This window comes from Diospyros lotus, chromosome 5 (genome assembly GCF_014633365.1).
Source record: "Diospyros lotus cultivar Yz01 chromosome 5, ASM1463336v1, whole genome shotgun sequence".
Taxonomy (NCBI): domain Eukaryota; kingdom Viridiplantae; phylum Streptophyta; class Magnoliopsida; order Ericales; family Ebenaceae; genus Diospyros; species Diospyros lotus.
Window position 1 is genome coordinate 39381344 of NC_068342.1, and position 234705 is coordinate 39616048.

The window sequence follows — 234705 nt, forward strand, 5'->3', positions numbered from 1 at the left end:
ATCACACGTTATATAGCCACTATAATCATTCTTTTTTTAATTTTTTCTCCATCATCTTCTTTCAGAATTTTTTATTTTTGGAACCTAGATATTGAGCATTTCTCCAGAAACAAAACGAACTATGCCCTTTATGTATGCCTAATTTTTGATTACTTAAGACCAACAATGTCATTTATAGTGTTTTTGGTGTTCTCAAATGCATGAGTTTTCCTTGATCTTCTTGCTGAAGGAAATAGATGGAATTTTTATCAGTTCTCATTTTTCATGTGGCATATACTCAATGTTAGGGATCTATCTTATATTAATTGTTGCTACTAAAGCCATAACCATCCAAGAAAATAAATATGAGTTATATAATGTATGTTAATACTTTGATGTTGATGGTGAGAGTGTTTGTTTCATTCATCTAGGTCAAGCCTTGTTAATTCATGTGTACTTTGAGAACTATCTAAATCACCTTGAGGACTACATTTTCCAGTGAATTTGGAGGCATGGATACAGTTTGTTGCTTGGTTAAAGTGTGAATTTGCTCACGTGAATTATTTCCCACGCTTCAGTTATAACTTCTATTTTATTGTCTGTGTTGTTGTCTTCCACTTAGATCCTTGGACTAAGTTTGTCTTGCTCAAATTTGGAAGTTGCCTTTGGTCATGACTTGAGATTGTCAGCTAGGTTTTTGTGATTTCAGCCTAATTGAGAAACTGTGGGAAACCACTTGGTTCTTTGCAATTTAAGGAATTATGAAATATATCTTTCTTTTCCCTACCAGATGTCATTTCCCTTCTCTCAGTTGCCAACAACAAAGATGGCTTAGAGTTCTTTATACAGCTCCAAAGGATTGACTCTTGGATGCCATAATATTCTGGTTGCACTGAGTGGCCAAAGTTATTTTCTTGTTCTGAATGTTTATTTATAAATTCATATGGCATCTTTGTATTCTTCCTTGTACAAATTTATGTTTTGGTGAGCTCTTGAGTTATGGAAATTGTCCTTTGTAACAAAACATCCTTTGGTTGAGTTGTTGAGTTGCTGTGAGCAGTGTTCTACAACACGGCCTTAGCGGCTGCCTAGGCGTTAGGCAGCCCCTGGCCGCCGCAATTAAATACAAATTGGCACCCCTAGGCGCCGGACCTGATTAATCGGGCCCAATCGATGCCCAGGCGGCGCCTAGCCGCCTGGGTCGCTGCCTGGATCAATAGTATTTCCCTTTTCCCTTTCTCTCTCTCTCGTCGCTTTCCCATTCTCTCTCTTGTTGCCGCCACAGATCTTGTTGTTTCTCTCTCTCTTGCTGCCGCCAATCGTCTCTTTGCCGTTCTCTCCTTGTTGGTTCTCGCTCTTCTTCCTCTGGTACAAAAAAATTGCTAGAAAAAAACATTTTTCCTAGGCCCTGGGCGCTAAGCCTAGCGTGTTTTAGAGCACTGGCTGTGAGATCTGACAATGCTGGGAGGGGGGGAATGTCCTGTATGAAGTTTTGTTCATCATTGAGTCAATTGGTCTAGCTTGGTGCAGGCTTTGAGCCCCTCTCTCAGTAAGTAATATCTGTCTTCTCTTATTCCCCTTGATGCCTGCTTTTTGAATATTGTCATTCATCCACTTTGTGAGATTCATCATTTTTTTTTTTTTGTTGACAAGCACCATATAAATTATCGCAGGGATAAAACTATATGAGAAATCACCTTACCTGTTTCTAAATATGCTTGTAAAATTGTTTACAAATAGCCTGTCTTCTATTGCACCATACTCGCCTTCTACAATGTGGAACTTATATACGTTTGGGTAATATCTGATGATTTAACTGATGATGCGTGAGTTGCTATGTAGCTTATTACCCCTTCGCAATTTTATCATTAGCTGAGAAACGCTAATGCTACATTTGGAACTAGGATTTATGGAAGAGGAAAAGAATGGAAAATTGATTTTCGATATTTATTTATACATGTAAAGATGTACGTGGAGAGCGAGCTTGGTAGCGACCATAAGATTGCTCTTTTATAACTTGAAGGTCACAGGTTTATATTTTGGAATCAACCACTTTACAAAGAAAGGGTAATACTGTGTCAAAAGAATCCCCTCCTGACCCTTGTAAAGCGAGGAGCTTTATGCTCAGGGATATGTTAAAATGTATCTACATAAATTATGTTTTTCTTTTTATTTTTCTCTTGGTTGAAAAATCCTTATCAAAAGAATTGATAATGGTGTCTGCATATGAATCTAAAGTGAATTGATTTCTAACTTTATATACAGATTTATCATCAGAAAGGCGATGTGGTCCATTTGACATTTTTCAGTTTTTCCCCCTTTCAACCCATTTTACTGCCATATTAACCCTGGGCTAATACGATTTGCATGAATATTTGTACCATTTCAGGTACTTGAGGGGTGACCATTGGATCAACTAAGTGGATGCTACAAATGTTTTAGGGAATTATAATGAGGGGAATGAGTCTAATGGGAACTTCGCGTTCAGGTGGGAAATTAATAAGATATGTTTTCTTCTCTGCTTTATCTAGAAATGACTCATTTTAAATTTTGTAGTTTTATTTATGATAATATTAGAGACAAAGGTCAGGCTGTGCCAGTGTCTTCACTTTAATGGTAACTCATACTTGATTAAGTTCAAAAATTGTGATTTCTGATGCTTGCTCTCCTTTTAATTGTTGTACCTATTTGAGGGGACATTATTATTCTTCTTGCACTGTAATGGTAACTCGTACTTGATTAAGTTAAAAAATTGTGATTTCTGATGCTTGCTCTCCTTTTAATTGTTGTACCTATTTGAGGGGACATTATTATTCTTCTTGGATTCTTGTGAAAATGTCAATTGTTAATTGGTTCGTGCTTTAATTCTTTGGCAAAAGAATCCATGCGATTGCTTAACCATCCCCAGAACTAAATATTCATGAGCAGTAGTACTAAGAAATTTTAAGAGTTAATATTTTAAAGGGATAATTGTGTAAATAATATTCACTTTTCATTGATCTTTCTGTCAATCTTACAAAAACATATTGAAATTATTTTTAACGTAATAGGAATACACTTAAAATTCAGCAAAAATAATTAAATATACCCCCAATGAGATAAAATTGTTGGCAAAGTTGCCAGTCAAAAAGAAATTTTTTTTTTTGTAGGTTTTAGATATCGCATGATGGATGGTTTTATATATATTTTTAAAATTTCTTAGATAATTTTTTTAACTGATAGCTTTATCAATACTTTTTATTTATCTTTGAAAGGGTTAATTATACCAATAATCACTCGATTTTGTATTTTGTTACTATTTGGTTTGAACTTTTAAATGTTATTTGTTAATCATTAATATTTAAAAATTATTATTGTTTAGTTATTGAATTTAAAAATGTTACTTTAGTCACTAATATTTTAAAATTATTTTTCATCTGTCACTCGTTCACTTCAAGTTGACTGACTAATGAGTTATAGGTGAGAAACGATTTTGAAATATTAATGATTAGTAGGTAATATTTTAAAGTTCAGTAACTAAGCAATAACAGTTTTAGAATATTAATGACTAACAGTTAATATTTTAAAATTCAATAATTAAACAATAACAAAATATAAAGTTGAGTATCTAATGGTATAATTAAACCATCTTTAAAATGTTTATTGGTTATTTTTGTAAGAACTTTTTTTATGAAAAATTATACGGCAGGTAAATTTTAATTAGATTAAAATAATTCAAATATACTTCTATATAAGTTTAATATAATGAATAATAAAGAGTAAATGATTCCAAAGTGGTTCTCTCTTTCAAACAATCAGGCTACAGTCAGAGCATAGAGAGATCTTAGGAATTAAATGATCAGCCTTCACCATGTTCTATTTGTTAAATGAGAGGCTATCAATTAGGAGGAATGACTCAACGAGATTGGCCTTTGGTGGCTTGCTAGGCTTCACCCATCATTGGTTTCTATATATTTGTATCAGCCATCTCACTTGGTATTATTTAGCTTTTAGTATTAAATCATAAAATATTTTTATTTACGAAAATGAAAATCATGCAAAAAGAACAAAGTTTATCAAAGTAATCATGAAATATTACAAATATATATATTTTTTGTTTTACTAAATAAAACAAATTGATTTATTAAGTGAATTTTTAATGGGTTAATTTTATGTCAATCTGCAAAATGTTTTTTTTTGGGGGGGAGGGTTAAAGTGAATATTCACCTAGTCGTATAATAGCTAAATCAAACCGTGTAATATTGGCCCTTTGATGGAGGTGTTATGGACTGCCAAACCAACTGTCCGGGGATTAATCAGTTCGAACTGATTATTCATTTCATGGTAAAGCTTAAGCATTCAGCATTCCTGATTCCTGCATTCCATTCCCCGTTTCGATTCCATCTACGACAAAAAGACAGTCACGTACAAATATTTCGCAGCATTTCACGTAAAACATTTTCATGCAAAAGATGGGTTGGATGACACATAAATTTAACACTGACTGATGGCCGTAATGTAAAAGGCTAATTTCTGGGCAACTCACTTGTGGACAGACCCAACAAGTAAACATAGAGAAGCAGAGTCGTGGAAAGCTTTAAATGACATTATAAGGTCATCAGAAGATTCATACCCTTTTTAATTTTAGGTGGTTGCACCAATATCTTAACTGCAACATTTCTATTCGGCACAAAAAAGAAAAAAAAAAGAAGAAAGAAATTGCAACATTTCTCTATTATTCGGAGGACTTTAAACATTGTTTTTATTTCGGATCCATATACATCCCTCCTCCTACTCAAGGAGAATGACTATATATTTATATATATATATGTAGTCCAAAACAAGAAAGTAAAGCATTTGGGCACTGGGAATGGATGTCTCCGAAAGAATAAATAAATACAAAAAAAGTAAAGCAATCACTCTTAAATGTCATATATATAAACTGCATGAGATCTTAAAAATTGGCCCACGCCAGTGAGATCTGACTACCTTCTTTTAGGTGACTCTTAACACACAAACTTCTAACTTGCAGCTTCACAGAAACAGGAGATAATTATTACTTTCCACAAACTACATCAGTAACTTACACTTCGGTGGAAAGCACGCAAACTCCAATGAATTTCAAAATTCAATACACAATCCTTTTATACTTTAGATGGTAAATTTCACGTACCACTCCTCAAATAACAACTCCTGTATTAAAAAGTGACATACACACCTCCTTTCCTATTAATAGGCCAAATAAATGTTCATCTTACCCTTTTATATTTAAGATTCTTTCTCTCATATATGATTTTGAATTGGCAAAGGGTTACCCAACCGTCGACAATAGAGTTTCTTACCAACGAAGAGTCTTCCCATCTTTGACAGTCTCTCTCTCTCCCCCTATCTCATTCGACAATCCTGCATGGAACTCAGATCTGCATTCCATGAGGAACCTAGATCGCTCCTAGGTTTCAATTGGAACCCACACTGGTGGGTGGGTTCCAAATCAGAACCCATCTTTTTGAGTTTTAATATTTGAAAGAGAGAGAAAGAGTGATGAGAGAGGATAGCAGAGATGTGTTACGCAATAATTAACTTGGAGGGAGATTGGTGACATCTCTAAAAACACAAGGGTGATCGGTGCTTTTTAGGCAAATCTCAGAGGCAGTGCATGAAATTTACCCTATTTTAAATTGATGTATAAGATTCATAGACTTCAACAGCGTTGGCGAAAAAAACTAAAATAAAAGGTCAAATTGCAGTTTCTATAAGACAGATGACTTCCCTTTTCAAATATTATGAACGAAATCTTAACTGTGCACGAACCACTACCATTAGATTTAATAAACTATTCATATTAGATTTAATTAAATACCTGAACCGGGAGGAGGTAGTTCCTCACTCAAAACTTTCTATCTTCTTATACTCTGTTATTCCCTCCTTTCACTTCGCCATTACTTCTAGTCAAATTCCTCCCTACATCTTCAAGCTCCTACCAGACGTACAAACTAGATTTACCTAACACCGAAAAGAAAAAGAGAAACATTTCTTCAACCTGCTGAATGTAATTTCAAGAAATAAATTCTGCCTGTGGATCGGGTAATCCCTACAACATTCAAGGTATTCTTCTTATTTACAGCTGGCCCAAGCCTGAATAAAGGAGGATTGTGCTAGATAGCCAATAGCCAATAGCTAGCATAAAACTCGCCAGACTAAACATCATGAATACCAAACAAATAAAATAGCCAAACTCATCGAGTGGGATAAAGGCTTGTGACTTGTGATTGTTATTGCAAATTTGTCTTTTGATGAAATAACTAACTGATTGAACATGGATGAAGGAAAATAACATAAACACAAAAGACAGATAGGAGACGGGCCTTTCTCATGAAGATTCAGAACAGGTTTGATCCACAATAATAAGGATTAATTACAGCCTGACAAGTTACCAGGGAGTTTAAGCTTTTGGGTCTTCCGCATGATGACTGGAAGCATCCGAGAGATGATGTTTGGATCATTATATGCCACAGAATCATATGGATAGCCATTCTGCATTATTTGACAAGACAACCCCATCTATTTAACTGATTAAAGTTGGAACGATCATAAAGAAACTAAACTGCTTCAGTTTGCATCAACAACACATGCACACATATATCATTAAAAGTTGTCATCAGGCTAAATAACTACAATAACAACAATATACCAAACCTTTATCCTACTATGCAGAGTAGGCTATGTGAATTCTAGCTCTCTAGTCATTTCTGATCTATCTACGACTAAGACTCTTGTAGGTCTCATCAGGCCAACGGCTACTGATTTTGATTCTCTTACAGAAAATATGGTCATATAGAATGCTTCAATTACAATTACCACAATGTCAACAGAAAAGGATTTTCCAGAGAGGCTGCAGTGAAATGTCATAGTGCAAGAGAATTGGAGAATGATCTCAGAACCCTTTAGGGGTAAGCAGAAGAAGTACTAGTGCTCAGCAGCCACAAGATTATTCAGTAAGAAAGAGAATCCTCTCCTTAAAATATCAGAAGTGTTTACTAATGCATTAAGAGAAAACAGATGGTGTACTCTAATTATCCAAAGCAATGCAATCATCCCTTTAGCTACCCAAAAGAAACAAAAAGGGCAGCAATAGGAGAAAAAGATGATTATATTTGTGGACACACAGAACAGAGTAAACTTACAGCAGATAAAGACTGATATGTGGATTCTCTCCAACAGCATTCTCGAAGAATAATGGGGCTTTGATCCTCTGCAAACACACAATGCATGCGTGTATCCCTTAATCTCATAAGCACTCCATCAACTCTAAGCTGCAAGAAGAAAGTCATTCATGCTCTTTTAGTTCATTGAAAAAAGGCCAATTACTTTACATATTTAAACATTTTCCTGTGTTGAATAGCAGGATTCCAAAGATTAGCAATGAAATAAATATATTATTCAATGCTTTTAAGTTGAAAGTTAATGACATAAAAAAGTTAAACTCACCCAGAAACGCAAGAGAAGAAACCAAGAACTTGGCATCACCCGCTACAAAATCATACATTTTGATCAGTCCTCAGTCATCCAAAGATTGATGGGGGAACTTATTGAAATAAAATGGATAAAACGATTGAGAAGATAGCAGATTATGACCATTCTAGGTTTAAACAATCAAGAGATTCGAGATTTTTACCACTTTCACGGTTAAAAGCGAGACACCATTATCAGCCAATTCATCTTCATACAAAATCACCTGTGAAGTACAATGAGACCATATAACAGGCGAGCAAATAGAATATCAAAAATACATATAAACGAAAAATGGCTCCTACACTCCTCTGCTACCAACCTCATCGTAGAAGAGAATAGGCTCTTTGGATGCCAGTGAAGCCAAATCAATTTCCTGTTTGCATTCCTCCCAGTGAAGGCTGCAGTTGGCCCCTTCAGAGGTTACTTCAGATCCTAGCTGGCCATCAAAAATAGTGGCACCATGGAAAAATGTCATACAATGGGAATGCCAGTAATATAGCAGGCTATATTTCGAGCACAATTAGTAGCTCTTAATCTATGTCTGAAATGTGTGATATGTGCCATAATACTTCCAAGTAAAATGGATTCACATGAAACAATGTAATGACATCAAATTATAAAAACATGCACAATGTCCAGAGGAGCACACACCTCTGCATTTACATCAACAGTTTCACTTCCACAGTACGGTGTCGTGAAGGTATAATCATAATCCAGTATTACCTGCTGGAAGGGTTTGCTGAAAATATCCAAAAGAAATGAGAGTTGGGAAAGCAATGTTTCTGCAGAGCAAGACCAGCAGAGTAGGGGCAGGGGGGGTGTGGAGAAAAGAAAGAATCAATAATTCTCAGTGTTACTACACATTACAGAAAGTAGTTTTACAAAATGACCACATAAACTACCAAGTTCACATTTCATGACAAAAGAATCAAATGAACAAATACTTCGCACAAATGGAATGTGAAGATTGAAAAGGCATGGCAAAGATGCAGATTAGCACAAATTATGAGAAGCAAAACAAAGCAATCAAGGACAAAAGGAGCATTCTTGTGTTCTTGAAGTGATATGCTAACAACCTTTTCGATACCATTGGGCTATGGAACTTGTGAAAAAAAGGAAGGCTAACTAAAGGAAGATTCAATGCCATGAGAAATTTGAATTCTTACCCTTCTGATTCTGATTTATCAATTAGATAAAAGAAACAGGGGGATTCCTCTATATCAAATTGTGCATAATTGTCATTGTTATACACACACTAAGATAAATATTTAAACTTTCAAAATTTAAGACAGGGCCAAAATATATGCCAAGAAAAACTATTGCCAGTGAGATAGCAACACAGGTATTTATTAGAACAATGTATATATGTAGTTGATGCATTTCCTCCTCCCGCATAAGTATTTATGCATGTTTTTAAACTTTAGACAGAAATATCCTATAATCGTGTCAAAAGTATGGGCTAAGTGAGTAAAATGTCTGAACAATCCAAATATGAATTGCATAGAGATGAAACGAGTGCACACGGGCGTGTATGTGTATGTGTATGTGTGTGTGTGTGTGTGAGAGAGAGAGAGAGAGAGAGAGATTCCCACATGGAGTAATTTCTTCGGTATACTGTCCACAAGTGAAGCCACATAACTGACAAGATCTTACTAACATAACTCAAAAAGAGAAGGTGGCAAGGTGTTTGGAACAAAGCCAACATTGATTTAGTATTGAGCAGAGATTTCTTAACTTGTACAAAAGATATGAGACTATATTAAACATGCTTCACCATTCAGGATACCCACTATTATGTGTATATTTTGATAGTTCTACTTCACTATCATGCAACTGGAGCTGCAGATTTTAGTGACACAACACTGAATAGAAATGGCTGATTATCTCTCTAGGTTGGGTGGGTTTGGATAGAGGTATTTCAAATGAGGTCATTTGAAATGCCATTATTTGAAATTTAAGTGTTTGAATAATTATTATAATACAAATTTCAAATTCAATTGTTCTAATAATTGTGAAAAAAATAAATATAAAACTAAACAGTGTATGGTTAAATATTTTTCACACACACACAATATATATACATATGTACATGTAAATAATTTGTATTATACATCTGTATATCTATATATAATACATATACACATACATATATATACCTAAAATATATTTATATATACATATATGTACATATGTTTACATAAACATACATGTGTAAATATATATAAATGTATATATACCCATACACGTACATATATATGTACATAAATATATTCACATATATATACGTAAATAGATGTGGCTATATATGCATCCATATATACCTATACACGCACATAAATAAATAAATATACATAGACATGCATATGCACATATACTATATATTTATACATGCCACAGGTATTTTAATAAATATATGTTTATAAGTATTTGTTATTGATAAATGAGAATAAATTTTTTTATAAGTGTAATGCTAACCATTGCTATGGTTAAGATGCAGTAGATGGACCTTGTTTTCTGCTTAAAAACACTTGTATTAGTTGATCATAAATGCATCATGTTTTGCAACATTTTATCAACCAATAAAATTGTTTGGAAACTGAAAAGAAGGTGCACTTATTGCACCTTAACCAATGGTTAGCATTACCCCTTTTTATAATTAATGTGTAATTAAATATCTTAGTTCAAAATTTCAAATGACACCCCTTGTGGAGTCATTTGAAATTCTTCCATTTTTTAAGTCCAAATTCATGATGGATTTGGACCCAAATCCAAATCCTTGCTGTAAAATAGTAGCTAAACATTGGATTTGGGATTTCAAATCCCAAATCCCAAATGTTGGGGTCAAATGACCCCATCCAAACACAAGCTAAGGAACATCTAGACTTTGGATACCCCACTAATGATGTTTAAGTGAGAAACCTAACAGGACAATAGTCTCCTGAAGACCATACTAAATTGTAACTTTGACAAGTTATGCAAACTAGATGTCGACTTCAATTATCCAAATATGATGCTTCTAAAGCTGCAGACTAGAAATACTTGGTGATGAACACAGACTATACACCAACAGGACGGTCTTTCTTCACAAACTGGACTCAATTTTAATAGCTCATTGCATTAGTTATCAACATTCTTACCATTGCCACCAAAGCTCACTCCTCATTCTTACCACTTAAGAACATACCTGGGGACAAAATTTTCTTTCTTCTTGAGTAATTAGAAAACCAACTTAATTTATCACAACAAAATACTAGATTCTAGCGCATCAAAATCATGATTTTGTGTTTATAAAGCGTGATTTAGTAAATTCTACAACAGCCATTCATCTAGGAAATCCTCCTCATGGGCTTGGGACTTTGGGAAGATGAAAAAAGAAACATGAACAAATACTAAACACAGCATATGGGAAAATTGACAAGCAACAAAACAACAAGAATCCAAGCCTTAATCCCACTAGGTGGGATGAAAAGTAAAAACTGACAAACAAGGAGGAAAATTTACATTGAGAAGTAATGAAGTTTTTTTAACCCAGTGAAGATACTGAGTGTCCCACATTGAGCCCTTCACATGAATAGTTCATGAGACGAGGGGTTAGCCCTTCATTAAAGCATAAGATTAAATATATTCTCAGCTGAGGTACTAGGTGGACCACACATAAAATTTCACTTTCTCCAATCTCATGGCCTAAAACTTAATAATATACTACAGCTGCATCATTACAAATCCGACATGCTTACAATAGAAGTCTTTATTCACAATTATGTTCATTTAAATTTGTTAAGTACCGATGTGAGATGCTGTTTTAAATTTGTCAAGTACCCATGTGAGAAAGTTGAACCTAGGGTGAGGGTATGCATGATTTTTTCATGTCTAAGTGGATGTGCATCCACATCTATGTATAATTAGTTGAGTTTGCTATAACCATCGATAAGACTTTCAATCAATCCACAATGTGCAATATTAGTTAGCACATGCTATTTTCCTCTAAAAATTCAAAAATAATTAAAGAAAAATAAATCCAATAATGTCATAGTGTCCTTGAACATGAGAATTAGTCCTTGAAATGAGAATTAGAGGAATTGAATACTTATATACCCACTCCCAACTCCCACAACCTATTCATGCCACAATGGTCCTGACCCACCTAATTGTGCAACTTCATCTTGAATGCACAAAGTTCATCATTCTAACCTTTCATCTTGTTTTCTGTAACTTCTGAAATCCGAATGCTGTAACTGACAATTCATCTTGCATTGATCACATTATCAAGCATTTTGCCTTACTTATCCTAGAACATTCACATACAACATAATTTCTCAAATTCTTCCTAACACACAAATCATGCAAACTTTCTTCCTAAGTACGGTGCAGGAAGGATATCATCAGTTGAAGCACTCAAGAATCTGAATCATGAAGAAGTATTCCAGTATAATAGATGTTTTCTCCTCTCTCATATCAACTGGATATCATCTGTTCAGCTCATTAGCATAATTGCAAGATGTGACTGACATGAGCTCTTCTACTGCATGCTAAAATTCACAAAGATATTTCACATAACTAATCATTAAGATCGGTTGACAGAAAAGTAATTTATGCCCAACTCCATCTCACGCCGCTTCTTTCAGAAGGCCATATGATGACGAAACAATGTGCCTAAAATTATTTTCTTCTTCTGTAGAGTTCACAATCTAATTTCTTGAACAAATTCCTAATCTTCTTGTGGTATATAACTAAGAAAACCACCAGATGATGGAGCTAGTTCTTGTGCTATCCTTTCAGATGCAGATATATAGAAGTGACTTCACATGGGAATCTTTATGAGGGACAAGAATTTCAGAAAGTTAACTAGCCTCCTCTGGCTTGTATCAATGCCAGAAATGATGCCTATCTCTCTAATCCGTATGCAAATGTGAAGCACCAAATTTCTTTGATTTCATGTTGCAAGTAGTTAGCATTTACCACCTACATGTTTCCCTCCAAGCGATTGAAGCTTGCTCAACTCAGGAGTAAGAAATGCACACCCATTTACTTGTTGCTTTCAATGCCTGTCTATCTTTGTCAAATATTTCCATTTAGTTTAAGTAATTAAACATCATCCTGCATCAATTCTAAAGGAATCTTTGTGAATTTAGTCCAAAATTACTAAAAGTATTGTTGTTGTAGGTGTTAATTTAGCTAAATGAGTTATAGGACTTTAACAAGGTAAGGCAAAATAGCAAAAGTGAACCCCCCCCCCGCCCCCCCCACACACACACACGCAAGGAGCCTCATGCAGTGGGAGACCCCTTTTTTAGGTATGCATACATGCACAACTTACCTTCTGAATTTCCATTTTGCAGCTGCAGGAACCTCCACTGGTGGTAATGCTTCTTGCTTCCAGCCAGTTAGAGCATCAAATGCATTAAAATGAATCTTAATGCTGCTATTCATGTGTTTAAGAGCCAAAGCACTGTCCCCAAAAACCATCTCTGGCAAGTGGGATGTCTGAAGCTTATCTTCCCATCTGCAAACATATCATCTATCGTATTCAACTTGTAGCAAATACATGTGCATTAACAACTCCAGTTAAGGAACAGCATGTCCATTTAATCAGAAGATCATAATTAATCTAAAAACAAGTAAAAATTGTAGTGTATAGAACAACACATTATATAATTTAGCAAAAAGAAATTAAATACTCATATTATGAGAGAGAAGTGTCATATACTGCTGAAGCTGAGAACACAAATGTTAACTTCTTAAAAAAAATGCAAACTAAACTTAATTATTGAACGATTCATAAGTTACAAGTGCCACTTCCGTGATTGAGTTCTTAATACAAGCAAAATTCTTGACTTTTTACAATACATGCTTCAATATAAATCTTCACCATTCTACTGAAACGATATTCTCAGACATCCATACCATTTAAACAAAGGTAAATGCCTAAAAATTTAAGTAGAAGTTAAAAAATTGTTTTAAATAAACTTTGTGCCTTACACTTTCACTCAAATCCCATTTGGTCCCCTAATTTGTCAAATCTGAAGTCAACCCCCCTATAGTAACATTCTTGTATCATATGACCCAAAATGTGAAATTCAAAAAGAAAAATATAAAGTATAGCTCAGATGATAATGAAGGCATGACCTTTTCGAAGAAGAAATACAATTCCTGCCCCCACATTTTCATCTAAATCCTACTTTATTGCCTTTTAGAAAGGTACTGTGGTTACACCCATGTTAAAGTACTAAACTCTCTATCAGTAGGCTAGTACAACTACCATAGAATGAAAGCCTGATACGTCTCACCAACTCAACTGAGATCAGAAACTAGGGCATCCCCTGTGCACAAGGCTTCCCATTTTGCGAGAGTGGGGATAGTTGTTTTTGCACACAACCTTACCCTTACTTTACAAAGAGGCTATTTTAACAACTTGAACCCATGCCCTTCCAGTTGCAAAAAGTTTGAAAACTACAATTTCTCAAATTTCAAAATGTTTTGAAGAGCATAAGGTTAGTTCACTGGTAGTTGCTACAGCAGCAAAGGAGGAGATGATCAGGAGGACGTGTAACAAACTTCTAAATTTTGTGCAACAGTACCAAAGAAATCACAATTTTTTTTATATGTTATCTTAATTTGAACCTATAACCAAAACAGAGAGTGGATTTTTTCTTAAATCTAAAATATTGATCAAGCAGGATTGTGATGGGCCTAGATCTGGATGATCCAGATTGCATCACTACACGATCCTATTATCCTATACTGACCATGCCAAGGTCCTGCCAAACAGATTGCATGTGTGATCCTAATCAATTCCATGAAAATGGATGGTAATATCATACGATTCCATGATCCGGATTGGGATTTTATTGACTATGAAAGATTTTTTCAAGATTGCAAACTCCTCTACTCAGGATTAAATGAGACATAACGGATGCAATGAGTCTTGGTTGGATCATTTCCAGATTTAGCAGACGATTTTGAGTTATTATTGGATATAAAGGTTGCAACTTTCATTTCTGTCATCCTCTTCTTTCATACATGGGCATTATAACTTTATCTGATTGGGAAAAAAAAAAAAAAAAAGAAAGAAAGAAAAGCTTGAAAACATTGACTGAAAGTCCAACAGCAACAAAAACCTTCACTCCCTCTTCATCATGAATTCCTATATCTAAGTTGCCTGAGCTTTTTCCCTCCCTCTCACGTAGATGTCATGGAAGGCTACTGAGAACCAATGATTCTAGTAGCTAGAAGTTTTAGTTATTTTTTGCTTACTAATGTAATTTCCCTATTGCTGTAATTTTGTTTTTTTACTGCTGTAACTCCACTATTAATATTAGTTAGTAAAGCTAGAAGATTCCCCACGTGGAGGGGGAATAGAATAGGACAAAAGGGCAGCTATAATTGCATGGAGAAAGGATTTGTTGTGGTCGCCCTCCACCTATTAGTGTATAAATATTCCTAGGCTTGCTGGGAAGAGTATCATTGAATTGAATATCAGAATCAATTCCTCCTTCTATTGCTCTTATCTCTCTCTTTCTTCTTTCACTCTCGCTCTCTCCCTCCCTTGCTTTGTTCTGTTATGATTCGGTAGAAACCAACTCCTAATCCATTCCGGGATAGGAGTGTCTAAATTCACAGACGAGTCGTGACATTTTAGTATCAGAGCGACCTTTCCTCGGCTGGTTAAGAAGGAAGACGGTGATGGCAGAAGGGACCCACATGAAGAATTTGGAATCACAACTGCAATAGGCTAGCTCGACCATGACCGATTGCCAAAATCAAATCGACCAGCTAGAATTAGGAGCTACCCAGAGCCATGAAGCAATCATGGCGTTGGATCGCCAAGTGGAGAGAACCATGGATGGATTGGAGCGGAGGCTGGAAGGGTCCATCGCAAGGCTGTGAGATGAACTGGGTGCACAAATGCAACAGTTCATGGTCATGTTTGCTCGCCTGAACCCGGTAAGTTTATCTCTTGATTTTCCACCCAGAGAGCATACATAACCAATCTTGCAGAGGAATAGGATTAACAGGGGACATGGAACTAGAGATTGAGGTGGATCCATAGGAGGAGTTAGCTGGACTGATGGACAGGGGTCGGGAAGGCCCTGTAAATCATCAACACCCGAGGTTTCCGATGCCCCAGATGGAGATTCCTACTTTCGAGGGAGTCAATCATCGATAGTGGCTGAGGAAATGTGAAAAGATGTTTGAATGGTATGGTGTCCATGAGAGGTAGAGATGGCAAAATGGGCTTGGCCTGACGGGTTAGCCCGTTGGGGCCCGGCCCGGCCCGACACCGGGCTAGGGCCAGCATTTTGCTGGCCCATTTAAGGCCGGGCCGATTTGGCCCGACCCGCTAATCGGCCACACACCCCTCCCCCCCCCCCAAATAGCTCGCGCCCCTCGCTCTCAGCCTCGCCTCTTGCCCTCTGTCTCTCCCTCGCCCTCACCCTCTGTCGCCCTCGCCCTCTATCTCGCCCTCTGTCGCTCGCGCCCCTCACTCTCAGTCTCGCCCCTCGCCCTCTCTCGCTCACTGCCTACTGCTGCTCGCCCTTGCTCTCACGCCGCCTGCCTACTGTTGCCTAGCTAAAGGTAAGTTCAAGTTTTATTCCCCTGCCAAGTGTGATTCTTTTAAATGAATTGTGTTAATTATTTGTAGTGTAGATTCTTTTAAATTTAATCATAATTTAAAATGAATTGTTTTAATTGTTTACAGTGTGGATTCTTTTATTAGAATGGATGGTGATGATCAAATTTCGAGAGGAATCCCTAGTAATGTTAATGAGGAATCCATATCACAATCACAATCAAAAAAGCCTAAGACTTTAACCTCTGATGTGTGGAACCATTTTGTGAAAATTGGTGTTGGTAGTGATGGCAAACCAAGGTGTAAATGCAAGGGGTGTGGTAAAGAATATTCATGTCCATCTAAATTAGGAACCTCTCATTTAAGTTGTCATATTCCTAAATGTATGATGATTTTTAAGTATAATGATGCGGGAGATATGCTTATTGATTATGAAGGGAAGTTGAAGAGAAAAAAATTTGACCCTAAAGTAAATCTGTAAAATTATGTCTATTTTGTAACTTCTGATATAATACATTACAACTTTGAGAATGGCAGGTGTAAAGGAATTGGCTTGCAACTAAAGAAGGAAGTAGGTAAACAGAAGTGGGCCACGTAGTCAAAGTGGGCTAAATGGCCAAAAATGGTATCAAACAGAAAAAAAAAAAAAAAAAAATCTGGGCGGGTTGGGCTGGCCCGTTTGGCCCGCGGGCCCATGTAGGGCCGGCAATCTGTTGGCCCGTTTTTAAGCGGGCCGATTTGGCCCGGCCCCCTTGGCCCGCGGGCCACTTGGTGGCGGGCCGGCCCGGCTCGTTTGCCATCTCTAATGAGAGGTAGAGAGTACCACTGGCTGCAACCTATTTCAATGAGGTGGTTGAGGCATGGTATCAAGGGAGCATTAGACAAGGGAGGATTTATACTTGGGAGGAATTCTCTGAAAGGTTGTGTGAAAGGTTTGAGGAGAGAAGCATGGTGGACATTATAGAGGAATTTAACAAATTGAAGCAAACCGGTAGTGTGGAGAGCTACCAAAAACGTTTCGAGGAATTGAGATCTCTCATGATCCAACATAATCCTCACCTATCAGAAACCTACTTTGTGTCAAGTTATCTAAGTGGCCTTAATGATGAGCTCAGGCCAATGGTAAAAGTGTTGAGGCCTTAGTCGGTGGAGCAAGCCTCAAAGAATGCTAGGTTGCAAGAGTTGGTGGTAGAAGCCTTAATGAGGAAGTAAAGATAACAAACGAGGGGAGTGGGAGTAGGGTCATCTAATGCCGGGATCTGATAAAAGGAAATAGCGGGGTGAGAAGGTGGTAGGCCCTAACCCAACTCCTTTTGGAGAGCAACTAAGGGAACATAGGAGACTAGTAGGATTGTGCTTTCGGTGTGGAGAGAAGTACCATGAGGGACATCAGTGCAAAAGCCAAATACTACTGCTAGAAGGGGATGAGGAGTCTAACCAAGAGTTAACAGAAGAAGAAGAAGATGAGGAAGGGGCCAAGGAGGACAATGGAGAAATATCAATCCATGCCTTGAAGGGGATAACCAACAATAAAATAATAAAGGTGGAAGGGCAGATTAAAGGAAAAGGCCTGATGGTTTTAATTGATAGTGAAAGGACCCACAGCTTTTAGATGAAGGCACAACCAAGAGGCTGAAATGTCAACTCACGGGCACACCACCCTTGAGTGTGAACGTGGCCAATGGCTAATGAGTGATGAGTACCTTGGCTTGTAACAGGTTCTACTGGGAGATGTAGGGTGAAAAATTTGAAGCAGACCTAAGATTGTTACATTTGGGGGGATGTGATGTAGTATTGGGAGTGGATTGGATGAAAGGAGTAAGCCCAATTAGCTTTGACTTTAACCAAATGGAGGTGTCATTTGAAAAGGAAGGAAGAATGATGATATTGATAGGAGGTAAGGAGGCTAGAACATGCAAGATGATAACAAGGAGGAGGTTGCAAAAGGTACTTAGGGGAAACGAAGTCAGCCGGCCAATCTTTTCTCCATCATAGCAATTGAGGAGCTCCTAGGAGGGCATGAGAGGGCCTACCTAACTGTCAGCTCAACCGAGGAACTCCGTGACCAAGTAAATCACTTAGATTGTATTAATGAATTGCTGGCAGAATATGAGGACCTTTACATGGAACCCAAATCCCTACCTCACACCATTCACCTAAAGCCAAATACCGAACCCATTAATGTGAGATCTTATCGATACCCTCCATTTCAAAAGAATGAAATAGAGAAAATGGGTAGGGAAATGCTCCAACAATCCATTATTAGGCCCAGCCAAAGCCCCTTTGCTTCTCTTGTCCTATTAATTAAAAAGAAATATGAATCATGGCGATTTTGTGTGGATTACCGTCAACTTAATGCCATGACCATCGAAGACAAATTCCCTATACCTTTGGTGGAAGACCTCTTAGACGAACTTCACCAAGCCCAATTCTTTTCAAAGCTTGATTTGCGTTCGAGGTACCACCAAATTAGGATGAGGCTGGAAGATATACATAAGACAGCCTTTAGGACTCACCATGGACACCTTGAATTCTTGGTGATGCCATTTGAGCTCACTAATGCCTCGACCACCTTCCAATCCTTAATGAATCGAATATTTGAACCTTATCTCCGAAAATTTATCCTTGTATTCTATGATGGCATACTAGTCTATAGCCCTTCCCTTAACCAACACCTAATTCATCTTAAGACCAGCTTGACATCCTCAAATCTAACCAGCTTTTCATTAAGAAATCTAAGTGTGCATTTGGTCAAAGGCAAGTGGAATATTTGGGGCACATCATATCCAAGGAAGGGGTTAGCATTGATCCAAAAAAGGTGGAGGCTATGGTGTCTTGGTCGAGGCCTAATTCAATGAGATCTTTGAGGGGGTTCCTAGGACTGACTGGGTACTACCGTCGGTTTGTAAGAAATTATGGAATTCTTAGCAAACCACTAACAGAATTATTGAAGAAAGGGAATTTTAGTGGGGGCCCTGAGGCTGAAGGGGCCTTTAAGAAGTTAAAGGAAGCCATGAGTGAAGTGCTGGTATTAGGGCTGCCCGGCTTTAGTAAGCCCTTTGTCCTAGAGATAGACGCATGCGGGAGTGGTGTAGGAGCGGACCTAGCTCAAGGAGGGAGGCCATTGGCATTCTTAAGCCAAGCTTTGGGCCCAAAACATTTGGGACTTAGCATATATGAGGAGTTTCTCGCAGTTTTGATGGTTGTAGATAAATGGAGACATTACTTGGAAGTGGGAAGATTTATAATTAAAATGGACCACGAAAGTTTGAAGTTTCTATTGCAACATAAACTACAAACGCAGTTGCAAAGAAAAGGCATGGCCAAATTGATGGGTTTAGACTACTTGATACAATACAAGAAGGGAAAAGAAAATGTGGTTGCAGATGCACTTTCAAGATGCCATGAGGAAGGGAGTGTAACAGCCATAACTACTGTCATTCCTAAATGGTGCTAGCAGGTGATAGAAAGCTATGCAAGAGATGAAAAAGTGAGGGAATTACTGGAAAAGGTGGTCATGGGATTTGAAGGGGTCGAAGGGTATACATTGGTGGATGGGATGTCGAGACATCAAGGCCGGATTGTAATTGGGGATAATGATTGGGGAACACTCCAGGATCCAAAACACTTATCTACGGGTGAAACAACTCTTTCATTGGCCAGGGCTGAGAGTAAGAAAATTTGTGTTGGGTTGTGTCATTTGCAAGAGATGCAAAGCTAAGAATGTAGCCTACCCTGGACTTTTACAGCCTTTGTCAGTGCTCGAGCAAGCCTGGTTTAGTGTTTCTATGGATTTTATCGAAGGGCTGCCTAAGTTGGAAGGAAAGGACAGTATAATAGTTGTGGTAGATTGATTCACAAAATTTGCTCATTTTATAGGATTGACCCATCCTAATACAACCCAAGAAGTAGCTAGAATCTTCATGGATCAGGAAGCAGCTCTGCATGGGGTTCCTAAGACAATTATCTTTGATCATGACAAGGTTTTTACAAGCACTCTATGGAAGGAGCCTATGAAGGCGTCGGGCACTAAGTGGAATATGTCTTCAGCCTATCATCCCCAAACATATGGGAATATTGAGTAGGTAAACCAAGACTTGGAAAATTATTTGAGATGTATTAGAATCTTGCAACCTAAGAGCTGGCATAGATGGCTATCCCTAGCCCAGTGGTGGTACAACTCCAACCACCACTCTTCCCTAAAAATGTCTCCCTTTGAGGCTCTCTTTGGATACAAGCCTCCTCTATTACCGACTATAGGAGAACATCCCACCGCAACCTCAATAGAAGAATACTTGTAACATAGAAGAGTGGTATTGCAACAACTAAAACAAGAATTGGCTATAGCTCGAAATAGGATGAAGCAAGCTGCAGATAAGAAAAAAAGTGACAGGGAATTTGAGGTAGGGGAGAAGGTATACTTGAGATTAAGAAAACCACACTTGAAGGCTATCACTCAAAGGCCAATCGGCTTATTGTCTACAGCTTCCGGAGGGGACTCGAATCCACTCAATTTTTCATGTATCCCTATTAAAGGAAACAACAGGGTCTGAGCAAGTGAACCCAGCAATGCCCACCATTCCTAAGAAGAAGGGTAGAATGAAAGAATCGGAAGCTATTTTGGATAGAAGGGTAGTTCACAGTCAAAGGGTTCCACTCATCCAAGTGCTGGTAAAGTGGCAGGGTGGGGCAACAAGAAGTGACACTTGGGAGTACTTGCCAAGTTTACTCAAACGATTCCCAAGAGCTATCAACCTCCTCAGCATTTCTTGAGGACAAGAAATGTGTAAAGGAGGGGGAATTGTCACGGAAGGCTCTTGAGAACCAATGATTCGCGTAGCTAGAAGTCTTAGTTATTTTTTGCTTACTAATATAATTTCCCTATTGCTGTAATTTTGTTCTTTTTACTGTTGTAACTCCACTATTAATATTAGTTAGTAAAGCTAAAAGATTCCCCACGTGGAGGGGGTATAGAATAGGACGAAAGGGCGGTTATAACCACAAGGAGAAGGGATCTGTTGTGGTGGTCGCCCTCCACCTATCGGTGTATAAATATTCCTAGGCTTGCTGGGAAGAGTATCATTGAATTGAATATTAGAATCAATTCCTCCTTCTATTGCTCTTATCTCTCTCTTTCTTTTCTCAGTCTCTTCACTCTCGCTCTCTCCCTCTTGCTTTGTTCTGTTATGTTTCGGTAGAAACCAACTCCTAATCCATTCCAGGCTAGGAGTGTCTAAAGTCACGGACGAGTCGTGATAGTAGAATCTATATTTTTTGCAATAACTTGAAGAAAATGAAGATTAGAGAAAGAAAATGTTTTAGAAATATGTTTCAAGTCCAAATTCTACCCATTGGGAGCCCATTCAACCCAAAATATGATGCTGAAAGGAGGAGGCATTCCATTTGCCCACTGGTGGCACTTTAAGGGGGTGTTTGGCTTACTAGTTTGACCACTTATAAGCTAATAGTGAAATTTAAACGCTGTATAACTTATTTAATTACACATTTGTTAAAAATTAAAGATTTTAAACATTGTCGAGCTTAAACGCTATTTGATAGAGTTTTAGAAAAGCTTCCCCCCCCAAGTTTTTCTCAAAACGTTGTACATGAAAAATAGAGTTCACCAAGTGTTTTTACAATTTTTCCCTCCATCTCTCTGCCCTTATCTCTTTTGCCGCCTCCATCTCCTTTGTCACCTCCATTGCCGCCTCCAGCTCCATCACTATCGTGGCCTCGCATTTGCCGCCTCCATCTCCATCTCCTTTGTCACCTCCACCGCCGCCTCCATCCCTCTGCCCTTCTCTTTTGCTGCCTTCATCTCCATCTCCTTCGTTGCCTCCATTGCTGGATCCAGCCTTGTCGCCGCCGCCTCCAACTCCATCGCGGCTGCTGCCTCCATCACTCTGCCCTTCCCTCTTTATTTTTATATTTGATATGTATTGATAAAATATAAAAATAAAGAATTTTATATAATATCTCAACATATATATTTAACATTTTTATCAGTGTTCTAAAACACGCTAGGCGCTAGTTGGGTGCTAGACTGGGGCCTAGGCGAAGCCTAGGAAAATTATTTAACAATGTTCTAAAAGGCGGCCTAGGCGGCCCTTGGCCATCGCGAATACCTTCAAATCACCCCCTTAGGCGCCGGGCCTGATTAATTAGGCTCAGGTGGCGCCTAGACCGCCAATGTGGCCAAGGCGATGCCTCCCAGACGTGTTTTTTGTGCCCGATTTTCCCCACCCTTTTATATCCCCTCCTCTCGTGACCGTGGTTTGGGCTCATCCGTCGCTTGACTCCATCTCCATCCCAAATCAGATGTATGGATCTAACATCTGACAACCGGATCTGAGCGACGATGATGGAACAGTTAGATCTGGCGATGCTACAGGAAGGAGACGATGATGGAATAGCAGCGAAGCAGTGGCGATGATGGCCAATTGGCATAGGTCAGCCTGGGCTGTGGTTGGACTGTAGTGGATGATGGTAGTGATCACCCTACTAGGCTCTGATGAGAGCCGAGGATTTGCTAATAACTTTATATATATATATATGCATAATATTATACATATAATATCTGTTTATAACTATATATATATAAATAGAGATAAATTTATATATATAGCCTCTATATATATATGATTTGTTATATATATATGAACATATATGTATGTATGTGTATTTGAGATAATATAAATTTTATTTAAATAATTTTTTTATGCATTGCCTAGGCCTCGCCTAGGCGCTAAGCGCCAGCCTGGCGTCCGACTAGCGCCTAACACGTTTTAGAACACTATTATTTAAATAAAATTTATATTATCCCAAATGCACATACTGTTGGAAATAAAATATTTCAAAAGACATATTTTATGTCTAATTATTTACATGTGGCCAAGAAGACTTCAAAGCTTATTCAATATCCCAAATTTAATGTTTGCTTGGAGTCCGAATGAGAGAGAGAGAGAGCCAAAGACATCAAAGGAAGAGCAGTGAGCAGCGCATGAGAGCCCCAATTTTCTCCTTCTTCCAGCCTTTGTCTGTCGGTCCAGCAAAATCGTTCTCTCTCTCTCTCTCTCTCTCTCTTTATATATATATATATAGATATATATTAATAGAAGGTGCAAAGTGGAGATAAGCTGCCAAGAAGAAGATGAAGGAGAAAAAGGTTGCTTCTGCAGCACACTCTCATGCCTTATTCGGGTTTGTTCGGATTAGACCGAGTCCTCATCTGGCCGTTGAAGACTTCGTCACTTGCAGTAGCATCATCTACTACTTTTGAGTGAAGAAGCTGGGTTTTCTCCTTTAAAATTGGGCAACCCAGGTGGCTAGGCGCCGATTGGGCCCGATTAATCAAGCCCAGTGCCTAGGATGCCGATTTGTATGTATTCGTGGTGGCCAGAAGCTGCCTAGGCCACGTTTTAGAACACTGATTTTTATGAATTAAATATAAATTTAAATATAATGGATTGTATTAATATATTTTCTAATAATTGTATATAATTTATCAACATGTAATGGTAAAAATTTTATCAGTTGGACATTAATTTATAATTTATTTATTAAAAATTAGTATTTTTATGAATTTTATTTATATTATTCAGCAATATGTCCATTTTAATCTTTTTATTCAGTTCTGATAGTTTTCAAATAAGTACATAATTATATAAATAACAATTTAAAACATATTTATCCAAATACATTATCAACTTAAACACCAATTTTAAAACTTTACATAGCATGCCAAAAATTTGTTCCTGATTTTATGTAACCCACAAATAACACCCAAGTACACACGATCAGAATAAGTCAAACGATAAGTAAAGATCATTCCCATAGAGATTGGTAACTAAACCTCTTAATTACTAAAATTAGTCACAACTAATTATATTTGGACAATCGATTACTCAAAGAAATTAAACCCTAAATTGTGCAACTAGAAAGAAAAAAATTAAACAACTAACAATCACTTAAATTCTAAAAAATTAAAATTCAATTGATTAAAACCTAACGTTTAACGCATTCAACATATATACAAGAAACATTTGGAATCATTTGATCATAAAATATAAAACCAAAAGACACAAGCAACTGATTATGGGCATATACAGGAAACAATAAATATATGTGTACATATATATATATATATATATAGAGAGAGAGAGAGAGAGAAATACTGTTGGAGGTGGAGAGAATTGAGAATCGGTCGCTTGCGAGTCTCGATCTCCCAGCCATGTATCCGCAGTCCACGCCGTCCATCAGGAAGAACCTCGGCTCCCGCCGCTTTAAGCTCATTCTCATCGGCTTCGAACTCCATTTCCTATGAAATCGCACCGTCCGCCTGAAAGCCTACCGCCGTTCGCCCTCCGGGTAGAGGTAGAGCACAGCAAAGGTCCGCCTTCTCTCTCTCTCTCTTTCTCTCGCGGGCGACTTCTGCAAAGTTGGATTTTCGCGGGCCTTATATTTGGGCTTGTGCCTAGTGAAGCGGTTTGATTGATTGAGCCCTTCGTCCATCGGCCTTATGGAATAATTGCATTGGGCTTTCGTTAGTACACAACTACGGAGCCTTACCTTATCTTCAACTAAAAATATATAAATTTCACTTTTAATAAATCACATTTGTTAGTTGTAATTTAGTTTATATTTTTTAAATAAATCAATAAATAACTATGCAAGTTAAAAATTGTTTAAAATTTAAAATGCAAATGTCAAATTTTTTATCATATCTAATAAATAAATTTTTACTTTATATATAATAAATAATTAATAAAATCATCACATGATTAAATGAAATATCATATCATATGTCAGAGTGCTTTGCATATAAAAATACCACATGAATATATAATTATTTCGAGCTCAAATACATATTTTAACCTTTATACTTGAACATTTTTTTTAAACACCCAAATTTTTCATTGTTTCAATTGCATCACTGAACTATATAATTTCAAGTCAATTGTACATCTTGTCATAGTTAATCTAGTATGTACAATGCTCGTACACTAAAATACCCAAGTTACCCTTAATGCGCTTGCAAACCAACCACCATTTTCGTCACAACTTTTTTCCTTCAGTGGCTATTGACAAAATAAGTGTATGCTATTATTGATCAGAAAAAGCGAAAGGCGAAGTCTTCAACGAAGTCGCCTCTTTGCCTTTCGCCTTAGGCCGCTATCAATCAAGGAAGGCAAGAGGCAACTTCGTCTCTTCATCTTCTGTTTCTTGATCACCTACATCTACCTCGTCGCCAACTATTGAAGAAAAAAGTTGTAACGAAGATGGTAGTCAATTTGTATATGCGTAAAGAATAATTTGGATATTAATATACGCACATTTCACGCATAGAATCAATTATGATAAGATACAATTAGCTCAAAATTACATAAGGTATAATTAAAACAATACCACCCCAATTATGATAAGAATTAAATTAAGTATTTTGCCTCGTTTCAAAACATAATATCATAGACAATAATCACCCCAAGTGACGAAAGGACAAAACTAGATTAATCCCTTGAGGAAATAAACGATAACCATCAGTAATAAGCATTTGGTAGCGGCACATGTCTAAATTCACATGTGATATATATCAGTAACTTGTAAGAATTTAGAGATCACACTTTGTGTATTAGTAAGAGTTAGATTGTGACAATAAACTCTCGTTAAAATGACCATCCACAAGCAACTAAAAAGTGATTGCTTTACTTACACTGCCAACGAAACAATACCTGCATCTGATTGCAAAACCAAAACTATTCGATCACCACCGACATAAGGGAAAGCAAGCTATCACCATAGCCTGCCGTGTTGCAAGGTATTTCAGCTTCAAGTGATTGCTTCTCCGCTTCTGTAGTTTGGTTCGTAGCAGCCTTTAGCGAAGGCTTTCATTTGGGGCTTTGTCAATCGATCACTCTGCTTGACTTGGAGGTCTTTTCATCAACGGCCTCGAAATAATTTGCAGGGATCTCTGAGGGAGGACACAACGCAGCGACGCGCTTGAACTGTTAAAATGACGAAGCATTGAGTTGTAGTCAGATTGTAAAATAGGTTTTGCAGGTGTAAGATGGATTGCAGCGAATTGCAGTGTCATCCAAGAAGACAAGACAGAGAGAGAGACCTTATGTTGTATAAATTTGTCTCTGACTGCTTGAAAACATAGTCCTCGTCTTCCCAGTTGCAATTCATGAATGGCAAGGACGCATTCCTTCAGTTCTAACGGTCTATAACCGGTGGAGTATTGCAGTTCTAAGTTCTACAGACAAAGGGCATGAACATGTGGATGAGAGAAAAATCTAGTAGAATTTGCGGCAATTGATCTTACCCTGTGCATATTAGGGTTGGTTCACTTTGTCAATTTTAATTTTATTGGAGAAAGCAATCTCTACAAACAATGTTCACAAACTCAGGTGATACACATAATAATTTTATTTAAAATTAGTAATAGATGCCTCATTATTTTGAATTATTATAAATTTTAATAATTTGTGAAGATTGTTTGTCAAATTTGTTTGCTCTAACCTGCCCTATCATTTTATTAAAGGTAATGTTAAATGTATTTTATTTTAAAATAAGATGTATTTATTATATCTTATTTTTATTATTCAAACAATTCTATTAGTTGATTAAATAGTTCAAAACACAATACATTTATCATTGGTCAATAGAAATATTTGAATGTTAAAAAACATGATATAATAAATGGATCTTATCTGAAAATATATACATTTACTATTGTGTAATCATCGCCCTAATAATCTTATATAAATAAAAAATAAAAAAAAATCACATAAAATAAAGAATCACGTCACTAGAGTTAGTTGAAAGCCAATATACTTTTAGCTTATATTTTGACTTAGATTAGATGATGTTTTTGATAACGTTAAAAGCAAAGACTCCAAACCAAATATATTCTTGAATCCCTTGAAGACAAGAAAGGTAAAGGAATCCAATTTGGGCAAATGATGCATACTGAAGTATTCTCCAAACCACAATAAAAGTTATCACTATAAGCACAATTCAAGTAGGAGAAGATCTGGAAGACCTATTAATTAAGTCCTTGATTCAAGGTAATTCATAAGATTTAAAGAACAGAAAAATTCAAACCTAATATGAAGAATTAGAGGATGGGCATCCCAAGCCTCCAGGGTGTCATATGTCCTAAACAGACTCCATAAACTAAGATAAGATAACTTACACTCATCCAATAATTCCGGTTCAACTCTATCTTGGACTCACCAAATTAAGGAAAATCAACTAATCCTCTACGATTTGGGCACAATTAGCTCATACTCATCACACAAACCCAATCTGAAAAGTATAAAAGAACCTGAAGGTGAGCCAAAAGTAAGCCATTCAACATTATTCTCATGAGTCTTCAAGTCCTCTCAAACTCTTTGTTGACTTAAGCATGAAACCGGCTCAAAGATCTTCAAAATTATCATAAGTTTACACAAAGATGTTCTAGAAAGTTCTCTAGTTACCCTTGAGAATTGAGATAATCTATTTACCAACCTGCCATCTTTTACACTCAGCAATACAAGCAAATTTGAGTGCACAGAGATCTAGATCTATCCAGTAAAACTGATGTCTTAAAGAATATAATTTTAGATGAAACTATACTCATCAGGGACTCTAATGATAAGTATTTCTTGCAAGGGATTCCTAACCTCTTTGCAGTCCTATCACAAGTTCACATAAAGATTTTCTGATACCAAGTAACTTATAATAAAATTCATCAATCTTTTTGCGAATCCATATCATCTTTCTCCTTCGGCAGCAGAGGCAAATTCAATTGCAAGGAGATCTAGTTATTATATCTTGAGACTATAAATTGGAATGGAGGCGTCCTTACCCATGGGTGCATCTTTGGCTGGACTGTAAATCGAGAAAGAAAGATGGCTGAAGCAGCAACAGTTGATGGCAAGAAGCGCAGACACTCATAATCTAGCAAGCCTAACTCCGCAAGATAGCAACCCAAAAACTCCATCTGCAAATTGTATACCTGGAATGGCACAGAAGATACTGAATCAGGGACAACAAAAATGAGTAGAAGAATGTTTATAAAGCTAGAGGCATAATGATAACAACAACATGAGGAGGATGACCAATCGTGCTGTTCTCTTGAGCAACCCTGATAAAGATCCTGCAAAGGAGGGGCAGACAATTGAAGTAGGGACCAACGGAACAAGTGTTTGGATTACAAAAATGATAAAAGAAACTACATAATGCGAGGACAGTGTTCCTGCCTCAGAAAATTTTTTGTTGTGGGGGTGCCCATGTTGAAGTTGAGAAATCGGAGCACATCTCCCTCCATGTTCACCACCTGTAAAATCAGCCACATATGACACATTCAAGCAGCAATAAATTAATCAAGCAAAAATTTGAGCAGCCAAACACACCTCTTCTTTTGTATAAGCATTATCTGTTAAGTAGCAGAAATCTTCTATACGGGGAGGAGTAATCTCTTCATACTTACTGCACCAAAAAGAGAACCATTAAGAGAATCAATCCGTTTGACAACCAAGCAAAAGAGTAGTATGCAAGAAGAGGTTCATGTGCATACGATGCAATAAGCATGCAAGAAACACCAAGAAGCTGAAGCTTGTTTCTGCTTACAGAATGACAGGATAGGAATCTGTCAATGTAAGATACAGTCAGAAAAAGGGTGTCCGAGACAAGTTTGTATTCCTCTGCAACTTCGACCAACCAATTCAATAGAATTTCTCGCATTGCTGGATTAACATCCTTTTGAACCTTTTCCATGTAGCCAGGCAAGGGTCTCCTGTTCTCCTCTACCTATATTAAGATCACAGGTGGACTAATCAAAGCTTGTTTCAACTAATCAACACAACTCTTATGAAGGAAAAGAAAAACAACTACTCATCAATCCATATCTTGAGGTTGAGGTGAAAGGGATTTGTAGGGAAGCTGAATGCCACGTCAAAAGCTCTCAACCAGAAATTAAACAGCTCTAATAAACGAGAGGCTCACTCTGTACCTATGAAATATGCTCACTTGCAAGCATCCAGACATGGTGGCATCAAAGAACATGAACTCCCAGCACACCCAGGTATCGCCGATGTCTAGGGTCCCACACTCGAGTTATATCAGGGCCGCTAACTAATCCCCCAAATGACCCGAGAAAGTGTGGGATGATGATAAGCAAGATAATGAAGGGCGACATCTATCATGCCAGGATAGAGATGTCTCCGCCAAATACTCCCTAACACTACCATACCTCCTCAAGGATAAATAATGTACCCACAAATATAGCCATATAGGGGAATACCTTATTCGTTCTCTCACTAGAGTCTCTGCACTCATTGTTACCTTGCAATTATTCTTTGATGTAATATACAGTAGCCATATTCTGCCTCTTTTCTAAGGTCTAATTTAGAAATCTGATCAGAGAGCTTCCTGCGGCCGCATCAGGGCAACTTTCTATTGTGATTTCAGGTTATCCAACACCCGGTACACTGACCGTTCTACCATTAGGCCAAGTCAGCTTATATTTATTGTCAATGATACATTAGTTCAATCAATCCTCACAAAACTAGGTATATACAGGTACATCAAACCACAAACTTTAGGTCTTAATTAACAAAAACAAAAAAAGAAAACACAAACCTTAAGGTTCTTTCTAAAGAAAGGGCCGGAAATAGAAACGAAAGGTTTAAAACTTAAAATCCAATTTTGCATAATTGTATACGAGGAAACGGAAAACTCCAGGCATGCCAATCATTATACCATATGAAAGCTTAGTTGGGTCTTTCTTTTAGTTTCTTTTTCCACTTTTAGAAAATGCCCGATAACTTGGCCTATACCGTTTGACTCTTCTGGGTAACGGTTTTAGTGACTTCAGCAAGAAAGAACCAATTAATGACGAAGAAGGATTCCAGATCTAGATTCCAATAGATGGTGACGTCAAGCCGCTATTCAAAATTACTTAAATTGAGTGTAACTTCGATAACCTCTGAGGGAAACTTTCTTGTTATTTTGCTTGACCTTCCGTTTTCTTAGGAACCAAACAGATATATACCAAAAAAAGAAACAAACGAATAACACGCTGGAACTTGATTATGTATACCTCCAAGGAGTGAAGATGCAGATATATAAGGGGCGCATAAGCAGATTTCTGAGGAACCTCGCAACTCGAAACAATCTCCGGGCCAACCGACTCCTCGACCTTCTCCTTCCTCAAAGCGGGTTTGGGCTTCCGAGTTTCCCGATTCAACCCGGGGGAGTTGGTGAGATCACCCAAAGGGACTCGCTTCTTGGTTCGAGGCGGCGGCTGCGGAGACGGACCGGGCGTGGCCATGGAAGCCAATGGCCGCTTCTTGGAGCGAACACTATTTTCTTGCTCGTCCATGCCAAGAAGATCGAGGGTTTTGGGTTTTTGAATCAATTAACGAAGCGTGTTAGCAGAACACAGAAGAAGATCAATTTGGCGTGAAGAGAGAGAGAGAGAGAGAGAGAGAGAGAGAGAGAGAGAGAGAGAACTAATGCCGCCATTTCCATTTTCGAAAGTCAATAGAGGCGCGTTCTCCAGTTACGGGCTTACGCTTTGGAGAATACGAATACGACGTCGCTTCAACACTGGCACTTTTTCGCGCTGGACAAAGAAGCATAAAACGTATTATTCTCACGAAAATACTTTTCTAGAAAAATAATTCTTAATAATCTATTTTATTAATTAAGCAAATCCCCACATAATTATAAAACATTTTACTGTAATTAACAGAATCACGTGTGCTTGATCGAGTAAGATCCATGTGGCCTTTTCCCGCGGGGGCAGAGCCCAACGATACGGCCATATAGAAAAATTTATATTTCGCCGCCTTCATATTTGTGATGTGTCTTTGTTTAAATTTTAACCGTTACGAAATGAATTTTTTAATTTATCTCTTTTACCAATTTTTTTTGAGATTGGACGATAAAAGCATTCACAAGGGGGCGTCATCCCAAGATCTATGTGGCCTCCATTACCTATTTTCAGGGTTGGGTTAAGGCATCGGCCTGTGAAACCTATGTTTAGGGGCTTTTTTTTAGGAGACTTAATAAATTTTTTTGATCAAATTAAATGATAAAAATATTTTTTACCAAAAAGAAGCCTAATAAATTTTTAATGATAAATATTTTAGTATTAAAAATGGGTTTTAATAAATTTTTCATATTTTTATTATTTTTTAAAGGGATTCCAAATTTTAAATGGCCTAAGGCCCGCAACTCCCATCTGCTGACATGGTCTCTTCTACCAATTTTTTGAGTTTATAGTTGTTTTTATTTTTTATTTATAAATCATTAAGGGCATGTTCAATCTTATTTTTTTTTTTTTAAATTTTAGTTTTTGTTTTCAAAATCTTCAAAGTAAAAACAAAAAAATCTATTTGACTACAAATTTGGTAGTACAGTTGAATCCAAATAACTCGAATTTCATCCCAACATATATGATGCACGAAAACACTTAGAGAGACACTAATAAAATATTTTTGTGCCATTTCTATAATTTTAAAAATACTTTGGGGTCATCTTATAATATTAGAAAACTATCATAAATGTGTCTTCCATTTGAAAACGTGTTTCAGTCCATGAAAAGGTTAGAGAAGGAAAAAAAATTCTCTTATACTATATAATATAAAAATATAAGGGAATTTTATATATAATATATTAATTTTTAATATTAAAAATTATATTTACAAAAATATATATATATTCTTTATTGACATGTTTCCCAATGTTTCAATTTTTTACTTTTATAAAAATTATCGTTTCTCCATTTTCTTTTCCGTTTCATATTCCATTTTCATATTTGTGCAATTTAAAATTTAACTCATTTGGGACAACTCAAACCAAATCAACCTAAACTCTCAAATCACGATTTGTTGATTTGGGTAATTGGTGGTGGTTTAGACTATTGAAAAAATCGACGTTAATAGTCGATTTTGATTTAACCAATTAGTAAATTATCATATAAAATTAAATGTCTAATGCCTTTTAATTGAACCTAAAAAAATTCTTAACGACCACTAATTTTTAATGATCGTAGTAGTTTAGACGTATTAGGATATGATTGTGTCTTTTAACTAAACTTTTGATGCATTTTGTGATTTTTAGTATTTTGTGAAACTGTTTTAAGAAATAGTCAAACTCCCATTAGTGATTTAATTTAATAGATTCGATGGCCATAAAACATATTTATTCAGTTGAAGGAAGTTACATATCAATTGGAACAACCTTTTATGTTTTTTTATAGGAAAAATTAATTATTATAAAAAAATAAATCAAGAAAGTATTGGTCAAAGCAAGAGTTAGAGTCTCCGTAGTCAAAGATCTTGCCGTACATAGTGTCCCTACATTTGTGAGCCTGACTTGCTAAAAGAATGGGCAACACCTTTTACCCATTTTGGTTTGAAAATAGTTTTAAAAAATAAATAAAAAATATATGTAGAGGTAAAGAATATTTTAGTTAAATTAAAATAATTAAATTGGTCAAAAATTTTGATTTGATTCGGTTCAAATTGTAAATTAGTTCGGTTCAGTTTTTAAGTTTGAGTATTTTAGTATTTCGCTTTGATACAGTCTTAATATTAAAATAAAATAAAATAATTAAATTAGTCAAAATGTCAAAAATGATATATTTTTTTCTTTCTGGTTATTCTTTTAATTTTTTGATCGATTTGATTTTTTTAAAATTATTTTGTTTGAACATCTATTCAATTGATTTAGTTTGACTTTTAGAACATATTCAATTTATTTGATTTGAGTAATTCGTGCTCACCCTCTAAATATATGTTTAATTTTAAATTTCTATAAAAGCTACACATAAAACTTATATTTATAAATTTGAATATATATAGGTGAGATGAGGTGCAAAGTGTGATAAAAATAAATTTTTTATAACTATTATATTTATAAATAAAGATGCATATTTAGTAATTAAAAGGCGACGAGAGCTTGAATTAAGATGTAATTGAAATTATGAAATTAGGTATATCAGAATTATATGGTAGAGCGATAGAGATTTAGATTAAATCATGTTAAATCTACGTGTCTCAAAATTTATTTTTATATTTATTTATTATGTGTAATAAGTGATATCAATTGGACTACCCAACAATTTATGTCAAATTAATTACTTAATAAATCTTATTAAAGTGAATTTGTTGGAGGAGTGAGTGGTCAAATTCAGCAACCAAATGAGTGAAAAAGACAAAATTGCCCATGCATTAAATTTTGTGGTATTTAATTTGGCTACATGCATAGGTATGTTCCTATATGTCATTATTCTTATAAAAATTGTTATTTTTCAAGCGTTACATGGTAATAATGTTTAAGGTTAAATAGGTGTTCTTTTATGGTAAAAAAAAAAAAAAAGATATTGTATTTGAGGAATTTATTGTCTTTTGTAATACTTTATTAATTAATAAAATTATTTTTGAGACTAAAAACAAAGTACATTTGAAAACAATTATTTACTGTACCTTAATCATTATCCTTAGAACAATAAATTACATTATTAAGTAAAAATTTGTTTGGTTAACAAATACTAATAACGACCCCTATAATGAGATTTTTTTTTTTAGTAAAAACCCTTTTATTACCATATAAAAAGAGAGGCTATTTGTGGTACCTTATTTTAAGGGGATATTTTTTTTTTATGTGAAAAACTCAAAAAGTCTTTGATCAACGCATAATTTTTGGCGGAGACTATCCCATCAAATCTAAAACCCAAGACTCAAAACGTTTTTAGCCTAAGTGGATGAATATGTGGGTTGAGAGCCAAAGTTTGGAGCTTGACCGCTTAAATAGACGCAGATTATCGATACTCTTAACAAAAACAAATCACTGCAACACTTTATCACAAAATTATTTTTACAGATACAAAATATGTACGTTAGACAACAAATATTTACAACATCTTTCGAAAGTGCTTTTAATTATAACATTTTATAAAATTGTCAGTAAAAATATTTTTAGTTAACAAATACTAATAACAACCCTTATAATAATAAAAATTTTGTTAGTAAAAACCCCATATAAAAAGAGAGGCGATTTGGGATACCCTATTTTAAGAGGACACCTTTAGCAGAAGCAAAATATAGCAACATTTTATCAACTAACAAAATTAATTTTCGGAATAAAAGAAAGATACATTTGACAACAAATATTTACCACACCTTTGCCATTACCTTTAAAACAATAATTAACATTATTCTCTTGAAAAATATGAACTTAAACATTTTAAAGCAATCAAGATGATTGAGGATGTCTTTAAGTAGAAATATTTTTAGTTAACAAATGCTAATAACGACGCCTATAAAAATTAAAATTTTGTTAGTAAAAACCCTTTCATTACCCCAAAAGGAGGCTAGTACCCTATTTTAAGAGGGCACCCTTAGCAAAGGCAAAATATTAATAACAAGAAGCAATAATAATAGAAATTAATGGTAGAATCTGGGAATTAAAATGTGGCTTCGACAGCCAAAGCACATGAAACTAAGAAGCCAAAATTCAGGGATTAGGGTCATTTAGTACATAACAAGCAACAGCAGCAGCAGCATTAGCATCCGAACGTAGTCTCTAACATATGTTCAACAACAAACAACTATTACAACTGGGGAAAGCTGCATATTAGGGCAGTAGATAAAAAACTAATTAATTTTCTAGCCAACTTATTAATTCCCCTAATGGAAATTAAACTAGACCGACCGATCGATAGAGACAACCACAAACATATTAGTAAAGGCAAAGACCAAACAGTCAACACAGTTATTCTACTAGAAGTACCAACAACACGAACATGATGATGCATGCATGCATGCCAAGAAGATAAGCGAGAACTTTTCTGCAAACCCTAAACGCGATTCTTTCTGCCTCTGATCACTGCCAGCACCCGCTTCCCGTAGGGATGGCTGTGCAGGAAAGGGTAATGTATTTGAATCAGGTTAACCACCGTGCTGCGAAGAGCTCCCTGAGAGAAAGAGATGGAACACATTACATGAAGAACATCGTTGTTATTGGTCATCAAGGGTTGGTATTGCATGTGATGACAAACACTCAAGCTCTGGAATTAATGGCTTTTTGAGACGATCAAGAACGTACCTTCGACGTGACATAGGTGCGCTGCGCGACATAGTTCCCGAAAGGGTCCTGAAGAACCATCAAGAAGTTCGGGCTATGGATAATCTCCTCGATGATCTGCGCAACCTGATCGTATTCCAGATCGCGCAGACACCTCTCCACCACATTGCTTCCATACTTGTTCATGGAGATGGAGACGTAATTACCAGCAAGCTGTGCCAATATCTCTTCTATAGCCTCAGGAAACTTCATCGCCAGCATATATTGCACAACATAATTTCTGAAATGTTGAGAAAATCAATGTCTTGCTCTCTCTCTCTCTCTCTCTCTCTCACACACACACACACACACACATTGATCATATTTGAAGTAAGTCAATACAGAAAAGATCAATGTTTGTAAGCTAATGAAAGTAGAGGAGAGGAGAGAAAGTAACAAACCCATAAGGATGTTCAGAAAGGAAGACCGCGTTTGCTATGATTTCAGCCATCATGCGCTCTAGGGTTTCTCCCTCGGCATTTGGCAGACATTGTTGCAGAACGCAGCATCCGCTTTTGTCCGTTGCGACATCAAGGCAGTTATCAGCCACTATTTCTATGAGAAGCTGTAGAAAGAGAGACATTCGGTTGAAGGTGAGAGGGAGGAACACATGAAGGTCAACTTGTGGTCTTGTGTTTGAGTTATTATGAGTCTTTTAGGTACTCCCTTAAGTATTCTACTGTGGTCATCTCCTCTCATGGGTGTATCCTAATTTAAGTGGTGAACGAGTTTATAACGTTGCCACTAAAGTCTAAAACGTTTGCTCAATCTCTTATTCAATTCTTTTAACTTATAAATTAAAAAAGATAAGTTTAGATTGCAAGGGATATACGTAGCAGAAAGAATAGAGCCGGCCCCTCATTTCACTTATAAAATTAGGCGTGATATAACCTTGTTCTACACCTAGCTAGGATAGTATTCAATCTTAAATAATGATAGCATTATATCATTAATTAACTCGTTCATTTAGGCTCAAACATTTAGGCTCTTGGGCATAACCAGATTGCTTATATTGGAAGAGAACATCAACCATTTGTGCTACCTAGTCGGGGGAATCACATGGGATTATTCACAAAGAAGGATCAATATAAATTGCTTAGACGTGTGTATATATGTAACAAGAAGAAATATGTTGCATATGTGTTCATCAGATTGCAGAATGTATAAAGGAAAACATAAATAAGATGATTCTAGAATCAAACCTTGTTATCCTCCCTAGAGAAATATTTCAAACAATGTTCAACCACATGGTGACCATTCAAGTTCTTGCACAGTAAAAGGCCGTTCCGCCCCAGAACAGACGAAATCAGAGATCTTTGCCCCGGCGTTTTAACACATTCCAGCAGCTTCTGCATCGCCCGAGTTCTACAACAATGGCGAACAACCAAAGAAAAAAGGAAAACGGAAATCAAGTAAAGAATCAAAAAAGATCACAATAATATATCAACAGCAAGAAGCCATACCCATATGTATCAGTGCATATATTGATGAGTTGGTTCTCATCACCGATCAAGAGAAGAAGGATTTGGGTAATTTGGTCGGGGCTGCAAACGTCGAAAAGCTTCTGAATGAGATAGTTTCCGAACTGGTCCAGCATTAGTTCCGGGACATGATCTTTGATCTCCGAGAAAATCAAGTCGACTTCTTCCGGCGAGCCGGTCTCAAACTTTCCTTGCAGGAACCGGCAGCCGCTTTGATCCCTCGCCACGAGATGAATCTTGCCTCTCAGTTCATCCAACGACGAGAAACTCGAACGCCGGCCGGTGGGATAGAGATCGTTGCTATACAAAGAACTCGAGACGCTCGAATTATCGGCTTTGAATCTGTTGTTTCTTGATTTCAGCCTGCAGCGGGAATTCGTTTCGAGCCTAAACCCGTTTCGAGTTGAATTGTTTGAGGCCTTGGGAACCAACTGAAACGAGTCTGGATTTGCCGGGGGCCGAAATACAATTGAGGGGATTCTGTTTGTCGCCGGAAAACCGCTTGGCCCCCCATTATTATTTACAGAATTTGGATACAAGCTATTCGAATGGATTTGAAAAGCTTCTGAATTGTGATCGAGTTGGGGCTGAACGCACAAACCCATCTGTCCCCTTACAGCCGATTGAACTCTCAGCCTCTGCAAATAGGAATTCTCCGGCGCCGGGGGATACGGCAACCGAGAATAACCCATTCCAATACTAGAAGAACCAAAAGCTGAGTTAACGTTGTTTCCCTGAATAGACCCGCCGCAGTAACCCAAAGCTGAGTTAACGTTGTTTCCCTGAATAGACCCGCCGCCGTAACCCAAAGCTGAGTTAACGTTGGTTCCCTGAATAGACCCGCCGCCGTAACCCACTGCGGGAGAGCCGCCGTAAACCGGAGACTGACGAATGGGGGTTGAGAGATTCAGGGCGCTGAAATCATCTTCGATAAATGGATTAGGGTTTACAGTGAGCGAGCTAACGTTCTCCCTGCCGAAGGAGAAAGGAGCGTATAGATTGTTGTTCTCCGGCCGGAAAGGTTGAAAAGGGCGGGATTCCGGCAACGTCGTCGGTAATCTCTGCTGGGGAGGGTTTCCCACCCAAGAAAAACTCGACGAGTAAGACGGCGACCGGTTTTCCGGCATCGCCGCTGGCGGGTTCCAGATATTCTGCCTCGACGATGATGAAGACATACCAGAGCTTTCGCCATTGCTCGTGAACCATTCAGGGTTGCCTCTTTCTCTTCTCTCCATTGAATCTGTAACGGAAGCACAGGGAGAGGGGGAGAGAGAGAGCGGTGTTCGTTCTGAGGGAGAGAGATTATGGGAGGGTTTAAAGTGGTTTTAAGAGAGAAGATATATATCATTAATTAAATCATATTATATATACACATATATATATATATCACATTGGTTAGATTTTTTAGGATGGTTTACACAAAGAAGATAATGCTTACCCAAACAATTTTTTTTTTTTCTTTTGTAATTGGTTAGAAAAATTTTCTAAGATTTGAGAGAGAAAGTATATATGGAAACAAAATCATCGTATATCTTTTTTATAGATGTGAAGATTTGATTTGATCAAATTTCAAATCTAATTCCATCTAAGGTGCGTGATTTACCACTCGATTTTATATGAAAAAAAATTAATTTATATCTTTTTTTTATACATAAAAAAGATTTGATTTAATGAAATTTCAAATCTGTCGCTATATCGCTGCGATTAACACTTAGTAGTTAGTAATAAGATTCTTAGAATATAAAAATAATATTAATTGGACTCTTAATTATAATATTTATATATTAATATATTATATTATATATCATATTAATATAAATATATAATAAATTTATGTGTGACACATCTACAAGGAATTGAACGACCATGAGTGAAAGGCAATTTTCCCTTTGCATTGAATTTGATGATAATCTTTCAAATTGAAAACTGTTTTTAAGTTTTAACTTATAAAAAAATAAATAAATAATGTTAAGAGTCATGGTTGATGACAGTGTCATTAGTTATGTAATATTTCTTTATTGGATGAGGTTTAAGAGATTATATATTATTATTTCTTTTATCTAATACCTCAGCTAATAAGAATGTAAAATACCATCATCAATTATCACTTATAATATTATTTAAAAAATATTTAGTCATTTATCCATTAATTATTAGCCTTTGAATTTCAATTGTTCTCCATATCATTGTTAGGTAGCATATTTGAACCTTTCATCTAATCTACCCAACATTATTGCAATTTATACATCATTGTTTGAAATATTTTTGCAATTTATACATATAACCTTTTTATAAATATTTTCAAAAATATTTTTGAAATATTTTGTTTCTAAAATGTTTTTCTTTTTAAAATGTTAAAAAATATTTTTAAATTATTTTTATAATTTTAAAAACTTTTTGTGACATTTTCTTCCCAATTAGAGATAAAAAAAAAATTCATTATTTGTTTCTAAAATTTATTTGACTGCATAATAGGTTTTATGTTTATTTTTAAATTGAATATTTATTTTTTTATAATTTTTATAATAAAAATTATATTTACAAAAAGATCCTTATATTTTTTTTATTTACATATTTTTCTCATGTTTTTATTTTTTACTTTTTTTAAAAAAATTAATATTTTTTTATTTTCATTTCATATCATATCTATTTTTTATTTATGTGTCCTAATGTTCAGAGTGGAGATGTGATGTGAATGATAAATCAGTAAAGTGAAGAAGTAAGGGTGCGTTTGATCAGAGTGAAAAATAAAGGTGAAATTCATTTTCTACTCAAATTCTAAAAAATTCTATTAAACAGTTTTTTTTTTTTTCATAAAATTCGAATTCCATTTTTGTTCAAAAAGTGGAGACTTGAAATCAATGAATTAGAATTCCTAAGAGGTGAGGTGAGAATTGAAATTCCATCCCATTTTCTACTCTCAGGCACCACCGTAATTGTAACAGGTTGCATGTAGCAGAGTGGTTAAATATGAAGCAGCATCTGCACCATGGCATCCCTAAGGACTGCTACTGCTAGCTTCATTTCTTTTACCAATCCATCCAATGTACAATATATGGTATCAATTAATCTGAGGATGCAACGGGGAACCCACCAGAAATTCATGCACAATCCCGTTGATGCTAATCCAGCTGCACCCTGGCTGCTTCCTCACGCCCTGCTCGCGCATAAGCCACCTCATCCCTGATACTTCCCCCCATCGACGGCCGACTGCAAATGCATTCGACTGCAGCACATAGCCGGCAGAGTTTTGAGGGTCCACCTTGACGAGCATTTTGGAGATATGCTGCGCCATTGCGGATCTGTTGTGAAGGAGACAACCCCCAAGCAGAGCCCCCCACACGAACTTGGTGGGCTCAAAAGGCATGGAGTTAACAACTTCGAGTGCTTCTTCAACATGGCCCGTCCGAGCAAGGAGATCAATGTAGCAAGCATAATGCTCTGGTTTAGGTGGGGCAAAATGTTTGCTGTACATGTCTAGGAAGATCTGGCGTCCTCGCTCTAACAGCCCGGAGTGACTACACGCACAAAGAGCGCCGAGGAAGGTTCCTTCATTCGGGCGAAAACCAAAATCTTGAACTTCTGAGAAAAGCCTTAATGCATCCTCTCCTTCACCATTGATTGCAAGCCCAATGATCATAGCATTGATCGAGATAATGTCTTTGGTGAGCATCTGGTCGAACACCTCTCTCGCCTTTGCCAGACTCCCACACTTGGAATACATGTCTATCAATGCAGTAGCTAAGTTTTTATTCATAGATAGAATGCCTTTCCTCCCTTCAGATTTCATGTATTCATGAGCCCGCATTCCACGGTCTAGATCGCCAGTTTGAGCACAAGCTGACAGCACGCTCACCATCGTGACATGGTTGGGTCGACGATTAGGGTTCTCCATCATCCCGTCAAAGATACTCAAGGCCTCCAAAGGGGAACCGTTTTGAACATATGCATTTATCATAGCATTCCAAGGGAGCACACTTCTTTTTCCATCGGCACTAATCTTGTCAAATGTTTCTCTACTTCTGTCAATCTCTCCACGTTTCCCACATAAATAAACAAGAACGGTTCTAATTGAATCGAGCTCGAAGTTTTCAGAATGAGCATCATCGACAAATCGTGATAAGATCTTTACCCAATTCTCAATTTCTACAATCTCAAGATTTGAACAGACAGATAGGACATTGACCAGAGTATCATCTTCCGGCTTCAATCCCTCCTTAACCATGGACAAGAAAAGGCGCAAAGCCTCCTCAGCCTGACCCGACTGAGCGCACCCAGTAACTAAAGAAGTCCAGCAACAAACCATACTTCTATCAGGCATTTCATCGAACGCCTTCCGTGCAGCCGCCAAATCCTTCACACCTCTGGCGTAAACAGAAAGCAGACCGCTGCAAACAAAAGGGTCACGCACGAAACCGGCTTTCAGAACGTGGGTATGAATCTGTTCAACCCAATGCGCATCAGTGGCTCGAAGGCAGGCCTTGAGAAGAAAAGAAAACGTGAAGCCATTGGGGAAAATCGACCGCGATTTTAACCTGTTGAAGATGAAGAAAACATGAGAGCAGATCCCGTGTTCGGCAAAGACCCTGAGGACTGCATTGAAAGGGAAGATGTTGGGAGTTCGTAGTTGAAGAAATACTCGAAGAGCCAAGTGAGATGGGTAATGGCCAATTAGACGAGTGGCTACGAGATTGTCTTGGTGGGCGCCAACCCGGATCACGCGAGCGTGGATTTGAAGGAGATGAGAGTGAGAAATGCGGCCTTGCAAGAGATTGGGGAAGCCATGAGAGGTGGAGGAATTGGCAGAGGCTGCAGAATGGAAAAGCGTGCAACTATGAAGTGAGTGAGGTCTGGGCTTCAGGGGGAGAGGTGAAGAACGGAGAGAGAAGAAGTGAAGAGGGCTCTGAAAGTAGGAAGCCGAAGCAGTCATCGTTTTCTCATGTTTGAATGAGGAGGGCCGAGCCTGAGGCACCAATCAACATACCAGTAATTGCTTCAAGTCAAGTCTGATCCGCTTCCCAAATACTAACAGAGATGGCGAAAGATGATCCTTTCCTTAAACTCTGTAACATTTGACTTCTACGAAGGTGGCGTCCTCCTCCTGCTGGCTGCTGCGGCGGCGGGAACGCATTGACGAGTTGAACCGCACGCCCGCCTCCACCACGCCTTCCTGCATTTCAAATTCCTTTTTTTTTTTTTTTTGGATAAAAAAAATGTTAATTATATAGTTCAAAAAATGTACAAAGAACTGGATAATCCTAAAAAATACATGATAGGAATCAGGCGGTCTAACCCATAGCTAGTCTCATAATGAACTAAAACATAAAAGGATACAAGGTAAATATAATATTGAATACTAATATTTTAATCCTTCTAATAATGTTTGGAGTTTCATATTTTGAAAGGTCGCACTATTCGTACAGAAGGGGTACCCCTTCACAGACGCTAAAAATCTCGATATATCACTATTTGTTCACTTATTTCTCTATCTCTCTCCCTTTCTTGTCGCCCGCCTGCAACCTCGCTGCCGCCTCGCCCTCACCTACGACTTCATTGCCTCCCGCCTCCTCTCACCACCTCGCTGCCTCTCTTCTGCGCCTCCTTGCCTAGCCTCCTCGTCTCTGTGCCTTATCGCCTCATCGCTACAATCTTCGGCAACCGGCGACCACCCAAACCAACTGAGGTGCAATGGGTGGCGGCAATCAACAAGCGGCGAGGGCAATGGCGAGGCGCAGAGGCGAGTGCGAGAAAGAAACAAATGAGAGAAGAGCAAAGCAGAGACGAGGTAAGAGAGAGAGAGTGTGGGTTGAACAAATCAAGGGTATTTTAGTCATTTTATAATTCTGCAAAGCTATCTATACACCCCTTTAGCTTTATCCTATTTTCAAAAGTCATACGACTCCTTGTTGCCCAAATTTGGTAAATTGTGGACTCCAAGGCAATCCTCTTCACCTTACTTTGCCAACCTATCCTCTTGGCCTTTTGCTTGATCCACTTGAGAATGCGCGCTAGCTATAATAAACATAGCCCTTGAGATACCCAACCAAGCCGGAATATGGCTCCAAATGGCTAAGCTCACTGAACATTGGAAAGAAGAGGTGATGCAAAGACTCTCAACAACATTACAGAGAGGGCACTTGCGATCAATGTCCGAAAAGAGAAGTTTGTCCTTTGTTAGAATCCGTTCTTTAGCACACATCCACAAAATAAACGTCTGCAATTCAAATTCCTTTTACTTAGGTGTAATATATAAGATGAGCAAATTGTGGTTTTTAGGTCATTTTTTTTATAACATTTTATCTAAAATAATGATTTTTCATTCGACTATTCTTAACATTGAGAAAATAGAGTAATTATTTTTTTATTCAAAAAAATAAAAAAATTTAAGGATGAATAATGATATCGTGTTTGATATTTTTTTTTTTTTTGGTAACTGAAACATCGTTAAGTCATACTTCAAGTAATAAACAAAAATATATGAAAAACTAACAATATTAAAGAGAGAAGACATGAGTTGAAGAGTAAAAACTTCTGAAAAATTATAAATTATCTAAAACAACACGAGAGAATGTGTCATAAATGGACTAAGACCAATCCTTATCTTAAGAAAATAAAAAAGTAGGGAGATGCATTTAAAAAGCATTCCAAATCAAAATTGGTTTATCGAATGCTCCTTATCACAGAAAAATTGGTTATTACATTCATGTCAGATATAGTAAACCATCCCTTAGAACCCAGTGAATGATAGATGAGTTTGTCCCACACTCAAAATAGAAAAATGATACTTTAATTTTTTTAAATTTAACGGTACATATTTAACATAAAAGTTAAATAAATATATCAAACTTTAAAATTTAAAAAAATAAATTAAAATTATCAAACTAAGGAGAGTGTTACTTTAACTAAACCTATTCTCAAAATATATTGATGTAATTTGCTCTTTGTTTTATTATTAAATATCCATTTGACCCAACAAAGACATTTTACAATAACCTAAAATACTAAAAATAAACGTAAAAAATATCTAAAAATAGTTCAAAATAAAGGTGGTAAAAAAAATCAAATAATATCATTTAAAATGTGTAATTTGAAGTACTTATATGTTAAATTGGGTCATTTGATTTCAAATTATTCTATCCAAACAACGAATTGAAGAAAATTTAAATAATATTTTAACCGCTTTAACATTTCATCCTTATTCAAGTGTATCAAAAAATACAAAGAGAGAGAGAGAGAGAGAGAGAGAGACCAAGGCTGGTTGGTAATCTATGCTGCCCAAAACATTTCGGACTTCATTTCAATGTTTTCAAAATGTTCTTACTTTCAAAATGTCAAAAAAAAGGCTAAAAAAGAATATTTTTTCCCTATTTTTATAATTTTAAAAACATTTTTGTGTTTGTAATTGTTGATGCAAATGGCATGATAAAGTTTCAGGTTCGTCCCGCATCATTGCCCAGAGGCAACCACTGAGCTTATAAGTGCAGCGAGGCTCTTGTTTTTTAGAGGGCCAACGCTGATTCGTGATTGTAGGCTGATGTTAATGCTTTGCATCAACATTTGGCATCGTCTATGGAAACCCTCTCGGCCCTTTCACCCCTAAAATGGTTTAAGCGGGTAGAGCCCTACCACATTTAGGGGGGGTGGCATGATAAAGTGTCGGGTTTATAAGTGCGATGGGACTCTTGTCCTTTTGAGGGTGAATGCTGATATGTGGCTGTAGATTGATGCTTATCAACAGTAATATTAAGAAAATGATTATAAATATGCATCTGATTTGAAAACACATTTTTGTTCACAAAAAATTAGAGGCAATTTTTTTTTATCTTTAATTCAAAAATTTTAAATTTATTAATTTTTAAAAATAAATAAAATTTTAAATTCATTATTGTTGACAATCGAAATTAGTCGATGGAAATTTGTTGGCCCGCACCGGTATGGTAGATTTGAGAGAGGAACAGTGAAGTATCCAATCCGATTTGCTAAGCCGCCGGCCCGTCCCTGCAAGGTACTCCGAAGCTCAAGTTAGTGAGCGAGCAAGCAAGTATATCGGGAGTTTGTAAGTTGGCAGAAAAGAGTTCATACCCCTGCTCTCAAGAGGGCTGGTTGATATATATATCAGCCGAGGCTTCTTTGCATGCTCCGTATTTGTACAGGTGATGGGACGGAATAGCAGGCGGGGGCGTCCTTGCTGCGTCGAGGTGTCGACGAGACCTTTATTATGAGGATGTGATCTACCATTAATGAGGATGACATCTGTCATTAATGAGGATGAGATCTGAGGTGGATGTCCAAAAAATCAGGTGCGGCTGTAATGATGTTGTTGTCAGAAGGCTAGGATGGGATTGGCACGGGCCGACCAAATGGGCCGAGAGAATAAGCCTGAAAGGTCCAGTCAGGGCGGCCCTTGGCCTACCGATATGCCACGACACACGCCCCTTCTTCAATGCGAGCTGACGGGCTGAGTCGATGGGCTATGGAGGTCGCTAAGGATTTGCTTAGAACAGAGCTGGGGGCTGCCCGAACACGCTGACAAGTTAGAGGTGCTATCGGGAGCTCGCTTGGTCTCGACATTTGATCCTGGGTTTCAGCATTGTCTGAACTTGCTTTGACGAGCTCAGTTTGATTTTTACTGGGCCTTAAGCATTTGGGCCGAATCACTACATTAAGTCCAGCCCACACAAAGTAGAGCGAGAAATATCCGAAACAACTATTTACATTATGTTTGATTATTTTTTTAATTTATTATTTATGTTTAATTAATAAGTATTAATTTATATTTATATTTGTTTGAATGTATCATAAAATTTATATTTATTTTTATTAAATAATTATTTTTTATATTAAAAATTATATTTTAAAAAAATCTATTATATATTTTTTTATATACTTATTTCTTCACAATTATGTTTTTAACTTTTTTTGAAAAAATATTATTATTTATTTTTATTTTATATTATATCCGTTTCTCGTGCAACTTAATCGGTAATTTATATTCGTATGAACACTAAGAAAACAAAAAGATCCACTAGACGGACTATAATTACAGAAAAGCTACTGCTACATTATTCTAGTATTTTTCAAAACAAACATTTTAACTAGGATATATTATTTTCCCTAAAATAAAAGCCAAATGAACAATTTTTAAGGGGAAGCAACAAAACAATTGTTTATTTGCTTTCTTTTCCCTATCTGGGAATCCAATACTGCTATTTCAAAACGACAAACAGTATGAGATGCACACTTCATAGATTCAGAGAAATATGACTGCGGGCGCCCTGCAGAGAGCACGGAGCAGAGAGGTCGCTTACAACCTGAGATCTCTTCATTACCTTCTTTCCCTTGCGAAGCATATTTTGCTCCTAACTACAAAAGGTTGGCGACCACTGCACAGCCAGCAGGATTAACAAGTACAGATCAAACTGGAGCGCAGCACTTCAATCAACTTGCTCTCTATCTCCACCACAGGAACCATTTTCTGCATTGCTTGGCAGGGAGAGAAGTTCCATGAGCTCAAGCCGATACTCGAGCCCTCTGAGGTAGTGTCCCAACAGCATACACCTTGACAGAAAGAGAACAGTCTCATCAAAACCAAGTATAGATCAAACAGTATGAATTCCCGATAACAAGGCTGTGATGTTATTTGCTAATTTCTGAAGGGTAAACTGAGTCAGAAATTGCCTGGCATGGAATATAAGGAGCTTAACGTAAATCAAGTTGGGGATGGTGTTTGTAAGGAGTAAAAGAAAAAAAAAATGGACCTGTCAGAAAAGTTGGCCCAGAAAATGTTAATGGAATTTACGGCGGGTCTAGATTTGGGCCAAATATGGTTAAGACCGGAAAGGAAATAACTGGAAAACCCATTAATTCATATGTTCACATCCATGAGTTGCGACCTAGCAGTAAAGAGAAATGTCTTCCAATTCCCTAAAACACAGAAAGGTAACTGATCTTTACCAAAATAGAAGACGGGCCAGATAGTCTCGAGTTAATGACATTAGTGGCTGATACTGAAGAGAAGCATTCTCCATGAGATCGATGCAATCTTCTTCGGTTCTGACATTTATTATCCCAGTTGAGGCGGTCTCTGACAGGGGAGCCCTGGAATACATTTTCGGAGAAAGGGTTGCAAGCAGACCATGTACTACAGAGTGGATCACTTCCTTCAACTCTGGGCATGTTGGTTCTGCTAACTCAGCCACCTGTTAGCAGAAAGTACTAGTATTAGTAGCAAGATGAGATAACAGACAGTTGTAGTAGGGAGTGACTAAGAAGGAATATAGTTGCCGCACCATGCAAGGGAACCAACATATCGGCCATCAGGGAAGAAATATTTTGATAAAGGAGGGGCATAAAATAATATATGGTTGAAAAAATTAATGACATGAAGGGTGTTGAAAGGGATCCATGCCAAACAAAGCGTGCCCCAAAAATTCAAATAGACCAAAAAGAAATAACAAGGGTCTCAACCATATGAGGAAAAAGAGGTAGATATTCTATTATGGTGTGGCTTTCACAAATTGGAAGTCCTTTGGGAAGGACTGCACAAAAAAACTAAAATAAAATAAACTTAACAAGAAGGAATCCAAGAGAAAATATTAAATTTGGTGAATGATAGTTGTTGTGTCATAAACAAAAGTCTATTAAAAGACAAAAAAGGCTAAAAGCCCAAAATAATTTTTTTAGGCTAAAAGGCGTAAATTTCCCATACATGGAGGGGTCTCACACAAACGCGCAAATTATATAATTTTGACATTCAAAAATCCCTTCGAATATTCCAAGAAAAGAACAAACAATTATCTATAAAAAATTATAATTCTAAAAGGATTTTGAAATATTGGGATAAACGTCATCTATAATAATCCTAATCTCAGCTGGATTAGGAAAAATCAGGGTTAAACGTTATCTGTAAGAATCATAATTTTAACAAGATTAGAAAAAATCAAGATAAGCATTATCTACAATAATCCTAGATTAATTAAGATTACTCTATATTCCTTTATAAATAAGCAACCACTCAATCCTAAAAAGGTACGTCTCTGATACTGATTTCAATACAATTTTCATAATTTTTAGTGTCTGACTTAAGCATCGGAGTATTTGCACGAGGACCTCCCCACGTCCTCTGATTGTTTTCTTACTTTTGCAGATTCAAGTGGCTTGGCGACGATGTTTCTAGTCAAATAAATTCATTGTTGTATTCAAGCAACAACAATAGTAAATAATAAGCAAAAGAAAATACAATTAATATAAAACATAATTTAAAGATACACTTGGAGAGTTGTTTTGGGGCAAATAGATAGAGGCCATAAATGCAATAAATTTAGTTGAATTGTGAAATGCATTTCAAGATGATTTGGGTAAATTTGTAGTTTTATGCGAGTTCTTCTGTTATTCTTCCTTTAGAATGGTTTCATCCAAGGGCAAGACTTGCACTAGTTAGTTCTTTATAAAACAAAATACCTCTTTAACCAGAAAAAAATTCAACACAAGTAGACTGCTAGACACACACATAAAGAGGATGATGTAAGGCAGGTTTGCCTTAAGGCCTCAGATCTAGAGAGTAGAAAGATAGCATGGAAAGAAAATTCCATTTGTAGTGACTAAAATGGGGCATTGATATTTTATCACTCAGATAGCGGATGGCTTCTGGCAAAATGAACTTCTAAAAAATTGACTTTATCCAAAAGCCAATACAATTGAATTATCAAATATTGAGAAGTTCCAAGAAAGTCCTTTTCAGCTGACAGGTCCTTCTAAGAGGCTCCTCCTGACGCTACCTCCATTAATGTGCCGATGCAGAACCATAATAGAACAAGAATCAAACCAACTCAATAGAAGAATCTCAAATCAAAATCATATCAAATATCAAAGCTATCTCAAAAAGAATATACTCAAAAGGGATTATAAAGACTACTAATCCCAATGGAAACATAAGGAATAAAAGAATAACTGGTAATAAATAAGATCTACTAATTTCTATATGTCTGCATAAAACAATATCTCCCAAAATATTAGCTTCCATGCCCGGCATCATGTGCATTTCTGGATAGTACACTGAAGCAAAAGGAACTCGTTACACCTATTCCATGAGAACCACATTGCAGTAAATGGCTGCAAAGAGGGAATGAGCCATGGCATGTATTTTCCATAAGTAATTGTTTAGATGACACAGCCCCCAAACAAAAAATTACCAGCTAAGAAAGATACTTATAGAAACTAGTAGGCTCATCCTCAGTTTTATGGGGAAAAAACCAGTTGCAAAGAAAAAATTGAATCCATATAAAAGTTAGTGTGCATGAGAGAAAGACAGAGAGAGAGAGAACACACTAGGGTTGTATTCTTGTAAAAACAACCTTTAAAAAAAAAATTGAAGGAAAGACTACATACAAATAAGACTCTACCCCCACTCTCGCAAAAGTGGAGATCATCATGCACTAGAGATGCCCTTTTTCACCTTGCAAGAACATTAAGTAATTACTTACATTGACTTTTTTACGTAGCTAATCAACAACACGTGGCAATGAAAATTTAGTAAACAAAACACAAGGGGACTTATTTGTACTATTCCATGGATCTTTTTTGGCAAAATCAGAGAGTTCTAAGGATGTATGGCTGACCTTCTCAGGTTGAAGCGATCTCAAGTAGTCCAGCAAATCATTCTTTTCCTCCCCAACAAACTGTTGCATTTGAAGAGCAGCACTTTTCCTCTTCACTTCGTGAAGCTCCTTGACGAGATCAAACAAATAGCTAAATAAGAATGCCAGAGGAATGCTAAGACAGTTACTGCAGAGAGGCAAGGAAAGCAGGCCAATTATGCCTCAGAAGTCAAAGTGGATGAACCTTAATGTAACCATTACAATTCTCAACACGAGGATGTTGTCTAGCTTGCCCTTTACGTAGCTTGCCCTCTGCAGAGAGGCAAGGAAAGCAGGCCAATTATGCCTCAGAAGTCAGATGATGGTATTATCCTCTCCACTCATCTTTAGAGGGAAAGCATACATTTTTTCAAATTTAAATCACCATTTCAAGAGATATCTATAAAATTTGGAACTCATATGAGATATTTCTTAGCATAGTTCTATCTGCATTGATGAGATCTAGAAGAAAATTTTACTCAAGCAGTGCAGGATTAACATAATTAAACTTAATATCAGTAATATTTTTAGTTTCACTAGGACCTATTTAGCCTCTTAAATTCCAAATATAAAGATTCAAAAACAAGCCCACATTGCACTCGGCTTTATATGTTACGTAGGTTAATCACATCATATCTAATCATGATTGAACCTTTTCTTTCCGACTTCATCCAGCTCATACTTTTTACCATTTGAAATTGGCTTTATTAATAGTGAAAACGTGGGAAGAAATAGTAACAAAATGAAATCCAATTTGTGCATATCCCATTTACTCTAAGCCACTTGTCCAAGGGAGAATGATCTGAGCCCATCCTAGCCTAACCAGGCATGGAAAAATGTGCTGTATAGCCTGCAATTTGGACCTTATAAATTTTCTTCAAAAGAAGGTCACTTGGGAAGCAGAACATACCATGAAGATGACGTATCCTCAGTTATTCACCATTTAGGAAGTGATTTTAAGTAAAAATTTGAGAATGATTTTTCAATAAGAGAGTAAGGATGTAAACCCATGAATTTTAGACCCTAAGCAGATTTTAAAAGAACAAAAACAAATGGGCCAACCTCACTAGTTCAAACCCACTAGGGTATAGTGTAGCCCATGAGATCCTATGTTGTATATACCTTAGACACGCTCCTGGATACAGAACACAGACTGCACTGACCATGGGCTAGTGCACTGAATGTAGGAGACATATTGATTATTTGATTCATGTAGATATTTGTCACATAGCTGGTATGTAATAGGGGTAGTTAGGACCACCCATATTTTGTACAACTAATGGGTGAGCCTCGGCATATTATTTGGGTCAGTAGCGACCTTCTAGAATGGCCGCTAACAACCTATATATACAGATTGTACTGGAGCCGTTGGGCATAATTAATGAGAATATTCTATATTTTTCTCTCTCCTTTCTGTTATCTCTTCTCTCTCGCTCTCAGTCACCGGAATTCTCTCAAATTCTGCCTTTAGCCTTGTCAGTCCCAGCGAAGTTGACAATTGGTATCAGAGCCGCGGTCCAGGACTGACGAGCTGCAACCGGCGAACATGGCGGAGGGTACCCGCATGAAACAAATGGAAGCTCGCTTAGACGCCATAGAAGAGGGCGTACGACAAGGCCACAAGCTGGTGGAGGAAAGGTTGGAAACTGTGGAAGCAAGTACTAGAAATACTCACGAAGACATAAGTAGGATGCGGTTGGATGTTATAGAAATGGAGCAGAATTTGAGAGATGACTTCACTAATCTGCGAGTGGAATTTACGAGACTGAGCCAGCAGCTGAATGTCGCACTAGCTATTTTTTCCCGACAGCCAAATGCAACCCTTCCAATGGATTTTCCACCCCGAACAGCTACTGCTCCTATCCTTCAAGGAGCAAATGGTCGTCAGGAGAGAGACGAAAGGATGGAGCCAACAGTAGAGGCTACCATGAGAGGAGGCTTAGGTGCTACAACGAACACTCCCATTCCAAAGATGGGGATACCCGTGTTTGATGGGGAGAAGCCTCGTTGGTGGATAAGGAGATGCGAACGTTTCTTCTATCACTACCGAGTAATGGAAGAAAACAAGGTTAACATGGTTGCGGCATACCTGAACAATGTAGCAGACTCGTGGTTCCAAAGTTGGAGTGCTAGGTAACATGAATGGAGATGGCCGGAGTTCGTAGAGGAATTTTGTGCTCGATTTGGTGAAAGTAGCTTGACTGATGTGGTGGAACAGTTTAACAAGATAAGACAAGAGGGGACAGTGGACGAGTACCAGGCCCGATTTGAAGAATTGAAATCTAGATTAGGACACGCCCATCCCATGCTAGACGAGCAGTACTTTGTGTCCAGCTTCCTTAGCGGACTGAATGACGAACTAAGGGCGATGGTGAAGATGTTACAACCGGTGATCGTCAGGCAAGCGACAGAGAAGGCTTGCTTACATGAATTATCCTTAGATGCCTTCGCGAAGAAGCACAGACTCTCGCAAAGAGGGTCTGGAATGGGATGGCAAGGCTCTATAAGCAGGGGTCAGAAGGTTGGCAATTCTCAAGTGTTTAAGGGAAATTACTCGCCACAGGCTCAGGGTGCAGCCAATCCCCTACGGCCTCTTACATTATTAGATCAGAAACAGCAGATGGGATTGTATTTCAAATGTGGGGAGAAGTACATGGCGGGGCACCAATGCCGAACGACACTCATGCAAATGGAAGGGGAAGATGACGAAGAAGAAATGCCTGACACGGAAACGAGGAATCAAGTGGAAGAGAAGGAAGAAGGGGGGGAAATTTCACTCCATGCCCTGGACGGTCACACTTCGGAAAAGATGATCAAGATCAGAGATAACATAGGGAAGAGGAAATTCTTGATACTGATAGACAGTGGGAGCTCGCATAGTTTCTTAGATGAAAACACGGCTAAGGAACTACTATGAGTACTCCAGTCCACTATTCCCCTATATGTCATGGTTGCTAATGGCCACAAAATGATCAGCCGGTACAAGTGCAACGGTTTTACATGGAGAATGCAGGGGCATGAGTTTTCTACCGATTTGAGGATTTTACAGTTGGGTGGGTGTCAAGTGGTGTTGGGCGTATATTGAATGAGAACAGTCAATTCTCTTATTTTTTACTTCAATACCTTAGAAGTGACTTTTGATAAGGGGGGAAGAAGACAAACGTTGATAGGATGCAGAGACGAGGGAGAGTGCAAAGCAATCTCACGGAGTCACCTGAGGAAACTCATTGAGCAGCAAGAGGGAACCATTGCCCAACTGCACTCGGTCTATGCCGTGGAAGTGGGAGAGGCGATAAAGGAAGCAAACAAGGAGGGAACCGAAGACAATCAATGGTTCAAGTTACAGGCCTCAGTTAACTCCCCGAGCAAGGTACAATCTGATGACTTCTTACATTCTTTGTTGGTTGAATTTGAGGAATTATTCATGGAACCCACTTCCTTACCTCCAGATCATTTTCTAGAGCATACCATCCACCTCAAACCAAACACCAAACCCATAAAGGTTTGTTCCTATTGCTACTCCCCATTTCAAAAAGCCGAAATTGAACGCCTAGTAAAGGAAATGTTGTCCAAAAATGTAATTAGGCCAAGTCAAAGTCCGTTTGCCTCACCTGTTCTCTTAGTCAAGAAAAAAGATGGGAGTTGGAGGTTGTGTTGATTATAGACAACTAAACACCCACACCATCAAAAATAAATTCTCTATTCCTATTATACATGACCTCCTAGATGAATTATCTGGGGCTACCATTTTTTTCAAGCTTGATCTCAGATCTGGCTACCACCAGATCCAAATGAGAGCTTCAGATATCCCCAAAACAGCTTTTCGCACACATTAAGGACTTTATGAGTTCCTAGTAATGCCATTCGGCCTTACAAATGCACCAGCAACATTCCAAGCCCTCATGAACCACATTTTCTGCCCCTACTTGAGGAAATTTATCCTTGTATTCTTCGATGATATCTTGGTTTAAAGCCTGGACATGGAGCAGCACCTATCCCACCTCAAAACCACATTCCAAGTCCTCAAATCTAACCAATTGTATGTCAAGAAGTCTAAATGTATTTTTGCAAAAGGAAAAGTGGAATACCTCGGCCATACCATCACGGGAGAGGGTGTGATTATTGACCTAAAAAAAATAACAGCTATGGTGGAATGGCCTACACCTAGGACCGTCAAAGAACTGAGAGGTTTCCTTGGACTAACCGGGTACTACAGGAAATTCATTAAGGGATATGGGATAATCAGCAAACCGCTAATTGAGCTTCTCAAAAAGAATGGATTTGAATGGGGGGAAGGAGCCGCCGCAGCTTTCAACTCCCTTAAGGAGTCCATGACCCAAGCTCCGATTCTGGCTTTGCCCAATTTTTCCAAACCTTTCACTCTAGAGACAGACACATGTGACACAGGAGTGGGAGCAGTGTTGGCACAAGAAGGTAGGCCAATAGCTTTCCTTAGTCAGGCTTTAGCTCCCAAACATCTGGGGCTAAGCATCTATGACAAGGAATTAGTGGTTGTGCTCATGGCATTAGACAAATGGAGGTGTTATCTAGAAGGCAACCCGTTTATCATCAAGATCGACCATGAAAGCCTCAAGTTCTTGGGAGAACAAAGGTTGCATACACAGCTACAAAGGAAAAGGGTCACCAAGTTGCTAGAATTAGACTACACCATCCAATATCGTACTGGAAAAGAGAACATAGTAGCTGATGCGCTGTCGAGGAGGGAAGAATGAGGCGAATGCCAGGCAGTCTCTATAGTTATTCCCCATTGGATTAAAGAGGTGACAAGTAGCTATGAGAACACACCTTGGGCCCAAGAACTCTTGACGAGCTTAGCAGCTAGGAGCGGGGAGCAGAACAGGTACACATTGCAGGCAGGGCTACTAAGGTATAAAGGGCAGGTGGTGATTGGGGAAGACCCTCAACTTAGAACCCGAATCTTACAAACCTTGCATGCATCACCCATCGGGGGGCATTCCGACTTGAATGTCACTTACAATAAAGTGAGGCAACTGTTCTATTGGTCGGGAATGAAGAAAGAGGTGACCACCTATGTATTAGCATGCTCTGTTTGCCAAAAATGCAAGCACGAGCAGGTGTCGTACCTCGGATTACTTCAACCATTGGAGATACTAGACCAGGCTTGGCAAAGAATTTCCATGGATTTTGTGGAGGGATTACCTAGGTCCGAAGGAAAGAACACTATCCTAGTGGTAGTGGATAGGTTAACTAAATTCGGGAACTTCCTTAGCCTAGCTCATCCGTTTACAGCCTCGGATGTGGCTAGAGTGCTATTAGATTCGGTGGTGAAGGTTCATGGCTTGCCTTTGTCCATTACTTCAAATAGGGACAAGATGTTTACAAACAACTTTTGGAGGGAGTTGTTCAAGCAATTGGGAGTTGGCTTGCACATGTCTACAGCATATCACCTGGAAACGGATGGACAAATGAAAAGGGTGAACTAATGTTTAGAAGCTTATTTAAGGTGTGTCTATTTCACTAAACCCAAAAGCTGGAATCAATGGCTGCCCCTAGCTCAGTGGTGCTACAATTCAAATTTCCACAGCTCACTTAAGAGATCACCCTTCGAAGCACTATTTGGCTACAAACCGCCACTCATTCCGGCAGTGATGCACTACTCCAACGTAGAACAGGATGTGGACCAATACTTGAGGTAGAGACAAGAAGCCCTTCAGTTAATTAAAAAAGAATTGACGGTGGTGCAGAATCGCATGAAACAAATGGCAAATAGGAGGAGAACTGAAAGAAATTTTGAAGTAGGGGATTTAGTATATTTGAAAGTGAGACGGTTTCAGCAACGACTATTTACCAGTAAGCCTCCCTCTAAGCTAGGGCCTAAGTACTTTGGCCCCTTTCAAGTAACAGCCAAAGTGGGAAGCTCCGCTTATAGACTCCAATTGCCAGATGGAGTAGACATCATCCAGTCTTCCATGTGTCGGTAGGACCACATGAAGCGATAAGTGCAACACCGCTAGCCTTGGAGGAGGAATTTCTAGGAGTAATTGAACCTTTGGCCATCATTGACCGGAGAGTCACCTATCGGGGTTCCTTACCTCTGATTTAGGTGCAGGTGCAGTGGACAAATCGGCCTCCAGACGACACAACTTGGGAATACCTCCCGGAGTTGCTCACATGGTTTTCTCGGGTGGCTGGACTTTTGTGATTTCTTGAGGACAAGAAATATCTTATGGGAGGGGGAAATTGTCACGTAACTGGTATGTAATACGGGTAGTTAGGACCATCCATATTTTGTACAACTAATGGGTGAGCCTCGGCATATTATCTGGGCAGTAGCGACCTTCTAGAATGGCCGCTAACAACCTATATATACAAATTGTACTGGAGCCATTGGGCATGATTAATGAGAATATTCTATATTTTTCTCTCTCCTTTCTGTTATATCTTCTCTCTCCATTCATTCATTCTCTCTCTCTCTCTCATTCTCAGTCGCCGGAATTCTCTCGAATTCTGCCTTTAGCCTTGTCAATCCCAGCGAAGATGACAATATTGACTTATTCATTTATTTGTATGTATAGATATAACTAACGCAAAGATGTTACTATGTTCTGAGGACATTGACTGGATAAGATGTTCAGATGTTAATTTGTAATATATATACAAATGTTATTGCTCATATAGATGATGAGCCTGCTGATTGGATTGGTTATAATTTGACATTAGTACAGAATACATGTAATGAGGCTTACTACTCCCTAGTGTGGTTCACAGTCCTATTTTTTTTTTTTTTTTTTTTGGGGGGGGGGGGTAGTAGTGTGCTGGTCATAGCCCCACCCTAATTTGGGTCGTCATGTGCCACCTCAAGCAATGATGCAAATGGTCCATGTGTTAATAGCTATAATGTCCTTAAGTACAAGAAACCTTGAAATTGTTGAAGATAATGACAGTAGCTGCAGCAGGATTACATAAGGCAGCAAAAACCAACAAAAATAAGCAGCTTCTAGCTTAAAACTTAGTGCAGTGCTTCATTATTAATGGGTTTCAGGGATGTAAAGTTTGCAAAACCACTTCTTCCAGTATGTCCATAAATTCAAAATTTACAAATAAGTTCATGAATGAAAAAAGGGTAGGTATTGCATGAGGGGTCATAAGGCTGCATTTTCTTTGGTGTGTGTATACAGAAAACTATAGTTTCACACCTAATACTATTGTATTATGCATTACCCACCAAAGAAGAATCAGAAGAAAACCCTAAATATATGAATTTCACAACAATAGCTACAGCAACTAGGAGGGAAAAAAATCACCAAACTAAGCAGCATTTGGTGAAAAAAACTCAGTGTGGTTGCTTCATGTTTGACAGGTTTCACTTATAGACACTCATATATGCAGTTAACAAAGTGAAATACAAGGTTTTGTATAAAGGTCAGCTAAATTTGTCCAAGTAAAATTATGTTATGAAATTTCACTTAATTACCTATAAAGTCTCAACATCTTCAGTCGAAGAAAATGCAGAAACAACATATGGCCAAGAAATGGAATGGACATGATACAAAGACTCAGTAGGACAAAATCCATATATGTTATGCTCCTTAGCATGTATTTCCATTATATTTTATAAGGAAACATGCCAGTTCTGAAGCCTATTTCTGAAGACCTATCACATTTTAACATAATTATTTTAACATATATTTTAAAATTCATATATGTTAATTATTTTTTCTGTTGAATAACTCCATCAATGTAATCTACTGTGTCCATATCAGAGAACTGTTTCAAATGGAACAGTATTATTCACCTTTTTAACAGAAGACAAATGAGATTGCAAGTTTATAATATAGTCTCGAGCTTCAGGTGTAATTTTTCCAAGACCCTCAATGCCAATATTCTCAGATGAATTGCCACTTGTGCTTTCAGATTGGGGGGTCTCATCTTTTTTAGACAATTTGACCCTTTTTTCGTAGTCAAGCAACATTCTTCGAGTTCCAAGTTTAATATTTTCTTTTTTCAATGCTTCAGCACTTTCTTCATTCATATCAAGGTTCCTTTCAAGGCAAAGTCTATATTCAGCATTCCGTAATGTATACCTGCAGTAAAGAACTGAATATATGAGGGAAATGCAGAAAGAAACTCATTACATACTAAACAAACAATCCATCAGTTACATGCCAGCTTCAGCCATCTAAGCAGCAATATTATAGCACCACCTTTGTTAGGATTATAATATAAGATGCTGAACGGGATCTTTGAGATGACCCAAAAAGATATAAAAGGGTAAATTTCGCACACACCCCTTGTGGTTTGACTGACCCATTTTCAAGGACACCCCTTGTACTTTAAGATTGGCCATGGAAGCTGGTTTCACTTCTTTTGGCCCACACCCCCTTTGTCCAAATTAAGACGTAACATCATCAATTATTAACCAAAATAACGTAGTTTTACATCAAATACCATTAATTAAATTATATTACATCAAAAATTAAATTAAAAAAGAAAAGAAAAATAAAAGGCACGGTTGCTGGCTGGATAGATCTTGGGCGAGTCAACCCACAGGCCACCTAAGTTCCTTCTCTCTCTCTCTCTCTCTCTCTCTTTCTCTCTCTCTCTCTCTCTGCATCTGTTCCAGAGAACACATCAGCAGTGGTTGGTCCAGCCAACGATCGTTCCTTTTATTTTTCTTTTTTTATCTTTATTTTATTTTAATTTAATTTTTGATGTAATATAATTTAATTAATAGTGTTTGATGTAAAACTATGTTGTTTTGGTTAATAATTGACAGAGTTACCTCTTAATTTAGATGGAAGGGGTGTAGGCGAAAAGAAATGAAATCACAAGGGCTTCTAGGGCCAATTTTAAAGTACAGGTGGTGTCACTAAAACTGGTCAAACCACAAGGGTGCGTATGAAATAATTTACCCCACATAAAATTCAAGCCCTCCAACTAACATCCATATCCAAATTAACTGCAATATTTCAAATGTCTTTCTATTATCTTCATCCTATGAGCAACAAAATCAGAGGATAAAAGTGTGATATACAATTTTAAATAAACATACCCAGTCACCATTGATGAAAACAATAACTTGGACAAAGGTTCCCATAAAGCTTCAATTAACACTTGAAACCGGTCAGATGGAAGTAAACCCAACATGCTAGAAATAGTCCTCTTCATCGCATCCACGGTAGTGAGTGGTACATCTTTTTGAATTAGGCTCACATCCATAGGCTCAATTTCTTGTATCAGATTCAAAAGAACTGACTTCTGAAACAACAAAAAGTTTTAAATGCAAAGAATGACTTAAAGGTGAACATAAATTGATTTCAGTCCTTTCATTTGTGTAACAGCACTTATTAATAGTGGCTGAATTATAATACATGAGCCAGTTCTAGCAAGAATCATAAAGTGGTGTTGTGCAGAAGATCCAGCTAAAACCCAAAAAAGTTTTGAAGCCAACAAACACCTTTTGCCACTTTTCCCTTCAACTTTCTAGTGGTTTTTAACAATATCAAGAATTTGGCTACAAGCCCATTCTAGTGCTAGCATTAGCAAGTTGTCAGTTCACACTGCAGTAAAATTGCATTGTCAGAAGTTCTCACATCAATACAGAAGATTGATTTCAAATAATTATTATGGCCATTCTCAAATATTTCATGAATTGATCATAACAACAACCTAACCAAAAGTTTCATTAACGAGTCCCACTTTCCAAACAAATTAATCTACAATACTTGGTGCTTATTAGGCCTTAACTGTGAAATTTCTTTTATCACAAGAATCACTTCAATGAAAAGTGTTTTTGCAAGAAAAACTATTGGGAAAAAGCAATTTAATGTTTAGCCAAATCATCCAATTAACACTTTCAAGGTTGTTATAATAGTTGGCTAGTGATTAGAAAGAGTGCTTTTAGCTGTCAAATTACTAGACAAAACATTAACAAAAGAATAAAATAGTGAAGATATTCTTAAGAAGCTTATGTAGCACCAAGTCTAACAAAACTACTAAAATTCATCTTGGTGACTTAAGTGCAATGCCAATCAAAATAAACAAGCACAAGAAGACTACCATTAATCCATGTTGACAGTGAAATAGTGAAATGATAAAGGCCGACAAAGAGAATGAGCACAGCTTAAAGGCAGGAATTAGAGAATGCGACCTCCAACCAGCTGAGGACTTGCATAGGAAACCAGTCCAGAAGGCGGGCATGCAAGAGCATCAAAATTGCATAAAACAGCCTATACAGTCCCATCCAAACTGTCACCTACTTGTTCAAACAAACTCAAATTCAAAGGAAATGGTGTATTGTAGAGTGTTCAAACACCTATGGAATCCATTCAATAGTCAATTCATACTAAATTTCAAACTTGCTTATTTGACTTGAATTTGATCTAATTTGAAATTTTATAGTTAGCCTACCTCTGCTACTATGCAAAAAGGGCAGCTAAGACAGTACCGAATATATACAATACACCAGCAAAACATAGTGGAAGAGTTTGAAAAGATTAAAGACGTGTTCATTGTTTAGTGGTGCAAATTTTTTCATGAATTCTACGTTGTTAGTTCTACATCCTAAGCATTTCTATCAATGCAGTGCCCTACAAACACGGGAGATGATGCATTCAACTAGACAGGTGGTTTCTAACTACAGGATGTCTAATTTATACATTAGGTGCTTTGTAGCTTTTGTGACCTTGTCAAAAGCAATTAGTTAAACTATCACAATTGGAGTAGAATCTTGTTCGCTTGGGTACCAAACGACGAGAAATTTATGATTCGAAGATATTTGTTCCCTTGACATTTCTCAGCAACAAACATACACGTAAACAGTATATACACAAAGTAGTCGCCGTCTGATTGACACTCTAGGGCACCAAATGACGCGCCATTTTATTGACATTCAAGGAGATCATTTCCGAATTATCACTTCCGAATTATTTCAAGTTCAATGAATCAAACAAAAAAAGCGCAACAGTTAGAAATTCAAGGAGAGCTGACCTTTGAGCGCGGATTTTCACTTGTGGAGTACAGGCCATCAGAAGAAGAGGCCGATGAAGCAAGAATTAGGGTTGGAAATTTTAGAGGGTTTCTAGAAGGTCGAATGGGGAAGAAAGCGAAGGAAGGAGGAGAAGGAGAACGTGAAGAGGAGAGAAGAGGACGAGGAGAGTAGCAGAGGAAGGAAGCGAGGGTCGCCATTACCGCTCTCTCTCTGTCTCTCCCTCCCTCTCTCCGTCTCTCTCTCTCTCTCTCTCTCCCTTTGTCGCTCGCCCGGTGGCCCCCCGGAGCCTTGAACCGCGTAACTGCCAGCCACAATTTAGTAACCAAGAATCAGGCACCAAGCGACGTCGTTAAGGGCTTTAGAGTAGCCCACTGTTTTATAGCTCGCTCCTGTTCAGTCCGGTTGTTCCCCTGTGAGGACCCGACCCGTTTTGGGAGAGCCCGTCACTGATATCTTTAAAACAAATTTTTGCACTTCCAAAACACATTAAGGCTGCCTTTGATAGGCATAAAAAATAGGGTAAATTTGAATTTCATCTAAATTTTAAGAAATTTTATTAAATAGCTTTTCAATTTCATGGAATTCGAATTTCATTTTAGTTCAAAAAATACAAATTTTCCTTAAAATTAAGGAATTGTAATTCTTAAGGGTTGGAGTGAGAATTGAAATTCCATATAATTAAAATTTCATTCTTATTTTTCACCTCTATCAAACGCAACTTACGAGGAATAGTAGTAGTTGTCAACCGACTATTCCAATCAACTCCTCTCTCATTAGTCTAGGTTATCATTTAATGTCTCTTATGTCTCATTAGAAAGAAAATGAAAGATAAAACTAAAAGCAAATTTTAATTAGCCAAATAATATAATAATAATAATTTCAAGACTCAATTTAGTTCCTGTACTCGAAAATGACACTGTAAATGTATAATAAATATTGTATTTGAATGTTGAGATATTATATCTTTATATAGATAAATTAAGAATTTATTATAATTTAAGATGAAATCCTGTGAATTTAATTTTTTAGATGTGTCGAGCAAGCTAGCACTGGGCGCAAACTTGAGGGCCAGGCCCACTTTAGTACTTGGTTAGTTCATGTTGAGCCGAATTAAGTAAAACTCAAGGCAAAAAAAGAGTAAATTCAAGCAAAAAGAAACATTCATATTTGTTTTTAAAAAACTCAAGAAGCATTCATTTTGTACGTACTAAACTATTATTTAAACACATAATTTTAACACTTACAGCATTAATAGTCAACAAACTATAGGTAATAAATAATTATTTAAAATATTCCGATCATTAATGTGTTATTCACGTCGTGTCCTTAGGTATATATTGGATGCATCTAGAGCAGGACCGAACCCCTCGCTAGTCAATTGGCCCTGGCTTCGAGATCCGCTGCACTTCCCCTCATCTATGAGTGTTCTCTAAGTCGTGGTGTTTAAGGCCATGTGGAGCTTTTGGGTCGGTTGATTGAGATATATAATGGTTGGGCCGACATAGAACCGTACGATGAACGTGATGATATGGGCAGGGCCGGACCTTCCATGAGGCCCATAAGGCGATTGCCTCAGGATCCATGAAAATTTCACAATTTAGGGGCCCATAAATTGAAATTAACCCATGCAAATTTCACAACTCAAGGGCCCATGAAAATTTAACAACTTAGGGTCTTATGTATTTTTCGTCGGCCCACCCCCTTCTCGCGACCCTTCTCCCTCATTCTCTTTCGCTCGCTACCCTAGCCCTATCTCTTTGGTTTCGTCGCGCCTCACTCTCGCTGTTGCTTCGTCACCGGTAGCTCGTTGCCTCTATCTCTTTTTGCTGCTCCTCACCCTTCGCCCTCGCTTTCTCGCCTCTCGTTGCTTGATCGACGATCACTCATCCTCACTGACTTGCCTCGCCCTCATGGCTGGTGGCTCGCTGCTCGGTCGCTGGCTCACCATCGCCTTTCGTCGCTCGCCCTTATGAGTTGTGGCTAGTGGCTCGTTGCCTCTCGATTGTCGATTGGGTCACCAGATTCAATTTTTCAGATCTACTTCTCAAATGCTCTAACTTCATATCTGCTTCAATTCTCAACGGTTAGTTGCTCCTTTATTTCGTTTCGTTTCGTTTCGTTTATGGTAGTATCCTTCATTTTATTTCGTTATTTATGGTAGTTTTTAATTGATAATTTAAAAAAAATTAATTTCATTCTTATGATATAAATATTTATTTATTATTTATATTTTATTATAAAAAAATAAATTTTGAATGTACCATACAATTGGGACCCATTTTCACATCTTGTGGCCCCAAAAACACAGGTTCGGCACTGGACATCTTGTGGCCAGTTAATGACATCATTAATATTTCCGAATGATGAACCCAACACGAGCCAACTTTATTATTAATGCATCATTCACTTCCCTTGCGATATTTCTGTTGCTAAACCCCAGAAGCAGTGTCTCGGACATAAGAATGTGTAAAGGGCGGGTTAGATATGGATGCATCCCTTTATTCGTAGTCGGTTGGCTCAATAATATATTTTAATTGATCCACGTTACTGTCGTTATCAAGTGATAAATATTTAATGGATATATGTCCTCGTCCAGTTACTTGTTTCTGTAAGTTAAGTTTAAATTGTAAGCTACCTAATAAAAATAAGTCATTTGGATGTGTTAGGTACCCGACTAAGTCTCTTTAGCAATTATCGACATTCCTATTGGCTATTGGAACCACCACAAGTCATTTACAAACTTGAAAGGTTAATGAGACGTACGGCTGGCATCACACAGCCCTTTTTACAGGTTAACAGCTGCACCGGGTAAATTAATTAATTATCCTGGCTAGGCCTAGGTGTTCGTGATCTAAGTACAATTAACAGCTAATCAACATCACGTACAAAGACGTACAAGAAGAGAAAGACAAGAAGAAGAAGAAGAAGAAGAAAAAGCAAATTAGTTATAAGTTCAATTTTTTTTTTTTCTGCAGGAATAATCTCCGGCGGCGGTCTCTGAGGTCGCGGCCGTCAACGGCGTCGCTCTGGAGTCCAGTGGGGCAACGACGGGCTAAAATGCGCCGATACCACTCTGGAATCAAGAAGCTCCATGATCGGAGAAAAGCTAACGCACCTCGGCACCTTGTATTGGTTGATGGACGCGCCCCTCGAGATGGCGTAATCCATCAGCTCCTCGAACGTTCCGCTCTTCACCACGCGTATTTCCAGCGGCCCGATGGAGTTATCGGCGACTCGGCCTTGCCGGTACACTGAGTTCAGGGATTCCTCCATGGCCAGGCAGCACCGACTCAGCACCTCGTCGCCCGGCGAGTTGGCCGGTTCCTTCACCAGCAGCTCCCAGTAGATGACGTAGTGGCCCGGAATGCTCTTCGTCTCGGCGTAACTCGTGTATTCCACCACGCTAGAGTTGAACTCACGCAGGAGCTTGGACGCTTCGTCCACTGCCTTCTGCAACTCGGCCTCGTCGGTCTTGTCCGAGTCGATGCTCAGCAGCACGTTCTTCCGCCTCACGAAGCTGAACTGTGGGGCAGAGTTGTGGAACCCTGTGACTCGGAGGATGTCGCCGACTCGGTAGCGGCACAGCCCGGCGTAGGTGGTGATCACGAGCTCGTATTCTTTCCCGACCTCCACGTCTGCGAGGTCAACGAGTCTGGGAGGCGACCCGCGGGTCAACCCGGCCGTGTTGGGCTCGTGGGGGAGGAACTCGAAGTAAGCCATGTTTGGCATGATGGTGTAAGAGACTTTGGACGGTTTGCACATGGGGTTGAGATTGAGCCCGAAATAGCACTCCGACGAAGCATACATGGTGCAGGCCAGCGGCAAGCCGGAGCTGTAATAGTCTAGTGTCGGAATGTACTGAGCCATTGCTCCGGTGACGATCACGTCCAAGTACTTGGTATTAGGCCAAATCCTTACGATAATTCCTTCCCAGTTCTCCTTCGAGCATTCTTCAACGAGAAAGTCCGCGAGTTCCGGGTCGGGTTTAATTATCCGGCCCATGCATTCCCGGAGTGACGGGTCGATGACTTTCTGGTTAAGTGTTCCGGTTCGGATATCCTGAGTGAGTTGGGGCCAGTTAAGCTGGAGGAACCTGATGGCCCGGAGGAGGCCTGAGGCGAACACGGCGCCGACTCGGAGGACTTGGAGGCGGTCCAGAAGGCCGCAGAGCATCTGCGTGTACATGCTCTGGAATGAGTCCGGGCAGAGGATTGCTTCGTTCGGGCTCGTGTACACGTTGTACGGGTCGTAGGGTCGGGTCTTAAAGTGGTCGCTTTTGTAGTAGCTTGTCAGAACGGGGCGGGCCAAAAGCCCGCCCGGGGTCTTCGTTTCTGCCTTCACAAACAAGAAATAAAGGCCCTTTCCTTTGTCCAAGCCCGGGACATACCTGTTACAATCAAAAGAAAAATCTGTGAGAAAAATATCTAAATTTGACAACAAAGTTGAAGAAAGCTGAAATGGATTATTGGTTCGAGCATATACTCACAGGTTCATCACAGGCATGAGAAGACTATACAGCAACTGCCGACGAACGAGCTCTTCCTTAATCGTCGGCATGAGTTTCCTTTCGCCGGCTGACGTTCCAGAGCTGAAGAAACATCCAAATTACAAGTTAATTAAAACTCAAATTACTAATTAACTTGTACAATTTCTGAAACTTCTTGTTGCATTCATACATATTCAAGTTACCTGGTGAGGAATTCAGAGATAGGATGAGCGGAGAGGATCTCGGAACGGTCACCATTGGCAATCCGCTGGATATCTGGCTGAAGATCGTCGTAAGTGACCACCGGCATTTTGGATTTGAATGTCTCCCGATCGGTGGCTCCGGCGAGGTTGAAGCGGCGGAGATACTCGGTCTCCGCGTTCCGGCTCAGTATCTCCTCCAAAACCCTCTCCTGAACAGAATCGGCATTTCTCGTCATCTCCTCGATGAACCACAGCGCCTTCGCGTCCTTCTCGCACGCCGGTGGCCCCAACGGCGACGATAACACAGAGTCCACAGCCATTGCAGGCACAGAACAGTTCGGTTATCAGAGATTCTGAGTCACGGAGAGAGAGAGAGCGAGAGAGCGGTGAATGGTGAATCAAGAATGGCGTGACGACAGAGCGTTGGATGGAGATGTATATATAGGGGTTTGGACGAGTGAGTCTACGTCAGCACCCACATAAGGGTGGGGCCCAGGGACAAAGAGGAGGCAATATTGAAGGCATGAAGCTAGATGGGGGCCGTGGCCAGTTTTGTAATATTATCTGAAGAGGGGGGGCTGAGTGCTTGCCTCCCAGGGGACACTGTGGGCCCTAAGCCGACGTCGTTTGCGGAGCAGGGCAAGTCATGCGGGGCCCACACGCTGACACGTCAGCGGGCACAGCCTGGCAATCGGATACCACGCGGCTGCTTTCGGGTAAATCTGTTGTAGCTGGACCCCCCTATGACCGGCCCTCCGATGTTGCGGACGCCGCACGTGAAACGTAAGGAAATTACATTAATGATCACATCCCAATGGAGATTAAGATTTAAAATCATCATATATTAATTAATATGATAATGTAAATTACAATTATAACGTTAATTAATCTTGGAAGAGACATAACATATGACATATATTAATAAGCTAAGCCGCCTGGCTTTAAAACTTAGGGGGATGGCTTATTTTATTTTATCATAACGTTCGGAGAGTGAGTTGGTTAAAATAATAATAAAAATAGTAAAAATAAAGAGAGCCTGTTAGTAGCGAAAAAGTTGGGAAGTTTGGAATGAGAAGAAAAAAAGGAATCACGTGTACGTAGTGTTTCCTCGCTAATTACTGGAATTTATGTCCAACCTTCCTTTCTCATTGCACCACATGCCCATGGTAATACTTATTCCTCAAAATTTTATTTTAATGTTAAAAAATTAAACATTTAAAATTATTTATATTATTACTCGAATACAATAATTAATTTATTGACTGAAAATACCATCATCAACTTATTTAGACTCTACAATAAAGAGAATATAGAAAATTTTCAATGCAAACACTCTGATAATTAAGTCAAATAATGAAGACTTGAATGTCGTAGTGAAATCAATAATAGAGACAATTTTTTTTTTTTTCTAATGAAGGGTCTTATATTTATAGATGAGGATAGAGTCTTTTCGATATTTACTAAAATTAGAATTTTTACGAATAATGTTTATCGTGATATTTCGATATCTACTAAAATTATGATTTATATGAATAATATCTATTATTTTTGTAGAATTTTTTTGAGAGATTTCCAGATATTAGAGCTATTCTGTTTGTATTTTATTCGAGACCCCTAATTAAGGGGCAATTTATATTTTTAGCCCAAAAGTTATTTTGAGCTTTTTGACTTTTTTAGTCTCTTAATGAACTTTCGCATATGATACATCAATTTATAACAAAATATTAGTAAATATTTGAAATATTCATTGTTTGAAAAAATGACATAGCGTCTTCCACTTATATTCTTATCTCGTAACACAAATTGAATAAATAACATAGTGTCTTCTACTGAAATAATTTAAATATTATAATAATTATTTTTTATTCTTTTGCTTTCATTAATATCATATTTATCTATTATGGAAGTGTTGTAAAATTATTTAAGTTATGAATATAAATTTTTTAAAATAAAATATATTAAGTATATGGTATACATTACGTTTAGATCACACAAATTTACCCATCAAAATATGTTTTGATGAAAATATTTGTAAAAAAAAAGATGATGGGGTTAAATTTTATAATTTAACTTTCAATACTCAAGTCAATAGAGAGTATCGACAATTAACATGTAGATAACAAAATGAGCCGCGCTTCTTATATGAGGTAGGCAAGACAAGACAAGATAAGATACATGGTGTTATTTTTGAAATTGTTGAGATTGATAGTGTTATATGTATTTTATGTTCGTATGAAATGGGCCGAACTCGACCTTGTAGGCTGGCCCAATCACCCGAGATCCAACAAGCCAAAACTTGAGGTTGTTAGTTTCAGGTTGCACGACACCTAACTTCGAGCTCGAATCGCGAACCATGCGAGCTCTCAATAACGCTCTCAGTTCGCAGACAGCGGGATCATTCAGTTCAAGCTCTTAACGACGCTATCAGCTCGCAGACTGACTAATCAACTCGCATGAGCGTGAAGATCGCAGAATAATGATAGGCTAAGCATCATTTTAGCTGGGCCGTCTGGGCCCCAATTTGGTCTCTCTCTCGACCCATTTTTTGGCCCATGACAGTCCCATCCTGACCCCATACCATCCTGCATCAATATTATTATAACCTTTACTGGGTATTCATGCGCCTGTCTCAAATCTCATTCACATTAATGAGGGATCAATCAACGCCATGCTGTCACCTAAGAAACCTCACCGACGTCGGTATACAGTCTCATCACTAGATTTCGTGCGTCTTCTTTTTTCCCTTTTCACATTCATTTCTCAGAATGGACAAAACGAATCACGATCGATCAAATCCGGACGTAGACAGATAGATGAAGGTTAACGAAAAATTTCTCTTATTAGGTTAAGATAATAGTAAATCTTCTAAATTTGTTTTATATGTTTTAAAATTAAGATTGGAGAGTTAAATTTGTAGTCTCCTATTAGATCTCCTATTAGATTTAAGTTAGAGAGAAAGACAGCTCCCTGCTTTATTACTTAAGAGATAAGAACAGAACACGTGATGGCTGTTTAGTAATTTTACCTTTTAAATTGTGTTAAACGTTTAAACAAATATTATTATTGGGTATTAAAATTTATAAAAGTGGGGAACAAAACCTATTCCATAATTGAGGGCACTAACAGTGTCCGTACTACGAAAGGGTACCTTCAATGCCGGGAAAAATAGTACACATTTTCCGTGCAGCATGTTGTCTTGGAACCATGAAAATCTATGGCTATGGCTCTTAAAAACTATAAAAATTGGGATTCTCATGTTATTATTAATGCTATTTACAAGATATGACACAACATTTCGTATCTTTTGTCACTATTTATTATATTTTATTTTGGGTTTTACTAATTAACACTTAATATATTATTAACTAACAAAAATATTAAATATAACTTAACAAGTGTCGACATAATTTAACATACTTTGTTTTTAATATTATTGACCAATAAAAGCATTTGAATACTAAAAAGAAATGTGTGTTAATTGCATTTACCTTAATAAGTGTCAAAACCTTTTTTGTTAACATGAAAAACTCTAAACATATAGCCTTCAAGTTGAACTTATCTCGCGTGTTTTAAAACCCATAATTCGCATGTTCCATAATCTTATGTGAATTGATAAGCTTATCACGAGTCAAAATTAGATAATCGTGCTTTCGAATAGACACAAGTGATAGTGTAATCTCACACTAAGGATGATTCGAACTCATAATCTTGTAATATTTCAAACTCTTGAATATGTGCGATAAATCATCTGTGCTACTTCAAGAAATTATGTTATATTTTAAATAACAAAACCTATTCCTTTAAATAAATATATTGTATTTGAAATCATTTAATTAACTAATAAAATTATCTAAAAAATAATTTATATTTGTTGTTACTTAACCTCATTATGTCATATATCTTTCGGCAAACTGAGCGCAACACAAATATATATTTCTCTTTTTGCTAAATATTTATTTTTTTGAGTAAAATATATAAATGTTTTTTAAGTCAAGAAAAAATAATGATAATTGAACCCAATTAAAAATTTTAAATAAATTAAGAAATATGATATTTTGTCATCTAAATCACCCGAAAGCTTGCCAAAAACTCATGAAGTAGCGAGCCTGTCCCTAATTGTTAATTAAAACCTAGAAGTAAAACCCATAAAATAGGATGTTTTCAAGTCAATTACTAAACTACCCATTTAACTGGTTTTTAATTATGAGATTATAAATTATTGAGCGAAAGATTAGAGTAGGTTTAAGGAGAATATTCCCATTAGTTGTTTCATTAATGACGGTTGAGCCTCCATTAGTTGACTCAAAGAAGCACAATTAAGACACAATTAGTTTAATAACCGTCACAATAATGCAACCGCCTTAGATTAAAAATAAATAAATAAACTAAGCCCTAATTCACCTATTATTAATTAGTGATTAGCATGGCCGGCCGGCCGGCCGGTTGCCATTGCCTTTGCCATTTAAAAGGAGACAGTTGACAGTAGTGAATATAACTCATCACAAAGCGCACATATTACTCTATTCAATGGAAAAATTAATTAAAAATTAATCACCTTCTTATCATTTTTAAAAATAGTCCTCTGAGTTGTAATTTGAAACTTAATCAAATTGGTTATGCTTAGGTGAACTAAATGCCCTCACCCACGAGAGACCAAAGCCGGGTTGAAATATTTAGATTTAGGTATTGAAATTTTTTATCGAGATTACTTAAGATAGAGACAAACTATTAAACATCTAAAATTTTTAGGGATCAAGAACTATCATCATTCTCTTATATGAATCATGTAAGGAGACACGTGTCTCTTTTTTATTGATCGTTAGAAAAAACACATATTGAATATATAATGGATTACCCTCAAAGATAAATGGGTAACCCCACATTTTTTGAATGCTCCATCGTTAGTTGTCACTTGCCGTAGCATAATAGAAACTAATTAAGTAATTATTTCTTATATTTTTAATAAAAAAAAAAAATGAAAGAGTGGTATCTTGATACCACAAGTATCTCGTTTGAGAATGAAGTTTATAATTTTTTAATGATCTAAATTTTTAAATAACGACTCGTGTGTAGCAAACTTATTAGATGCACACTTGAGATGTAATGTCTATCAAGGATAACTTGTGCCGGGAAGCACGCGAATGACAAAGCAATTTCTTGTATTATTTGGGAATCAAATTGGTGTCAAAGATTTGGAGGTATGCTCCAATTTCCCAGTCAGATGGTGACTGAGGAAGTTGGATGGGATAAGGAATGAGGGAAAGAAAGTCCATCTTTTCCACATTTTTAGCTTCTATTCTTCTTGCTTGATTGGTTAGGTTTCCATGGAAAAATTTGACATCAAATTTAAGATCTTGACTTGTGAACAACTACCCAAGGAGCAAGAAGGGGGGACAAGTAAAGGGTCGTTTCTTGTTTTTTTTATATAATGATGTCAATTTAATTTCTTACTTGAATGCAAGTAAAAGAAAAGGGAGAAGTAAAGGGTCTTTTTCGTTTTTGGGGTTACATTATATAAATACGATATGTATATAAAAAATATTTTTGTAATATTTATTTATTAAAAATTCACAAAATCTATGCTATTTTACGAAACTATTATTGTTGTATTATTTGAGTAATCGTTCTCTAATAAATATCATTTTTTTTTATCAAAAAGAATAATTATCTATTTGTAGTTTAGATCATGTAAGACGATACGACTCTTCTTAATTTATTAATTAGAAAAAAGACAAACAAAGAACTTATTATTTGAAGTAAAATTACTACTACCCCCACAAAAATGGCAAGATGAGGGAGCAAGCAAAGCCCCTTTCTCTTCCATGCTTTAATCTTTAATTGATTTGGTTGGTGAAGTAGAAGAAGACTTGGATCACATATATATATATATATATAAATGTGTGTGTGTGTGTGTGTTTTGGAGAATCAATCAATAAAGCATCAAAGAAGAAGAAGAAGAAGAGGATTGGCCCTCTTGGGCTGTGGTTCAGCTTCCCAGCCAAGAAAGGACACTGGAATTCAACACAATATATGTCACTCTCATGCTTGGCTCATTTGCTACCCGGATGTTGCTTGGACTGACTTGTTCAAACATGATGCCAAAACCAAGTTATTATTTGTTTACGTATTCACATCTCCAAACAGGGTCTTATCCAATTGCTGGTTTATATATAAATGTATACAGGTTATATATACATAGATATAGGTTATATGGGTTAGGCCTTATCCTCCCTCCCTTCCTGCCGCATGGCATGAATGTTGAGGTCATTGGGACCATAAAGCATGGGGGGCTGGCCATGTTGTTCCATTAGAACACATCATATGATACAAGATGTTTGATCTGTCTTATTTAGATTTCAGACAAGACAAGCTCCATCATCTATCCTTATAAATGGCTGCAACCCCTACAAATATCACGCTGCAATTTATGATTAGGCAATTGGCACCCACTGCTTCTCTCATTAATTGCTTGTTTGCTCTTTTTAGAATATATGGGCCAATTTATGGTATCTGTTGGTGTCACTATTTTATTTTATATAATGTATAATAATATGAAACATTATTATATACATATGTTGTTGATCGAACGTATTAATAAATTTATAAAGTAGAAATGTTATTGTTAAGTCGTCTAGAATCTTTTAAGAAAGAGAACGATTAGAGAAATCTCTAGAAATACACTTCGATACTTGAGTCAAACACTAAGAGAGTGGAATTTGAGTGGAAATAAAATGAATTGTAGATAATTGAATTATTTAGAATTAAATTTCAGACAAAATATCAATTGAAGGTGTTTGATTGGCTTAATTGAACTCTAAAGAATTGTCTAAAAATAAATCAAATATACTATATAAAATATTTAAAAAATCAAATATATATACACAAATATACATACAACTTGAGGATGACATCGTCGTTGTCACTGGCCGCAACTGCCATCGTTCTTACTCGCCCATTCTCTCTCACTCAATCGGTCGCTGTCGTTATTGAGCTTCCCTTATCCCCATCGTCGTTCACCCTTTGGGCGCTGCCTTTCTTTTGATCGCCTTTTCTCTCGCTTAGACCACCGGCCGAGCTTCTCGTCATTCTCAAGACTATCGGTCGCACTTCTCCTATTTCTCACGATTGCTGGCCACTCTTATTCTGCATCTCTCATTGGGTTGATTTTCCATTTTCGTGAAAAATCTATTCCAGGTCCCCCATGGGAAAATGAATTCTAGCAAAAGTGGGAACAAAAAGTCACGTGAGGCAAAATGAGAAAATATTTTTCATGAAAAAATTGGTTAATCAAACATTACAAAATCTAGAATTTGGGTGAAAATTAGTCATTTTTTTCAAATAAAAAAATGTGTAATCAAACAGACCCTAAAGACAATGAAGATTACTTGATGGCCGTATTAAAATCAAGTATTAAAAATGCACATTTTCTGAAGTGAGGGTATATTTATTTATAGAGGAGCGTGGAGCTTTTTTAAGTCTTCTAGAATTAAAATTGTTACGGATAATGTCTATATGACATTATAAAATTCATTAGAATTAAAATTCTTATGAATAACATTTATCATGATATTTCGAGAATTAGAATTCTTTACGAATAATGTCTATTTTTTTCGTAAGACTTTCAAAAGAATTTTTAAATGTCGAAGTTATCCAATTTGTGCGTTGTACAAGACCCCGCTATTAGGAAAAAATTATGCCCTTTTAGCTTAAAAAATTATTTCAAACTTCTAGATTTTTTTTATCTTTTAAATGACTTTTACATATGACATAACAATATGCATATATATATATATAATTTTGTAAATATCAAAATATTAAGTTGAATAAGGTTACGTATTAGACTTAGGGGTCTGTAGGTAGAGTAGACTAAAATACAAGCCGGGGTTGGTCCAAAGTTGTAACCGACAATTAGGTTTTGAAGGCTAATAAATAAATGAAAATACGTACGTGTCGCGAGATGGTCCAAGTCTCATGAAATCTCCGTCAACCCGACACGTCACATCCACAATTCCCACCCAGTCCCAAAAGCACGCCCCCTTTTCCCTCCTTTTTTTTTTTTCAATAGAAAAATAAAATATTTTAAATACAAATTTATTATATAGCAATGAGTAATTATGATCTAATTTTTATTTTTTTAAGAAAAGTTTAAACGAAAATTAAAATTAATGAAATGGTAAAATTAAATATTTTATACTTACAATGTCATTTAGTCAAATTTTGGTGAGTGAGTTTTATATTTAAATTTTTAAATAAAAAATAAATAGTATTTTGAGAATTCACTTAATCAATGTGAATTCATAACATCAAAATGCTTTATTTACTTGTATAATAGTATAGATTATTATTTGATTTAACATCTCATATATATATATATATATAGGTGGTCCATGTTACACACATACAAATAAATAAAAATATAAAAATAGTAAAATTTGATCTAGTGGCAAAGCGTGTATGCTTTTTATTCGGACTATTACGGGTCAAACATTTTTGAAGACATAACCACCTGTCCCTTAACCATTGGTTGGCTTGCTTGTTTATGGGTTATTGTGTGCACCCAACATCTATCTAATGTCTACTCGAAATGTATGATTATGGGTTCTTCATGGTAAGAAAATATTTTAAAAGATAACTCATTTTTATGAGTAACATTTGTTGTTTTTTTAGACAAATTCAAAATCAAGACAAAATTTTGATGTGACGGTAATAATATTATTCTTGTTTTCTCGTGATTTAAAAGGTTTTAAGTTTAATTAACTTTAAATATTGTTATTCTTATTTTAAATTTTGTTAACCACACTTATTGCAATGCGACAAAATCACACTACAATAAATGTAAATAACATTTGCAAAATAAAAATACATAATATGTATCGTAACTCAATTATTGTCTTTTTAAACAAAGTAACATATAAAGTATATTTTAAAATTAAAAAAAAAAATTCACACTAGATATTTGTTTTTCTATTCATGTTGGGTTTGTCCGATGTGATCATGAGGAGAGAGAAGAGGATAGGACACATATCCCCTCTCTCATTTTATTCGCATCAAATAAACGTTATGTTATTGGGCACACGTAATGTAATATTTTTATCACACATTAAATTAGATATTAATGTATTGTAAATTTATATTAATATAATATATTAATATACGAGGGAGCCACTTAAAAGAAATGAAAACTTTATTAGCTTATTGGAGGCGTGGAAGAGACGTGAGGAAAGGGAAGGGAAGGAAAGGTGGACGGAAGGCGTCGTGTTGTGGGCGCACGTTTTTTATTTTGGTTTTCAAGTCAAAAGTCTAAGCATGGATGATGGATGGCACGGAACGTTTGCACGTGACGCTTTGTGTTTGGGGCAATGCGCACTTCTGCGCCTAGAAAACGTCCACTCACGTGGATCAAAGAGGTTTTCTTCCAACGTGCGCACCCATCATGACCCTGCCCGCCTGCCTGCCTGCACAGTCCAACAACAGCCGCGGCTTTCGAGACTTACTTTAGGGTCTTGCTTTAATATAATAATAATACTTTATAATAATGAGTACATTTATTAATAATTTTATTATGAATTTAGGTATCGCATGTCAATTTTTTAGAATTGTTTGTTAAATTTATTTATGAGTATAATATTTTTCATCATCTTTACTTAAAATAAATAAAGACTTCAGATAAATTTTAAAATTTAAATTTGAGTTTAGTGTACCAAATGATTGTTCATTATATAATTTACAAAAGAATGTTCATGTGAGTGTTAAAATTTTTGACTAAATAAAATAGTTGGTCAAGGTGATAACTTTTTTCTTATATTGGTTGCCGTGACTATTGCAACCATAAGGTAGAATGATCATTTTGACCAATTGACTTTTTGATTCGATCAAAATTTTTGACTAAAGTCTTATAATCATCTATTTTAAAAATAAAAATATTGATGATATCATCTTAAATGTCTTAAATAGTCAGTACATCAAGTCTTACTAAGTTAAAAGATAATATGTTCAGTAATAATTATGTTATATATATTTCTCGTATCACCTCGCATGGGTCAGACTCGATCCGATAGACCGGTCCAATCACTTGAGGTAAGAAGACTATTTGTTTGGGTTATTTTCTTCTTCTTGATATTTTGGAGTTCCTCACTGCGGTCCAAAACGAATCACGGTCGACTGAAATCGAACGTCGACAAATTGTGACTTGAGTTGGATAATAGTTAAAATAATTAGAAGTTAAATATCATGACAATTAAAATATCCATCTAAGTTAAAGAGAAAAACTCTTTAAAAAATATTTTAAAAATTTATTTAATATTTAAATATATATAAGAGAATAAATATTCAATCTGTTAGATAATTTGTACCTATAACTTTTATTTAGTGTCCTAATAATTATGAAATTTTGAGGTAAGGAATGAAGATGAATTTGGCTTATGGAATATGGTTGAGATCTTATCTTATATGATATTATTGGTATCGTGCAATAATTATTCATGATATTAGAAAATTTAATTATATTGAAAAATTTAAGACTTTATCTCCACATAAGTTCTCATCTCTCTATTAACCAAAGCAAGAAAATGTGAGCACAAGGTTTTTTTTTTTTTCCCTCTCTAAGGTAAAGTGTCTTTTTGTGTGAAAAGAAATAAATTATAAAAAATATATTTTTATTATAACTACTAATTAAATTTTAATTTTATTATAATATAGTATCTTTTTTAATTTTTGATTAAATTCTATTAACAAAAATTAATATAATATATATTAATATATATTAAAATTAAAACTAACCCTACAATCACATAATTTTTGGAGTTATATTAAATATACCAAGTTGGTTTCCATTTACAAAATTTGATAAAAAAAATAAATTATAATAAAAATCAAAGTTTAATGATTGTACTAACAAAAATTAAAATACGATAAATAATTTATATTACTAAGTACAAAATTTAAAAATTAATAATATAATTTAATTGCCCAATATACATGTTTACATGACATTTGACTTCCAAATTGGTAAGATATTCCAGGTAAGGGACAGTAAAGGTGTGTTTGGTTGACATGAAAAATATGAAGAAGAAAAAAAAATTCAGTCAAATTCTAATTTTGGGTGTTTAATTGATAACCTTTTTTTATAAATTTTATTTTTTTATCTAACTACAAAAGTGTCATATTTTTCACAAAAATAAAGAAAATTAATTGGGGAGAGGTGATTTTGATTTTCTAAAAAAATTAAAAAATATATTTTTTTCACTCTATGCAATCAAACACACCCTAAGATATTGAGAGGTATTTCTATCTACACACCAAAAATTTACTTATATGCCGTCTAAATCCACTTCAACCCTATATCTTTAGTCACCCAAATTGCATCCTTCTTCACACAAAAAGAACAATTTACATTTGGAAAAAAAAAAAAAAAAAAGAGAACACACCTTGCACTCACATGTTCTTGATTTGTTATACAACTGTTTTCCAATATATAATAGAATGAAAATGTTAGCAATCAATAAACCTAGAGATAATTTTAACTAGGCATTAATTAACAAAAAGATTAACTAGGGATTAAGGTTAATTCTTAATAAATTGGTCACTAAACATGCTAATAGAATAAAAACAAAATGAAAATTGAGTCTAAATCTAAAAACAAAATGAATGTATAGTATTTTTTTTTTATTATATATAGGTAATGAATAAAAACTCTCCCGATTGGGCCGAAGCCAATTCAACCCAAATTTAGGTCCAAGGGAGTTCTGGCACCATTTTTTCTTTCTTTTTTTTTGTCTTTTTGCTTAAAAATTAACCAAAAATTGCTTATGCACCCAAAAATAAAAAAGATATACAAACATCCAGTAAACCTAAAAAAATATATATTACCTAATTTTTTAGATATAATAATTACATATAAGGATCAAAGTTATATAATATATTACATATAAGTATAAAAAGATACAATAATATTTTGTGTGCAGTTTCAGTACAGGGATCAGCCTCCCATACTGTAGGATAAAGAATGCTGATCATCAGAGTATTCTTTGGTATGGCCATTGGAGGCCATCAAGTTCACCTGCACAATTGTATGCTAACTTCTCAGCCAAGCTCGAAATAACCAGCCTTGACAAACAAAAAGCTGAAAAGCATAGGGGAGAGAGAGAGAGGATCAGAGTTAACCTTCACGATCTCAAATTTGGAGCTTGGGCGTATGTAGGCTGCTAGAACGCTCATATGAAAGTCCTGGGAAATAGGAAGGAAGGGTAAAGGAAAACAGATCGCAATATCAGGATCGGATGGGAGATCTTGACAATGAAACAAGTGCCATGAAAATTTCAGTTTTACTTGGGAAGATAGTATCAGCTCTGTTATGAAATCATGAAGGAAATCTATATGTCTGCTTACATTCAAATGGTTGGAGCACATGGTTTATACACACAATTTCTATTTAAAATAAAAAAGGCCTAATCATGAGATTATATCCTAATCAATTGAAACTCAAGATCACAGACAAATGTCAACTTAATCCAAATCTCTTCAGATTCTACTATCATCCAAACCCCCCCCCCCCCCCCCCCCCTTTCCTCTTGTCTCTGTTCACCCCTCTCAAACTCAAGCTATCCTCTCTATTACCAACCTGTGTTTGATGATGAGATCATCAAAACAACCAGGTGGATGAGCTTTGGTGAAAAGATCAATCGGAAGATCTAACCAATAGGAGGTGAAGGGTGACACAATTAAAGATGTTGGCGAACGAAGTCACGATCAGTTTTAATATGTTTGGAATATTTGTGATCATTGATGTTTACTCTCAACATGTCCTCTAGGAACATATCTCTGGAGAACTTTTAAATAAACTTATTCACCTCTACAACAACAAAGCTATTCCTTAGTGTAATAGAAATTGTCCACCCCATCCATATATTTACAGTCGCATAAGACAAGATATTCTCTGCATCCTTGATGGGTCAAACACATTAAAGATGCTTTCACTCAAATAATGTGGGTTTGTTAATTTTTTTGAACCAAGTCTAACTATAAGGACCACCACCAGAGTGTCGTGCTCCCACCTTGCATGCAGCCATATGTTGCCTCATGAAGGTGACATGCCATGTAAATCCATGATCCAACTATATATCCTCTTAAGCAAGCGCACATTGCACCCTGGTCCTCAAGAGATTTATTGCCCGTCCTGTGTTGAGTGCACATTTGAGCAATGCTAAATACTTGGAGATCTCTTCTCAAATGAATGACTTCCTCCCCACAGGCCTAGCCTAGGGCAGAGAAAGGCCTAAGAATCTCATGCATGGGAAGCGTGTCATTTGGGACTCACCAAGGCATCTCATCCCTTGAAGATCGTGTCTCAATCTACCAAGATATAATATATATGTACATTGAGAGAGAGAGAGAGAGAGAGAGAGAGAGTTAAACTGGACTATCTCTTTAATGAGTCACCACTGGATAGACAGCCAGCTATCCTTACCAAATTAGATGTTTACTTCAGCTGCCTCTTGCATTATGCCAACTGTGTGTCTAAATCATTACCATAGAAACAATTGAGAGGCCACTACATATTGTGCCAGTGTTCGGTATAGCCTAATTTTTGGATTCTACACCTTCCCATAAACAGGGGATTCCTATCCATTAATACCACTAGATTAGATTCCTCAATTAATACCAGTAAACTTAGATTCCTCCATTCAAGCTGAGGAAGTCTTTACTGCCTTGGTCTCCCTTGGTTATCCTAAATTTTTCCAACCACCTCTGGTGGTCTTAAGCAATATCAATGCCCACCATCAAAGTGCCAAGGTCAATTTACAGGTCAAATCTCCTCCCTATTTCCCAAAACTAAAAATGATCAGGTCAACAAGTCAACCACGCTTCAGATTCACATAATAAATTTAGCAACAGGATGACGGCTGGATATGTTGTTGTTGTTGTTGTAGCCATAATTTTGTATATAAGACAAAGCACAAAAATTATTTGTTCAGAGTAAACCAAAACCTAAAACTCAATACAGAGTCAAAGTGGGGTTCATAATACCTAAACTGATATGCGATCCATCTGATTTAGGTTGAATCCCTAAACCAAAAGAGTAAAGTTCCTTGAAAGTTACTAAGTTCGCCCAAAAATTCTACAAGTCATGATCATGATCAATGCCTGGACTCTGCACATCTACATGATAAGCAGTAAAAGGGGCCATAAATAAAGGAGAGCTTGTTTGGAGAGAGAAGGGCATAGTTATCATGGACTAGGCTGTGTCAAGCAGATCAGCGTTCCAAATAACATAGCAACTAAAGAAGGGTTTCAGACAATGTGCAGATTCATGCCTGTCAAAATTTCCCTCTGAATAAAGCTCAAAAAACACCATAATAAAAGCATCTCAATTTAGAATACACACACACACACACACACACACACACTCATATATGGAAAGGTTCTTGAAATTTCCACCATCCTCAATTTTACTTTTAAAACAAAATAAACAAATAAATATCTCAAAAAGAAATTCCTGTTTGTCACCCTCAAGTTTATAGCCACTATTATTTGTGCAAGCGATAGCATTGAAATGGAGATGACAAAATGGAATAAGCAAGTAGAACGAGTGGAACTTTTGTCCAGAAAACTTCTAATATCCTGCACTAGACATTAAGAGTGGTAATGTTTTCACCTCTCTTTAAAGCACTTACCTATTCTGAGCAAGTAAAGCCAAAGTGGTAATAAGATGCAAACTTACTCTGAAAGGATCACCCCTCAAAGACTGCACAAACATTGAGGTTCCTGAAACTTTACCCTGCATAAGAAGAAAAAGTTCAGAATGCATTATTGGAACTTCATATGCGTTAAGAATGACACATACATAAGAGTATTATAAAATTTCTAGGGGCAACAGACAAAAGGCACCGGTCTCTGAGTGCGTGAGTCCATATACAGAAAGGACAGAAAGGGATCAACATGCATAAACGCTTGTGCACATGCCCACACACAAACCCTGATCAAGGAGGGAGCAGCTCAGTTAATTTAGGAAAGAAATAATCCTCCAATCTAATGGAATATCTATTGGCCTCCCTTCCCACTTCTACTAATAGGATTGTCTTTCACACCCCGCATTATTTCTTTTAGAAGGAATAATCTTCTTGTTGACAAAATCTACCACCTCAAAAGTAACCTCCTCAATATAAGGTTCTTTGCAGAAGAATGACCCCCTCCTCCAATCACCAATCCAGCACAACCACCAAGAAATTTACTGAAAGAAACCTACTATCTCTGTTTTCTCATTCTTATCACTGTTCCCTCAGAATTATTCTCTAAAACATAGATAGCATTTCTGGTAAACGCACACAATAAAATCTTGGCCTATATATACAGAGTTTACCATTAGTTATTTTAGAACTCACAAACACATGGAGCCTTGTTGACTGTGAACATGCTTTTATAATTTTAGCTGTGTTAGCATTTTCTTTATTTATAAAATTCAGGATTCGAGGGCAAGCCTTGCTATAACCAAAAGGTCACTGGTTCAAGTTGTGGAAACAGCCTCTCTGCAAAAAACTAAGTGGACAGCTGTGTACAAATATGCCCTCCCCTAATCCTCACAAAGCAGGGAGTCTATCATGCATTGGGATGCTCTTTTATAAAAATTTTATTAAGAGTAAGCCTTGGTACCAATGTTAAGGTTGTTCCTTTGTAATTAGAAAGTCACAGGTTCGAGTTGTAGAAGCAACAAAGCAAAGGGAAGGCTGTGAATAAATATGAGTCTTCCCGGTCCTTGCAAAACGAAGAGCCTTGTGCATTTGGGGGAGGGGGGCGCACTCTATTGAGAATTAGGATTTTTTATTTTATCAAAGATGTATTTTATACCAGAATTTTTAATAGATTGTGGAAAAATTTAAGTGCTATTAGGTTACCATATTAGATAGAACTAATTTGAAAAAGAGTTGCAGTTTTATCAAAGCCTATAAATATAGAAGATTCATGTAATCTGGAATTGCATCTTTCGAGAATGAATAAAAGTTGAATATATGGAAAGTAGAGCTCACAAACCCCCCCCCCCCCCCCCCAAAGGAAAAATTCTTGCCCCTTCTTTTCTTCTTTCCCTCTTCTCTGTTCTTCTTTCTGCTACTGCACTTTGCAGATTTTCTTCTTTTGCATCTTCTCTTCTCCTCCTCCTTGCTTTACTTCTTCTCTCTCCACTTTCCTACTGGTTTGCAGGTTCACCCTTTTTTGGACTTCCTCCTCCTTGGTTCTAAACCTTCCCTATTCCTTTGCGCACACAACACAGTTTACAGTATATTGCTTGAGTTATTTCCAGATCTTGCAGGTTCACATCATACTTCATCCCATGATTGTTTCCAGTAAGTCTGATTTCAGTAAGCATTCCTTATTGAACAAAAGATATTCAAGATAAGTGTTGTTATTTCTATTTTCTTATCCGCATCCATGGTAAATTTGGTTTATTTTTGTTGATAAAAACTACCCCTACATGTTGACCACCGTCCTCAAAAGGAAGACCTCTCTTCCTTGGCATAAACTCTTTTATGCCACCAGAATTTAAACAAAAATTTAAAAGAATAAAACAACTGTTTGATAAATAACATCTTTTTTGTCCATCTCAATTCAATATCATTATATACAATGCATCTTAAAAGTTTGACCGGAACTGGGTCAATATGCTGAGTTCGCACAACATTTCCTTAATTCCATTAAGGGAACTCAGATCTCTAAGCTGTATATTCATTATCAATCATAACATACTACTTGATATTCTACATGAACTCTAGGAAAGGATTGTAACGACCCTAAGGGTACTATTGTAATTAGACTAAAGGTGAATAAGCCTCTTGTACTCAGACAGTTACAACTTGAGTCGTTTGTACCTATTCGGTTATGTCATAACAACTGAGGGAAGGAGCCTATAAAAGGCCATGTGCATGAGGATGGGAATCATGAATGAGAATATTGATTCTTTCCCTTCAATTTCTTTTCCCTCCTCTCTCTCTCTAACTTTCCCTCCCTACAAATCATTCCTTCTACAATTCCAGAATTAGCCAAGTCTCAGATCTGAGGCCTGACATTCTGGTATCAAAGTCGGCGATCCTCGGTGAGAAGTGACGATTGGAATTATAGTGAATCATGATCGGAGGATAAGTGAGTTGGTGCACTGGACGAACTATGGCAGAAGGTACAAGATTGAAACAGTTGGACGAACTATGGCATGAGGCAGTCACCCAAAGTAGGGAAGATGTGGCTGCAATAAAAAATGGTATGCACAAAGATTTGGCGGCCTCTCGAGAAAGCATGCATTGTGAATTGGAAAGACATAGGAAGACGATAAAGCAATACGACCTGAGGATTAACAGCATGTTCAACATGCTATCGTCTCTCCCATAATTTTGGCTACCTTCGGAATTCCCTCCTAGGACTATAGCCAATTTGGATTTGACTGAACAAGGCATTCTTCCCAGACCCCATGGAGTAACGGAGACAGAGGAAGTGCCAGGCATAGAGCCAGGAGTGCAGGTAAGGGAATTAACCTCGCATGCTACTAACCACACACCGTTGCCAAGGTTGGAGATACCTTTGTTTGATGGATCCAAGCCTAGGTGGTGGATCTGCCAGTGTGAATGTTTCTTTCAATTCTACACGGTGGTTGAACAACAGAGGATTACCTTGGTGACAGCTTATCTGAATGATATGGATGATTCGTGGTTCCAAGGATGGATCCGATCTAGAGGTGCATAAACAAGGTGGAGGATTGATTTTGCATAGGAGTTGTGTAAACGCTTCGGAGAGAGGAAGATGGTGGATGTAATTGAAGAGTTCAATAAATTGATGTAGGAGGGAACGGTGACGGAGTATCAAGAGAAATTCGAGGAGTTAAAGGCCCTTATGTGGAAAGCTCAGCCATTTCTCACGAAACAATATTTTGTGTCTAGCTTTATCAGCGGCCTTAAGGATGAATTACAATCTATGGTGAAGATGATGATGCTTGTTACAGTGAGGTAGACAATGGAGAAGGCCAAGTAGCAGGAATTAACCTTAAAGGCAATTTTTAGGAAGAATAAGGCCATACCAAGGATCGGTACTATGGTAAGCTTACCAGGGGGAGAAAACTCTAGGGTTGTAGGGGCAAGGCTGGCCCCAAGCCTACCAAAGGGAAACGCCAATACTCTGGCCATCAAGAACATGACTATGGAGCAAAGGAGACAATTGGGATTATGTTACAAGTGTGGGGATTGATATAGCCTCGGCCACCAAAGTAAAAGCAACTGTTAAACGGGGGGGGGGGGGGGGGGGACAGTTGAGGAACAAGAGATAGTAGAAGGACAAGAAGAAGATAGAGGGGATGTTGCAGAGAACAACAGTAGGAAGGAATAAGGTGATGGAGGAGGAGAAATCTCCTTCCATGCACTCAAGGGGGGACCTACGGGGAAAATTATTAAGGTGAGAGGGCAAGTGGGTAAGAGAAAGCTTATGGTATTAATAGATAGTGGCAGCACCCACAACTTCTTGAATGAAGCAACTGGCACCGAATTAAGGTGCCAGCTTACGACCACTACCCCCTATCTGTGAGAGTGGCTAATGGAAATAAGATGTATAACCATTATAAGTGTGTTGAATTCAAGTGGTTGATGCATGGACAAGAGTTTACACCTGACCTGAGAATCCTAGAGCTAGGGGGTTGTGATATTGTCCTTGGAGTAGATTGGATGAGGACAGTGAGTCCCTAGACCTTCGACTTCAACAAATTAAAAGTCACATGTTATAACCCTTGGGTAGAACTCACCCTCAAAAGCTAGCTGTTAAGGGAAGGGTGACCAAGAGGTTATAAACCTCACACCAGGAGCCTGAACTTCCAATGTGGGACAAGTCCCATACCTTGCAGTGGACCATAACATACCACCACGCTTTGTAGCTCAGCGCCCACAACGGCAGGCTGTGCACTAGCCACTGCTAGTCCCATGCGAACACTACAATGCCGACGTCACCTCCGTCATTGCTCGCTTGCACTGGGAGCCATGGGGTTGGCTCTGATACCACTGTTAGTATAACTCATCCTAAAAAACTAGCTGTTAAGGGAAGGGTGCCCAAGAAGTTATAAACCCCACACCAGAAGCCTGAACTTCCAACATGAGACAAGTCCTATACCCTGCAGTAGACCATAACATCACAGTGGACATTGATGGAAGGAAATCAACCTTGGTGGGCAGCCTGGAAATTGAGGAGTGTAAGGTGATTACAGGTAAGAAGCTACAGAAATTGATGTCTAAAAAGAATGGGCCAATATTCCAGATGTTCTCAATCCAGGCCATGGAGATGGAAGCAAACAAATAGGAAAGCCCAATTGCCAACCAACTCCTTGCCGAGGTAACACACCCTAAAGCTTTGCAATTACTATTGTTAGAATTTAAGGAATTATTTGTTGAACCATCCTCCCTACCCCCAAACAGAGCCTTTGATCACTCAATTCACCTCAAACCCAATTCTGAACCAGTGAACATTTGATCCTACCTCTACCCCCTATACAAAAGGCAGAGATCGAAAAACAAGTCAAACATATGCTTAACACTTCAATCATACAGCCTAGCCAAAGCCCATTTGCTTCACCAGTCCTCCTTGTTAGGAAAAAGGATGGCACATGGCATTTTTGTGTGGATTACCGCTAACTTAATGCCCGTACTATCAAAAACAAATTTCCCATACCTATAATTGAAGACCTACTAGACGAGCTAACCGGAGCCTCAATCTTTTCCAAGTTAGATCTCTGTGTAGAATATCACCAGATTAGGATGAATCCCACCGATATCCCAAAGACAGCCTTCAGGACCCATCAAGGCCTATATGAGTTCAAGGGAGTTCAAGGTAATGCCCTTTGGGCTTACTAATACTCCAACTATTTTCCAGGCCTTGATGAACCACTTGTTTGCTCCCTACTTGAGGAAATTCCAACTTGTTTCTTCGCTGACATCCTCATCTATAGCCTTAACCTTGAACAACATTTATCTCACCTTAGAACCACCTTTGAGGTCCTTAAATTCAATCAGTTGTATGTAAAGCTATCTAAGTGTACCTTTGCAAAGAGGGAGGTGGAGTACCTAGGGCATATAATCCCAAGGAAGGGGGTCAATACAGATCCAAAGAAGATACCTGCCATGTTGGAATAGCTGAGACCCACATCTATCAGTGAATTAAGGGGGTTCCTGGGGTTGATAGGATACTATTGGAGGTTTATACAACAATATGGCATGATAAGTAAGCCCCTAACAAACCTGCTCAAGAAAGATAACTTCAAATGGAACCCCCAAGCAGAAGCAACATTCCTAACACTCAAGAAGTCTATGACACAAGCCCTGGTCCTAGCCTTACCAGACTTCTCTAAACCTTTTGTAGTGGAAACAGATGCCTGTGAAAATGAGGTGGGAGCAATGTTGGTGCAAGAAGGGAGACCTTTGGCCTACATCAGTCAGACCCTTGCTACTAGACATCTGGGAATGAGTGTGTACGATAAGGAGTTACTTGTGATGATAATAGCTATAGATAAATGGAGGCATTACTCGGAGGGAAACTAATTCATTATTAAAACTAATCGTGAAAGCCTAAGATTCTTGCTTCAATAGAGACTACACACCCAATTGCAGAGGAAGGGGGTGTCCAAATTATTGGGCCTTGACTACATCATACAATACAGGAAAGGGCAAGAAAATGTGGTGGCCAATGCCCTATCCAGAAGGGAAGAAACAAGGGCCTATCAGGCGATCACAACAGTGGTGCTAGATTGGGTGAAGGATCTAACTGACAATTATGAGAAATCAGAGTGGGTTAAGAATTTACAGACTCAGCTTGCTATTCGGCCATTCGGGAATCAGGGGTATTCTATCTCCAATGGACTGATCAAATTCAAGGGAAGATTAGTTGTGGGAGATGACAAGGAATTGAAGGCTAAGATCATGCAAACACTTCACAGCTCGCCATTAGGAGGCCACTCAGGGATAATGACAACCTACTACAAGGCAAGGAAACTATTTTTTTGGTTGGGCTTAAAGAGGGATGTGATGAACTTTGTGCTAGCTTGCACCATCTGCCAACGTTCCAAGCATGAGCAGGTGAAACACCCAAACCTATTACAGCCTCTTGCTATACCTAAACAAGCTTGGGAGGGGATCTCCATGGATTTCATTAAGGGATTACCTAAGTCCGAAGGCAAGGATGTGATCTTAGTGGTGGTTGAGAGGTTGATCAAGTTTGCTCATTTCATCAGCCTCTCTTATCCATATACGGCACAAGAGATAGCCTAAGAATTGTTTAAGAATCTTAGGGTTGGCCTGGACATGTCAACCACCTATCATCCCGAAACCAATGAGCAAACCGAGAGGGTTAACCAATGTTTAGAAGCCTATTTGAGGTGCATGTGTTTTGCCAAGCCAAAGAGCTGGAACATATGGCTATCCTTGGCTCAGGGTGGTATAACACAAGCTACCACAGTTCTATCAAGAAGGCCCCATTGGAAGCTCTATTTGGGTACAAAACTCCACTTTTACTAGTAGTAGTAGATTCCTCAAAATCCCTAACAACAACAAAAGAGTATTTGCAAAATAGGAAGGAGACCCTCACACTACTGAAGAGAGAACTAACTATAGCTCAGAATTGGATGAAGGAGATTGCAGATAAGAAAAGGAGTGAAAGAAATTTTGATGTGGGAGATTTGGTGTTTTTGAAGGTGAAGAGGTTCCTACAACACTCGTTTTCTACAACCCCTCCATCAAAACTAAGCCCAAAATACTTTGGACCATTTCCTATAGTGGCTAAGGTGGCCTACAAGTTACAATTACCAACAAGGGTTACCACTCATCCTGTGTTCCATGTGTCCCTTCTAAAGAAGTCAATAGAGCCTATCATGTACCTAGGGTTGGATTGGGGATTGGGAGAATGAAGGGAGAGTTTAGAAGAAGAATTGGGGAAATCAGAAAAACAGAAAGTGAGGGAAGGAAAGATTAAGAGAGAGAGAGTTTAAAGGAAGGAAAATCAAACTATTCAATTATCAATCAAAACATATTCCCAATCTCTTACAAGTAGCCTTTATATAGTCCTTAGCTAGTTGTTAACTGATTCCTAACAACACCCACGTGCTTCTAACAACTTGTAAAATATCTCCTAATAGTTAATTATAAACTTATTACCATATTACCCCTTTATTGCTCCTAGGGTCATGACAGAGCCTCAAGCGACCATTAGCCCTGACCTACTGCCAGTAAACGAAGATATGGAAGTGGAACCCCCGGCCATTGTGGACAAGAGGGTGATTCACCAAGGCACCATACCCCTCACCCAAGTTCTGGAGCAGTGGACTCACCTACATCAGAGAACCAACCACAACTACTGTAGCAATTCCTGCGCACTACCCAACTATTGTCCTTTCTTAGGGACAAGAAAGAACCCAAGGGAAGGGGATTGTCACGACCCTAAGGGTACTATTGTAATTAGACTAAAGGTGAACAAGCCTCTTGTACTCGGGGCAGTTACAACTTAAGTCACTTGTACCTATTCGGTTATGTCATAACATTCGAGGGAAGGAGCCTATAAAAGGCCATGTGCATGAGGATGGGAATCATGAATGAGAATATTGATTCTTTCCCCCCAACTTCTTTTCCCTCCTCTCTCTCTCTTTCTCTAACTCTCCCCCCTTTCAAATTCTCCCTCCAAATCCTAAATTCCTTCTACAATTCCAAAATTAGCCAAGTCTCATATATGAGGCTTGACAAGGATGTAGTGACACAGCTAGTGTATCCCATAGAGCACATAATTCAATTGTTAATTGTGAAGGTCCAAAAATAAAGGCAACCAGGCCTAACATCATTGTGTTCTTCTCAAATTATAAGCATATACTAAAGTATAGGATTTGAATTGTGCGGATGACTTGGAAGTGATGATATTCTATAATGTAGACCATTAAAAGCCATAAACTCATATAGAAGAAACACACCATCAGCAAATCACACACGAACAAAAAAAGAAGAAGAAGCATTACAGTTAGGGATTCCCCCATGTACAAACAGATAAAAAATGCAAATAGAATCATACAAACCTAGTTAGTAAACAATATAGGGAAGGATTCTCCAAGAAAATCATATTGACCAAAAAAGAACAAATTTATGATGAAAATTTGGCAAAGGGAGTTAGGGGTCTGTGGCAATTTGATGCTTAATAAAGAAACAATGCATAAGTAATCTAAACTGCTACATGATTACTGGTTAAAAAGTATGCATGGCAACAAAAGTTCAATATTTGATTGATTGAAATAATTATTCTTTAAGCCTTGCTGGTGGAATAAAGTGTCAAAAGTAGGGACTCCAGTAGCTTCACCAACTGCACTAGCATAAAAGTGTCACGAGAATGATTGAATAAGGGGGCTCAAGTGTAATTAGTAATTGTAGAATGAAGCGGGAAGATTGGTTAGTTAGTTAAGCAAGTTGATTTCAAATTTTTGTAAATAAAGCAAGTGGCCTTTGGTGCCTAAGGGTGAGCTGGAGCAGTATATATAGCTCTAATGCCATCCTCCCAAACTACCTAGAGAATTATCAATATACTCATTCTCTCTCCTGCCATTTCTCTCTCATTCTCTCTCTCTCTCTCTCTCTTCTGGTCCTTTTCTAGATTCCTCTCGACTAAAGAGGAATTCCACCTGTCAGAATCAGAATTCTGACAAAAAGTTCCCTCCTTTCATGCCTCTATATTTATTATGAGAATATTTTGTCAAAAAATCAGCCTGGTTTAAGAGGGGCATGGATAAACCAAGAGGGGGGCACCGGGGGGGGGGGGGGGGGGGGGGGGGGTCAAAATAGTCATATCATTTCAAGGTTTCTGGGTAAAACAACATGATGTGCAAGCCTCTAGAAAGAGACAGTACATGCTATGCCTACTTGGTTTTTCTTTCCTTGTATAGTGCGTGCTATGCTACTACTTTTTTTTCCTTATATGACATTCAACATATAAATAGAGCTTTGAGCTGCTGAGGCATCAGATTAACAGCATTTGCATTGTTAAGCCAGGCACCCAGACCCAAAACATGGCATAAACCACAATGAAACAGAAGAATGTTATGGCACAGTGGTTAATGGCCATTACTTTGGAAAGCCTGTGAGCTATATATAAGTCCTGCCAACCCACAAATAAATTGTGCAAACCAAATGCCATGAAACCAATTTTTCCCTCTTCAGGGGAGAGAGAGGGCGAGGGAGATAGGGATGGAAATTTTTTCTCAACTTGATGAGTATCCAACAAATCCAGTCAATTTGGGGGAAATATGGACCTAAAATCTTTTCCAATGGGGTAGATATGGACAGGAAAAAATACCCACATCCCTGACCCATATCCAAACTGCATGTATTAATCCATATATATATATATATATATATAGGATAGGGCTGGTGCATTATCATAAAAGGCTAAACCCAAGTGGCCTACCTAAGCAAAGTCTGGTTGCTAACTGCTATCTAGGTCCACACCCTTCACTCTCATTGGGTAGCTCATAGCTGGGATCAAACTTAGCCCGATAAAAAATCAGAAGACAAGACCCTAACCTAAAAAAATCTTGAATGGATGTTTGAGCCAAAGAATAAATAAACAATTTCTTTTTTAATTTAAATTGAATGGGTAGGGGCATCTGATGGATATTGATTACTCGATGGGAATGGGGATGGGGGATACAAGTATGGGGAATGTGCCCGCTGTACATATCTGCTTTATTACCACTCATAGAGATAAGGAATCCATCTTGTCATTGAATGTTGCAGCATACATAGCTACAACCCTGTGCTTAATGCATCATGTGGCAATAATGAGACTAAATAAAATTCAACTACAGCATAATAGCCAGTATATCAATATATCATAACACAAGCAGCTATATACAGAGAAGTTCCACACCCACAACAATACCACTATAAGCTCACTCAAAAGGAGTTTGTTTGATAATTGGCTCATTACATTTCCCCTCATTTGTATGCCCTTCCACAAGGCCACAATCCATTATCAACCATGACTAGCCATCTCAGTGGCCCCATAATATCTGCACAGTCGTGTGCACGGGGTGATAAGTAATACCAGAGGAACTCCCGCAAACAGACTAGCTAGAAAGCTGACAGTGGAATTGCTAACTGTATATATACACAGAAGAACCCTCGATGCATCTAATGTGGCGAACTCATACATGCTAAATCAACACAACCACAGTGAAATTAAACATGCAAAATGTCTACCAAAAGACCTATGCTTGCAGATCAGTAAAATTGTTTTTGTATAGATATGTAAAAGACATGATCGTTTAAAGAACAACAGGAATAGTTTACCTCCAATGATAAATCCCTGAGTCGTCTTCCTGTTTGAGAGCAACAAATGTGGACTACATTTTCATCACAACTTCCACTGACAATATAGTCTCTTCCATTCATGTAATAAGAACGGGTATAATTTTGTGAGCTTCCTGTTGAACCTATATTAAAATCTAGGTGGAGCCTCCCATCAGCAGCCAGTAGTTGTTTAACCTGAAAAGGGCTGTTAATCAGCATAATGTTTTAATTAAACTTGTGATGCAACTCAGCATTGTGGCTACACCTAGCCAAAATTGTTCTAGTTTGATCTCAACATATATCTAGCAAAAAATCAAGTGTGGCTCTGTTCTATCCCTAGCATCTAATCCCTACTGAGTATTCAAATTCTTAAAAATATACATTGGAACACTAAACCAGATAATTAACTTCAGAAATTAGTGAAAGAAGAGGAAACAATCATCACATATCCCCAACCTGTCAATCCCCTATTCCTGGGGGTAAAAAAGTTAAACACAAGGGAAAGAAAGCTGTAAGGTAGTATGAAGATACTAATAATTATATTACCATCTTTAACAAATTAAGCTTTTACTTTATTTGATTCACAATTTACATCATACTAGAGCAGGACAAAGGTTAGCCCTCTGTTCAAATTTCACTACATATCATTAATTCTAATTAGCATGTGATTGATCCAGCTTATGGACAGCCTAGTCACACACTTGAGGGGGCATGTTTAAAATACTGGTAAAGACATTAATAGTTATAATCCCTTCTCTTAAACAGCATTAGAACAGTCATTGGCTATCAATTATTATATGATAGTGATTTCTATCGAGGATTGGAAATGAATGCTTAAAATCACATGCAGTTGATTATCACTAACAGTACCTCATTGTCAACAGCTGAGACGAGAAGATAATGGTCATCAGGGGAAAAGCAGACCATAACATTTCCTCGAGAGCTTGATGCAGTGTAGCAGGGGAAAATTGGTTTCTGTCTTAAATCCCACATCTTAACATCCTTATCAAATGATGAAGTGGCAAAAATTGAAGGAGAATGGTTTGCAAACTTAACAACATTAATGTGTTCTTGATGCATGTCTGTGAACACTTGCAATTGTCTTCCACTGGAAATGTCATACAAAGCAACGTTCCTTGAGTATCCACTAGCAAGAAACCATTCATCCGTTGAGTTGACATGAACAGAAGTCAAATGATCAAACTCATCAAAGGTAACAGAATGAGCACGGGAACAGATTTGTTCATTTCTTGAAGGAATACTCTTGATATCAAACAACTTCAGTGAACCATTGTCTGAACCAGAAATTAACTGAGATGCAGCAACAGAGCAAAAAATCACACAAAAGAAACAAGTCAAAAATTGGCATGTCATTCATCCTTTTAATTAGTTAAAACTACATATGGATGCTCACCCAATAATTACATAGGTATCAGCTAAAGAATCTCTTAAAAGCTAACTGAGAGACAAAAGTAATAATGAAATCCTAGGATGTTTTCAAAGCCTTTGTTGAACCTGACGTTAACTGGCAAAATTGCTAAAGCCTTGTGTTGGATCATAATTTAAGAGCAACCTTGACACATCTGAGTAATATGCATGTGCATCGCACAACATAAAATTCCACCGAAGTTTTCTCCTTTCTGCTACCTTAAAAAAAAAAAAAAATTCTATCAAATGTGGTGGATCATGGTGATGAAACTTGAGGTGGGGTTTGGTTCCAGGTCCGCTCTAAGCTGACCTTTTTTTTGTGGATGGTAGTGCATGATAATCTTTCTTCTTGCTAATCTGATGAGGAGGCGTATTTTGGTTAAGGTGTAGTATGCACATTGAATGAATAAGAATCAGCGGACCATCTTCTCTTACATTGCCACACAAGTGAGTTGCGGTACACAGTTCTTTGTCAATTCAGTATCGTGGGCTTCTCCTTGAATGTGAAGGGTTTTGTTTTGACTTCGACAGGTGTGCATGTTGGGAAAATGGAAGAGTAAACTTGGAATGTTGGACCCTTGTGATCTGATATTAACTTAAAGGCTGGACACTAATGTAGTCCTTGGCAGATGGAGAAGCCTTCTTGTTTCAGGAGAAGAATTTGTTATCATGGCTTTTGTATAGTTGCTTATATGGAGGTTTTGAACCAACCTTGAATCAATTTTTTTTTGATTTTGTGAAGGGTTCTCCATGTAGTATTATAGTGGAATTTGTCTCTCTGAATTCCTTTATTTATTATAGGTCAATGGTACCTTTTGTACCTTCTTATAGATTCACTTACCAAGAAATTAAAAAAAAAAAAAAACTTAAAAGAGAGAAACATAGATATGGTCATAGACTCATAGATACCCATGGCTGGAGACCTAGAATATATGTAGTTGAGCCCGCATCTAAACAGATCAAGGCTTGTCGTGATGATAACTTATTGACAGTCTAAAAATCCCAAGAGGGGCATTAACATCATAGGCCAGCTCACCTAGTGGTATTTAAAGGCTTGATATGATGTTGTTGGGTCATACATCATAACACACACTGCTTATGTAACAGAGGTTTGAAGGAATGATTGATGAAGCTATAGACTGAAATTTCTATTCATCAAATTCAGTTTGGAAAAAAAAAAAAAAAAAAACCAATACCTTGGAGGGATATGTTTTGAGCCAGCACAGTCCCAGTACACTAGACATTGCTCCAAGTGAGGGGATATAACTAACAAGATTCTCATTCTCGTGATTGATGACAACTACTTCACCATCCAGAGTACCAAAAGCCATAAGGCTTGCATCAGTAGGATGGTACTCAAACTGCCGGGGGCGAAAACTTTCAGCTCCTGATGTTCTGCCCAAAATAGAAAGTGGATGCAAGAGAGCCCAAGTAGAAGCACCCACTTTTGCAGCAGAAAGTGATCTGGAGTAAAAATATTGAGACTTTGCTGAAATGTGAGATGCACTCCGTCTGCTATTTTGAATGTGAGTACAGCTTGCTCTATTTTCACGGCTCTGTAGGATACTTACAACATTCTCTTTATTTTTCCTTCTGTATGGTAGGCGTTCAAAATGATGAGAAAAGACAATATTAGCTTTCTCCCGGTCAACCTTCTTAATAGGCAAGTTATCAAGAACTCTCAAACCAGCTAATGAAGCTATTACGAACTCTCTATAATGTTTCTCATAGCATATAGGTGAAGGATGATAGAAGATGTACTCTTTTGGCACAATAGATGAAGTATGTACAGGTTTAGACAAACTGGAGGACTCTTCATCTTGCATCACCTTAATCCCCAAAGATACCTGCTATAACAAGAGAAATTTCATGATCCAAGTATTTATGCCATCTTGAGAATGGAAGGGAAGAAATAAGTCGCTCAAAACTGTAAGCAAACTATAATAAAACCATAGAATTTTCACACACATTTTATCCTACAATATATGGAGGCACATAAATTGTGGCAACTATAAGCAAAGAACATCACTTGAAAATTGATTTAACAGTTTACTAATAGAAATTATGACAAGTCCTTGATATGTAACAAAATCACGAACAGCAAAAAAAAAAAAAAAAACCTGCATATATGACTAAATAAGCTTATTCTAAGAACTATTGTTATTCTGCTTAAAAATCATTTATTTGCAAGGGTAGAGAAATGTTTCTGTGCCAACAAAATGCATAATGTCATATGTTTAACAAATATTAATTGGAATGCAGATCATTTTAATTTGGGGAGAAGGAATATATCATGCTTGGAGACATGGTTTAACATGGGTGGGCTTATACATATCAAACTATAGACATATAAAATTCTTCGAATGTACCCACAATTTGGTTTGAAAAATTTGTCACCCAGAGAAAGTTAAATCCTTCGAAATGCCTTTTACTTTCAAAGTTTTCTTATATTCAAATTGATCGATCAATGACACATCTCTAATGGTCTCCTACATAAATAAAGCCATTGCTGCATTTGTCACCTTCTCTAGTTTCACTTCCCAGAACGTGATCAGGGGACCCTAGTGCCTTGGGGATGTCATTTTTCTTTCTCAACTTTATTCTTATTTTTTCATAGGGAGAGCACTAAAAAAGAGGGGGAAAATTGCTGCAGAATGAGAAAAAGTACGTTTCAAATAATATGTTCTAGAAACTACAAAGCTATGGGATCTGTCTTTTGTGGCTACCATTTATTTACCTCATTTTGCAGATCAACCAGCCCATTCCACCCAGGCATTGCATCAGACAACACCTCCAATGGGCTAGGTTCTCCACGGTGATCTAAGAAATCAATACTCTTCCCGCCAGGCGATGCAAGACAAGGCCCTGTGTCATCACACAGCAAACAGTTTTGAAAGCAGAGTTCCATTAAAGAAGGAAGCTTTGATAGTGCAGAAGTAGTTGTCCAAAGATTTGCAATTCTTGTCTCACATAATGACAGGAACTTCAGATTTGGCATGCAAGTAAAGCAATCCTCCTGGAAACTAGTAAGGGAAGTGCTGAAATCCAGGTTCAGGGTGCGCAACTGCATAAACTTCCCAACCATATTCAGCTTCCGGAAATGGGAAGACCTCAAGTTCAATAATTGGCATGTCAAGCCTCTTTGAGAGAGATCCCTAAGGATGATTGCAAAAAGCAGTGAATTCTAATAATCCAAGTGCACGAATCTTTTTCTCAAAATAAAAGGTTCCATGTTAGATATTTCCCTTTTTGGGGGGGGGGGGGGGGAGGGGGGGGGGGGGTTGTGAATGATAAAACCACTGAATAGAAGTTCAGTAAGAGATTAATGAAAAAGAAAGCCAGGGTTTAGGCAAAAGTAAAAATCACACATTTCCTAATAACCAATCGTAGGAATGGAAGAAACTTCAAAACTGGAAGTACTCAAAATAGATAACGTACCAAAATTTTGGAATAACATTCTAACTTCGAGCATAGCCAACTGAAGCATCAGTGTGAAATGGTTGACAAGAAAATGATTATACTGGCTACACTTACAATTATTGCCATAAATTCTTCCATTTTGATAGCTTCTGCAATTATTATGACTATACTTATTTGCACGAATACCTAGGCCTTTCCCACTCATTAATATACAGAGTTCTTACAGGCATACACGCATCTTAAACTGATACCAAAATGGGATGCCCAATAGCTGGAGACAAAACATTCACATGAGAAAACATTAAGTTAAAAAGCCTATGCTTGAGCCTCCAGTGATAAAGGCACAAAAACAGTTAACTGATTCTGATGAGGTCACCGATCAAGACACGACACAAGGCCGACCCAACTCAAATCAGGCAGTCCAGAACCGGCCCAAAGAGTTGCACTGGAATAGTAGCAAAACTTCATAAGTTTTAGAACTCTACTTCATGTTTAATTAGGGTTTTATTTCTATTAGGATTCTAGTTGGATTTTGTTTATAAGTATTAAATGGATTAGCCAAACTCTATAAATATACCTAGAAGTTAGGGGTTGTAATCAGCTTTTTTTATTTAATAAATTCCAGCAAACCAGTTTGGTTTTTTCCAGCAAGCAGTTTCGGTTCTTGCGCCTAGTTGAGAGTTCAGCTTTGATCGTTGAAGTTTGTTCTCTCAAGGGTACTTGAAACTTATTGTTTCAAGGGTTTCTTTGTGTGTTTTCTTTACACACGCGTTACACGTTGCGTCAGGTGGTATCAGAACGGTTAATCAACCAATTAGATGGCCAATCTTGAAGGTAACGGTAGCAACCAGTCTCGTGACGGTGATTAGGGGTTGTCCACGGTTTGAAGAGCAATCGAAGAATAACGGGAAGTAACTTGTACCATCTAGCAACAATTGGAGCAAATCAGCAACCAATTGGGCACCTTACTACAAGTTGATGTTGATAAGAACCTGAATAATGGGGTGAATCAAGCCGGAGCGGGAAGACTACCCATTAATCATGTCCTTGTTAATCCTAGAAGACCAATGATTGAAGATAGCGATGAAGAGGATGATCTTGGTCGAGCAATAGCTAATCTTGGTGGAAGAAGGGTTAGGAGGAATGCGCATCAGCACAACCATTGGGATAACAATGAGTATAAACTAAAGGTTGATATTCCTACTGTAGTGGAGATATTGATATTGAGGGGTTCTTGGATTGGATCATAGAGGTTGATCGATTTTTCGAATACATGAAGATCCCAGATGAACGACAAGTCAAGTTAGTGGCTTACAGATTGAAGGGGGGTGCATTTGTTTGGTGGGAGCGATTGACATAGATGAGATTGAGGGAAGGCCGACATCCAATTCAAACATGGAGATGAATGAAATAGCTGTTAAGAGGTAGGTTTTTACCCCTTGAGTATGAACAATATATGTTTGAAGCTTATCAAAGATGTGCACAAGAAATGAGGAGTGTGAATGAGTATACCTCTAAGTTTCTAAGATTGGCGGAGAGAAACAAATTGTCAAAAAGTGACAATCAACAAGCAGGTCGTTATTTGAATGAGTTGAAGCATGTTATTTGTGATAAAATTGGGGTTAAGATGGTTATGAGTGTGGCAGAAGCAAGGAACTTGGCTTTAAAGGCTGAGATAATGTTGAGTGAGAAAACTCGTAATGACAACTATCGCTAGTATAGTGGGAATAACAACAAACAAGCAGCTTTTGATAGAGGCAAGTCGGTTCAAGGAGTGCAACCTTTCAATCCACCTAATACAATCAATCCTAATAAGGCTACAACAGAGGAAAACAGTCAAGGTACTATTTCTAATCTTCCAAAATCCAATAACCCTTATGCAAAGCCTATTCTCTTAAAGTGTTTCAAGTGCAATGAGGTTGGGCACTGGTCTAGCAATTACCCAAGGAGAAAATCAGCTAATATTATAGAAATGGAGGAGGAAGATGTTGCTAAAGAGGAAGTATAATATTGCAGGCCTGATGGGGAGGATGATGAAAAAGAGTATGGACATGGAGAGTGTACCTATGTAGTGAGCAAGATAATGCTATCTCAAAAAAATGAAGATACTACTCAGTGCCAAAAGCTTTTCTGCACAAGGTGTACGGTGAAAGAAAAAATCTTTGAACTGATTATTGATAGTGGAAGTTAGGAGAACATTATAGGAAGAGATGTGGTGGCGAAGATGCAACTAACTCCTGAAAAACATCCAAACCCTTACATGATTAGATGGATCAAAGAAGTTGGTGGCATATGTGTGGATGAATGTTGTAGGGTGTCTTTCTCTATTGATAAGTACTCTGACGAAGTTTATTGTGATATTGTTGATATGGATGCTTGTCATTGTTGTTAAAATTCTGATTTTATGCGTACGATTTTACGATTCGAAGACCCCCAAACGATTCAAATCCTATGTAAAATCCAATTTAGGATAAAATCCTATAAAATCTCGATTTTACATGTACGATTTTACGATTTTACGCTTCAGAAATTCCCAAACGATTTTACGATTCAAATACCTCCATTGATTTAAGTTATAATTTAGAGGATGCTTCCAACGTCTCAATGTCACATAGCATCTGACATTGGAACTTATGCAATGAATTGTTATATTTTGCCTCTAAATTGGAACTTGATTTAACATTGATTGCATAAGTTCCAATGTCACATAGCATCTAACATTAATTGCATAAGTTCCAATTTACTTGATTTAAATTATAATTTTTACTTGATTTAACATTGATTGCATAAGTAAATCAAGACAAACAAGTAATTAATTAATGGACCACCCAACTCCAAATCGGGATATTACTTGATTTAATCAATGTTAAATCAAGAAAAAATTGCAATCTAAATCTAATGGAAGACGTTGGAAGCATCCTCTAAAGAATTTTAAGCTATATTTTACCTCTAAATTACCTATATTTTGCCTTTAAATTGCCTATACCAACCTGCTAGTTTTTGAGCTATATTTTGGAAATATCATCTTTTGAATTATAATAAGGAATAATTAGGTTATTAAATGATATTAATTCATTTTCTACAAAATTATGTTATTATAAACATATATTTACAAAAATTAAAGGGTATTTTTAATTATCTCTAAAATCTTACGATTTTACGATACGATTTTATGGACCCTTTGTCAATCCCACTTAAAATCCTGATTTTAACAACCTTGATGCTTGTCATATTTTATTTGGGAGGTCTTGGCAATTTGATGTGAATGCTAAGCACTCGGGTAGGAAGAACACATATCAGCTTGAGAAAGAGGGTGTGCGTTATACTTTGTTACACATAGTGGAAAAGAACCAAATCAAAGCTTCTAAAGTGGAGAGAAGGAATTTTCTTACCATCACACAAACACTCCGAGTTTGTGATGGAGTGTAAGGATATCTGAGAGGTTCACTTGTTAGTTGTAAAGGGGGAGAGCGTGAGTGAGTCACTGAAGGTGAATCAAATTCCAGTGGAGATGCAGGGATTGTTGGAGGAATTTCACGATGTGGTTCTTGAGGAGTTTGCCTACAACAACGTCGTGCATAGCTCAATAGGAAGATCACCATTTTCCATCATATACATGAAAGTTTCTAATCATGCATTGGATTTGGTAAAGTTGCCAAAGGTACTAGGTTTTAGTGTTGCAGCTAGTGACTTAGCTGAGCAAGTTCAAGCGGTTCAAGAGGATGTCAAGCAAAAGTTACACAAGGCGAATGAGAAGTACAATGCGGCAACTGACAAGCATAGGAAGCACAAGGTATTCGAGGTTGGAGATAAAGTTGTGATATTGTTGAAGAATGAATAAATTCTAGCAGGAAAGCAAAACAAGCTCAAGCCAAAGAAATATTGTCCTTACAAGATTACAAAGAAGGTTAATGACAATGCTTGTGTTGTGGATTTGCCTAATCATATGGGTATTTCCAAAACATTCAATGTTGTTGATCTTTCTTTATATTTGTCAAATGTTGAGTTGTCATACCCAAATCATAATACGAGGACGAATTCTTCTCAAGTGGAGGTGAATGATGCGGTTATTGATCAAGACTCGGCCCATAATCGACCCAACCCAAATCAGGTAGCCTAGAATTGGCCTAAACAGTAGCACCAAAATAGTAGCGCCAGAACAGTAGCAAAACTTGATTATACTTCATATTTGATTAGGGTTTTATTTCTATTAGGATTCTAGTTAGATTTTGTTTACAAGTATTAAATAGATTAGCCAAACTCTATAAATATACCTAGAAGGTAGGGGTTGTAATCAGTTTTTTTTATTCAATAAATTCCAACAAACCAGTTCGATTTTTTCCAACAAGCAGCTTCGGTTCCTGCGCCTAGTTAAGAGTCCAGCTTTGGTCGTTGAAGTTTGTTCTCTCAAGGGTACTTGAAACTTATTGTTTCTGATAAAATCAGGTAGATTAAAATGAATTCTACCTCTACATTCTCAGTTTATTCCTTGAGTATAAGCACACAAGTTTCCTAACTTGTTACTAATTCTACTTCAACTCTAACTCCTAAAATATCTCCTAATTTACAGCTCTTAGATAACTCCTAATTTATAGCTCTAGATTACAACAAAAGCAAATTAAATAATCAAACTTAAACAGATAATTAACTATAAACTGAAACAGATTATTATCAACAAGAGATAAGGAAGAGATGAATGAGATTATCTGGTATCTCTGGTTTATTCCTTACCACGAACCAGCCCTAACTTTATCTTCCTTATCTTCCACCAACAGTTTCAAGGGTTTCTTTGTGTGTTTTCTTTACACACCACTACACGCGGCGTCAGATTCCTTTATGGGTAAACAACAAAAACAATTTGGAAACTGTCTCCAGCTAATGATATTCATCAACCTCTAGGATTTTTGCCCATATTACTTGCTCATGGCTTGAAAAATTGAGTGCCACTAAAGTGCCTGCTAGCCCCTATCCAAACCCAAGTGTACTTTGCCTTCATTGTTAGAAAACTATCTAATAGAACTATACTAGCATCATAAGTTCCCCATCAATATCCACTCCCTCACTAGAATCTTCTTTGTATCACTGATTGAGGGTAACTCAAACAAAACCTTGATGCAACTTAACCACCACTAGCAGCATGGACTTGACTTAATCAAGCATGCTTCGTGCAATACATTACCTTAAGAATTCCTTTCTTTCTCTCTAGGAATCTAATTCCTCTGAGATATCCATCTTCCTCACTCTCTTTAGAAACCTTCATCTTAAAGGGAAAATTTGGCCTTAATCATATATCTGATAGTTCTGATGATAGGTGTCTAGTGCAGCGAGCCTACTAGAGACGCTTCAAGAACCATGGGCAGAATAGTAACATATGGGGGCGAATCCAGAAATTTAAAATATAGGGGCTGGAATCTAAGAATTTAGAATGCAAGAGCTGAAAATTAATAAACTCAATGTAATGAATTCATATATAACAAAAAAAAAAAAAATTGATTTGGGCCAGATTATGAGCTTGGTTTGAGGTAGCATATTTGAATTAAGGCTTGAGGAATACGGGCTGGTTAAAAAGAATATGGGCTGACAATTCAAAAACTAAAAAAAAAATTAATTTATATGGATTTAGAAATCAAATGTTAAGGAAATTAGGTCCCTCAATGGCAAGTTGTTAAGGAAATCAAATGTTCAAATGGATATGGGGGAGGCCTAAAGCCCAGTTGAGCCCTCCCCCAGATTCGCCTTTGGTAACACAGCTGAGCTTGCATAACAGCTAGCATGTGCACCCAAGGGTAGAATAGAAAAAAGAGCTAGCACCAAGGGTAGAAAAGAAATATAGCTGGCTTGTGTAACGACCAGCATGTGCGTAACAACCTATAAATAGGAGGAAAAAGAGAGAGAGAGGTAGGTAGAAATTGAGTGAAAATTCAGGAGAGTCTGGGCCTCTCAAACGCTCATTAGTTGAAGCCATGAGAGGGGAGGTGCAGACGATGGAGAATGTCAAATGGGTCTGGGTAGAACTCATTCCTAAAAGCTAGCTTAGAGGAGGAAGATACCCAAACCACATATAAACAACATAATAGCTCAATAACTTGGCGATGTGGGACAAATGCAACATCAACAAAGAAGAATGTTGCACTTATATTGGATTAGTTCACATACATGAGAAGTAGATGGGAGGAACAAGAATGGGAAAGGATGAACAAGGGGAAGGAGTTGGAGTGACCATCGAAATTCTAGGGTATCACTGGGAGTTGTAATTAGCAAGGAGTTTGTGGGAGGCTTTGGAAGAAGTTGGCGAATGGAGGTTCACTGTAGGAGGTTGGAGATGGCGATATTTGAGGGGGAGAATCCAGGCGAATGGATTTTCCATGCTAAGCGGTATTTTACAGTAAATCAGTTGACAGAGGAGGAGAAGGTGGAGACGACTGCTTTGTGTTTCGAAGCCGGTGCACTTGAATGGTTCCAATAGGAGACCCGGAGGAAAGGTGTCAGGAGTTGGGAAGAACTCAGGAGTTGGGAAGAACTCAAGCAAGGGATCCGAAACCGGTTTCGTTCCACCCAAGAAGGAACGTTGGAGGAGCGCTTTTTGTCCCTCTGGCAAGAAGGGTCCATTAGGGAGTACCACCTTCTATTTGAGACATTGGCTATGTCGATTGTGGATGTTTCCGATGCATTTTTGGAAGGCCATTTCATCAACGGACTCAAGCTTGAGATATTGGCCGAGATTTGGGTACTACAACCCAAAGGGTTGGAGCAAATTATGATAATGGCCCAACATATTGAAGATAAAAACATGGCACTCCAAAACAGTTATGTCTCTTCCAGGCTTCCAGGCCAGCTAAGAGTAAGAACATCCCAACCCGTTTTTTTGCTCCACCTGGAACGAGCCCAAATTTCCTTCCCAAAATTTCGTCTTCACTGGGTCCTAGGCCTCCGGAGCACCGAAGGCGTAGGAAACCCCCCCTTTAAGCGTCTTAGTGAAGCCGAATGGAGAGCTAAGTGCAAGAAGGGCCTATGTTTCCTTTGTGATGAGAAGTATTCAATAGGTCACAAGTGTAAAAACAAAGAACTACAAGTAATGATGATCTAGATAAAGAGATAGGAGAAGTGGGAATTGAGGAGGAAACGTTGGTGGCAGAAAAAGGGGAGTTGGTGCAAGGGGGTGAGGTCATTGAACTCTCAATTAACTTCGTTGATGGATTGACTACGCCACAAACAATGAAACTAAAAGGGGACATAGAGGGGTAGCCAGTAGTGGTTCTTATTAACGGAGGAGCAACACATAATTTCATAGCAACCAAGCTAGTGCAATAGTTGGGATTGCCAAGGATGGAAACAATAGGATATGGGGTGATAATGGGGACATGAATGACAATGCAAGGGGCTAGAATTTGCAAAGGGGTGAAGCTTACCCTCCAAAATCTACAAGTTGTGGAAGATTTCCTACTCCTTGAGTTGGGTTGTTCGAATGTAATACTTGGGATGAAATGGCTTGCTGTTGTGGGAAAGATGAATGTAGATTGGAAGACCTTAACTATGAAATTTTAGGTGGGAGGGATGGCCGTAACATTACAGGAAGACCCTAGCTTGAGCAAGATCATGGTCTCCTTGAAGGTTATGATGAAGGCCTTTAAGGAAAATGGAGAGGGGATGCTGTTGGAATTGGGAATGATGGTTGCAAAATTCAATGAGCTCCAAGTGGAAACTCCATTGTTCCTTGAAGGGGTGTTGGCTGAATTTTAGAGAGTGTTTGCAAATCCAGAGAAGCTACCTCTTTCCAGAAAAAGGGACCACGCAATCAATCTGCTGCTAGGGACTGCTTCGATCAGTGTTCGGCCCAATCGCTACCCTTACCTCCAAAAAATGAAATAGAGAAAATGGTACGGGAAATGTTAGCAACAGGGATTATACAACCGAGCTCCAACCCTTTTTCTAGCCCGGTGTTGCTGGTTAAAAAGAAGGATGGGGGTGGTGTTTTTGTGTGGATTACAAGGCTTTGAACAAGGTGATTGTACCCGACAAATTCCCAATTCTAATAATCGAAGAGCTTCTTGATGAGCTACATGGGGCCACGATTTTTTCCATACTTGATCTAAAATCGGGTTATCATCAGACTTGGGTTAAAGCAAAAGATGTTCCGAAAACAGCTTTCAGGATGCATGAAGGCCACTACAAATTTCTCGTCATGCCTTTCGAGTTGACGAACGCGCCAACCACCTTCCAATCGCTGATGAATGATATATTCAGAGAGCAATTGAGGCATTTTGTGTTGGTATATTTTGACGGCATATTGGTTTTTAGCAAAAATTTTGAGCAGAGCATGTATAACACCTGCATTGTGTTTTGAAAGTGTTGGCAAAAAATCAATTGTTCACTAACAGGAAGAAGTGTTTATTTGGTTAGCTGGAGGTTGAGTATTTGGGCCACATTATATCTCAACAGGGTGTATCCGTTGATCGCAACAAGGTGCAAGCAATGTTGGATTGGCCCACCCCTATAACATTAAAGGAGTTGAGAGGGTTTTTTGGACTCACGGGGTATTATAGGAGATTTGTAAGAGATTATCGTAAATTGGCATGGCCCTTCATAGAGAGACTACGGAAGAACAATTTTTCTGAGACAATGCAGCAAAGCAAACCTTCCAACGTCTTAAGGCTGCAATGGTGTCTCTGATATTTTACTTTTGGAATTGAGGTTTTGATAATGAAAATATTCCAAGTAAGTTTTTCTCAATTTCTCAAGTTAATAGCTCTCAAACAAAAATCAATTTCAAATTGATAAAATGAACATTCAAAGCCTAAATGAATATCATAAGGAGATTGGAAAAACAAAGTGAAACATCTCTCTAATCAAACCTCTTAGGAGAAATATGAAAGAGTTTTCTTAAGGCAAAATCATTTGTAGACTATACTAAAATTTTCTTTTGATCTGTCGACTATCCTTAAGCAATCTGTCGACTAATAGAATGATAGTTTATAATCTTTTGAAGTTTTTCCTTGATCTATTGACTAACCTCCTTGGATCTGTCGACTAACAGAATGCATGTTTGAGATTTAACATGCATCAGTCGATTGATGGGAAAGCATCTGTCGACAATTAATAGTACATCTGTCGACTAACTTTTGAATTTTTCTTATATCTGTCGACTAACTATCTTAATTTGTCAACAATTTCTTTTGTTTGACAAGTCTAACGACTAGTTTCTCCACTATTCCGATTGCCTCCTTCCACTACCAACGGCAAGATTCTTCAAATGGGACTTCAAGCTCTATAAATAGAGATCAAATGGTTGAATCTAAGGGCCAAGTGATCATATTGCAAGCTTCCAAGTGCTCATCCATTTGTGTGCTTCATTGTTGAATTTATTCCTCTCCAAGGCATTGTTTTTATCTTTGTAATTTTAATTTCAAGCCTTGAATTTGTAACTAAGAGTGTTAACTCTTAGATCCTCTCTTATCTTGTATCATTTTGTGCATTACTTAGCTTGTTGTGCTAGAGGACTTGCTTATTGAAGTAAAGGGTTACAATACTTAGCTTGTTGCTAGAGGGCCTATCCGAAGTGATAGGAGGATTATATTGAATTGCTTGAAAAATCCTTAGTGAGGAGTTAAGGTAGTGGATTAAGCTTGGTTTAAATTGAATAGCTATATATCATCGTGTCCCTCCTTTGTTTGTGGTCTTTGTTTCATTTATTGTTCTAAGCATTTCAATCATCCTCACTTACACTAAAATCTCATTCTTCATCAAAAATATTTTCAAGTTCAATTAATTTTTTAAACAACCCAATTCACCCCCCTCTTGGGTATTGGTGCAATTGCTATTCAAATATATTAGTCTCTACCCGTCTTAGCCTTGCCTGACTTTGGCAAGACTTTTGTGGTGGAATCAGATGCGTTGAGGCAAGGTATGGGAGTGGTATTAATGCAAGAGCACAGACCTATTGCATATTTCAGCCATGCTTTTAATCAATTGGGCAGAAGGAAATTTGTTTATGAAATAGAGCTGATGGCCATCGTTTTTGCGGTACAAAAATGGAGACATTACTTTTTGGGTAGGAAATTTGTGATTCAAATTGACCAAAAGAGCCTCAAATTTCTGATGGAGTAACGGCTAGTGAGCCCAGAATATCAGAAATGGATGCTGAAATTAATGGGGTTTTAGTTTGGGATTCAATGCCAGCCAGGATTGGAAAATAAAGTGGCAGATGGCCTTTCCAGAATCAGCCACTTTGCAGCCCTATTAGCTATAACCATTCCTAAAGTGATTAAACTTGATCAACTAACCCGCGAAGTAGAAGCAGATGAACAACTGCAAAGGGTTGTCAAGGACCTCTAGCGTGACCCTTCCTCCCGACCCAACTTTCAAATGGTGAACAACCAGCTCATTTACAAAGGGTGGTTGTTCTTAACAAAGGGTTCTTCTCTCATTCCTCTACTACTTCATGATGGCCACGATGTGAGTGTGGGCGGGCACTCGGGATTTTTTAAAACCTATAAAAGGATTGTAATTAATGTCTATTGGCCTGGAATGAAACAAGACGTCCACTGGTATGTGAGTAATTATGGTGTTTGTTAGCAAAACAAGTACTTGGCCCTAACATCGGGAGGACTTTTATAGCCCCTTCCTATCCTAAATCAAATTTGGGAAGACATTGCCATGGATTTCATCAAAGGCTTACCAAGGTCGGGCAATATGGACTCAATCTTGGGGGTGGTGGATAGACTCAGTAAATATGGATATTTTATTGGGCTGAAACATCCATTTACAACAAGAGGGGTGGCAGGGATTTTTATTAAAGAAGTTATGAGGCTTCACGGCATGTCTCACTCCATTGTCTCGAATAGAGACAAGATCTTCATGAGCAGTTTTTGGGAGGAATTGTTTCGCCTCCATGGCACAAAACTCAACCGTAGCACTACATACCACCCACAAACAGATGGCCAAAAAGAGGTTCTTAATAGAACCCTGGAAACATACCTACGTTGTTTTGCTTCCTCCAAACCTAAAGCATGGTACACGTGGCTGCCATGGGTTGAATTGTGGTACAACACTTCATACCACACGGCTTTAAGGCTAACTCTATTCCAAACAGTGTATGGGCGGGAACCACCAGCATTATTGAGGTTTGAAAAGGGATTTACTCCCGTTTCTGCAGTTGAACAACAGCTGATGGAAAGAGATCAAATTCTGGAAGAACTTAAAGCCCAGATGTTAAGGGCACAAGCTGCTATGAAGAAGGGGGCAAACAAGAAAAGAAGGGATGTGAAGTTCGAGGTTGGAGACTTAGTCTATCTAAAGCTAAGGCCTTATCGCCAAAAGACATTGGCTACTCGTCCAAATGAGAAATTGGCTCCTAGATTCTATGGACCATTTGTAGTTGAAAAGAAGATCGGGCCTGTAACCTACAAATTAATGCTGCAGTCACATTGCAATATCCACCCCGTCTTCCATGTGTCACAGCTACGTGAGGCAAAAAGGGCGTTGAAGGCCAGTGTAGACATTCTCAGTCAGCTGAGTGCCAACTTGGAGATGCTGGTTGAACCGGAGGCAGTGCTGGGAGTTCAACCGGGAATGGGTAATAGCCTGCGTGGTTTCGATGTTCTAATCCAATGGAGAGGTTTACCCCACCTCTCCATTGGATGGGAACCCTACAACAGTATTCAACAGAAATTCCCCCCATTTCACCTTAAGGACAAGGTGAAAGTTGGGGAGGGGAGTGATGATAGGCGTTCGGTGCAACAGACCTACCAGAGACGCTTCAAGAACCATGGGCAGAATAGTAACACGGCTGAGCTTGCATAACAGCCAGCATGTGCACCAAGGGTAAAATAGAAAAAAGAGCTAGCACCAAGGGTAGAATATAAATATAGCTGGCTTGTGTAACAATCAGCATGTGCGTAACAACCTATAAATAGGAGGAAAAAGAGAGAGAGAGGTAGGCAGAAATTGAGTGGAAATCCAGCAGTCTCTTCTTTACATTTCGGTAATTCAATCAAATTTTTTCAGTGAACCCATCACTGTTTTGTCCACTCCCATTGGAATCCAAGAACCTCCCTACTAAAGCCTGCCAATCTATCACTCCAAACTATCAGACATGAAGCACTATCAGGTTCCTAGGGCTTCAGTAGGATGTAGCAATTTAATTTGCACAACAGCTGTAGCATAATAATTTAGTAGAGGATCAGTTACAACTTGTAACTGATTTGTAACTGTTGATTAGTTAGCTATATAAAGCTAAAAAATCTGTTCGGAGACTTATTAAATGAATTACTGAATTTCAGTTTCTGAATTCTCTCTCCAATCTTTCTCTCTCAGAATTATATGTCTCTGTCTCTCTCTCTCTCTCATGTCCTCTCAATTCTCCCTATATTCTGCCTTGACTCTCGCCACTTCCACCCTAATTCTCATCGTTGGCTGAGAATTTACATTGTCAGGTCCAGGATCCTGACAAGCACCTGACTTAGGAAAGCAAAATTCAACAGTTACAGGGTTGTATGTGGCATTGAAGGGGAGGAAACAGCGCAATGGTGATTTCAGTCAATGTGGCGGCAGCGTGGATAATTTGTTTGCTACCATAGTCAGATCCTCACAGCACCCTTCATGTGCTGTAATGTGAACTTTAACTAACTACCCGAAAGGAACTCCCTACAAAAGGTAGCCAGAAGACCAGTTAATCTAGCATTTCGAACATTCATAGGTTATACACAGAGGCAACTAGTTAGGAAATAACAGAGTTTTAGCAAAACAGAAAGAACAGTAACACAAGTATTAACACACAAGACCAGAAAATGAAGACACAAGTTAACCAGTGTGACTCCTGTTTAAAGACTTTGATGTAATCAAAACTTAACTAGCACAAAGTATTGGGAGCTTTCTCAATTAATGGACTAATTGGCTGCTTCTTAACAATAATCCCATATCAGCAGGAAAGCACAGAAAAGAAATCTATAGATCATTTACAGTGCATTCAAAATTAAGCTTGGGAGGGGGAAGAACAAAGAGGATATCTCCACGAGCAAAGAAATAATTGCCCTCTAGCCTATCACAGATACCAAAATGAGAATAACCACCAAAGAAAACAGGTACTTAGAACAATGCAACCACATTCATGTATTCTTAAGTGTAGAGAGAAATTCTGATAATGACTTCAATTATTCAGTCAAAGTAATTCCTAATGTCCATCTAGCACTAGCAGATCTACTTCTTTGCATGGACATAACAAGAAAGCAGTTTGCATAACACATTATGCACAAAAAAAAGAAGAAGAGGAAAAACAAGATAAAGATGAACATTCCTAATGTCCATGCAATTCAACTTCAGTCAGAAATGAATCACCAACAGAACAATGAAATGCCAAAGTATATAAATCTATTGTCAGTTAGCCACTGTAATTCAGATGTCAGAATAAAACTGAATGTCGGAATACAGAAATATTCTGCTACTATTTGCAAATTCTATTTCCAAACTTATTACTACAACAAAACTTGGATGATGAATTCAACATTATTCAAAAACAATGCATAGGGCATGAGATCCATAAAACTACTGCTCAAAAAATTATATCTGTTATGCTTGACAAAATATTGGACTAAATAAAAAATAGTGAAGAGGAAGAAATGCTACGTGATGGCCCGAGGAAGCGCCATGTGGCAAGCTAGCCATGGGTGGCCTGGGAGGCCACTCAGGGGGCTGCCACCCCCGAGTGCCACTTGGCAAGCGCAGACAAGGCGCGGCCCCCCGCGCCTGGCAACTCACCACGCGGCAGACTGGTGGGGGGCACCCCCACGCAAAGCCCCGCCCCCGAGTGGGGGCACTTGGGGGTAAGGTACCCTCGAGTGGGGGTCACTCGAGGGTAAGGCACCCCCCAGTGACTACCACTCGGGGTGCCACGCCTTAGCGTGTTGCCACCCACAGCAGGTCCGCACGCGCAGCCCTGTGCACCCTCGCACCCGTGTTATTGCCTGCACCCTCGCACACTCCCGAGTGAGTCATCCAAAGTAGCACGATTGTGGTCGAGTGCCTACATGTCTAAACTCTCGTGCCAACAACTCAGAGATATTCAGCCAAAACTGCCCCCATGTGACTCGATCAAAGCCCCTCCGAGATTCTTGCCGAACAGAATGGGCCACTCGACACATGGATGCCCCTCCCATCGCTATAAATGGGGGGTCTCTTCCCCTCATTCGGTATGCAATCTCTCACTTACCTTTTGTCTTCAAGCATTTCATTTCTATGAGAGTCTGACTTAAGAATTAGAGGGTCCGTGCGGGGATTCTTATCCGCGCCCCTAACCAATTTTCTTTCCAGCAGGTCATCCATCATTGTCGCTCCCTTAAGAGAGTCATCCATTGCTGTCGCTCCACCCCGAGAGAGTCATCCATCCCCCGAGTGAGTTATCCATCGCTCAGATAAGCCATACGTGGGTTATCCATCAACAATTTCTCATCTACAAATTTATTATTGTAATCGTGCAACAACAATTGACCGTCTGTGGGAAATCGAACAAAAAGCTACAGAACAACTCCCTCGTCATGGCACAGACTCAAAGCAATCGTCAGACTCTCTCTCGTGGCGCCCAATCGCCCTGACGAAAGACCCTCTCTCGTGTGGAAGAACAGCATCAGCCCACTCATGAGGGCCAGCTGCCCCTCATCCATGGAGGCCAGCCACCCCTCACCCATGAAGGCCAGCTGCCTCTCATCCATGGAAGCCAGCCACCCCTCACCCATTAGTCCCCTCGTGAGGGTCATCCATCCCTCACTCATCAGCGACCACCCTTTCTAGGGCCTCCTCACCCATTGAGGGTTCAACTTCAAGTGCCGCCCCTTAATACCTCACATGTCATTTCAGGACCCTATTTAGGTATACAGATCACATATGTGGTTCCTTGGGCTGAGTATGAGGCCTTACGACAAAAACATGCCGAAATGGTGGCTCTTAGTGAAATGGTTGAAATTTTGCAAGATTTGGTTCCTCATGGGTCAATCCTGACCACTTTAAAAAAGTTTATACCTGAAACAGCTCCGCCCCATAAGGCTCGTCAGGAGGCACCAGGAAATGGCACCTATCGAGAGGCGACTCCCGAAGCCCATGCTCAATCTACCCCTCCTTGAGATTATCAACCAAGGTCTCCTCTGAGAGGGGCTTATAGTTAAACTTCTCCCAATCGGGGAAATCAAGGCTGGACGGATCATTGAAGGGAAGAAAGACGAAGCCCTCAAAGGGGAGGATATTCTGAAATAGTGGCCAGCATTCCATGAAAGGAGGTCGGAATCCCCCGAAACCTATAACCAAACGGAAGGACAAGCTTGATGACAACCCTACGACATTTAGTGCTCAAGAAGCAGCTGACATGAAGAAAATGATTGAGCGAATGCTGCAACAGAATAAGTTATTAGCAGTTCCAGATGAACCATCTCGAGGGAAACTGCCATTTGTAGCAAAGGTAATGGAAAAGCCCTTGTCGAGAAAGTTTAAGATGCCTTAAATAACCCCTTATTCAAGCAAAGATGACCCTTATGATCACGTGCAAAACTATGAGTCATTCATGATGCTTCATGGATGGGACGACGAGATAATGTGAAGGGCCTTTCCATTAACCCTAGTTGGGCATGCTCGGGCCTGGTTTAACTGTTTACCTGAAGTGTCCATTTCCTCATTTGGGTAAATTAAAAACGGAGTTTATTAAAGCATTTATTATCAACAGTCAGAGGAAGAAAGACGCAACATATCTTCTTAGCATTCAACAGGGGAGCAAAGAAACCCTACGCCACTACGTGGACAGATTCCGAAATGCCACACTTGAGATTTGCAATCTACCAATTGAAATGGCAGTATCTGCTATGTTCCAAGGAATACGACTAACTTCCTTGCAACGATCATTGTCTTTGGACCCTCCGAAATCCCTGGTTGACTTGTTTGTCAGGGCAAATAAGTACATACTCCATACAGAAGTAATGAGAACCGTGGGAGGAAATGAAGACGGAGAGAGAAAGAGAAAAAAAGGGGACAATGAAGATGGCTTAAGTCAGCGGAAAGAACAAGCCAGGAGATCGAATATAGCCAGACCCCAGTTCCATCATTACACTAGACTCAATCATCCCCAGACAGCTATATTAGCAGCCCATAAAAGGATCAAATCTCCTCCAACTCCCGAAAAGGGCTGGGAAAAATCAAGAGGAATGCTGCAGATATCATCGAACTCGGGGCCACTCTACTGATCACTTTAGAGAGCTGAAAAATCAGATTGAGGCACTCATCCGAGAGGGACATCTGCAAAGGTATGTAAGGGGTGAAAGAAGAAATGACCAGGAGCGCCAGAGGAGAGAAGAGAGGCCTGAAGGTTAAGACAGACAAAACCCGTGGCAAAATGAAGTAGGAAAGGATGACAGAATAGCAACCCCCCCAGATAATGAGCCTCCGCATCAGGCCATTCATGTCATCTCAGGAGGTGAGACCTTGGCAGGGGATTCCTCTTCTTCTCGAAAAGCTTATGCCCGTTAAACTTATCAAGTGAACTCTGTGATGGAGGTGCAAGATAATGAAGAGTCGATTGTTTTCACTTCCGCTAATAAGGGAGACGTGATCACACCTCATGATGACCCAATGGTAATCTCAGTTGTTATTGCAAAACACCCTATCGGGAGGATTCTAATTAACAGTGGCAGTTCGATCAATCTTATCTACTGGAACTGCTTCGAACATATGCACATTTCTCATGACCAGTTGAGAAAAGTCTCATCCCCGCTATACAGTTTCACTGGGGAGTCAGTGCCCGTTGCGGGTTCGATTCAGTTGCCGGTCACGCTAGGCTCCAATCCCTTGAGCGTGACCCGCTTAGTCAATTTTATGGTGGTGAAAGCCTCTTTAGCCGCCTATAATGTGATCCTAGGACGCCTTTTACTCAATGATATAAGGGTAGTTGTATCATTGTGTTACCTGTTGATGAAGTTCCCCACGCCCCAAGGGGTGGGCTAAATTTGTGGAGATCAAAGAAAAGACCGCACTTGCTATGTCTCTTCCACAAAAGGGAAGAAAAAGGAGGAGGAAACCCTATCAATCAATGACAAGGCCATACATAAATCACTCACCGAGCAAGCAATATACAAGCCACAACCAATTGAAGAGTTAGAAGCGGTACAGGTGAGTGAATCTAAACCTGAAAAGCTTGCTTATGTGGGCTCGCAACTCCCAGATAAAGCGAAAAGGGAAATTACGAAGTGCTTAAAAGATAATATGGATATATTCACTTGGACCCCAGTAGATATGCCCGAAATTAGCCTAGACGTAATTTGTCATCATCTCAATGTTGATCCACAATTTAAGCCCGTTCAACAAAAGAAGCGAAACATCGCTCCTAACAGATTGCAAGCATTAGAAGAAGAAGTAGACAAGCTGTTGGATGTCGGTTTCCTCCGGGAAGTGCAATACCCTGACTGGTTAGCTAATGTTGTGATGGTTAAAAAACCAATGGAAAGTGGCGTGTATGCGTTGACTTCACTAACCTTAATAAAGGCTGCCCAAAGGACTCGTACCTTCTACCCAAAATTGATCGATTAGTTGATGAGACATTGGGATACCAGTTGTTAAGCTTTCTTGATGCCTTTTCAGGATATCATCAAATCATGATCTATCCACCAGATCAAGAAAAAACCTCATTCATCACAAAAAAAAGAACTTATTGCTATAGGGTCATGCCTTTTGGACTAAAGAATGCGAGAGCCACATATCAGCGAATGGTGAATAAGGTGTTCAAAAGCCTGTTGGGTAACACAATGGAGGCTTATGTAGACGATATGATTGTAAAAAGTCTAGAGAAAGAATCACATGTTGAAAAATTGACGTGTGTTCGAGATATTCTGACAATACAACATGCGATTAATTCTTATGAAGTGAGTATTCGGAGTCCAATCAGGAAAGTTCTTGGAGTATATGATTACACAAAGGGGAATTGAGGCTAATCCCGAGAAAATACAAGCCAAACTTGACATGACATCCCCATCGACTATCAAGGAAGTACAACAGCTAATGGGAAGAATTATTACCCTAGGCCGATTTTTGTCTAAATCAGTCGAGAGAAGCCTTCAATTTCTCCAAACACTAAGGGCCAGAAAGGAGTTTGAATGGACAGATTAGTGTCAGAAGTCGTTCAAAGATCTAAAAGAGTATTTAAAACAGATTCCCCTTCTCACGCGGCCTAGAACAGGGGAATCCTTGTATTATATATCTTAAGTGAAAAGGTCATAAGTGCAGTGTTGATAAGAAAAGAAGGATAAGTGGGTCATCCGGTTTATTATGTCAGCAAGGTCTTGCAAGGGGTGGAGACGCAGTAACCCTTCACAGAAAAGGTGGCCTTAGCCTTAGTGAATGCCTTCAGAAAATTACGCTCATATTTTCAAGCTCACTCCATCATTGTTCTGACTAACCAGCCAATGAGAAATATCCTACAGAAGCCAGAATGTTCGGGTTGACTTACTAAATGGTTCATAGAACTAAGTGAATATGACATACAATTTTAGCCTAGGTAAGCCATAAAAGGATAAGCATTGACAGATTTTATTGTTGAATGTACTCCCTCTAAGGAAGTTAAAGAAGAGAATGGGACAGAATGATTGCTATTTGTTGACGAGCCGCCAGTTCACAAGGGAGTGGGGCTGGAATAGTGCTTGTCCCGCTTGGGGGGAACCCCTTGAATACTCTTTGAGATTCGCTTTTCCTAGCTCAAATAACGTGGCTGAATATGAGGCGCTAATTGCCGGTCTAAGGTTAGCTCAAAAACTTGAGGTGGCACAATTGATAACCCAAAGTGATTCTCAGTTGATTATCTAGCAATATCACAGGCAGTACGAAATTAGAGAGCCAGTCATGGGACAGTATCTACAAAAAGTCAGGACCCTTGCACTACTGTTCGAAAGTTTCCAGCTAGTGCAGATCAACAAATCCCTTAATGGTCGTACAGATGCTTTATCCAAATTGGCATCCTCTAAAGAAACCACTAGAAGAACAGTGTTCGTGGAAGTCCTTCAGCGACCAAGTATAGAAGAACTAGAGGTAGCATGTGTTGAGAATGGAAATGACTAGAGAACCCCCTTTTGCAAATACCTAACTATGGGAGAGCTGCCAACTGACCCAATGGAGGCCAGGAAAATTAAAGTTAGAGGGGCCCGTTTCACAATGATTGATAGAATACTTTACAAGCGAGCTTTTACTATGTCGCTCCTCGAATGTTTGGGTTCTCAAGAGGCCGAGTATGCCTTAACTGAAGTTCATAGTGGAATCTGCGGTGAACATCTAGGGGAAGGGCCCTTGCAGCCAAAATCCTAAAGGTCGGTTTCTTTTGGCCCACATTACAACAGGATGCTCTAAAGAAAGTCAGGGAATGTGATAAATGTCAAAGGCACACTCCGATTCAATCTGCTTTGATATTGCAATTACAACCCACATTCCAACCTATTCCCTTCACTCAATGGGGCTTGGACATTCTAGGCCCTTTTCCACAAGCTACGGGTCAAAGGAAATTTCTCCTAGTTGCAACAGATTACTTCACCAAGTGGATTCAAGCCGAAGCTCTAGCCACTATCACTACAAAAAAGGTGGAGGCCATGGTTTGGAAAGACATTATATGCCTATTTGGAGTCCCACGAATCATTAACACCGATCACGGAAGGTAGTTTGACTGTGATTCCTTTTGAAGTTTCTGCGAAGGCCTGGGTATTCAGTTAAGGATTTCTTCAGTGGCATATCCCCAACCCAACGGACAGGCTAAAATCAGCAACAAAGCAATTTTACATGGCTTGAAAACCCAGCTAGAGGGTGCAAAGGGAGCATGGGTGGATGAATTACCTACCGTCTTGTGGGCTTACCAAACAACCAGCCAGGTCTCAATGGGCGAAACGCCCTTTAACCTAGTGTATGGAACAAAAGCCTTAATTCCGGTAGAAATTTTAGTCAGATCACCCCGGTTGGATACTTTTGAGAAATGTGGCAGCTCAGACAACTCTGATTTATTGAGAGAAAGTCTTGATCTTATTGAGGAACAAAGGGACAGGGCAGCTGTGCAAATCGCTGCCTACCATAAAAGGATTTCCAACTACTACAACTCTCGGGTAAAGAACAAACCCCTGAATGAAGGAGATTTAATCCTCAGAAAGTCAACCATCACCAATGCACTTCAAGATGATGGGAAATTTCGAACTAATTGGGAAGGGTCGTATCGCATCCAGAAAATGATAGGCCTTAGTACATGTATCCTCCAAATGCTCCAGGGTGAAACCATGGGCAAGACTTGGAGCACAAATCATTTGAAATTGTACTCTCCCCTTGACATGTAACGCAATAATAATATGAGCTCGATGAGGGATTGTGAACGTAGGCACATTTGGCCGAATCACATAAAAATACTTGTGTCTTGTTTTTGTTTTGTTCAAAGCCAAAGGATAAAAAGAGTGACTGACCACGGGTCCTCACCTCATAAAAAAAACTTTTGCTTCCTCACAAAACAATAAGACAAGTCTTACCCGGAAGTGAGAGAATTAAATATCCAAACAATATAACTTATTCAGCCTAGTGGCAACTGAATGAATGTCCCGCTAGTAGGATATCCTACTACACCCGACAGTGATACAAAAGACCCTGCCATGTAATACACTATGCAAAAAGCACGACTCGGTAGGCCTGAGGACTATGGTAATTGTCCTGCCCCAAAGCCAAGTGGCCCGGTCCAATGAAAGAGTAAACACGCTCGACGCAACTCATCACTAGTGAGACCAAAAGCTATCCCGCCAGCCTATTGATTGGCTTAGCCTGATAGCAAAAGGTCAAAGAATCACCAAAGGACCACTAAGGGCCTAAATACCCCTAGTCCACCTTGTGACGTAAAGAGCCTAAATCCTAAGGTCAAAATAAGACCTTCGATGGACAACGATAATAAAGAAAACTAGTGGAATTCTACTATTGTTAAGGAAAAGAGACAAAGGTGTCAATCTTATTTATACAAGTGAACTAAAAAAAAAACATTCTGTTGAGAAGAAGCAAAAAAGGAATATTCTTCATGTCCGCTTCCTCCTGCCAAAGCTGGTAGAGGCGCAAGGGGGAGCACTGCTACTCAGGATGGATGGGACTTCACCTTCTTCCTGACCCAAAGATGGAAAAGCTGTGTCATCAACCGTGGGGAGGGCGTCAGTCATCTCCACTTCCTCTGAAGAGAAGGCATATGGCTCCCACAAACCCGACAAGTTTTCCAAGTCATCCACCAGGTTTGCATTCAAGTAAGTCCTGGGGCTTGTGGGATCTGGATCATTATATCTTCGCCAATCCGGAACCTCAGACTCTTCCACCTCATCCGTGTAGACCAACTCAGGAAATTGCTCTCCTAGGCGCTTGGATTCCGCATATGAACGTGCAAGATAAAATCCGTACTTAGTTAAGCAACCCCCATAGCGAATCTTCCTTTCTTGGCAGTTCGTCGAGAGGCGATAGTCCTTCACAGCCTCTTCTCGTGCTACCGAAAGCTCCTCATTTCGCTGGTTTTTGAGCGACCTATATTGCTTCCTCTGGCGGGCGAGGTCATCCACCCTCAAGGAATGTTCTTGCAACAAGTTCTCATGAGTTTCCTGGACTCCTACGAGATCTTTCATCAGTGACTCCTTATTCCTTCGGAGTTCTTCTATTTCCCCCTTCATGCTTGAAGACTCAGCATGAGCTTCTTTCATATTGGAGCCCATGTCCTCCACCTCATGACCCATCTTCCTGAGGTTCACTTGGTAGGAACGCTCGCGATCCTTCAACTTTATTAGATTTTCTCTCGCCTCTACCTTCTCTTGCTTTGCCCGGTGATGGTAAGCTCTTCCAATAGCATTGCAAATCACCAACCCTTGGACTCCCTGGGCGCAAATGTTGCATTAGAAGACCAATAATAAAGTCAGAAGAAAATTATGATATGCAGACACAATAAGGGTAACTCACCTCGATAATCTTTTGTTCGGGAGTGTTAGCGACACTAGGCCAAACGCCAAAGAACTCCTGCTCATCTTGAGGGAGCACAGTGGCATATATCATCCTGGCGCCAACCCTTGGGTCCTTTACCTAGTCTGTGTCATTAGCCCAAGGTGTACATGAAAGTGGTCTCCCCTTACCTAAGTGCGATTCGGGATTGGTACAAAATTCTGTCGGGGCTCAGCAATGGGAGGAAGAATCAACCGAAAATCTGGGAGCTCAGCCTTCAACTTCCGTCGATCCTTGCGAAAAGGGACAAATAGCTGACGACTCTCTTCCCTGATTCGATTGAGTTCATTGCAAAAAGGGGAACGAGAGCTGCCAACGTCCTTCCTTTGAGAGCCAGGGGCATTAGAAGGACCCTTGAGACGCCTTCGAGGGTAGGAGGGTCTAACATAGGTACATCCAATGTAGGGGCTAAAAAAGATTCAAACCGAGGAAGGTTGGATGAAGTACCCATTTCAAACCTCTTCATTTTAAGGCATCTTCGTGATGAGTTAGGAGCTGGTGGGGGAAGGAGGCTAAGATCTTGCGTGCCGGATGGAGGCCCTTGTAACTAGTCAGGAGTTGTTGGTGGGTGAGCCTGTGGGCCTTGTTCGCTAGGCGGGCATGAACTCCTACCACATTGCTTAAGCGTTTGCTCACTGAATAGATTCATGTCTGCAAAACAAGAGATTAAAGTAAAAAGTCAGGGACTAATACTAGTAAGCAAAAGGCAATCTCTGGCGACACTAAGGTTCTACCCTAAGAGGAAGAACACTCAAGAAAGACCATACACCTTAAAGAGTTTCCCCTTCCTCTTCCTCCTCCTCGGGGTCCTCGTCCTCTTCCTCGCTGCCCTCTTCCTCCTCAAGCTGAAAGGTGTCCTCGGGCATAGCCGATGGTGGCACAAAAGCGAGATTGGAGGTCCCGGGCATGTCCTCGAGCCGAATGCCCCACCCTGTAGCTGCAATGTTTTATGGGGTAAGCAGGTCAAGTAGACTACAAGTGCCAAGAGTACATAATCTCTCAATTACTCAGTGATAGACAGCCCGAGAAATCCCAACATCATCAAGCTTCTCTGACCAGATGTCCCGCTCGTTATCCCAACACCAACGAAGCGGCACTTTCCAACTGGGGGGAGGCTCGATCACATTCCATCGGGACTCGAAGTCCACCTTATTTTGAAGCTTTTGGAAGAGGGGGGGTAGACCTACGATTCTTTGAAGTGTAAAAAAGACTCCCATTCGTTCTACCCTTCTCAACCTATAGAAACAACCAAACAACTCGACGGAATGAGGTACTTGGATCATATAGCAAAGAACAGTAAAACCAACCAACTGAGCCCAACCGTTAGGATGAAGTTGCGTTGAAACAATACAATGGTAATCAAGCCACTCCATACCAAAGTTAGACAAAGGAAAATGAAGACCTGCTCTTAGAGAAGCTAAGTAAACCCCGAAACTATGTCCTCCTACCAGGGTAGTACTTGTCTCCTCAAGCGTAGGGAGCCTAATATGGTGGTCGATGGGAATTTGTAAACGAGACTGGATCCCGACTAGTTCCCTCTCCTTCACCGAGGATCGTCATAAAAGAGATATATATACACTGGGAGCAGAAGGCGGAGGGGGTATAGCATTCTTAAAACGGCCCATGTCGAGCGCTCAAATCCCAAAACAAAAAGACAAGCACGCATGCGTCAGGTGGACTAGAGCTCTTATGGATGGGGTCACACAAATGTAAAGCTGATGATGAGACCCATGGATGAGGGTCACGCAAGGGTAAGGTTGAGACCCATAGATAAGGGTCATGCAATGGTCAAGTTGAGACCCATGGATGAGGGTCACGCAGTGGTGAGGCTGACGAAGAGACCCATGGATGAGGGTCACAGAAGGTAACGACCAACGAATGCATCATAAATGAGGGTCACCCGGGGTAGGACCGCTAATGACAACTATGGGTGAAGTCACTAGGGGGTGAAGATATCAAGAAGTCCCTATGGATGAAGGTCTGTCAGGGGTGACACAAGACCATGGATGAGGAAGTATACCGTGTAGAAATTTGGAATGCCAAGAGAGTTCTTATAGGAGAGTGGTTAGAGCAATGGTCAAATGAAGGGCCAAGGTTTCCTTTTATAATGGTCCCTAGGAGACATTGTGGGAAAAGATAACTACGAGAGATGTGAAGATGGATACAAAAAAGTTTACTTAAAATGACCTCTTGAAAATAGGGTCAGTGCAAGCGAAATACTCTTCCTCCTAGGGCACCTGACAGAAAGAGTAGGGAGCAATTGTTATGTTTGAAAAAATATTGAACTAAATAAAAAATGGGTCATGCTATTTGTACATCATTTATGTACATTTTAGGCTACACAAGACACATAAATGACACAAATACCCCTCGCCTCACTGTGCCTCACCATCTTGGGTGAGTGCATTTTAGACATTGGTACATCATTATGTAGCTTAAGGTGTACACAATGATGTACCAATAGCATTTTCCATAAAAAATAGTAAAGAGGAAGAAATGCCACGTGGCAGCCCGAGGAAGCGCCACGTGGCAAGCTAGCCATGGGTGGCCCCAGGCCACCCGGGGGGCTGCCACCCGAGTGGGGGTTACTCGGGGGTGGCAGAAGGGTGCACCCCCAAGTGCCACTTGGCAGGCGAGGACAAGGCGCGGCCCCCCACGCTTGGCCGCGCACCACGCGGTAGACTAGTGGGGGGCACCCTCATGCAAAGCCCCGCCCCCAAGTGGGGGCACTCGAGGGTAAGGCATCCCCGAGTGACTGCCACTCGGGGTGTCCCGCCTTAGCGCGTGGGGCCACCCACAGCAAGTCTACGCGTACGACCCCGCACGCATGGCCCCGTGCGCCCTCGCGTGCACAACCCTTTGCGCCCGCACCCATGTTATTGCCCACACTTGCGCACACTCCCAAGTGGGTCATCCAAAGTAGCACTCTCGCGCCAACAACTCCAAGAGATTCGATTAAAACTACCCCCGCGTGACTCGGTCAAAGCCCCTCCAAGATTCTTGCCAAACAGAACAGGCCACTCGACACATGGATGCCCCTCTCATCGCTGTAAAATAGGGGGTCTCTTCCCCTCATTCGGTATGCAATCTCTCACTCTCATACTTACCTTTTGTCTTCAAGCATTTCATTTCTATGAGAGTCTAACTTAAGCATCGGAGGGTCTACGCCGGGATTCTCACCCGCGCCCCTAACCGATTTTCTTTCCAACAGGTCATCTATCGTTGTTGCTCCCCCGAGAGAGTCATCCATCCCCCGAGTGAGTCATCCATCGCTCAGATAAGCCATACGTGGGTCATCCATCAGCAATTTCCCATCTACAATTTTATTGTTGTAACCGTGCAACAACAATATCAAAGATGAAAAATATCAAGAGCCTCGATCCACTAGTTACGTTAACGTTCCTAACAAAGAAGCCAATGCGACATATTGTCAGAACTCTGTTTTCTGACAAGGAATTCTCAGCAATTCAATGGAGAATTGTGGAGAATTGAAGTACAGTCGAGAGAATAGAGGGAGAGAACTGAGAGGGAAAGAAACCGAAATAGAATTGGGAGGGAAAATGAATCTGTATTTACTCATTCATTCCTCAATTAAGCCGCGGCCCTAGCTTATATAGCCAACCTTGGCGCCACAATTTGGTTTTACATTTGAATTGTAACAACTTCTACTCTCCTATTATAATAGTGCCATCATCCTAACTACTCTTCTGTTATTACCTGAATACCCTCCCTTAGCCAACAGATTATGACAACTGCCCCCGGTTAGAGACTCTACTTGTCCTCAAGTAGGTTAGAGTAAGCCGGCGGCCCAGGGAAACTGCTGAAGCAGATCCGGCAAATACTCCCATGTATTATTCTCGAGGTGGAGGTTTGACCAACAAACCAACACCTATGTGATGGGAGCTCAATGTTTGTAGATGATTCTCCTTCCAACAATTGTTGTAGGTTCTGCCTCTTGCTGGCTACTCTGGGCTGTGCGAGGTAGGGTAGGACTCACTGGATTATTGCCATGGGAAGGTTTTAGAAGGGACACATGAAATACCGGGGGAATAAAAGACTCCCCCGAAAGCTGTAACTTGTATGCAGCCTTACCCACCTTTCTAATTACTTCGTAAGGGCCATAAAACTTTGGGCTGAGTTTGTTTACTTTGTGGGGCGCTATGGTCTTCAATTGTACTGGTTGTAGCTTCAAATATACTCTGTTCCCCACCTCAAACGCCTTCTCACTCTTGTTTTTATCCCCAAACTGTTTCATCCGGTTATGTGCTCCAGTTAACTCCTACTTGAGTGTTTGTAACATTTGTTGTCTTTGGGCAAGGTAATCATCCACTGTGGTCACGGGATTATGGCTCTTTTCCCCTAAGGGCAGAATCGGTGGTTGGTACCCGAAGAGTGCTTCAAATGGGGTCCTTTTCAGGGAGGAGTGATAACTGGTGTTGTACCACCATTGTACGAGAGAGAGCCATGTATGCCACCCTGTAGGATACATTAAACAAACACACCTGAGATAGGTTTCTACGCATTGATTTACTCTTTCGGTTTGCCCATTTGTTTCGGGGTGATAAGAGGAAGACATGTGGAGCTGTGTTCCCAAGGACCGCATGAGCTCCTTCCATAGCAAGCTGGTAAAGATCTTATCTCAATCGGAAACAATCACCTAAGGCATACCGTGTAACTTACTTACCTGGTCAAGAAATAATCTGGCCACTTCTTGAGCAGTAAACAGATGAGTTAAGCTAATGAAGTGAGCATATTTGGTGAACCTATCAACCATCACGAGCACACAATCTTTCCCTTCCAATTTTGGCAAACCTTCTATAAAATCCATATTGATATTGGTCCAAGCTTGCTCAGGTATCGGTAGAGGTTGCAAGAGTCCCGGAGGGTGTATGTTTTCATGTTTGCATCTGCTGCAAATGTCACATACCTTGACATATTCCTTTACCGTTTTCTTGAGTCCCGGCCAGTAAAAGACTTGCTTCACCCGGTTGTAGGTATTTAGCTCCCCTGAATGGCCACCCACAGGAGAGTCATGGAGAGCCCTTAGCACTCTCCTCCTTAAAGGTTCATCTTCTCTAATTACCAGCCTATCTTTATGTCTGATCATTCCATTTTTGAGAGTAAAACCCGGTCTACTATTAGGGTCAATGGTGAGCTGCTCCAGCAACTGCTTTACCCACTCACCTTGGTCATAGCTGGAGGTTACTTCCAGGAACCAGTCGGGTGTTAAGGCAATAATAGCTGCTGCTCCCCCTTCTTCCAAACACCTTGACAACGCATCTATAGCTTTATTTTTGTATCCCCTTCGGTATTGAATTATGTAATCAAGCCCCATTAACTTCGACATCCCTTTCCTCTGAAGATGGGTGTGAAGTTTTTGTTGCAGCAAGAATTTAAGGCTTTTGTGATCTGTTTTTATGATAAATCTTCCCCCTTCTAAGTAGTGTCTCCATTTCTCCACTGCTATTAGGACAACCAAGAGTTCCTTGTCATAAACGCTTAGACCCGAATGTTTGGGAGCTAAGGCTTGGCTGATGAAGGCTAGGGGACGGCCTCCTTGTGTCAATACTGCTCCCACACCAAAATCACTCGCATCCGTCTCTAGAACAAAGGGTTGGCTGAAATCCGGAAGACCCAGCGTGGGCACCTTACTCATAGCCACTTTCAGTTTGTCGAAGGCTTCTTCCGCTCTAGTGTCCCAGTGAAACCCATCCTTTTTAAGTAATTCCGTCAAAGGCTTACTAATTAGGCCATAATCCTTCACAAATTGCCTATAGTACCCCATAAGGCCCAAGAATCCCCTCAAGGCCTTGGCACTGGTAGGTCGCGGCCAAGCAAGCATTGCTGCAACTTTTCCAAGATCAGTACTTACTCTTGCACCTAAGATGATATGGCTTAGTTCAACTTGGGATTGTGCGAAGGCATACTTAGACTTCTTAATGTACAACTTGTTGGGCCTGAGGACTTGTAGAGTAAGCCGTAAGTGCTCTAGATGCTGCGTTATGGTAGGACTGTACACAAGGATGTCATCAAAGAATACTAAGATGAATTGTCGGAGATATGGTTCAAATATTTGGTTCCTGAGGGCTTGGAAGGTGGCTAGCGCATTGGTTAATCCGAAAGGCATTACCAAAAATTCGTAGTGCCCTTGATGGGTTCTAAAGGCGGTTTTATGTCTATCATTGGGGTGCATGCGAATTTGATGATATCCGGATTGGAGGTCAAGTTTAGAAAAAACCTTGGCCCCATGTAGTTCATCCAACAGATCTTCGATAATAGGTATAGGAAATTTGTTTTTAATGGTAAGGGAGTTGAGTTGGTGATAATCAATGCAAAATCTCCAACTACCATCTTTTTTCTTAACTAAAAGCAAAGGTGATGCACAGGGGCTGGTGCTGGGTCGAATGGTAAAGGAGTGTAACATCTCTCTAGCCATCCTTTCTATTTCTACTTTTTGTTTTGGAGGATATCGGTAGGATCGGAGGTTGACTGGTTCGACATTAGGCTTCAAATTAATGGTATGGTCTATAGGTCTTGGGGGTGGTAGAGCCTTTGGTTCCTCAAACAAGTCCCCAAACTCAACTAGAAGTAAATTAAGTAAGTCTAGTTCAATTACCTCCCAAGAAGTATGAGTTGCCTCTGTAGAATGTAATGATGATGGCTCTCCTCGGCCGTTGTCTTCCTCCACTTCCCAGGTCTGTATTGAGAATAGTTGTGCCACCTTGCCCCATTTGTTCTTAAGCAATTTGTGCAGCTTCTTACATGTAATCATATGGTAGGTCCCTACTTTGGCATTACCCATGAGGGTCATCCTCTTACCTCCCTTTTCAAATGTGACCTCCATCTTATTGAAATCAAAACAGATGGGACTAACTTCCCTCATCCAATCCACGCCTAAAATCATATCACACCCTCCTAATTTGAGCAGGCGCATATCAGCCTCAAATTCCTCCCCCTGCATTTGCCAACAAAAGCCCACACAAGCGGATTTGCACAACACCTTTTGTCCGTTAGCCACTGTGACTGATAGGGGATGTGTTCCTGCGAGGCTGCATTTTAGTTTCCTGGCAATAGCTTCGTCTAGGAAGCTATGAGTGCTCCCACTATCTATGAGGATCATCAGGCTATTTCTCCTTGCCTTGCCTTCCACCTTAATGATCTTGTTGGTGGTAACGCCCCTGAGAGCATGTAAGGAGATTTCCACCTTCTCCTCTCCTCCTTCCTCCTCCTGATAACCTTCCTCTTCGTCCTCCTCACCTTCTTCCTCCGTTCCTTCCAATAGCAGTAGTTGTCGTTTACATTGGTGGCCAATTGTATACTTGTCCCCACAACGAAAGCATAGGCCGACCAGTCTCCTCTGTTCTCTCAAATTCCCCACTGTTGATTGAGGGGGTGCGGATATAGCCAATCCCTTGCTGCTCTATCCCCAAACTCCTCCTTCCTTGGTGCCCCCTCGATTGTTTTGTTGTGGAGGCATCATTTGCCAACCTCTATTCACCCCTTTTTGCTTGCGGGCCAGTGCTTCTACACCATCATCTCCTGTAGTCGAGCACACTCCATGGCCTGTTGGACAGTCAGGGGTCGAAACATTTTTACGGTAGGTCGGATCTCTTTGTTCAAGTCACTGATGAAGCTTGAGACAAAGTGTCCCTCAGTGAGAGTTGGGTTCGAGATCAACATGAGAGCCTTCAATTCTTCAAACCTCTGTTGATAAGCTTGCACTGATCCCCTTTGTCGGAGCTTATTAAACTCCTTTACAATGTTCGTCATACCTTTTTCCCCGAATCTTCCACACAGTCCTTTCGCAAATTCTTCCCACCGGCATTCCTCTTGTCCACCCCTCCAGCTTTGGTACCAAGCGTTGCTCACATCATTCAAGTAAGTTGTTGCTAACGACACCCTCTGTTGCTCAGCCACATTGTATAAGCTAAAAACCTTCTTGCATCGTCTCATCCACCATTGAGGATTGTTGCCTTCAAATAGAGGAATCTCCATCTTAGGCATCATCAAACCGATCGGATTTGATCTGTTTGTAGTGCCTTGTCTCCTCGTTCCTCCGTTTGCCTTCGACATCGGTTGCTCAATTGCTATGTCCGCAGATTCCTTTGATCTTAAATGACCCCCCCTGATCATTGAGAATTGGTTTCGACTGTCCTCTTGGAGGAAACTTAGGTGAGATCCCCCTGATCAGCATTTGGTCTCGGAGAGCCTGAGTATGCTCCCGCATCTGATCCTCCAGACGTGTGGTTTGCACTCTACTCTCCTCGCGCCACACATTAACTGCTCTATCGATCCTCCGTTCCACTACATTTTCCAGTGTCTCCATCCTATTCTGCATTTCGAAAACGGTGAACGATACTTGTTGGAGATGTGCCTCCATCTATTTCATCCTTGTTCCATCTGCCATGGCCCAATCCAATCGCCCAAGAATTACTCTGATACCAAATTGTCAGAACTCTATTTTCTGACAAGGAATTCTCAGCAATTCAATGGAGAATTGCGGAGAATTGAAGTACAGTCGAGAGAATAGAGGGAGAAAACTGAGAGGGAAAGAAACCGAAATAGAATTGGGAGGGAAAATGAATCTGTATTTACTCATTCATTCCTCAATTAGGCCACGGCCCTGGCTTATATAGCCAGCCTTGGCGCCACCATTTGGTTTTACATTTGAATTTGTTGAAGTTTGCCTCAAGTTTTGTCCTAGAAGATAGTAGAACCGGAAGGAGTATAAAAGAGTAGTTTTGGATGAAGAAATTAGGCAGCTAGGGGTTAAGTGTAATTAGTACATTTTGTTGGGGTTAATATGTAATTTCCCCAAGTTAGTTAGTTGCCTAAGTGTGTTTGCCTCCTCTATAAATAAGAGGGCAAGGTAGCAGTCTAATAACTCCTCTCTCTTGTCAAGTTCTCTATTTCTATTGTGAGTATTCTTTGTTCTAGAGAAAGTGAGGCATGTGTATTGTGTTCTTGAGTTTTCTTGGAGTGAATAAGGGTTGTACTTGAGCGATAGGGTTGAGAGAGAGCTTGGATTTTGTACTGATCTTCTGTCTGGAAATAAAGGCTGCTCTTGGTGGGTGTTTGAAGGCTGGATGTAGGATTGCCAAAGGCATTTCGAACCAGGATAAATCTGCGCCTAATGCTGTTTGGTTTGATCTTTTAAATTCAGTTATTTTCTTTTCTGTTGTTCAGTTTTATGTTCTTACATTTACATTGCATCCGAGAATGTTTAAGAGGGTTTATGTGAGGGTTTTCTCGCCTAAGGGTGTAATCTAAGAGTCCTAAGGTTAACAGAATTGTAACAACTTCTACTCTCTTATTACAATAGTGCCATCATCCTAACTACTCTTCTGTTATTACCCGAATACCCTCCCTTAGCCGACGGACTATGACACATATACCTCTTGAGACCATGAGAAATTACAACCTGATACATTTTTCATTGCCACTGTGAGAAGTTAGAGATAGAACTCCAACCTGAAAAGCTAACTTAACAGGTGGAGGGATCCTCCTCCTTATATATAGCCCAGGTCTCCCTTATGAAGGCGATGTGGGATTCTCAACACTCCCCCCCACGTCGAAACTTCTCCAGTAACTGATACATGCCCAGGTGATCGGGCAAGGTACTAGTCCATGACCACGACAACCAAGGGTTAACTCTGATACCATGTGAGAAGTTAGAGATAGAACTCCAACCTGAAAAGCTAACTTAACAAGTGGAGGGATCTTCCTCCTTATATATAGCTCAGGTCTCCCTTGTGGAGACGATGTGGGATTCTCAACAGCCACCAAATTGAGAGTTCTAAAAATAGCAAATTATCAAAAGATTTTCCCACTAAAAAGCAGGACTGATGTTAAGGGATCAAGTCCAAGGGCAATTAATGAGGGCAGTAGCTATTTCCTTGCAAGAAGGAGATGCCTTATTAGTTCTTCTCCCCTTCCTACCTATGGTGAAACTTAGGGCTCATTAGAAAGAACCCCATGATCTCTTGCACCAAGTACTGGAAAAGAATTCTTATTGCTTACCAAACTTTAACAAACTAGAGGGTATTTATAATAACCCTGACCAACAATTTAGGAAATAAACCCAATAAGGAGAATAAACTAAATAGGAAACTAACTATTCCTATTTAGTTTTAGGAAATACCCAAATGAGGAGAATCAACTAATAGGAAACTAATTTATTTAGTTTTAGGAAAAAACAGCAAATCAACTAGATAAGGAGACTTTCTTAGTTTTAGGACACCTCTAGTGCACATGGATCGGCTACTTTGTTGGCTTGGCTGCTGTAAGGTTAATAACAACTAATCATTCTATTTCATTCTCACTGACATTTGAAGACATGAATCAATACTGTTAAGTGCTAAATGATAGAAACATTAGAACCTTTTTTTCAGCAATTAAAATTATTAATTGCCACCCGAAGTAACTGTAAATACCAAGACCATACTTTTTAGCACCAAAAAGGTAATAAAATGTAATGACTCAATCTAGGGATATCCAACTAAAAGCATCAGTACATACCCCAAAAAGTCCTTTCCAAAGGGCAAATCCAAGAGATCAACAACTCGAAGTTTTTGTTTGATTGCACGTAACAACAATAAAACACGCTCCCCATTCAGGTTACATGATGACTCATGAAGTATATCAACTTCATCAATCTCAGAAGAGTCAATTTCCAGAAATATATCAAGAAGTGGAAGAAAATCAGCATCTTTCAGGTCATCCAAGAAAACCACAAGTCTACAAAGCTGGTGGCGGGCTTTCCTAACTGCAGCCTGATTAAAAATAAACAAAACATCATCTTAGAACCACAATACAGAAATCCTTTTTCTTTTACTTGTGCTTAAAAGTTAGGGAGTTAAAAAGTGGAGGTCTTCATTTTTTTTTTTTTTGGAATATTTAGAACTAGCAACACCAAAGTACACAAGAGATGGGAGGCCTAAAGAGGATAAAAATTACTTATTAAGATGAGATGCTATAGGATGGATGGGTTTTCTTTAAGATACAAAGGACATACTTGCAGCAAAATAAAACATCATATGGGCACCCAGGCACGGTGAATTCGAAAAAAAATATCAGGCACATACACTTTGTGACAAGCTAAAAATATATATTTAATATTTATATAATATAAATTCTATGTAAATATAATGAAAGTGCAATATAACAAAATCAAAAATTAAGAAGCCACAATTTTCATACTTCAAATATAAACATATCATTCATGTAATAATTTAATGCCATAAGAAATGATAAACTTCATTGAGGACAAAACAAACACTTCTTTCCAACTCTATAAATAACATATCCAAATACTAGCAATGTGTCCAACAAATAATATATCAGACACTCTAGACAGCATATCCAACACATTTACATTGCATGTTGCATAAGAATATGTGTGTTAACTATTAGTAAAGTGCCCTTGCTTTCTAGTCATTAACTCTTTACTGCTATCCCGTGACCGCTTTCATTAACAATTTTCTTTCATGGATTAATCTAAGGTAAGTTGCCCCCAAACCCCCCAAGGTTTAATTCCGGTGAGTCTCAATATATTGCTTGTTTTTCTTCAACCTTTGACTTGCAGGAAGTTTTTAGATTTTGAGAAGACTCATCAATCATGATTGCATATACACACATGTAAGGCCCCTTGATTTCAGATTAGGATCTTCCCCTCTTTTTTTGATCCTTTTTTTGTTTCTGGTGTCTCATCTTCGCCTCCCTCGCTCCCTCAAACTAATGCTGTTTGAAAAAGAAAATTACTGGAACCTCCAAGGATACTTTAAAACCACATGGAGACTAGGGGAAATTTACTCATCAATCTATTATTGATTTTTTGTCAGTAGACAACTTCACTTATGACAATATTCGTGTCCGAAGGATTTTGAGTTCTTTAAAAAAAATCCATTTCAGGATAGAAAATGTTATAATGCACAAGTCATTGATAGCCTAAAGAATCTCTTTTGTGGCTCCTATGAAGAGAGTGGTGTTAGGACCCTAGTCCTAACTAATGTTTTCTTTGAAGATTGAATTGAAATTGAGGGAGAAATAGGAAGAAGTGGGGGGAGAAACAGACAGAATAATAGGGAGAAAGCTGATAGAAATAAGGAAGAAACAGTAAGAACTCGAGAGAAAGTAAGAACTTTAACTCTGATCATTCCTATTCCCGTAATGAGGGCTATAATATACAAAGCTATTACATAGTAGTTACCACTCCCCCACTACCAATAACTGCTCCTAAAACACTCTATAACCTCCTAAATCACTTCATAACTGATAATAATCTGCTACAAAAATAAATTACCCAACTGATCTTGGTCGTTACATTCTCTTCCCCTTAAAAGATTTCTTGTCCCCAAGAAATCTTAGTAACTAGACCAATATTTCTTCATCCGATCCCTTCTTTCACTACCTGATTCATCCTTAGATTGTAGGGTGTAGAATCCTTGATCTTCATGTAGCAATCATGCCAGTTAGTTTTAGCAGTAAGTATTATGGCAGCCTCATGATCTTCCATCATCTTTTGAAACACATCAAGGTTCTCTTGTACAGTTGGCTTCAATAGTTCCTTCTGCACCCTCCTTGACTTTTAAGTCCAGTTGGATTCAACATTTACAGACTCCAACCATGCCTTAAAAGCATATTTTGCTTCCTGTTTGCTGGCGTACACCTAAGGTTCATCTTCCACAGATTTCTCCTCCAATGGTGTCCCATTGACTTGTCCAGCAACCTCTATTTCTCTCCTGGCATTTTGAATTGCCTGATTTATTGCCGGTAATTTATCCACTTCTTGCAAATCGGAGGTCTTAGGTAGGCTGGAATCGGTTCTGCAGTAAATCTTGAATAAAGATCCATTGGTATACTGACCTGAAACTTAATTGAAATCAAATCCAATAAGTCGTCCAACTTTTGGTTGATGTTAGCAAAACCTTTTTCGAATGTTTTCTCCAATGACTGCACAATATCTCTAGTGGTCATATTCTCTTCCCAACAACGACCCATTTTCTCTTGAATCTGCTGCCAACCCAACTCCATGGCATCCAACCTCGCCTCCATGTGCTTTGCATGGGTCTCTTATGCCACTTCCTTAGTCGAATCCTTTTAACTTCACTCTGAACAGCAACTGTAACTGCTTCCAATAATCAGTAATTGCCTCTGAAACTGCTTCCAGAAACCACCTTGTTCTGCTTGCCTTCAGAGTCTTGATAGAAAACACCTAGATCCAACCAAAAACCAAACTGCTTTGATACCAATTGTCAGAACCCTAGTCCTAACTAATGTTTTCTTTTAAGATTGAATTGAAATTGAGGGAGACATAGGAAGAAGTGGGGGGAGAAATAGACAGAATAATAAGGAGAAAACCTACAGAAATAAGGGAGAAACAGTAAGAACTCGAGAGAAAGTAAGAACTGTAATTTTGATCATTCCTATTCCCATAATGAGGGCTATAGCTTAATACATAAAGCTATTACAGAGCAGTTACCACTCCCCCACTACCAATAATTGCTCCTAAAACACTCCATAACCTCCTAAATCACTCTATAACTGATAATAACCTAAAAATACAATTAATAACTAACTCCTCCTGCAAAATAAAATAATCAGCTGCAAAAATAAATTACCCAACTGATCCTGGTCGTGACAAGTGGATGGAATGGAATAAATATCTAAAAGATGAGGTAGAGAAAGATCAAGAAAAATTTGTGATGCACGAGTAGTTTTTTTTTTTTTTTGGTTCTTAGTATTTTTTTTATTAGTAGTCACATGACTAGCATGTGACTTTTAAAATAGATAGATTCCTAAGATCAGATGGACTCCTTTGTGATCAAGGATTAAGATCTACTATAGCTGTAACCTTAGTATAAATAGTCTTTTAAGAGACTTTGTAGGCACATTTTTTATTCTATTTCAACTTAAGGATTAGCTAAACCCTAATTTTAAGATCACTGTTCCTAAATTGATCTTACATTATTTTTGCCCAATTTTTACACTTGTTTCTGCTGATCCCTGCTCCCATATTGCATCAATTTGTTAAGAGATACTTAGGTATAATGTTAGTTATAAAGGCCTTGCAAAGAATAAGGCTATAGACGGAAAAATAATTGTCAAAGGTGTGCCTAGGTGCAAGGCACACACCAGCGCAGCTCTGTGCACCTCATCACCACTGAGGCCTGCGCCATGCTTGAGGCATTGCCTAGGCACACAAGGTGCGCACCTCAAGCAACACTCAAGGCATATGAGGTGCATGGCTTGTATATATGTATATTAAAACCCTATTTCTTAGATCTTATTTCTTATTAATTTGGTTGCGTATTCTTGTATATCAATGAGAGGTGAACCTAGCGGTGTAAGCTAGAGGTCTATCAAATCCCACATTCACCGTTGGGATCCTTTGGTAGTGATGTTCACTCACTGGAGAACTACTCACGTCTATATTATGTTTTTTTTCTTCTTTCTTATAATTTCTTTTGCAATTTAAAAGAAACTAATTATTTGTTGTAATTGTTTTTTCGCTATGCATTATACTCTTTTTTTTTTCTTTCTTCCAATTTCTTGCTAAGAAACAAATGTTTATTGTGTGCTCTCTCTCTCTAATTTTTTTTGCAATTTAGAAAAAACTAATCGCAGTAGAAACTAATTGTTTTTTCTGTAATTGTTTTTCTTGTGTGTTTTGCTATAATTGTTTTTCTTTCTTCTAATTGCAAAAGAAATTAGAAGAAACTAATTGTTTTCCTATAATTGTTTTTTTGCAATGTGTTCTGATATAATTTTTTCTTTTCTCTAATCTCTTTTGTAGTTAGAAGAAACTAATTGCAAAATAAACAAATTGTTTTTCTACAATAATATTAGTTGTTCTTACAAGGTTGGTCATTGGTCATTTATGATTTTATGAGTTTGCATCTATCTCCTTATAGGTACATATTGAAAACAATAGTGTATAAGTATTGTGTAAACATTTTGAATAAATGTGTGCTTCATGTGTTTGAGGCTCGCACTTTGCCTTGTGCCCCTCACCTAGGCCTCAAGTACTAATTTGAGACTTAGTGTGCCTAGCGCCTTTGACAACTATGGACATAAATGACAAACAAAAACAAGCTAGAATTCATGTAACCAACCTCATATAGTGGGATTAAGGCTTCATATATTGTTGTTTAACTTTTCAAGTAATGTTATCTTCTATAACAACCAAAAGAATAACCAATCTCAAGATGAAAAAGAAATGTTGTAGTATATAAAATTCAAAGTTGGAACATAAGCCTTGTTCTAGAAGAAACCTCTATGGCTTGACATCGACTCAAATGCGTCACCAACTTGGGAAGAACAACAAGCAGTAGGTCATAAAAATAACTCAACCTATATTTTTTTCCATATGGCTGAATGTTTTATGATGAATAAGTTTTTTAAAGGGTAATGAAGCCAACTTCACTTACATTTTGATTATACTAGAAAACACATATATCCACATATATAGTGAAAGATGCCTTTATTGTACAAAGATGGGGAGAGTAACTTTGTCGTGACCCCAAGAATATAATAGTAATTGTATATTACATGAATTAGGAGCAGTTATTTGTAGTGGAGTATTATTTATAGTTATGAAGTAGAGGAGAAATATTGGAGTAGTGGTAACTGCTCTGTAAAATTGTTTGATAGCTTTATATATAAAGCTATACCACAGTGCCGATATTATTTAGAATCAAGAAATTATTGAAAGTTTCTCTCATTTTCTCTCTATATATTCTCAGTTCTTCTCCCTACTTTCTCCCTAACTTCTTTCATTTCTTTCTATTCTCTGTTTCCCTCTTATCTTCTCGTTTTTTTCTCCCTAAATCTTCTAATTTCTCCCTCTCTTTCTTCTTTCATGACTGTCAACTAGAAATCCTAAATTCAAAACCTAGAGTCCTAACAATTTGATATCAGAGCAGTTGATTCTTGACTATATATTCAAGCGATTCCTAGACGCAATTTCAGAGGCAGATTTAGGCGATTTCAAAGGCAAGCAGTGGAGATGGAAGAAGGAATCGGATGAAACAATTGGAAGCAAGGATGGACAATCTAGAACTAGGCTTACTGCAAACTCAGGAGGAGGTGAGTAGCTACATGGCAGAAAGTGCTACAACAAGAGAAAGTGTACAGACATTAGAGAAAGGAATCAAGGAAGATTTTGCTAATTTTGGCCAAAAGCTAGACCAGAGTTGTTAAAGGCCTAGGAAGCACTAAGGGGCAAAGGATGTTGGAGCCTGAGGTGCATGCATAGTGGATACTAGGTGCATGCTAACTAAAAAAAAAAAAAAAACATATGTCCTACTTAAAGAATAGGGTATACAATTGGTCCTAACTCTTAATAACATATTCACAAGCATGTTATAAAGAAAATTAAAAAATTTAACATATACTAACTAAAAAAAATATTAAAACAAATTATATACCTGTAAATTTCAGCAAAGTACATCCCATCATATTTCAGCAACCCACATATAAACATCACAAAAGTTAAAAATTTTGTAAGAAATTTTAAAATCTATTATTGGCATATATATATATATATTATGTATATGAAATAAAAAGAACAATAAAAAATGCCAAAATATGCAATTTAAAAGTCTTTAAGTCAACTCAAATTAATCTTAAACAATTTATAGGTTTAAAATTCTAATTAAAAATAACTAATTATGCATTTTAAATAATCTAAAAAGCATCCTCATCATCAAGATCAAACATTTCTATATTTTCATCATTAGAAGCGTCATCTTCAATATCCTTTTCTTCCACATCATCTCCCTCTCCATCTTCATCAATTTCAATTGGAGTATTTGAAGTAGTAGTCCTTTTACTCATTTTCAAATTTGGAGTTGAAACAATTGTTATTGTTGTTGGAATCTCAAAAGTTTCCTTTTCCCATTAGAATTCTATTAGATATAGTTAATTTTTAAAAAAGTTACAGCAATAAATACTAACCCTAACCAGTAAAAAAAACTAAATAAAGTAATAAACAATAAATATAAACCCTAAAAATAATTAAAAAAAGCTAGGCGCGCCTAAGCTCAAGGCTGTGCCTAAGGGCCTGGTGAGCCTGGCTGGTCTGCGCCCACTTGGGAGAATTCAAGGCACTAAAGGTGTGCCTAGGTGTGCCTTGCACATAAGCGTGCCTTTAATAACACTAAGCTGGACAACTTTTTGAATGAGATTTCAAAGATGCTTCAAGTCAGTCTACCAGTGGAATTTCCTTCAAGTTCCACTACAGAACCGTTTCCAGCAGGAGCTGGAATCCTGCCTAATGCCTCCAATTTGCAAATAGCTGAAGAATTACCTGACTTGGATCAGCCAAATCAAGATGTCAATAAAGGAATGGCAGTTGCCGAAAAAGTCACTGCGACAACATTGGAGGAGAAATCTATTGAAGATGAATGGTTCAAGGTGATAGAGCAACCTGTAAAGCATGAAGATTTGTTCAAAAGCTACTTGGTGGATCTTCAAAAGAAGAAGAAGGAAACAGCTCAGGAGGAGCAAAGGAGGATATAGATGGAACAATTGATGCAGACTAAACGACAGAACCGTGATTCGTTTAGGAAGATGATGGAAGAGCAGGTGGCTGACAAAATACTTACTGCTAAAACTCAATGGAGTGTTTATTGCATGAAGGTCAAGGAAATCACTAGAACTTTTGTTTCAAAATACAAATCAATTGGAGAAGAGAGATTAGACAAGGAGATCTTTGAGGATCACATCTTACAATTGTACGAAAAGCAAAAGAAAAGGAACATAAGAGAGAAGAAGAAAAGGCCAAGAAGGATAAAGAAAAAGAGGAAAAAGATATGGTGAAGGAACAGTCTAAGAAGGATGAATCAAATGGTGAAAGTAGGGATTGGATAAAGAAATATTGGTCTAGTTATTGAGATTTCTTGGGAACAAGAAATCTCTCAAGGAGGGGGGAATTGTCACGACCCTAAGGATATAATAGTAATTGTGTATTACATTGAATTAGGAATAGTTATTTGAAGTAGAGTATTATTTACAGTTATGAAGTAGTGGAAAAGTAGTGGAGTAGTGGTAACCGCTCTGTAAAACTGTTGGATAACTTTATATATAAAACTATACCACAATGTCGATATTATTCAGAATCAAGAAATTATTGAAAGTTTCTCTCATTTTCTCTCTATATATTCTATGTTCTTCTCCCTACTTTCTCCCTAACTTCTCTCATTTCTTTCTATTCTCTATTTCCCTTTGATCTTCTCTCTGTTTTCTCCCTAAATCTTCTCATTTCTCACTCTCTTTCTTTCTTCTTTCATGACTGTCAACTAGAAATCCTAAATTCAAAACCTAGGGTCCTGACATTTACGATGGTTGAGTCTTTTACATATTGTCTTTTACATTTACGATGGTTGAGTCTTTTACCTAGCTTCAGTTTTTGTTTAGTCTCTTAATAGGAAAAGGATTTTCCAAACCCTAGTAGAAATAGCATTACTAGAACTTATTAGTAGATGGAATAATTGTTGCAATTTTCACTAAGCATTTATGCCTTCTTTGAATTGTGTTATGCAATTCTAACCCTAGGTGTGATGCCTACAGAACCCCAGATGTTGATGCCTAGAAGATACTCTAATATTTCAATTTCAGGTTCCTATTTTCGCAAACCTAGTTTGAGACCTGTTTTTAGCACCTAAAATTCATCTTTTCAACCTTGTTTTACCTCTAAACTGCCAACCAACCCATTACAATCACAACCCTAGCCTTTTCAACAAATTTCCAAATAAGACTCTAATCAGCCAGTAAAATTCAGAATGGCAGACTGTCCTGCATCAGATGGTAACAAACTCCAGAATTAATTAAACCTATGATTTGCAGGTAGTTGGAGGCATCTGTGTTTTAATTTCCAGAGTTAAGTCCTATAAAACTATGTTGAGGATTCCTCACCATAAAAGAAAAAAAATATAAAAATATAAACAAAATTCCTTCTTCTGATTTATCTCAAATATATTTGATAATTTACTCTTAGTACTCATAAGGGCATATATTTATTGCACTAGCATTTATCACTCACCTTATTCTTGCTATGTCTTTATCCTCATTTAAATATTGCTGCAATTGCATTTTGTATCACGTAGTAATATCATATTTTATGTCAAAGTTTTATATTTGTCAACTACATTCATATTTTTTGTTTAAGGACATAATTGAATCCCCACCTCACCCAACCAAGGTCCTCTTCACAATCTTCAACCTATTAAACTATTTTGGAGGGCCATAGTTCCTAGAATCAGAAAATCCAAACTTAGCATAGCATTCCATCACCAACCAATATGCATAGTCTTCGAACAAACCAAAGAATAACTTTAGAGTGCAGCAACTTTGTGGCTGGAACTTTTTCGCTCACTTCTTGTCAATAGGAAGTACATCCAGCTAAGTTTATAGAGACAGGCCACTCAGACCAACACAGGCCTCATTATGCATGCCCTAATATATGCTGTACAGCCATAACAAATGGTTGATAATAAAAGGGAAAAGTACAGTCTGACAAACCCTGAAGAAAGCTGAGAGAAGTGTTCTGTTAGGTAGCACCCCATGCCTCCTGCAACGATCGATATACCTGGACACCGACAAAAATGACAGTAGTTAAATCAAATAGGGAAAAAAACGGCATTATTAACATGTTAATCGAAAAGCAAAAAGCTAAAGCATATGGTAACAAGTCTAAAACCTCATCAAATTGTTATATAAAGTTATCCATCAATAGATAAAACGTTCGCAACACAGTTTCAGAATTCCCTCGCTTGCATTCAGAAATTGGCAAGGAGCACGGCCTCAAAATGTCAAATATTCATCACTCTTCGATATAAGCCTTACCTTCCGGCTACTCGGATTCTCTCTTTCTTTCCTTCTCCAATTGACTACCAATCAACGACTAGCAAGGAACTGAAACCATTGAATTTTTCTTTGAAGAACGAAAATTAAACAAAGAGTTACCACTGTTGAAAGCGGGGCAGAAACCTGGAATCCTCAATTGATCCAGGAACACAATTGTCCATGGCGACGTTTATCCAATCGTTCTACCACTCGGTGATCGAGGCTCTCTCCCCCTCTCTTCTCTATGCGCTCGCGATTCAATAGAAACAAACCCTAATTTCTCCCATCGATACATAAATTACACATGAACGCGTACACCCTGCACAAACACGACGATCGAGCACGAAAGAGAAACTGTCGCAGAACAGGATGCGAACGGATTGAGATTCGAGTGAGACGCAATTTATAGCCTCCATGCGAAGAAATGGAGCCGTTACGACGGTATTAAGCCGACATGGAGTGGATTGAAGAGAGTATGTTGAATATGGGCCTTGTAAGGACAGTTTGGGCCGCTTTTCAATTAATGTCCCATGGGATAGGTAACGGAAAGCCCAGTTCAAGTTACAAAACTAAGCACCCGTGTCTCCTAGATTTGTCAATAGGGCCCGATACTGTAGCCCCCGGGCAGCTCACCCTCGCCCACCAGCCTAGGGCCTTGTTGGGACTAGGTCGGCCCACCAGTCTAGGGCCGGGACTAGGTATATTCACCCTCAAATGGAACTAACACTTAAAGCCCGTTTGATTGCAACTATGGAATTTACATAGAAAGAAAATAAGTTATAGGCAATCAATTGCCTAGAATTTATTTACATGAAAATTATGAAGTAGAAGTGTTTGATTGAATTTTGTTTTCTATATAATTTTCTCCCCAAACCCACCTATGTCTTCTCCCTGCCTTCTTCTATCTCTCTCTCTCTCTCCCCTGCCTCCCAAACCCAGTTCTTCACCCTGCCATTTTCCATCGCTGCCATCGCTGGAGAACGGAGAGATCCAATAGCACCAGACCATGCTGCCCTGTCTTTTCTCATCGCCGCCATCGCTACTTTCTCCCATGGTCGCCATCGCTGGAGCAAGCATCGTCGCCATCGCTGCCTTCTCCCATGGCCGCCATCGTTGGAGCAAGCATCGCCGCCTTCTCCCATGGCCGCCATCGCTGGAGCAAGCACCACCGCCATCGTTGCCTTCTTCCATCGCCGTCATTGCTGGAGCCTTTTCCCATCGCCACCATCGTTGCCTTCGTGGTAAGCTACTCATCTCTCTCTCTTTCTCCCTCATTCCCAAACCCAATTCTTCTCCCTGCCTCCCCCCATCGCCACCAACGCCAGTTGCAACCGCCATCGTCGCTGCTGTCATCTTCGTTGCCCATCGTCGATGGCCAATCTTCACTAGCCATGGCTACCATCGCCGATCGCCTTTCCCCTCCTCCTCGCGACTGCACTTCCCCTTTTCTTCTCCTTCGTGCTTCAGCTTTTTTTCTTCTTCTTCCCTGGAATTTCTTTTCCCAGCCCCCCCTAAGAATTGATTTTCCAACAAAAGTGAGAATTGGGGGTCACGCGATCAAAAATGAGAATTGAAATTACCTAAAAAACATTGCTAATCAAACACCACCAAAACTATAATTTACATGGAAAATAGCTATTTTTCATGAAAAATATGGCCAATCAAACAAGCCTTTAGAATTTGATTAAATTACTTAAAATTTAATTTTAGTTAATAATTACTTAAAAAATAAAAATCACCTCACCCTCTTGAACAATGAATTATATGAAAATAAACTTTAAATGCTCGTACAATACACAATTTTTATAAAAAAATTAAAAAAATTTAATTATTTTTATAAAAAATATGTGTAATAATTGCACATTTTTTTATGATAAATATGTACAATTAAACACACTCTTAGTGAGCAGCACTTCAATTAAATTAAAATAATTAAATTAAATCGATCAAAATTATTAATTCAATTCAATTTAAACTGCAGATTAGTTGCTTTTAATTTTTAAGTTTTAACAACTTTAGTTATTTTAATTTAATTCAATTTTTCTATTAAAAATAAATAAAATAACTGAATTGACCGAAATATTAAAAATAAAATTAATTTTGCATTTTAGTTTTTCAATTTTATCATATTTTTCGATTAATTTGATTTGAAAATTTATATGGTCAATTCGATTTAATTTTTAATATAAATTTAATCTATTTAATTTAATCAATTCAATAGAGTCGAATGTCCTCGCTGTCATTATAAAAGTTACCAAATAATTGGGTCATTTGTGAGACATAATGGGATGACTCAATTGGTTGCTTCCAGAATCCCAGTATCATTAAATTAATTTATATATATATTAAATTAGTAAATACAACATTAATGTTATATTTAACTAATTAAACTTAAAATCTCATATACCATTAGATTATCTATTTCAAATTTTTAAATATATCTAGGAGTAATTTTACTATGATATATGGAAACATCTCAAAATTGTCATTTTTGTGTTTCTGAAATATTTCATGTACTAAAATATCAAGAAACAAAAAAAAAAAAAAAAATCTAAATGATTTTTACAATTTCTAAAATATTTTAGTACAATTTCGTAATATTACAAAAATATTAAAAACGCATTTCTATTTCAAAATTTTTAATTTTTTTAAAATATAATGAAATTTATATTTAATTTTATATTAAATAATATTTTTTTATATTAAAAACATTATTTACAAAAAAAAAGATCTATATTATTTACCTACTCATTTTTTGTGTTTTGAGTTTTTTCACTTTTTTAAAAAATATTATTTCTTTATTTTTATTTCATATCATTTTTTTTTTCTTCGTTGACAATGGAAAACTATAAAGTATAAAGTATAGACATGAATTTAATAATATTTTATGTATTAATTTTACATGTTTGGATTAGAGTTCTAGAAAAAGATAACAAGCATGGAAAGAAAAAGTAAAAAAAGTCCTCCAATCACCAGACAAGATATGTCTACAAATTAAGCTGTAAATTAAGCTGTTAAATTCACTCTCAGAAGAAAACCTGAACCCTAAAGAGAGATGTAAATGAAGCTCCAATGAATCTCATTCTTATTTTAAATAGGATGAAGATATAAATATATTCATATTTTGTGACACCATAAATTTTTAAAACGTTTTATTAAATATTTTTATTTTAAAAAATAAAATTATTAAATATTTTTAATTTAAATTAAATATATCCTCATACTTTATTAAAAATAATTCAGTACAACCTTAACTTTAAAAAAAATTAACAAAAAAACCTATTAAACATTTTTTGAAAAAATATAAAAAAAAAATAAATTTCATATAAATTAAAAAATATTTAATAATTTCACTTTCAAGTGTAGACGTTTTGAAAATTTAAGATACAACAGAACTTTTTTTTTGTTAAAAATTTAAAAATACATTTATGCCTTCACCCTTTTAAATAAGACCCATAATCTATATTATAGCCCTTTATTGCCAAGTTTAGTGGGTGACTAAACTCAAATAATTTCACTTCTTACTATCACCAAAAACTATGATAATTTTTTCATAAAAGTGGCCCAGAATGGTATAAAGTAAAAGCATGAAAATACTCATCCAAAATAAAAATCCTCTCAAAAATCTGGCAAAGAATACATCTAAATGAATGGTCCAAATACAAGTGCCAGGGTGCAACCACCATAAATATGGGCTTAAAAATGGCCGCCTGCCAATGCCAACATCAACATGCCACCGGAAAATGATACAATAAAGGAGACAAATGGAAACCTCTCTTAGAACAGCAAAAGGAGACCCCATCCAGTCATCAAGCTCCCAACCATCATCTTCTCCCTTGCCCACAGCTTCTCAACTCCACTCTGCAATTTGAGTGAGTTTTAGACAAAAGGTCAAGGTCAAGACTCATACATAGCTCCAACAATGTGTTAATAAAATCCGAAATAATAAAAATAAATTCTAAAAAACTCTGCAGAAAATAATTTACTCTAACAAACAAAGTTTAGAGTAAATTACAGGGAGGTTCCTATGATTTTGACTATATTTACATATACTTTGCGGTTTAATTTTAGCATTTAAGATTGTTATAGTTTTACTTTAACAACTCGAGCTCTTCGAGTTGCTTTAATGTTACATAATAATAATAATTCAACTATAATACAAAAGGCAGCTCAACTATTCAGACATCGGATAGAATCTTTGGGAAATAGTGAGTAGAAAAACCAAAACTCGGGTGAACTGTGAAAATAACCTAAAATATAGGGATCTAGCTGGAATTTAATCTCTCAAACAGCTGGAGCTAATTAAATACTCTGACACCCCTCAGCTATGTCTTGCTATAGCTTCTCAACACCCAACTTATAGAAAACTGTACATGTTGACCGCTTTAATTATGCTGAAATAAATAATATTACAATAATAAGCCCCTGTCCCCTGCTACCACACAATAGGTCTGACCCGATGCTCTGTTCCATAGCCAAGTGGCACCCACCACAAACCCCAGGCGTACCCTAACTGGCTAGGCTAGCCAATAGTCATGATTATACGTTCTGCCTTGGCTTTTTCATATCGTCCCCATCCTGTGACTCTATAGCTAATGCGCCACTGCTTTATCGATATCAACGGCCCTGATTCGATCAATCATAAGATCCGGATCAAAAGATACGAGTCCGATCTCACGGTGGCCAATTCGCACCTGATCATTGGCTAAAGTGAACACGTGGCCCGAGAACGAGACGGGGACGACACTCAGGATGAGGCCCGCTCATGTTAGTGAACTACGGGCGGCATCACTAACGTGCGCCCCGGGATCAAGTTTGCTAGATTGAATGTTTTCTCAACTAAACAGGGATAGAACGGGTGTGAAATGTTGCGTTGCCCGCGAACATAACGGGCAATCGGGCAAACTCAGAGGGGGCGGCCCCCCCTCGGCCCTCCCCGTGCATGCCCGCGTCGGGCAACGGATCACCTCTGTAGAAAGGGTACCGTAACACTAAACGTTATTGCTATACTCTCAGATCTGTAGTTTAATGGCGCAGATCGAGGTCTGGTTGAGTGACTTGAGTCTACGTAGCGGTTTGTATATGGCAATGCTAAATTGCTAATTTCTAAAATTCATGTACCTCATCGGACGCAGATGGCGCAGGAGCTGTAGCACCGCCGATACTCGGCGCCGGTGATCCCGCCGGAGGCGACGGAAGGCTCAGTGCCAGTGGAGAAGGCGCCGGCGATGTTGTTTCCTTGCTTGGAGCAAGTGCCGGAGTGGCCGTAGGCGGGGAGGCGAGAGGCGCAGATGGAGGAACAGCAAGCGGAGGAGATGGAGGAGTAGACGTTGGCGGAGTAGCCGGAGGTGGAGTTGCTGGAGGCGGAGTGGTTGGCGGAGGTGAAGCTGGTGCTGGAGTAGACGTAGGAGGAGTAGAAACCGGCGGAGATGAGGCCGAAGTAGGCGGCGCGGCCGTGGGAGACGAGGTTGGAGAGGCAGTGGAAATAGGAGGAGATGCTGTGGGAGCAGTGGGAGTAGTCGTCTGTGGCGCCGGGCTAGCCTTCGGAGATGCGGCCGGGGACTGGCCTCCGACGCAGGAAACTATAATGCATATAATAGCTACGGTATAAACGGCGTTGCGATCCATTGCATACAAAAGCAAGCTCTCCGACCTTAACCAGCACAGAGAGCACCTGAGAGAGAGAGAGAGAGACAATGGTCGATGGAGAGGGCTTAAACATCTCCTGTATTTCTACTACAGGGTTCCCTATTGTACTTGTCCTATATGGGCCGTGGCCCATGTTGGCCCACCACATGTCTTTACTTTGCTCTTTACTCTTTGACGGAACTAAAATGAAAAGAAAGCAAAGGTAATTATACATGTAAGTGTAATTATCTTTATTTTTTATTTTTTAAAAATTGTATTAATTGATTAAATATTTTAAAATATCACACACTTGTTATTAATAAATATAATTATTTGAATATTTAAAATAAAATGTAATAAATACACATTACTTGAAAATAAGATACATTTATTATATTTTTATCATTAGTTAGAGCAATAATTAGCATTAGAAATAAAAAGTATAATAATATTTAAAAATAAAATGTAATTACTATATATTAATTATTATTATTATTATTAAAATAATTTGGTGTGTTACATTTTTATAATACCGTTCAATTTTACAGAAATTCATAGTAAGTTCTTATTATTTTCTTCGTTAAGAGCTCTGAGAGATAGGCCAGGGATTTAGGCGAATTATTTTTACGTGGGATACAGCCGAAAGCCAATAGCCCAAACCAAAGGTGGGCCCAAGACGGCATAGGAATAACGTTTGAGAACGAAGGAAACGTTGGCTTAACGGTAACGGTCACATTTTCGGGAATCAATAACGTTGGCTTCCAAGCTTCTGGAATTGTCGTTTGTTTTCAGTTTTTTCTTAATTTTTTTAAGGGTTTAGGGTTTATTTATGTTTTTCTACTTTATTTTTAATTTTAAAATAGTTTTATTAATTAATAATAAAAATAACGTATTTTAAAATATTTTATTAATTAATAAATTTATTTTAAAATAATTTTTCATATGAGAAATTCGGTTCTTATCTACTCACACTCCAGACTCCACCGTAGAGCAGAGGAAAAAACCTTCCAGAGGGCTCAGAAATGGCGATTCCGCTGGGCGTGTGTCCGTCGACCTTCTTCGCTGGCGAAACGGCGTCGTTGGCCAAGCCGTCGTCGCTGTCTTCTCTCCGGTTCAGGTTCCAGTCCCTTCCTCCTCCTTCTCAGGTCAGCCTCCGTGCGGTCTCCGTGGTGACGACGGCCACGGCCTCGAAGCCGGCGACGGATACCCGCAAGAGGGAGCCGAGAGGCATCACCAAGCCCCGGCGAGTGTCGCCGGAAATGCAAGCGTTTCTCGGCGGCATCTCTGAGATTCCTCGCACCCAAGCCCTCAAGGAGATTTGGGCTCACATCAAGCAGCACAATCTTCAGGTCTCTTCCCTCTCTCTCTCTCTCTCCCTCCCTCCCTCTCCCTATATGTGTGTGTGTGTGTGTGTGTGTGTGAATATATACCCTAATACCCTGTGGTTGTGCTTGTGCTATTGCCGTTTTCGCATAAGGGTTTTAACTGAAATTCTTCAATCTCGATTTTAACGTAATTTGTGCGTTAGTTGTTCTTTATATCGAACAAAGATTTTATTACCCATACTGTGAACTTCATATATGTTGAACCCCCTGCTGCATTGAACGTAGACGTGTTAAGTTTCGTTTATATATGTATTTTATTGGAACAATCATACGAGAAACAGTAACGTGTTTTTGCTTGAGGTTTTATTTTTACTGAACTTTTGGGTTTTGGATTAATTTTGCTTGTTCTCCGGGACACTGTCCCGTGTGTATAAATTTTACCGGCGTGTCTCCGTCTGACATCTATTACTAATTATGTGTTTGAATCGATTAGATTTGGCTTCTTCCATATGCTTATATTTCCAGATAAGATTGTTCTGGTACTGATGAATTACAGTTTTTAATCAGCATATCTATATATATTTTTAATTTTGTTCAATCGATTCATTTTATGAGTCTTATCTTTTGTTTTTCCAGTTTATATGATGTTATAAGGCCGTGCTGCTTGTGTATGTAGGACATTGAATGTCTTGACTTTGTAATATTCCTCTTTAGCAAAAGAGGTAGAGAAAGACGGAGAAACTTAGTGGGAAATGTAAAGAAAGCCCCAGAAACTTAGTGGAAAATTCTTAAGTATAGCATGAGTTATAAAAGCCTTATTGGAAATATGATTATGAAGGAAAATGATTGATGAACTTGAATTTATGTAGCTGACTAGAATGTGGCTCCTTGGTTATTATTAGATCCACACCCCCCCCCCCCCCCCTGCGGGGCGGCCGCGCTCGGCATCAATGGTCAAGGAACATGTTTTGGTATGGGCGAAATTTGTATCTTATGGTACCTGAAGGAAGAATTGAATAGAATGTTTAAGTAGTCATGTTTGCCCATCTGTGCATGAAAATATGCAAATTGAAGTATTTGTAGCCCATAGAGTGAATATATTCGGGGAAGGGGGAGAAGAAATGTGTGTAATAATTTCTATGGTATTGTTCTAATTAAAGATAAATATTCTTAATATGGGTGCATTTTTAACTATCATTTATTGTGAAGATGGGCAACCAATAATCATGTGCAAGATAAAAATACATGTTAGGAATGATGATGGAAAGGTTTTATTTTGGTCCATTCTTATTCTCACATGCATGGTTGAGTAAGACTCTTGGTGTTCAGATCTTGAGTTGGATTGCAGTGGTTTGAATCGCTTGTTGTATAATTTATTTATAAATTAAAAAAAAAATTACTAGTAATACTTACCCAAAAAAAAAAAAAACCTTATTAGTAGCTGCTCATTAAATTTAAGGATTTCAACTCTTTTGCACTTTGCAGGTTGCTTGGGGTATTTTACTATTTTTTTAAGCGCACATTAAGAAGAACACTAAAGTTTTATACTGCATCACAGAGTTCATTACCAAACTACATGCTTGGATAGTGAATCTAATTGATGTGGTGTAACTGTATTATTTCCTAGATTAGAAGGGGCTAGTTACATTAATCAAATCCAGTTGCATATTGACTGCCCCCATCATTTATAGAATTCGGACCATGCATGTCTGGCCAATATGTTTAATATCTCAGTTCTTTTGACATCTGGTTGCCTGAGAGTACCATCCATTACTTTGGAATGATGAATCTCATATAAAGTCCAATTAGAAAGATTGTGAAAGGAACTCATTGGTAGCATACAAAAGACCTTCAGTTCTCCATCAGATAGATAAAGTAACACTAAATGCCAATACACGGTTTCTAATGGTGTAATGTCTTCTAGCTCCAATAAAATGGTCAATGAACAAAAATGGCCAATTCTGTTCATCTCTTTACCTTCACATTTATTATGATGCTATTGGTGGTGCAGAGATGTAATGATTGAATGTATGATTGCAAACAACCATTGGTATCAAGAGGCAAGCAAAGTGATTGATTCAATAAAGCTGGGCCCTTTTTGTGTTCCTGCATTAACTCTATAATTTTTTTTGAGAAAGAAAAATATACAGTTTTCAGTACACTGATGCAGTTTGTCAAACATTGAATAGACGCTTGATATTCTTTTTCTATACATTGGCAAGTGCAGTTTCATATTTCCTTTAGAAAGAGATTTGGTTATTTAAAATGTCTTGTTTAAACTGCAGGATTAGCTTAGGCTATTCATTTTCCACTTCAGGCCAACAATTATGTTTTTTATAAGGAATCAAGAGCAGCCAAGATTTGTCCTTAAAGTTGTTTTTTGTCTTATGGCATATAGGATTAAGTACCACCAATCTGATACGATATGTGCAGATAAATGGTTAAAGCCTGCATCTTGGATATTTATGATGTAATTGTTGTAATTTTACTGATTTGCATTTCAAGGGTAACTATTAACTAATGGGTGATTTGTAAACCAAACCACGCTTTCAGGTGAACTGATTGTGCACTCATATATCATCTAAACCAGCTGCCACAACCATCTGTGGTTGCTGTCGTTTTTTATTTCATGAGAAAATATTCAATAACGTAGATATGTTTCTTCTTGTGTCTATATTTGCATGCAGGTTCAAACTGACATGGTTCTTCCTTTTTCTCTTTTTGTTTTTCCTTTCCATTATTAGGATCCTCAAAACAAGAAGATCATTGTATGCGACGAAAAGCTGAAGAGCATTTTTGGAGGGAGAGAACGCGTCGGGTTTCTTGAAATTGCTGGATTGATTAGTCCTCACTTCCTTAAGTAAGCGCTTTGCCGGAAAATGCATCCAAGTGGCCTGCCTGCCGTGTTTTGTTCTCCTGTAAAATGGGGTTCAGTATTTTGTTGATGGCACTACTAGTAGGAGTTTAGCAATAGCATGTTTGGCAGTCTTTTATTTGTCATATTTCCAGGTGCCTACAGCCTATTACATACAGGCCCTCTATTTTGGTTTATGTTGAGAGCTTCTCTTTCTTGGGTTGTTTCATGTGCAGGCCTTGAAATGCAATGGTTGTGTTGAGTTGCGATTGGTAACATTTACTTTTAGGCGTATTCTTAGTGTTGGCAAAATACCCCGAACCTATAGGGAAGCAATCAAGCAGGGATAGTATTTAGCATCCTCTCCCCACCCCTCTCTCTATTTTTATATATATATTAATATATAGATATGGAGTTCGAGTTGTCCTGTCTGTCAAATCTTGTGATGGAATAACGTGAAAACTCTTATTCCGCCGGGTAATCTTATTAAATAATTATAAAGCATAATCGAATTGAGTTTAACTTTATTAAAATTATGTATGATGGGATTGAGTTTTCACTTGAAGATTGTATAGTTAACTCAAATGGTACCTTTTTAATAATTGTTTCTTTTGACAGAATGTGCATGTAACTCGTTATTTGTAACTCCATAACAAATTTATAGAATTGGAAAATGATGACTCTTCTTGAAGGAGAGAGAGAGAGAGAGAGAGAGAGAGAGAGAGAGTGAGAGAGAGATTCATATGAATTAAAAGTAAAATAAAAAAGTGGACTTTCTTACTCAGGGTAACTTTAATTGGTTTCACGCACCCAAAAACATGATACGAACTTGAATAATTATTAATTAAATTTAAAAAAATTATACCTAATTTCAAAGTCAATTACCAATCGACTTTTACTTGACAATGAATTGTCCACAATCTAAAATAGTATGTTTTGATTAATTTAGATTAATAATTTGTAATTGCTCAAAATATTATAATTTTGATTTATTTATCAAATCTTAGCTCCGAGCAATCATGCTTATAGGTTCTTCAACGAGTTCCTTGTCTTTCGTCATTTCAACTTCTTATTCATCATCTTTGAGTAGCTTCTCCTTTGATCTAACCTTTTTCAATCTTTTTCGTTGTTCATCTATGCAATCTTCCCTTATTCTTCTTCTCCATTCATCACATGCCACCATTTATCTCTTTTCCTTCAACTTTGAGAACACATCTTCAAGCACATTTAACATTTAAACCTAATTTTAAAAAAAAAAAAAAAAGAAAACCAACCTAAGTCGACCCCATTGACCATTGAAGCATGAATTGCTCTTTTTTTCAATTTGAAATCTTGTCCAATTCTAAAAAACATTAGAACTAACCCTAACACTTTTTTGGTAATTAAAATTAATTCAACTCCACAAAAGCACCATTATGAAATGTTGAATATTTAGACTAGTAAATACAAAATTTTCATTATCTTCTTACAAATTATTTTGCAACAAAAAGGGAAAAAGAGGGTAGATCGGTGATATAGAGTCTATAATGTCAAAATATAAAGATCAAATGATACAATCTTAACATAAAAATGTTAATAAAACTATACCCTTTTGAAGGTTTTGTTTTCTATAAGACCTAAGAGGATATTTGTATTTATATTCCTCCTAAGTTGATAGGCAGATTTTTCTTGCTCCTGGCACTGGCCACCGGTTCTGGTCCTACACCCAGTGAAGTCTGAACACCACCCTCTCTCTCTCTCTCGAAGATCTTTTCTTCATCTCTGTAGATTCTTTGGTTCTTCAATGGCAGATAAGCTAGCTCTCCCTCTTCTAGTTCCCAGCCCCCCGCCTCCCAAACCACCCTTCTTTCAGGACCAAAACCCTCAAACCCACCAACCGCCAAAACCTCCGCTCTCCCCTCTCCTCCAAGACCACCTCCTCCGCCACAACAACCACCGCCCACCGACCGGAAGCCGCTTCATCCCCAGAACGCGACGGCGTATTGGCAAGAACCGCGACCCAAATAGAGGCCAGCCCTGGTCTCACCACCGCCTCTCCCCCGGAGGTCAGCAAACTTTCCAAACTCTAATCGCCCCTGATTTTGATACTGCCCAATTCGATGAAACGCTGCTCAAATTGTTCAATTCAGATCCGAAATTATCTTTAGAGACGCTTTCTTTTGATATTTTGGGCATAGTTAAGGGTTTAGGGTATTACAAGAAATCCGAGTTGGCATTGAGGCTGTTCGAGTGGGTTCGGAACCGTGAAGACTGGGAAATTCTGTTAAATGGGTCGTCTCTTGCTGTGATTATAAGTTTTCTTGGTAAAGAGGGTAAGGTTACTGCAGCGGCTTCTTTGCTGCATAATTTACACAAAGGTGGTTTTGCTCTTGATGTTTATGCATATACTTCTTTGATAAGTGCCTATGCTAGTAATGGGAGGTACAGAGAAGCAGTGATGGTGTTCGATAAAATGGGGGAAGAGGGTTGTAAACCTACCCTGATTACTTACAATGTGATTTTGAATGTGTATGGGAAAATGGGTATGGCATGGAATAGAATTATGGGTGTGTTTGAGGGGATGAAGAGGTCTGGGGTTGGTCCCGATGCATATACTTATAATACTCTTATAGCTTGCTGTCGACGAGGGGCACTATATGAGGAAGCTAATAAGGTTTTTGAGGAGATGAGGTTGGCGGGATTTCTGCCCGACAAGGTTACTTACAATGCGTTGTTGGATGTGTATGGGAAGTCTAGGCGTCCCCAAGAAGCCATGGAGGTTCTGCGGGAGATGGAGGTCAATGGGTTTTCACCTAGTGTTGTAACTTATAATTCATTGATATCGGCTTATGCTAGGAATGGCTTACTTGATGAGGCAACGCTGTTAAAGTCCCAAATGGTGGAAAAAGGCATTAAGCCTGATGTATTTACGTATACTACTCTGTTGTCGGGATTTGAGAAGGCTGGTAAGGATGAGTCGGCAATGAGGGTTTTCAGGGAGATGAGGAGTATGGGTAGTAACCCAAATATCTGCACTTTTAATGCACTTATTAAGATGCGTGGGAACAGAGGAAACTTCACAGAGATGATGAAAGTTTTTGATGATATCAAGATGTGTGGATGTACCCCTGATATTGTCACGTGGAATACTCTTCTTGCAGTATTTGGGCAGAATGGGATGGATACAGAAGTGTCGGGAGTCTTCAAGGAAATGAAGAGAGCAGGTTTTGTAGCTGAGAGGGATACTTTTAACACCTTAATCAGCGCTTACAGTCGCTGTGGATCTTTTGATCAAGCCATGGTTGTTTATCAGAGAATGTTGGATGCAGGAGTTACTCCAGACCTCTCCACCTATAATGCTGTTTTAGCTGCACTGGCACGGGGTGGACTATGGGAACAGTCTGAGAAAGTACTTGCCGAGATGAAGGATGGTAGATGCAAACCCAATGAATTAACATACAGTTCTTTGCTGCATGCTTATGCCAATGGAAAGGAAATTGGACGGATGCAAACTCTTGCAGAAGAAATATACTCTGGTGCAATAGAACCCCATTCTGTGCTATTAAAAACCCTTGTTCTAGTCAATAGCAAGAGAGACCTTTTGATGGAAGCAGAACAAGCTTTCTTGGAATTGAGAAGAAAAGGTTCATGTCTTGACATAACTATTCTGAACTCCATGGTTTCAATTTATGGTCGGAGGCAGATGATTGCCAAAGCCAATCATATACTGAACTTCATGACTGAAAATGGATTTACTCCTACCTTGACGACTTATAATAGCTTGATGTACATGTACAGCCGGTCTGGCAACTTTGAAAAGTCTGAAGAAATACTGAGGGATATATTAGCAAAAGGAATTAAACCTGATGTAATTTCATACAACACTGTTATTTTTGCATATTGCAGAAATGGTCAGATGAGAGAAGCATCACGGCTATTCACTGAAATGAAAGAATTGGGTCTTATCCCGGATGTGATCACGTACAATACTTTTGTTGCAAGTTATGCTGCCGATGCCATGTTTGTTGAGGCAATTGATGTGGTTCGATACATGCTCAAACATGGCTGTAAACCAAACCAGAGCACCTACAACTCCATTGTTGATAGGTATTGTAAGCTCAACCGTCATGATGAGGCAACAATGTTTATCAATAACCTTCGCAAGATTGATCCACATGTTTCTAAGGAAGAGGAATGTAGATTGTCAGAACGCTTGTTGAAGAAATAGTTGTAGAAGGGCCTCTTCATAGAAGTTGGATGCTCTTAACCTCCAAAACTTGTAGACACACTTTACTTTCATTCCACTTTCTCTGCCGATGTCACACAAATTCTGACATGTTGATGGGAAGATACTTAATATAGTTGCACATATTTCTCTAAAATCTTGAGAATTCTGTTGGCTGCTATTCAGGAGCTTATGTATTTAAGGTCCTTGACCTATTACTTGTATGTCTGGGCACACCTCATGCAGCACAAATAGTATACGGCAAGGAAGAAGAATCAGTTGAGGTATATAGATATGTAATAACCTGTTTACCTCACATTAATCACATAGAAAACCTTTTTATTTCCGTAAAAAAGATATGGTGGCTGACTGGCTGTCACTTGATTCTTTCGTACTAGTGTTGTTGTTTTACTAATTCGTGCAATTGTATTACATCATTATCTTGAATTGCTGCCTGGAATGTATTGATGCATCATTTGTATTTTGGAATTCAATGGATGATAGAGAATTTTAGAGAATCAGTATATGTTCTGTAACTTTTTGCAGCAGCATCCATTCTTGGATTTGTTAGTGATCATCAAGTAAGAAAACCACTAAATTATTTATTTTATAATTTTCTCCTAATTATGCGTTGGCATGCTAATGAATGTTTGCTGCTTTGTCAAAAACGATACGGAAGTTCAGTTGAAAAGCCAAGGTAGAAAAAGTTAGAAGCCATGGTTCATAAAATGTTCTTTGCACTGCAGAGCTTGAGAAATGCTTGCAGCACCTCAAAAACTCCAGGATGATCTTGGTCCATGGAAGAACAGTCTTTGGTAAATCCTTTATGCTCATTATGTTATCTGGCCCCTGAAACAGGTAAATGTGTTCTTTTATGTCCCCGACTTGCAAGTGTTTGGCGCGGGATGATGCTAGGATCACGCCGACAGGTAGTTGAAGCTCTCAATTTGCTTGGTTCATTTCAGCCTTTGCCAATTGCCCAAAGGTCCAAGAGGGGGAAGCACATCCCATAAAAGCATTTATTGCTATACATGCCACGATCACTGTAACCAAGTTCCTTTCCCGAAAAACGTAATTCTTCTGCCTCTACCTCACTCCCCCAGCTGTAGCAACCTTCTTCCCAATCAATTCAAGGTTAGTTTGATCCTGCTTGTTACGGCCATAAGAATCTGAAATGTGCAGGAATTGTTTAAGATGCAGTAGGCAATATGACGTCTCGAAAGTATTTGAAAATTTTCTGTGCTAGATGCTCTTTCTGGGTGGGCGGGCGGGCGGGCGGGCTTGGCTTCCGAGGAGCCCTGTTGGGAGGCACCAGCTCTATTCATAAATCAAACAGAGGCTCCTAATCTCGTTGATTAGGCCATGGTTTAGTGGGCTGGCTACTGGCTAGTGCTGTGTCCTACCAGAATGGATATACAGAAACACTCGATCAGCTCTCTGAAGCTTCCTCCTGGTAGAGACCGGTCATTCCCTTGATTGATAGTAACAGAGCCACCAAAAGGGGAGAGAGAGAGCAGACGAAGAAGGGGATGATCTCTTTTATCTCCGTGGCTCTTCTCCATTCCTGTGTAGACACCATTCTCGGCTTTCACTGTTACTACTTGGTTCATCCGAGTCGGGCCAGATTTTTTGGGTCAGCGAAATCCCCTTTCGGCCCAAAAAACTGTGCAAGTACAAGGGCTTACCCAACTCGAACCTGATATCGTTTTCCTTTTTGAGCGAACTGTAGCAGTGAACAGTGAACATTGAACAGTGAACAGTGAACAGTGACAAGAACTGTGACAAGAACTTTCACTCCTTGATATTCTTCCGCACGCAATGAACAGTGACAAGAACTTTCACTCCCTGATATTCTTCCGCACGCCAATGTCTCGGTTGATGGCTTGTGGTGCTCGGGTCGTATGCTTTATTCTATGATGCACAAAAATGTTTTGAGGCCGTCGTTTTAGTATTTTTGAAATGGTTTCTGCATTGAAATATCGAAAAATATCAAAAAATAAAAAATAAAAAAATTAGACTGTTTTTATAATTTTAAAAATATTTTAAAATCGTGTGTAATATTAAAAAAACATCAAAAATACCTTTTCGTCCACGAAAATATTAGTGATAATTTTTCATTTATTTTAATGTAACATATACTGTTCCTGGGTGTCAAGGATAACTAGTTTCCCATGTAGTTTTATAACTAAACTAAATACTTTTTAAAGTAAAATCCTGTCAGCATCTCTGTTAAGAATAATTTTCGTGAAAAAGGACAATTGGACAAATTAAAAATTAAAAAAAAAAAAAAAAAAAGAAAGAGCCACCTAAAAGCCCATCTCCAACTCACAGAATAAACTAAATAAAACAATTATAAAATTACTGCTACTTAACCCAGACATATTAGCAAATCATATGTTGTACGGAAAGGGAAAACGTTTCCGATAAGAAATGAAAACGTGAAAATAGATATTCTTAGAAAAAAAAAAAGCATAAATAAAATCTGAAACTGGAATAGAAAATGTTTCGAAAACGAAGAAACAACACCGATAAGGTGTTCCTGTTGCATGTGACCACGTGCTGTGGCGGAGCCAAAAATTTTAAGCAGAGTGGGCAAAAATTAAATCCTAAACTCTAAATTCTATCTAAAATTAAATAATATAACAAAATTAAAATAATATAATATTAAAAAATATATATCAATAAATTATATAATCGACATATTTTCATATTTTAATAACGTCACATAATAATATCATTATCAATTTTATTAAATATCTATTTTTGAATATACACAACTAAATTGTCGTTCAATCATTAATCTCTAATTTGATTGTGCAGCCGAGTCTTGATAAGCTTCATGATAGACTGTCGTTCAATTATCAATCTCTAATTCAATTATATAGCTGAGTCTTGACAAATTTCATGACAAAAAATATATTTTTTGCCACGGTTTCAAATATGTAATTGATAAATTTGTAATAAAAAATAAAAAAAATTAATCCCTCTAATTAAAAATAGTTAAAGAAACAGTTAAAAAAGGTTAACATACACAAAAAAAAAGTGGGTCAAATTTTCATATATCTTATTTTTAATTTTCGGCTAATACTGAAAAAAATATTGGCAATCGCCACCAGCTACCATGACCGGTGATTTTCAGCGAACAGAGGCAACCACTTGGCGCCCTTATTTTCATCAACCAACATACCCAAAAACTAATAAAATCTAACTGCCAAATTTCGTAGATCTAAGCTTAAACTTCTAGCTAAACCCAATGTGCATAAACGCATTGGCAATTGCCACCTGCAAAAGTGGCCGGTGGTTTTCGACAATCAGAGGCAATCATTGAACACCCTTATCCTCATCGACCAATAGAGATGGGAAATGGCCCGGCACGTCCCGCATTCTACTAGGCGGGCCGGCCCGGCTCGTCTGCTACAGTAGCCAGCCTCATAGCCCGCGCCCGGCCCGTCTGCTACAATAGCCGGCCTCATAGCCCGGCCCAACCCGACCCGCTACTGTAGCAGACGGGCCGGGTCGGCCCGCCCAGTAGAATGCGGGACGTGCCGGGCCAAGGATATTTGGCCCGTAGCTTGGCTCGGCCCAGCCCACCAAAATGGCCTGTGGGCCGGTCCGCCAAAAAATAAAAAATATTTAAAAAATTATGTTTATTAAATATTTAAACATATGTTTAAAAAATATGTTTAAACATATTTTAAATATAATAATTAACATTATACAAACATAAAAATTATGCATATTTTAAAAAATTATAAAAATTTTACAAACATAAAAATTATGTTTAAAAATTATAAATAAATAGCTCATGGGCCAGCCCAGACAGCCAAGCCCACGTGCTAGCCCTACCCAGCAGGCCCACGGTCCAGCACGGCTTGCTTGGCCCATTTATTAAGAGCCATGATGGGCCCCAATATTCATTGCCTCGGCCTGGCCCGTCTTCCTCGCGGGCTAAAGTCGGCCCGACCCACCAAATGGGTAGGCCAAGCGGGAGGCGGCCCGGCCCGCCCATTGCCCATCTCTATCGACCAATATACCCAAAATTCATAATTTTTTTAAAATTCAAGAAGGGAATTTAAAAAAAAATATTAAATTATTGTATATAATTTTTTTTTTTTAAAATCCAGGGTGGGCAACTGCCCACTCTTGGCTATATATGGCTCCGCCACTGACCACATGAGTATAGAACTCGAGGAAGATGGTGGCCTACGCAGAGGTGGAGCCACAGTAAGTCATCTTCTTCCTCGATACATCCCCCCAGTGGCGGAACCACATATAGCCAAGGGTGGGCAGTTGCCCACCCTGAATTTTAAAAAAATATATTATATATAATAATTTAATATTTTTTTTTTCTAAATTCCCATCTTGAATTTTCAAAAAATTATGGATTTTGGGTATATTGGTTGATAGAGATGGGCAATGGGCGGGCCAGGCTGGCCCGCCTCCTGCTTGGCCCACCCATTTGGTGGGTCGGGCCGAATTTAGCCCGCGAGGAAGATGGGCCAAGCCGAGGCAATGAATATTGGGGCCTGGCACGACCCTGTGACCCTTAATAAATGGGCCAAGCGGGCCGGGCTGGGCCGTGGGCTTGCTAGGCCGGGCCATGGGCCTACTTGGTAGGGCTAGCCCGTGGGTTTGACTGTCTAGGCTGGCCCATGGGCCATTTATTTATAATTTTTAAACATAATTTTTATGTTTGTAAAATTTTTATAATTTTTTAAAATATGCATAATTTTTATGTTTGTATAATTTTAATTATTATATTTAAAATATGTTTAAACATATTTTTTAAACATATGTTTAAATATTTAATAAACATAATTTTTTAAATATTTTTTTATTTTTTGGTGGGTCGGGCCGTGCCATTTTGACAGGCCATTTTGGTGGGCTGGGCCGAGCCAGGCTACAGGCCAGATATCCCTGGCCCGGCACGTCCCGCATTCTACTGGGTAGGCCGGTCTGGCCCGTCTGCTACAGTAGCGAGCCGGGCCAGACTATGAGGCGGGTCGGCCCATTTCACATCTCTATTCATCGATGAGGATAAGGGTGTTCAATGATTACCTCTGATTGCCGAAAACCATCGGCCACTTTGGCCGGTGGCAATTGCCAATGCGTTTACGCACATTGGGTTTGGCCAGAAGTTTAAGCTTTGATCTACGAAATTTGGCAGTTAGATTTTATTGGTTTTTGGGTATGTTAGTTGATGAAAATAAGGGTGCCGAGTGGTTGCCTCTGATCACTGAAAATCATCGGTCATGGTAGCTGGTAACGACTGCCAGTACTTTTTTCAGTATTAGCCGAAAATTAAAAATAAAATATATGAAAATTTGACCCACTTTTTTTTTGTGTATGTTAACCTGTTTTGACTATTTCTTTAACTATTTTTAATTTGAGGGATTATTTTTTTTATTTTTTATTACAAATTTATCAATTACATATTTAAAACCGTGGCAAAAAATATATTTTTTTATCATGAAGTTTGTCAAGACTCAGCTATATAATTGAATTAGAGATCAATAATTGAACGACAGTCTATCATGAAGCTTATCAAGACTCGGCTGCACAATCAAATTTGAGATTAATGATTGAACGACAATTTAGTTATGTATATTCAAAAATAGAGATTTAATAAAATTAATAATATTATTATTATACGACGTTATTAAAATATGAAAATATGTCGATTGTATAATTTACTGATATATATTTTTTAATATTATATTATTTTAATTTTGTTATATTATTTAATTTTAGATAGAATTTAAAGTTTAGGGTTTAATTTTTAGATAATGCTACATGGACGAACGCATCGACAAACGCTGTGACAAACGCAATGTAAATTACAAGTTCACCCTCACATAAAATTACAAGAATACCCTCGATATTTTCAGCCTCCCATCTCACCCAATTTGGTTTAGGGTTTAGATTACTCTCTGTCTAGTCACTCTCTGTCTCGCTCTATCTCTCACTCGTGCTCTCTTTCTCTTCTTCACCGTCACTGATTGTGAGCCCATTATTGGCAACACTCTCTCTCTCTCGCTCGCTCTCCGTGCTCACCGTCACGAGCTGTTTCCCCATTGCCGACGACTCTCTCTCTCTCTGATTTAGGGTTTAGGTCGCGATCTTTTACTCTCTGTTTCGCTCTCTCTTACGCATCCAAAATACTTCATCTCCCCCTACCACCGCTGCTGAGCTTTGAAATTTCTGGTCGAAGCAAGAACCCGAGTGGGAAGTGAATCAGACGCCCCTCGACGAGCTTTGGAAACAAGATTGGTATGTTTTTTTATGTAATTTGAAGTGGGTTTGGCCTGATTCAGGGCATGGTGGCTTGAAATAGTGGATTTGAATATGTTTATGCTGCTTTGAAGTTTTTGGAAATCATTTTTCTAGCATGAAACTCGGGTGATCAAGTAAAGGCTCATGTTATGTTTTATTTGTTATGTACTGTTTGATGCTATTGCTATTGAAATTTGGGCCTTTAGTTGACATGGTCTAATTCAATAATTAGGTCAAATGCTGCATTTTAAAGTTATTGGGTCTAAGTTTGCAACCTTTCTTTTATTGACTTGAGCAGAGCGAATTATGTGGAGCCAATTGATGGGTGGAAAAGGTATATAATGGTGTATTTGGGCAAAACTTTGATAATGAAAGGAGCTCTTGGCAACATTAAGGAAGCAATAATGATTATATTCAGTAGTTTGGTCTAAGAAGCAAATATATACACACGTCTATTTCAAAGTTTTTTTTTTTGTTTATCACCTGAACTTACAAATTTGGCAGATTTTATCTAATGTCACTCATCATATGCTTTTTAGTTCAATTTTTTTTGTCTCAACCTTAATTTCTCCACGGTGTATTCATCATTGCCCACTGTTAACTGTTGTTCTAAGAAGATTTTAAACACTTGATATAGCTGATTTCTTTCTGCTCTGTCTAATGCCTGTTTATATCCTAAGGAAGATTTTAAACACTTGATATAGTTCATTTCTTTTTGCTCTGTCTGATGCCTGTTTGTATCATAAGAAAGATTTTAAACACTTGATATAGTTGATCTCTTTCTGTTGTTCTAAGAGAATTTTCTATATTTATGCAGTCTTTGAAATTGTGCAGTGCGTTTGCACATTTTAGAAGGCTATCAATTTTATTTTAGAAGCCGAAAAAACCCAACAATGAGTGATATAGGTATGTTTGATTTTTTCATTATAATCTAATATGATAACATATGTAACATTATATTTTTTTTCTTTTTTGAAGAAGGAAATCATATTGTGCTCGCGGAATCATTAGAAGATAATGAGGAAACTTTTGTTACTAATGATGAAATTACCAAAGAAAATGAGTGTCCTGCGTTAAACGACTCATTGCCAGAAGAAGACAGTGATCTTATCCCTAAGGTTGGAATGAAGTTCAATGAGGAGAAGGACGTTTTTGAGTTTTACAAAAGATATGCGTCCCATGTGGGTTTTCCCGTGAAAAGAATGAGTTCGAGGAAGGGTGATGATGGGGTACTAAGATATGTGGGATATGCATGTAGCCGAGAAGGCAAAAGAAATATTACAGCTAGCACCTCTCTGAAGCCTCAACCAACTGTTCAGTTAGGGTGTAAAGCCAGGATATCAGCATGTTCAGATGTTTTAGGAACATGGCGAATAACCATTGTCCATCTTGAGCATAACCATAAAACAAGTCCAACCAAATCTAGGTTATATCGATGCAACAGACAATTAAGTGAACATGTGAAGCGACAGCTTGAAGTTAATGATATAGCTAGAATTCCATTACACAAAAGTTATAACTCAGCTGTTGTTGAAGCTAGTGGATATGAGAACCTGACGTTTGTGGAAAAGGATTGCAAGAATTATATTGATCAGGTGAGGAGATTAAGACTTGGGGAAGGAGATGCTGCTGCTATTCAAGCTTACTTTTCGAAGATGCAAGCTTTTTGTCCGAGTTTTTATTTTAGTGTGGATTTGGATGAAGAGGGTCGATTGAAGAATATTTTTTGGGCTGATAATAGGTGTAAACAAGCATTCAAGGAATTTGGCGATGTTGTCACATTTGACACCACATACCTGACCAATAGGTACGACATGCCATTTGCTCCATTTGTTGGTGTAAATCACCACGGACAGTCGACACTGTTTGGATGTGGTATAATTTCCAACGAGGACACCAGGACTTTCATGTGGTTGTTTAGGACATGGCTTGAGTGTATGGAGGATCAGGCTCCTGCAAGAATAATCACTGATCAAGATAGGGCCATGCAAAATGCTATTGAAATTGTCTTCCCTAACACTAAGCATAGATGGTGTCTGTGGCATATATTAAAGAAGTTGACTGAAAAGTTTGGGAACCATAGCTGTAAGGCACATATTCTTTCGGGCGTACATGACGCGATGTATGAATCACAAAGTCCTGGTGAATTCGAGCAAGCCTGGAATTCAATGATTGAGAAATATGCATTACAAGACAATGATTGGTTGTCTGGACTTTACAAAGAAAGAGGTCGATGGGTCCCATGTTTCGTGAAAACCAGTTTTTGGACAAGGATGTCGACAACGCAACGGAGTGAGGGTATGAACGCATTCTTTGATGGATATGTACACTCGAAAACCTCGTTGAAGCAATTTGTTGAACAATATGAGCGGGCAATGAGGTGTAAAGTTGAGAAGGAGTTTCAGGCCGACGTACGGTCATTCTCTCAGATGGTCCCATGTGCATCGAGGTATGCCATCGAGAAACAATTTCAAGAAGTGTACACAATCGCAAAATTCAAGGAGTTTCAAGAAAAGTTAACTGGGAAGATGTATTGCTCGATTGTGTCTATTGAAGAGGGACCGTTGGATACGAGGTATGAGGTGCGAGAAGATATCATAATTGATGAAAGAATAAAGGAGAAAAAAAATTCGATTATTTTTGAGAAAGAAAGATGTGATATTGTTTGCAGTTGTCACATGTTTAAGTTTAAGGGAATAATTTGTAGACATGCAGGCACAGTATTGATCCAAAATGGTGTCAAATTAATTCCTGAGAGGTATATCTTACGGCGATGGAGGAGGGATGCCAGTAGATCCTACATGAGGGTCAAGATCAATTACAATGATTGGATTAGTACGCCTAGCCAGCTAAGATACGATCAACTGTGCACTGCGTTTGCCAAGGTAGCAGACTTGGTAGCAAACGACGAAGAACAGACCCGTGCAACTATGGAGTGGATCCAATCTCAATTGAATGCATTGAACAGATCGAATGCAAATACAAGCTATGGGAGTAATATATACGTTCAACACAGTGTGCAAGAACAAGTTCGTAGTTGTGGAGAGGCAACAACAGCTTCAAGCAAACAAATAATGGATCCAATATGCTCACAGAGAAAGGGAGCCCCCAGGAAGCTTCGCAAGAAGGGCCCATTGGAAACACGTAGCAAGAAAGCGAAGGTATGTTTTTATGTATTTTTACTTACATCAAAAGAAGATGTTGTGCTCGAATTCCCAAATGTAATGGCAGTTACTTCATTTGATGTCTAGGTGGGATCCTCAAAATCAAACCAAGGCAATGCCTCGAGTCAAAATATTATCAAAGATGCTCAAGCATTCAATCATGCTTTTTCACAATCACAAGATGCACAGTATCAAGCGCTTCCACCAATCACCCACTCACAACAATTGATGGTAAGTAGTTAGATAAAATTTGGGTAATAATATAACTTGGATTTAAAAAAATTTCGCAATGTCTTTTAGGTTGATATGCATGCATCTTTTTACAGCTAATATCTTAGAATGCTGCTGCTCACGAAGTGCCTATAGTGCCTACCTCTCGCACGAGTCATGCATGTATGCCAATGTACCTGTCCCACCAACAGCCGGATGACAACCCACCAAATCTTGGAGATCATTGTATGTCCCTAAAACTGGTCTCTCTTCTACATATCATCTTTATGTATATGGACACTAATATTTTGTTTTTAATTCTCCATTTACTCATTATACATACGCTTTGGCCTTTGTTCATGATTTATATTTTGCATAATTAATCATAATTCTCCTGACACATTTTCTTGTGTTTATGTTGAATCAGGAGACTCTGTATGATTCAAGAGTACTGTCATTTTGCAGTTATCCTGTATTGAGGTCTTCAAGACTTCAACTCATTCTATTGGCTGTGTAATGAATTTAATATTGTTACATTCGTGGCTTTGTAATGAATTTTAATTCGTAGCTGTTTTATCATGTACTGTTTCTGGACATGGACATAAGATATCGATGTAAGTTTTAGGGAACTTAAAATGGTTCTATTTCTCTGGTGGATTGGGTGATAACTAAAGCTTGTATGTTTATAGGGTGTAGAAGAAAGATTAATAATGATTGAATTTAGCTTGTCTATCAGCCATAATGTTAGGACCTTAAATTCCATCAGGGCCTGTGATTTTTGTCTTGTGCAGGATTTTCAGGGTCGATGGTTGAAAGTGAATTCCGTTGTAGAGAAGCAGCCTCGCGATAGTGGTTATGGTTACGGTGCTGGTAGTGTAGGTTATGGAGCCAATGGTGGGGAGCACAACTTCAATGGATATGGTCAGGGCCAGCCCTGGGCATAGGCTGCCTAGGTAGCAGCCTAGGGCCATGCCCATTTTCAAGCCAGCAGGGGCCCATCCCCATTTTAATTTTCAAATTTTAAATTAATTAATAAAATTAAATTAATTAAAAATAATAAATTTAAAAATAAAAAAGACGTTAGGGGCCATGCCTATTTTAAACCATTGTAAATTTTTAATTAATCTCAATCTTTCACCTTTCTTTTATCAATAATTAATCCCATGAATATCAATATAATTTTTAATTAATTTCAATTCTTCAGCTTCCTTTATTAATAATCAATTCCATTTCTATGTGTATGGTAATAGCACTCATCCCCTCACAACTATTCAATGCATTTTTAATTAATCTCAATCTCCCCCTTATATGATTGGATCACAACTCTTTCCATGCATCTGGCAATGGTTGCGACTCCATCGTCTTCCTCAGTTCCACTTCTTCTCAATTTTTTATCCATCTATTATTACTGCATCTGCCATCAATTTACACAGGTGTAAGTCCTCAATCCAATTGATTTCATAATTATGCATTCTCTTTTGTGATTCCATTTTCGTCCTCATCATCCCGTTGTGTGATTTATCAGTTATGTTTTTTGATTTTTTTTATTAGCCCTTAAATTTCTAATTAATTTTGTATTTATATTTCAATATTTGTGATCTCTCTCTTATTAGTGAATCTACACTAATGGATTGACGATTATATCTATTGAAAAACATATATTAAAACAAATTAATTATAATAATTTAATTATTAATTTTTCATCTAAAACTACTAAAAAAATAAATTTAAAGTGAAATATTATGAATTTTATATAATAATTTTTTATTTATATTAATTTTATTTTTAAATATAGTTGTAAAGGGCCCCATAAAAAATTTAGCTTAGGACCCCTATAATCGGGCTAGCCCCGGATATGGTGGGGGTAACCATGGAAGTGGAATCTGATTTGGCAGTGAAAATGATACCATTTGTGATACCTAATTTGCTTCTGAGAATTATTTGATGAAGTGTAATTTTTGTAGTTTTAGATAGATATTGATTAGGAGTAATTATTTTTTATCAAGTGTAATTTTTTATGCTTAATTTCGGATATGGTGGGGGTAACCAAGGAGTAATTATTTTTGATGAAGTGTAATTTTCTGCCATACTTAGGCTTTACAGAAGAATCTAGTTGTTTAGATAATATGAGAAATATGCAAAAATCATTGTTCTATTTTCTCATATTTGCCTGAAGGGTATATTTATGCCAAACAGAATTAAGTCAGATGGCAAATGCATATCACACCACAAAAACCTAACTCCCTGTGATTGGCTATTCATGAAACTAAAGCAATTACAGCAACTCAATCTTCTGAATAACTAGCAACATGGTGCAACTTTTGCATACGTTTTCCATTTAGCTGTGCAGCCAATTTTCTGTAGATATGATAAATAGTTTGTACATACAATTGTGCCAAATAGATTATTCTAACATTTGAAAAGTTCAAAATGTCCACGGACATATAGTTAGATATTTGTTGAAAATTCAATAAAACTCAACAATGATTTCTAAGGCAGTCTAATAATAAAACTAAAAGAACAATCTAGAAAGCAAATGAACTTTTATAAATTCTGGAATATTCATCAAAATCCATTATCATGCATAATTTATGATACCACTGAATTCAATCCTATATTTGCAGATTATTAAATGACCACTTATGAGCACCATTAACAGGCAATAAAAGCCAAACAGAAAAAGTAGTATTTTCAGAGATCAATTCAAATGGTCAAATTGAGAACTCGATGAGATGTAAAAAATTAGTGAAAGAGAAGCTGCTGAATACACTCGAAAATAGAAGGAAATTAATTTCGCCCATATGTAAAAAATCCCATCAATTTGCACATAACAAGCAAAGTTTTGCTAACATACACAATATTTTACACTAAAGCCAAATACCTAAATCTACTACCGTCATTTTTCATTAGCCATACAATCCACAAAAAATAACTCAATCCTAACACTATTAAAACCCTAACACACTTCATTTTCAATTGAAGCTTTATTTTCAATTGAAAGTTCTCTTCCATTATATATCTATAGTCTTTCTGAAGCTTCAATATCTTTTGTTTTCTCCTTAAAGCTTTTTCTTCAAAAGCCCTCACTTGTTCTTGAAATAATCTCTCATTTTCTTGTTTTTCTATCTTGTTCCGTTTTAACTCATCCAGCAAAACTCCGCATAATATTTTCTCACGACTGGTTCGTTCATCGTCGATCCATTGAAACCATTTGCAATCATCATCCTGTCCATCAAACCATCAAACAATCAATCTTAAGAAAATCATTAACAGTTATGTAATTTATAAGATAAACATTACCTTCCAGAATCAACATCGCAAGAATCTCCTTTCAGGATTAGATTTAGTCCATGAAGTATAGCTACAAACTGGCACACCATGCTCACACATGATTCCTTGATGCGAGGTTGAAGAGTTGATTGAAATTTCACCTATTTCTAGATTGGACGTCATCTTAACTAAACTAATTAAATTTGAAATATATTATTTTCTTAAATGGTTGTACTTGAAATATTTCATCACTGTTAATATTCTCCCATTTATACACTGAAAAGTATGTAAAAAACATGAATGAAAAATACAAATTGTTACACTATTAAGGATGTCAAAAAATTACTATGAGTGGCTCATATTGTGAGTGAAACTCTACTATTAATTATCATTTGTGATTTGCCTTAGATTATGAAGTCTATAATTGAAGTATCAATCCTAGTTCAATTAAGATAAGCCTACCATATAAATATTTATTCTGTTTCTTGAAATTCAATTTTACCACCTATTTGATTCTACCAAACTATCTAGGAACGGCTGAAAAAATTTGGAGACGTTTAAAAGGACAAGAAAGTAATTCTGTCTTATGATAAAAATTTGGAGACGTTTAAAAGGATGAGGAAGTATCAATCCTAGTTCAATTTTGTTCACATTATGGTAACTGTCGACGTTTGATTTCGGCCGACCGTGATTCGTTTTGGGCCGCGGTGAGTCAATCCAAAAAAATACCGAGAAGGAAGGAAGAAAACCCCCCCCAAAGTTCCAAGCGTGTACACCAAAATCTTTTACGTGGTTCGGCCAGAACGATGCCTAGTCCACGGCCGCCATCTGATTATTCTCCCAGAGTGGCGGTATCTGATTATTCTCTTCTGTCCCTCCTCCTTGCTCCTCATGGCCCCCTTTATTTCCATTTTTCTTGAGGGACTTTTACAATCTAGATAATATATAAAAATACAGTGTTTGTATAATGGGGGACAAATAGTTCTTACCGCCTTCGCAAGACCGGGAGTGGGATCCTCATTACGAGGGGCATGGGCTGTTACAGATAAAGTGATCGGACCCTACCTCTGACTTCTCAGCAGCTTTGCCGCTCATGCGAGCTGGAGGTTTTAGGCGAGCGACCTGGATGGTCCAGCGATCTGGAGGATATTTCAGGAGCTCGTTAGTCGATTGCTCCGAGCTCGTTGGGGGATTACCGGGAGCTCGCCATACGCTCGCTTTACGAGTTCCGGATCTTTGATGGAGGCTGGACCTTCCTTGACGAGGTCGTCCGGGCCTTCTTGGCCTTGGGTGATTGGGCCGGTCTATCGGACCGAGTCAGGCCCATGCGGGGTGATGCGGGAAATACATATAACATAAGCCCCCCAGTTCGTGGCACGATCTTCGTGCTGGGAACTGACGCGTGCCAGCTGTTCTTCCATCCCTCCAACTTCTGTCCAATCACCTTAAGTCTCGTCGTTCCACGCAGCACGCTTTGTCGGCAGCGCATTTAATGCGCGCCCCCTCCCCATTTCTGCGCATGATTAAACTCGTGGGACCCACAAGCTGTTGTGCGGCCGCTGGATGCCGAGCATGTGATAAGTCGTCATTCGATCCGACGGTTGGGATGGATCAGGCCGTCAGTATAAATAGTGGGGAGTGTCCACCCGCTTCTTCTTTCACGCTATTTTGAAACTCCCTCAAACCTTTGCCTCCCTGCTTTCTCGTTTTTTCTCTCTCGAGGCCTCCGTTATCGCCGTGCTTTCAGACGTCTGCCGTTCTCGTCCGGTGCTTGGTACGAGTCCCCATTCAGTCGTCAAGCGCAGCTTTTAGGTAAGTTTGTCGTGACTTTCTTCTTCTTCTTGTGAGGCCGTCCACCGTTGGTTAGCCGTCGGTGGTTTCTCTGGCTTCGTCGATCGATGTCGTTCTCATTTTTGGAGAAACGGCACGATTCGGTTTGTCGTTTGCTGGGCCTTTGGGTCCAATGACCTTAGGATTAGCTTTTCATGGAACACCGGGCTTGCGGCTGCAGCCCCTCCGCCCTAGGCGGTACCCCTTTTGCGAAGCGCTCGGCCTGGAAGACCTAGGGGACGTTTTAGGGTTTTTCTTCTAGTTTCTTGAGGTCTGGTTCGCGACTTGCGACCTGACTGTTCTCTCTTTTCCTTTGTAGATGTCCGACCAACACCGTGGAAATTCAGGTCAAAAGTGCTGCAATTATATCGTAGGAGAAAACGACACTTCGAGCTCCGAAGATTGTCTCATTATGGAGGGCCAAAATCTTGGGGGTGCGAGCTCGGGGTGCAGGGAGGTCGCCGTCCCGACCTCTCGGGAAACCGAGCTGAAGGTTCAAGATCAGATCGCTGCTGATCTTGCGGTCTTCAAGAGATTCTCGTCCAAGGCCAAGCTTCACGAGGTGATGACTTGTGCTCAGGAGTTTCGTCTCCCCAGGACCTGCCGAGTATACATCCCTGCATCGAGCTCCCATGCAGCCTACCCGCCAGCCAATTTCGTAGCTATTAGCCCCCAACACCTCGAGTCTGGCTTTAGGTTCCCAATAGCCCCGTACCTTATCGCCCTCTTGAACGACGTCAAGCTCGCCCCCTTCCAACTAACACCGAATTCGTATGCCCAACTTACTTCTTTGGCCGTTTTATTCCTTATAAACAAACTTCCTCTCCCTTCCCCAAAACTGATAAGATTTTTATTTTCTTTCAAAAATGCCAAGGACGGGCTGTATTACCTGGCGGCCCGTCCTTCTCCGTACAAGGCCGCCCTTCCTCAGGGTAAAGCAAAGGGGAAGTCCAACGTGGGCGATTACAAGTCCAGTTGGTTCTTCGTGTCTTGCCCTTCCCTTTCTCTACTTAGGAATTGTAGCTTCGCACTGACCCCTGGTAACAGAAGATGAGCTCTCACGAATCTTTCCTTTGTTCCGAGAGTGCTTGTTTTAACTTGCTCATGTTTTGATGCAGATTTTGGGGGGAAGAAACCGATTTTATCGGCCGAGGAGACTGATATCCTTGGCAAACTTGTGGCTGCGGAGTTGAGCTCGGAGATTCTTGAACTTTCGGACGAGCTACTTCGCGAATACGAGCTCGCCCCTCCTCTTGGCACCGAGACTGTCGAGGGAGATCATTTCAGGGACTTGGGTGCGGAGGTTCTCTCTTCCGGCTTACAGCTCGCTGAGACGAACAGTTCAAGAGGGGAAGCCGACCAAGACAATAATATGGTTGATCTCGAGCTCCTCCAACCGAAGCGTCATAGGGCGAGGTCGAGCACTACGTCTTCCATAACCCCGAGCTATAGCTCGCGGGATGGCAGGTCGGAGCAGCCGCAGCCGCAGTCACGCCCCCAGCAGCAGCAAACCCAGCAGTCGCGGGGGGGGGCAGCAGGAGCAGCGGCAAAGAACACTGCCCCGTCAGCCCCAACAATCAAAGCAAGCTCATCTGCAGTTGGGCCATCGGCCACCTGCCTCCCGAGACCATGGTTCGAGTGGAGCCCGTGGGAAGGAGGTTGCGGTGGAGGTTCGAGACGCTCCTGCTGCCAGCTCGAAACGGAGATCGGACCAGCTGCAACAGGGGGAGGATATCAGGGCCAAACGGGTCAGGGTCCGTGAGAAGGAGCTGGCCGTGGAGGCCCTGCCAGGAGGGGTCTTTGTTGGTCCCCTCCTGGATTCCGTGCCCGATTTCCTGGGTCCGAACTCTAAGCCCCTTGACGACCCGAAGTTAAAGGGAATCCCCCTTTGTGATTTTGTCGCCCGTCACAGCCTGGTGGTAAGTAGGAATTCTTCGTACCTTGGTTTCTTAACCTACCTTTTTTTTTTTTTAATGAGCTAACATTTCTTCTTTTGCAGACTTCTCTTGCTGCCGTGAAGCTCCGAGCTCAGTACAAAGATTTTGAGGAGCAGCTTCAGTCGGTGAGCATGTCCCGTCAGGCCGAAATCGCGAAGCTTGAGGACGAGAAGAACGCCCAAAAGGCCGAAATAACGAAGCTCTCGGACGAGAAGAAAGATCTCCAGGTCGAGCTTCTTGCCACTCAAAAGGAGGTGGAGGGTTGCTTGACGCGTCTGAGGATGGAGATCCAGAAGAATAAAGATCTCGACGAGGAGCTTCGCAGATCGAAGAACATGTGGGAGCAAGCCAACTCCGGGCTCACCGGCGAGCTAAATGGAGCGAAGGCGGAGTTGCGGAGGGCTGAGGAGCGACTCAAATCAACCGAGGCCGAGCTTAGGGCGGCGAAGGAGGAGCGGACACGGGCGGATGATCGTGCCGTCCGATGCGAGGAGCTTGCCAAGAGGACCATTGACGATATAAGGGCGGAGGTCGGAGAGCGGATGGACGCGGCTCGTAGGGAGACCAGATCCGACACCTGCTCGGCATTTCTGTACACCCTTTGGGTGAACCATCCTGAGATGGATTTCTCCTTTTTTGGTGCGCAGGCTGTCGAGGAGGTGGCTCGGTATGCTGCCGAGGCCGCGGAAGATGCTGATGATGCCAATACCCTTGACTCGTTTTTGGTCGCAGCGCAAGCTCCTCAGGTCGGGGCCGAGCTATCCGGGGTCGCCGCGGCTCAGCCTGGTGAGACTGCCAAGGAGCCTCCTGTGGAGGTTGCCGAGGTTTTCCCAGCCGGGATTGTCGAGGTCGATCTCCAGCCGACCATACCTACTGAAGCTCGCCCTGTCGAGGTTGATTCTGCAGAACCAAACGCCCCTCTTAGCTAGGATTCCCACATGTATTTTTTTTTATTTTATTTTTTTGTAATGTGACCTTCATCTCATAATAAAAAATTGGCATTTTGTGCACGTTGCCTCAGATTTCTTCGCGAATTCAAGTTATCTCTGATGACGATTCCTGAATCATGACTTGAAAGTAACTTCTTCACGGTATAACTTGAAATTTCTTCAACAAAGCTCCCGTATTTTTGAAAGGTCCACTGATAAGGAACTTTTGAGTATGTAACTTGATAATAAACTGTTCGAAAATAGGTCCAGGTAGATCCGGAGTTTTATCAGCTCGTAGACTAACGCTCTTTAACCAGCTCGTTGATGATAGTTGTAATAATCAGCGCGAACACTCATACCTAGGCAATTTCCAGGAAACCCCGTTCGGCATATTTTGACGAAATAACGAGAGCCTTCCCGAGATATATGTAAAGTCGGACGGCCTTGTGATCTTGTCTAACATGCGGTGGCTGAGAAGCTCGTTATAGGGCGTGTGCCTGATAGGTCGCGAATGCTTTATTTTTAGCCAAGTTAAGACGGACCTCAGCTGATAGGGTCCAATACGCAAAGTTTGCTAGGGTATGAGCTTATGCCATGGCCTCGGCCGGCATGTTGAGGCTTTAATAAGTTTTCAATAAATTGGGAGCGAACACTCAGGTAGGTCGCAGACCATGGCTTTAAGCCAAGATAGGAGGACCCCAGCTAGTGAAAGCGCAGCCTGTAGCACCAAGTTATATGTTCAGGCGGGTCATAGAGTGACCCCAGCTAACACACCATGGCTTGTTATTTCGTTTGACTTGTACGGCCGGGATATGTGTCCAGGTAGGTCGCGTTACGTCCTCAGCTAACACCCAGTGGCTTCTACAAGTGTTATTTGAACTGAGAGGGAACACCCAGGTAGGTCGCAGACCATGGCTTTAAGCCAAGATAAAAGGACCTCGGCTAGCGAACCCAAGCTCGGGGTTACTTGTGGAAGTGGTTGCTCAGTAGGTTCCGAACCATGACATAAAGTCAAGATGACTGGTTCTCAGCTCGCAAACCACGACCTGATGGAGGGACCGAGGTAAATGCTCGGTTAAGCCGTTGACCGTAGCGCCGTGGCTAGGTTATTTAGGCATCAGCTCGCAAACCATGGCTTCTCGACCCCTCGTTACGGGGGCATTCAATCGAATACCAATAAGAATAAAGTGTAATGAAAGTTCATAAATTCTGACCAGAATCATGAAAGTCATTCGTAATGAAAAAGACGGAGCATAGGCAAGAACGATTACATTTATCTGAAGTAAGGACGAAGATGTTCTGCGTTCCAAGCTCGTGGGAGAGGGAGACCGTCCATGTTTGCCAGATGATATGCTCCGTTATTCAAATTTTCTTTGATGATAAATGGACCTTCCCAGTTAGGCCCTAAGGTGCCATCGCTTGCCGCCCGTGCTCCTGGTAGCACTAGGCGTAGTACCGGATCTCCGACGTTGTAACGTCGGATTCGGACCTTCCTGTTATAGTATCGTGCCACTCTTTGTTGATAAATTGCGATCCTCACGCGAGCTACATCTCTTGATTCCTCGAGCAGGTCCAGATTAGCCGCCAGTAGCTCGTTATTGCGATCTGAGCTGAAGGTGGCCCTTCGGTGGCTGGCCACTTTATTCTCAGCGGGGATCATAGCCTCCGACCCATACGCCATTGAGAATGGGGTTTCTCCAGTGCTGCTTCGGGCTGTTGTTCGATAGGTCCATAGCACTGTTTGCAGTTCATCCACCCAGGCCCCCTTTCTAGCCTCAAGCTTTGTCTTCAGGGTCTGCTTGATTATTTTGTTGACTGCTTCGACCTGCCCATTGGCCTGGTGGTGATCAACGGCGGTGAAACTCTTTTGAATCCCCATTGACTCGCAGAATTGGATGAATTGCTCGCTGGTAAATTGGGTTCCGTTATCCGTTACTATTTGCTGTGGCACTCCAAATCTGCAGATTATGTTATCCCATGTAAAAGCTTGTGTCTTCGCACTGGTGATCTGTGCGAGCTCTTTGGCCTCTGCCCATTTGGTGAAATAGTCAACTGCCACTATGGCATGTTTGCATCCTCCGCGAGCCGTGGGCAGCGGCCCGATTAGATCCATGCCCCAAATGGCAAAAGGCCAAGGGCTGCTCATCTGCTGCAGGTAAGCCGGCGGAGCTCGCGGAACCTTGGCGAACCTTTGGCACTTCTCGCATTTCTTGACCGTCTCTATGGCATCTTGCTTCACGGTGGGCCAATAAAACCCTTGTCGGAGGGCCTTTTGTGCCAGAGAGAGTGCCCCTGCATGATTACCGCAGTGGCCTGCATGAATTTCTTCTAGCACAGACTGGCAATCGGTGCCGTCAATGCACCTCAGGTGTGGGGCTGAGAATCCCCTCTTGTACAGTCTTTCATCGTAGATGCAATATCGGGCGGCTTGAGCTCGCAGGCGACGTGCTTCCAGCTTGTCTTCCGGTAGTTTCCCGTCTTGCAGATATTCCAAGATGGGGGTCATCCATGAGTTTTGGGGCACCGTGATCAGTAGCGTTTCATCTCGTTGTTCTGTGCTCGGGGTGGCCAAAAAATCGACAGGTATGTCCCCCAAGAATTCTGCGTCCCGGGCAGTTGCTAGGCGAGCCAGAGCGTCCGCATGAGAGTTCTGGGAACGGGGGATTTGATGCATTTCATATTTTTCGAAAGTGGCTAAAAGTTCGCGTGCCTTCTGTAAGTATGCTGCCATCTTCGTGTCTCTGGCCTGGTATTCTCCCCGCACCTGGTTGACAACTAGTTGAGAGTCGCTGAAGATCTCCAAGAATTCAGCTCGTATTTCCTTTGCCAGGCGGAGTCCTGCTAGTAAGGCTTCATACTCGGATTCATTATTGGTGGCTAAAAAACCGAACCTCAGGGCGCAGAGGATTTTGTGACCTTCGGGGCTTATTAGCATAACCCCGGCTCCCGCTCCTTGTTCGTTCGATGATCCATCGACGTATAGTTCCCAGGACGGTCCTTTCAGGTTTTCCAGCTCTTCGTCAATTGGCCCAGTAAACTCGGCAATGAAGTCTGCCAACGCTTGACCCTTTATCGCCGTCCTTGGTTTGTACTTTATGTCGAACTGAGCGAGCTCAATAGACCATTTTAGTAAACGACCTGAGGTATCCGGTTTTTGGAGGATTTGTTTCAATGGGTATTTGGTCAGGACTTCGATCTCATGAGCTTGAAAATAGGGTCGCAGCTTCCTCGACGCCACTATTAGACAGTAAGCTAATTTTTCGATTGGTGCATACCTTGTTTCTGCATCGATTAGGCTTTTGGAGACGTAATAAATGGGGTGCTGCACCCCTTCTTCCCCCCGAACGAGGGCCGCGCTGAGAGCCTGTTGGGATACTCCTAAGTACAAGGTCAACCTCTCTCCCTCCTTAGGTTTGGCGAGCAACGGGGCCCGTCCCATGTACTCCTTTAGTTGTTGGAATGCGAACTCGCATTCTTCTGTCCATCTGAAGTCTTTCTCCTTTTTTAGAAGCTCGAAGAAAGGGGCACACTTGTCAGTTGCCTTTGAAATGAAACGGCTCAGAGCCGCGACCTGACCATTGAGGCTTTGCACCTCCTTCTTTCTTATAGGCGACCTCATGTCGAGCAGAGCCTTAATTTTGTCTGGGTTGGCTTCAATGCCTCTGTTGTTTACCATAAACCCAAGAAATTTTCCAGAGGCTACACCGAAGGCGCACTTGAGCGGGTTGAGCTTCATCTGATATTTCCTGAGGACTCCAAACGTTTCTCTTAGATCGGAAACGTGGTCCGTCACTTGCTCGGATTTTACCAGCATGTCGTCAACGTATACTTCCATGGTTTTTCCGATCAGTGTTTCGAACATCGTATTGACCAGCCTCTGGTAGGTCGCGCCAGCATTCTTCAATCCAAAGGGCATGACCTTGTAACAATAGAGCCCCCGGTCGGTTATGAACGAGGTGTGCTCTTAGTCCGTTGGGTTCATGGGGATTTGGTTGTAGCCTGAATAGGCATCCATGAAACTGAGGAGGCGGTGACCAGCCGTTGCATCTACGAGTTGATCGATTCTGGGGAGGGGAAAGCTGTCTTTAGGACAGGCCTTGTTCAGGTCGGTGAAGTCGATGCAGGTCCTCCACTTCCCGTTTTTCTTTTTTACTAGGACCGGGTTGGCCACCCAGACCGGATAGTGGGCTTCCTTGATGAAATTATTCGCCAAGAGTTTGTCCACTTCTTCTTTAAGAGCGGTATAACGCTCCGGAGTCATTGGCCTCCTCTTCTGGCGCACTAGCCTGTAGCCTGGATCTACGTTGAGCCTGTGTGACATGACTTCTGGGGCGATTCCCACCATATCTTCGTGGTTCCATGCGAATACATCAAGGTTAGCTTTAAGGAAATCTGTAAGTTGGGATTTTACCTCGGGGGCTAGACTCTTGCCTAGCTTGAGGTGCCTTTCCTCGTCTGCCTCGCCAACTGAGATATCTTCGAGCTCTTCCATGGGACCGGTGGGCTTTTCGCAGTCGACCTCGCGTGGATCCAGGTCCTCCCATCGGCCGGTTGATCGCGGGCCGACTTTTGCGATGATATTTACTTTCTTTCCCTTTGCTCCCATTTTCAGGGCGTCCTCATAGCAACGTCTTGCGAGGTGCTGCTCGCCTCGTACACACCCTACACCGTCGGGGGTCGGGAATTTCACCGTAAGCGACCTGGTTGAGGTCACTAGATCCAGGTCGTTCATCGCCGGCCTTCCGAGTACGACGTTGTATGCTGAGGGGCAGTCAATTATGAGGAATTCTGCCAAAGTAGTGGCCTGGCGGTTCGCATCCCCGATGGTGAGGGGAAAGCTGATCCGACCGACGGGAATCACTGCGTCTCCCGTGAACCCGTAGAGTGGCTCTGGGGACGAACCCAACTGTTCCGGTCCCAAACCCATCTGATCGAAGCATGCTCTGTACATTACATTTACCGAGCTGCCCGTGTCCACCATTATCCTCCGCACTTCGGAGTTGCCGACCTGGGCTCGTATAACGAGTGCGTCGTTGTGCGGCCAATGGACGTCTCTGGCGTCTTCTTCCGAGAAAAACATCTTCTCTGGGATTGGGTTACCCCTAGGCCGCTTCGCGGGAACCGGCTGTTCGCCCGATCTCGCTAGCAAGACATGGTTGGCCTCTCGTATGTATTTGTCGCGGGATTTGTGGGAGGAACCAGCGAGGTGGGGCCCGCCATGGATCGTGTAGATGGATCGTGTAGATGGTTCGTACAGCCGGTGCTTGGTCGTCATCGGTGGGAGGCTGCTGCTGTACCGGCGGCTGGCTTGGTTGATTAGTCGGCCGCACCACGTAATCTTTCAAGCGACCTCTTCTTATCAGATCTTCAATGGCGTCCCTTAGGGCCCAGCATTCTGAGGTGTTGTGACCCGCCTCGTTGTGGTACGCGCAAAATTTTTCTTTGTTTCGGAATTTGTTTGGGGTTCTTAACGGGTTGGGCTTCCCGAATTCCTCTTTGTTCCTTTCGATGGCGAAGATCCTTTCTTGGGGGTCTGACAGGGCACAGTAGCTGTCAAAGCGCTGTGATCTATGAGGTCGCTCATCTCCCTCTGCCTTCCGAGCTCGCTTGAACACTTCATTGCTCGAGCTCTCCCCCCGAGCTTCTCTTCCGGCGTCTCCGTTGTGCCTTTTCTTATTCTGGCTGGAGCCCCCAACTTCTTCTCTCGACCCGACGGGCTTCTTCGTCCCGAAGGCGTCTTCCCATCGGATTTCCTTGGAAACTCGTTCATAGAATTCCCCCAGGTCTTTGACCGGGGTTCGGTAGATGCTCTCGTAGAGCTTTCCGTCTTTTCGGAGGCCGGCGGAGATCGCCGTTAGGATACTTTCATCCGAGGGATCCTCGACGTTGCTCACCTCGCGCCTGAACCTGGCGATGTAATCCCTTAATGGTTCGTTTGCTTTCTGGAATACGGTGGCGAGGTGGCAAGGTGGCGCGAGCTGCCTCCTTAGAGCCCTGTATTGGTTAAGGAACCTCTGTTGGCACTCCTCCCAGCTGTTGATGCTACGAGGCGGAAGGCTCTTGAACCAAGCTCGGGGGATGTCTCCTAAGATTGCTGGGAAGGCGCGACATTTAGCCAGCGAGCTGGTTGTCTGTAGATCCATTTGCACGTTGTACGCATCCAGGTAATCATAGGGGTCGCTGTCCCCATTATATTGTGGCATGCTCGGGACCTTAAACCTCCGGGGCAGGGGTTCGAGCTCAATTTCTCTGGCGAACGGCGTCCTATCCCCACGGCCATTATTCTGGCTGCGGACTCCTTGTCGTTCCTCCAGCTGTCGCACCCTCTGATACAGCTCTTCCACAGTTGAGTCCGGTCCTACTGATTGCTGGGCTTGCGATCGCCTGCTTCTTTCTCAGACTGGGGAGCGGTGAATTGGGGACGGGTAGTTATCCCCGATATCTTCTTCCGCGGGTGGGTGTCTCTCCTCCCGCGGTTGGCGGACCCTGCGAGGCGACGCCGGTGGGTCGTGGACAACCCGTGCTTGAGCTTGGGCCAGAATTCTGACCGCGTCAGCGAGTTGCATTACCGTATTCTCCAATGCTTCCTGGCGCTGTTGCCAGTCCCGGATCGTCCCTGTCCCGGTGATTTGGACAGTAGGCTGGACAGGGATCCGTGGTGGTATGCTGGGAGCGTCTCCGGCGGGCGGCGGCAAAGGAGTATCGGCTGTCGGGGCAATGGGTCCTCCATTTGGTGGTAAGTCTCGTGGTCGGTCGTGGTGATTTTCAGGCGGGTCGACCGCCGCCTCGGAACTTCTAGTATTCCTTCCTCTAGCCATGGCTATTGATCAGAGCGGCCCCTTCCTCTAGCGCCAAAATGTCGACGTTTGATTTCGGCCGACCGTGATTCGTTTTGGGCCGCGGTGAGTCAATCCAAAAAAATACCGAGAAGGAAGGAAGAAAACCCCCCCCCCCAAAGTTCCAAGCGTGTACACCAGAATCTTTTACGTGGTTCGGCCAGAACGATGCCTAGTCCACGGCCGCCATCTGATTATTCTCCCAGAGTGGCGGTATCTGATTATTCTCTTCTGTCCCTCCTCCTTGCTCCTCATGGCCCCCTTTATTTCCATTTTTCTTGAGGGACTTTTACAATCTAGATAATATATAAAAATACAGTGTTTGTATAATGGGGGACAAATAGTTCTTACCGCCTTCGCAAGACCGGGAGTGGGATCCTCATTACGAGGGGCATGGGCTGTTACAGATAAAGTGATCGGACCCTACCTCTGACTTCTCAGCAGCTTTGCCGCTCATGCGAGCTGGAGGTTTTAGGCGAGCGACCTGGATGGTCCAGCGATCTGGAGGATATTTCAGGAGCTCGTTAGTCGATTGCTCCGAGCTCGTTGGGGGATTACCGGGAGCTCGCCATACGCTCGCTTTACGAGTTCCGGATCTTTGATGGAGGCTGGACCTTCCTTGACGAGGTCGTCCGGGCCTTCTTGGCCTTGGGTGATTGGGCCGGTCTATCGGACCGAGTCTGGCCCATGCGGGGTGATGCGGGAAATACATATAACAGTAACCTTATGGCTTTATATATGCATCCTAATCGTCACAAATAAACAAACAAAGAGAGTAGTTCTGTTACTCTATTAATTCAGCTACCACTACTTTTTTAATTCATCTCCATGTTAGGAGACAAACCAAGTTAAATCGTTGTATGAAAGTAATGGTGTTCTATCGCAAGCATAAGAAAGAAAACAAAAAGACGAAAATATTGGGGTTTTATGCTTTATCTAGCCAGTCTTTGTTGTATTTCTCAAAGAACACGTACGAAAATGATAATGAAACCGGGACCAACCTTGCTTGAATAAACCCTAAGGGAAGTAAAAGGTCCTTCAAGCCTGAATTCATGCATCACCCAATCAGTCTTTCTTCCCTTGGGAGCCTTCCCTTGGTAAAAATATTACCATTGAACTGATATTTAGGGACGGCTGGATATGTAATCAATATCTTATCTAGGAAAACAACTTCTGCATAAAATTGCTCCTCTAAACATAAAAAAATACATAAAAACATAATAAAACATACCAATCTTGTTTCCAAAGCTCGTCGAGGGGCGTCCGATTCACTTCCCACTCGGGTTCTTGCCTCCACCAAAAATTTCAAAGCTAGACGGCGACGGTAGGGGAGAGATGAAGTATTTTGGATGCGTAAGAGAGAGCGAGCGAGAGAGCGAAATAGAGAGTAAAAGATCGCAACCTAAACCCTAAATCAGAGAGAGAGAGAGTTGTCAGCAATGGGGGAATAGTTGGAGAGCGAGCGACAGAGAGAAAGAGAGACAGAGACAGAGTCGTCGGGAATGGGGGGTGAGGACGAAGAGAGCAAGAGAGAGCAAGCGAGAGAGAGAAACAGAGAGTAGAAGATCGCGACCTAAACCCTAAATCAGAGAGAGAGCCGTCAGAAATGGGGGAACAACACGTGACGATGAGGAAGGAGAGCGAGCGAGAGAGAGAGACAGTCGTCGGCAATGGGGAGTGAGGACAGAGAGAGTAAGAGAGAGTGACCTAAACCCTAAATTTCAAATTTGGGCGAGGATAGAGGCTGAATATTAACTCAAAATTCAAACCCAATTTATCACGATATATTAGTGTCAAATTCTCGCAATATATTGCGTTTGTCACAGCGTTTGTCGATGCATTCGTCCATGTAACATTATTCTTAATTTTTACCCACTGTGCTTAAAATTTGTGGCTCCGCCACTACATCCTCTCTCTCTCTCTCTCTCCAAAGTTGCCCGTCCTTTCTTATCTTCTTCTCTTCAAACTCTCCATCTTCTCTCTCCAAAGTTGCCCGTCCTTTCTTATCTTCTTCTCTTCAAACTCTCCATCTTGTTCTCTGCAAACCTAATCGCCAACCATGAGCTGGTGGTGGGCTGGCGCCATCGGAGCTGAAAAGGCAAGTCCCTCTCTCTCTCTCTATATATATATATGTGTGTGTGTGTGGAGTTGAAGCTAAAGAATGTTTCTTGATGTGGTTAATGACTTAATGTAATGTGCAGAAGAAATCAGAGGAAGACGACGGGCCGCCCAAGTACCAGCGCGTGGTCCTGATAATCGGCGTCACCGGAATCGTCGGCAACAGCCTGGCCGAGATCCTGCCGCTCTCCGACACGCCCGGCGGCCCATGGAAGGTCTACGGCGCCGCGCGCCGCGCCCGGCCGCCGTGGGATGACTACCACCCCATCGAATACATCCAGTGCGATGTGTCCGACCCCGACGACGCCACCGCCAAGCTCTCCCCCCTCCAGGACGTCACTCACATCTTCTACGTCACCTGGACCAAACGGTCCACCGAGGCCGAGAATATCCAGGCCAACGGATCGATGTTCCGGAACGTTCTCAACGCCGTGATTCCGAATTGCCCCAATCTCCAACACATCTGCCTCCAGACCGGCCGGAAACACTACGTCGGCTCGTTCGAGAGCATCGAGAAGGGCACCGCACAGCCACACGATCCGCCGTTCCACGAGGATCTCCCGAGGCTCGACGACCCGAATTTCTATCACATTCTCGAGGATATTCTCCTGCAGGAGGTGCAGAAGAAGAAAGAGGGAACAATCACGTGGTCGGTGCACCGCCCCGGCGTGATCTTCGGATTCTCGCCGTACAGCATGATGAACATGATCGGAACGCTCTGTGTCTACGCCACGATCTGCAAGCACGAGGGGATCCCGCTGCGGTTCCCGGGGTCGCGCGTCGCGTGGGAGAGCCTGACCGACGTCTCCGACGCCGACCTGATCGCGGAGCACCAGATTTGGGCGGCGGTTGAGCCGTACGCGAAGAACGAGGCCTTCAATTGCAGCAACGGCGACGCGTTCAAGTGGAAGCATTTCTGGAAGATTCTGGGGGAGCAATTTGGGGTGGAGTACGCAGAATTCGAAGAAGGGTCGGGATTCAAGCTGGAGGAGATGATGAAGGACAAGGAATCGGTCTGGGAGGGGATCGTGAGAGAGAAGGGATTGGTGCCGACCAAATTGACGGAAGTTGGTAACTGGTGGTTCGTGGATCTGATTTTGAGCATCGATTGCATGTTGGACAGCATGAACAAGAGCAAAGAGCACGGATTCTTGGGTTTCAGAAACTCAAAATCGTCTCTGATTTCATGGATCCACAAAATGAGAGCTTCCAAAATCATTCCTTGACTTTGCAAGCATGCAGTACGGTAGTCGTCGTGTTGCTCTACTGCATGTGAACAAAGTAAATTATGTTCCTTTTTTACGAGGCAGCGTTTGTAAAAGTCATTGAAATGTATTTTAGATTAAAATATTAAATAGTTATGATAAGTTTAAAAAATATTTTAAAATTTTTATTAAATTATTTATTAAATTTTTTAAGATACATCAGAGAATATATGTGTTTTTTTTTTTTTTTTTTTTGGTAACATTTAAGATATCTTTATCTGAAAAAGAGAGACATAAAGTATATGATTAATGTCTCTAATAAAAAATTACGTAATTTTTTTTAAAGAGTTATAAATAATTTTAAACATATTAAAATTGACAAAAAAATCTATAATATTTTTTATATTTTATATTTTTTTGGGTTATATCTTACTTCTGTTCATGAATGAGGAAACCCTTTGGAGATGAGATGACACTCATGTTAATCACTTCACTAAACTATGTTGGTATTTAATATTTTTATTAATGACAAATTAAATATGATAAAAAAATAAAACCAAATTAAAAATGGCTATTACTACTAAAAATTAAAATAAAGATATAAATTAAAATTTTTGATAACATTATCAATTTTAAAAAATTTAAAAATAAAATATGAATGAGTTATTTGATATAAAAAAGATAGTTCGAGAATAAAAAGTGAGTCAAATGATAGACAATAATTGAATATTGATCCATAGGTGAGGAGTGAAGAATTCGAAAGAGTTTAGTTGCATGCCACTATTGATGTATAATTTATGTGTAATTAATTCAAGTATACTTTACTTAAATATGTATATAATGATAAAAAGAGTGTTGATCGCACGAAAACTCTATTACAATACCAAAATAATTTTAATTTAAACTAAGTTAAACTTAATTAATTAATTGGATGAGTAAAACGAATAATAAAAACTAACAAAAAGAAATTAATGCAAAACTAAATTGTTTTATGAGAAAAATTAATAAGTGAATGCAATTAGGGTTTAGATTTCATTTAATTTAAGTTATGTAATTATCTTTTCAACTCGTTTCAAACTAAAAAATATCTTTATTTTAAAATTATTTGTATATGATGATGAATTTTTCTTAATTAATTAATAAACTTTCTTAAATCATATTAATCCTTTATTAACTCAATTTTTTACTATTAAATTTCTAATCGAATGTCAAAAAAATAAATAAATATTAATTTCCTTAGAAACCTCTAATTTCAAAATTCACTAAATTTTCTCATTCCCACACGAGTTAATTATATCTTGATATTGTAATTAAATATGTGATATGTATTATTATGGATCTAATTTATAATAATTTTTCAATTAACGACGCCTAAATCATTAACTCATTAAAAGATGGTCAATTTTTTTAAATATTAAGCACAACAATATAAATTTCTTATATAAATAATAGTTAGTTTTGAATTGAATTCAACAAATAATAACATAATCTTAAAATTAAAATCCATTAAAATCCTATCTAAAATAATTTAGTTAAGACATTAAAATAAAAATTGAATGGAGAATCGGAGAGCATGCTCCCGCGACGTTGCTGCTAAACCAATTGGAGTTTTCTTCCTTCTTCAATTTTAATTCAATTTGGCTGCTCCTTATAAATTCATCTCTGCCATTGCGGCCGCTTATTTTGAATTTCTTTCCACCAAATTAATCTGTGTCGCTGCTTCTTTGTTGATTTTCTACAATTAATTCTTTAACATTTATTTTTTATTTATTTATAATATTAAAACTAATATTATAAATTGATTAAAAATATCCTCCTTAAAGATCATTTTCTTGAATTTATCTCCTATGCTTGATTCCTACAAAAAGAAATTTAAATTATGTAAAATCTATATAAATACACATTTTAAGTAGAAAAAATAATACAAAATTAAAATAAAAAATATATATACAATTAAGATAATATAAGATAGAATACGACTAGTTTATAATCATTTTATAGTTATTTTTTGATTAAAAAAATAAATTAATTCAGATATACAAATATATTGATTTTAAGTTTGCAGTGAATGTTATTTTAAAATTACAAAATATATCATAATAGAGATATGAAATGTGTCGGGCCGTATGCATGGCCTACCTCAATTCGCCATTTATATAAGTTCGGGTCGAGCCTAGCATTTCTAGGCTCCTGACCCGACCTGACCTAACTTATTTTAGGACTCAACTTAGCTGGGCTTTGTGGGCTCGATCTATTGGATTAGATCGAACTTTGATTTTATAGAAAAATTAATTTTAAATTTAAATTTTTAACATTTAGTGCCTATTTGATTAGCTATTTCTTTCATGAAAAATAGTCATTTTTTACCCAAATTCTAGCTTTTGGAGTGTTTGATTAGTCAAATTTTTCATAAAAAATATTTTCTCACTTAGGGTCACGTGACTCTCTTTTTTCACTTTTGCTAAAAAATAAATTCCCATAAGAGTTAAAGAAATTGTTTTCTAGGCAAGAAACAAGAGAAGAGGGACCAGAACTTGTCTTCCCCTTATTAGTGAGTTTGCAATAGTTGTTGGGAGATGGATCACTTGGGTGATGTTGGCTTTGAGGGGCTGGCCGGTGATATCAACTTGAGGGATTGATCGGCTTGAGAAGAGAAATGGGTTTGGGAGAGTCTAAGAGAGATAAATGAGGGGAGGAGGGAGAAGACTAGTGGCTTTTGAGGATAGAATTCTATAGAATATAAAATGTAGTCAAATACCCTCAATTAATCATTTCTATGTAAATAATTTCTAGGTAATTGAATTGTCTAAAACTTATTTTCTTTCCATACAAGTTCTATGCTTGCAATTAAATGCACCATTAATTCCATAACTACGATACTTTAAAAAGTATAAACAATGCTACAAATTCATAATGACAATCAATAAATTTTAAATAATTTATATTTTATACACATTTTTTACTTTTTTATAAAGAAAATTTATATCTTATAAAAAAGCATAATCACCTTTAAAAAGTTTTAAATATATAAATAAATATATATTTCGTACATAACAAGAATTTTTAAAATTTAATATAATCTTAAAAAATTAAAATTTTAAAATAAGTAACTCCAATTAATAGGTAGAGTTTTAATTTGAGTTAATGGGTCCCACTTATTTTTTATTTTTTTATGATACGTGACGTATCATATCAATAATGACACATTTCACAAATTGATTTCAGATGTTAGATAAAAATGCACTCAATCAAGTCAATTGAGATATAATTGATAAAATTGAAACAATTAGATAAAGTTACAAATTCACAAAAAAGTTTGGGTTTGTTTTTCTATTTGTCTTAAATTAAAAATAATAAGTTAACACAAGTTTACAATTAATAATAATTATTATGTTACTCGATGCAGGTAACTCTGAAAAGGCAAGCATGAGCCCGACTATGAGCCTTATCTCTCACTCTCCTTATTAACTCGTGTCAAGTAATATATCAATACTTTATAATTAAGACCCATAATTTATTGGATTAGTGCAACTTGTCCAATTAGGAGTTAGTTTGAGTTGGACAAAGCCAGCTTGTTTGACGTCTCCAACGAAAAGCAATTATTGAACGTTAATATAATAAAATATTAAAGTGAAAAAAAAAATTCATATGTTTGAAATTTAAAATTTATTTTAAAACAAAAAGGTAATCAAACAAAATTTTCTCTTTATCATTTACAAAATGTTCTTTTTATCTCCAAAGAAGTTCAAAAGTCAATCGGTCCATAATAATCTAAATAAAATTCAATTTATTTTTGAATCACAAGCAAATTTCTTTCTAATTTATCTATAAATTGGGAAAACAAGGTAATCTCCATAAAATTAGACTTTTGATAGATTTTTATTGGTTTTTCCTCAAACACACAAATTTTTAAATTTTTTTATTTTTTCCCAATAAATAAAATTTTTAATTGAATTTTGAAACATATTTATGCTTCTAATTCCAAAAGTTAGAAATTGGTAGCGACAACTTTGATAAAAAAAATTGCTATAAATTATTTGGTAGCGACAAGTTATATTACTTTTAAATCATGAGTACAAACTTAAAAAATACGACTAAATAATTTAAGAATAAAATATATTAAGCATTACTTGAAGACAAATTGAGTTTTAAATAATTATAAGATTTTAAAATTAATTTTTTATTTTTTTAACTACTCGTCTATTGTTTTGATTATTTTTTATAATTTTCAAAAGCAAAAACAAACAATACGTGATGCTATTTTTTTTTTCTCTCATTTCAATAATTGACCTTGCTTTCATATGCTTAAAGATAAATTGGATAGTTTCATTTATAATTAATTTACAATAATATAACCGGGTGTAATTATTGGAGATAAATTAGGGATATAATAGACATTTTCAGCATATAAATTTATTTTTTTGACTGAAAAATAATATAAAAATAATTTTAATAAAAAAAGAAAATTAAATATCTCAAGATACAAAATTAGAAAAAATATAATGAATTTTCGGGTTAAATTATCAATATAGTTTATGCTCTGCGAAGTAATATTTTATGAATCATGTTAGATATACATTATTTTTGTATATCTTAGATTATATAAAAGAATATTATGACTAAAATATCTTTCTTTTTCATGTGTTTCACGTATTTTTATGGGTTTTATGAGAAATATTTTTATCATTAATATATTTTTATATAATTTAAAATATACACAAATAAATAAAGATGTATCAATAACTTTATTCATATTTTATTGGGGTAAGTGAGAGGTAGGAGTCATGTACATGTCACGGTGTCAGCTGTATTATACTTTTATATATATATATAGATATATAAAATAAAGAAAAATAATTGAGTTTGAATATAAAAGCTTGGGGGAGATGACAATCTGAGCGAGCAGAGGCCAGAGGTGTACTGCAAATCATCTCGTCTTCTCGATAAACATAACACCACAGATAACCTCTCTCTCTCTGTATATTTGCCCTTCCATTTCTGCTTCTTCTCTTCAAACTCTACTTCTTCTTCTTCTTCTTATCTGCAACCCTAATTCCCCAATCATGAGTTGGTGGTGGGCTGGCGCCATCGGAGCTGCAAGGGCAAGTGCCCCCCCCCCCCCCCCCCCCCTCTCTCTCTCTCTCTCTATTTATATATATGTATGTGTGTGTATATGTGTGGAATTGAAGCTAACGGATGTTAATTGATGTGATTAATGAAATGAGCAGAAGAAGTCGGAGGAAGACGATGGGCCTCCCAAGTGCCAGAGCGTGGGCCTGATAATCGGCGTCACGGGAATCGTTGGCAATAGCCTGGCAGAGATCCTGCCGCTCTCCGACACGCCTGGAGGCCCCTGGAAGGTCTATGGGGTGGCGCGCCGACCCCGGCCGCCCTGGAACGTCGATCACCCCATCGAATATATCCAGTGCGACGTCTCCGATCCCGACGCCGCCGCCGCCAAGCTCTCCCCCCTCCAGGACGTCACTCACCTCTTCTACGTAACCTGGACCGACCGATCCACCGAGGCAGAGAATTGCCAGGCCAACGGAGCGATGTTCCGGAACGTTCTCAACGCCGTGATTCCGAATTGCCCCAATCTCCAGCACATCTGCCTCCAGACCGGCCGGAAACACTATCTCGGACCTTTCGAAGGCATCCGGGGTTCTCAAGCCCACGATCCGCCGTTCCACGAGGATCTCCCGAGGCTCGACGCCCCGAATTTCTACTACACTCTCGAGGATATTCTCTTCGAGGAGGTGCAGAAGAAGGAGGGACCAATCACTTGGTCGGTGCACCGCCCCGGCGTGATCTTCGGATTCTCGCCGTACAGCATGATGAACATGATTGGAACGCTCTGCGTCTACGCCACGATTTGCAAGCACGAGGGGATTCCTTTGCGGTTTCCGGGCTCGCTTAGCGCGTGGGAGGGCTACTTCGACGTCTCAGACGCCGACTTGATCGCGGAGCACCATATTTGGGCGGCAGTGGACCCGTACGCGAAGAACGAGGCCTTCAATTGTAGCAACGGCGACGTGTTCAAGTGGAAGCATTTCTGGAAGGTTCTGGCGGAGCAATTTGGGGCGGAATACGCCGAATTCGAAGAGGGGTCGGGATTGAAGCTGGAGGAGATGATGAAGAACAAGGAACCGGTCTGGGAGGAGATTGTGAGAGAGAACGGATTGGTACCCACCGAACTGTCGGAAGTTGGGAATTGGTGGTTCGTGGATTCGACGTTGAGCGTTGGAGGCTTGCTGGACAGTATGAACAAGAGCAAAGAGCACGGATTCCTGGGTTTCAGGAACTCCAAATCGTCTTTCCTATCTTGGATCGACAAGATGAGAGCTTACAAGATCATTCCTTGAGTTCAATATCATCTTCATCTGGGTCTCTCTCGATCGTTGACAATATGCTGCTAGTTGTGTTGTTCGAAGAATCCAATAATTAATCTCGAGCACGAACCTTGCCGGTTCGCGTTCATCATCGACGCCATTCTTGTTATCTTCCATTCTGGGACTGGAATTGCAATGATTGAAGCCCACATATGTATAAAATTGTTTTTTTACTTAAAAAACGTTTCTGAGTATTCAAATAAATTAATCACATTTTATAGTCACTTTTACACAAGACATTTAAAATACCTTTAATAAGATTTTAACATAAAAAATTCACATTATTCTTAGTCTCATTTATCAAAATATTCTTATCTCTTTTATATAATTTTTCTTCTCTCTCATCTTTCAACATTCACGTTACTCTTTTTTTTTCATTATCAAATTATTCAAATTCAGTTATTCTTAAAACATTCAATTTTTCTACTTGTTAGGTCATTCAATCTTCTTCATCAATCGCAACAACCTCACTGAAGTCACATTCATCAAGTTTTTTTCTCTCCAACAAACAATTTCACTCAATCTCAAGATATCGATTTGATTTGTATTTATTTTATTTTTAAAATAATTTTTATTTTCACATTGCTTATTAAGGTTATGTAGAATGATTATGGTTGTGAGCAAAACATATTTTGACAGATATCATTCAAAATCTGTATTAATTTGGGTAAAAAAAAAAAATTCAAAACTGTAAATCGTTATCGGGTTTTGTGGCCCACAAAACCCGGAAGTGAATTTTTTTAATTCTTCTTGATTTTTTCTTTAAATTAGTGTGTTTCATTAGCACTAAAACAATGTCTTTTTACGTTTATTGGATTAATTGAATATATATATCACAACAAATATCATTATCTTTCACTTTGAGTGTGGATGTCCATCCACTATCAACACAACCAATACATGATTAATTGTTCTAGTTAATATTAGATAAAACAAAGATAATGCTATGATAATAAATTTACTTAAAAATAAAATTATAATTTCTTAACAATAATTTATTTTTTGAGACTACTAGTGAGCAGTTTGAAAAAATTCCATTGCAAAAAAAAAAAAAAAAAAAATAGGACTTTGTGGGCCACAAAACCCGGCCACAAAAAAAATCAGGCTTTGTGGCCCACAAAGCCCGGAAATGAATTTATTTATTTATTTTTTTATTTTTCCTTCAAATTAGTTTGTTCTATTAGCACTAAAATGATATTTTTTTATGTTTATTGGGTTAAATAAATGTATATATCACAACAAACATCATTATCTTTCACTTTGTGTGAGGATATCCATCCACTATCAACACAACCAATACATGATTAATTGTTCTAGTTAATATTGGACAAAACAAATATAATGCTATGATAATAAACTTACTCAAGAATAAAAGTGTAATTTCTTAACAATAATTTATTTTTTAAGACAACTAGTGGGTAACTTGAAAAAATTCCACTACAAAAAAAAAATAAAAAAATGAGCTTTGTGGCTCACAAAACCCGGCCATCGAGCTTTGTTGCCCACGAGGCCCGATCGGACTTTGTTGCCCACAAAGCCAGTCACCGGGCTTTGTGGAAATGATTTTTTTTTTTAATTTTTCCTTCAAATTAGTGTGTTCTATTACTACTAAAATGATATTTTTCTACGTTTATTGAGTTAATTGAATGTATATATCACAACAAACATCATTATCTTTCACTTTGTGTGAGAATGTCCATCCACTATTAACACAACCAATATATGATTAATTGTTCTAGTTAATATTGGACAAAACAAAGATAATATTATGATAATAAACTTACTCAAGAATAAAAGTTTAATTTCTTAATAATAATTTATTTTTTGAGACTACTAGCGGACAACTTGAAAAAATCCTATTGGAAAATAAAAATGAAATTTGTGGCTCACAAAACCCGACCATCAAACTTTGTTGCTCACAAGGCCTAATCGGGCTTTGTTGCCAACAAAGCCAGCCTTCGGGCTTTTTAGCCAACAAAGCCCAGATATGAGTTTTTTTTTTAATTTTTTCTTCAAATTAATGTGTTCCATTAGCACTAAAATGATGTCTTTTTACCTTTATTGGGTTAATTGAATATATATATCACAACAAATATCATTATCTTTCACTTTGTGTGAGGATGTTCATCTACTATCAACACAATCAATACATAATTAATTGTTCTAGTTAATATTAAACAAAACAAAGATAATGCTATGATAATAAACTTACTCAAGAATAAAAGTGCAATTTCTTAAAAATAATTTATTTTTAGGACTACTAGCAAGCATTTTGAAAAAAATCCATTGCAAAAAAGAAAAAAAAATCGGGCTTTGTGCCCCACAAAGTCCGTTATTGTGATTTGTAGCCCACAAAGCCCGAAAATAATTTTTTTAATATTTTTTTGTTTTTTTAAATTAATGTGTTCCATTAGTACTAAAATGATGTCTTTTTATATTTATTCGATTAATTAAATGTATATATCACAACAAACATCATTATCTTTCACTTTGTGTGAGGATGTCCATTCACTATCAACACAACCAATACATGATTAATTGTTCTAGTTAATATTAGACAAAACAAACATAATGCTATGATAATAAATTTACTCAAGAATAAAAGTGTAATTTCTTAACAATAATTTATTTTTGAGACTACTAGTGGGCAATATGAAAAAATCCTATTGGAAAAAAAAAATCGGGCTTTGTTCCCCACAAAGCCCGCCATTGGATTTTATGGCTAACAAAACCCGAAAAGAATATTTTTTTTAATTTTTCTTGATTTTTCTTTGAAATTAGTTTGTTTCATTAGCACAAAAATGATGTTTGTTGTGTTGATAGTAGATGAACATCTCATTACAAAACAAACATAATGCTATGGTAATAAACTTACTCAAGAATAAAAGTGTAATTTTTTAACAATAATTTATTTGTGTGACTACTGGTGGGAACCTTAAAAATTCTCATTGCAAAAAAAAAAAAAAAAAATCAGGTTTTGTGGGCCCCAAAACCCGGCCTTCAGGCTTTGTTGCCCACAAGGCCCAATTGGTCTTTGTGGCCCACAAAACCCGAAAATAATGTTTTTTTATTTTTCCTTCAAATTTGTGTATTCTATTAGAACTAAAATGATGTCTTTTTTCGTTTATTGGGTTAATTGAATGTATATATCACAATAAACATCATTATCTTTCACTTTATGTGAGGATGTCCATCCACTATCAACATAATCAACACATGATTAATTGTTCTAGTTAATATTAGACAAAACAAAGATAATGCTATGATAATAGACTTACTCAAGAATAAAAGTGTAATTCCTTAATAATAATTTATTTTTGAGACTATTAGTGGGTAACTTGAAAAAATCCCATTGCAAAAAAAAAAAAAATCGGGCTTTGTGGGGCACAAAACCCAGCCATCAGGCTTTGTTGCCCACAAGGCTCAATCGGGTTTTGTGGCCCACAAAGCCCGAAAATGAAATTTTTTAATTTTTCTTAATTTTTTCTTTGAATTAATGTGTTCCATTAGCACTAAAAATTAAAAAATTAATAATTTTAAAAAATATTATTTATTTGTAAATTATTTTTTTTAGGGGAACCAAACATGGGTTCGAGACCCAACTAGTTATTAAATTATTAAAAAAATAATAGTAATTATTAGAAAATAATAATAATTTAATAGTTGAAAATTTATTATTATAATTATGATTTGCAATTATTATTACAATTGAAAAATAAAATAATAATCATTGAATGACGATTTTTCAATGATTTATTTAATAATACATATATATTTAAAAATTTTAATTATTATTATTTATTTAATTTTATTTATATGTAATAGTACATATATATTTAATAATAAAAAGGGGACCCACCGTGGGTTCAAGATCGACCTAGTATTAAATTATTAAAAATAAGAATTAGTATTGAGAAATAATAATAATATTTTAATAGTTAAAAATTTATTATTATAATCATGAGAGGTTTTTTGGATTTGACCGTGGGATTAAATAGAAATTTAACGTTTTTATTTGTTTTGTATTGAGAGTAATTTGGTAATTAATTGTCTTTATTTTTTTTTAATTAAAATAAGGTGTTGAAAAGTCAATGATTGGGGTGAAAGTGATAAAGTAGTTATTTTTTGTAACTACTTATTTGTAGGGTCTAAAAATGTTTTTTTTTTTTTTTTTTTTTGTAGAAAATGGCTAAAAACGAATTTTGTATTTGTGCGGGGTTGTTTGTTTCAATTTCCACGCAAAATAAATATACAATTTTTTTTCCTTCTTCCAGATTCTGCTACTCTCTGCCCTTTTGGCACAAAAAGATAAAATTCCTCAACTTAAGGGCCCCCAACTATCCCACGCTAAGGGGGAGGTTAATCAGGTACACGCAGGCCACGGTCGACAGGAGGTCCAGTACTGACTGCCCACAAGGACCCCACCTTAGAGGAGTATAATCCCACGCTGCGACTGGCCAGGTTGAAACCTGGATCCTTGACACCAATTTACCGCCCCGCAACCACACGTGCTACGCCCTGGGGCTACTCTCTGCCCTCTTGTAAGCACCCCCGCCCGGATATCCCAACCACCCGGTCTATCCGAACGAGTGCGCTCACAGAAGGGAAGAGGAATAGACAAAAGACAGAAATGCCCTGGCATGCATAAATAAGAAATTTAACAGCGGAAGCAAAACGGTAAACATGCATGCCCACAAGCACCCCGCTGATACAGCGGTCATGAAGTATATAAAAATACATACAGACCCTGTGCCAACAATAGGAGGTACAAATGACAACCTGGCACAGTTAAAAATAAAAGACAGCGACTCTAGCAAAACATCAGAGATGACGGGGGCAGCTAACTATACACCTTACCAACGCGGCCGGCTGCTAAATGGAACGATTCTCGCCCTCGGCCTTTGCTTTACCCTTACCTGGAATGATGGAAAGCAAGGTGAGTCGCAAGACTCAGCAAGTTTATAAGAAATGAAAGGCTATAAATAAAAGAAGAGACCATCCCAAACACAGCCCCACAAGTACACACAAGTCATGAGACGCTACAACACAACAGTGCAGTATAGTGAAAGCACATACCGGTCCTTGGGGCCCACACAAGACACCTGGCACCCAAGTCCCATACCAACCTGCCGCTGCCCTGGAAGGCAACAATATCCTCAACAAACCTGTGCGCACTGTCCCGGGGCGGTACTCCCGTCACCCGTATCCACGTCGGTACTCCCGACAACCGAGCCATAGGCTCCCTCGGAACGGTACTCCCGTCCGAGAACTAAATACTATCAGTAGCCATGCAATGCACATAAAATGCAATGGCGTAGTGAGCATCAACGTGATACCAGGCGCCCATACATCTAAGCATCAGGCCATGCTCCGCCCATATAGTAAGCCACACACGATGCATATGCCCGTGCTGGATGCATTATAATCAAGCTAAAATGCCCGTGACCAAGCATAACCAAATCATGTTAATCCCAACATGCAGCCCGTACCCATGTGCACATCAAGCCATGCAACGAGAATAAAATATAAGCAGGCATGCTATAATCACATAACGGCTAAGCAAGTTAGCAGTGCCTGGCACCGGTCAACGGTCAGTGGGTAGGAGAGACTCGCCGGTGGCCTAAGGTAGACCGTACGACAGTCACTCCGTCACCGAACCGTCGATCCCAGCCCCCTCTGCACAACCGCTCCAGCTAGAAAATAACCAAAAATCCAATTAATACCCGAACCGCTAAGAACCTAGCCCCGGGTGAGTACGGCATCATTCCCAACAGGCAGGGGGTGGCACAAACCCCCGTAGGCAACCAACGAATAAAACCCACGAGATCCATTTAATAAATTAAATCTTAAACTAATCGTTTAAAAACTTCATAATTAATTAATAGCCAAAACAAATGAAGAGAGGCCCAATAAATCGCCAACGAAAGAAACGACGAGATAGGTAAGAAAAATTTGTCTTATCAGAGATATCCTTAGGCTCGTTTGGTCCAAAAGTAGTAAAAATTATACAAACTGCAATATCCCAATTATTTGCCAAAATTAATAAAATTGGACGTAAAACGAAATTCTGACCGTACAAAATATTAATCACTAGCTGCTCTACATACCTGGATAATTAAATCGCGGATTAAACCTAATTTAATCCAATTTTTCAGCACCCAAAATCTCCCAATTCACGTCGCTGTTCTTCCCAATTTCCTCCGCTGCTGCCGACTAATTGCTCCAATAGCCTGTTTAATTGGCTGATTCGAGACGTTAAATTAAGAGGGAAATGCTTGGAGGAGAGGCAGCCACGTTGCTGCCCCAATTTCTTCTAATACGGCGCCGTTGGCGCTTCTCAATTACTGAAAACAAAATGATTTTTTTGCCATAAGTCAGCAAACAGCAAGGCATCACTTTAAACCTATATATTCACTTGAGCTAGCTAATTTAACACCTCAGCACTCACGCTACTCCCTTAGTCTTAGGGTTATTAATAAATAATTTATTATTCTTATGTTTATTAATATTATGATTCTTATACTTAATAGTATTATTATTAATATTAACTAAATATATATATATATGAATGACTACTTTAAATTAAATTAATGCAATAAACTAGTAACTCAATTAAATTACGATTTATGGGTCGTTACACCTCTTGTCTTAGCCTTCCCGTATACATATACATAATCGCCAACCATGAGCTGGTGGTGGTTGGCGCCATCGGAGCTGCAAAGGCAAGTCCCCCCCTCTCTCTCTCTCTCTATATATATATATATGTGTGTGTGTGTGTGGAGTTGAAGCTAAAGAATGTTTCTTGACGTGGTTAATGACTTAATGTAATGTGCAGAAGAAATCAGAGGAAGACGACGGGCCGCCCAAGTACCAGCGCATGGGCCTGATAATCGGCGTCACCGGAATCGTCGGCAACAGCCTGGCCGAGATCCTGCCTCTCTCGGACACGCCCGGCGGCCCATGGAAGGTCTACGGCGTCGCGCCCCGCGCCCGGCCGCCGTGGGATGACTACCACCTTATCGAATACATCCAATGCGGTGTGTCCGACCCCGACGACGCCACCGCCAAGCTCTCCGCTCTCCAGGACGTCACTAACATCTTCTACGTCACCTGGACCAAACGGTCCACCGAGGCCGACAGTATCCAGGCCAACGGATCGATGTTCCCGAACGTTCTCAACGCCGTGATTCCGAATTGCCCCAGTCTCCAACACATCTGCCTCCAGACCGGCCGGAAACACTACGTCGGCTCGTTCGAGAGCATCGAGAAGGGCACCGCACAGCTGCACGTTCCGACGTTCTAGAGGATCTCCCGAGGCTCGACGACCCGAATTTCTATCACACTCTCGAGGATATTCTCCTGGAGGAGGTGCAGAAGAAAAAAGAGGGAACAATCACGTGGTCGGTGCACCGCCCCGGCGTGATCTTCGGATTCTCGCCGTACAGCATGTGAACATGATTACAATACAAAAATAATTTTAATTTATTCTAAGTTAAACTTAATTAATTAATTAAATGAGTAAAATGAAGATTAAAAACTAACAAGAATAAATTAATGTAAAATTAAATTATTTTATGAGAAAAATTAATAAGTGGATGTAACTAGGATTTAAATTTCATTTAATTTAAGTTATGTAATTATATTTTCAATCCAATTCAAATCTAGAAATACCCTTATAGTATTTTAAAATTATTCGTATGTGATGGTGAATTTTTTTTAATTAATTAATAAATTTTCTCAAGTTTTCTTTAATTAAATTTTTGATCGGATGTCAAAAGAATAAATAAGCATTAATTTCTTTAGAAATTTCTAATCTTAAAAAGGAATTTGACTCATTAAGTTTCATCGATTCCCACACATGAGTTAATTATATCTCGATATTATAGTTAATTATGTAATTTTTATTGTCTATAAATCTAATTTATGACAATTCCTTAATTAGTTATGCATAAATTATTAATTTATTAAAAATAATCAATTTTTTAAAGCATTAAGCATAGGAATATAAATTCGTTATATAAATAATAGTGAGTTTTGAATTGAATTAAATAAATAATAAAATGATCTTAAAATTAAAATCTCTATGTAAAATAATTTTGCTAGACATTAAAATAAAAATTGGAGAGAAACTTCCTCTTTCTTTTTTTATTTTTTTTTCCTGTGTACTTCAATTTATAGGCATGTATTCCTTACTCCTTCCTCTGTCTGTACGCAGCCGCAATTTTCGTCTCTTTTTAATTTCGATTGTCTAATCCCTTCAATTTTTGCTTCAATATTTATTAAATATGTATGGCTTTTGATTCCATTCTTATATATTATAATAATATTATATGGTCCTCTCAACTCCCATCTCTCATAAATTTTATAATCATAAATTAATATTATAAAACAACAAATCAACTCTTTAATCTCAAATTCCTTCTTTGGCATCCAAAGTTCTCCTCCATTTTATTATATATAGGGCAGTACACGCCGCTTATTTCCAATTGGCTGCCTCTAATTTGCTACTTCAATTGCGCATGGAATGCGTACACCACCCACCCACCCACCCACCATACTCCAATTGGAGTTTTCTTCCTTCTTCAATTTTAATTCAATTTGGCTGCTCCTTATAAATTCATCTCTGCCATTGCGGCCGCTTATTTTGAATTTCTTTCCACCAAATTAATCTGTGTCACTGCTTCTTCAATTGAACTCTCTTTAATTACAATTCTTCCAATTTTGCCTTAGTCGTTGATTTTCTACTATTAATTTTTTAATATTGATTTATTAATTATTTTTTATTAATTTATAATATTAAAATTAATATTATAAATTAATTAAAAATACCCTCCTTAAAGATCATTTTCTTGAATTTATTGATTCCTACAAAAAAAAAATTCAAATTATACAAATATATATTTTAAGTAAAAAAAAACAACAACAAAAGATTAAGATAAAAAATAAATAAAATATATATATATATATACAATTAAGTCATATCAAATATCTTGGCCCGATCACTGGAAATAATAAATTTTTAAAATTTACAACATTAATTTTGATAATAATTATCTTATAATTATTTTATACCTATTTTCTGGCATAAAAAATAAATTGATTCAGATATATAAATATATTGATTTTAAGTTTCCGGTGAATGTTATTTTAAAATTATAAAATATATCATGGTGGAGATATGAAATCTGTTGAGCCGTATGTGTGACGCCCCGCCCCCACTACTAGGTGTCACAGTAACTCGTGATTACGGTCTCGGTCTATCTCAAAAGACAACTATATCCTATTAATATAAAATATTAAAATAATATAGACACTTTGGGTGGGGTCCAGACTCCGTCGTCTTCGAATTATCGAGAACTCGAGTTTTAAAGTACATAGGCAACGAAAATTTACCCGATTTTTGTGCTTGATTACGCCTTTAAAATATAAATTTAATTTCTGCGAATAAATCAAAACAAGTACCAACATGCTCATTAAAATATTTCAAGAGTCAAGCATATCTTATAATCTCAGCCGTCAGCCACCGTCACTTGGCCTCGCCTCCACCCGTCGGCCACTGCCGCTTCCTACGCGTCCACTGCCAGCCGACAACGCTTCCTCCTCAGCAACAACTCCCCACGAGCGCCTCCAGCCTCCACAACAGCGTTGCCTGGCCCCTGCATCAGCTATCTCCGGCCACCATCGCCGCCATTTGACGCTCAACTAGCCACTACAGTCGTTGCTGCTTCATCGTCTGCCATGGCAGCCTTTTGTGCTGCCGCCACTTCCAGCCACCAATGGCCGCACGTCTGTTGCTATTTCAGACCGCTATCGGCTACCCCCAGCAAGCCTCCGATGCCGCTTCAGGCCAACCAGCCATTGGCTACCGCCTCCCTCTCTCGATCTCTCATCTCCCAACTTTTTGCTTCACTCAGTCAAACTCTCTAATGAGAAGAAAAATCTAATTTTGTAGGATGCCTGGCCTCCAAGCACGCACATATATAAATATATATATATTACACATTTCAACCTAAAAAAAAATCCATAATTTCACTTAGAAATTCTGATAATTGCACTTGAAAAAATATTAGTTGCACTTAGACCCTAAAAGCCTTAAATAATTATCATCAAGCCTCTCAACATCTTGATTTCTCCAAAATTAATAATCGACATTTACTTGAAAAGACCAATTTTGTCATTGTGCCTTCACAAAACCTTTTCTCTCCCCGAAAATGCTTCAGAGTTGCCTCACTCACAAAGTCAAACCACTATTAGGGTCTCATTGACTTCCTAAATGTCCCTTATGACCATTTAGTACTGTCAATAATTCGAACTTATATAAAAATTATTCTGAAAATTATTTCCGATCTAATTGTTTTTAGCGTCATTAGCCTTACCTCGAAACGCTTGTCAACCTCGTGTCCTCTTTCCTGAACATCCAAGTCTCAAGACATTCCTTGTCGTCGATTCGGTAATTTATTAATTTTCTTAAAACCGCACATAGCACAACAAATCACCTTAAAATTCATAAATTAATTATTTTCAAAGTTAGGGATATTATAGTATACGTGGCCTACCTCAATTCACCATTTATATAAGTTCGGGTCAAGCCTAGCATTTCTAGACTCTTGACTCGACCCAACTCGACCTAACTTATTTTAGGACTCAACTTAGCTCGACTTTGTGGGCTCGATTAGGGGTGTTCAAAAAAATCGGTGCATCGCGAAAACCGGCCAAATCGAACCGAACCAAACCGATCCGATCGATTTTTTTTTTCGGCGGTCGAAAATGGTTTGGATTCTGTCCAAACCGCACGGTTTGCTGTTTGGACAGTTTGCAGTTCGGTTTTAAACCGAACCGCCCAAGAAAATAATAAAAAAAATTATTAAAAAAATGATTATTATAAAAATCTAATAATTGGTAGCCCATCCTATTTATTTTTTACACTATTTTGTCTTTATTTTTTGTTCCTATTTATTTACATTTAATTGTCTTTATTTACCAATATTTATGTCTTTATTTACCATTTTTAAATATCTTTTTTAGTGATTTTAAATAGCATTTCAAACTGCGGTAAACCGCACCAAATCAGACCACGGTCTGGTTTGATTGAAAAACCGCACTAGTGGTTTGGCGTGCTGAAAATGATTCAGACCGGCCAAATCGCACCGCGAACACCCCTAGGCTCAATTCATTGGTTTAGATCGAACTTTTTGATTTTATAAAAAATTAATTTCAAATTTAAAATTTTAACATTTAATTTCATAACTTAATAAATTTTAAATAATTTATATCTTATTAACATTTTATACATTTTTACAAAGAAAATTTATATCTTATAAAAAAGCATAATCACCTTAAAAAAGTTTTAAATATATAAATAAATATATATCTCTCATGATGTGATGGCCAATCACTTCTTTTTGTCTCAGGCTAAGTACTTGCAATGGAGGTAGGACTTGCTCTCCCGATTTTACTTCGACACTTGAGTCAGATTACCAGATCAAAAACGAGTTTAAGGTATGCAATTCAAAACTTCTTTGAATAAGAAAGAGTTCGATCCCCTACATCCTTCTAGCATTTCCTCTTTTATCCTCTTACTGAGGTGAAGATTCTTTTCAAATCACCAAGATCCTCTTCCTGTTCTTCCCGGAATCCTACTGATATGAATTCCATAATCACAACCGCCTCTGAGGAGTTTGGGGTAGTTCCTATCTCCATGATCCTCGACGGGATGATTAATCCCCAGGAATTCAGAGAGTCTTCATCAAGTAACAAGCCAATTGGTAAGTGTACCAATAACATTATTCTTGTTGGAATACGGCAACTTGTCCAATTACAAGATAGTATGAGTTGGACAACCCCAACTTGTTTGACATCTCCAATGAAAAGTAAATCAACTATGATTGTTGAACGTTAATATAAATAAAATATAAAATAAAATTGAAAAGTGAAAATAAAATTTTCATATGTTTAAAATTTAAAATTTTATTTTAAAACAAAAAGGTAATCTAACAAAATTTTCTCTTTCCATTTACAAAATGTTCAATTTATCTCCAAAGAAGTTTAAAAGTCAATCGGTCTATAATCTAAATAAAATTCAATTTATTTTTGAATCACATAAGTAAATTTGTTTCTGATTTATCTATAAATTGGGAAAACAAAGTAATCTCCATAAAATTAGACTTTTGATAGATTTTTATTGGTTTTTTAAATTTTCTTATTTTTTCTCGATAAATAAAATTTTTAATTGAATTTTGAAACATATTTATGCTTCTAATTCCAAAAGTTAGAAATTCGTAGCGACAACTATGATAAAAAATTGCTATAAATTATTTCATAGCGGCAAATTATATTACTTTTAAATCATGAGTACAACCTTCAAAAATACGACTAAATAATTCAAGAATAAAATATATTAAACATTCCTCTCATACAAAGACAAATTGTGTTTTAAATAATTATAAGATTTTAAAATTATTTTCTATTTTTTTTAAGTACTCGTCTATTGTTTTGTTTATTTTTTACGATTTTTAAAAGCAAAAACAAACAATACGTGATGCTATTTTTTTTTCCCTCTCAATTCAATAATTGACGTTGCTTTCATATGCTTAAAGATATATTTGATACCCCCAAGGCAACCTCCTATGGTTATATTTTTTGGCCATCACATTTCGTATTCGAGCCTAACAAGGAATAAAGTTAATAGTCAGAGCGATCATAAAAGTTAAAAATTATTTGTCACACTCACGTTTGTGGCGAGACTAGAGATAAAACTGGTCGTTGAATCTTCTGATTTATATCTCTTGTTGATATCGTGAGGGCGAACAATGTGTGTGCTCGTGATAGTGCATTAACAAAAAAAAAAAGATAAATTTGATAGTTTTATTTATAATTAATTTATAATAATATAATCGGGTGCAATTATTTAAGATAAATTAAGGATATAATGGTCATTTTCAGCATATAAATTTATTTTTTTTGACTAAAAAATAATATAATTTTTTTTCAAAAAAAATTAAATATCACAAGATACGAAATTAGAAAAAAATATAATGAATTTTTGGGTTAAATTATCAATCTAGTTTATGCTATCTAGGGATGGCAATTGCAACCGAAATCGTGGGGAACCGAACCGAAAACGAACCGATCAACGTGATTAAAAATTGTTTGACTGGATAATGGTTTGGTTTGAGAAAAAATCGAGTACTATTTCAATAGGTATGGTTTGGTTATGGTTTTCACTAAAATCAAACCAAAACCTGAATCGAAACCAAATCGTTGTGTGGATAACCAAACCAAACAAAACCGAACCAAACCAAAAAATCGAGTACTGTTTCAATGGGGCATCTGGGAAACCAGCCCACTTGCTTGCAAACCCATCCCAACCAAACCCACCCCAACCCAGCCCACTTGCAAACTCTTCTCTTCTTCTTTTTCTCTCGACCTCGCTCTTGCTCTCTCTCACCCTCATTGCCTCTCGCTCTCTACCTCTTCTCTCTTACTCATTCGATCGCCCTCGCGCTCACTCTCTACTCTTGTAGTATGCTCTTGCTCACCCTCTTGTTGGGTCTCTATTTCTCTCACTAGGGCTCGGCCCCTCTTGCTCTTGCTCGTCCTCGCTCTCCGCTTCTCTTACTCTCGCTTGCCCTCTGACCCTCGTTGCCTTTCTGCTCTTACTCTCGCTCAACCCCTGTTGTTTTCCTTTTTATGTGTTAAAATGACATGCTTTTTGGCCTTCCCTGTTGATGACATATTGGTTTGCTTAATTGAGAAATTTATGACATATTGCAGAAACAACTTCACGTTCTTGCTCTTCTTCATGCCACTCTTTCCATTTATTTTCTAGTTTCAGATGAAAGTTTGTATTTTTGGTCCATTCTAGATGTTTGAAATAGGTGTAGTTATTAATGCTCTGCTTTCGATCATTTCTTATGAATGGATGTTGGTTGCACGATCAATGTTAAGCTAGTAGTCCACATATAGCATAGTTAGCTGTTAAAGCTTGGCGTTGCTCCTATTAGTATTTGGTAGCTTATTGTTAGCAGTTTTACTTGGTAATCAGTGCAACATGGAGATTAGAGCCTAGCATAAATGATCATTTCTTGGTCCAAAAGGTGAAATCGTTCACCTCGGGCATCCCTCACACCCGGCCCGATAGGACGTGGGGGGAGGTTAATCATGGTGACCCAGCCAGACGCAGTAGCTAGACCCGAGTTCACCGCGCACAAGGAGCCCCCCTCACTTTGGAGAGAGGTACCTCATACTGCCGCTTGCGAGACTCGATCCTTAGTCTTGGTCCACGATTCACCACGAAAGGTCCTTTGTGCCCCCCTTCTTGACCAACTGGACTGCCCATGCGGGCATAAATGATCATTTCTGCATAAGAGAAAGACGGTGGGGGGCCTGAAACAGGTATGATAACGCAAGTTGTTTCGAGTTGCCCTCGGTATTGATTCATAGTACTTGAATCTTGTTCATATAAATACTACTATGCATTCTGTGTACTTGATTCTTGTTCTAATGTTCCTCATTTTTCTTTTCCATGTATTATAAATCAAAGATTGATGTTCTACGTCTAGTCTTCATCCATCGTGGAAGCACTTGTGAATTAGCTATAAAAAGAAACCATTTATATTTGTCTTTGTTCTCTCTTAGTATGAAGGGACTAAGGGCACTTTGTTTGGAACCATCATTAATCCCTTAGTTGAATTCGGCTTCATGCGGTTTCATTCATGCAGTAATACAGTAATATAGCTGAATAAGACTCAAACTCACTCACAATTTCTGGTTTATAAGATGATATGTTTTACTAAACACTTTATTCTTATATCTTCCTCTCTTATCTCTCATTTTCTTTTTTCTTGTTTTAGCTGGATCTTATTTCTTCCTTTCGACCCCCTTTGCAAATATGTTAGAACATCCTATATATGTGAGAGTAAAAACGAGTATATCTTTAATATTTTAGAACACTTAACTTATAAAATATTTTGAAGTTATCAAAATTTTTTATAAATGTTATTTGTAACCGTTTATCGTTGTTCGTCAGTATGGATCAAATTAAAAAAATTATGATTAAAATTAAAATTAAATAATTTGGTTATAATTTTTAATTTTTAAAATTAATGATTTAATTTTAATTTTAGTATTTTAAATTTGATGTGATTATAATTTTAACAAAAATCAAAACCAAATCCAACTATTGTCAATCCTAAATTGCTATATGAAGCAATATTTTATTGGGGATAAGTGAGAGGTAGAGTCATGTACATGTCACGGTGTCAGCTGTATTATACTTTTATATATATATATAGATATATAAAATAATGAAAAATAATAAATGGAATTAATTAGGTGTGAGATGGAATATAAAAGCTTGGGGGAAATGACAATCTGAGCGACCAGAGGCCAGAGGTGTCCTGCAAATCATCTCATCTTCTCGATAAACTCTCTCTCTCTCTCTCTCTCTCTCTCTCTGTTATTTGCCCTTCCATTTCTGCTTCTCCTCTTCAAACTCTCCCTTCTTCTTCTTCTTCTTCTTCTTATCTGCAACCCTAATTCCCCAATCATGAGCTGGTGGTGGGCTGGCGCCATCGGAGCTGCAAGGGCAAGTCCCCCCCCCCCCCCTCTCTCTCTCTCTCTCTCTATTTATATATATGTATGTATGCGTGTGTGTGTATGTGTGGAATTGAAGCTAACGGATGTTAATTGATGTGATTAATGAAATGAGCAGAAGAAGTTGGAGGAAGACGATGGGCCTCCCAAGTACCAGAGCGTGGGCCTGATAATCGGCGTCACGGGAATCGTTGGCAACAGCCTGGCAGAGATCCTGCCGCTCTCCGACACGCCTGGAGGCCCCTGGAAGGTCTATGGGGTGGCGCGCCGACCCCGGCCGCCCTGGAACGCCGATCACCCCATCGAATACATCCAGTGCGACGTCTCCGATCCCGAAGACGCCGCCGCCAAGCTCTCCCCCCTCCAGGACGTCACTCACCTCTTCTACGTAACCTGGACCAACCGATCCACCGAGGCAGAGAATTGCCAGGCCAACGGAGCGATGTTCCGGAACGTTCTCAACGCCGTGATTCCGAATTGCCCCAATCTCCAGCACATCTGCCTCCAGACCGGCCGGAAACACTATCTCGGACCTTTCGAAGGCATCCGGGGTTCTCAAGCCCACGATCCGCCGTTCCACGAGGATCTCCCGAGGCTCGACGCCCCGAATTTCTACTACACTCTCGAGGATATTCTCTTCGAGGAGGTGCAGAAGAAGGAGGGACCAATCACTTGGTCGGTGCACCGCCCCGGCGTGATCTTCGGATTCTCGCCGTACAGCATGATGAACATGATTGGAACGCTCTGCGTCTACGCCACGATTTGCAAGCACGAGGGGATTCCTTTGCGGTTTCCGGGCTCGCTTAGCGCGTGGGAGGGCTACTTCGACGCCTCCGACGCCGACTTGATCGCGGAGCACCATATTTGGGCGGCAGTGGACCCGTACGCGAAGAACGAGGCCTTCAATTGTAGCAACGGCGACGTGTTCAAGTGGAAGCATTTCTGGAAGGTTCTGGCGGAGCAATTTGGTGCGGAATACGCCGAATTCGAAGAGGGGTCGGGATTGAAGCTGGAGGAGATGATGAAGAACAAGGAACCGGTCTGGGAGGAGATTGTGAGAGAGAACGGATTGGTACCCACCGAACTGTCGGAAGTTGGGAATTGGTGGTTCGTGGATTTGACGTTGAGCGTTGGAGGCTTCCTGGACAGTATGAACAAGAGCAAAGAACACGGGTTCCTGGGTTTCAGGAACTCCAAATCGTCTTTCCTATCTTGGATCGACAAGATGAGAGCTTACAAGATCATTCCTTAAAGTTCAATATCATCATCTTCATCTGGGTCTTGATCGATCTTTGTCAATATGCTGCTAGACTAGTTGTGTTGTTCGAAGAATCCAATAATTAATCTCGAACACTACGAACCTTGCTGGTTCGCGTTCATCATCGACGCCATTCTTGTTATCTTCCGTCCTGGGATTGGGATTGCAAAGATTGAAGCCCACAGATGTCTTCCATCGTTTAGCAGATTCCTGTGTATCGCTCTTCCTTCATCAATCATATCCTTATTTCCATTAATTAATTAATAATATTACCTTATTCATGCTTGTGTTTATCCTGCAAAATAAAGATACCATTTTTTTTTCCCTTCTTCCAGACTGCTACTCTCCGCACTCTTGTCTTAGCCTTCCCGTATACATATATACATAATATACATTCAGATTTAAGATTGTTCGGAATAATGTTAAATTTAAATGTTGTTGTTACTTAGGTTTATGTTTAAGTATTTAAATAGTATTCCGAAAGCATTTCCTTCATGGAAGGGCGGGCCAAAACACGTGTTGCAGCTGCCCATCTAATCAAGACTGGTAGTTTCGACCAACAGCCCAGACTGGCTCCATGATTTCGCTCATGTTTGAGATTCTTTTTTTCTTTTGAAAGGACAAAATATAATAAAAAATTAAATTAATTATATATTTATTAGATCATATTATTAATATTCTTTAAATTATGAAATTTATCATAAATGATAAAAATATCTCTGGTATCTCACCGTCTCACCTTACCATTTTGGATGTAGAATATTTTAATCTTACATTTCACACTGTCTCACTGTCTTGAGTAAGAATAATTTAAATATTTTATCTATATCATGTAACTTAAAGCGTAAATTATGATATACCAATAATATAATTTATATCTATTTTTATAAAGATAACACAATTTTTTTTTATTTTTCTTTCACCATTCCCAATTGTAACTCTGTTTTGGATTATTATTTACAATTAAGTTTATGTTCAAATGAAGTTGATGGTTATATTAGTTAATTGGCAGTCAAATAAATAAATTCTAAACAATCCAGCAAGTTGTTGTAAAGTAAATTTTTTAGCGATACATTTTAGGTGAGCATTACCGAACTAATAAAATAGGTCAAACCAAATACATCAAAATGTGGTTAAAAATAGTCCGAAATTATAGATTAAGAATTGAATCATAGGATATGGGGATTTTGACAAAAGAATTTAAGAAAGAAGTGAATATGATGAATGGGATAAAAATTAAATTATGTGACTTTAAAGGGTTTAGAATTTAGAGTTAAAAAGGCTAAAATCTTGACCAACGTAAGTGTGATGTGAGGACTTTGGTGCTACTTGGGAAATGAGGTACCAAATATGAAAAGAATAAGAAATGACAGTAAAAGTCATTATGAGAGAGAAATAAGAATATCATTAGTTCGTGACAGTTAAAAAGATTGGTATAAGAAATAATTTTTTTTAAAAAAATATAGAGATGAGTAATATTTCAATTAAATCAAAATAGTTGAATTCACTTGTTTAAAATTATTGATTCGGTTAGTTTAAGTTGTAAGTTAGTTTGGTTTAATTTTTAAATTTGATAATTTTAGTTATCTTAACTCGATTCTATCTCTATATTAAAAAAAAATTAAAATAATTAACCTGACCAAAATATCAAAAACGAGTATTTGTACTTTTTATTTTGATTTTTTTTATTTATTTAATTTGAAATTTTATTTAATTAATTCAGCTCAATTTTGGCTAAAAATTCCGTCTATTCTATTCGGTTTGACCTCATAATCAACATTAAATTTAAGAAAATGAATCCTCAATCACATGTCAAAATGTCTAATCAACTACCAAATTATACAATTTTCTCACGAGACAAGGGATCCATTTATTTATATTATAAAGATTGTAAAGCTAATATAAAGAAAAAATGTGTAACAGCTCAACGTCTCTAGTTTTGGTTATTGATGTCCATAATAGAAAATTAGAAAAAGATTGATAAAGAACAAAATCCAAGATTTAAAATGTGATAAATGGTCATTGACGTCTACAACATGCGTGTGTAGCCTTACTTGTTTTACATCTTTATTTATTTTATTTTATTTTTGTAGTCTGTATACCAAGTAAAGTAGAGGCTTGTGAGAAATTGTAAAATTAACATCTATTCTAACCCATTGGAGGTAATGCATATGATTTGTTATATGTGTTTGAAAGTTTAAAATATTATAAAATCGTGAGTTTAATTATTTTTTTTTGAGACTATATAATTATATATGTCTATTTAAAGAATTAGTCCCTCAATTTCGACTCGTGCCTAATATGTTCATTATCTAAGCTGGGGTATAGATAGATCATAAGTTTTAGTGAAAATGGAATAGTTCAAATTGAAAATCGTCGATATACTAGGGATTCTCAAATTTCTCACACTAAAAAAATAAATAAATAACATCTGTTCTAATAAAAAGAATGTAATTCTTGCATTTTACTTAAGACTGTCAAAGAGGATGGACTAGCTCAACTGATGGCTAGCCCAACACGCACATTGGGGCCCAATTGTTTGGGAGGGTCTGGCAAACTCAAGGGGCAGGCTACGTTAGGCAAGGTCAACTCGTTTTTTTATTTTTTATTTATAAATTTAAATTTAGATTTGTAGAGTTTATAGTTTATACCTATTTAAATTTGTATTATAAATCCATTGGATGATATGGATGTACTGAAGCTTTGGGGGTCCTCCAAAAGATGTACAGATTTCTCCCCACAAGCTTCAAAATAGGCTACAATAACACCAAACATCAAAACAATTTAAGAAATGGCTTCCACCATAAATTATTGGTCAATAAAACATATTATACAAGACATACCAAGCAAAATGTCTATTTTTTAAAATTTACAATAAATAACAAGTTCATAGCAAGTTCTCAGTATTATACTGAAGTCTTTCATTAATCATGTATTGACAAGCCACAAATTCAAAACCCTCAAGTCCAAAACAACCCACCAACAGACAAGCTGAGCCATTTGACAGCCTAAATCTAACCCCATAGATAGCTTATAGAATAATGAATTATGAATGATTAACTGCTTCTTGACGAGCTATGCCTGTGAGAGTGTTGGGAACATTTTTGTCAACAATCTTAACTGTTGGTATGCAAATACCAACAATTATTTTTATAATTTAAATTTGTAACTTTTTAATTATAAAAGAACCCAACTGTTACTTATCATAACAGGAAATCAACGGAAGCACAATATATTATGGTATTAAGTGAACTATACACAAAACAAAAGCAAGAATTTGTTAGAGCCCTGTAAGTTGGATCACAAAACCAGACACCCGCAAGCATTTTTGAACATTCTCTTTTGTACATCTCTCCTGTATGTTTGTCTCCTTCCCCCCCCCCCCCCCCCCCCAAAAAAAAAAAAAAAGCAAACACCCTTTCCAGCAAATAAACCTGCTCGTATATTGCATTTTAGAGTCAATTCTTTGAGGCGCTACGCTATAGTTTTAGTCCAACATTCGTTAGGTTCTTCTTGGCCGATATAGTTCCTCTGTAGCTTCATCAGAATTAGAAAATATATCGACAGGGGCGGTTATGCCGCCAAGAGCACAGGGCTTAGATTTACCACTTACATGGCCTCTTTGATGATCCAGATATACCACAATCACTGTGATATCATCGTGGAAGTGGCGCCTAACCCCCTTTTCGATTTTCTTTATGTCCTTGTATCTCATCTCCCTCTTCTTCGCAGCCTCCTGAAGTGCAGCTCCCACCAACCTTTTGGCTATTCCCTGCAAATATTTTGCCAACCAGTTGAAACAGATCAGTACTGGTGCTCCGCACCATCAAGAAGCAGCGGGGAATAAAGTAAGAAATAGAAAGTCCAAGGCCCAGTCAGAATGAATACTCACAGGTCTTGGGTTTTTTATTACAATTTCAACGGCTGCTTCATCACTCAAGTGTTCCCAGAGGCCATCTGAAGCAAATATCAAGAATAAATCTTCAGGCCTAAGCTTTCGGGTAAGAATAGAGGGTTCGGCAGTCAGTACAGGTCTTCTCAATGGAACAGGGTTCCCAAACTGCTGGAAGATTGGGTCTCTGTTGAACTCGGGCTTCTTCAAATACACGTCCCCAATAGATCTTGATACCTGGCAAGCAAAAAGTTATTAGCATCGTCTATAACGCGTATACTTTTGAGGTTCATTATCAACTAAATTGACCAAAAAAAAAGAGGAGAGAAAGAGGAACACCCAACAAAAAGAACACATTCACATGGGTTATTGACAGAATATTATGTATCCAGTTGACAAGGAAATGAAACTAGAAGTTACATGAGCTTCATGTGAACTTAAAGGTATCACATCTGGTGGGTGCAGAAGATAAGGAATAAATGGCATTGCTAAAGCCGCAGGATTATACTTTAGGAGACGTATGTCTCATGCATAATGGGCACAACTTTTGACCCCGGCTGCAAAAAATTGGGACCAATGGACAGAGCATGTGATTCCTAATACCGAAAGAATGGGAAAGATTTACTGTTGGTAGACCATCTTTCTGCAGTATAACAAACAAGACCAATTCCTTCTGATAAAGCAAAAGCATACAACTAATAAAGGTAAGAGTAAAATATGACATGTCAAGAAATGACAATAAATGGGATAAGGGTTAGAATCAGGGCAAACATGGATAACATTATTAAATTTGGCCAATATGAAGAGAACAATGTTTTCTTCCTTTGTCCACAAGAATGCATGATACTGTTCAATGTGATAATAAGAACATCCCTTGCTTAAAGGGAAAGATTCTCGCTAGCCTTATGGCTTCATGGTTAGTCCATTTAATTGGCACACAATGCGAAATATTCTACAATTCTTTATCCGAATGCAAAATATCTTCACCCATTACATTTGACAAAATACTTGATAAAGCTTCCTAGTGGAGGTAGTACTGCCGAACATATAATATGGCTTTCACGCATAGAGTGAACGTATCTAAATCACATATCATCCACCATAAATTTATTTATATAACATGTTGCACTTGGACTTCATGTGGATACATTTAATAAACTTGTATTCTTCACAGATCATGAGAAATTATCCAATAGTTTAAGAAAGGACATCAGAAGATAAAATGGATAATACTGGTACTTTAAGGGGAAATAATACAAGCATTGAGTTTGAGCTTGTCACACAAATGCTCTCATACAACTCTTCATTGTCTCCAAATCCTCAGAAAACATCTGTTGTTGAACTTAAGATTCCCTTAATGGAGATGAAAGGGAGGCGAGTTATTTAGCACAATATGACACACCTGACACACTATCAGACAAATCCTTCATATTATTGATGCTTAACCTAAAATGACAGAGGGTAAGATTTGGCATTGCTGGAAGCCCAGGCAAGAGATAATTCAACATTGTTTGTGGACAAGAAAAAGGAAGAGTTGTTCTTCTACAGAAGTTAATTTATAAAATGGATGAGAATCAATTCAGAAAGTCAAATTTAAACCCAACCATACAGCAAATACATTACTGCACAGCATCATATGAAAGTGCAATAACCAAGCGACCAACACTCAATGACAACCACAACGATCAAACAGCTGTATTATCCATCTAAAATCTGAATGCAGTGACAAAATTTGAAAAGAAATAAATCTTTAAGATAACATGTAAGCAACCGGAAATCAAGCCAATAATCAATCACCAGAAATGGAACATGTTTAGTAGAACAAGCAGGCAATAGTACCTGAATTATACCCTTAATCCTCCAGACTCCACGGCAATGGACCACAACAGCCGAATCATCGGGATGAAGTGCCTCCACCTCCTTCCTGACCTCTTCAAATGCAACATTGTGATCCCTCGACAACCTTTCCGCGACCACTTTACTCTTCTGCCCATCAGAAACTCTTCGGCCAAGAACCGCCCTGGAGTCTCCAAGATTTGCCACATGTAACTCGTCATATGAAATCGCACCCACAAGACAACATGACCCAACAGAAGCAATTTGTGGCCGAAGTGGCAACGATCGCTTCACCAAATGTAGAAAATCCTCCTCGGTCGCATTAAAAGCCTTCTTTATCACATCTGGCGACATTCCTCCTTGCTCCGTAGCAAATTCTACAACGGATTGAAAACAAGAGCTCTCAACACTAGATCTAACCAACACAAGGTTTCACCATTCAAAGAAAAAGCAATATGAAGTACTAATTCAAACCATCCAGAAGTATCAAATTAAGACCTGGATGGATTGCCGAACAAACATTGCAGATAACATATAAAAAAAATATGAAATCCAGAATTTGAAACAGGTCACCTTTTTAGAGAAAGTGGGAACAGGAACAATTAATTACTAAACATATAAAGAGAAAAAAGATCAAAAATCAAGATGAAATACGAATACTAGGATTTGAAGAAATATTACTGTGAAGATAAGGAAAGAGATGTCTGTTGACAAAGCGGGACGCCTCAGGGCCGCCATGGCCGTCGTAGACCCCGACGAAGGTGGCGGACGGCGACGTGAAGACCTGGCTCTGATCTTCCAGATTGGAATTGGCCTGAACCACGGCGATCGAGAAGTCGCCGGAGGCGTGAGGCTTCAAGTCCATGTGCCAGAGAAGTCCATCGCCACTCCGCCCTATGCATCGCTCCAGCGGCCGCAAAAACGATCGGAACATGTTCCTATCTCCCTCTTTCTATCTCTATGTCAAAATATCTGTCGTTTGATCCGTTCAAACCGTCAAATCTCTGAGAGTTTCTGAACTTTGAAGAGGCCTGGAATCGGGAATCTGGAGGCGAAGATATGACACAGAGATTTGTATATGTAGAGAGAGAGAGAGAGAGAGAGAGAGAGAGGAGAGCGTGAAGAGAAAGGTAACGCAGAAAGACACGGAAGATGCCGCGTGACAGGAAGAAGATGAACGCGGTGGCGACACCCATTGCTATAACGCGTTTATATGAGAGAGAGAGAGAGAGAGAGTGGAAAGTTCCTTCTTCAACACTTTTCCGTTCAAAACCGTCCCCCACCCTATGCCCAACCTTCTTGTTTCTTGAAATACATTTTGGGAAATATCACTTTTTCCCCTACTTTACATGTATTCTCGGTTTACCCCCAAGCTTTCTAGATACTTCAAAAACACACCTGCCCGCTGCCCCCGTTCATGAGTATTAAAATCATGCTTTGTTTAGTAGAGAAAATAAAATTTATTTGACACGGGCAAGTTGAGACAGGGGTGTAGGCCAAGGTCGGCCCTACCCTTAAGCTATGTATGTCATGGTATTAAGCCCTCAAAATTACAAGGTCTCAAATTTTAAAAATTTATAATATTTATGTATATATATTTTTATTTTTTAATAATTAATACTTTATTAAAAATTAAATACAAAATATTATAAATATTTTTTAACTTCCCTTCACCATTTTCCAATTTTTAACAGTTGCTCTGGTATTCCCAAATTCTAATATCCCATAAAACCCACTTTCTCTTCCCAATATCCCATAAATGTATAGTTTTTTGCTGACACTAACCTTCTTATAATTTCAAAAAAAATTAGTTTTATTTTTCTTTGTTTATTATTATAAGTTATTTGATTTTTTTTTCTTATATCTAAGACATTATATTTTAGTTGAAAATATATTATCATTAAGAGATTATTATATTTTATAGTTGATTGAATTTTATTTTTTATTTAATAAAACATTTATGTAAAAAAGTGTATTATTTATTTTTTTATAAAAAAATTAATGATCAAAGGCCTAAAAAATTCCTTTCATCTAAAGTCCCAATTCTGTTGAGCCGACTCTACACACCATCTCTTACAAGCCTGCATTGTGGGTAACATAACATCCCTCTTATTTATCATTACTACAAATCTACGATGAATGATTAAAATACAATAAATATATCTTATTTTTAAATAATGTGTTCCTTATATTTTTTTAATTTTAAAATATTTTTAAACACACAATAAGTTTTATCATCAACCAATAATATATCTCTTGAAGAAACGACTAACATTACAATTCTTTCAAATATCTCGTTAATTTTAACTTTTAGTAATAATAAAAAAAATTAAAAAAAATAAGACTTGCGAAACTCAAACTCGAGATCTTAAATCCAATAAACAACAGCTCCAATAATGATATAAATTATCTTTTATGTCTGTTTTTTAGCAGTGTTTCGAAAACAAGACTAAGGTATCAAAGCAGAAAGGAAAAAGGTTTACAATTCAATTGTTAGACTGAAGTATGCATTTTTATAAAATAAAATTAATATATATTGAGTTAAATTATATTATAAAAAAAATTAAATAAAATTGCGGGGATAAGGCCTAATAGATTTTAAGTTATTAAGTGAAATTAATTTATTCTACAATTATTTGTAAGTATGGGATTTTTGCCAAACTATGTTTATTCTGGTGATTAAGTCAATGCTCGGTATTTTAGAAGCGAGCAAAAACATGAAGTAACGAGTATATTTGTGTGATCAATCATTTTACTCATGGGGAGATTATTACTTATACTCTAATTAGGAATAGCCCAAGTATGATTTTCGAGTAATGTTATGAGTCATGATTGATTACGGTGTTATCAGTTATGTGTTACATTTTCGTTGGAAAAGGTACTAGGCAAATGAAACAATGGTACATGATCTCTTTAGTCAAATAATTGATGCGACAATGATATATCGTCATCAATTATGACTCATAATATTATTTATGATTTTTGATAAGATTTTTTTTATGCAATATAAAGTTTAGGTCTAATTTCAAATAGTATCCTACCCATGATCTCTAAACCATCTTGAGGGCCATTTCCCTAAGATTGCAACATATGGTACTTCTCGATACCCATGATTTATTCCTGGTATAAAATATTTTCCTTTGAAACAAACAAAACTAAGTAGGTGTCTTTTTGTATCTCAATTTTTATTTATTTTTAATTATGATCGGAGATATCATATTCATTTCATTACGATAATACTATTTGTGTACGTACTTCTAACACTTAATATAGACATTTGTAGGATTATAAATACATTTTTAAGAAATGAATAATATTTTTCATAAATTATCAATTACTTTTCAAAAATTATAAATCCTTTAAAATTTATAAACATTTTTCTATATATAAAAAGTGTTTATAATTTTTAAAAAATAAATAGTTTATGATTTTTAAAATTCAGAAACACCTTTAATTTTTAAAGCATTTGTAATTTTTGAAACATAGTTGATAATTTATGAAGAATTAAAATGTGCGTATAATTTTACAAGTATCAAAATTAATCGTACAAATAGCATTATTGATTTCATTATTAACTCTTAAAACAAATCGCAAGATTTGTTAATTTTGAAACTCAATGCATTTGTTTTACTATTTTGGATGAAAGTTGACACGAGAAGGAGATAAGTGATGATTTTCTAAAGAGATAAATTAAGTCTTTAAATTTTGTACTTTGTAATTAATCGATCATTGTACTTTAATTTTTGTCATCATAATTATTAAACTTTGATCTCCGTAAAATTCAGTCTCACTTTTGATTTTTTCTTAAATTCCATTAAAAATTTGATGCAATATACATTAATATAACCTCCAAAATCACTTGATTGTGAAAATTACATTAATTATAACATTAAGTGTTTTTTTAATATAGAGAGCTTTCGATCGAGACAGTCTCATTATCTCAAAAATCTATGATTCTTAAACCCCAAGTTGGGCTAACAGACAGGTGAATTGTGAGTCAAAACTCAAGCCCTACCCCCATAGATATAACTAAATTATCGACAATTGTACAGAAACAAACTCGTTTTCTCAATATTATTGTAACCCAAATTTCATATAACATTAAATAGATTTAAGATTTATATTAATATATATATATCACATTAATTTTTGTTAATAGAATTTGACAAAAAATTAAGAAAGAGACTGACTTCTAACAAAAAAAAAAAAAAAAATTAAAGTTCAATGACTGATGAAAAAAATTAAAATACAGTAACTAATTTATTATAAGATCTAAACCTTGGGGGGCCAAGAGTGTAATTCACCATTTTCAGAGGTATCGAGGGGTAAAGTGAGAATAATCCTTACAATTGGGGCCGGATTGCACATAAACTAAGAAATAACCATCAAGTTTTCCAGTCTGCCTTGTTTACCAAAATACCAATCCAATTGGGACTGACTCGGTCAGCTTCCTACTGGCTACTGCACTGAGACTGAGACAGCCGTTACAGACAACAGTTTTAATTATTTATGAATTGTGTTTAAGGTGGACCATTCCATCGGATTAGTTATCGAATTAATTAAAAAAAATAAAATTAAAATAATTAAATTTATATAAAAAAATAAATTAAATTGACCAAACAAATACAAAAATCAAACAAGCCAAACACCAAAAAACTGAACAAATACTAAGAAAAACAACTTAGAAAACTAAAAATAAGAGTGTTTTTTATTACACATTTATCATGAAAAATATGTAATTATTACACATTTTTTATGAAAAACAATTAAACACTCTTAATTTTTCTATAAAAAAATATGTATAGTACGAGCATTTAAATTTTTTTTTCATGAAATTTATTTTCTAAAGGGGTGGGGTGGTTTTTGTTTTTTAGATAATATTATCTAGAATTAAATTATAGGTAATGCAATCAAACACACCTTAAGAGTGTGTTTGATTGTATTTAGTTAGAAAAGGAAAATATTTTCCATCTTCCATGGAAAATAAAAACCACCACCCCTTGGAATCAATTTTTCATAAAAATTAGGTTAAAATATGTTTTAAATGGTTGTATTATGAAATTGAATCCCATGAAAAATATTGTATGTCAAACAATAAGGATGGAATTAAATTTTTTGAATATGACATTTTCTATGAAAATTCCATGCTATCAAACACACCCTAATAAGTGTTATTCGAGTAAGAATAAATGTTATTCGAGCAAAAATAAATCTTGTTCGATTAATAATAACTTTTACTCAATTAACTTATGTGAATAAATTTCAGTTTAAAAATATTATTCTATTAAAAAGATTTATTATTTGAATAAAAATGATATTACTCAACTAAAAAATTTCTCTTATTCAGTAAAAATGATATTTTGATTTGTTTGGTTATTTCAATTCTTTTCAATAAGGAAATTGAACTGAATCGAATAACTGAAAAACTCAAATTTAAAAACTAAATCAAATTGATCTACAAATTAAACTTAATTCAATCGTCAATTTTAGCCACTTTGATTCGATTATTTTCATTTAACCAAAATTTTACTCAGCTACTTATAAGCATTATGACTCTTGACTTCATTAAATTTATGATTTATATAGACAATACACTACCAAATTATTTAAAGGAGTGAACATGACATTTCGATAATTTTTTGATCAACAGAACTTTCTCTATCGCTAAATTCCAATTTTATGGAAAACAATTCCTACCTCCCCTAGTTGTAATTTTTTATAAAAAAAAAAAAATCAAAACAAGCTTCAATGTGTTGTATCATAAAAAAATTTCAAAAAAAATTTTTATTGACGTGACATTTGACATAAAAAATAATTCTAATCAAACACACATATTCTTTTGAGTAAAGTATATAAGATAAAATCAAGAGTGAAATGTCAAATAAGTCTCTGTATATAGACTTTGAAGGCAAACTGACCATTATATTTTAAAAATTATCAGATAAACCCCTATACTTTAAAAGTTGCAATTAAATTAGCCGCTATATTTTAAAAATACACAAACTACAACTGTATAAGACGTGTTTATGATTTTGTTAAAATTATTTTAATTATGGGTGCAATCAATAAGTTATCAGAATTAAACTACTGATAGATAATATTAAAAAAGCATTAACCATAACAATTAACCTCGAATTTAAAAGCACAATGTTTATTTGATATTTGTGAAGAACAAAGATCAAATTGATCCGGCTCCGAGTATAGGGTAGTGATAAAATATTTAGAATTTTACATGAAGTATCCGAATTCAAATTAGTACGATGATTTAAAAGACAGATTTATTGTTGAAAAACAGTATTTTGTTAGAAGATAGTAGTAATATTAGAATGTAAGTCTCGAATGAATTTGAGAAATGTGTATAAACTGTATCTGCATTCTAATTTATCTGAGGAGTACATCAGAGGAGAAAGTCATCATGCCCTGAAGACTAGTCGGGAGAAACTCGAATAACTAAATAAATAAATAAAATGAAATTAATCCTAAATTCAAAAATATAAGGATTAAAAGACAATAACTTACTCAACACGTGAAGAAAAACTAATTGAAAGAGTCTTTGATAGGACATGAAGTATGAGATTTTAGACCAAAATTCAAACCTCCTTCATGGCAGACATCATCAATTTATTGGAATAAAATTGATCGTAGACTAAGACGGGGACTTGGAAATGGAAAAGGAAATGGAAGCCATATTTTCCACAAAGTTCAGTCCACAATTGAAATTTGATTTGGAAGACCCCAACTCCTTCCCCACTGTCCCCTCCACATTAAGTGCTGGTGCTTTGGTTGCCTTCTTTGCGTCTATCTTACGATCTTATGATTTAATATTTAAAATTTATGATTTATTTTATGCATATTGTGCTACAGTCAAAAGTCTATTAAATGACTAAAAAAATCTAAAAGTCCAAATATCTTTTTAAACTAAAAGAGGCAAATTTTTCATACGTAGAAAGTCACACACAAACACATAAACTAGATAATTCTAACATTTAAAAATATTTCTGAACATTCTAAGAAAATAATAAGTAATTATCCATAAAAAATTCTAATTCTAAAAAAAATTAAAATATTGAGATAAATAATTATTCATAAAGAATTATATTTCAAAAAAGAATAAGATAAACGTTATGTACAAAAAATAGACGTAATCCACAACAATCATAATCCCAGTCGGATTAAGAAAAATCAAGATAAATGTTATCCGTAAGAATCGTAATTCTTACAAGATTGAGAAAAATCAAGATAAACGTTATCTATAATAATCATAATTCCTGATTACTTAAAATTACTTCATATGTTTTTATAAATAAGCATGCATTCATTCTTAAAAATATATGTATCTGATACTAATTTCAATACGACATTCATTATTTTTAGTATCGATCTAACTTAAGTATCGGAGTGTTTACGCAGTGACTTTCTTGCACCTTCTGACTGTTTCTTTTTTGTAGGCTCAAGCAGTTTGACGACGACGTTTTCGGTCAAATAAAATTATTGTTGTATCGTTTTTATTTTAAAAATAAGATATATAAATATATTTTATCTAAAAATAAGATGCATTTAGTATTAGTTAGTAGTATTTTTTTTTTAATTATGGGTAAAGACATGAGAAAAAGTATAAAGAATTCATTGGGTTTCTAAAGTGACTTAAGGTTTCGTAAATTTTAGTTGTGTTTTAGCAAATTTTAATATTAAATATTTATTATACCATCAAAGTATGACACCTAAATTGTTACCTAAGTGGGTTTAAAACCTTACTAGATTCCCCAATCAAATGTCTACTCGTTTTGATCTTGAGCTGGGTTCATGTTTGGGTGAATGGCTATATAATGTATGAGTTTAAGGAAAGATTATTGATATTGTAATGTAATTTGATAATTGTCCTACACTAACCAAACCTATATGTAATGGACTTGAATTAAACAAATTTGGATTGAAAATTATAAAAATTAGTTTAACCATATTAACCAAAAAAATCAAAATAATTGAAGTTTGATATAAATAGAGTGAGTACCTTTTACTTTTTAAAAATTATAGTAATCACCCATACTTCTCAAGAGTTAAGTTAGTTATATCATACTTCATAAGGGTGAATATTCAATCGGAAATGCTGCAAATCGAATAGATAAAAATTATATAAAAAATCAAATCGAATTGACCCTTGAAACCCAACAATTGAACAAACCAAAAATTGAAAAAAAAAAAAAAACCTGAATAAATACCAAAAAATTGAATCAATAAAAAAAACCCAAAAACCTAAAAAAACAAACCGAACAAGTTGAACAAACCAAAAAAATCAAAAATCAAGTCAAAAATGACATCAAAACAACGGAAAATTTAAATGATTATATGAAAAAAACCGTAAGAATACATGGACACAAATATAGATATGGTCAATTTTTTCGTCGACAACAAAATTTATATCAGGAATAAGACGGAAGAGTATTACATTACAACCAGATGTGTAATCAGATATGAACCGCAGGTTGTTCATTAGGTCGAGTACCAAAATTCAAAACTTGGTTAAGAGGAGAAGCCAGTTCCCAGTTGCAAAGTTTAGTCAACAAGGGTGGGAGAATCATTGCTTCAGTTGGCGGCTACTACTACTTACAACTATTTCTCTCCGGCAGTAAGGGCAATCCCCACAAGTCCGAACCCAAGGATACAAGCAACCGGAGTGGAACCTATGCCCACAAGTCAAGCATAGAAGCTCGTCCCCTTCCAGAAAGTTCTCCAGACAAATACTGCATTCCAAGAATACCCTCGACATTTCCCCCTTATTGCTACTACTACTGCACTTTGTTTTGCTGAAAACCTCCACCTTCAGACAGTTTAGGGCCTCTCGGCTGAGGCCGGGAGGCCTATTGCTTGTTTCTTGTGGCACTAAATCCCTTGGAAAATTGGTTTCCCAGTCTCCTGCAATGAGCCTGAAGTCGTCTCCCAATATGACTGCGCCTCGATTGTTGCCTGTAGAAGTCCTGTTGGTTCTCCTGTAACCAAAGACGAGGACATATCACCCTTTGTCATACTATGTTGATCCGAAAAATGAATTCTAACTCATTAGTTATTTTTATTTACATGGCTTCATTTTTATAGGACTCTCTTTGTAACTCATGCTTTTTACAAAAAATTGAAAAAAAAGGAAAAACAGGAAACAAAATAAACATCTACCAAGTGCTAACAGTTGGAATATGCTTACAGCTTAAGTACTATTCAGTAATTCATTAGGGCTTACAGAAATGTGAGAGATGTATACTGTATTCAACTAATACTGCTCACTCAAGGTTCATAATTTGAAAGCCAAAGACAATTTTTTTACAAGTGGTAATTTTCATGCCTGTACTTTGCAACGCCTAAAAAAATTTAATATCCTTAAAATTAGATACCAGGGTGAAACGCAAGTTGCTGAATGCCACTACAATCCATTATGCTCATTCTATGCTAATTTGTAACAACTATCAACCTGCCTGGAGGAGGACCTAATAGCTCGTCCATCAGGGCACTCAAAGAAGAGGATAAACAGTTCAGGATCAGGTTTTCATTCTCTTCAGAACAATTAGAACATTCTGATCGCTCTGACCTAAGGGCTATAATTTTCCAAGGGGGCTAATATTTACTAATTTCTCCACTCTGGAGTGCATGATTTGAGCTTTTGTTTATGTGAGAAGAATACAAGTGCCGTGACCTTGAAATCCTAAGGATCCATACAACGTGAAGAAGTTGGAAAGAAGAGAGAACCCCCCCCCCCCCCCCCCAAAAAAAAAACCTCCTAGTTCGTGGGGGTATCCAGAGTCTTAAGGTTTTTCATCAAGATTTCAAAATTACCCATTGAACTACAAACAATTATATGCCAGTAAAGCCCCAAACTTATGTATGAAAAGGTTTTGCAAATGGCGAACTTGCATACGCACCTGTTTCCAGATAGAGCTACACCTCTTAATCTCTCGAGAAGCCTTTCCCTTGCAAGTATGACAGCTCCAGGAAGCCTATCATTCCCATTGAGTCTCTGTCTATTGTGTGTGCCACCAATATTTTCCAAATTGATGGTGCTGCTCGAGGAAGATTGGCTGCTCCCTTCATCTAGTCGAATTGTATCACGCTCCTATGCATGTAAAAGGTACGATAATAATAAGCTAAAGGATGTCACATCCAATCCTTGTAAATATGACCCCTTTTCAAAGAAAATAATAAATATGCTTGTCCAAAATAGATTAACAATTACAGGCCAAGAAGGATGGCATCTGCACACGATATGAAAGAGAGAATTACTTGCACAGGTGTTCCACCACCGCATGTAAAACATAACAGGGTCTAATAGAAGTAACAGAACATCCACATTATATATTAACAATGCAAACTTGAAAGAAGGGAATAGATCATACAACTTGAGCTGATAATGGAGTTACGATTCTAGTGTTTCAGTAGGGATAAATATAAATATGTAGGAGCCTCTAGTACAGGGTTGTATTTAAAAACTTACTAATCAAAATGCTGGTAACAGTAATGTCTTGAATTATTAGATTAGGCTCAATTTCGAACACATTAATTTATTGTGGGGGAAGTATCAGCAATTAGAAGACCCTTGAATACAGAAACAGATATGACATAGGTGCAGTACAAAAATGGGACATTAAAAATTAGAAAAAAAAAGAAGATAAGAATTGGGATAGATAAAACAGAATATATATTCATATATATACCAAATGTCTATTAAAGTGATATCCATAAATCACTAAAACAAATAGATTAACTAACGAGTTAGAAGATACCAAGTTCAATTTATTTTTGCAATTCAAAAACTTCAATCAACACCAAGCATTGTATAAACACAAATATTCTTAATCTTAAAGTAAACCAAATCTCAATAAGGCCATTGTCACAGGAAGTGCCACACGATGTTTTTGACACTACTTGATGCTTACCATAGTTCATCATTAATAAAAACATCAAATGGCATTTCAGCTATGTATTTTTCCTCTTCAAGGGTCCAATCACTTTTCTCCTCTCAAGTAGGACTGTTCAAAACCCAAACCAACCCAAACTGTTGGGTTGGTTTGTTTTATTTTATTTTATTTTTTATAATTTGTGTTGGGTTGGTTCAGACTTCTTTGAAAAACTTTAGTTTAGGTTGGAGACTAATAAAAATTTTAAACCAAACTAACCTAACCCAACCTATAAAATTTATTATAACTAATATTTTATAATAAATTAATTATTTACTAGAAGTTGAACAATTCATTCTTTCTTGTAATATATTTTACGATATATATGAACTTTTTTCCCATTTAATTATGCATAATATAGTCATTTAGCAAAATTAAATTATAGGCAATCCACTTTTTCACTTCAACACAAATTACACAACTTGAAAATTAAATTATAAGCAATAATTAAAGAGGGCTTTACAAGATGGCCAACCCAGTTCTTTATGATTTGGGTTTGTTGTGTTGTTAATCTTTGCTTTGGAGTGGTTTTGGTTGAGATTCATAAAAACACTATTGGCTTGGGTTTGGGTTGAACCTCAATCCAAACCAACCTAGCCCACGTACACCCCAACTATCAAGCTCTGGTCCTTCAGTCTAGAATTTTCTAGAGCACATTTGGTTGTCCTACATAGAGAACATACTACTAATTGTGAAAACTTCAAGCTAGTAGATGTTGAGAAGGGAAACCTACAACCACGTTAGGAATTGCTAGAGAAAACCGCAATGGGTTACCTCAAAGAGTGGGAATCCAAGAATGCAAGTGGAAGCAATTTCTTGTTCAACAACCCGAACAAATGATCACATAGGCCACAAATAGAACTCCAAATCACGAACTTCAGATATTGCAATGAGGGATACTAAAGTTCCCATTGGATGTCCATGTCTCAATACCTAAGACCCTTGAAGTGGTTGGCCTCAGAGAGCTACTTGGAGAGAGAATCTAAGAGAATCCAAATAATTCTTAATTATTTGAATATATTTCTGTGTCTTGATATGACATTGCCACACCATGAATTTATAGGGAAAAAAAGACCAAACCTAATTAGAGTCCTAGTGGAAATTGGGATAATCATTTATCACCTTAACGAATATAGGACTCTGAATATAGTCCACAATTCAGTCTAAATATAAGACAATTTTGTATCGCACAAGATAACACATATCTTGTTCCATGTGGATCTCTCTAGTTTAAGCTTTTAGGTCATGTGGGTCTATTAAGGTTCTTGTCTTTATTTTGAGCTTTTAGGTCATGTGGGTCTATTAAGGCCCTTGTCTTTATTTTGAGCTTTTAGGTCATGTGGGTCTATTAAGGCCCTTGTCTTTATTTTGAGCTTTTAGGCCATGTAGATCTATTAAATCCCTAGTTTCTATTTCGAGCTTTTAGACCATATAGGTCTATTAAAGCCCTAGTCTCTATTTTGAACTTTTAGCTATAGTCTCTATTTTAGGCTTTGGGTCTTGTGGACTCTAATTTGGTCTTTTAGGCCATGTAGGTCTATTAAAGCCCTAGTCTATTTTGAGCTTTTAAGCCATGTGGGTCTATTAAATCCTAGTCTCTATTTTAGGCTTTGGGCCATATGGATTTCTATTGTCAGTTTTTAGGTCATGTGGGTCTCTCTTCTATTTGTAATTTAAGCCCTTAATTTTGGAGGAGGAAAGGCATTATGAATATGCCAGCCATGTGTTTTAGCTACATAATGCAATTCCAGATTATTTGCAAATGTGGGAATTAATTTTTGGAAATTTCTAATTAATTGTGGGATAAAGGCTTGGTATGTTATTGATTTAATATGTCTAAATAATTGCATTAATTAATTAATTTTTTTATTAATTTATTTTTAAATTCCAGAAGCATGAATATTTTTTTGTTTTACATTTGACTTATTTTTAATAGACCCACATGGCCTAAAAGCTCAAAATAGGGACTACAGCTTTAACAAACTTATATTGCCTAAAAGTTCAAAAAAGAGAAGACTAAGGCTTTAGTAAACCCAGGTGACCTAGAAACTCAAACTAGAGATCCAAAGGGCTCCAAACTCAAAATAGATACTAGGGCTTTAATGGACCCACATGGCCTAAAAACCCAAATTAGAAACCCACAAATCCCAAAGCCCAAAATAGAGATTATGGCTTTAATAGACCCACATAACCTACAAACTCAAAACTCAAACTAGAGATTTGAGCTTTAAAGGACCTGTGCGGCCTAAAAGCTCAAAATAGATAATAGGGCTTTAATAGATCCATATGACCTAAAAATCCAAACTATAGAGACCAGATTGCTTAATTGCTTGTCAAATTGCATCAACATGGGACAAGATATTTGTTATCTTGTGCGATAAAAATTATCTTGTATCTAAACTTTTTTTGATGATTCATACCTTTACTTACTTAGTTGTGGTTGTATTCGGAGTCCTGTATTTATTAGAGGTGACAAGAAATTGTCCCATTTCTGCTAGGACTTTGATCAAGGTCAGTCTTTCACCCCACACAGTGTGTGGTAGGCCGTATTAAGACTCAAAAATATATTTGTATAATTAGAGAATTACATGGATTCTCCTAGATTCTCTACCGGAAGCTCTCTAAGGCCAACCACTACATGGGTCTGAGGTCTTCAAACGTGGAAATCCAAGGGGGACTCTAGTAGCTCTCCTCGCAATATCCAACTTTTGTGATTCAAAGTTCTGTTCGTGCTGCAAGAGATCTACTGGTCAGGTTGTCAAACAATAAATTGCTTCTGCTTGGGTTCTCAAAATACCCACTCTTTCAGGTATCACATTATAGTGTTTTCCAACCAGGAATCATGGAGGAGGAATAGATTATCTACAACCCAAGCTTTGCCCCCAAAGGACTACTCTTCTTAGGAGAAAGCTTTAGCTTGGGCAAGAAAAGGCCACCCTAGAAGCTCCAAGCTTTCATTGTAATTATTTTTATCACTATAATTATATTGTTTTTCACCATTTCAAGTCAACAAAACTATACAAACTTCAATGAAATATTTTTCATGATGGGTACTTGCCATTATTATGTATGTGTTCTTGTCCATAGATTTTGAATTTTCCACAATGGATCACTTGTGGATAAAAAATATATCTAGAGACATGGAAAGAAAATGAGCACTTGCAAAGTAATCGAGTCTAAATAAAAGCCTTCTCGATTAAGTTGGTTACATGTAAAATGGAAGATTCGCACAGCTATCAATCATCTGCGAAATAGATCACACTAATGGAGAATGAACAAAAGTGTAGGGGAAGCCACAAATTGGACTTATGCTTGTATCACAGTGAATACACCCATTAACTAACGAATGAACTTCCAACCAATCACGAAAAAGGTATTTATCAAAGCAAAAAGATTTGAAAAAAAAAAAAAACGACGTAAGGAGTAAAGATATAAGAGTAGCCAGTTTCACCTTAACAAAATATTTATATAAGAAAAACTAAATAAATCAAAAAAATTATAAAGAGCGAGCCCTTTGCTTGAACATAATAACCTGTTCCATAAATAAACATTGCAATTTAATGTGTGGCTTACGCGTACCGCAGAATTAGACGGGCGATTAGAGTGGAGGTGGTGCCTAATTAGAGAGGATCCTGGTCGGCGGAAAGGATCACATCCGTCGAGATCGTGATGTTCCCGACGAGTATTATTGCCGCCGCTGTTGTTGCTCGGATTTTGCTGGTGCTGGCGGCGCCTATTGCCAGCGCCGGAGCCGGAGCCGTGGCGGGGGTGGTGGAAGCTCCGATCGAGAGACCAATCCAGGCCTCCAAGATCGAGACTGTTCCGACCGAAACGCGATCTCCTGCCGTAGAACAGCTCCGAAGCGCTCGTCATGCAACGCCTAACACGCTGTACTAACGCCTTCCTCTATTTTCCCCTTTCCCTCCCCTGCGATTCAATCCGATTCACTGAACAAATCACGAAGAAAATTCGATTGACAAACAAATCGAAATAGCTAAGAAAGCGAGCAGAGAGACCTACCTTCCGAGAAACCACAGTTGAGTAAGCAAGCGCGTCAGAATCGAAAGCGAGAGAGAGGAGAGAGAGAGTCGAAGAAACGCGAGAACAGGGAAAGGTAGATGGAAAGCAGAGAGATAGATTTTTATAATCAGCTGTTTTCTCATGACGGTACGAATTTTGACTCACACGTTCGCACATCCAGGACGGTCTTCTATCTCCAAGGCCATTTTCGTTATCGCCAATGCCGATTTCATTATCGCCAATATTATCGGTTTTTCTTTTCATTTTCATTTATTTTTAAAAAATATTATTCTCACAAATAATTTTCATAAATTAACATAATATACATAAAATTTATAATAATTTTAATCAAAATTAATAATAGTTCTGATAAATAGACTATCAGATAAAAAAATATATATTAAATCTAATTTAATTTAATTAAATAAATATTAAGAATAATTTAAACTTAATTAATATTATTTATTATAGAGAGTGTGTCTTGGCTATTTTAAAAAATCTTAGTGACTGATTTGATTAAAAATAAATTTTAGAGAGGGTTCAAATTCAAAGTTTAAAGTTTATAAAATGTATAATTAATTTATTTAATTAATTCAACACTGTCACTATTTAAACATCGTTGTCGATTTGATTAAAAATGAGTGTTTTGTATAAACTTAGGAGACGTTTGTTAAAATAAACAAGATAAGAGATATCAAAATAAGTCTATAATGCTTTCCGAGTTAAAATATGGAATCGTCAAGATAAATTTGTAAAACATTCCAAGATTTCTATTAAATTATTTATTAATTTTTTTAAATTCACTGATAATTATATTTTTTAATTTTATGTGTTTATTAATACATATAATAAGGATAAAGATCAAAAAAAATTTACCAAAATATTTCTATTACCAAATTCATTCAAAATTGTTTGTTAATATCAACAACAAATTTATGATTAAAATAGTATTTTACGATTAATATAAATTTAAAAAAATAAAAATAATGTTTTATTTTCTAAATTCTTGTTCAAAAATAGATTTAAAAATAGTTAAAAAGCATAAATAATTATTGTTGGAATTACAATAATTCCACCTAAATAATTAAAAATAATCAAAACATATTTTCATAATAGATGATAAACTATAAAATTGAATAAAATAATTTAGAAATTGGTGAAAGAAATCATGTCATTTAGATTTAAAAAAAAATCAAAATATATGATAATTTAAAAATATATTAAATAATATTAATTATGAGACTTAAATGAATAAGTTCTTTTAATAAATTTAAAATTTTAGAATGCATTAAATGACATTAATTATCCTATAAGGGGCAATTGAGGTTTATTTGTAAAATATCAGGTAAATTTATCTGAGATGGGAGATCAGATAAATTTATCTTGAAAGAAGGAGATAAAATGTCACGTGATGGCTTTTTTAGAGATAGTCAAAAAAGTTTAACAAATACGTTAAAAATACCAAACATTCGAAATGTTTCTCATATTTGACATTTTTTTTTTCTCTTATCTTGGTTAACAAATATCCCATAATAAAATAGCAATTAACATATAAATTTTCATAATTTTACCCAAATGTATCATGCTAAAGAAAAAGACTCATATGCTCGTTGAAAAGCTAAATACAAACTTGTTATTGTTGTAAGCACCCCCGCCCGGATATCCCCAACCACCCGGACTACCGGAACGGGAGCGCCTACGGGAGGAGAAAAATAATGAAACACGAGACAAAGACCACTCCGGCATGCATACACGAAAATAAGAACAGCGGAAGCAAGGCTCAAGACATGCATGCACTATGGGTACCCCGCTAACACAGCGGTCACAAGATAAATAAATAAACACAAACTCATGTGCCAACATACACAAGACTCGAGAAAACACCTGGCACAATACGAAATAATAGAGCAAATTCTACTTAGACATCAGAGTGGATAGGGATTGACGAGACTGCCTGTACACCACTTCGACTCTGCCGTTAAAGCTGACTCCCTTGCCATGGCTCACGCCGCCACTACCTGGAATGATGGAAAGCAAGGTGAGTCAAGAGACTCAGCAAGCATAAAGAAGAAAAGGCTGAAGGCTACACAAAACCAGAAATCTCACCCCAGAATAAACCCCTAGGTACACACAAGCCATGAGACGCTACAACACAACAGCTCAGTAGCATAATAAAATAAAAGCACATACCGGTCATTGGGGCCCACATAAAACACTTGGCACCCAAGTCCCATACCAACCTGCCGCTGTCCTGAAAGGCAACAAATGTCTCCACAAACCTGCGCGCGCTGTCCCAGGCCGGTACTCCCGTCACCTGTATCCGTCGGTACTCCCGACAACCGAGCCATAGGCTCCCTCAGAACGGTACTCTCGTCCGAGAACTAAATACTACCAGTATCCATGCAATGCACATAGAAATGCAATGGCGTAGTGAGCATCAACGTGATACAAGGCACCTATACATCCAGGCATCAGGCCATGCTCCGCCCACATAGTAAACCACACGCCATGCATATGTCGCGCTGGATGCAACCTAACCAATCTAGAATGTCCGTGTCCAAGCATACTCAATAAATGACTATCACAACATGCATCCCGTACCCATGTGCATATCAAATCATGAACAGTAATACAAGGTATCTAATCATGCAGTAAATCACATACCGGCAGAGCTAGTCAGCAGTGCCCGGCACCGGTCAACGGCCAGTGACTAGGGGTATCCACCCGACGGTCCACATCAGGGCCGTACGATAGTTTACTCCAACGTCACCAACAACCGACCCCTGCCCTACTGCTCGATAGCTCTAACTGAACCATAAATAAATCCGAGAAAACTGTAAATAAACCCGATAAAATCGTAAATAAACCTACACGTCTAGGAACCTAGTCCCTAAGATGGTCCAGCATCATTCCCAAAAGGAGTGGGGGCGGTACAAACCCCCATAGGCTCACAACGGATAAAATTCTAGAAGTCTCGGATTTAATTTAAATTAAATCAGATGAATAATAATTCAACAAATAAGGCTAAGTACCAAATTAAAGTAAGGGAGGTGATAAAATACAGGAAATTATGGGGTCTTCCACGTGAATTAAAGATCAGGAAGAGAGGGTTAAGAGCTTACCTTTACACGGCCGTTCCTTGCTTTTCTTACGCACCCGCTGCGAAGCAAAACGTTCGCTGGCAATAAATAAAATCGCGGCTTTAATTAAATAAATCTACCGTGTAATATAATTAATTTAGCCGTCTAAAATCCCACGTAAGCACACCGCAATAAAATCTCAACGAGTCTCATATTTATAAATCATGCTAATAAAATCCTCGAAGCCAGCTTAATAAATTAAATTTAAATCAAACGACTCAAAATTTTCATAATTAATAAACGAGCCGAATCAGACGAAGAGAGCGTATAAAATACGAGAAATCACAGGGTTTCTCATGGGAATTGAAAAATACGAGGAAAGCATTAGGAACTTGCCTGAAACTAGTTGAGTCCGACCTCTCTCAAGCTCCCGAGGTAAATTAAATCATTTCCTAGTAAATAATACAATCGAGACTCAAATTAATTAATTTTAATCACATAAAATTTATAATTTAAACATGATATGCTTTGACTAATTTTTACCCACGTACCTGATCACTTCCCATGCCGAAAAATTCCAAAAATCCTATTATTTTTCCTATTTTTCTTTTCTTCTCCTTTTCTTCTTCTTCTTTTTCCTCCCTGCATCTCTCGCGCTTGCAACTCCATTCTTCTTATTCTTTTCTTCTTTCTTTTCCTCTTCTTCTTCCTCTTCTTTCTCGCGGCAGAACCAGCACCGTCGCGGCCTCCACCAACGGTCACGTAAACCACCGCAGCCACCGCGAGCTTCCTCCCGCACACGACAGCTTCAACATGTCCGCCATGGCCGATCGGCCAAGCCCCTGGCCGCGGCCGCCCACTGGCTCGCCGGACGCCTCTCGACGCTGCTGCTCTGCCCCGCCACTGCTGGTTGCTTGCTCGGCTGCCATGGCCGAGCGAAGCTCGGCCAGCTTCCATGGCCACCGCTCCCTCTCTCCCTCTCGGCTGAGCTATCTCTCTCTCTATCTCGATCTCCCTATCTCTCTCTCATTCGCATGAGCTCTCGGCCTTAAGCTCTCCAACTCAAGCTCTCCCTCTCCAACTCTCACTCTCTGTTTCTCTATTTCGCCAGAAGCTTCAATGAGAGACAAATATATATATATATATTGATAGTTATTTTCCAACACACGCTCACCGCCTCTCAAATTAATTAAATTAAATTAATTTATTCTTTTATTATGATTTCCAAAAATCTAAGGATATTACAATTCTCCCCTCCTTAATAGAATTTCGTCCTCGAAATTTACATCTAGTCTATGTCCTAAAGATATGCTCACAATTCCCTTGATATTCCCCAATATCTCTTCCAAGACATTCCATATCATCATTTTTCAATTCCCACAAGTCCAAGTCCACGACATATCCTACTTGACTTAATACACTAGCACAATTCCCTAATTCATCACCTCAATAGGGCCACGATATGACCGCTAATACCTTAACTAGCTTAAGGAACGTCATCAATCATATATTACATACAACCACAATGTTCTCCTATTACCACATCATAACTCAATCGTTCCCCAAAGCTATCTCGACCACATAGCAACCTAAAGGCAACTCAAAATTCAGAGATATTAAATCTCAATGATTAACGAATCTGTAGCATAAACCTCAATGCAACTGCAGCTAACTGCAAGTGCAATCGAAAACGACAAGAGTGAAACCATCCTCTAACATGACGAGAAATTAATACTTGGTATTGTGACTAGAACCTGCCACGTACCTACGAGACATAGGGACATGGAAATGAGATGACATACTCAATCAAGAATTCAACAGCAATATCCTTTAGTTTGACTTTTGCCAACTGATTCTTAACCAGGTACACAGCAGTTTCTCGGTAGTACTTTCTCCCGCAATTTACCGCGAATACTCGGGGTTCCGTCAATAAGTAGGGGTAATCATTTAATCAAGACTATCTAGGAATAGATGTTATCCACTCAATACACCTCGAGGTCTAAGATGTCACCCGATAGTCTCCCCTCCTTAAAGGAATCGGCACATCCAATTAGGGGTTCCTATTATAACTCATTCGGTGATCACCAACCCTTAATCTTGTCATTGCTACTGATCTTAACTCCTAATAACTAATTGGGCATACCTCCTTTTGATCGCTAAATACTAACCTTGACTTCCTCAAAAACCTTATACGGTAGCTGGGACTCGATCTTTAGTACCGGTGTTATTTGCTCTGTAGCCTGCGCGATTAAAAGCACCTCACTATATCAGTACCTGTTCTAATCCCCAGGGCATCTCATAAGTCTCCTCAAAAATGAAAAGCAACTTAAAGATGTGGGTTAAGCGTTCATCTGAATGGCATAACAAGCCATCTCATGTTTCTGCCGATGTACCACTTGACCAGCACCCAGAGAAATCTCATCCCCTCAATCGGTTAATAACCGACCCTAGGGCATGTGGTTCGTGATTAGTACCAAGCGTACTCATAGCAACCACTATCCTTACAGCAGAACCCAACAATTACTTAGCCCTACAACTAGCTGCGGTCCTAGCCATACACCCGGGTATCTCTCGCAACAACAAACTTAGAGGGGGTTTTCTTATTTCTGATTCACTTTATCATCGATGTTCTACGGCGGCCCCAAAACATCTATTACCACCTTTGTTTTACTCTATTTATTACAGAATCTCATCGCCTTAGACCTTCATCACGCCAACCACGGCGTCTCCTGAACTCCGCTCCACCTGTGAGAACTAAACACCTACACCCTAGCCAGGTAGTAATGCCAAATCTCCAAACAACATAACTGCTGTAAAAGCCAAGTCCTCAATTCCATAATAGTCTTTCAGTGAATTCTCATCACAGATCTCTCTTGGGACTTTGAATTAGTGTTCCGAGTTATCCATCCAGATTCGATTAAAACTTAGGGTTGCTGCCCTAAACCTCAAAGGAAATGCAAACCTCTCAGAATCTCAATTTACCTTCACACCTCCTTACGTTACATATCTCCAATCTGAATATGTACAGACAGTTTAAACCATCAACTACCACAAGCTACCACGTTAACCAATAGACAATGATTAGGGACCTAACAAGTCCACCACAAAACAAGTGTCAGATCCACTCGGCCTTAGCCGACACAGTCCACAACCAAATGTCTATCGTAGGTTTGACCGGTGACTTCCTAAGTGCATACTATTCATCATATCAGATCACTAGAACACTCTTTGCTAATAGCAATGACTACTTGATCCCTAAGGATCCCAAGGCTCACAAGTTTACCTAATACATCTTATTACATAATACCCTCAACATTGCACATGATGTTTCTCACATAATTCCCATCCTTATAAAACCCATAATTTATAACCACACATTTACTTTACAGCCCTTTAATAACCATACTAACTAGAACTCCCCTCGTCACCCCTGGCAACCGAGGTAACTTCATCTGTCAAATAAGCTAAGTCCTCATCGCTAACTACGCTAGGGCTGGGTCCAACGGGTCCCTCTGAAGGCTGTGACGGTACTCTCATGGTGGCTCGAATTAACTGGTATTAGGTAATGCTCCAATCCTGGGCACGTCCTGTATCGGCCCTACCAGGGACCCTCAAATAGCAACTTATTGCCTCACAACCCTGGCAAAAACATCATAATGGGAACGAAGGCTCACATCATTCATCATTACTTCAATTAGTCGCCTCCACACGTCATTCATGTGCTCACGGACGAACAAGACTTATCTTTCCGACAATCCCCAAAAGATCTCGTGGATCGACTCTTGAATCAACTCGTCAAGCAAATACATATAACTCACTGGGTACTTCTCTTTATCTTTCCTGCCTCCCCATCCAGAAATAAACTCTCGATCCTATCCTAACGTGCACTTATCACCTTTGCACGAACAAAAATTGGGACACAGCCAAACCCTATTCAATTCACCTAGACCTCTCTAACTCTACTCGACAACCTTGGTGTACAGGAACTCGTCCCTCAAAACTGACTCGAATAACGCTCTGATACCAACAATGTAAGCACCCCTGCCCGGATATCCCCAACCACCCGGACTACCCGAACGGGAGCGCCTACGGGAGGAGAAAAATAATGAAACACGAGACAAAGACCACCCCGGCATGCATACACGAAAATAAGAACAGCGGAAGCAAGGCTCAAGACATGCATGCACTATGGGTACCCCGCTAACACAGCGGTCACAAGATAAATAAATAAACACAAACTCCTGTGCCAACATACACAAGACTCGAGAAAACACCTGGCACAGTACGAAATAATAGAGCAAATTCTACTTAAACATCAGAGTGGATAGGGATTGACGAGACTGCCTGTACACCATTTGGACTCTACCGTTAAAGCTGACTCCCTTGCCATGGCTCACGCCGCCACTACCTGGAATGATGGAAAGTAAGGTGAGTCGAGAGACTCAGCAAGCATAAAGAAGAAAAGGATGAAGGCTACACAAAACCAGAAATCTCACCCCAGAATAAACCCCCAGGTACACACAAGCCATGAGACGCTACAACACAACAGCTCAGTAGCATAATAAAATAAAAGCACATACCGGTCCTTGGGGCCCACATAAGACACTTGGCACCCAAGTCCCATACCAACCTGCCGCTGCCCTGAAAGGCAACAAATGTCTCCACAAACCTACGCGCGCTGTCCCAGGCCGGTACTCCCATCACTTGTATCCGTCGGTACTCCCGACAACCGAGCCATAGGCTCCCTCGGAACGGTACTCCCGTCCGAGAACTAAATACTACCAGTATCCATGCAATGCACATAGAAATGCAATGGCGTAGTGAGCATCAACGTGATACAAGGTGCCCATACGTCCAGGCATCAGGCCATGCTCCGCCCACATAGTAAACCACACGCCATGCATATGTCGCGCTGGATGCAACCTAACCAATCTAGAATGTCCGTGTCCAAGCATACTCAATAAATGAATATCACAACATGCATCTCGTACCCATGTGCATATCAAATCATGAACAGTAATACAAGGTATCTAATCATGCAGTAAATCACATACCGGCAGAGCTAGTCAGCAGTGCCCGGCACCGGTCAACGGCCAGTGACTAGGGGTATCCACCCGACGATCCACATCAGGGCCGTACGATAGTTTACTCCAACGTCACCAACAACCGACCCCTGCCCTACTGCTCGATAGCTCTAACTGAACCATAAATAAATCCAAGAAAACTGTAAATAAACCCGATAAAATCGTAAATAAACCCACACGTCTAGGAACCTAGTCCCCAAGATGGTCCAGCATCATTTCCAAAAGGAGTGGAGGCGGTACAAACCCCCATAGGCTCACAACGGATAAAATTCTAGAAGTCTCGGATTTAATTTAAATTAAATCAGATGAATAATAATTCAACAAATAAGGCTAAGTACCAAATTAAAGTAATGGAGGTGATAAAAAATACAGGAAATCATGGGGTCTTCCACGAGAATTAAAGATCAGGAAGAGAGGGTTAAGAGCTTGCCTTTACACGGCCGTTCCTTGCTTTTCTTACACACCCGCTGCGAAGCAAAACGTTCGCTGGCAATAAATAAAATCGCGGCTTTAATTAAATAAATCTATCGTGTAATATAATTAATTTAGCCGTCTAAAATCCCACGTAAGCACACCGCAATAAAATCTCAACGAGTCTCATATTTATAAATCATGCTAATAAAATCCTCGAAGCCAGGGTTTCTCATGGGAATTGAAGAATACGAGGAAAGCATTAGGAACTTGCCTGAAACTAGTTGATTCCGACCTCTCTCAAGCTCTCGAGGCAAATTAAATCATTTCCTAGCAAATAATACAACTGAGACTCAAATTAATTAATTTTAATCGCATAAAATTTATAATTTAAACATGACATGCTTTGACTAATTTTTACCCACGTACCTGATCACTTCCCATGTCGAAAAATCCCAAAAATCCTATTATTTTTCCTATTTTTCTTTTCTTCTCATTTTCTTCTTCTTCTTCTTCTTCTTCTTCTTCCTCCCTGCATCTCCCGCGCCTGCAACTTCATTATTCTTCTTCTTTTCTTCTTTCTTTTCCTCTTCTTCTTCCTCTTCTTTCTCGCGGCAGAACCAACACTGCCGCGGCCTCCACCAACGGTCGCGTAAACCACCGCAGCCACCGCGAGCTTCCTCCCGCACACGACAGCTTCAACACGTCTGCCATGGCCGATCGGCCAAGCCCCTGGCCGCCTTGCCGCGGTCGCCCACTGGCTCGCCGGACGCCCACGTACCTGATCACTTCCCATAGCCGAGTGAAGCTTGGCCAACTTCCATGGCCGCCGCTCCCTCTCTCCCTCTCGGCTGAGCTCTCTCTCTCTCTCGATCTCCCTATCTCTCTCTCCTTCGCATGAGCTCTCGGCCTTAAGCTCTCCAACTCGAGCTTTCCCTCTCTAACTCTCACTCTCTGTTTCTCTATTTCGCCAGAAGCTTCAAGAAGCTTCAATGAGAGACAAATATATATATATATATATATTGATAGTTATTTTCCAACACACGCGCACTGCCTCTCAAATTAATTAAATTAAATTAATTTATTCTTTTATGATGATTTCCAAAAATCTAAGGATATTACAATTGTTATGACCAAAGATGAGTCCAAGTCTGAAGAAAGAGACTCATATGCTCATTAAGAGATCGAGATATCAAAAGGTGGTCGAGAAACTAAGACGATTGATCTCAGACTGAGAGGTTCAATTGACTTCATATTAAGTTATCTCTTCTATAAGCCTTTCTCGACGATACCGAGAGACCTTTTTGGGAGAGTTTCGTCACAAGAAGATCCATATTCAGGAGACTTTTGTGTAACACTTAGAATTGGAAACCTCCATCCAATAAATACGAAGAGACTGTCTTGGGAGACTTAGAGACCCCAAATGACTTGATCTTCATATATTATCCATATGAGACCATGAAAGACAAGTCAAACCTACATTTGATATAATTGCCTACAAATCTAGAAAGGCATCTAATATGCTTGAGACTTTGGATTTTCCAATATCATTCGCTTGATAAATAGAAGAACTCTCATCTTATTAAGGAATGCTTCAAACTCTACATTAAATACAATCCTACTTACTTTGCATTCTATTATCAAACTAAACCAAAATATTGATTTAAGCATCGAAGACCCTGCATGATAAGTCACTTGTGTCCTTAACAAATTTTCTTCCTTGCAAGTCACATACAGACTTTGATTGAGACACCCTCTCACTGCAAATAAATTTATTGTTATATCTAAACGTTAACAATTCTATTTTTTAAGCTATTGATCACCCTTCAAAATGTATTTCTATACCTAAGTACCATATAATGACTCATAAAAATATCTTATAAATTTACATTGATATCATATAATAATTTTGATATTGCATTACAAAAATTTTTATAAAAAAATACATATTAAATGAGTACCACAAATAAATAAACGCATGCAAACTTAAATACAAGAGAATGTAATTTAAACATTAAATAATTGTAAAAAAAATTATTTACATCATAATAACATAATAACCACTTACCAGATCAGAAATGTCTATTTGGTAATGCTTTAATTAAAAAATATATTAATTTTTATCAATTTATTAACAAAAGTAATTATTTGATAAAATATTATTATATTTTTAAGTACAAATACAATTATTTTTAACGAGACCTTATTTACTTTTATAACCATTATATCTCTTTAAAATAATGTCACTTTACAAAATAATTATTTAATATTTTTAATTATTTTACAAATTTATAATAAAAAAATTAACCAGATATTTATTTCTTAATTTGAATATTAATAAACACACTGTCAAATATTATTTTGATAATATCTGTTATTGCTGAACACAACAATTATAATTTATATATTAGAGAAGCTCAACAGGAGGTTGGTAGATCTAGGTGAGATGGAAGAGCGAAATTTGTCTAGAGAATGTTGCAACAGTGACGCAGGGGAAGCCTTGATTTACTATATGGGAGAGTTGGCAAATAGGTAGAGGTAGAGCTTTATCCATTGTCCGGGAAAGCATGAAAATACTTTAAGGGGGTCACCTTGATAAAGTCATCCAAAGGTTTTCTGAGAGGCCACGGAAGGGATTCGAGGATGAGTCTTTTAGCGCTAAAAAATGCTATCCGACGTAGGAGGCTCCAAGTGAGTCTCTACTGTCCAGGATAGTTTATATGACATGGAGGATATTCGAGTATACAAGACAATAGACAGGTAGAAGGCAAACAACAATATCTCTCACATAGGCCTTTTGATGCCTAAGTTAAGTGTCGTCATGATGCCGAATGATACAAGTGCAATGCAAGTAAGTCTCTTGATGGTGTTACTCGAAGAGTGAGAAATCTTCGGGAGGGTTGTGTGTGTGGTTGCTAAAGAGTTGGAGGAGAGGTTTGAATAATAAGTATAAGGATCTCAAAATATAAGGGGTCATGAGGTATTTATACCTCTCAAAGATTTGGGACACGTGAAACACACGCACGAAGACACATGGCATGACTTTCCAGAGAAATTGTCTTAACTATCAATGGATCAAGCTTCAAGATGACTTATGTGAGAAACCTTCCCAGAGGTTATTCGAATGAAAAAGGCTCGAAAATAGGCGAGCCGCGTTCTACAAAATAACATCGGTTAAAGTGTGGGAGACATGTCTCTTAAAAAGGCTTTGAAAACAAGTGGGCCAAATCTTTGGGGTAGGTATGCCCGAGAAAATAAGAAGTCTTCTGGTAGATTGTCCAGTTCTTCAGGTAATAAGGCCCCCAAAGACCCTTTCGAGATATGACATTCTCCCGAGTTTCGGCATAGTATTAGTTGGCTTTTCTAGGGAACTTCCCCAAATCCCTTTCAAAGGGTATGTTACAACACCACCGGTCTTATAATACAATATAATAAAAAAAATTGCTAATGAGTACTTTTA

The 234705-nt window shown here is 38.2% G+C and overlaps 14 protein-coding genes and 2 pseudogenes across 23 annotated transcripts; 6 read left to right on the forward strand and 10 right to left on the reverse strand.

Moving 5' to 3' along the window:
- Positions 1–6202: 6202 nt before the first annotated feature.
- LOC127802343 (TIP41-like protein) lies at positions 6203–24492 on the reverse strand. The gene is made up of 8 exons (XM_052338094.1): positions 24217–24492; positions 12788–12973; positions 8122–8209; positions 7790–7906; positions 7634–7693; positions 7447–7488; positions 7143–7271; positions 6203–6492 (listed from the first exon to the last, which is right to left on the reverse strand). Exons 1-8 carry the CDS (start codon positions 24354–24356, stop codon positions 6370–6372), a joined length of 885 nt encoding a protein of 294 aa, XP_052194054.1. The 5' UTR covers positions 24357–24492; the 3' UTR covers positions 6203–6369.
- A 1140-nt stretch (positions 24493–25632) lies between these two features.
- On the reverse strand, positions 25633–30544 carry LOC127802333 (putative cyclin-A3-1). The gene is made up of 8 exons (XM_052338077.1): positions 30129–30544; positions 28605–28837; positions 28441–28516; positions 28288–28364; positions 28133–28184; positions 27894–28043; positions 26160–26294; positions 25633–26043 (listed from the first exon to the last, which is right to left on the reverse strand). Exons 1-8 carry the CDS (start codon positions 30408–30410, stop codon positions 25942–25944), a joined length of 1107 nt encoding a protein of 368 aa, XP_052194037.1. The 5' UTR covers positions 30411–30544; the 3' UTR covers positions 25633–25941.
- Positions 30545–34895: 4351 nt separating this feature from the next.
- LOC127802255 (putative pumilio homolog 8, chloroplastic) lies at positions 34896–37877 on the reverse strand. The gene is made up of 5 exons (XM_052337967.1): positions 36625–37877; positions 36364–36526; positions 35563–35726; positions 35144–35402; positions 34896–35012 (listed from the first exon to the last, which is right to left on the reverse strand). Exons 1-5 carry the CDS (start codon positions 37875–37877, stop codon positions 34896–34898), a joined length of 1956 nt encoding a protein of 651 aa, XP_052193927.1.
- Positions 37878–39477: 1600 nt separating this feature from the next.
- On the reverse strand, positions 39478–41819 carry LOC127801221 (putative pentatricopeptide repeat-containing protein At3g08820; annotated as a pseudogene).
- A 3834-nt stretch (positions 41820–45653) lies between these two features.
- On the reverse strand, positions 45654–60553 carry LOC127801831 (uncharacterized). Its single transcript, XM_052337269.1, has 6 exons — positions 60249–60553; positions 58312–58517; positions 57055–57343; positions 49260–49367; positions 46597–46841; positions 45654–46200 (listed from the first exon to the last, which is right to left on the reverse strand). Exons 1-6 carry the CDS (start codon positions 60444–60446, stop codon positions 46077–46079), a joined length of 1170 nt encoding a protein of 389 aa, XP_052193229.1. The 5' UTR covers positions 60447–60553; the 3' UTR covers positions 45654–46076.
- A 2618-nt stretch (positions 60554–63171) lies between these two features.
- On the reverse strand, positions 63172–65356 carry LOC127802819 (probable indole-3-acetic acid-amido synthetase GH3.1). The gene is made up of 3 exons (XM_052338856.1): positions 64939–65356; positions 64736–64837; positions 63172–64636 (listed from the first exon to the last, which is right to left on the reverse strand). Exons 1-3 carry the CDS (start codon positions 65256–65258, stop codon positions 63262–63264), a joined length of 1797 nt encoding a protein of 598 aa, XP_052194816.1. The 5' UTR covers positions 65259–65356; the 3' UTR covers positions 63172–63261.
- An 11225-nt stretch (positions 65357–76581) lies between these two features.
- LOC127802054 (protein DWD HYPERSENSITIVE TO UV-B 1) lies at positions 76582–137401 on the reverse strand. Of its 9 annotated transcripts, none has more exons than XM_052337709.1 (11): positions 137079–137401; positions 136635–136701; positions 127632–127885; positions 94665–94849; positions 94432–94559; positions 92891–93544; positions 91137–91577; positions 90267–90461; positions 79658–79714; positions 77101–77163; positions 76582–76996 (listed from the first exon to the last, which is right to left on the reverse strand). In XM_052337709.1, the coding sequence occupies exons 1-11, from the start codon at positions 137138–137140 to the stop codon at positions 76916–76918; spliced, it is 2187 nt and encodes a 728-aa protein (XP_052193669.1). In that variant the 5' UTR covers positions 137141–137401; the 3' UTR covers positions 76582–76915. The 9 variants fall into 9 exon arrangements, with proteins under 9 accessions (XP_052193669.1, XP_052193671.1, XP_052193670.1 ...); XM_052337711.1 differs by having other exon boundaries at positions 92891–93287; positions 93456–93541; positions 94432–94849; XM_052337710.1 differs by having other exon boundaries at positions 92891–93287; positions 93456–93544; positions 94432–94849.
- Positions 137402–140533: 3132 nt separating this feature from the next.
- On the reverse strand, positions 140534–142678 carry LOC127801203 (lysine-rich arabinogalactan protein 18-like). Its single transcript, XM_052336110.1, has 2 exons — positions 142080–142678; positions 140534–140819 (listed from the first exon to the last, which is right to left on the reverse strand). Exons 1-2 carry the CDS (start codon positions 142584–142586, stop codon positions 140736–140738), a joined length of 591 nt encoding a protein of 196 aa, XP_052192070.1. The 5' UTR covers positions 142587–142678; the 3' UTR covers positions 140534–140735.
- Positions 142679–143547: 869 nt separating this feature from the next.
- LOC127800982 (upstream activation factor subunit spp27-like) lies at positions 143548–146994 on the forward strand. The gene is made up of 2 exons (XM_052335702.1): positions 143548–143935; positions 146656–146994. Exons 1-2 carry the CDS (start codon positions 143609–143611, stop codon positions 146773–146775), a joined length of 447 nt encoding a protein of 148 aa, XP_052191662.1. The 5' UTR covers positions 143548–143608; the 3' UTR covers positions 146776–146994.
- A 1428-nt stretch (positions 146995–148422) lies between these two features.
- LOC127802828 (pentatricopeptide repeat-containing protein At5g02860) lies at positions 148423–151487 on the forward strand. The gene has a single exon (XM_052338875.1). It carries the CDS (start codon positions 148549–148551, stop codon positions 150970–150972), a length of 2424 nt encoding a protein of 807 aa, XP_052194835.1. The 5' UTR covers positions 148423–148548; the 3' UTR covers positions 150973–151487.
- A 6648-nt stretch (positions 151488–158135) lies between these two features.
- On the forward strand, positions 158136–161560 carry LOC127802256 (protein FAR1-RELATED SEQUENCE 5-like). Its single transcript, XM_052337968.1, has 4 exons — positions 158136–158148; positions 158221–160403; positions 160494–160637; positions 161408–161560. The coding sequence occupies exons 1-4, from the start codon at positions 158136–158138 to the stop codon at positions 161558–161560; spliced, it is 2493 nt and encodes an 830-aa protein (XP_052193928.1).
- Positions 161561–177370: 15810 nt separating this feature from the next.
- Positions 177371–178891, forward strand: LOC127801531 ((S)-8-oxocitronellyl enol synthase ISY1-like). The gene is made up of 2 exons (XM_052336754.1): positions 177371–177516; positions 177620–178891. Exons 1-2 carry the CDS (start codon positions 177478–177480, stop codon positions 178760–178762), a joined length of 1182 nt encoding a protein of 393 aa, XP_052192714.1. The 5' UTR covers positions 177371–177477; the 3' UTR covers positions 178763–178891.
- Positions 178892–183633: 4742 nt separating this feature from the next.
- Positions 183634–185279, forward strand: LOC127801532 ((S)-8-oxocitronellyl enol synthase ISY1-like). Its single transcript, XM_052336755.1, has 2 exons — positions 183634–183843; positions 183970–185279. Exons 1-2 carry the CDS (start codon positions 183805–183807, stop codon positions 185101–185103), a joined length of 1173 nt encoding a protein of 390 aa, XP_052192715.1. The 5' UTR covers positions 183634–183804; the 3' UTR covers positions 185104–185279.
- A 6535-nt stretch (positions 185280–191814) lies between these two features.
- LOC127802257 ((S)-8-oxocitronellyl enol synthase ISY1-like) lies at positions 191815–202194 on the forward strand (annotated as a pseudogene).
- Positions 202195–205198: 3004 nt separating this feature from the next.
- LOC127801534 (probable protein phosphatase 2C 63) lies at positions 205199–208927 on the reverse strand. The gene is made up of 4 exons (XM_052336756.1): positions 208392–208927; positions 207714–208087; positions 205875–206111; positions 205199–205754 (listed from the first exon to the last, which is right to left on the reverse strand). The coding sequence occupies exons 1-4, from the start codon at positions 208642–208644 to the stop codon at positions 205485–205487; spliced, it is 1134 nt and encodes a 377-aa protein (XP_052192716.1). The 5' UTR covers positions 208645–208927; the 3' UTR covers positions 205199–205484.
- A 7162-nt stretch (positions 208928–216089) lies between these two features.
- LOC127801535 (probable E3 ubiquitin-protein ligase RHY1A) lies at positions 216090–222829 on the reverse strand. 2 transcript variants are annotated; one of them, XM_052336757.1, is made up of 4 exons: positions 222671–222829; positions 222230–222577; positions 217619–217809; positions 216090–216697 (listed from the first exon to the last, which is right to left on the reverse strand). In XM_052336757.1, exons 2-4 carry the CDS (start codon positions 222521–222523, stop codon positions 216286–216288), a joined length of 897 nt encoding a protein of 298 aa, XP_052192717.1. In that variant the 5' UTR covers positions 222524–222577; positions 222671–222829; the 3' UTR covers positions 216090–216285. The 2 variants fall into 2 exon arrangements, with proteins under 2 accessions (XP_052192717.1, XP_052192718.1); XM_052336758.1 differs by having other exon boundaries at positions 222230–222597; positions 222671–222785.
- Between the last annotated feature and the right edge of the window lie 11876 nt (positions 222830–234705).

Excerpts from the sequence above, each read along its gene's own strand:
- LOC127802255 (XM_052337967.1), bottom strand. The coding sequence starts at position 37,877 with ATGGAGAGAAGAGAAAGAGGCAACCCTGAATGGTTCACGAGCAATGGC. Across the intron at positions 35,403-35,562 it reads CTTTCTGAACATCCTTATGG|AAATTATGTTGTGCAATATA; the intron begins GTTTGTTACTTT and ends TCAACATTTCAG. Across the intron at positions 35,013-35,143 it reads GCACCTATGTCACGTCGAAG|GGAGCTCTTCGCAGCACGGT; the intron begins GTACGTTCTTGA and ends TCTTTCTCTCAG.
- LOC127800982 (XM_052335702.1), top strand. The coding sequence starts at position 143,609 with ATGGCGATTCCGCTGGGCGTGTGTCCGTCGACCTTCTTCGCTGGCGAA. Across the intron at positions 143,936-146,655 it reads TCAAGCAGCACAATCTTCAG|GATCCTCAAAACAAGAAGAT; the intron begins GTCTCTTCCCTC and ends TTCCATTATTAG.
- LOC127802256 (XM_052337968.1), top strand. Across the intron at positions 160,404-160,493 it reads CACGTAGCAAGAAAGCGAAG|GTGGGATCCTCAAAATCAAA; the intron begins GTATGTTTTTAT and ends TTTGATGTCTAG. Across the intron at positions 160,638-161,407 it reads CCCACTCACAACAATTGATG|GATTTTCAGGGTCGATGGTT; the intron begins GTAAGTAGTTAG and ends TGTCTTGTGCAG.
- LOC127801534 (XM_052336756.1), bottom strand. The coding sequence starts at position 208,644 with ATGTTCCGATCGTTTTTGCGGCCGCTGGAGCGATGCATAGGGCGGAGT. Across the intron at positions 208,088-208,391 it reads TCTCTTTCCTTATCTTCACA|AATTTGCTACGGAGCAAGGA; the intron begins GTAATATTTCTT and ends AATCCGTTGTAG. Across the intron at positions 206,112-207,713 it reads GGATTAAGGGTATAATTCAG|GTATCAAGATCTATTGGGGA; the intron begins GTACTATTGCCT and ends TTTGCTTGCCAG.
- LOC127801531 (XM_052336754.1), top strand. The coding sequence starts at position 177,478 with ATGAGCTGGTGGTGGGCTGGCGCCATCGGAGCTGAAAAG. Across the intron at positions 177,517-177,619 it reads GCGCCATCGGAGCTGAAAAG|AAGAAATCAGAGGAAGACGA; the intron begins GCAAGTCCCTCT and ends TGTAATGTGCAG.
- LOC127802343 (XM_052338094.1), bottom strand. The coding sequence starts at position 24,356 with ATGGAGTTCGAAGCCGATGAGAATGAGCTTAAAGCGGCGGGAGCCGAG. Across the intron at positions 7,489-7,633 it reads CGCTTTTAACCGTGAAAGTG|CGGGTGATGCCAAGTTCTTG; the intron begins GTAAAAATCTCG and ends ATGATTTTGTAG. Across the intron at positions 6,493-7,142 it reads CATATCAGTCTTTATCTGCT|AATGGCTATCCATATGATTC; the intron begins GTAAGTTTACTC and ends CAAATAATGCAG.
- LOC127802054 (XM_052337706.1), bottom strand. The coding sequence starts at position 137,140 with ATGGACAATTGTGTTCCTGGATCAATTGAGGATTCCAGGTTTCTGCCC. Across the intron at positions 79,715-90,266 it reads TCAGGGATTTATCATTGGAG|GGTAAAGTTTCAGGAACCTC; the intron begins GTAAACTATTCC and ends CTTCTTATGCAG. Across the intron at positions 77,164-79,657 it reads TGAGGGGTGATCCTTTCAGA|GACTTTCATATGAGCGTTCT; the intron begins GTAAGTTTGCAT and ends CCTATTTCCCAG.
- LOC127801532 (XM_052336755.1), top strand. The coding sequence starts at position 183,805 with ATGAGTTGGTGGTGGGCTGGCGCCATCGGAGCTGCAAGG. Across the intron at positions 183,844-183,969 it reads GCGCCATCGGAGCTGCAAGG|AAGAAGTCGGAGGAAGACGA; the intron begins GCAAGTGCCCCC and ends TGAAATGAGCAG.
- LOC127801203 (XM_052336110.1), bottom strand. The coding sequence starts at position 142,586 with ATGGATCGCAACGCCGTTTATACCGTAGCTATTATATGCATTATAGTT. Across the intron at positions 140,820-142,079 it reads CGCCATCTGCGTCCGATGAG|AGTGGAGTTGAGAAGCTGTG; the intron begins GTACATGAATTT and ends CTCAAATTGCAG.
- LOC127802828 (XM_052338875.1), top strand. The coding sequence starts at position 148,549 with ATGGCAGATAAGCTAGCTCTCCCTCTTCTAGTTCCCAGCCCCCCGCCT.
- LOC127801535 (XM_052336757.1), bottom strand. The coding sequence starts at position 222,523 with ATGACGAGCGCTTCGGAGCTGTTCTACGGCAGGAGATCGCGTTTCGGT. Across the intron at positions 217,810-222,229 it reads ATCGCCCGTCTAATTCTGCG|GAGCGTGATACAATTCGACT; the intron begins GTACGCGTAAGC and ends TTACATGCATAG. Across the intron at positions 216,698-217,618 it reads GTAGCTCTATCTGGAAACAG|GAGAACCAACAGGACTTCTA; the intron begins GTGCGTATGCAA and ends CTTTGGTTACAG.
- LOC127802819 (XM_052338856.1), bottom strand. The coding sequence starts at position 65,258 with ATGGCTGTGGACTCTGTGTTATCGTCGCCGTTGGGGCCACCGGCGTGC. Across the intron at positions 64,838-64,938 it reads ATCTCTGAATTCCTCACCAG|CTCTGGAACGTCAGCCGGCG; the intron begins GTAACTTGAATA and ends ATGTTTCTTCAG. Across the intron at positions 64,637-64,735 it reads CTCATGCCTGTGATGAACCT|GTATGTCCCGGGCTTGGACA; the intron begins GTGAGTATATGC and ends TGATTGTAACAG.
- LOC127801831 (XM_052337269.1), bottom strand. The coding sequence starts at position 60,446 with ATGGCGACCCTCGCTTCCTTCCTCTGCTACTCTCCTCGTCCTCTTCTC. Across the intron at positions 57,344-58,311 it reads TTTTCATCAATGGTGACTGG|GTATACATTACGGAATGCTG; the intron begins GTATGTTTATTT and ends TCTTTACTGCAG. Across the intron at positions 46,842-49,259 it reads GATCGCTTCAACCTGAGAAG|GTGGCTGAGTTAGCAGAACC; the intron begins GTCAGCCATACA and ends TTCTGCTAACAG.
- LOC127802333 (XM_052338077.1), bottom strand. The coding sequence starts at position 30,410 with ATGGACGAGCAAGAAAATAGTGTTCGCTCCAAGAAGCGGCCATTGGCT. Across the intron at positions 28,838-30,128 it reads TGCATCTTCACTCCTTGGAG|GTAGAGGAGAACAGGAGACC; the intron begins GTATACATAATC and ends ATCTTAATATAG. Across the intron at positions 28,517-28,604 it reads TCTTGCATGCTTATTGCATC|TAAGTATGAAGAGATTACTC; the intron begins GTATGCACATGA and ends TTTTTGGTGCAG.